This window comes from Bubalus bubalis, chromosome 24, assembly GCF_019923935.1.
Source record: "Bubalus bubalis isolate 160015118507 breed Murrah chromosome 24, NDDB_SH_1, whole genome shotgun sequence".
Classification (NCBI taxonomy): Eukaryota; Metazoa; Chordata; class Mammalia; order Artiodactyla; family Bovidae; genus Bubalus; species Bubalus bubalis.
Window position 1 is genome coordinate 38,055,825 of NC_059180.1, and position 277,505 is coordinate 38,333,329.

The 277,505-nt window shown below is 51.7% G+C and overlaps 12 protein-coding genes, 1 long non-coding RNA gene, 1 other non-coding gene and 1 pseudogene across 34 annotated transcripts; 10 read left to right on the forward strand and 5 right to left on the reverse strand.

Annotated features, from left to right (window-relative positions):
- Positions 1-911: 911 nt before the first annotated feature.
- Positions 912-20,660, forward strand: LOC123331575 (ectonucleotide pyrophosphatase/phosphodiesterase family member 7-like). The gene is made up of 4 exons (XM_045164268.1): positions 912-1,208; positions 19,567-19,599; positions 19,841-19,986; positions 20,625-20,660. Exons 1-4 carry the CDS (start codon positions 953-955, stop codon positions 20,658-20,660), a joined length of 471 nt encoding a protein of 156 aa, XP_045020203.1. The 5' UTR covers positions 912-952.
- A 185-nt stretch (positions 20,661-20,845) lies between these two features.
- LOC123331576 (ectonucleotide pyrophosphatase/phosphodiesterase family member 7-like) lies at positions 20,846-29,564 on the forward strand. Its single transcript, XM_045164269.1, has 4 exons — positions 20,846-20,851; positions 25,956-26,039; positions 27,095-27,223; positions 28,875-29,564. Exons 1-4 carry the CDS (start codon positions 20,846-20,848, stop codon positions 29,514-29,516), a joined length of 861 nt encoding a protein of 286 aa, XP_045020204.1. The 3' UTR covers positions 29,517-29,564.
- Positions 29,565-33,215: 3,651 nt separating this feature from the next.
- Positions 33,216-37,379, forward strand: LOC102395720 (ectonucleotide pyrophosphatase/phosphodiesterase family member 7-like). The gene is made up of 3 exons (XM_006054932.4): positions 33,216-33,477; positions 34,831-34,954; positions 36,737-37,379. Exons 1-3 carry the CDS (start codon positions 33,291-33,293, stop codon positions 36,789-36,791), a joined length of 366 nt encoding a protein of 121 aa, XP_006054994.3. The 5' UTR covers positions 33,216-33,290; the 3' UTR covers positions 36,792-37,379.
- A 983-nt stretch (positions 37,380-38,362) lies between these two features.
- EEF2KMT (eukaryotic elongation factor 2 lysine methyltransferase) lies at positions 38,363-50,384 on the forward strand. Of its 7 annotated transcripts, none has more exons than XM_044936353.2 (9): positions 38,363-38,478; positions 39,012-39,550; positions 41,088-41,150; positions 42,471-42,551; positions 43,112-43,213; positions 46,429-46,562; positions 46,647-46,942; positions 48,101-48,250; positions 50,122-50,384. In XM_044936353.2, exons 2-9 carry the CDS (start codon positions 39,455-39,457, stop codon positions 50,220-50,222), a joined length of 1,023 nt encoding a protein of 340 aa, XP_044792288.2. In that variant the 5' UTR covers positions 38,363-38,478; positions 39,012-39,454; the 3' UTR covers positions 50,223-50,384. The 7 variants fall into 7 exon arrangements, with proteins under 7 accessions (XP_044792288.2, XP_025130407.3, XP_006054982.3 ...); XM_044936355.2 differs by lacking the exon at positions 38,363-38,478 and adding an exon at positions 41,305-41,398 and having other exon boundaries at positions 39,435-39,573; positions 41,088-41,205; XM_044936354.2 differs by lacking the exon at positions 38,363-38,478 and adding an exon at positions 41,305-41,398 and having other exon boundaries at positions 39,435-39,573.
- On the reverse strand, positions 49,545-62,434 carry ALG1 (ALG1 chitobiosyldiphosphodolichol beta-mannosyltransferase). Its single transcript, XM_006054925.4, has 13 exons — positions 62,200-62,434; positions 61,204-61,281; positions 60,767-60,870; positions 59,422-59,570; positions 57,898-57,987; positions 57,291-57,401; positions 56,424-56,545; positions 56,233-56,271; positions 55,863-55,922; positions 54,625-54,735; positions 53,199-53,313; positions 52,263-52,338; positions 49,545-51,149 (listed from the first exon to the last, which is right to left on the reverse strand). The coding sequence occupies exons 1-13, from the start codon at positions 62,405-62,407 to the stop codon at positions 51,018-51,020; spliced, it is 1,395 nt and encodes a 464-aa protein (XP_006054987.2). The 5' UTR covers positions 62,408-62,434; the 3' UTR covers positions 49,545-51,017.
- LOC102392840 lies at positions 58,445-58,774 on the forward strand (annotated as a pseudogene).
- Positions 62,435-65,913: 3,479 nt separating the features above from the next.
- On the forward strand, positions 65,914-81,326 carry C24H16orf89 (chromosome 24 C16orf89 homolog). 2 transcript variants are annotated; one of them, XM_006054918.4, is made up of 9 exons: positions 65,914-66,170; positions 69,770-69,919; positions 71,308-71,458; positions 73,192-73,309; positions 75,630-75,765; positions 77,068-77,172; positions 77,793-77,879; positions 79,193-79,251; positions 80,552-80,677. In XM_006054918.4, the coding sequence occupies exons 1-8, from the start codon at positions 65,963-65,965 to the stop codon at positions 79,243-79,245; spliced, it is 1,008 nt and encodes a 335-aa protein (XP_006054980.3). In that variant the 5' UTR covers positions 65,914-65,962; the 3' UTR covers positions 79,246-79,251; positions 80,552-80,677. The 2 variants fall into 2 exon arrangements, with proteins under 2 accessions (XP_006054980.3, XP_006054979.3); XM_006054917.4 differs by lacking the exon at positions 79,193-79,251 and having other exon boundaries at positions 65,918-66,170; positions 80,552-81,326.
- Positions 81,327-82,457: 1,131 nt separating this feature from the next.
- NAGPA (N-acetylglucosamine-1-phosphodiester alpha-N-acetylglucosaminidase) lies at positions 82,458-91,210 on the forward strand. Of its 2 annotated transcripts, XM_006054912.4 has the most exons (11): positions 82,458-82,612; positions 82,720-83,175; positions 84,118-84,257; positions 85,207-85,315; positions 86,377-86,505; positions 86,989-87,194; positions 87,299-87,346; positions 88,423-88,551; positions 88,710-88,841; positions 88,933-88,996; positions 90,411-91,210. In XM_006054912.4, exons 1-11 carry the CDS (start codon positions 82,527-82,529, stop codon positions 90,619-90,621), a joined length of 1,710 nt encoding a protein of 569 aa, XP_006054974.2. In that variant the 5' UTR covers positions 82,458-82,526; the 3' UTR covers positions 90,622-91,210. The 2 variants fall into 2 exon arrangements, with proteins under 2 accessions (XP_006054974.2, XP_025130441.2); XM_025274656.3 differs by lacking the exon at positions 88,933-88,996 and having other exon boundaries at positions 90,411-90,609.
- A 4,797-nt stretch (positions 91,211-96,007) lies between these two features.
- SEC14L5 (SEC14 like lipid binding 5) lies at positions 96,008-136,709 on the reverse strand. The gene is made up of 17 exons (XM_006054910.4): positions 136,566-136,709; positions 135,759-135,853; positions 135,017-135,129; positions 120,199-120,348; positions 119,577-119,708; positions 118,514-118,642; positions 117,475-117,667; positions 112,750-112,862; positions 111,398-111,587; positions 108,086-108,174; positions 107,917-107,987; positions 106,186-106,357; positions 104,689-104,823; positions 103,541-103,675; positions 102,681-102,908; positions 101,308-101,486; positions 96,008-98,872 (listed from the first exon to the last, which is right to left on the reverse strand). The coding sequence occupies exons 3-17, from the start codon at positions 135,077-135,079 to the stop codon at positions 98,767-98,769; spliced, it is 2,085 nt and encodes a 694-aa protein (XP_006054972.3). The 5' UTR covers positions 135,080-135,129; positions 135,759-135,853; positions 136,566-136,709; the 3' UTR covers positions 96,008-98,766.
- A 16,283-nt stretch (positions 136,710-152,992) lies between these two features.
- Positions 152,993-153,064, reverse strand: TRNAA-AGC. Its single transcript has one exon. It is a non-coding gene; the product is annotated as a tRNA-Ala (tRNA).
- Positions 153,065-154,415: 1,351 nt separating this feature from the next.
- PPL (periplakin) lies at positions 154,416-202,271 on the forward strand. 3 transcript variants are annotated; one of them, XM_025274699.3, is made up of 22 exons: positions 154,416-154,678; positions 177,349-177,448; positions 183,041-183,195; positions 183,841-183,961; positions 184,538-184,651; positions 184,749-184,790; positions 185,994-186,155; positions 186,253-186,360; positions 187,944-188,039; positions 189,311-189,433; positions 189,524-189,670; positions 190,275-190,426; positions 191,383-191,480; positions 191,649-191,809; positions 192,909-193,087; positions 193,181-193,319; positions 194,051-194,244; positions 195,561-195,711; positions 196,437-196,520; positions 197,231-197,347; positions 197,832-197,924; positions 198,751-202,271. In XM_025274699.3, exons 1-22 carry the CDS (start codon positions 154,617-154,619, stop codon positions 201,421-201,423), a joined length of 5,271 nt encoding a protein of 1,756 aa, XP_025130484.3. In that variant the 5' UTR covers positions 154,416-154,616; the 3' UTR covers positions 201,424-202,271. The 3 variants fall into 3 exon arrangements, with proteins under 3 accessions (XP_025130484.3, XP_025130483.3, XP_006054970.3); XM_025274698.3 differs by having other exon boundaries at positions 154,453-154,678; positions 198,754-202,271; XM_006054908.4 differs by having other exon boundaries at positions 154,454-154,678; positions 191,652-191,809.
- A 157-nt stretch (positions 202,272-202,428) lies between these two features.
- On the reverse strand, positions 202,429-235,638 carry UBN1 (ubinuclein 1). Of its 3 annotated transcripts, none has more exons than XM_006054907.4 (18): positions 234,932-235,638; positions 231,414-231,701; positions 228,123-228,209; positions 227,467-227,562; positions 227,004-227,138; positions 226,212-226,315; positions 225,126-225,564; positions 218,210-218,280; positions 216,875-217,004; positions 216,578-216,696; positions 216,312-216,440; positions 215,985-216,128; positions 210,124-210,174; positions 209,987-210,029; positions 207,740-208,960; positions 206,471-206,714; positions 206,156-206,245; positions 202,429-204,451 (listed from the first exon to the last, which is right to left on the reverse strand). In XM_006054907.4, the coding sequence occupies exons 2-18, from the start codon at positions 231,660-231,662 to the stop codon at positions 204,402-204,404; spliced, it is 3,402 nt and encodes a 1,133-aa protein (XP_006054969.4). In that variant the 5' UTR covers positions 231,663-231,701; positions 234,932-235,638; the 3' UTR covers positions 202,429-204,401. The 3 variants fall into 3 exon arrangements, with proteins under 3 accessions (XP_006054969.4, XP_006054968.4, XP_025130485.3); XM_006054906.4 differs by having other exon boundaries at positions 216,578-216,699; XM_025274700.3 differs by lacking the exons at positions 202,429-204,451; positions 206,156-206,245 and having other exon boundaries at positions 206,578-206,714; positions 207,642-208,960; positions 216,578-216,699.
- Positions 235,639-235,784: 146 nt separating this feature from the next.
- GLYR1 (glyoxylate reductase 1 homolog) lies at positions 235,785-267,634 on the forward strand. Of its 9 annotated transcripts, none has more exons than XM_044935873.2 (16): positions 235,785-235,905; positions 236,981-237,017; positions 237,938-238,017; positions 246,139-246,277; positions 246,823-247,065; positions 250,576-250,662; positions 251,521-251,577; positions 252,274-252,324; positions 252,413-252,486; positions 254,866-254,965; positions 259,407-259,517; positions 260,200-260,301; positions 261,003-261,165; positions 261,483-261,662; positions 262,274-262,398; positions 265,504-267,634. In XM_044935873.2, the coding sequence occupies exons 1-16, from the start codon at positions 235,868-235,870 to the stop codon at positions 265,576-265,578; spliced, it is 1,662 nt and encodes a 553-aa protein (XP_044791808.1). In that variant the 5' UTR covers positions 235,785-235,867; the 3' UTR covers positions 265,579-267,634. The 9 variants fall into 9 exon arrangements, with proteins under 9 accessions (XP_044791808.1, XP_044791809.1, XP_044791811.1 ...); XM_044935874.2 differs by having other exon boundaries at positions 259,425-259,517; XM_044935872.2 differs by lacking the exon at positions 235,785-235,905 and adding an exon at positions 235,946-236,586 and having other exon boundaries at positions 259,425-259,517; positions 260,203-260,301.
- Positions 267,635-267,943: 309 nt separating this feature from the next.
- On the forward strand, positions 267,944-273,841 carry ROGDI (rogdi atypical leucine zipper). The gene is made up of 11 exons (XM_006054904.4): positions 267,944-268,129; positions 268,209-268,280; positions 268,986-269,068; positions 269,307-269,361; positions 270,054-270,134; positions 270,776-270,871; positions 272,075-272,173; positions 272,524-272,637; positions 272,713-272,762; positions 272,867-272,993; positions 273,295-273,841. The coding sequence occupies exons 1-11, from the start codon at positions 268,085-268,087 to the stop codon at positions 273,334-273,336; spliced, it is 864 nt and encodes a 287-aa protein (XP_006054966.1). The 5' UTR covers positions 267,944-268,084; the 3' UTR covers positions 273,337-273,841.
- Positions 273,842-274,433: 592 nt separating this feature from the next.
- Positions 274,434-275,019, reverse strand: LOC112581751. Its single transcript, XR_003106365.3, has 3 exons — positions 274,933-275,019; positions 274,636-274,722; positions 274,434-274,559 (listed from the first exon to the last, which is right to left on the reverse strand). It is a non-coding gene; the product is annotated as an uncharacterized LOC112581751 (long non-coding RNA).
- Between the last annotated feature and the right edge of the window lie 2,486 nt (positions 275,020-277,505).

Sequence of the window (277,505 nt, forward strand, 5' to 3'; positions counted from 1 at the left end):
CCACTTATATGAAACGCCCAGAATAAGTCAATCCAAACAGACAGGACTTCCCTGCTGGCCCAGTGGTTAAGACTCTCAGCTCCCAATGCAGGGGACCCAGGTTCGATCCCTGGTCAGGGAACTAGATCCCACATGCTGCAACTAAGACCTGGTGCAGCCAAATAAATGAATAAATATAAAAAAAAAATCCAAACAGACAGAAATCAGATTAGTGATTGCTGGGGACTAGGGGAAGGGAGGAATGAGAAGAGACTGCTAATGTGCATGGATGAAAACAGCCTGAAGCTAGAGAGTGGTGAATGCGAATGTACTAAATGTCGCTGAGACTGTCCACTTTCAAGTGATTAAAATGGTAAATTTTTATCTTATATGTATTGGACCACAGTGATTTTTTTTTTAATTCTTATGGGGAATGTTCAACTTAATAACCTTTCTAGAATTTCAAAAAAAATTAAATGGGATAGAATAGATGATGTATGTACAGTTCCCAGACCTCATGAGCATGCAATCCACAGTGGCTGTTTTCATAACGAACAGTAATTTGTTCTCCCTATAAAAACAGGCTATATCGAGTAAAGGAAAGCACCAACCTAATTTGTTCTCCAAATGTTCACAACAGTGGAATTTGTACGAGTCCAAAACATTTCACGTGGTTCGCCTTTTTATATCATAGTAAGATACACATAATCCTGAGCATGTTTTTCACCATTTTAGAGTGCACGGGGCCGCGGCATTAAGAGCATCAGTGTTACACGACCACCACCACCACCCGCCTCCAGAGCTCTTCCATCATGTCAGACGTGTGCCATCTCATTAGGCTCCAGGTGTTCTGGTCCACAATAGAGCTGAGGCAGAATTATCAATGTGGACTTTGCTCAACCACAGATAAAACAAGGGAGAAAACGGGAGCAGGCTGTGACCCCGGCGGTGAGAGCGTGGGAGGCGCTGAGACATGACAGCACCCCGAGCCCTCGCACTGCTGCTGCTGCTGCCCGTCCTGCTGGGCTGGGCCGGCAGCCACCCCGTCCCCAGGACGAAGAGCTTCCACAAGCTGCTGCTCATCTCCTTCGACGGCTTCCGCTGGGACTACGACCAGGACGTGGACACCCCCAACATGGACCGCCTGGCCCAGGAGGGCGTCAAGGCCAAGTACCTCACGCCACCCTTTGTGACCATGACCTCCCCATCCCACTTCACCACCATCTCAGGTAAGCTCTGCCCCGCAGCCAGGCCACTGTGCCAGCAGAAGCCTGGCGTCTGCCGTTCCCTGAAACAGAGAGCTGCTTCTCTGTCACCTCTGGGGAGACTGAGGCAGCCCACGCGACCTGGGATCACTTCCCTGGAAGAAGTGCTAGCTTAGCGTGCTCGGGCATGCACAGAGTTGTCTCTAGAACCCATGGCCTGCAGACAGGATAGGGCCACAGCTGCAGCCTCCAAAGGCATCTCCCCGATGCCCTAGGCCCACCCTGCCCTCCACCCTGCCTTTCATATCTTGGCCGGTGATCTTGTATACAGTAAATCATTAAAAGGCTTTTATTGAGATTAATAAAATATTAAAGCCTAAAGTAATCAGTTAGATCAGGTAGCTCCCCTGCTTAATGCTGGTGCACTGGAGGGACATGTATGATCTTTGAAGAGAAGTTAAATTTTGTCTTTGAATGACCCAGAAGGTCCCCATGGCCTGGCCCCTGACCCGCTCGCTCCGAGCCTCTCTCATCTCTCTTCCTCTCACAAGCTTCCCTCCAGATCACAAAGGCCCCCTGCACGTGCCTCCAACCAGCCCCCACCTGCCTCGGGGTCTTGCCCAAGCTGGCCCCTCCAGCTCACCTGGAGCATGCGGGTCACTGGGAGAGACAGACATCAGAGAAGTAAACACACTAATAGATGTCATTGCAAGCCAGAGAGGCACCAAGACAGAAGAGGACAGCCTCCCTGGGAGAAGACAGCAAGGGCAAACGGACTTGAAATCAGAGAGACGGGGGAGGGCTTCCAGAGGAAGATGGCAGTTGAGCTGCCAGTGAAGGAGACGTTGGACTTTTCTGGTCATCCGGTGGTTAAGACTCAATGCTCCCAATGCAAAAGGCCTGGCTTCGATCCCTTGTCAGGGAACTAGATCCCACGTGCTGCAACCAAGAGTTTGTATGCTGCAATTAAAGATCCCGCATGCTGCAAGGAAGATCAAAGATCCCGCATGCTTCCCTGGTGGCTCAGTGGTAAAAAGTTTGCTGGCCAATGCAGGAGACACGGGTTCAATCCCGGGTCCAGGAAGATTCCCCCAGGCCTCAGAGCAACTAAGCCCATGCACCACAACTACTGAGCCTGTGCTCTAGAATCAGGGGGCCGCAACTCCTGAGCCCACGTGCTGCAACTACTGAAGCCCGTGTGCTCTAGAGCCCGTGCGCCACAGCAAGGAAAGCCACCACTATGGGAAGCCTGCATAGCAATGAAGACTCACCACAGCCAAACATAAGTAAATAAAAAGAAAGAGACCTCAGGAGTCCAGAGGAAGGAAAAGTGTTCCAGGCAGAGGGAACATGTACGAGGTCTCTGTGACAAGAAGGAATGTGATGGATCCAGAATGCCAGTTGCCACTAAGCAGAGATTCCAGTCTAAACGAGAGGCAGAGGAGGAGGCAGTCCGGATGCGAAGGGCTCCCCTGTAATTAGACTAACAGTAGCTTCCGTTTCAAATGTGAGCCTGATGTCAGGCTCTGTGCCACAGGCTTTGCCTTGGGTATCTCCAGGACAACACTGCAAAGCAAGCTTTCTCATCCACAGGTGAGAAAACCGCAACTCCACAAGGCTGAGTAAAACTGACCAGCCACTTGGTCAGAAAGTGGAAAGGGAGAAGCCAGACTAGGAACCAGGGTGGCTCTGGACACACGGAACTGGTTCTGCTCGTTCTGAACTGGGAATCGGCAGACCCCTCTTGCAGGGCAGGGAGGGGTGCTAGTAATGTGAACCTCACCCCGACACACACACCCAGAGAGAACCACTTGCTGGGGTCCAAGCGCAGCTCTGGGAACCTCTGACATGATGGGCAAACTGCTGGTGCCTTTTTGCTGGGACTTCCACCCAACTATCAAAGGGACCCTTGAATCAGAAACTCGAAAAATAAAGCTGAGCAACCACTCAGAGGGAGATTTGCTGAGAGGCATTTTACTACATGTAAACTCTTCCAAACACAAGTCATTTGGGAACCATTAGCACCAGGAAGCAGGAACAAAAGAGCACTTTTCTCTACTCCCCAGCGGCATTAACTTCATAACACTTAAAGATCTCCCATGGGCAGATTCTGGGTCCTTGAGCGCTAAGAATACAAGGGGCACAAAATATTGTAAGGCATGCTCACCTTTTACTGATCCCCAGAAGGCTTTTGATGAGATGATACACACAGTGAGAGCAAATTTTTTTAAATTACAAAATCACCCCAACACTACTGCCAGCAGGAAATGGAAGCCTTACAGCTTCAATGGAGGGTAATTCAGCAGCATCTCATACATTACAAATACACACACTTTCTTATTTGGCAGTTCCACTTGTAGGACTCTATCCTACCATTACTAATTTGCTTGATGGAAAATGATACACATACAAAGTTATTCATTACATTAGTTTGCAACAGCGAAAGAAAATAGAAACAACCTATCCATCCAGAGGGGAGTGGCTAAATAAAATACTGGACATGCATAGAATGGCATACTTTGTCACCTTTAAAAGAAAAACTGAGAGGGGTTTCCCCAGTGGTCCAGTGGTTGGGACTCTACTTCCACTGCAAGGGGCGCAGGTTCAATCCCTGGTTGGGGAACTAAGTATCCCACAGGCTGCGCAGCACAGCCAAAAATACTTTTCTTTTAATTTTTTTTTAACTAAGAAAAACTGAGGAAGCTTTTTGTGTCTGGTAGGAAGTTATCTCCAAGATGGATTAAGTGACAAAAGCGAGATGCAAAGAATATGTGTAGCATGCATATTTGTGTGCATACATGTGTGTATATGTGCATGTAGTTGCTTATAGATAGATGCACAGAGAACCTCTAAAGAAATAAACAAGGAATTGGTATCACTGATTCCTCCAGGAAGGGGACAGAGTGGAAGGGAGACTTTGGACTGTACATTCTGTGTACCTTTTAGAGCTTGGACCATGTGTATGTATTGCCTATAAAGTACTATAGGTTTATAAAGTGCCTATATACATAAATTCACCACTTTATAGAAAAAAGCATGTTCTTCTATCCTTCTTATTTATAACCAACCTGCCATTTATTGAGGTGGTGAACAAGTCACTGCCTTAAAACAGGTTTTGCAGCCTCAGCACTGTTGGCTTTTGGGACCAGACAGTCCTCTGTGATGGGGACTGTCCTGTGCAGTGTGGGATGTCGGGCAGATCCCTGGTCTCCATCATCTAGGTGCCAGGAGTGTCTCTTCCTCCCATTGTGACAACCAAGAATGTCTCAGACATTGCCCAACACCCCCGGGGGACAAACTGGCCCTCAGCTGAAAACCCCTGTTTTAAGTGACTGAACCACAACCTGGCTTACAAAAATGCTCAGGAAGTACCACAGTCACCATATCCTTCAATGCTCATAGCAGTGGTAAAAAGTCAGAACAGGTGAGATATCCAAGGCCCATGAATGTACAAATCTTTCCTGAGGTCCCACAGCAGACCTTCTGCTGAGGGGCAAAGCAGGACTTGAACTCAGCCCTGGATGGTCCCAGACACTGGTCCTCTCTCCCTACCTTTAGCACACCTACAGCCGTTTGGTGTTCTTCCTTCTAATTAAGTAGTCATCCCAAACACCTTTGAATGTTGCACATCCTCAGAGCTCCCAGGCAGCAGGGAGACATCCTGAATATGTTGTATTAACGACACAGAGGCCACCCTGGACCCAGCAAAAAGCACCAGCATCTGTCTTCGTGAGCTGGGCTCAAGCCGACCTCTGTCTGACTCCAATGTGGAAAAGGATCATCCGTAATAGAAAAAAATAATGGATAAAAATTGGTGTTGCCAGCACCTGAAGACCTCTTCAGATTCCAGGGGGTAGGCCTGACACAAAGTATGATGAAAGGGGCTCTCTGGGCCCAACGACTAATTAACTGGAGTTCTTACGAACACCTCAGGGCCAGTTAAGTCAGGAGAGGGGTGAGGAGACGATGCTGCTGTCCTGCTGCTCAGCTCAGCTGCACCGGCGGCTGCTCCCACAGGGGCTCACGGAGCCCAAAAAGGCAAGCAAACATTCCTCCAAGCTTCCCAGACAGAGGCCAGGAGATTAGGGACCAGGCAGTGCCAGGCAAGGAGCGCACGGCAGGGAGAGGCCGTGGCCCAGGCGTGAGACGTAGCTGACTTGCCTGGTGAGGTCAGAACTCTGAGCAGCAGGGCCTCCTTGTGCCTGGGGGCTGTCAGGTGTGTGGTATCTGGGCCCTCATCCCAGACCTAGGATCCCTCATCAGTTATCCTGATGCTGGTGAAGAAAGTCTTCCTGGAGAGTTTGTTAGGACTGTATTCATCCTGTCAACTAATGAATACTGTTGGAGCATCCCTGTGGAGCTGGGCAGGGCAGAAGATGGCCAGCTTCCCACTAACGCGTCTCCAGAGTCTGACCCTCTTTGCAGGGCTTGACCCACAGTCCCAGGCTCCCGCCCACTCTGATCCCAAACTCCACACATCTTTTGGGAGGTTTCGCTTCCTTCTCGCTGGAGCTCCATTAGAGTCAAGGACAAGGAGCCCCTTCCTTGGCGATCCTTCTGCCTCTGGGCTTCCTTTCTCGGGGAATCAGACAGGAGAGATTTGTTCTTACTCCCGTGTGTCCCCCTGAAGCCTTTTTCTACACCCCAACTCCTCTGTGGCTCCCAGAAGAGGCTTAGTATGTACAACCCCAAAGCCAAAAGGAGTCTCTGATTTCTCCATTTTCCCCCATGGGATCCTTTCCTTGGGAAATGAAAACAGAAATCCTGACTGCCTGAATGATGGAAAGACTAAAGGAGAGAAGTTTTGTTTTTTTTTTTTTAATATTTATTTGACTGCGTCGGGTCTCAGTTGCAGCATGTGGGATCTTTGATACTGCGGCATGCAGGATCTTTTGTGGCAGCATGCGAACTCTTGGATGCGGCATGTGGGACCTAGTTTCCTAACCAGGGATTGAACTCAGGCCCCCTGAGCTGGGAGCATGGAGCCTTAGCCACTGGACCACCAGGCAAGCCCCAGGAGAGAGGATTTTAAAAACAAAGCTGGCTATTAATGTAAAATATCCCACCTCATCATCACTCCATGTCAGAAGATCTTTGCATCCTTACAAAGTGTGTGTTTTTCCTCCAAGTATTTGCCCCCAGAACTGCCTGCAAGTGGGACTTCTGGGCAGGATGGAGGCTCCTAGGACCTGGGTAACGTTCTCCCTCCAGCCCCGCTGGGCCGGGCACTGGGCAGGGCTGCATGTTGATCAAGCTGCTTCCCTCTCTCATTAGAAGGGCTGTTACTTCCTCCAAGGTAGTTTTGTTCTTCCCACCTGGCTCCACCCTGCTCTTTTCATCATCCCCCACCTCCTTGAACACATACACACACACACACACAAACACACACACACCCAGTGGTCTTGGCCACAGCACCTGACTGTACCTTTAAATGGAATGCCACATTCGTTTTCTATGGCTGCATAACAGCCACACAAACTTAGCATCTTAGGACAACATCCATTTATTCTCTCTCAGGCCCCATGGTCAGGACTCTGAGCACGGTTGACTTTAGTCCTCTGCTCAGAATCTCACGAGGCTGCAGTCAAGGTGCTGGCTGGGGTGGTCTCATCTGAGGCTCGGGGTCCTCTCCCAAGGTTATGTAATTGTTAGAAGACTTCCTTTCCCTGCAGCTGCAGAACCCAGGCAGCTTGCTCCTTCAAGGCCAGTAGGAGAGGATCTCCTCCAGACTCTCTGCTAAGAGTGCACCTGCTGAGGTCAGGCCCAGCAAGGATAATCACCTCTGGCTTAACTCGGAGTCAACTGGTTAGGGCCCTTAGTTATCTCTGCAAAATCTCCTCAACTTTTCCATATCCACTGGTTAGAAGCCAGGCACAGGTCCCACCCATGAGCAAGGGAAGGGAATTCTACAAGCGTGTATATCCGGGGCATCAATCCTGAGGCCATCTTAATTCTGCCTATCATGAGTAGGTCATGGTTGGGGCTCAGACAACCAGGGGGGAGCATCAGTCTTTGTGGAAAGGTGACAGGTAATAGGGGATGGTGCCCCAGCATGGAGCCCCAGAAAGCCCCAGAATTACAGTCTAATCCCTAATGCCAAAGGGCACACTGACTGACCATGGAGGCTGGACTACCCTACATCACAGTCTCCACATCCATAGGAGACCCCCTCTGTTGCTTAGACAAAGGTGATGATGAGGATGATGATTCTGAAGAAGGAGAAGGAGGAAGACTGCTAATTTGGAAGTACATATACTAATCTCCTAGGGCTGCCATAACAAAGCACCACCAAACCATGTGGCTTAAAACAACAGAAATTTATTGTTTCATGGCTCTAGAGGCCAGAAGTTTGAAATCAAGGAGTCAGTAGAACAATAAAGCTATGGTTTTTTTTTTCCAGTAGTCTTGTACATATATGAGAGTTGGACCATAAAGAAGACTGAGAGCCAAAGAATTGATGCTTTCAAACTATGGTGCTGGAGAAGACTCTTGAGAGTCCCTTGGTCTGCTAGGAGATCAAACCAGTCCATCCTAAAGGAAATCAACCCTGGATATTGATTGGAAGGACTGATGCTGAGCTGAAGCTCCAATATTTTGGCCATCTGATGCAAAGAACCAACTCACTGGGAATGACCCTGATGCTGGGAAAGGTTGAAGGCAAAAACAGAAGGGGGACGGTAGAGGATGAGGTGGTGAGATATAGCATCACCAACTCAATGAACATGAATTTGAGCAAACTGGGTGATAGTGAAGGACAGGCATGCTGCAGCCCATAGGATCGCAAAGCGTCAGACACAAGTTAGCAACCAAACAACGAACAAGAGCGATACTCTCTGAAAGCTGTAGGAATCCTTTGTCTCCTCAAGCTTCTCGTGGTTTGCCCATGATCTTTGGCATTCCTTGACTTGTAGGTACACCCCTCCAGTCCTCTGTCCAGCCCGTGGAGTTCTTCCTACGTCTCTGTCTTCACGTGGCTGTCTTATTGGGACATCAGTCACTTGGATTAGGGGCACACCCTCCTCTCTAATGACCTCCCCTCTGCAATGACCATTTCCACATAAGGTCATATTCTGAAGCTCTGGGGTTTAGGACTCCAAAATATCTTTTTTGGGGAGCACAGTTCAAACCCATATTCCCAAGATTGACTCCCCTTGCACCAGTTTGCTTCTCAGAACCAACCTCTGTGGCCAGGGGGATGGACTGATGCTAATCACGTGCCCACACCCAGGTCAGGGTGGGGAATGGCAAGCCTGACACAAACCATGTCACCCATGGGGGACTAATGGGTCCCAGGTGGAAAGTCATGGACTGTCACCAGAGGGAGAAGCAACAGGACTGGCATGAACCTCAGGCATCTACCACCCAGCCTGGGCCCCATGGTGTGGGGATGTGGGGGTGCACTCAGTGACCCAAGACTGAGTCCCAAGAAATCCCAACTCCATCCATGGGTCTGTCCACAGGGCAGGAGTGCCCAGTGGATTCAGTGACCACACCTCCCAGCTCTGTCCCTCTGTGTCCCTGAACTCTGTCGTAGTTTCCCTCAGACCTTGCTGAAATGAAAAGCCATTCTCTGGGGGCGAGCAGCTCATTCCGCTAGTTTAAATCACACAATTCCCTCTCTCTCCTCCAGAAGCCTGTACTTACTGCTCCATCACTGGTAATGACAATGAACATTTTCTGCAATCTCAGTTTTTATTGCAAAGTGATTGAGGACCAGCAAGATTAAGTTATGCTGCTGAAACTAAGGAAATCCCGCCAAGCAAATAGTGGGTGGATAGGAAGTCTTATGGCAGCATGTATTTCCTCCCCCAAGGAACTGACTGAAAATAAGAAGCTAACACCACCACATTTCAGATGAAAGCCACAATACTGTAATCTGACAATTTTAGATCTAGTCAAACGGATACGGCCCGGGGGTGAAAGAAGATGCTCTATAATGAGATGAAAGTGAAAAAGTGAAAGTATTAGTCTCTCAGTCATGTACAACTCTTTGCGACCCCATAGACATTAGCCTGCCAAACTCTATTCCCTCCTCCAGGGGATCTTCCTGACCCAAGGACTGCACCCAGGTCACCTGCATTGCAGGCAGATTCTTTACCGTCTGAACCACCAGGGAATGAAGGTCTAAAATAAAGCAAGTGAGGTCCTCACAGTCCCACATTTCCTCTTTTCTTGAAAGGACACTTGACAGCATTCTCAGGGCCTCTGGCGGCCAGAATAAAAAGCCTATCTCAGTTCCAGAACCACCAGGGCAATCCCAAAACTGGAGCAACCACTTACAGCTTCGTCAATTCTGTGCTGCACGATTCTGAGGGGGTTGTTTTCATTAATACCATATGGATGGTGCCCCCTGGAGGTGTGCAGGGCACCACTTGCACAAATGAGCAATCACAGTCTATCCCAAAATCAACCTTTGAGTAAATATTCCTCATTGATACTGCAGTCAATCATGAGTCCATCTCTCCTTCATGAGACAAAGCAAAAAATTGTGGCCAAAGGCACCTGGATGATTTCTTTTTTTTTTTTTTTTTTTTTTTTGGTGTGCCAAATCTTTGCTGAGGCATGTAGTTCTCTGCACAGGGATCGAACCCAGGCCCCCTGCATTGGTAGTGCAGAATCTTAACCATTGGATCAGCAGGAAAGCCCCCACTTGGATGATCTTTAAGACTGGATCAGGGTTTCTCATTGTCCTGCTATTGATATGTGAGGCTAGGTCATTGTTTGTCTTGGGGGGTGGCCTGTCCTGGGCATTGTAGAGGGTGTAGCAGCATCCCTGGCTTCTACTCACTAGATTCCAGCAGCATCCCTCTCCTAGTGCCTGATGTTCCTTAGGAGGTAAAACCACCCCCTAATTAAGAACCCCTGAACTAGAAGTGTAATATGCAAATCACATGTAAATCAGAGACCCAAAGGTCATGTACATGACACTGTAGCCAGTGGACAAAAAAGACTGAATGAAAGAGGTAGGAGAGGTAGGGAAAGAGAAAGGAAATCAAATTCCTGCTGCCGGTAACAACACAAGCCCAGCGGATGTTGTTGGAAACCCAGTCAGATGATGCCATAAACCTTCACCAGCTCCCATCCTGCTCCCCCGGAAACAACGCTCTGACAAAAATGTCCTGAAAGCCTACAAAACCCACAAACATGAAGAAGCAAAGCAAAGAAAACCACAGGCTGAGATAGAAAAGGTGTCCCTCCAACACCAGCCATTTCCACAAAAGGATAAAAATGGGATTCATGGGGGAAAAAAACTAAAGATAAAGGATGGCTGGGAAAACAAGGCATTTCCTAACTTTTCATTGTGGAAATTTCCAACTTGCAGAAAAAGTAGAGAGCATTTCACAAGGAAGCTCTGTGTACCCAGCACCGAGCTGCAAAAATGTGTCCACGTTTCGCCTCACCTGCCCGCCACTGTCCCCACCCAAGGCCCTTTCTTTCCTCCTTCCTTCTTTCCTTCCTTGAATCTTTTAAAGCAAGTTTCAGACATCATGTCACTGCATGCATAACACATCGGCGTGCCATTCTATCCTAAGCATTTGGTTTGTATCTACAAAACTTCCACTTCATATTTAACAGATTTGACGTGAATAAACTAGAATCCTTGCAGGTAGAGAAGAGATCTGATTGTCACCAAACAGTTTATCCTACTAGAGCTTCTCAAATTTGAACGTGTGTATGAATCATCTGCCCCCCGGGTGGCTCAGGGGTAAAGAACACTCCTGCCAATTCAGGAGACACAGTTTCGATCCCTGGGTCAAGAAGACTCCCCGGAGAAGTAAATGGCAACCCACTCCAGTATTCTTCCCTGGGAAATCCCATGGACAGAGGAGCCTGGCAGGCTACAGCCCCTGGGCTCGCAAAGAGCCAGACATGACTTAGCAACTACGCAACAACAAGCTCCCAGTGCTGCCAGTGCCGCAGATCCATGCATCACACAGAGGAAGGGTTAACCCAAAACACCAGAGCAGTGAAGCAAAAAATCATGACTGCTCAGGATCCCAAGGCCTTGAGTGAGAGAAGAAGCTGGGACCACTTGAGACTGAGGACTCAGGTGTATTGGTTTCCTGCAGCTGCTGTTAACAAAGTACTGTAAACTGGGTTGCTTAAAGCAACAGAAAGTCTGGAGGCCAGAAGTCCAAAATCAGGGTGCCAATGGGCCAGACCCTCTCCAGGGGCTCTGAGGGAGAAGGCTTCCTCGCCTCTTCCACTTGTAATGGCTGCCTGCATTCCTGGGTGTGTGGCCACATCACTCCAGTCTCTGCCTCTGTGGTCACATTGCCTCCTCCTTGCCTATCTGTGCCTTCTTCTCTTCTGCCTCTCATAAGGACACTTGCTTTTGCATTTACAGCCTATGCAGATTGTTATTGTTGTTTGGTCGCTAAGTCCTGCCCAACTGTTTTCAACACCATGGACTGTACTCCTTCGCTATCTCCCAGAGTTGGCTCAAACTCAAGCCCATTGCATCAGTGATGCCCTCCAATCATCTCATCCTCTGGCGTCCCCTTCTCCTCCTGCCCTCAATCTTTCCCAGCACCAGCGTCTTTTCCAATGAGTCGGCTCTTCCCATTAGGTAGCCAAAGTATTGTAGCTTCAGCATCAGTCCTTCCAATGAATATTCAGGGTTGATTTCCTTTAGGATTGACTGGTTTGAGCTCTTTGCTATCCAAGGGACTCTCAAGAGTCTTCTCCAGCACCACAATTTGAAAGCATCAACTTTTTGGTGCTCAGCCTTCTTTATGGTCCAACTCTCCCATCTGTACATGACTACTGGAAAAACCATAGATTTGACTATACAGACCTTTATTGACAAAGTAATATCTCTGCTTTTTAATATGCTGTCTAGGTTTGTCATAGCTTCCCTTTCAAGGAGCACCCATATTTTTAATTTTGTGGCTGCAGTTCACCATCCACAGTGATTTTGAGGCCCAAGAAAAGAAAATCTGCCACTCTTTCCACTTTTTATGTATCTATTTGCCATGAAGTGATGGGACCAGATGCCATGATCTGTTTTTTGAATCTCCTCATCTCAAAATCCTGAACTGAATTACATCTGCAAAAACCCTGTTCCCAAATAAGGCAGTACTCATAGGTTCTGAGAATAAGAATATGGACGTATCCTTGAGGAGGGGTGGGGGGACCATTCAGGCCATTGCACCAGTAAGAAGGGAAAATGAGTTGAGCAAAAATGCAGAACAGTGGACATATCCCATTTCTGTGACAGTGGCCAGTAAGGCAGGCCAAGGGTAGAAATGGGTTCCCAGACGGAACGCAAGTGTGGCTGTCCGCTGCCAGCTTCTTGAAGAGAGGATGTTTCTGTTTCTGACAGAGGATTAAAGGAAGAGGTGGGGAGTGAGAAAGCTGTTCTCTGCTGGCCTAGTTCCTGAGGAATCGTGCCTCTGCCTTCGGGCCATTCTCAAGTCCTGTTCAGGGATAGAATGATTTATTGATGGTCATAATTAAAAAGCAATGCCAAAAAATAAGCAGTCAGCACTTTTCATCTGCACTTACACATGAGAAAGAGCAGTTTACTAAAATGGATGCTAAGATCTTACTTCCCCGTCCAGAAAAGGGCTGCCATTGTGGGGTGCCCTGCTGGGGTCAAACCTCATGACTGCAGCAGGAGTTGATGAGGTTTTAAATTTTGAATGGTACACTGAGCCACCCATTCTTGTCCCCAGCAATTTTATTACAGGTCCAGTGGATCATCCATGTGACACTCTGAGTGTGTAGACTTCAGTTGAGTGTAGTTTTGAGCCCCACTGTGGGCTGTTTATCCACCAGTGTCTTGGCTGTAGTCTGACTGAGCTTCTCTGCTCCAGACTGGAGCACTGGGTTGATTTAAGGTGGTCGATTGACTTCATTTAAAAGCTGTTCTTCCTCATTGATTTCATATCAGCTGGTTAAGAAGACCTTTCTTCTTTGGTTTGGGGAATGTGAATTTAATGAAGCACTGGACCCCACAAATTGGGAGGAAAAGGAAGATATGTTTGTAGCTTAATATGGTAGGTTGGTTCAAAGGAATTACTGACTGACACACAGTAGGTCCTTAAAGTGAAAGTTGCTCAGTCGTGTCCGACTCTATGCAACCCCATGGACTATATAGTCCATGGAATTCTCCAGGCCAGAACACTGGAGTGGGTAGCTTTCCCCTTCTCCAAGGGATCTTCCCAACCCAGGTCTCCCACACTGCAGGCGGATTCTTTACCAGCTGAGCCACAAGGGAAGCCCAAGAATACTGGAGTGGGTAGCCTATCCCTTCTCCAGGGGATCTCCCCTACCCAGGAATCAAACCGGGGTCTCCTGCATTGCAGGCAGATTCTTTACCAACTGAGCTATCCAGGGAAGCCCAGTAGGTCCTTAAAATATGGTTAAATAAATGAATGCATGACAAAGTGTGTCTGTGCCCATATAATCTATTGGCAGATAGTTACTGTTGCACAAGAAAATTTGTGGTAGGAATTGAGCAAATGTTTGGGGGCATGCATGTATGATGAATCCCTACAATTGTGTCCAACTCTTTGCAACTGTAGCCTGCCAGTTCCCTCTGTCCAGGGGATTCTCCAGACAAGAATACTGGAGTGGGTTGCCATGCCCTCCTCCAGGGGATTTTCCTGACCCAGGGTTTGAACTCACATCTCTTACATCTCCTGCATTGGCAGGAGGGTTCTTCACCACTAGTGCCACCTGGGAAGCCCCTTGGGGGCAGGGGGATGCTCTTATTGCATATATTAAGTTATGCATTTTATTTTAATTCCATTAAAGGTTTATTTTATAGGTTTATTTAATGATTTTAACTATTCTTTATAGGCTTATTTTCATCCCACTACAGCAATTTTTTTTCCCAAATTGAGTTTGGACTAAATCAAGGTCTGCTTCCTACTTGTTCAGTTAGTACTGGCCGTCTGCTGTTGGGGCAGAGGGTGGGAGGGAATTTGTTCAATTAAATCCAACAAACATTTGTTGAATGCCTACTATGGGCAGAGGTCTACGCTTTGTGCCAGGGAGACACCAAAATGAATGAGGCACAGCCCTACTCTCAACCACATCAGGAAGTAACAGCTGTAAGAAACAGAAATCCATTCACGCTAGCACAAGGAAAAGGACCGCAAGGCAGGGCTCTTCATGGGCAAACTCATGATCGTGGGAACCAACTTAGAGGCAACTGGGGAATAGAAACTGCAGTTATAGAAACCAAACTTCCTCCTCTGGCTCTCAGAAGCCCTGTGGTCTCTCTTATCTGCCCCGTGGGCTTTCTTGTCTCTGCTTCCCTCACTCATGACCACCTTTCTCTTTTCACTCCTGGTTCATTGTGGGAGAAAGCAGAGCCTACCACCAGCTGATTAGTTACTATGTCTTTTGGTTCAGATTTTAAGAAAGAGAGAATTGGGTTTCTGGCCAACCAGCTGAACAAAGGGAGGAGACTTGGGACAAACACGGTATACCTAGACATGTCTGTTAGCAGGGCCTATTAGTAGAGGAATTCCAAGAAAAAAAAAAAAAAAAAATAGCTGTGAGTATTAGAAGCACCCAAAGCACATTCTATTTTTAACTCTCTCCCGCCCCCTAGAGTATAAATACCATGAGACAGTCTACCACAGTGCTTGGTTCAAAATACCTGAGAAGGGGAGAAAAGAAAGAATAGAATTCAACTCTGGTTTCCTAAACCATATTTGAGAAATAAATACACATCAGTCCCTGAGAACCAGGCAAAGGAGTTGAACCTAGCTGGGTTTGCTCCCAGACCTGAAACGCTCAGCTGGGTGACTTACCTACACCTTGCTGTAACTGATACAGTGTGGGAGTCTGCATTGTACCCTAATTAAAGTGTAATTAGCAAGCAGCAGGAATCCCATTCACTAGAAGAGCTCATCCTACTTCCTGTTTCACTTGCATAATTACCTTCCTCGCCAGACACTGAAATGACAGCGATGACAGACTCTCAGAACGATGGAGCCTGGAAGGCCCTTGGAAACCATTAACCCCGCTCGTTCTCAGACAGGAAAACTGAGGTCCGGAGAGAGATCAAGAGCTCACAAGCCCAGCCATCCATCCTCCCCTCCACCCCCCACACACTCCGCTTGTGCAGCATCATGTGAAACCAGCAGGCTCTGGAAGTCTAGGCACAGACAACGGCGTTTGTTGCCTTCACGCAGTATTCCCAGCCAGGTCCTCCCAATTGTCTCCAGAGAGTGTGCGTGCCCAGTCGCTCAGTCATGTCCAACTCTGCGACCCCATGGACTGTAGCCCGCCAGACTCCTCTGCCCATAGGAGTCTCCAGGCAAGAATACTGGAGTGGGTTGCCATTTCCTACTCCAGGAGATCTTCCCAATCCAGGGATTGAACCTGCGTCTCTTGTGTCTCCTGCATTGGCAGGATTGGATTCTTTACAACTGCGACAACTGGGAAGCCCCAGAGTATAATGCAGAGAAAATGCAATTCAAGTAAAACTGGGGTGGCTGCTCCCAGCAGCCGCGTGTTTCCTAGCTTCCCCTCTCCTCTGTCTTCTTTTGCTCACGTTCCAGAATTGGCCTTTGACCAGGGTAAAGAGGCTTGAGCAGCGAGGAGGAGGAACCTACAGGGCAATGGAAACCTCTGCTAGGTGATGAGTGGTCCCCAGCTACTGGTTGGGTTGCCTTTAAGTGTCAGGGTGGGAATAACCCAACCACTACAGAGCCGATTCCCTTCGTACAATTACTTGGAATGAGCCATGTCACAGAATGGAAGCATCATCCTCCCTGAGCTCATTTTAGGTTAGTTGTTTGAAACTCAGGTAATATTATTTTGAGGGAGAAATGGATGCTATGATTGGTTAGCCTACTTAACTGATGTTCCAGGGCATGGAAGCCAGAATTTGTAGGATGCAGGAGGAGAAACGTTTCTGTGCCTGCAGTGTGTGTGCATGCTAAGTTGCTTCAGTCGTGTCTGATTCTATGGACTCTAGCCTGCCAGGTTCCTCTGTCCATGGGATTTTCCAGGGAAGAATACTGAAGTGGATTGCTGTGCTCTCCTCCAGGGAAGTCTTCCTGACCCAGGGATCAACCCACGTCTCTTGCACCTCCTGCACTTGCTTCCTCCAATCCCTCCTCCCATGTCCTCCCAGTGGCTCTGGACACCCCCACCCCCACATTTCTCCAGATACCAGAATGATCCAGGGTCCGAGGGCTCCCTGGTCCCTTAGGGAAGAGGGTGCGGGGCTACAGTCTACCCAGATTTTGGAGCAAGGGGCCGTCTGCTGGAATTAATCCACATGCCTCTGTGAAGGACTAACAGTCCCTGAACCAGTGGTTCTGACATGTCAATGTGCACTCAAACCACCCAGAGAGGTTGTTAAAATGCAGACTCCTGGCCCCTGCCCACAACTCTATATTCAGCAAGGATTAGAGTGGGGACCCGGGAATCTGTGTTTTTAACAAGCAACTCAATTGATTCGAATGTTGATGGTAGTCAATACCGTGGAGAAACACTAGAATGGGTGAAATGGTAGGCATTCGTAATTCCACATGATTTGCTCTCTCCTGGGTGAAGAGAGTCACATAGAACAGGATTCAGGATATTATAGGTTTTTTAAAAAAATAAAGGCAAAGGAGAGCTCCCTGGGTGTCTATGTCTGTGCTTCCATGTTGTCTGCTGCAATGACATGGCTCAGTCATCAGGAAGCTGTAACAAGAGGGCTCCTGGTAGATTTCAGAAGGCTTCCATTATTTATTTGTGAGGCTCCAAAGATTCTTGCCCATGCGACCTCTACCTGATCCTAACAGAGTACTCTCACTCACGGGATTCACAGGCTGCAAAGCTCTACATCGTCAGGCATTCGGGAAATGCATTTCAGAACCACAGAGAGTTACTCACACCTGCTAGGCTGGACATAATCAAAAAGAGGAGAAGTGCTGAACATTGCTAACAGGAAGGTAAAATGATGCAGCCACTGTGGAAAATAGCTTGGTAGTTCCTCAAAAAGTTAAACATAGAGTTACCATATGACCCAGCAACTGTACTCCTAGGATTAGAGAGAGAGAACTGAGAGCAGGGACCCAAACAGATACTTGTACCTGAATGTTCATAGCGGCATGAACATTCATAGCAGCCAGAAAGTGGAAACAACCCAAATGTCTACCAATTGATGGATGGATGAAAAATACTCTGGTCTATCCAGACAATGGAATATTATGCAACCATAAAAAGGAATGAAGTATACATCCATGATACAAAGGGGATGAAGCCAGGAAACATGAAGCTCAGTGAAAGAAGCTAGACACAAAACACCACATACTGAATGAGTCCATTTTTATGAAATGTCCAGAATAAGTAAATCCATAGAGATAGAAAGCAGATTAGTGGCCACCAGGAGGTGTGGACTGGAGCGCTGCAGAGTGACTGCTAATAGGCAGAGTCCCTTTCTGGGGTGATGAAAAGGCACTAGAACTAGAAAGAGGTCCTGGTTGCACAACATTGTGAATGCACGAAATGCTGCAGAATTGGTCACTTTAAAACGTTAACAGTTAGTTTTATGTCACTGCTGCCGATGCTAAGTCATTTCAGTTGTGTCAGATTCTTTGCAACCCCATGGACTGTAACCCACCAGGCTCCCCTGTCCATGGGATTCTCCAGGCAAGAATACTGGAATGGGTTGCCATGTCCTCCTCCAGGGGATCTTCCCAATCCGGGAAGAATTCGACCCCGGGATCAACTTCATGTCTCTTATGTCTCCTGCACTGGCAGGCAGCTTCTTTACCACTAGCGTTTTATGTGAATGTTACCTGGGGGTAGGGGGAGCAGGGAGTTGTAATTAAACCTCGCAGCTTCCACCCCCAGCTCTGCCACATGACCTTGAACAAACTCTGTGCTCCATTTCCAGCAAAGAGTGAAAGCTCTAATCAGGGATATAACAGTTCCCACCTTGCAGGGCTATTGGGAGCTTCACGTGAGCAAATGTTTCCAAAGTGCATTGGTCTTTGGTGTGATGAACGTGTGCCATGATTCCCTCACACAGACCCTACCCCTGTTACACATGCAAATCAAGGCTTGTTCACGTGCACACAGCAAGTTCAGAAGCCAAGTCAGGAGGGGAACCAAGCTCTCATGGATTCGAAGTCCATGCTCTTCACCTGTCAATTGTCTGACCTGATCCCTGACCAGGGATCTTGACACCTCCAGGCCCCAGTCCCTAGCAGCAGCACAACTTACTTCTGGTGACCCCACGCCTGGCTGGCTCTCAGGCCTGCCTGCAAGGCAGAAACGATAAAGTCACAACTAGTTTTGCTTCTTCCCCATTGAAAGCCTTGGCCACCCTAGGGGGACTTTACCCATCAGCAGTCTGGCAGTGGGAGAAGGAAATGGCAACCCACTCCAATATTCTTGCCTGGAGAATCCCAGGGACGGAGGAGTCTGGTGGGCTGCCATCTACAGGGTCACACAGTCAGACATGACTGAAGCGACTTAGCAGCAGCAGCAGCAGCAGTCTGGCAATGACTCTAACCCAGCAGAGAGCATTTCCCTTCTCTGTGCCCATGACCACAAGTCCCAGTCACAGACGGTCCTTCTTACTGTGGACATGGGAGGAATCGTCACTGTTTTATGATCAGCAGGGTTACCCAGAGGCTTCATTGTCCCAGGAGGAGAGCGGCGTGGACCCTCAGCTCTCCCCTTGAATCTTTCAGCCCCCCTTTAGACTGACCCTCACATGCAGTCCCTTTTTCCCCGGTACAATGTAACATCACAGGGTTTTTTTCCCCATATCTGGTTCAGTTCCTATGTGTTCAACAACAACCTAGCTTACTCCCATTCCCCAGTACCTGCCTTCCTCCCTTGTGTGTGTGTGTTAGTCGCTCAGTTGTGTCCGACTCTTTGCAACCCCATGGACTGTAGCCCACCAGGCTCCTTTGTCCGTGGGATTCTCCAGGCAAGAATACTGGAGTGGGTTGCCATTTCCTTCTCCAGCTTTCCTCCCTTAAACAGAGAGAAATAAGTCTGCCTCCATCTACTGACATGTCTAGAAACCCTTCCTGGGACTTCACTGGTGGATCAGTGGTTAAGACTCCATGCTTCCAATGCAGGGGGCATGGGTCCAATTTCTGGTCAGGAAACTAAGATCCCACCTGCCATGTGGCCCAAAAAAAAAAAAAATTTTTTTTAAACAAACCAAAAAAATTAAATCCTTCCTGGTTCCCTTGGTTCCCTCAAACAGCCAAGCCTGTGGGAATCCTGGGAGAAACCCTGGGATGTTTGCACAGACTCAAGTCCACTGGAGATTCCAGGTCATCACAAGCCAATGAGGAAAGCCATCCCACAGGAAGTGTCCTAATCCCAGACTCTTAGCTTTTGGACACAGAATAACCCGAGGAACTTGGCCTTCCTGTGCCTGGCTTCCCACCTCCCTCATCAGCTTCCACAGCCAACACCAACTTCCCCCAGGACTGTGAGGTCTGTTCCAGGAAGCAGATCCAATCTGGCAGGTCTGAGATATAATGACCCTTCCTTTGTGGCTGCCAATGTTTGCACCCCAGAAAAACAAGTCTGACACCCAGAGGGTCAGCCCTCGGATTAAGTAGGCCAACCAGAAGGATGTTGGGAGGGGCCATCTTAAGAACACGTGGACACCCATGGCAGCAACATTCATAGAACTTACCGATACCTTCCCTCCTTTATTCACCTCCAAGGTCGCTGGATTGAGGATCACGGAGTCATTCACAACATGATGTTCAACACAGAGACACTGTGGAAGTACTCCTTCAAGACCACACAGAACAAGACTGAGTGGTGGGACAATGGTGTTCTCCCCCTCTGGATCACAGCCCAGAGACAGGTATCGCCAGAAACCCTGGGCTGACTTCCTGGGATGTCACCTCTCATTCCTAGGCATGTTGCGGGGTGAGGGGCTTAGAAACTATGTGGTCTTGAGCAAGGGTCTTATCTCTAAGCACCTGTTTCCCTAAATGTGGCACAGGCATCATGATAATGTGCTCATTTAATGGAGTTGGTGTAACAATTAAATATAACATGTACTTTATGCACATCTCAGCAAGCTTTAGCTGTTATGGATGGATAAGTCCCCATGAGGGCAGAGTCGGCTTGATCTCAACTGTATCTTCAGGGCTCATAGGGTCTGGACCCAACCACTCTTTAATAAATATCTCTTCTCTTGCCTCTGGCTTAGGCATTAAAGCCCTTAGGAGCAAAGCTGACCACTCAATACATGAAAAGCTCTAATGAGAACATTCACTTGCAAGTAGTAATATCCCAGCACCCATTCACTATTGCTTCAAAAAGGCAAAAATCAGTTGTACTTTGAACTCCAAGCCCCAAGCCTATTGCCAGTTTTGTGTTTTCTCTGTCAGCTTCCAAAGTCATCACTTCAGAACAGATCCTTCTTCTCTTCCCCCAAGACACCAGCCTTGGCTCGAAGCTTCCCTGAGTCCTGACCCTTCCTCTCTGTGCTCCCAGCCTAAGCTGTGCATGCTACTTGGCAAAGGGGTGTGACTGCAGCAGCTCAGAACACAGGCTGCGGACTCTGTCTCCCAGAGCAGGATCCAGCCAGCCCCACCCTTCTCCCGCAGCCTCACCTCGGGCAATGACCTCTGCTCTGCTTCATTTGCTCCCACCCTTAGAATGAGGGTTGTCAGAGTTCGTGCTTCGCAGGCTCATTGGGAGGATTAACTGTGATAATGCACGTGAGTTGCTTAGCGCTCACTGCCCGAAATGATCAGTCACTGTTATGAATGGAAGCTGAGGCACTTTAGCAGGACTTCAGCTGGTCACTAGAGCTTTAGGCCAAGACTATCCAACAGAACATTCTGTGATGATGGACATGTTCTGTTCTGCATGGTCCAATGTGGAAGCCACGAGCCACAGGTGGTAATTGAGCCCTTGAAATGTGGCGAGTCTGACTGAGGGACTGAATGTTTAGTTGTGTTTCATTTTCATTAGTTTCAATTTAAATCTAGATACTACACAGGTGGGACTCCCACGGGAGGCTGGCTATGACCCTTCTCTACCTCAGGTTCCTTTTCTCCCATTTGTTGTGCCCTAGCTTCCTTCCCCAGAGAAGGCGATGACACCCCACTCCAGTACTCTTCCTAGAGAACCCCATGGATGGAGGAGCCTGGTGGGCTGCAGTCCATGGGGTTGTGAAGAGTCGGACGCGACTGAGTGACTTCACTTTCACTTTTCACTTTTATGCATTGGAGAAGGAAATGGCAACCCACTCCAGTGTTCTTGCCTGGAGAATCCCAGGGACTGGGGAGCCTGGTGGGCTGCCGTCTATAGGATCACACAGAGTCGGACATGACTGAAGGGACTTAGCAGAAGCAGCAGCAGCAGCAGCAGCTTCCTTCCCCAATCTATCACATTTTTAAATTTTGAGGAATAGACCATGCAAATAAACTCTGTCCTTATAATAAAAATAACATCCATAATACTCACTATGTGCCAGCAACTGATTTAAGTGCTTTATGTATATTATCACAACCCTGAGGTGGTGCTAAGGTTATGCCCCTTTAACAGATGAGTAAACTGAGGCACCAAGTGACACCATAACTTCTCAAAGTCACAAAACTAGTGAGAGGCAGGGCTGGGATTAGAACTCACTCTGGGTTCAGCAACTCTTTAACGCTAACCATGACATAATATTTCTTCTGTGGCCAAAGCATTTAGTCATGGACTTCAGAGTGATTCTTATATCTGCCAGGCTGCTAAGAATGTCTGTAAAGCCTTGATTAATTCACTATGCAAAACCCAGAGCCTCTCTCGCTACAGAATTTGTTCACTGGCATGAGGCTTCTGGTGGCATTCTCCCTTCCTGGCACTTTCTTATGCATGGTTCTTGTCTCCTTGTCATTTATTTGCAGGACTTTTTTCCTCCTGCTCAATTCATAATCAGAGTGCTTTTCCTCTTTGCTGAATTCATAAGTGGTTGTGCAAAATGAGGATCTAGTGCAGGGCCAGGCAGCTGACAACACACCACTCATTTGGCAAGCAAATGTCAAGTTGGTGTATCTCATCCTGCCCAGGAAGGGCCATTCAGCCAATTCCCTGAGGAGCTGGCACAAAAATCTCCTGTAATCAGAGCAAACCTGTGGTCCCAGGTCAGCAACCCCCCCTGCCGAAACAGGGTGACAAATGCCAAATGCCATGGGGTGGGCACATTTGCATTGCCAGGTGGGGTTGCAGGAAGGCGGCCCACCCTGTATCCATCACTGGGAAAATCCATCCTTCTTCTGAGTCTCTTCTAGGCAGGCTCTGTGGATACTGATGCATTCACCTTTAATAGGACTAAAATGTTTTTCTTCAGTGACACTAACGCTGCCAGAGTCCATCAAGATTCATGAGAATCAGCGTCTCTTGGCAGATGATGCCTATGAGATGGGATTCTCAACCACCTTTGCATCCAATCTCCACAGTCCACGAGGGTATCCTCACACCATCGGGACTTCCCTAACGGTCAGGCTATGAATGGAGAGGCTCCACTGAAAGCAAGTTGGGACTTTTTTTTGGCCTGCACTGGGTCTTAGTTGCAGAGAAGGCAATGGCACCCCACTCCAGTACTCTTGCCTGGAAAATCCCATGGACGGAGGAGCCTGGTAGGCTGCAGTCCATGGGGTTGCTAAGAGTTGGGAACGACTGAGCAACTTCACTTTCCCTTTTCACTTTCATGCATTGGAGAAGGAGATGGCAACCCACTCCAGTGTTCTTGCCTGGAGAATCCCAGGGATGGAGGAGCCTGGTGGGCTGCCGTCTATGGGGTCGCACAGAGTCAGACACGACTGAAGCGACTTAGCAGCAGCAGCAGGGTCTTAGTTGCAGCATGTGTGATCTTCACTGCCATGTGCAGGATCTGCATTGAAGTATGCGGGATCTTTAGTTGCAGCATGCTGGATCTAGCTCCCTGACCAGAGATCGAACCCAGGTCCTCCTGCACTGGGAACACAAAGTGTTAACCACTGGACCACCGGGGAAGTTTCAGAGAGCAGGCTGGGATTTTAAACAAGCTCCTGGGATAACTGAACCTGATCAATGACTAAGGTGTTTCACCAAGTTCAGAAGTCCTAATTCTCAGAGAAAGGCAGGCAGCTATGGCTGTGAGACCCAAGAAAGTGAAAGTGTTAGTTACCCAGCCGTGTCCAGCTCTTTGCAACCCCATGGCTGTAGTCCACCGGGCTCCTCTGTCCATGGGATTCTCCAGGCAAGAATACTGGAGTGGGTTGCCCTTCCCTTCTCCAGGGGATCTTCCTGACCCAGGGATCGAACCCGGGTCTTCTGTATTGCAGGTGGGTTCTTTACCACTGTACCACCTGGGAAGCCGTGAAAACCTAGGGGCATGTTTCTCCTCTTATGGAGGAGACGCAGAGAGTATTAAGATGTGAAATGGTATGGGTGAGATAGATACTCATGTCTGCCAAGAGTGTGTAACAGGACCGTGGTAGGCTGCCACCAGGAGGGGATTTGGAGAGATGGTGGGGACAGCAGCTAAGGTTCTCAGTGTCAGCCAGATCTCCTAGACAAAAGCCTCCAAACTTGGAAAAGCTGTGAGAAAGAGGGTGCCAGCAGGTTTTGCTTAGAAGAGCATTAATAGAAACATAATACATCCCAGTACTGGTACAAATTGTGTCCCCATCACGCATCGTAAAGGTTCTAAGAATAATACTCCGACCTCCAAAAGGGCGTGGGAGGGTTAAAACACAGACTCTTGGCCCTCTCTATTCCTTCTGTTCAGTGACGCCTCCAGAACACAGAAGAACGATGAAAACACTCAGAACCAACTTATGATTTCAAATATTGGATTGGTCAAAAAGTTTGTTTGGGTTTTTTCATAAGCTATTATAGAAAAACCCAAATTTTTTGGCCAGCCCAATACATGGAGTCCATCTCTTTCCACTCAGTCATTCCCGAGAACGTGTAACTAACTCCTTTCCCTAAACCACTAAACATACTATCCACCAAAACACAATGGGATGAACACTTCAGGGGCCTTTCTAAAACCTATACATCTTGGTGACATTAATTCCGTCCACTAAAAGAAGAGACAAGACAAAATACAAAACCAAACTGAAACTCTTTCACTAATGATTGGTTCTGAAGAGTTCTGTAAAGTGTTTGTTGCTCAGTCTCGTCCAACTCTTTGTGACCCTATGGCCTATAGTCTGCCAGGTTCCTCTGTTCATAGAATTCTCTAGACAAGAATACTGGAGTGGGTAACCATTTCCTTTTCCAGGGGATCTTCCCGACCCAGGGATCGAACACAGGTCTCCTGCATTGCAGGCAGATTCTTTACTGTCTGAGCCACCAGGGAAGCCCCAAAGAGTTCTGTAGATTCTATACAAAAGCCAACACTCAGGCTTTGCCCTAAGAAGTATCAACTCTTCTTTTAAAGCAGCAGCTTAAGAGTAATAGCCACACTGATGCAATAGTACACTAAGGAAGAATAATGCACCTAATAAAACTAGCGATTTTCCAATTGCTATTGCTTCTGGAAACACTGATTATGCTAATTAAAGGGTAGAATAGTAAATACCCACTCTTTTGCATCCAATTAAGTGCTCAGATTGTTTCTCAGAAGTATTTGTTGAAAATAGCACTTTTGATTATCGTAGATCCCAAATAAACAGAGTCAAGTGTGTGTGTATGTATGTGTGTGTATACACATGCTCACATATATATTTCTCTCTGGAGCTCATTTCACAAAGCATCATAAATCCTAAAATTTCTATTTCTATTTTTCTAAGTGAGAAAAACCATAGCTTCCTAAGACCACAGCTTGGATACCTTTAAAGAAAGAATATGTGTTAAGAATATAGCACGAGAAAACAATTTTAAGTTGGGAACATCTGAGATTTAACAGGCAAATACCTAGGAACTTAACTAATATGCAGTGTTGCCTAAGTCCCTCACAATGTCAATGTCAGCTTATTCTAAATAATAAAATAGCCAAACTGTGTTCACAAAATGTTGGAAGTTTCATCCTTCCAGTCAATCCATACTTGAGAGCAAAGTCAATTTACACTTAGAGTTAAACAAACTACCATCGCCAAAAACTGAGAATTATGTCTAATGCCAATCAGAAATGCAATAAATAAATATTAGAGGATTTGCAAGTTAAAGCAACCATAGAAATTCTATTATAAGAAAGGAAAATGTGTTACCTGTAGAGGTTACAAATAAGACACTAGAACCCAAAAGAGAAAGCATTTCTGAAACTATTTCCATAAGTTAATCAAGAGAGAAGAAGGTCGGTTTTCTGCCCCTAAAAGGAGATGTGATTCATGCATTCACGCAGCATACACTTAATCAGCAGTCAGCACTTAAGTCTGAGCCAGGCCTGTCCTAGGTCCCAGGAAAAATGCATTGAACAAAAACAGCCACACTTTCTAGAGGAGGAAATTAGATAGTTTTCAAAGCAAGCAAATTAAGGTAATTTTAGGTTGGGGAAAGTGCTTTAGAGAAAATAAAACTGGATCCCAAAATAGGAAATGAACGCTGGAGGGCAGAAGGGACAATATTTCACCTACAGCTATGGACAGCAGAGCTTCTGGAACTGTGCAAAGCGCTTAGTGTTAGGACTTCTGTCTTGGGTCAAGCTTCCTAAAAGCAGAGCCTGAGGCAGGGACGCAGCGCATGTAACATATGGAGAGAGAGCTCTCAGGAGACAGGAGTAAGGAAAACTGACATGGCAGGAGAATGAGCTAAGTGAGATGTGCCCTCTGCTGGACACCAGCTTCAGCCTGATCCCCCAGGAACACAGGAACATGAATTGCACCCCCATGTTATCCCACCCTGAAGCCAGGGAGCTGGCTTTATGTCCTGCTGCTGGTCACTGGCCGTGGGCTGCTGAGGATAAAAGAGCAGTATAGGCTACCTACTCAGGTGAGGCAGGTCTGGCCACTTGGCAACGGGATTTTTCCAGAACATGGAGAAACAGTGAGACATTAGCAGCCACCCTCACAGAAATGGATGTGGGTGCACAAGCCCAATAAGGGGATCTGGATGGGGCCCCAACAGCATCCCCTACAACTTCCAAATAGCTTACCTGCCTCTCTCTCTCAAATGATACATGGTAAGTTTGGCATTACGCTTGGTTATACTTTTCTGCCCAGTCATACGCCACATAGCCATGACCCAGGTGCTAATACCCCACAGTTCATCCCATAATTTATTCCCTATACCAAATTGACACCATTACACCAGTACCCTCTCTTGGCTCTACTAAAGCCATTGAACTGTTGAGAGTTTTTCAGAATATCCAAATCTTGGGTAATACAAGAAAAGTCACAGAACAGCCCTCAAGTTAACAGCCAGGATGAAGAAAAGTAGTTGCTCCCCAAATAAGCAGGTCAGTCATTTATGGAACCAGAAATTTATCAAGTGCCTAGTATGTGCCCAGTCCTGGTTGAGGAGCTGCTTTACAACAACATATTTAGTGATATGGGTCCATCTTACTGTTAACTCATTGGTGAGTGTACATAAAATTATTTTATTTTCCTAACAATTTTACCAGGCTTTATCCAAAAAAAAAAAAAAAAAAAAAAAACACCTTTCTGCTGAGGAGTATTATCGCTTAATATTTTCATGACTTTGAAATTACTTGTGTTGCTAACACAGCCTCATTTTCGGTCTGAAGACTCAGTTCTGCTCATGGTAAAACCTTCATCTCAGATCTGAGTCAAAGCTCTCATCCCCAGCACGCTCCCTACCCCACCACAGACTCTCTGGTGGCCCCAGATGCCTGGGAAAAAAGGAGCGTGACCCATGGTCCACTCTCTTGAGCCCCCACCCCACACCTCTTTCCCCGGTTTACCCACTGGAGACAAGGAGAGGGAAGAGACAAGCAGCTCCTCCCATGACGGCTTTTAAGGAGGCTTTTAAGGAGGCCAGGGCTCTTCTGTCGGCTGTAATCTAGTGCCTTGCCTGGTTTCCCACAGTGTGACAGACAGGGTGAAGGTGGCTGGGCCACTGACAACAGTTTCAAGGTCAAGCAGCAACCCCAGGCTCTGGTCAGGCCTTGCAAGATTCAGCAGAATTTCATGGATGACCCACCACCTTCCTCGGACGTGAGGAATCCCACGCTCCCTACTGCAGCCATTCCTTCCATGACCAGAGGCTCCAATCTCAGCTTCCTTCTGCAGACTCCAACCTGGGGGTCTACAGGCACATTTCAGTTCCACCTTCAATGCCCCTCAAGAGACAGAAACTGGAGGAAATAATCATCACCCCTCTACCTGATCGTGCGGTTGGGCCCAACGCTCTTTGTTCCTCTCCAGGAAAGACAAAAGCTGAGCTCACTGAACGCTTACCAATGTGCTCCACGTGCGTTTAGTCCCCGCAACCACCCCACGAGGTGGCATTAACATCCCCACTTTACAGATGAGGAGACAGAGGTGGAGAGCATTTTGGTAACACACATCCAAATGAAAGAGAAAAGATAAACCCAGGCAACCCAGCAATAAGCACACCTTTAACTGCTCTGTTGTCTGCCTCTGGGTCCGGCATCAAGCAGACATCTGCACAGGGAATAAGATGACAGCTTTCACTTTTGCAAACACCCCAAAGTCTATAAACATTAGAGATGGGAACAGCTAGGCAAATTCTTTTATCTCTAACAGCCCCAGAGGGAGTCCGCAGATCTCATCTCATTGGCTCTGGCTGGGACACGGGCCCAAGGCTCAACCAACTGCTGTGGCCAGGGGACACAGTGTCCCCTGACTGGCCAGCCCAGAGCCACACCCCACCTCTGGAGCCTGATGTGGGACCAACACACCCCAAACCAGGCGTGGAGCAAGAGCAGGGAGGAGAGCCTCCAGGGGATGTCAGATGCTCCAAACCTGCAGACGGTGGAGTGGGCGCTGGGCAGGCAAACATATTAACTGCCCACTGCACACACTGGACACACTGGGGAAGGCTTGTGCTGGCTTGTTAGGTCTAGAGGCAATGAAAAGAGTGCCTGCCAAGGGCCAAAACACAATGCCCAACACTTTATCTTAAAGCTACCTGGATTAATCCTCAAAAAAGTCCCATCAGCTTCTTGGCATTTTACAGGTAGAAACACTGAAACACTACGAGATTAAAGAACTCACTCACCACCACCAGTTTAGAAAGAACCATTTCTCCTCCAATCTAAGGGACTTTTTTATTTTTCATTTTGCCATCCCAAATTGGAACACATCTTCCAGTCACTGAAGTGTCAGCGGTTTCACTGGCAGCATTTTTCTTCACTGCTGCTGCTGCTGCTAAGTCGCTTCAGTCGTGTCCAACTCTATGTGACCCCACAGACGGCAGCCCACCAGGCTCCCCCGTCCCTGGGATTCTCCAGGCAAGAACACTGGAGACGGTTGCCATTTCCTTCTCCAATGCATGAAAGTGAAAAGTGAAAGTGAAGTCGCTCAGTCCGTGTCCGACTCTTAGCGACCCCATGGACTGCAGCCCACCAGGCTCCTCCATCCATGGGATTTTCCAGGCAAGAGTACTGGAGTGGGGTGCCATTGCCTTCTCCAATAAGGGCACGTCTTCCAATTATCGGTGTTTTAGACTCCAGGAGATCCTGGTGATGTCAGGAATGAAGCCCAATCCCATCTGCCTCCAAAGCCCACATGTTTTCTATGCATGTTTCTGGACTGGGGCAGGGCTGCCAACATGTTGGGCTTTGCATATAATGAGAAAGACAGAAGAAACAGCTCTAACAGGCTTTTATTCTTGCACTTGTAGGGGAGGAAAACAGCGTCATTCCACTATCCCGGGGGAGGCGCCAAGTACCAAGGGGAGGCTGTCCAGCGGTCCCTGGTGGAGTCGTACACCCACCCAAATGGCAACGAGACGGAGTGGAGACAGAACATTGACATCGTCATGAACTGGTTCACCAAGGAAGATTTTGACTTTGTGACCCTGTACTATGGAGAGCCAGATAGCGTGGGACACCTCTACGGACCTGACACAGAGAATAGGAGGGCAATGATTCAGCAAATCGACAGAACCATCGGGTACCTGTTGGAAGCCATTGGGAGGCACAGCTTGACTGAGCACCTCAATGTCATCATCACGTCAGACCATGGCATGACCACCATGAAAAAGAAACCCAACATCACTGAGATCCTCCTGAGAAACTACATCAGCTTCAAGGACTTGGTCCAGTTTGACATTGTGGACTACGGCGGCTTTGGGATGCTTCTACCCAAACCAGGGCAAGAGGAAGCTGTTTACCAAGCGCTGAAGAACGCTCATCCTCACCTCAATGTCTACAAGAAGGAGGAATTTCCAGAACGCTTCCATTTTGCCAAACACGAGCGGGTCCTGCCGATCGTGATGTACGCCGACCCTGGTTATAGCATCAGCGGGGTGAGTGGATTCTAAAATAGAGTCCATCTTGGATCTGGAAGGCAGCCAGTAGGGAAGGACTGTTCTGAAAAAAATTAAAACATAAGTGCATGCATGATGAGTTAGTAGTAACCCACTATTTTCTGAGTGTTCCCCACCTCCCTGCATCCCACCCTACCTACCCTGCTCCATCTTACCATTATGCAACAATAATGACATATATCTCTGGCCAAGGTTGTGTCTAGGCTGTGTTAAAAATTTAACATGAGTTATTTCATGTTTGGGCTTCCCTGGTTGCTCAATGATCTACCTCAATGCAGGAATTATAGGAGATGTGGGTTTGATCCCTGAGTCTGGAAGATTCCCCTGGAGGAGGAAAGGGCAACCTACTTCAGTATTCTTGCCTGGAGAATCCCATGGACAGAGGAGCCTGGCAGGCTATAGTCCATCGGGTCATAAAGAGTCAGAAACAACTGAGTGACTGAGCGCACAGACACACACTTTATTTTTGTTTTCCTAACAACCTTAAAGGTTGACTCTCTTATCTTCCCTTTGTAATGAGGAAGAAACCAAAGCTGGAGAGGAGTGATTTGGTATTAGAAATGTAAGGCTGATGTACAAACCCAAGCCTATGTGTTGGATCAACAAGAGATTAACATCCCTCCCTCCCCCAAAAAAAACACCTTCTAGTTCCCATTTGCATATAGTCAAAAGAAAAAAGGCAATCCTGATCACATAAAAATTTATACACAGATGCCCATGGCAGCATTATTCCTAATAAACAAAAGGTGAAAACAACCAAAATGCCCGTCAACTGATGAATGGATAAACAAAACAGGGTCTAGCCATACAGTGGAATACTATGTAGCCATTAAAAGGAAATGAAATACTAAAACATGTTATCATGTGAGTGAACTTTGAGAGCATAAGGCTCAGTGAAAGAAGTCAGATAGCAGAGACCACATATTGTATGATTCCATTTAAATGAAATGTCCAGAATGCACAAATCTATAGATACAGAGCATAGATTGGTGGTTGTCTAGGACCAGGGGAAGTTGTAAGGAGATTGGGGAGTAACTGCTGAAGGGTATAGGCTTTCTTTTTGGGGTGATGGAAGCGTTCTAAAATTGACTGTGATGATAGTTTCACAACTCTGTGAATACACTAGATACCATTGAATCGTATACTTTAAATGGATACATTGCATTGTATATGAATTATATCTCAACACAGCTGTTACGAAAAAAATAAGAAGCCTAAAGAAGAAAATACCAAAATCAATGCTAATTGTGAGACATACATAAGACATGCACATCGAGGCAGGCAGAAGATTAAACTGATCACTGCATCCCATTTTTTTAAAACTACCAACCAATAATTCATGACAGAACAAAGTTTAAGTGATGCTTCAATATCACATGACAGAAGACCGTCTCAGGTAAAACCTGAAGGATCCTCGTCTAAGGCTATGAACAGAAGCCAAACGTCATAATTACATTTGCAATCTGTATACTCTTCGGTTGCTGAAAGTCCAGAGTATAACAGGTCTGGGAAAGCTCATAAGGTTATTGTTTAATATTGGTGGAAACATTTACAGTAAAATGCAAAACTTAATTGGTATTTTGTAAGCCCCCACGTGGCCTGGAGCAAAGGCCCTGCCAAGAAGTTTCCATAGTACTGACCTCTTTGTAAACCTGGTTAATGATGTCACAGTTTGAGAGGGATGATAAGACATTTAATAGGACAGTCATATTCCCAGCATGACCAACCAGATAGTTTGAGGGATGCGATGCAGTGATCAGTTTAATCTTCTGGCAAACTATCTGTTAGACAGAAAATCTTTTGTGTCTCAATGCTCTAATTGAGTCCACTGCTCATATTCCCACCCAACTGCCTGCCTTGATGTGCAGAGCAGAGTGGGTGTGACTCTTCTCTCTTAGGATTCAGTTCAGTTCAGTTCAGTTGCTCAGTCGTGTCCGAGTCTTTGCAACCCCATGAATAGCAGCACGCCAGGCCTCCCTGTCCATCACCAACTCCCGTAGTTCATTCAAACTCATGTCCATCGAGTCGGTGATGCCATCCAGCCATCTCATCCTCTGTTATCCCCTTTTCCTCCTGCTCCCAATCCCTCCCAGCATCAGAGCCTTTTCCAGTGAGTCAACTCTTCACATGAGGTGGCCAAAGTACTGGAGTTTCAGCTTTAGCATCATTCCTTCCAAAGAACACCCAGGGCTGATCTCCTTTAGAATGGACTGGTTGGATCTCCTTACAGTCCAAGGGACTCTCTAGAGTCTTCTCCAACACCATAGTTCAAAAGCATCAATTCTTCAGCGCTCTTAGGAGCTTGCAAAGAACATGAGGCCATTACTGGGATCACTTAACTGTTCTTAGCAGGCTGCCCCATGGCATCAAGTTCTTCCCAGGTGGCGCAGTGGTAAAGATTCCACCTGCCAATGCAGGAGACACAAGACATAGATTTAATCTCTGGGTGGGGAAGATCCCCTGGAGTAGGAAATGGCAACCCTGCTCCAGTATTCTTGCCTGGGAAATCCCATGGACAGAGGAGCCTGGAGGGCTACAGTCCATGGGGTTGCAGAGTTGGACATAACTGAGGGACTGAGCACAAGAGCACAGCATGGCCTCAAATGCCTTTGGACTGGTTTCTTTAGCCAGGTGAGGGAGCCTGAGCTGAGCAGACAGGCATTAAGACAACTATGAGACCAACTTTTCAATACACAGAGATCACATGTCTGACATGCCAGAGTATCTGTTGGTCCTAAGAAAATAAGAAAATATAAACAGTGCTGTGGTGTGACTGATGTTACTTTGTCCCTTGAAAAGGGGTCAGACAAAAGTCTATCTAGTACTCATTAAACAATTACCTACAGTCCTGATACTGTCCTCTTTAATCCTTCTCTCCCCACCCCTCCCAAAAAATATATATATGCAATTTTGTGCCATAAGAAACAACATATCTGGGGACTTTCCTGTTGGTTCAGTGGCTAAGACTCTGAGCTTCCAATGCAGGGGGCCCAAACTCAATCCTCGACCCCACAAGCCCCAACTAGGAGTGTGCCACAGCTAAGACCGGGCGAAGCCAAATAAATAAATAAATATTTTTGAAAAAGAAAATAAATGCTCCTAGCTCTAGAACCAGTCTGGATTCAAATACCTACTCCAACATTGGCTACTACATGACTCAGGGTAGTTTATTCATCTGTAAAATGGCAGTGATGAGGATAGAGCCTTCACTTTATAAAACATTCAGAACACTTCTTGGTGCACAGTGAGCCCTCTATGTTTGCGCCTATTAGGACCGTCAGTATTACTATCTTATTACTGCTTCTAACAGGTGTGCTTTTCTTTGAAAAAGAAAGTGTTAGTCACTCAGGAGTGTCTGACTCCTTGTGACCCCACACACCAGGCTCCTCTGTCCACAGAATTCTCCAGGCAAGAATACTGGAGTGGGTTGCCATTTCCCACTCCAGGGTATCTCCCTGACCCAGGGACTGAACCCAGGAATCCCGAATTGTGGGCAGCTTCTTTACCATCTGAGCCACCAGGGAAGTTGTAAGCTTTATTCTCTTCCTTAAAGATCTTCCATGCCTGCTCCTTTCTGCCACTGCAGAGAGCAGTGTCCTTCCTTGTCATTTAAGTGCTCAAAGATTTCCTGGATCTAACAACTATGGAATTAACTAAGAGGCAATTTTCTTTCAGAGGACTGGAATCTTAAATGACTGTTTCGTTATTATTTTTCAGCAAATTATACTATATTTCAACAAAGGAGATCATGGTTTTGATAATGTCTACATGGATATGAAGACCATATTCAGAGCTTTCGGGCCTGATTTCAAGAAGAATCACCTGGCTGAGCCCTTTGACAGCATCCACATCTACCCCCTCATGTGTAAGCTCCTGGGAGTTACCCCTGAGCCCCACAATGGCTCCCTGGCAGTCACCCAGGAAATGCTGGTAGACACTTACGACCAGCACACAGGTGAGACACAAAAGCCACCACCAAGAGATTGGTAGTGTGGTTTGTTCTGTCCTGAGATAGAGAAGATTCAAAAGGGGGTTTTCTGAATGGGGGAAACATCAAGCAGAACAATCCTGTTTCCTGGCAGCTTCAGTGCCCCCCAGCACAAGATTATCATCAGCAGCTGTGAACAGGTAGCAGATGAAGGAGGAAGTCCCTCGCTGTGTTGGTGACATTTTATACAGTGCCTACGGGGCAAAAAGGAAGGTTTTCCATAGAGGAAATCAGGCAATAATCCTTCTGAGCCTCAGAAAACATGTAGAGTCTGCCCCCCAGATGCCCCTTGTAGATTCTGAAAAGCGGCCTTCCTTCAGCAACTCTGCATGCTGGTACCCAGAGGAAAGCTGCTCACAGGAGAGGAAAAAAGCTTTAGTGCTCTTCTCATGGCTAGACATGGGGGCAGGGGTTCCTGTAAATGAGGCTGAGAATCCTTAAGACTTCAAAAAACTAAATCTCGGTGATATAAAGGAAGAAAGGAAGCATCTCTGGGAATTCGGCTGTTTACAAACACTCACCAGCATTTCTTCTGTGGGGAGACTTAGTGCCCAGTGATTTATCAGATGCTTAGAGCAACCACACTCAATCGAAATGGAGTACAAGGAACAGCTCCCTGCACTCTTCCCTTCTGCCAAGCCACTACCCACAATCTTCCCTGGTGGCTCAGATGGTAAAGAATCTGCCCACAATGCGGGAGACCTGGGTTTGGTCCCTGGGTTGGGAAGATCCCCACTCCAGTATTCTTGCCTGGAGAATACCATGGACAGAGAAGCCTCACAGACTACAATCCATGGGGGTCATAGAGTTGGAAACACAACTGAGCAACTAGAAACTAGACCCACAATCTTCATGTGAATTTACTAGAAACAGGATGTTCTGCAGAAAACTAAATGAATGGCAATTCTCTAAGTTATTGAGAATTTCTTTTTAAGTTTTAGAGTTTTGCTACAACTCTTTGGCCCCTACACCTGCCCCATATGTAATCCTGGGAGCCTGGGGTGAGGTGTGTTTGATCATCTGTTATTGATAAGCAGGACATCCCACCAACTGATTTTCAGTAAATTGAGTTTTAGCAAATTGGTCATTTGGCAAAGTGGTCATTAGGCAAATGGGTCATTTGGTGAATAGGTCATTTAGTAAATCGGCTTTCAATGACTTGTCCTGTGAGATTTCTCTACAGTGAGCACTTTCTTGGGTTAAATGTACATTTCGCTTCCATAATTAATATTCACCAGTGCCTGGATAGGAAACTTCCCAGAGACCCAGGAGCAGCCTCTTAATCAGATCATTTAAAACCATCTGATTTTTTATTAACAGGAGCAGAGATGAAGAGGGCATCTGCTCTCCAAAACACAGCAATCGGTCTCACAGTTGTCACAGGAGTCCTTGTGGTTCTGTTTGTCGCTGGTGTGACATTCACAGTCTTTTGTCGGAAAAAGATGTGAGTAGTCTGAGAGTTTTCTGTGGTTGATCAGTGCACACTGTAATAACCCATTTCAACCACTTTCTGAGTGTGTCAGGGTCCAGCACTTTGAGGACCCAGCAACCAGGGATATCTTTGTGAACGTGCAGTCTGGGCAGTGGTACAGGGACGAAGACTCAGCAGAGCCCCCAGCTTGGTTTGATCTCAAAAATCCTGATTTTTAACAAAGACCCCATTTTCATTTTGCACTTGGCACCAAAAACTATGTTCCAGTTGCATTCGTTTCCCAGGACTGCCATAACAAAGCACCACATACTGGGGTGGCCTACAACAATAGAAACTTGTTGTCTTGTGGAACTAGAGGCTAGAAGTCCGAGATCGAGGTATTCACTTGATCCCTCTGAAATGTGTAGGGGAGAAGTCTTCCTGGCTTCTACTTGCTCCTCTTGGTTGCCAGCAATCCTTGGCATTCCTTGGCTTGTAGACACAATCTCTGTGTCCACCATCACATAGCCAACTTCTCTCTGAATCTCTGTCTTCACATGGAATTCTCTCCTCTTAAAAGGACACCAATCATGGAATTCACAGCCACCTGTATTCCAATATGATCTCCTCCTAACTTAATTACACCTGCAGAGACCCTATTTCCAAATGAGGTCACATTCCTAAGTACCAGGGGTCATGACTTCCAACACATCCTTTCAGGGGAACACAGTTCAACCCTGGTTGAACTGGTCCTGCCATCAACAAAAGCACTCAACGGCCCTGGTACACTGCTTTCTACATCTCCATAGTTACATCAGGAGACTGAGCCTCTGACATCCCATGTGACACTCAATCCTGACTATGCCTCTGCTTTCAAAGAGCTCCTGTCTCAACAGCATGGAGGCCTCCTCAACACTATAAACAGCCTAAGGAAAGTCAGAACTTTACTTAACCTTAACTCCATTACAAAGCCCACATTTAATGTAATTTATATTTGAACTATAAAATTTTCCTATAAGTTGAAACATGACCTATAAAAGTCTCTATACCCCGAAGCAACATCTTAGAAAGAAATCAATTGGTCCTTTTCTGCAGAAACCATTAGCCATAGAAGAAAGAAAGGAAAAACCTCAAGGTACTGATTGAATGGCCATTCCCACAGCATAATTTCTAAAAGATAACCATTTCATATAGTTAAAATGTATTAGTTTTTCATCATCCACCATCACCATCATCATCATTATTAAAGAAAGTCTCAAATCCAGAAGTTGAATCTTTACTATAGTGTGTGCATATATGCACGTCTTCTGCCACTGAAAGGACTGTTTAGATATACCCTAAAGCTTCTCTCCACATCAATACCACTGGAATTTTCACTTTCTATGTTAAATAGCAGTCCTAATCTTCACTAACACCTGAACACACCACATCTGTGAGGTCCATGGACCATTACAAATCCCTTCAGTGCCTTGATCCTTCCAAGCTCAGGTGTGAGATATATTACCTATGACCTTTGTCCCTCCCAAGAGCCCACAGACAAAGATAAAGGTATCGTCTGTGTGCAGGTCAATGGTGTGGCCCACTTAGGGGTCTTCTGCAATCTGCCTCCCATCTATGGCGTCAGGGAGGCTAGACAAGCCTAGATTTATTAATATCTTAGTATAACATCATGCAGCATCACTTACTCTGGTATTGACCCTGTATGCCCTTTGGTTCCTCAGAGGAAAGGTAATTAATAGCTATTATATGTGTTAATAGAAAGCTTGGTATTCATGAGTTTGACCCATTCCCAATGGTTTCCACTCGCCACTGCAGGCAGAGAGCTGACCAAAACAGCACAAGTGAGCCAGAACGCATGACCGAGCTCTAACATCGTTCCTTCAGGACCAAGATCCAATCATCTTACATCAGATGTTTCTACCCCAGGATGCTGTGACTCAGAGGATTTATGCAACGTCTCAGACCCAGGAACCTTTAATTCCTTGTAAAAACACAGCATTAACCACAGTTCACACTCTTTACTTCAATCAACTGTTGATGGAATAAAAGACAATTTTTGTCAGATCCTGTGCTCACATGGTTCTTGTAGAAGAACAGATATAAGAGAACAAACGCATTCAATTAGAATTAATTTTCCTCTCTTGTTCTCATAGCTGAGCAGGGCTCAAGTGTTTCTCATCTGAAAGGGGTAATAAGACTCATCTGTCCCCATGAACTGCATTGTGCAAGTATATTTAACAAATTAGCTCCCAAGATGCTTCCAAATAGAGTTATTTCAAGAGATTTATGAAGGTAAACTTATTAGACTCTGAACACAGTTCAAACTCCAGGGGCAGCACCAGTGCCTTTCACTGTCCTGCTTTTTACTCAAGATATAATAAGGTCAAATGGAAGTAACTTTTTTTCTTTTCTTCCCCATCCCCACCTGTGTACCATTCTGACTCCTTTCCGAATTCTTTTCCCTGCAAAGTCAAAGCTCCCACTGTAAGCCCTCATAGTTCCATGTGCTCACTGGCACTGTATATATTGCCATGGTGCTTCTACATTTATTTATGTGATAATTAGTTCAATACCTATTTCCCCCATGAAACCCTGAGCTGCTGGAGGGCAGGGAACCACTCCTGGTTCTTCTCACTGTTGCATCCTCAGCGCCTGATAGTACCAGGCACATGAGGTGAGGTATTAGTTGCTCAGTCATGTCTGACTATTTGCGACACCATGGACTATAGCCTGCCAGGCTCTTCTGTTCATGGAATTCTCCAGGCAAGAATAATGGAGTGGGCTGCCATCCCCTTTTCCAGGGGATCTTCCCAACCCAGGAATCGAACCCAGGTCTCCTGCATTGTAGGCAGACTCTTTACTACTGAACCACCAGGGAAGCCCTACCAGGAACGTAGTTTATGCTTAAAAAGTATTTGGTGAATTAAAGACTCTGTGGGTTAGAGACAGACCCTAATTGGGGTCTGGGGGAGCAAGGGTTCCTATCTGTGTTGGGAGAAATCAATGAAATCAGAGTAATTATGGTTAAACCCATCACACCTATAGCCTGCCTTCACTGTTCAAGTTCACTTTATTTGTTGCTACAAATGATTTTCACATTCCCCCAAGCCTAAACAATAAGATGTTCACCCAAGTTGTTTTCCAGGAAGTTGGAGTCAGCTGTGTCTAGTTCAGGCCAGTTAAGACTGATTAGGACCACCAACCCTCCAACTGGGCATGTGGGAGCTTGGTGACATTTGACGTCAGAGGGTCAAAACCTCCACCATCAGAACCTGCTGTTTTCTGAACAATGGTCTCATGAAGAAGCCTATAGTTTAGTTGCCTTGCATGAAACAACTATGACCTCACCTTTTACTTATTTCCAATCATCTCACTCCACGCCCGCCTTGGTGCCAAACCACCCTGCTTCTTTAGCCCATAAACACCCCTCACCTGCCCGTCCACAGGGAGGCAGATTTGAGGTTTGTTTCCTCATATCGAGTGGCTGCCTCATGAATAAATCCCTTCTCTGCCTCAAATTCTCAGCGTCTGGCAAATGAATCTGGTTGGGTAATGAGGTGAGCCTCCTAGCTGCACCCAGGCAAGCAGGGCCTCCTCATCCCTCTCCCGCCCTCAGAAGTACGGCCTGCCCATGGTTCCCACAGTAGAAGCTGTTTCAGGAATGCAGCCTTGAGAGAGCGAGGCGCTGAGGAGACACTGCACCACGTGCTGACTGGACCCTGTGAAGGCCTCCACATACACCGTTCGGGTTCTGTCAGGAGGCTGTGGGGGTCTCTTCACCTTGGGTGCCCAACACAAGCCTCTTAAGCAAGCTCCCTCACGTATTAAAACTGCCACCCACCAACCTGGAGGGGCCTGCTGTTCTCTTCGGTCTCTCCTCGCCCTCCGTGTACGGGGCAGGGCTGAGGTAAAGGTGCAAACCAACACCTTTACCTCAGCGCCCTTGGCCAAGGAGAGAAAGGGCAGCGTCGGCCTGAGCCCACAGGCCCTGAGGCGACCCTCGCACCCGAGGCTGGGTTTGAGGCGGAAGTCCCAGAGGAGTCGGGGGAGGGCTAGGATAAGGCTCAAGGGACGACGCTTCTGCCCGTAGGGGCCTTGCCAAAAAGATGTCGAAAAAGTGCTGGAACAACGAGAAGGATTACCTGGCCCTCGGCCTGACTGAACACTCTCCCGGAGAGCCTTCGCTGCTCCGCCCAGCGAAACTTGGCGCTAAATTCTGACTCCGCCCCACCGAAGCCATGGCCCCGCCCCTTCTGCCGTGGCCCCACCTCCAAGGCCCAGAGCCCGCCTCCAACTTCCCCTCGACGCCCCGCCCACCACGGCACTAACCACCTCCTGAACTGCACCGCCTCCTGAACAAGTTCCTTCCTTAAGCCCCGCCTCCTGAGCTCTGCGCCCCGCCTCCCAGGGCCCTGGCGGCGCTTGACCCCGCCCCGAACCCCACCCCGGCCCTGTGCGCCCGTCTCTGGCCGCCTCGAATCACAGCCCTGCTCCCGCCCAGTCTCCTGGGCAACGCCGCGGCCCCGCCCCACCATGGCGCCGGAGGAGAGAGCGGATGCCGCGCGCCTGCTGCGGGGTTTCGAGCGCCGCTTCTTGGCGGCGCGCGCCCTGCGCTCCTTCCCCTGGCAGGTGGGCGGCAAGGGGCGCGGAAGGTGGGTTGGGGAGCACCGGGGGTTCGCGGTGAGCGGGGCTCCGGACTCACACACCCGCCCTCCCTGCCACGTGATGGCCTCTGCTATCTCGCTGGTCCGAGCGGCACGTCCGGTCCCCCGGGATCGCCGGGGCCGCGCGGGCTGGCGGCTAGGGGGCAGGCGCTCCACCGGTGCGCCCTTGGGCCCACCCTGCGCTCAGCCCTCAACAGCCTCTTCCCCTGGACCCTCGCCGCCCTTCACCGCCTTTGCAGACAGAGCCCCACGAATTGGAGGAATGTGAGATTTCCTCCCAACTCCCCTTTTCTTTGGGTTTTTTAGGGTCATGGACAGTTGGTTTAAAAAAAAAGGTTTTTTAGCCTGTTATCCTGACCATTGGGTAACAGCTGCTGCTGCTCGTTTAAACAGCCAGCATGCTCAGGACAGCGGGAGATCACGCTGTGTTGAGTTCAGTGACCAGGTCACAGGCCCTCTCGGACCTCCAGCTTTTCATGTGTATCAGCAGCTTTGGACAAGTCCTCTCAGAGGCAGCTGATGGAATAGGCAGGGAGGTACCAAACAGTCCCGAAAAGACAGAAGAGCTCACATCCCTGCCCTAGGGACCTGCCACTTGCACACAGGCTCAGGGCCGGGGTAGCTGCTTTATTCTGCCAAGGCAGGGGCTCTAATAACACTGCGTCCTTCATAATTCACGTGCGGTGAGCTCACTGGGATGACTCAGTTTGGACACAGAGTCCTCCCCAGGTCTGCCCCTTCTTAAGAGGGGAGGTCAGTCATCTGTTCTTTCACTGACATAAATCATTTGGCATCCTAGGAGATCATTTCCCGTCAGAAAGGAATATGTACATTTTTTAACCCAAAATTTAAACCTTCGTAATTGCATCTGTGAGGCCCCATGCGTATCACCTGTAATTGTCTACAGTGCTTACTCTTCACCAGGCCCATGGTAAGTGCTGGCGTAGGCTCACCCACAGCACCCATGTGGTGGGGACTAGTTGCTGTCATTGGTTTGACTAGAAAAGAAGTCAGAGCTCAGATCTGAAGGACAGCCTGCCAGCTCTGAATCCTGGACCGACTCCCCACAAGCTGTGTGACCCTGGGCAAGTGACTTTGTCCAAGGACATGACACAGGAGCTAGGACCTGCACAGTAAAGCAGCCTGTCTGCCACAGGGAGGTCTCAGGGAGTCCATCAGGTGTTAAGGCCATGGCTCCCGCCATAATTCCTGGCCGACCAGTTCAGTCACAGAGCTGGTCTGTGAGACCCAGGTGAGACTAAGCTGCCATGGCTAATGCAAACCAGCGGCCTGTCTTCTGACATTTTCTGTGACTCATCCAGGTGTAACTCAGGACTTCTCAAGGTCAGGCTTTCAGCTGCCTGTGGCTTCTGCATCATTTGGCCCCAGGTCCCTGGGGAGAGATCACTTAGCACTTTGCCAACAATTCCTATTGCATGTTTGATGTTGCTGTGATAACGCCCTTGAGATTTCTTTCTCTTACCGCCTCTCTCTTTGGATAGAGCCTAGAAGAGAAACTAAGGGACTCGTCAGGCTCTGAGCTGCTGCTGGATATTTTGCAGAAGGTAAGAATCACAGAATCCCTGGAACGCATAGCTGGCCTGATTTCCCCGTGAAGAGGTAACAAAAGCACCCTGGGTGCGCATGTGTCCTTTAAAAAGAAAGACGTTGCATCTGGCGTGACCAGCTCAGACAACTCGGGCTCTTTTGTTTTCTTAGATAAAGACATCAGAATACACAATACACTGCATGAGAGGAGGGAATCTGGGCGATGTTTTTAAAACCGTCCACAGAGGAAATCTGGATGACAGCTATAGGTACATCTAGCCTTTACTCACTGCTCAGAGACTTTCTTCTTTACGTTTAAAGGGAAAATAAGCAGGCACATCTTGCCCACCAGGTCTTTTTCTAGTTGTGGGTGGGCCCCTGCTTTTCGGACGTGGGGTTTGGACATACCAAGGGGTATATCTTAGTCTTGGTATAACAGAACACGACACACTGTTTGGCTTATAAACAACAGGAGTTTCTCTCTCACAGTTCTGGAGGCTGGGAGTTCCAAGATCAAGACGCCAGCAGATTCACTGTCTTGCGAGGGCCCACATCCTCATTCATGGAGGGCTGTCTTCTTGCCATGTCCTCACGTGGCTCAGGGGGCAGAGGGAACTCTCTTGAGGTCTCTTTTATAAGGGCACTAATTCCACTTATGGAGGCTTTACCCTTATAATCACACCCCAAAGGCCCCTCCTGATAGCCTTGGGTGTTGGAGTCAACATGTTGATTTGGGGTGGACACAGATATTCGGCCTATAGCAGGGTGTTAGTGTGAATCCATATGCTCCATGTTCCTGCCCAGAAAGGACATTAGAAACACTGCCATGGACTGTGCCAGTGTTGTTCAGTCACTAAGTCGTGTCCAACTCTTTGCAACTGCATGGACTGCAGCATGCCAGACTTCTCTGTCCTCCAGTATCTCCTGGAGTTTGCTTAAATTCATGTTCATTGAGTCAGTGATGCCATCCAACCATCTCATCCTCTGTCTTCCCCTTCTCCCACCTTCAGTCTTTCCCAACATCAGAGTCTTTTCTGATGAGCTGGCTCTTTGCATCAGGTGGCCAAAGTATTGGAGCTTCTGCTTCAACGTCAGTCCTTTCAGTGAATATTTAGGGTTGATTTCCTTTAGGATTGACTGGTTTGATCTTGTGCCACTGTAGTGGAGAAATATTTTTAGGAAAGGGCTGATATCTAAAACTTTTCGATGCATGAGGATCACCCAGGGCCAGAAATCCAGGAATTGGGTAACTGGGGTTTGCCCTGTATTCACTTGAAGCCCGTGGGAGACTTAAGACAAAGTCTCACCCACAACCCACACTGTGTTCCTTCTCACAGACTGTGAAGCACCCTCTGTGCATGAAGCACCCACCATCAGTGAAGTATTCCCGGAGCTTTCTCTCCGAGCTCATCAGAAAGGTCAGTGATGGGCACTGTCCACCCAGTAACCAGGAAGCGTCTGGGACCCAGCCGGCTCTTCAAAGGTGGACTTTGCCTGTTGGAGCTCAGATCCATCCTGTTCTCTTTTCCTGCTCTGCAGACCCCCGTAGAACAGGGAGCTCCCATCACTGAGACACTGTGGGGGGCGGGAGGAAGGGAGAGGCCAGGGTCCTTCCTGTCTGCTTCCAGGGGTCTCCAGCAGTGGCAGCATCTCCGCTGTGGTCCTGCTCCCCCCCGCCCCACGGAACCTTCCCAATCCTACCAGGCAGCCCCTGAGTGTGGGAAACCCCACCTGCTCCCTGCTGCCCTACACTGCACCTTACCTGCACCCTCTCTACCCCTCTCGGAGGTCCCCCCAGCTCCCCCCACCAAGTGACCTATATTAAGTCAATCACATCCCAAATCTCACCTCCAAATGTGGTGAAAATCCTCCAGCCATTTTTACAAGTCAGAGTAAAAGCAAAGAGGTGGAACCTTGGTTTGAATCACAAGGGTCAACTTAAGCCTCCTGCAAATGCTGTCTCCCTGCCCGTCCCCAGCACGAGGCTGTCCACACGGAGCCATTGGACGAGCTGTACCAGGTGCTGGCCGAGGTCCTGACGGCCGAGGAGCCCACCCACTGCCACCGGAGCTATCTGCTGGTAGGAAACGCGCGCCCTCCACACACACAGTTAATTCAGGGTCCCGTCAGCCTCATGTGGGTTCAGTCCCTGACTTCCGCTCTGTGGTCTTAGACGAGGTCAGTTAACCTCCCTGGGCCTTGGTTTCCCCACCTGTAAACCAAGCCCTTCTGCAGATAACACCTCTCTTCGGGGCGGCTGGGGTTAAATTAGGTAACACATATGAATTGCACAGCAGTGACCTGGTGCTCAGACCTCAATAAATATTTGACGGATAGATGTGGGCTCCCCAGGTGGCTTAGTGGTAAAGAACGCGCCTGCCAGTGCCGGGGACATAAGAGACGCAGATTCGATTCCTAGATCAGGAAGATCCCCTGGAGGAGGGCATGACAACCCACTCCAGTATTCTTGCCTGGAGAATCCCATGGACAGAGGAGCCTGGTGAGCTACAGTCCCTAGGGTCACAAAGAATCAGACTGAAGCGTCATAGCATGCATGCACTCCTACTGCTGTTGCAGGACAGCAGTCTCTCCCTGCAGTCCACTGCCACCATCACCAGCCTGATAAATGCTGTGGCCTCGTGACTGGTCGTCTGGCTTCCTGCCCCACAAACATCCATTTTGCACACAATAGCTTTTGTTTTGTTTGTTCTTTAACCTTTTATTATAAAACACAGATACAAAAAACCACACAAAGAATTAGATTATCGAATTGCTGCAAGGCGGCCACCATGGTAACTGCCAGTCTAGCCGAGGACTTTGGCAGCCAGCCCACGTGGCCCCCATCTGACCCACCTCCATCCCAGCCCTCCCTCCCTCCCTTTCGGAGTCGTCACTCGGAGGTCTTATCGCTGCCGTGCACTCAGCTGTAGATGCCTGCACCTAGTCTTGTCCATTAACAAGGTCTGGCTCAAAATCTCCCTTCATCCACAGTTCCCCCAGCTCCTTCTCTTCCTGGCGGTTTGGGCTGGACAGCTCTGTGCAGGCTGACTTTCACTGCACACATGTGATGCTGTTCAACCTGTTCCTCTGTCCTCTGTTCCCCACAAACTGGAGGCTGGATTCCGAGGCCCACTGGGACACTTGTCTGTTTGATCCCTTAGCAAGAACACTGCATAGGTCCCAGAAGGCTCATCATCTGTTTTTATCCGCTTCGTGGTAGCACTTACGGATGCCTAAAGCTTAGACCCATTAATTCATTGGAGGATGTAAAAGAGTGACTTTCTGAATCATTTTGTTTTCATTGGCTGGAGAGATTTTGTAAGGAAATTCCTCCTATTGGCCGTACTTGGTTGCGGAGGAAAGGCCGGATACAGACTTGACCCTTCCCCTTTAGAGAGTGAACTGGTCTCCTATCATTCCATTAGGGCTTCAGTCCATTGCAGGTCATGTCACTTTGTCATTGTCCAGTTGCTCAGTCGTGTCCAATTCTTTGCATCCCCATGGACTGCAGCATGCCAGGCTTCCCTGTCCTTCACTATCTCCCAGTTTGCTCAAACTCATGTCCACTGAGTCAATGATGCCATCCAACCATGTCCTCTGTTACACCCTTCTCCTGCCTTCAGTCTTTCCCAGCATCAGGGTCTTTTCTCATGAGTCAGCTCTTCCCATCAGATGGCCAAAGGATTGGAGCTTCAGCATCAGTCCTTCCAGTGAATATTCAGGGTTGATTTCCTTTAGGACTGACTGGTTTGATCTTGCAGTCCAAGGGACTCTCAAGAGTCTTCTCCAGCACCGCAATCCAGAAGCATCAATTCTTCGGTGCTCAGCCTTCTTTATGGTCCAACTCTCACACCTGTACATGACCTTATGTCCATATAGTCAAAGGTCCATATAGCCAAAGCTATTGGAGAAACCAAAGCTTTGACTATAGGGACCTTTGTTGGCAAAGTGATGTCTCTGCTTTTTAATATGCTGTCTAGGTTTGTCATAGCTTTCCTTCCAGGGAGCAAGCATCTTTTAATTTCATGGCTGCAGTCACTGTTCTCAGTGATTTTGGGCCCAAGGAAAAATCTGTCACTGCTTCCACTTTTTCCCCTTCTATTTGCCATGAAGTGATGGGACCAGATGCCATGATCTTAGTTTTTTGAATGTTGATCTGAAAGCTGTAAGTCCAAAATCAGGGGTGTCGGCAGGGCTGATTCTGAGACTGCAAGAGAGGGATGTGCTCCAGGCCTGTCTCCTTGGCCTCAGACGACCATCTTCTCCCTGCGTGTGTGTCCTGATGTCCTCTTCTTACAAGGACCCAGGCAGATTGGAATACAGTCCCCTTATGCCCTCATTTTAACTTGATTCCCTCCGTAAAGACCCCATCTCCAGGAGTTCCTTGACAGTCCAGCCATTAAGACTCTGTGCTTTCACTGCCAAGGGCCCAGGGTTTGGTCCCCGGTCAGGGAGCTTAAGATCCCACAAGTCACACAGCATGGCCCAAAAAAAAAAAAAAAAAAAAATGCCCCATCTCCAAGAAAAGGTCATATTCTGAGGTACCAGGGGTTAGGATTTCACCATACAAATTTCCAGAGGAAATGATTGAACCCGTGAAAATCTCTTAATTTCTTTTCGATTTTTAAAATTTCACTCCTTTTTATGTTCTCTCTTAAGGGTTTCCCTGGTGGTTCAGACAGTAAAGAATCTGCCCGCAATACGGGAGACCCAGGTTTGATCCTTGGGTTGGGAGGATCCCCTGGAGAAAGGAATGGCAGCCCACTCCAGTACCCTTGCCTGGAGAATCCCATGGACGGAGGAGCCTGGCAGGCTACTATCCATGGGGTCACAAAGAATCAAACATGACTGAACGATTAAACTTAAGGGTTTATCTGCTTTTATGTTTTATTTTTATTTTTACATTCCTTCGAGCAGCCTTTATTTCTGAAATGCTGTTTTCTGTCATTTATCACACATTCCTGAGTGTTTCTCGTGGTCTTACAGGCCTCACCCTGGAAGTCTCACTGCCCCCACTGCCAGAGCAGGCCGATTCCCTCCTAGGTGGGCGCCTGGGCTTTTCCAGGAAATGCCTGTTGGCTTGGGTCCTCCTCAAGCCCCATTGCCTCCCTCTTCTGTCCACCGACATGCTAAGCACACAAGGGTTGTATCACCCGCCTGCTCAGAACCTGCCAGTGGCTCCCATCACATTTAGACTGCAATCCTACTTCCTTACATGGCCCCCAAGGCCCCCCAGGCCCCCCAGGCCCACCCTGGCTGCTGGATTAGTAATTCTCTCTCCTGGTTTCCGCTCAGCCTTCAGGTGACTCAGTCACCCTCTGCGAGAGCACGGCCATCGTGTCTCATGGGACCACGGGCCTGGTCACGTGGAACGCCGCACTCTACCTGGCCGAGTGGGCCGTGGAGAACCCAGCGGTCTTCACTCACAGGTGAGCTGGGGGCGCAGGGCCAGGCCCCCAGGAGGGTCTGCCGCCGTGCACTTGTGGACACAGCGCCTTCTCCCCACCTCCCAGGACGGCCTTAGAGCTTGGCAGCGGAGCCGGCCTCACAGGCCTGGCCATTTGTAAGACATGCCAGCCCAGAGCGTACGTCTTCAGTGACTGTCACAGCCGCGTCCTGGAGCAGCTGCGAGGGAACGTCCTTCTCAACGGCTTCTCGTTGGAGCCAAGCATCGACGCCTGGGCGCAGCACCCGGGACCGCATACCCCCGAGGCAGAGCGCCCCCGGGTGATGGTGGCCCGGCTAGACTGGGACACAGTGACGGCGCCGCAGCTCGCGGCCTTCCAGCCAGACGTCATCCTTGCCACAGGTACCGCCCGGCTCTCAGCAGGGACGCGGCAGTGGACGCTGCCTGGCGGGAGGAATGGCAGGACCTGGGTTGCGTGGGCCTCCGGGTGACAGCACAGCGTGGGGCGTGCCTCCTGGGGGCCCCGAGGCCTCAGCCGCCCCATCTGAGACAGAGGCCACGTGTCCTCCCACGCAAATGGTCCCTCCAATGGAGGAACCAGCTCTGCCCAGCAAGGCGTGCGATGAGCAAAACAGGCCCCAGGGCACCAGACCAGCGGGACCAGTCTTAGCCAGGCCACAGCCCAGCGGCCAGACTTCACGTCCCTCTCCAGCAGCCTGAGGGAGGCCTTTCAGTCTCTTCCAGAACAAAAATGAGAAAGCCAGAGTAGCCCCAGGGCCCACCTACACCCATGTCTTCAGATGGGGTGGAAGTGGCCGTGGCAGCCTCGTCTTTCCAGGACCACGGACAACGACCTGATCCCAACTCCTCTGTGTGCCCTGGGCCCGGCCGCGGGTCACGGAAGGGGTTCTGGGGGCCCCCCATCTGCTCCATGCACACCTGTGCATCTCTGAGGCCTTGGGCTCTGCCTGTATGTGCCTCTGTCCTAGTCCACGAAATGAGCCCCGCAAGCAGGGCCCACCCACTTCTGGTGCAAGGACGGGGCCCTTGAGTGAAGTGGCGTGTGGCCTGGCCACCAGCAGGCCCGTCCTGCTCCGCGAAGCTCACCCAGCCCATCTGGCCATTGGTGCTGCCCTCTGGCCCGGCCATGGCCCTGAGACTCAGGCTGGGGGCAGCAGAGCACGCAGTCTAAGCGGTACACCCCCGCGGGCCCAGCTGGCGGGCGGGAGGGGCCCTGTCCCCACAGGAAGGAGACCAGAAGTCTGGGGCAAGTCAGGTTTGCCTCATGAAGCATCTTCTAAACAGGCCACAGGCAAAGACGGGATTTCTTTTCTTGTGAAGGAATGCCAGTGAGTCCTGGATATATTTCACGTGTTGTAGTGTCTTTCAGCAGCCTTTTTGTTCAGCTAACGTTTTCTGTTTTTACCCAACGTAGTCTTCTTACCGTCCAAGAGCACAAACCTAATTAAACCACTGCTTTCCGGGCCTTCACCTCCAAGTGTCAGTATGGCAGCCCTCATCCTGGGGGAGCCCTTCCAGTAACCTGGGTTTCCGTCACAGACGTGCTGTATTGTCCTGAAACGGTCCTCTCCCTGGTTGGGGTCCTGCGGAAGCTCTCCACCTGCCGGAAGGACCAGCGGGCTCCTGATGCCTACATTGCCTTCACCATCCGCAACCCGGAGACGTGCCAGCTGTTCACCACAGAGCTGGGTGAGCCCCCGGCCCCAGGCCAGACTGCTGTCTCTGAGAGGCCTGCAGGGTCACTGCACTGGCCCCACACAGGACTCCAGGGAGCACAGAAACCAGGAAAGTAAGAGAAGGGGGCCGGTGACCTGGAGACAAACCAGGAAGACCCAGACCACGGTGTGCTGGACTGACAACCTGCACCCTCTGCCCAGGAGGTCAGCAGGGGAGGAGGGGGGCAGCTTATGCGGTGACCTCGGAAGCCTGAGAGCAGCAGTCCTACTGTGTGTTCAGGAGTTCTGAGAGCCTTCAGTCTTTGTGGAAGGGACAGGGCGGTGGACACCAGCCGGCATCAGGGTAGACAGGAGCTGGGCCACTGTCTCCAGGTCCTCACTGTACAGCAGAAACATCCCCCTCGGAGGTGGGACAGGGCTGGCAGGCAGGGACCCTCAGAGAAGCGGCGGCCACCGTCACTGGGTCAAACACACAGTAAGAGTCAGGGGTGTCTTAGAGGAAGGGGGTCTGCCTGACTCGGCTGTGGGGAAGCGGGGGGCGGGGGGGACACTGTCCTTAGACCTGACCTGTGTCAGCCCCTGTAGCACCTGGTGGGATCATGGGGGTGCTGTCATCCTGTCTCACCCAGAAAAACACTGGGGTGCAAGGCAGCTAAGTAATCATCCAGGCACCCAGCTCACAGTCTCCACCCGCCACCCCATGACCCCCGCCCTGCGATCGCCAACCACGTGCCAGGCGTCATCAGGGCTTCCCACACAGACCAGACAGCCATGCAGAGCCTTCCCATGGCTGCCTCTGCCAAGAGAGATGACCAGTGCCCACCCCCATATACCATGTCCCACTGACTGGAGTTTGGCCTCAAAGAATAATGAAGTCCTTTTTCAGATGCTTACAAGGAAAAATATCCATGCTGTATTTTTTAATACAATTTTTTATATGTATTTGGCTACTCCAGGTCTTAATTGCAGCACACAGGACCTCTAGTTGTGGCGTGTGGGATCCAGTTCCCTGACCAGGGGTGGAACCTGGGCCCCCTACACTGGGAACGCAGAGTCTTAGCCACTGGACCACCAGGGAAGTCCCCTCCAGGCTGTATTTTAAGTGAAGAAATCTGAGTACTCAACAGCATATACATATACCGTATGTGCTATGTGTGTGTATATATATATTCAGCATATGGGAGAAGGAAATGGCAACCCAGTCCAGTGTTATTGCCTGGAGAATTCCATGGACAGAGGAGCCTGGTGGGCTGCAGTCCATGGGGTCACAGAAAGTCGGACACAACTGAGTGACTCACACTCACACATGCAGCATATACAGCCCATTTTTATTTTTAAAAATAATCACAGTAATACACATGGAGAAATTTCATACAAGCTAATTAACATTATTAACATGTTATACTTGGACAGCAGGATCATGAAACTTACCCAGTATGTCTAGTATTTCATTTTTATAAACACTGATTTTTCATTCATAAAAAACTGATGACAAAACCACCCTTGCCAGGGACTTGTCAGACATCTGTGCTTACAGAGAGGACGTAATCCCCTCTGACACAGGCCCAGCCTCTGAGGGCACCAGGCTGAGCGGTCAGGCAGACGTGGGTTCAGACCTCGGCTCCTACTGAGCTGTGTCCGGTGAGAGCGTGGAGCCCAGAGACAGACAGCGACGGGGAACCTACAGGGCGGTGACCTCTGAGGGACACACACAGCCCAGTGGGCAGATGCAGGAAAGCTGGCTGCTGTGAGCTGCTTACCAAGGGGATTCCTGGTCCCACCCTGGAGGCTGGTTCTGGGTGTCTGTCCCAAAGCCCCACCCTGATAGGGTGGCATCCCGCCCCCAAACCCCAGCACCCTGAGATGCGTCTGTTCTGTTTCCAGGCCAGGCTGGGATCCTGTGGGAAGAGGTGCCTCGTCATGACCAGAAACTGTTTCCCTACGAAGAGCACTCGGAGATGGCGATTCTGAAACTAACGCTGTAGTTTTTACAGATGGTTCTGAAGGACAACCTGAAAATCAAATCACTGTCCTGGAAAGAGTCTGATAAAACTTCCACTGGACTTGAATGTTCGAAGGATGTTAAATTCTGAATCCAGAACCGTAAAGTGTTCTAACAAAATATAAACTGCTCGAGTGTGTGGGTACCCTTCTCTGCCAGCTGGCTTATTTCTTAAGCAAACCACCATTAAGTCAGAAGTGAAATTTTTGGCTCAGACAGAAGGATTTCCTTTGTGCAGATAAAAACATACCAAGTGTGTTTTCCCCAACCTGGACACACGTCCCTCAGAGCCATGCTGCAGTGGGATGCATCCTAGGGTCCCCTGTTCGGGGACGGGGGGGGGACCCGCGGTGCCTGTTTTCAAGGCAGGAATCAAAATATTAGGGACACGCCTGGGCAAACGCAGCAGGAGACAAAACAGGGATCTTGAAGATGCCACAAGCAAGTAACGGGAAAGTTACTTCCCTCCTCACAAACTGAGGGGGGAAACACACACAAGACAGAAAAAAAGAAGGAATTCAGAGCCTCCAAAGAAGGTAGGAGGCTGAGCCAGCTTCCTGGGCCACCAACCCCTGATTACCAACAGTAGCCTCATTCTCCAGGCGGCGCCCACTGCTGTCTTTCCAGTGGCCGTCCACCAGGCGGCGCCGCCCCACGGCATCCGGCCAGCAGCGCCAGCCGCGAGGACAGGAGCGGGCGGCTCCTGGGGAGGAAGGGGAAAGGCGAGGGGGTGGGCATCCAAGGCGTCCCACACGGGACACCTCACTGGCCCGAGGGGTCACGTGTCCGAGATCAAAGGGAGCACCGTCCGCTCCCAGCTCGCATCCCAGCGGAGCTGCTCTGACTCCCGGAGGCTCTCGCGGAACTGGTGCAGTTTGCCAGCAGGATCAGGAAACTTTGAGAAAAGAGTCTAGAAGAGATGAGAACTTACCTCGTCACCGTTTCCCATTTCCCACCCCAGGTCCCCCCACCCCCTGAGCTGCCCCGCCTCCCCCTTCCCAGCCACACCCCAAACCCAGGTGCCAGACATCGCCCCCCTCCAACCCCGTTATCCCACTGAAACCCTCCCTCCTCCCCAACACCTGCAGAATCACCCACGTCCTAGGGTCTCCAGCGAAACTCCGGCTCTGGCCCAGCTTCCCCACCAGGCCTGGCTGATAACCCTTCTCATCATCTCTGACCCCCACTGCCGACCCAGCAAGCCCCCACTTCATCGGACGCAGGGGAGCCCTCCGGCCCCAGCCCACTCCACCCCCTGCGGTTCCGACCTGACAGCACAGCCAAGCAGCGGCGTTCACATCCACACCATCCACACACCGTGACCTGTGGCAGCCCCTACCCCTGCTCCTGCCAGGCTCTGCTCCCGCCAGGAGCACCACCCTCTTGCCATCTCCCCAGCACCCTCCTGTCCATGTGCTGAGATCCAGGCGATGCTTGTGTTCTCGCCAACCTGGCTAAACTAAGGCGTCTGCAAATGCCAGCCTGTGGGACACCTGCGGCCCTCCACTTGTCTTTGTAAATAAAGTTTTACCGGAACATGGCCATACGCCTTCATTCACAGACCAGATGCTTTCACGTTACAACAGAGTTGAGATATTTTGACAAGAGACTATGGCAAAGTCTAAAATTCTCTTTCTGGGCCTTTCCAAAGTTTCTTGCCTTTGGGCTCAATTGTCAAGAATGACGACGCATTACTTTTTGTAATTTGTAGTAAGAAAGAAGTACCCTTTGAAGACGCCCACCCATCTTGCAAGGCTGGTCCAGGAAGTGCCCCTCATGCCTCCCTCTTCCTCCTCCGATCCAGTACCCCTTAAATGGCACATGGTCCACTCAGCTCTAGCATCACCTGTGTGGTATGAGCTCCGTAAACCCAGATGGCAGGCGGGGCAAGCCCTGATTCCCCAGGCCCTCTGGGGCCCAGCCTCTGAGACTGCTACTCTTTCAGCAGACCCAGCCCAGGCCCACCCGCCCAGCTGCAGGGCCCACCCGCGAGCCCTGGTGTGGGGAAGACAGACAACGTCACCTGTAGCTGAACTGCCAGCTCCTCCGAGTCCTTGAAGACCAGACCGTTCTCCTCGTGTTTCACAAGCTCGTGTAAGCTGTAGAGAGAATGGCGGAGGGTGTGAGAGCTCTTGGGAAGAGAACAGAACCCACCCCACCCGCAGGCTAAGGTGGGAGTCAGGAACAGTCAGTCTGTCCTTCCCTTCAGGGAGCCTGTCCTTAGACTCAGCATCTGAACTGGAAAACGACCTGGAAGGACACGTGTTAGGAATTCAAACTGATTTGGGGAAGGAGAGGCAGTGAAGGGGCATTCGGACTTTTTGTGCTGTGTGCGCTCTTCTTGGTGAGTTCTGGTTTTTTTTTCCTTAATTCTACAGCAGAGAAATCAAGTAAAGGGCAACCACGCTGGAGGCAGGCTCAAAACTGATCAGGAGCTGATCCCAACATGATGTGAACCTGGAGTCTAACATGCTGGCTTTCCCATTTAGAAGCTGGCCCCTCCGCTCATGGTGGGGCCACTGCACCTAAACCTCTTCTAACACTGACCTCTCCTGCCCATCTTTTCCAAGAAGAGCAGAGACAGAAATAGACACATCCAACTGACTCGAACCCAACTACATGAGCTGAGACAAAAGGGACAGAGAGATAAATCCCTGAGTCGGGTGGGCAATCCCGGCCACCATGCCATGCTGTGAGCACACGCCCCCAAGGAGAGAATCTTATTCATCATTTTTACTCAACATCAAAGTGGAAGCCACCCCATTTGGTGGGGCCACAGCCCACCCACGGGGACTACAGGGGCTCCTGTTCCCTAGGGGTGGCCGAGCTGCACAGATCAGAAGTGGCACCCTCCCAGAAGGTTTCCCAGGCAACGCTAACCATGCTGGCTCCCCACACCCCCAGCCACCCAGCTGCTGATTTGAGAATATAACCCGATGGGATTATTTTTCACTCCTACCACTGAAATTTCACGGCACACACTGGCAGGCAGCATCCAAACATGTCCACCACCTTCATGGGCAGGTCCAAGCCGCTGGAGGACCGGTGCAGGCAGACGCCCAGGTCTGCAGACCCTGCGGGGCGAGGACGAGAGTGAAGGGGCCGTCAGCACCGGCCGTGCGCCCAGTGACCACGCATCCTGCAGGACCGTGGACAGAGGCAGGCGGGGAGGAGAGGAAAGGGGCTAATCACACCCCCAACCCCGCGTACAGATGCCTGGAGCTGGCCGAGTGGCCTGGCCTGAGGCGGGGATACAGGGGCGCTTCCCACATGCTGCTCCTGGCTGCTCCGCCCTTTCGGAGAACTCCCAGCCCATCAGCAACGTTTTTATATAAACGGACCCTCTTTTTCTCCTTAACCACAATTTAGTTTAGAAGAAGCTGCAGCAATTACTGCTTACTGAGTTCAGAGTTTCTGCTCGGGGTAATGAAAATGTTTTGGCAAGACACAGTGGCGGTGACCACAAAACACATATTGCATATTTTTGTATTTTATCACAATAATTACAGAAAGAACCCAAAGCAGACCCAACAGAAAACCAGCTGTCACTGTGAACATAGAGCCAAGGAAGCACCCTCGTATCACTCAGCGCCCTGGGAACTCCTATCTAGAAAGGAACTTCCCGCCTGAGACGGATTATTTAGATGCTGAGATCGATCAGCACTGAGCCAACAAGCTCTCCCCGAGGGATCAAGATGGCAAGAGCCAGGCGGCTGTCCTCACTAGCTAACAGACTGCACTGTTGAACTCTTGGTCTCTGCACCGCCCTGACTTGGCCCTACCCAGCCCCGCCCAGCCCTTCTGCCCATGGGAACAGCAGGACTGAGCTGGAGGGCATGAAGCCCCAGAGCACTCAGACGTGACCTTGGCAAACAGACAGGGAGGAGCAGGCACACCAGGAAACTGCCTTGTCTCCAGGAGTCCAGCCAGGACCCATCCCAGCCTAAGGCCTGTGGCGGGGGGTGGGGGGCGGGGCAGGGGGGGGGGAGGCGGCTAAGCAGAGAATGGCTTTAAAGAGTTATAACAGGGAATATGCAAAAGAAGGTGGTAAAACGTTTACCATCTGGCCCTTTTCAGAAAAACTGTCCCCTGCCCTCGGATTATTTGTTGCTCTTTAGTTGCTAAGTTGGGTCTCTTTTGGGACCCCATGAACTACAGCCCGCCAGGTTCCTCTGGAAATGTCCATGGCATTTCCCAGGCAGGAATACCGACGTGGGTTGCCGTTTCCTTCTCTAGGGGATCTTCCCGGATCAGGGATCGAACCTCTGTCTCCTGCACTGGCAGGCGGGTTCTTTACCAAGGAGCCCCTGGGAGGCCCGCTGCCCTCAGGTATTCCCCTGTAAAGCCCTCCCTCCTCCTGCAGGCCTCCCACCGGACACTCTCACCCAGAAGCAAGGGATAATCCTCAGCCTCCAGCCACGGGGTGCAGACCTGGATGTGCCGGAAGCCCTTCTGACAGATGAGGCGGCTGTAATAGTCCTTCAGAGGCCCTTTGCCTGGCAGGGGAAACTCAGTCACCCACTGGGCACCCCACCGCCCCAGCCCACGGCCCCTAGCCTGGAAAGCCCCTGCGAGTGCGTGAGCAGCAGGCCCACACTCGGCAGCTCCCATCAGGCCCCAGCCAGGCGCCCTCCAGAAACACCTGCCCAGGGGGGTGTGCACCCTGACGGCAAACACCACAGCCCTTCCCCCAGCAACCTGTGCCCAGGGAACCTCAGGCTGGGAATGTGTCTGGGATAAACTCTGGCCAGTCACCAGCACGCCCTCCGAGACAGCTTCTCACACAGGCTTCCCCGGTGCCCTGCCCAGGACCCCCAGGCAGCACAGCCTGAGTGGTGGGCCCCTGCCACCCCTGGGGGTCCGGGGGCCAGGAGGAGAGGAGTGTCCAAAGCAGGGCTGCTGGCCCAGGGCCCTCCTCCTCCAACCAAACCTCCTCTGCTTCTCTCTCTTCACTGGCAAACAGTTTTACACTGGACAGTGGACTCTCATTTAAAAAGAAAGAGGGTTTTCCTGGTGGCTCATGGTCAAGAATCTGCCTGCCAACGCAGGAGACGTGGTTAGATCCCTGGTCCAGGAAGCTCCCACGTGCTGCGTAGCTACTAAGCCGGTGTGCCACAGCTACTGAGCTTGTGCCCTAGGGCCCGGGGGGCCGGAGCTACTCAGCCCGCACGCTGCAGCTACCAAAGCCCACAGGCCCCAGAGCCCGTGCTCTGCAACGAGAGAAGCTGCCACAGTGGGAAGCCCGCACGCCGCAAATGGAGCACGGTCCCCACCCCCCGCAACCAGGGAAAAGCCTGCACAGCAATGCAGACCCACTGCAGCCAGGAAGAAATAAGTAAAACCATTTTTTAAGAAAAGAGGCTTGAAAACCACTGTGCAGTGGAAAGCTCAGTATCTCTGAGGTCGCCCTATCTGAGGTTCAAATCTAGACTCCGTGCCCTGCCGTGAAGTCCCTGTCAACGTCAGCCTGTCCCTCCACTAAGCTGGCAGAGAGACCCATGCATCGAAGAGTTAGGCTGACGATCAACGAGACAGCACACATCACAGGCCTGACGTGGGGAGGGCCTTCTGTCCCCTCTAGTGACCCATCTAATACAGGACAGGGATGCTCCCTGGTGGGTACCTGTTATGACACAGACCAGAGAAGGGAGGCTTTCTCCACTGTCGATCAAGTGTTCAAATTCTGCGTTTAAAAAAAATAAATACGTGATAACCAAGATCAGGGAGTCGGGTGAGTAAGGGGCTAATGGGAGGGGTGGAGGGCAGGGTGCTGCTCCCAGCCACACAATCCTGGAGGGGACACTTCAAAGCCAGGGGGTCACTCACTGACCCAAATGGGGACCCAGGCCTGCCACTGCCACCCTGTGTCCTCAGGCTGGCCCACGCAGCGGCCCTTGAACACTCTGCCGAGGACACCACGTGAGGCCGGGTGAGCATCCCGCAGCTGAGGACACCCCGGCAAGCCCAGCTCCTGACCACAGCCACACACCTACTTTCTAATGCTGCCAGCAAGATGGAGAAGTCTTCATCCTCTACAAGAAAAGAGAACTGAGTGTCACGGGTCGGTTTCCCGTGCTTCCCCTACCAGCTCAGTGCGCTCCCCTTTCTCATCGGGGCCCCGAGTACGTGGGGGCGCAGGACTGACACTCGTAGGAGCCCCAAGTGCCCGGGAGGGTCCTGAGACCTGTCCAGCTCGTGCTGCTGACCAACAGGGCCGGCCGCCTGCAAAGATGGGTCACCGCTCCACTCAAGGCATCCCGCTCCGTGAAGGCTGACCTCTCCGTGCCCGGGTCCGAGGATTCTGAGCTGAAGGAGCGGAGAGAGCCCGTGAGCTGCCACAGAGCAGGCTCTCAGGCCCTGCGACAGCCATCTCCCGCCGGCCAGGCCCGCAGGCAGCGGTCGGGGTGCGGCCACAGCCGAGTCATCAGGTGGCCCGACCAGCCGGGGCCTGGGCGCTGAGCTGCACCCGCTTTCTCTCTTTATCCCTATTATTGATGTGTCGCCAGGCACTGAGCCCACAACAGCAGACAAGACTGACTCAGCCCTGACTTCAGAGGGCTTACTGTTGTAATCACCCCGTCGGCTTAAGACGAGGATGCTGTGACCCCCTCTAACGGCCCCCAGATTACTGAACAAAGACCAGGTGTGCAGAGAGCCACTCACAGAGGCTCTCCTCACCCCCCAGGAGGTGCCCAGAGAACACACAGGTGCACAGACCCTGCCACAGGGTCAGGAACCCTGGCAGGAGGGTGGACACCCACAGCCTAGTGCAGGGCAAACACCTCCCCAAAGGGCCAAGAAGGAAGCCCTGTAGGCTTTGGGGGCCACATGGTCTCTGTTGCCGAGCTCAGCTCTGTTCTTGTAGCACGGAACCAGCCACGCACGATATGTAAATGAATGCACACACTGCATTCCAATAAAACTTTACTTATAAAAATAAAGAGAGCAGGCCTGCAGTCATAGGTTGCCAACCCCTGGTCTGATGGATCCCCAAGTCAGCAGCAAGCATGAAACAAGGCACCTGAAAGCAAGCTGAAGATGGCAGACTTACTGGGCCCTGAACACAGGGTAGGTGCGGCTCAGCTTCACAAAGAGCTGATGTTGCAGGTCCAAGGGCGTCTCTTTAAAGAATGATGCTGGCTTGTCGTACAGAGTCACGGCTCTGCAATGAGATCATTGGGGTGGCTCTAGGGAGGGGCAAAGAAAGGCCTAAGAAGAAAAAACCCAGGAGGATCCAGAAGAAGAAGGGTGCTTGGAGAGCCAAGTCTCAACAGTAAACTTCAGAATGACCTGGAGAGAGACTTCCCCGGCAGTCCAGTGGTGAGGGCTCTGCACTTCCAGCGCAGGGGTCCCGAGTTCAATCCCTGGCTGGGGAACTAACATCCCACCTGCCACATGGCGTGACCAGACAAAACAAAAAACCCAGACACACAGTTTAAAAGAGTCCAATTAAAAAAGAATTACTTGGGAGAACCACAGAGAGAAGGTTCAACACCAAAACTGCCTGGACCGCCTGGCTGGCTGGCAAAAAAAACTCCAGCCTCCTCCCCACTCAGCTCCCCCAAACCAGCAACCACTCCCCGGAGCGCCAGGAACCCCCAATGCCTCGCCAGGAGGACACAGCAGCTGGGAGTGGTGGCGCTGGGAAGGACCCCTACTTGATGCCCCAGTTCTCAGCCAGGTCGTCCCGCATCGCGTTGGTCACGCACAGGTTCAGGTGGGACAGGCGTCCGCAGAGCTTCTCATACCTGAAGAGAAGTATCAGTGTTCAACCTGGAGCCCTGGGCCGAGCACCACCACCCGCCACCAACCAGCACAGGACTCGACACCCTCTGGTATCGAAGAGGCTGCAGAGCTGGGGTCTCTCAAACCAGGTCATCGGCAAGGTGCCTTCCCAGTGTTTGCACTGAGTTCCACCACCTATACTATTATTTCCTTCCCACCTTTCTGTAAATCAGATTGCTTTTCAGCTTAAACACAATTACTTTCAGGAGAAATCATATTATCACTAGGGAAGGGAAAATCCAGTCTCTCCTGCCATAAAATGAAGGAGAAATACAATAAAGGCCTCCTCATTAAATCTCAGCCACATGGCCCTGTTCCCTGCAGGCGGTATAACTCGGGCTCAGAACCCGGCACTGGCTCTTTCAGACACCCTGGACCCTGTGCAAGCCTGCTGGGAACAGGACTTCTAACACGACCAATATGTCTGGCAGGCTGTGGTGGTCCAAGGCCATTTGTGCTGGCCGTGGGTCTACAGATCCAGAGGGAGCACACAGCTCTCCCGAAAACTGAGGGTGTATGTCCTCGAGATGAAGCTGAATTCTATCCAGGTAAGAGATGTGCTTGTGTGTATAAAGCAAAAAACAAGTGACGCCTGGCGGAGAACCTCACAAAACCAGAGTAATCTGGGGAAAGACAACTCGCGCTCATGGAAACATGAGTGGCATGGTTTCTGCCAAATTCTGAAGCAACCTTCCTGCTAAGAACACTGGACACAGAATCCATGTGACACTGTACCCTTGGAGGATTTAAACTTATTGAAAAGTAAATAAATAAAAGTGTGGATTTGTTAAAGAGCATGGCATTGCTTCCTCCTGCAAGCACAGCCTGCTCCTGAGGCCCTTCTTCCCTCCCCCCAGCTCACAGCTCACAGACTGTGGCCCACACCCCCAGCTGCCAACAGCGGCCCCCACTTTGCATCTGGGGATCTGGTCTGCGTGCACCAGGGACCCCAGCTCTCTAGCTGAGCACTTGTCCCAAGCCTGAGACAACAGGGTATTGAAGTGCCCCAGGCTCAGTGGGGGTCAGAGGACACCAGGTGAGCAGGAGTCAGGCTTGCTCTCTCCACAGAGCCAGATGGGATGCGGATGAGAGCAAGGGGCTCCCAGAACCTGAGAAACACCTCCAGAAGGAAGTGTGGGAAGAGAGAGGTCCTGATGACACCCTTTCTGAGCTCAAAGTTGGCCCTTTCTCAAGACTTCTCAGTTTCATGGGGCAACAAACGCCCTCCTTTGCTCAGGCCTGTTTTTAATCACTGGTCACGAGCATCATGCCAACACCCAGCCTTGCCCTCGCCCCTACAGGGCACACAGGGGACCAGCTTCCCCAGGACTCTGCACTGGCCCTTCTTCCCACTGCAGTTTGGAGTCAGTGTCTGCACCCTCCTTCCAGACCCTCACCACTTGGCCAGCAGAACGAGGGGGTGGCTGGGGCCATGCACCAGACCCATAATGGAGTAGCCGTAGTTGTGCCAGTCGACAACAAGCTTGCTCCCGCAGAGGCAGCCCGCGAACCAGCAGACCGCAATGGCGGGCAGGCCCGGAGGGTTCTAGAAAAGAGAGACTTGAATGAAGAGGAGGAAACCAGACCATGGTTGACAATAAACCAAGTGAGAATAACGTACATGGCAAAGAGTCAACTCTGTTTACAGAGCTCTTGAAAATTGATAAGCAGAAGACCCCTCTTCTTCACCAGAAAGTATAAAAAGTCATAAAAAAGAAAGCTTATCAGATGTCCATGATGGTTCAGTGGCCAAGACTCTACATTCCAATGCAGGTAGCCTTGGTTTGATCCCTGGTCATGGAACTAGATCCTACACACCACAAATAAGGCTCAGCACAGCCAAATAAATATTTAAAAAGAAAGAAAGAAAACAAAATTGATCAACATAAAAAGTCCAAAAGCAATGATACCCAAGGAGATGAGAAATGGAATGAGGAGGTACCATTTTTCACCTGTCAGAATGGAAACTCAAAACACTTAGGATGCCTGGTGGTGGTGAGAATGAAGGGGAAAAGGCCTCTCTGTTGGGTAGGGGGATAAAATGACCCAACCTTATCTAGTACTATCCAATAATCACATTTTAAAGTATATGGACTCTGACCAAACACTTCCCTTATTAGGAATTTATCCTAAAAGTGAAACAGGACCCATGCAAAAGACGTATGTTCACTGATACTCTTTGCCACTTTGCCAGATATGTTTAAAAAAAAAAACAGGAACAATCTGAGTGTTTATTAAGATGATACTAAATAAATATATCAAGGTATATATCACACTGGGATACAACACAGTCAATTAAAAGAAGGAACTTTTCTGTTAAAAAGCAGTGACAGTAAGAGGCTAAAACCATAACTTCAGAACTAGAATGAAGACCTAGTTCAAATCCTGACTCCAGCACTTCCCAGCTGTGTGACAATCGGTTATTTACAGAACCTCCCTAGGTTCAGGTTTTCTCATCTCTACATAACACAAGAACCTATTTCTTAGGATTGTTGTGAGGAATTAATGCATGTAAAACATTCAGATATGTGGTAACTATCTGCAATGACATTGAAAAACAGAAAGGATGGGTATCATAAAGAGGATGGACACAGACCACAGGCTCCTACTCAAGTGTTTAAAAGTTTATATACACACACATGAATATGCAATTCATTTACCAGTTTGTACATCTTTAAGACTAGAAAGTAAAGAAAACTATTAACGGTGGTTCTCACAGCGGCAGGCAGGGCTGACACATACCTGGAGAAAGATGTAGGCTGCTGGCTCCGTGCACATCAACTTCCACAGCAAGTGCGCTGCCTGGAATACAACTTTGACCCCGTACTGGAGGATGTGGGGCCCAACTGCAAGACAGAAAACAGCTGTCACTAGGAAAGGCTGCTGGTGTTTAGCCGCTAAGTCGTGTCTGACTCTTTGTGACCCCATGGACTGTAGCCCACCAGGCTCCTCTGCCCATGGGATTTCCCAGGCAAGAATACTGGGGTGGGTTGCCATTTCCTTCTCTGTGGATCCTCCCCAACCAGGGACTGAACAGGCATCTCCTGCCTTGGCAGGCAGATTCTCTACCAGTGAGCCACCTGGGAAGCCCCACTAGTAAAGGAATTCTTGGTAATCTGCAGATGCCCCCCCTCCACAAACACACACACACAGAGAATCTAGAGTTGAGTGCTTCCTACCTGCAAGTCTCTGAAGGTCTGTCAGACTCACAATCTGAATTCTGTCGCTCTGCAAGAGCTCATCGTGGGGTTTGGAGTCTGAAAAGAATGTCCTCTTTAATGTGCTGGACAAGACAACCTAATTTAAAGTCTGATGATCCCTACCCCACCCCTCACTCCCTCCCCAGACTGAATAAGGAAGAGCCATTTTGGAAAGTAAGGCTTTCCCAAACCTCTCTGTTCCTCAGTAGCCAAAACAGAGAATGAGGCCAGTTCTTGTCCAGATTTCTCTAGACCAACCACAGAAGGAGGGCCAGAATCTTATCCACTTTCACTTAACACAATGCCAGGCACACAGCAGGCACTAAAGCTGACCTAGGTTTCCTGGATGACGGAATTATCACATCCCAGGGAGACCTCTGTAAGTCCCACTCCCACCCCTGACCCTGGGGTAGCAGACTCTAAACAAGGACCTGAGGCAACCAGTGGTATTCCAGCTTTCCCCTGATATGGGGTATGTTTAGAGCTACCTCCTGAAAATGTCAACGTGGGGGAAGATGGAGGAGCAAACACCCTGCCCCCTAACACTAAGGGAAAAAGCTGGGCATGCTGAGAAAATGAAACATCTCCTGCCTGCAGAGCTCTGTGCCCATCAGCTCAGACACAGCCTCAGAGATGTGCTTGCCTGCACTGGCCCTGGGGTCACACCCATCTGGGTTCCTGTCCCATCTTTGCACTTACTAGGAAGAATAAGACTAGGCACTGAGTTCATTTAGCTTAGCACAGTCCTGGCATATGGCAGGCGCTCGGTTAATGCTGATGTGTTCCTAAGTCTCTAGAACATCCAGGCTGGGGCGGGGACGGGGGTGCAGAAACCTGGCAACATCCGTCCAGGCCAGAACAGTCTCAGAGGGCTGCCTGAGGGAGGAGAGAGAGAAAGAGGGCGCCCCCGGCGCGGCCACCCCCTCCTACCCCCGGGGTGGTCAAAGCCGACCTCCCGGAGCCCCGGATACTCACTGCAGAACCCCAGGAGGGTCACGGAGAAGCCGCTCTTCGCCAGTGACAACGCATGGTACTGCATGCGGGGGCTGCGGCCCACGTCGCCCAGCACTACGACAATAACGTGGCGGGCCGCGCGCCCCCACCGCCAGTGCTTCCACGCCACCAGCAGCAGCGGCGGCAGGAACAGGGACAGCGCCAGCAGGGCCACTATGGAGGCCGCCATCTTGGCAGGTCGGCGTCCGTCACGTGACAGCGCTCCCGCCGGCCGGGCGCGCAGTGCGCAGCCGCAGACCGAGCCTCCGAGGTGGGCGGAGACAAGAGGGGCGGGAACCTGGTTCCCTAAGCAGGAGTCCACCGAACCTCCGAGGAGCCCCTGGGAGCCAAGCTTCGGTGGTATTAGGGTAAAGTTGTTATTATGTAGGGAGCTAGGAACATTTTTTTCCCTTCATATTTCTAAGATAATTCACAATATAGTGAAATAACAGTTCGTTTGAACCTTGTATAATGTTGAGAAAAGGGGCGAGATGCCAAAATGCATACCTGCTGGTTCTAGCATATAAAAATCAAAATGACTCTTTATTGTACGAAGTCAGGGGGTGATCTGCTTTGGATGATCAGGGAGTGAGTTGGGGTGGTGGCAGTTGGGAGCTGGTGGGGAGGCGGGTGGTGGTCTGTTTCTCGATCTGAGTGCTTGTAAGGTGGGTGTGGTCCGTTTGGGAAAATTCATCAAGCAACGAACTTACTCATTTTTCAGGATGTATGTTGTACTTGAGGTGGCGCTAGTGGTAAAGAGCCTGCCTGCCAATGCAGGGGACTTTAGAGATGCAGATTCTATCCCTGGGTCGGGAAGATCCCATGGAGGAGGGCAAGGCAACCCACTCCAGGATGCTTGCCTGGAGAATCCCATGGACAGAGAGGAGCCTGGTGGGCCACAGTCCATAGGATCGCAAAGAGTTAGACAGGACTGAAATGGCAGCTCAGCACATGTTGTACTTGAATAAAATGTTTAAAATAGAAAAAGGGAATTCCTTGGATGTCCAATGGTTGGGACTTTGCCCTTTCACTGCTGAGAGCTGAGTGGGGGAACTAAGATTCCAAAAGCAACATAGCATAGCCAAAAAAGAAAAAAATAATAAGAAAAATAAATATATAGAGAGAGAAAAAAGGACGAGGAAGGAAGCAAAAACCATAATGATTTTAGGTATCCATTGTAATAAGGGAAAGTTTCACTAACCCTCCTCTCACACCTCCCAAGGTAACCACACTAAAGAATTTTGTGTGGGTCTCTGTGACAGCATTTTGACTTTAAAAGGGGTCCCCTTGAAGTCACCCCACTGCCCTCACCTTGGGAGCTGCCCCAGAATCTGCACAGCGACCACCTGCTCTAGAGGGTTCCCCCCACCCACCCACTCACATGTTGGACAAAAGATCAACACAGCACCTCCTTCATTAATGAGAACCCAGACAAAGCAGCACCAGGGGCCCTAGAACCCAGCTCAGGATGTGGCACATTGGTCATTTGCTTCTCACAATAGCCCTGTGACTCCTGAAGGTCACATCCTTAGTGAGTGTGTGGCAGAGACAAGGCTTAAAACCCGAGCAGAAGAGGGTGAGGAAGGAGGAGTAAATATGTATAGATGGAAGGGTGGACAGACAGTCACCTGTGGGCAGCCTCAACGCCCCAGTTTCCAGGGAGGCCCCGCCTTCAGTTGTCTTGCTGGGGTCATGAGACCAGAACATGGACCCCACCCCTCCAGGCCCCCTCTGTGGTGGGACCCGGCTGGGATCCAGAGACCCCTGCCTCAGGGGCTCCTTGATGTTGAGCACATCCCTCTCTGTCAGCTGGCTTTCCTGACCTGTAAACTAAGGGAGGGGGACTTTACACCTGAGAGGCCCCCTCTTGTTCTTATGATCTAAGAGGTTAAGGACCAGGGGCCCCAGCTGTGACAAACCAGGAGCAAACATCTTGTCCTGGAAGATGAAACCCTGATTGGGGAAGGCGTTGGGATCGTTTCTCTAGGGAGAGAGGAACACGATGCCACACCAACCAGACCTGCTTGTCCTGCTTGCCCACTTGGCCTACATCACATGTGAAATTCAATCCTTCCGTAGTTCAAGAGGGTATTGTTTCCCTTCCAGATACCAAGGCTGGACCCTGGCGGGATTTCCCAATGGTTACGTGGACTGCGGCGTGAATCCCTGTACCACCCTAGCTGTGAGACAGTGGGTCATAAGTCATTTATCCCCCAGAGCCTCAGACTTTACAGTATAAAAGAGGACAAGTATAGTACCCACGTCAGGAGTTTGTTGTAAGGATTAACAGAGGGGATGATGGTGACAAGCTTCTCCTGGAACAGTTGTGCTCAGTGGCACACCCAAGGGAGCAAATACTGGTTCTTGAGAAATAAAAAAAACTTTATACTTTTTTTTAAGCTTTTTTTGCATGAAGCACAGATACAGGGACCTCCCTGATGGTCCAGTGGCTAAGACTCTGTGTTCCCAATGCAGGGGGCCCAAGTTCGATACCTGGTCAGAGAACTAGAGCCCCCCATGCCGCAGCTAAGAGTTCACACGCAGCAACTAAAGATCCCATGTGCCACAACTAAGACCTGGAACAGCCAAAGAAGTCAATAAATATGCGATGTGCACGTGCTCAGTGGCTCTGTCGTGTCTGACTCTTTGCAACCCCATGGACTGCAGCACTTCAGGCGTCCCTGTCCTTCACTATCTCCCAGAGTTTGTGCAAACTCATGTCCTTTGAGTCAATGATGCCATCTAACCACCTCATCCTCTGTCACCCTCTTCTCCTCCTGCCTTCAGTCTTTCCCAGCATCAGGGTCTTTTCCAGTGAGTCAGCTCTTCAGGTGGCCAAAGTATTGGAGCTTCAGCTTCTGCATCAGTGCTTCTCATAAATATTCAGGGTTGATTTCCTTTAGGATTGACTGGTTTGATCTCCTTGCGGTCCAAAGAACTCTCAAGAGTCTTCTTCAACACCATAATTGGAAAGCATCAATTCTTCGGCACTCAGATTTCTTTATGGTCCAACTCTCACATCCGTACATGACTACCAGGAAAACCATAGTTCTGACTATATGAACCCATCACTTTGTCAGCAAAGTGATGTCTCTGCTTTTTAATACACTGTCTAGGTTTGTCAGGGATTCCCAGGTGGCACTAGTGTTAAAGAATCTGGCTGCCAAAGCAGAAGATATAAGAGACCCGGGTTCCATCCCTGGGTGGGGAAGATCCCCTGCAGAAGAAAACAGTAACACACCCCAGTATTCTTCCCTGAAAAATCCCATGTAGCCTGGCGGGCTACAGTCCATGGCGTTGCAAAGAATTGGCTTTCCTTCCAAAGAGCAAACCTCTTTTCATTTCAAACTTATTTCAAACAAAGCAAAATAAATCCAAACCAACTTTGCAGTTGCTCAATCAGAAATGCAGCCTGTGGGCCTGGAGAGTCAGGGGTGAGAGGAAAGGATGGTTCCTCTCCCAAGCCTGCGGCCAGCTGGCTCCATGTGCAGGGATGGCCTAACTGTGAGGCTCTGACCCCTGCCTCCCCCATGCCACCCCACCCCACCCCCATCCCCACAATCAGTCCCTGGCAGCTGCCCTTTTCCAAACCCTCTGCCCAGGCCATTCCAGGCTACAGGATCAGCCCCGCCTGGCCACTCCTCTACTTCTCCACGGGTGGAGGGGGAGGAGGCGGGAGGCGGGCATGTGGGGCGGGCCGGCCCAGGGCTGAAGCGCTCCAGCAGCCTCTCTCAGAAGACCAGCCATGTCCAGCCCAGGGCTCCCGCTTCTGCTCTTGCTGCTGGCGGCCCCACCACTGCAGCCCTCCTGGCTGCCACCGCCAGACACCCCGGAGGGCAAGACCACCATCACGGGCTTCATCCTCTCCGCGCTGGACAGAGCCACATCCTTCCTGAAGAAGAGGCTGCCCGAAATCAACCTGGATGGCGTGGTGGGGTTCCGGATGCTGGAAGGTGGGTACGCTGTGGTTGCCCTGGACTGGCCACCGAGAAGGCAGTTCTCAGCCTGTCACCTGCTCTGCATCCCGGGACCAGCCCACCTTCTAGTCCCTGAATACAATGCTCTGACTATAAGGAAAAAGGGGCAGAGGGTGGCTGGCCCCTTTTAGGGTGTCTAGAGACCCTCTGTGATCAATTAATTTTCTTTTTTTTTAGAAGCAGGAAGGATTCAGAGGCCTCTCAAGAAAAGATTTGGAAATTATTATTTTCCAGGGAGGAAATGATTCATTTGACAATCCCTCCCTCCTGACATGCCAGGGCTTCCCGATGGCTCAGCAGGTAAAGAATCCACCTGCCAATGCATGAGACACAGGAGATGCAGGTTTGATCCCCAGGTTGGGAAGATTCCCAAGGGTAGGAAGTGGCAACCCACTCCAGTATTCTTGCCTGGAGAATACCGTAGACATAGGACTCTGGCAGGCTACAGTATTTGGGGTCACAACTGGGCTATTAAGCACACCCCCTCCAGACATGCCAGGACCAACGCTCGCGGAGGGAATGTGCCCGCCCCGGCTCCCCCTACATCCAGCCAGAGCTGCCTGAAGGCTCCGAGAAACGAGCCAAGTGTTTGTTCAGCTTTGAGGGATACAAGATCCCCGAGGAGGGGGCTGGAGATAGGCCAAGGCAAACAGGTAGCCACCCCTGACACTCACCAAAGGTTTCAGGGAGCCCCTCCCTGACCCCAGCGGCAAATCCCGGGCTCTGGCTGGCCCCATTCCTGTGTCACCCCATCTGTGTTGCCACGGCAACTTTCCACACACCGAGACTCTAGATCCCAGCAGGAGGTGGGGCTCTGGGACCTTCTGCACTGTGTCCTTGCGGCCTCCCCACGCTGCTGACCCCCATCCCCAGGCTGCGTCCTGGAGACCCTCAAGACCCTGGTCCCCTCCCCTCCAGGCCAGGATCAGGGTGGGGTCTCCTTCATGTAACCCTGGTCCCGTATTATAACTCTGTTGTCACTAAGTCCTGTCCGACTCTTTGTGACCCTATGAACTGCAGCCCACCAGTCTCCTCTCTCCATGGAGTTTCCCAAGTAAAAGTACTGGAGTGGGTTGCCATTTCCTTCTCCAAGGGATCTTCCCCACCCAGGGATCAAACCTGCATCTCTGGTGTCTCCTGCAGTGTCCAACTCTTTGCAACCCTATGGACTGTAGCCCACCAGGCTCCTCTGTCCATGGGATTCTCCAGGCAGGAATACTGAAATGGGTTGCCATTTCCTACACAGGGGATGTTCCCAACCCAGGGATCAAACCTGCATCTCCTGCATTGGCAGGTGGATTCTTTACCACTAGCACCACCTGGGAAGCCCTATTGCTGCACAAACTGCCCCAGGATTTAGCTGCTTGAAACAACAATTATCTCCTGGCTTTTGTTTGTCGGGAATCCAGGAGCAGCTTGGCTGGGAGATTCTGGCTCGGGGTCTCATGTGAGGTTCCCATCCAGATGGTGGCCAGCACTGTGATCATCTGAAGGCTTCCCAAGTGCTGGCAGAGCTGCCCCATTCACACACAGGCCTGGTGGGTTGGTGCTGGCTGGCAGCCAGAGGCCCCTGTTCCCCACCACGTGGGCTCCTCCAGGGACTGCTTGAGCATCCTCATAGCTCAACAGCCGCTTCACCCATAGCAAGTGACCCAAGAGAGAGCTGGGCGGAAGCCTCAGTGTCTCTTACAACCTAATGTGGGAAGTCACAGGGGCTTCCCACGTGGCTTAATGGTAAAGAATCCACCTGCCAATGCAGGAGACGCAAGAGATGCAGGTTTGATCCCTGGGTCAGGAAGATCCCCTGGAGGAGGGCATGGCAACCCACTCCAGTATTCTTGCCTGGAGAATCCCATGACAGAGGAACCTGGCGAAGAGTCGAAGATGACTGAGTAACTGAGCACACACTTGGAAGTCGCATGTCGCCATTTCCCCAGTTTCATGTTGGTTTCACTGACTGGCCCCATTCCAAGCAGGAGGGGGCCAAAAGGATGGGAAAATGAGCTGGCTACCACAGCCCACCTTCTAAGGATCCTGCCTGCATTCTCAACCTTCCTGGGAGAGAGAGGGGGGGTTCACATTCTGGGAGGGGTCCAGTGATAAGAGATTGCCCATCGATCTCCTGGGTCCTTTCTGCTTGGGGCTGGACAGGCAGACAAACTGACCTAAGAGAGCAAAGGGTCCCTCCAGCTGCTTCCAGCTGCCTCAAGGGGGTTCCAGAATGCAGCATCAGCTGCCACACATGCAGGGAGAAACAGGAACAAGCCCAAGGACCTAGGATCACCATGAGGTCAGGTTGGGCTCACCTGGTCTCTCTGACGATCAGCAACCCTCCTGGGACTCTCCATCTACAGGTTCAGCCAAACGATCTAGAACAAGGCTTCAGAACTAGACTGCCTGGTTCAAGTTCAGAGAGGGAGCAGAGTTGGGGGAGGGGTGTTACAGAGCCCATCATCCCACCAGACTTGCTCAGCACCCTCCTTAAACCTTGTCCACTCTGCCCCACGCAGTGCCCAACCTGACAGCAGCTGCCCTACCTCATCTCACTTCTCAGCTCTGCACTGAAGCTCCCCCTCACATGTCCTCTCTTTCTGGCTACCCCATGACCTTCTCTTCCAGCCACCCCATCCTCTCCCACCCCTTCTGGGCCACTGCTAGTCCACAGGGCACCTCTGTGAGAATTAGAAAAAGGTACCACCTTTCTCGAGTCACTTGCCTGACATCTGCTGGAAAATTGTCTTAAAACATGTACAAACCCATGATAGGAATGTGTGTTGCACTTGTGCAGTGTGCAACCTACTCAACTGTACACAGCGGCCCTCCACTCTGCAATCTGAGTCTCTCCCTCATTTTTTCCCTCCTGGACCACAAAGCCTAAGTCTCTATAACAAATAGTAATAGCTAAACGTTATTAAGTGCTTTTTTTTTTTTTGCACTCTGGACAATGCTAAGTCCTCTATACGCATTAGTGCTAAGTTACTTCAGTCATGTCGAACCCTTTGTCTAACCCCATGGACCTCAGCCCACCAAGCTCCTCTGTCCATGAGATTTTCCAGGCAAGAGTGCCAGAGTGTGTTGCCATTCCCTTCTACAGGAGATCTTCCCAACTCAGGGATTGAACCTGCATCTCTTAACGTGTCCTGCACTGGCAGGCAGGTTCTTTACCACTAATGCCATGCATTAGCTCATTTAATCTTTATAACCCCATCTCCAAGAAGTAAGGAATATCATTACTTCCATTTTACAGATGGAGAAAGTGAAGCAGAGAGAAATTAAATGACTTCCTCAGGTCACCCAATGAGAAAGCATTAGAGACAGGATCTGAACCCTGGCCCCCCCTCCAGAAATCGAGCTCTTAGCCACCACCTTCCCTCACTCTGACCACCACTCCCCGCCCTGCCAGTACCCAGCTGAGCTCCACAGAGGCCTAATTTTCAATAAACTCAGCAAATATTTTCCCCTCAAGAGCTGGAAGAAGCAGAGAGGCTCAGCATGCATTATAACTGGGAGCTTATTTTCCTGTCCATGTGGTTTGTCCAATGTTGGGATGAATGAACTCTGCTTCCCCCTTGCAGTGCAGCTCAGAGGCGTTCAGGAGAAGTGGGCACGGGACTCCCAGCTGCAGCCACTCAGCCTGCGTGTGGGCAAGCTGGTGGAGAAGTTGGCTCCTCTCCTCCACAATTCCATCTTCTACCTCAACCTGAGTGACCCCGAATACCTGAGACGTAAGAGCGTGGGTGGGGTCCCGTTTCTTCAGGAGTACAGACAGCTTCTGGGGGCGTCCACTGAAAACGCCTGGTGCAGCTTCAGTCAGTGTCAGGGAGGCTCTGGGAGGACCTGTAACCAGCTGCCCCGGGGGGTGTTTGGTCATCCTTGACTTCAGCTTGAGATGGCCTCTCCCACCCATGGAGGGTGGGTGGAAGGTAGGGAGCGGCTCTCCCTCATTTTTTCAGCACATGTCTAGGCTTGGGGACAAAGGATCATCCCAGCCCAGAGGAGAGGGAGGGCTGAGATCTAAAAGGTAATCTGGCCCTTTGCACAGCAAACATTAGCATCTTGCCAGTATCTTTCTTCTCGGCCTATAATGCAGAGCCTCTGTCTCCTTGTCAGCCTGGAGTCATCCTACCAAGGGGCCCCTCCCTATAAGCCCTGGCCTGAGTTGTTTCTGGGTGAGGGCGGGGGGTATAAGCCAGCTCCTTGTGTGGTCCAGCCCTGCCTCCCAGGCTCCATCTCCCAGGTCCAGGAGGGTGCTACTGCTGCTAAGTTACTTCAGTCGTGTCCGACTCTGTGCGACCCCATAGACGGCAGCCCACCAGGCTCCCCCGTCCCTGGGATCCTCCAGGCAAGAACACTGGAGTGGGTTGCCATTTCCTCCTCCAAAGCATGAAAGTGAAAAGTGAAAGTGAAGTCGCTCAGTCGTGTCCGACTCTTGGCGACCCCATGAACTGCAGCCTACCAGGCCCCTCCATCCATGGGATTTTCCAGGCAAAAGCACTGGAGTGGGGTGCCATTGCCTTCTCCGTCCAGGAGGGTAGGTGGGGAGATAACTGGTCCTCCCGAGCATCGGCCTGCTTCTCTGTATGTGGGGTGCTCCACCCTCTCCCCTGGAGGAGGAAATGGCAACACACCCCAGTATTCTTGCCCGGGAGATCCCATGGATGAGGAGCCTGGCGGGCTACAGTCCATAGGGTTTCAAAGAGTTGGACACAACTTAGCGACTGAGCATACACCCTCTCCCAGGCCTGGTCCCTAAGACCATCCCAGCCTGGCTCATCCTGAGGTCGGTTCTGTAAGAGTTCCATGTTCTAATAGAACCAAAGGAGGCAACTAACTCACCTTGATGTCTCAAGCTTCCATGGGGTGCGGTAGAGCCTGTCCCAATATGGTTCCTAGTGATTAAAAAAAAATTCAGATAAAAAGCTTTCTGAATATTTCAAATGCAGTGCTCAACCCTCAGGCAGTGCTCAGAGCCCTGAAGGCACCCGAGTGCAGTCAGGGCTGCCAGGGGAGGGACAGCCAGTTCCTGGGCTCAGAACCACAGGAGCCTGGGGGGTGGTTAATCATGGCATGGCTCACTGCTCCTGTGTCTCCCCTGACTCCCGCCTCTCTACAGAGTTCCAGCTGACCATCGAACCTGGGTTTTGGAAGCTTCCACGTGCCTGGACCCGCACCGAGGCCTCCATGGTCTACCCCACTTTTGAGCAGGAGGACTCCTTCTCAGAGGAGCTCAGTGACTTGTGCCTGGTGCAGCTGCTGGGAACTGGGTGGGTACCCTGGACCTGCCTCACTTCCTGAAGACTCCAAAGCGCCTGCCTTCCGCCAGTCCTCCGGTCCCACTTGCTTCCCAAAGCCCCAGTGCTGTGCTGTGCCAAGTCTCTTCAATCGTGTCCAACTCTTTGTGACTCTATGGACTGTAACCCACCAGGCTCCTCTGTCCATGGGATTCTCCAAGCAAGAACACTGGGGTGGATTGCCATGCCCTGCTCCAGGGGATTTTCCTGACCCAGGGATCGAACTTGCATCTCATGTTTTCTGCATTAACAGGCGGGTTCTTTACCATTAGCACCACCTGGAAAGCCCCCAAAACCCCAGGGGTTTGGGCAAAACTAGGTGCCAGCTCCCCTGAGAGCTGTTCCTTGTCCCACTCTCATCTCTGAGTTGGCTCCCACTTCCATCCAAGGCTTCCAGCCACCTTCTAGACACCCACCTCCATGCCCTGCAGCTCCCAACTGACTAGTATCCCCACACCAAAGGGATCTTTCCAAAAAGTGCATCTGAACACCCCACCCCAGTGTGAAGCTTCCTTGTTCTCAGGTAAAGCCTCAACTCCTCTGCCCTCCCCTGGTGGCTCAGATGGTAAAGAATCCGCCTGCAATGCAGGAGACCCAGGTTCAATCCCTGGGCCGGGAGGATACCCTGGAGGAGGAAATGGCAACCCACTGCAGTATTCTTGCCTGGGGAATCCCATGGACAGAGGAGCCTGGTGGGCTACAGTCCATGAGAGTCACAGAGAATTGGACACGACTGAGCAACTAGCACTTCCTCTGCCCTCCCAGGTCCCCAGGGTCCTCTGGTCAAGCCCCTGGGGCCTCTTTTCAGACCCTCAGATGCACCTGTTCCCTCCCACTGCAGGCCTTTGCCCATGCCCAGAAGTCGCCTCTGTGGGATCTCTTCCCCTCCCCACTGCCTCACCCCAGCCCCTGTGCTTAAGTAACTGCTCACACGTTAGGCCAGCTCCAGCATCCTGCTTCCAGAATCTTCCCTGACCCTGTAGCAGGAAGCTGACCTCCCACGGTGGACCAGTTCTCCTAGCCAGGTGCAGTTCACACTTGTTTTATGGTTCTGCAGAACAAATGCAAACTGCATCCGGCTAAGAGAACAGGTTCCAAAAAGCAGGACAGGGCTATAAGTCCCAGAAAGAAAGACCCAGCCTTGTTGAGCTCACCATTTTATCCTGCTGTGCAGAAGGCTTGGAGGAAACCCTCCAGGGCCAGCCCTAGGTGAAGGGACCCATGGAACCCATGAGCAGAAGAGGCAGCAGGTGCCCAGGCCCCCGCCGTCTCAGCATCCTTCAGAAAAGTGTTTGGGCCAGGACACAGTTGGGCTTGCAGAGCGGCTCTGCTGCAATGGGGGACCTGCCCCGTCCCTTCTATGGGGCAGGCCTGGCACAGCGGGTGTGGGGGACAGGCCGGACCCAGGGATCTGCTGTTTAGGGCAATTCTGGGAAAGATGGTATTGGGGAGTCCCACAGAGAAATGGGATGTCACAGCCCCTGGTGGCTCCCCCCAACCCAGGACAGCTCCAGTGTCACCTCCCTGTGCCAGAGGGACCAATTGAGCCGGTCCAGAAAAGGACACGTGTTTATCTGGCTCAGCTGCGAGCCTGGACCCTGCTGGGGGCTGTAGTAACTAGAGGGGGAATCAGGACCTGGGAAGGCTCCAGACCCCCAGGCTTGATTCAGGGCGCTCTTAACAGCCTAGAACCACTTCTCCTGCAGGACAAACAGCAGCCAGCCCTGCCGGCTCTCCAATTTCTGCAGGAGCCTCATGACCAGGCCCGGCTGCTCTGGCTACTGCCTGTCCCACCAGCTACTCTTCTTCCTCTCAGCCAGAATGGTAAGTACCCGGCATAGGCCCAGCCATAGCTGAAGAAGGAGAAAAAATGACCAGAAGGCGCTCTCAACAGTGTGGTTTTGCACATTCACGCCAAGAAAATAAGTGGGTTTTAAACCTGTGCTTCAGACCTCAGGAGTGGGAAATTGCATGCCACTCATCGGTCGTGAAATCCAACCAAACTGGTAGCGAGGTTGGGGGTGGTAGTGTTGAGGTTCTGTTGGACAAAGAGCTTTGCTTGCTGAACTGGATCACAGGGCATCAACGAACCAGAGAAGGGCTGGGAGAGGAGCCACAGAAGTAACTCAGTAAACAACAGATGGAAAAGGTCTTAGAACAAAGTCAGTCACTAGCTGCTTCCAGAAAACCAAGCCAAGACCAAAAGAGACCCACCATCACCTCCCTGTACCCAACACTCTTTCAACCCCAAGCACTCAGATTTTTTTCTAAATACTCATTTTATTTTATTTTAGCCTCATCACATGACTTGCAGGATCTCAGTTCCCTGACCAGGGACTGAGTCCAGGTCACAGCAGTGAAATCATAGAATCCTAACCACTAGACTGCCAGGGAACTCTTGCTAAATACTCATTTTAAACATATATTTATTTATATACAAAGCAGAGCTTGCTATCTCTATTCAAAAGTGTTACTCAATGCCCAGAAATTCTTAATCAAGAAAGGACTTGTTGATTTTAATAGATTTTTTATTATTATTTATTTGCAAATTGTCACAGCCCAGTGTTTTTGTAAATACAATACAAGCCAAATTACAAGGAAAATTGTTGTGATTATTAGATCCAGCAGATAGAAAATTAGTCTGACATATTGCTATAGCAGTTTTTAAAGCCTGTTCTCGTCACCCGTCCTTTTCTCCATGTGGTGAGACCAGTCTGCAGTTCAGGCTCTTTTTCTTTTTTTAATTGGAGGATAATTGCTTTACAATGTTGTGTTGGTTTCTGCTGTACAATAACATAAATATATATATATATATATATGTCCCCTCCCTCTTGAGCCTTCCTCCCCTCCCCCATCCCACCCCTCTCGGTCATCACAGAGTACCAGGCTGGGCTCCCTATGGTATATATCAGCTTCCTACTAGCTATTTATTTTACGCACAATAGCATATATATGTAAATGCTCCTTTCTCAGTTTGTCCCACCCTCTCCTTCCCCGGCTGAGTACACAAGTCCGTTCTCTAGGTCTGCATCTCTATTCCTGCCCTGTGAACAGGTTGATCAGTGTTATTTTTCTAGATTCCATATGTATACATTAATATATGATATTTGTTTTTCTCTGACTTACTTCACTCTGTATAACAGGCTCTAGGTTCATCCACCTCACTACAACTGACTCACGTTCATTCCCTTTTTATGGCTGAGTAATATTCCATTGTATGTTTTTACCACACCTTCTTCACCCATTCATCTGTCGATGGACGCCTAGGTTGCTTCCATATCCTGGCTATTGTAAATAGTGCTACAGTTAATGCTGGGGCACATGTGCATTTTTTGGATTGTGGGTTTCTCAGGGTGTATGACCAAGTAGTGGGATTGCTGGGCCATATGGTAGTTTTTTCCTTTGTGAAGCACTGTAGCTGCCTGCTACAGCATGGTTAGGCTGGAATCAGCTTGCAGTGACAGCAGCTAACAGCTTTAGAGAGCCCCCTGGCGTCCGGCACTCCCACCCACGCCAGCACCCCTCTGGTGCAGCACCAGCGGCATCACTTTCTTCTCCCCATGAAGACCCTTGAGGCTCATGCTAGGTTAACTTAAGTGGTAGAGGTCGCACAGCTCCTAAGTGGCTGAGCCAGGACTTGAACCCAGCTCTCTCCGTCCCCCAGTCACTAAGCCTCCCATGGCTGGGAGCACAGATGGGAGCACAGATGGGGAAGAAATTTGGGGAAAAAGGAGAAAGATCTGCTGTCAAAGGCTGCTGCGGCTGCTGCTAAGTCGCTTCAGTCATGTCTGACTCTGTGCAACCCCATAGACGGCAGCTCACCAGGCTCCCCCATCTCTGGGATTCTCCAGGCAAGAACACTGGAGTGGGTTTCCATTTCCTTCTCCAATGCATGAAAGTGAAAAGTGAAAGTGAAGTCACTCAGTCGTGTCCGACTCTTAGCAACCCCATGGACTGCAGCCCACCAGGCTCCTCCGTCCATGGGGATTTTCCAGGCAAGAGCACTGGAGTGGGGTGCCATTGCCTTCTCCAGCTGTCAAAGGCAGCCACTTGCAAACCCATTTCAGAATAGCAGTTGTTTCCCTGTAATAGAGAGTGCATCTGCCGCCCACTCTCCGACTTGTCTCTCTGTTTGTTCCCCCAGAGGGGGTGCACCAAAGGGCTGTTCCGCCAGAACCAGCACTACATGAACGTCTTCTGTGCCAACATGATGGACCTGAACCAGAGAGCCGATGCCATCGGATATGCCTACCCGACCCGGGATATCTTCATGGAAAACAGTGGGCCCCACATTCTACTCTAGGAACAGAGCTGCAGGGTGTCCCTGATTTCAGGCAAACACACACACACACACAACACAGAGTAGGGCTGCCAGGCTTAGCAAATGAAAACACAGGATACGCGGGCAAATCTGAACTTCAGATAAACAATGAATATATTCTTAGTATATCCCCAACATTGCATGGGCTATCCTTAACTTTTTTTTTATTCATCATTTTTTTGAAACTCAAATTTAAGTGCACATTCTGTATTTTTTCTGCCACTGTTTTGACTGCTTCCTGCCCCCAAAAGCTGACCCAGTGGTGGAGCTCTGGACAGACTGACCAACTAGGTGACTGGCAAACAGACCCTTAAAGCCTGAGAGAGGAGACTGAAAGAGGAATCCCTGGTGGCTGCTGCTTTGCTTGGGTGTCCAGGCCCCCGTACTGACCCTGACTCTTGAGCAGCCCTGACCGAGGCCCTAAGTGGAAGCAGGACTTGGGTCTAGGGGCCCCTGCTCACTAAGGCAGGCCCTCAGGGCTGCCTCCTTCCAGCCACTGTGGGATTTGTTTGTTTTTGTTTTATGGCTGCACTGGGTCTTCATTGATTTTTTTTTTTTTTGGCAAGGGCTTTCTCTAATTGCAGTCAGCTAGGGATACTCTTCCGGAGAAGGCAATGGCAAGCCACTCCAGTACTCTTGCCTAGAAAATCCCATGGATGGAGGAGCCTGGTGGGCTACAGTCCATGGGGTTGCTACAAGTCGGACATGACTGAGCGACTTCACTTTCACTTTTCACTTTCACACAATGGAGAAGGAAATGGCAACCCACTCCAGTGTTCTTGCCTGGACAATCCCAGGGATGGCAGAGCCTGGTGGGCTGCCGTCTATGGGGTCGCACAGAGTCAGACACGACTGAAGCGACTTAGCAGCAGCAGCAGCAGCAGCAGGAATACTCTTCATTGCAGTTTGCAGGCTTCTTATTGCAGTGGCTTCTCTTGTTGCAGAGCACAAGCTCTAGGGACGAGCTTCAGTAGTTGCAGTTTGCAGGCCCTCAAGCTCAGGCTCAGCAGTTGTGGCACATGGGCTTGGTTGCTCTGAGGCACGTGGAATCTTCCTGGACCAGGGATCGAACTGGTGTCCCCTGCATTGGCAGACAGACTCCAATCCACTGCACCACCAGGGAAGTCCCAGCCACGGTGTTGACTGCCCACCTCCTGGTGCTGCTCCTCTCTAGCAGATGGCACCATGGGTGGCCTTGGGGAGGGGGAAGAGGTAGGCCTGGGGGGCAGGCCTTCAGAGGGTCCCCTGTCTTTGCTTCCAGTCGTGTTCTGTGGGATGAGTGGCTTCTCCGACTTCTACAAGCTCCGGTGGCTGCAGGCCATTCTCAGCTGGCAGAAGCCGCAGGAAGGATGCTTTGGGGAGCCAGGTGAGCTGCTCTTCCTCCCTGTCTGGGAGCAGGGGTGGGGCGGGGGGGGGGGGCGGTGCTGGGCTTCTAGGCCAGGTGGGGAAAGGATGCAGTGGTGTTAGGGATGTGGAGAGAGACGTGCACCATGCATGTCCGCACACACACGTGCACACAGATACACACAGGTGTTGGGGATGTGGCAGCAGACAGGTGCTTGCGGAAACTTCCGGTAGTGCCTCCAGATTCAGGAGACCTGTGTTGCTTGAGGTGTTGTGAAGAGGAGGGGGCTTAGCCAGTAGTTATTTCAGTGTTTATTTATTTAGCTTCACCTGGTCTTATTTGCCACACATGGGATCTTAAGTTGCAGTACGCAGGATCTTTTTTTTAAGTCGTGGCAGATGGGACCTAGTTCCCTAACTAGGGATGGAACCCAGGCCCCCTGCATTGGGAGCTCAGAGTTTTAGCCACTGGACCACCAGGAAAAGTTCCAGCCAGTAACGTTTAAAAATCCATTGGCTCATTGTACACCAGAAACTAACACAACATTGGAAAGCAATTATACCCCAATTGAAAAAAAGAAAAACAGAAATACAAAAAAAAAAAATCCATCTTGAGAAGTTCACCTTCTACTCTTCTCCCAGCTGCTGAAGATGAAGAATTACCTAAAGCCATTCAGTACCAACAGCATTTTTTGAGAAGAGTGAAGAGGCGAGAGAAACAGTTTGCAGGTAATGAAAACACCCAAGGGACCTTCTTGTCAAGAGGCCCTAGGAAAGATACACACAGCTCACACTCCAGGAAAACAGGCCCCCCAGCACCACCGAGGGGCTAGACTGGAGGGTCTTTGTGTTTGGAAGCTGAAGGGAAGGATAGGAATCGATGATGTCCTCCTCTTTGAAAGTGGGGAATCCAGAGATGCTGTCTCCAGTGATGGGAATGTAAAAGAGATGTTTAAGTGTATTTTACACTGAACATCACAGAGGTAACCCCTCTTGGTCAAAGTCTAATCAGGAAAACAGAACCTGAATTGGGAACTTCAGCAGAGGGAATTGAATATAGGGAACTCATCTCAGAGGTGCTGCAAGAGCTGAAAACAGAAAAAGTAAGAGAACACAGAGGTTAGCCACTGCAGGACGCTCCCGTCCTCCCTGGATGCAGAGCTGGAGGGACCGTGGGAGGAGCAGAGCCTGTGGAGGCTGGATGCAGAGGAGATGGGGCGGGGGGCGGGGGGAGAGACACCTGGCTTCTCCCCTCATCCCACCTGTGCCTGCCTGTGGTGGGCAAGGCAGTCTAGTAAACGTATTGAATAGTTTGGAGGGGTTGGTGCACTGGGATTTGGAGCAAAGAAGGGCAGAAGGGGGATCTTTGACCCAGTGGACAAGTGACAAGCACAGTCCTGGTGGCCACGTGTCCTGGTGTTCCCAGTTTACACCTGCCATCCTGGAGCCCTTTTATTTATTTTTTGGCTGTGCCACATGGCTTATGGGATCTTAGTTTCCTGACCAGGGATCCAACCAGGGTTCCTATCAGTGAAAGCCTAGAGTCCTAACCACTGGACCTCCATAGAATTCCCCTGGAGCCATTATGAACAGCGCCCCCTTCCCTGCCAAATGTGTCCTAGTTGAGATGAGTTCGCTCTGTAGTCAGTCCATCAATGTAGAGAAAGAGAGAACATGCTATGACTATTAATGCATCCCAGGTGGTGCTAGTGGTAAAGAACCTGCCTGCCAATTCAGGAGACAGAAGAGATGCAGGTTCGATCCCTGGGTCGAGAAGATCCCTGAAGGAGGGCATGACAAGCCACTCTAGTGTGCTTGCCTGGAGAATCCCATGGACAGAGGAGCCTTGTGGACTACAGCCCATAGGCTCGCAAGAGTCAGACATGACTGAAGCCACTTAGCACAAAAAAAGATTTCTTTTATAATTATTAATAAAAATTAAAATAATTGCAAGGCAAGAGCAGGAAGGGAAGTGAGCTGGCCAGCACAGAGATGTCCAGCACACACTGGGGAATGATTCCAACAACTAAACGTCTCACCAGGAACCCCACCACGGCTTCATCATCTACCTGCAAGTGACAAGAGAGGAGAGTGATGACAGGTTTGTTTTGTAGCTGCCACCAAAGGCTGGGCAGGGAGAGGGGGGTAGGGGGAAGAGTTCTCAGGAGACCTCCAGGGCCCCCTGCCTTGGCAAGGTCTGCCTGACCCAGGGGGCTGCCTGTAGCCAGCAGTAGAAGACCCACTGTGCACTTCTGGAGAGCTGGTTGCTCCCTCGAGACTGACAGCTAGACACTAGGACTGCCCTGAGGGCTGGAGAGGGAGCTGCAGAAATCCTACAGCCTGAGGTCCTTCCTGGGGCCCCTGCAGGTTGACCAGCAGCCTGGGAAGCTGGGAGAGGCGTGTTCCTTCTTTCACTTATGACATGCACACCTGTTAACTAAGGGCACTGGATTTGAAGTCAGACTGGGTTCAAATCAGCTTCTGCCTTTCTTTGCTGTGAGAGTTGCTCAATCTCTCTGAGCCTCAGTTTCCTCATCTATAAAATGGGAGCCAAGCAGTGCCTCATTCATAGGGGATTTGGGGGGTCAATTTCAGATCATCATGCAACGTGCTTCCCACGACATTTGTCCTATGAAGGTCGCCAGTAAGCATGGATTGCCAGGCTTAGTAATTAGGCTCCCTGAAGTCTGCATCCTCTCTCCCTCAGAGGAAAGTAAAGTCATGGCTGCCTTCCTTCTCCAGAGGAAAGTAAAGTCATGGCTGCCTTCAACCTGCTCAGAGACTAAAGGTGGACAGCTCATTTTGAGCTCAGAGGACTCATAATAAGAGGCCATTATAAATAACGTCAAAGGAGCTCCTGGCCCAGGTTGCTGTTTGGACAAACATGGGAATGGGTAGGCCCCAGGCAGGACTGAGGGAGGCTGTCAAGTAGAAGAAATGAGCTATAGTCTCCAGGGTTGGGATTTCAGCTCTGCTCCCAGACTCTTTGTTTCCGCATCTGTGAAATGGAGCCATAGGGTGCTGTTCTAGAAGGTCTCATGCAGGTCCTGAGCATAGGGGAAGGTGGAAAGAACTGGACCAGGATGTGGCCTCCAGGAAGGGGCTCTGGAGCATGAATCACAACATAGAGTCACCCCTGCCCGTGTAAGGAAGTCTTTCAGATAAGACATAACCTCCCAGATGAGGTTCCAACTGGCTGAAGACATTTCTTCCCAGAGGGGAGACTTTAGCAGCCAACATTCACGGAGACTGGCAGGTGGGTGCCCAGCCCTGCAAGGGGTATCTAGGGACACCAGGGTGGCCAGGAGAATATCTGAGAAGTTCTCACAGTGGAGCAGTGGCTGCCTGCTGCGCACCCCCCCCCCCAGGACTCACAACAGGACCTCTGTCTGTCTCCCCAGACGGCTGCTCCTCCCACAACACAGCCATGGCTGTTGCAGCCCTGGGTGGCTTCCTCTACATCCTGGCGGAATACCCCCCAGCAGAGGGAAAGCTGTGGCCACCCACAATGACACCACCCAGTGGCCACTGACACAGTTCCATGACTTCCACCACCAGGAAGATGAAGCCCACATCTTTAGTCCATAGTATTCTTAAGTCCTGGGGTGAAGGTCACATCCTGAGGCAGAAGCAGCTGAAACAAAGAACCCAGGGTCATCGCTGTCCCCCTCACCCCCGGGGATCTGGGCCGGGGAGGTGGGGCCGGGATGGACCCAGGTGTGGGAGCAGATGAATAAATGTAGAGTGCAGCTGAGTGGCGCGTTGGGTCTTGGTTCTCAGCCTTTCAGACTTCTAGGGCTCCGATTCGGACACAACTGAAGTGACTAGCACACACGCACATTACACTTATAACAACTTGGCAATGGAATGACAAACACCTAAGTGGAGAGAAAAGTAAAAGTCAGAAACTTGCCAAAGACTGCCTGCCACCTGCAACTCCTGGTTGATTGAGAACAGAGGATTTCCGGGAAGTTGACAGCAGACCAACTTGTTTGCTGATGAGTTTTGGCACCTGAACACTTGTGCTGGTTCCTGTGTGGCTTGTGCATTACAGAGGCACCAAAAGGCCACCTTAAGCCAGGACGCTGCCTTTGGCTAGCTATATAGGACATTATGTGACCTGTGGATTAGTTAATAGAATTCTATCGGTGTGAACCATCCTAATTTTACTTGACCCATGCTTATGTAAGAAAATCCTCACAGAGGATACATAAAGTGTTAAGGTGTGGTATATAAAAGTGTCTAGGTGATGCTTCATGATGTCCACCGCTTGGCTGAAATGGTTCCAAAAATGTGTATTATGGATGAAGCGCAAACGTTAACAATTGGTAAAGACAAGTAAAAAGTACACAGAGGTTCTTTATGCTGCTGCTGCTGCTAAGTCGCTTCAGTCGTGTCCGACTCTGTGCAACCCCATAGACGACAGCCCACCAGGCTCCCCCGTCCCTGGGATTATCCAGGCAAGAACACTGGAGTGGGTTGCCATTTCTTTCTCCAATGCATGAAAGTGAAAAGTGAGAGTGAAGTTGCTCAGTTGTGCCGGACTCTTAGTGACCCCATGGGCTGCAGCCCACCAGGTTCCTCCGTCCATGGGATTTTCCAGGCAAAAGAGGTTCTTTATACCACTTTGTCAACTTTCCCGTAGACTTCAATATTCAGTTCAGTTCAGTCGCTCAGTCGTCTCTGACTCTTTGCGACCCCATGAATTGCAGCACGCCAGGCCTCCCTGTCCATCACCAGCTCCCGGAGTTCACTCAGACTCACGTCCATCGAGTCAGTGATGCCATCCAGCCATCTCATCCTCTGTCGTCCTCTTCTCCTCCTGCCCCCAATCCCTCCCAGCATCAGAGTCTTTTCCAATGAGTCAACTCTTCGCATGAGGTGGCCAAAGTACTGGAGTTTCAGCTTCAGCATCATTCCTTCCAAAGAAATCCCAGGGCTGATCTCCTTCAGAATGGACTGGTTGGATCTCCTTGCAGTCCAAGGGACTCTCAAGAGTCTTCTCCAACACCACAGTTCAAAAGCATCAATTCTTCGGCGCTCAGCCTTCTTCACAGTCCAACTCTCACATCCATACATGACCACAGGAAAAACCATAGCCTTGACTAGACTTTACTTGACTAGACTTTGTTGGCAAAGTAGTGTCTCTGCTTTTGAATATGCTATCTAGGTTGGACATAACTTTCCTTCAACAACTTAAGCGTTCCCGCCATCCCAGAACCCCGCCCCCTCTAAAAAAATTAACACAGCAAGTTATCAGGACGATATCTCGCGATATCCGAAGAAGTACAAATGCTTCAGAGCTAAGAGCTGCCACCCGTGCGTGGTCCTGGGTCACGTGGGGTAGGCTCACGTGACCGGAGGTCCGAGTCCAAAATGGCGTCCTCCATGGGTCGCTTCCTTCTCTTCTTCATTGCGCTGCGCGGCTTCCTACTGGAGGCATCCGGCGACCTCGGCTCGGGGTGAGTACAGCTCTCGCGGGGGCAAGTCCGGTTGTTGGCGGGGGTGGTCCCGCAGCCCTGGGCACAGCACTCCGAACTCTTGTCTGCCCCTCCCCCAATCCCCGCAGGGCCTCCCGCGACGACGACGTGCTCTTGCCCTACTCCCGCGCGCGCGCGCGCCTCGCCCGGGACTGCACAAGAGTGCACGCCGGCCGCCTGGAGCATGAGAGTTGGCCGCCGGCCGCCCAGACCGCCGGCGCCCACCGCCCCTCCGTGCGCACCTTCGTCTCGTACTTCGCAGACCGCGCGGTGCCCGGTCACCTAACGCAAGCGCCCGAGCCCCTGCGCACCTTTTCGGTCCTGGAACCCGGCGGACCCGGCGGCTGCGCGTCGAAGCGCCGCGCCACTGTGGAGGAGACGGCGCGGCTGTCCGGCTGCACCGTTGCCCAGAACGGCGGCTTCTTCCGCATGGAGACGGGCGAGTGCCTGGGCAACGTGGTGAGCGGCGGGCGGCGGGTGAGCAGCGCCGGGGGGCTGCAGAACGCGCAGTTCGGGATCCGCCGCGACGGGACTCTGGTCACCGGGTGAGGAGGCAGGGTGTCCGGTAACTGTTTAGGGCAGAGGGCCTGAGAATCGAGATGTAGCCGTGCCGCTGTGTTCAAGTCGCCTAACCACGCTGAGCCTCCGTTTCCGCATCTCCAGGAAGGGGAAGGTAGTACCTTCCATGTAGTTTATTCGTCTTCCAGTTTGGTACGCTGCTTGCTTTGTGTCGGTCTGTGTGCACTGGGGGTATGGCTGTGAACAAGCAAACAGTCTTTGCCTTCAAAAAAGGACACACATAGCCCCCATTACTAGTGAAAAATTAAACAAAATCCAGAGAAACAATTAAGTTAATTTAAATTGTATACAAGCAGTGAAGCAATGAACAGAATGAACTGACTGTAAATAGAGAGTTGAGTTTAGGGAAGGTAATCAGGAAAGACTGGTGTGAGAAGGTGACCTTAAACACATGAGAAAATTAATGTGAAATTTAGTCACAGGTCAACCAGGGTCAAAACTGGAGGAAGAGCATTGCTGTCAGAAGGGACAGCAGGTGCAAAGGCTCAGAGGTGCAGAGGGGCTTGGTGTGTGAGGGACGGAAGGAAGGAGGAAAGTATCAGAGGAGGACAGAACTGATTTTGGTCACTTAAGAGCTTGCTCTGACCCTGCTGGACACTAAACAGGTTGAGCCATAGTGGAAGCAAGGAGACCAGTTAAGAGGCTGTTGCAGGCATCAGATGGTAATTTTGCTGGGGTGACAGCCTGAGAGATTGAGGGCTATAGGTGGACTTGAGATCTATTGGGGTTGGTTGTTTCTGTTAAGTGAAGTGTAGACTGGGATATGTGGACTGTTTGCTTCTAGGACCAGGCAGGTTCCTGGGCATCAGGAGGAAGGAATCCAGTAGCCAGGCAGGGGGTGGGGATGGGGAGCAAACGCACAGTTTGCCGCTGCTGTTGACTGAATCTCACTGCTTCCCTGTGGCCAGATACCTGTCTGAAGAGGAGGTGCTGGACACTGAGAATCCGTTTGTGCAGCTGCTGAGTGGGGTTGTGTGGCTGATTCGCAATGGCAGCATCTACATCAATGAGAGTCAGGCGGCTGAGTGTGAGGAGACCCAGGAGACAGGTGGGAAGGGGACACTGAGTACCATAAGATGTGGGTGATGAGTAGGGGTGTTGGCAATAAGTCTTTTGAAAACCAGGGTGGTAGGGGAAGTCTTTCCACAAGTACCGTTCTAGGTATTGGGAATCAGTGGGGGATCCCTGCTTCGTGAAATGTATAAGAAAGGAAATAGATATATAGTATACTAAAAAGAAGTGGTTAGTGCTAAGACAGAAGTTCGAGACACGGAGCTATGAACCAGGCAGTAGAGGAGTGTTCCTAAAATGTCTGTGGACCAGGAGCTTCAGCGTCACCCAGGATCTTGGTATAAACACAGAACTTCAGTCCCTCCCCCTCTGCCTTGAAGCTACAGAATCAGAATCCCTGGGGTGAGGCCCAAGAGTGTGTGTTCTGAGGAGCTCCCTGGGTGATTCTGATTGACATTGGATTTTGAGAACCACTGAGATGTGAAATACTGGGGCAGGGAAGGTCTGCCGTGGCCTAGGTGTTTAAACGGGCTGTTTTAGATTGGACGGTCAGGGAAGACCTCATGGAGGAGGTGATGTAGCTCAGAAGGAGCAAGCCATGGGAAGAGCTGGGGAGAAGCCCAGTCCAGCCAGAAGGAACAGAAGGTGTCTGCGTGGAATTGTGGGGAGACCGCCAGGAGATGGGGTAGAGTAAGCAGTGCAGGGAAGTCACGCCAGGCACCCGTAAGGCATTTGGAGTTTAGACTTGGGACAGTGGAGGCCATTGGAGTGTTTTCACCTGGAGGTTAATCTTGCTTGATTTACACTGAAGAACAGCCCTTTGCCTGCTCTGTGGAGATGGACTGGGGCAGGGTTCAGGGGCAGGCAGATAGCTGGGTGCACAGACCTAGAGGTGCAGAGTGGTGTCAGACTGGCAGGAAGTGGCAGGCAGAGCCCAGAAGGCCTCCCGAAGGGCCAGGCGATCAGCCAGGCTGCCTCTCCTTCAGGTTCCTTCAGCAGATTTGTGAACGTGATCTCAGCCAGGACAGCCGTGGGCCACGACCGGAAGGGGCAGCTGGTGCTCTTGCACGTGGATGGGCAGACGGAGCAGCGGGGGTGAGTCCTGCTCTGAGGAGCTTCAGCCCACCATCAGCTGCCTTTCTGACCCTCAGGTGATCCCTGGGGATCTTCACACTCACCCATCCCCTGTCTTCCCACCGGCAGAGGGTCCCTAGGTCTGTCCCACTTCCACAAACTCATCACCTTCCACACATTTGCTGTCAGTCTCCTTGACTTAGGGCCTCGTCTCTCCTGAGCTGTGGTTGGAGTGAAAGGAAATTATCACAAAGTGTCTACTCACAAATCCGGGAGTAGACCTCAATTCCCATTCTAGCTCTGCCATGTGCTGGCTCTGTGGCCGTGGACAAGTTACTTGGCCCCTCTGAGCTCATTTCCCCCTCTGTAAAGTGAGTGTGCTCTGCTGTTGCCGTGTAACAGATTAGCACAGGCAGCACTGATTTGTTAGTTTGGGGTTCTTTAGGTCGAGAGTCAGTGGAGAGTGGCGGTGCTCAGCTAGGTTCTCTTGTTCAGGGTGTCCCACAGACAGCATCCAGTTCTTGGCCAGATAGGGGGCTTGTCTGGAGCTTCTGGGAAAGTTGTCTTGGCAGCTCACTCTGGTTGTTGGCAGAATGCAGTCCTTGGAGTCGCAGGACTGAGGTCTCTGCATCATTGCTGTCTGGGGGCCTCCACACTCATGAGGCCGCCCATGTTCCTTGTCATGTGTATACCCTCCTGTTGCATATCTTCAGGGCCCAGAGCTGTGTCAAATCCATCTAACCCCCTCGTATTTCCACTCTCCCTCACTTCGTCTTTTGCCTTAGCCTGAGAAAGCTCTTTGCTTTTAAGGGCTCCTGTGATTCCGTTGGGACCACCCCAGATCATCCAGCACAGGGTCCCCACGTGTGGATGGTTGTGCTGTGTACCCTAACACGATCATGAGGGTGATGCCTGGTTACAGTCATAGCTTCCAGGGATTTGGACAGGACACTTTGAGCGGGAGGAGCACTGAGAAATCTGCCTGCCATAGCGGGTGTGCGATACTGTCCACTGTGGAAAGTAAGATGCACTAACCCGGAAGCAGATGCCGCAAGGTCAGCAGCGCTTATCTTGTGCCACAGCATTAACCTGTGGGAGATGGCGGAGTTCCTGCTGAAACAGGATGTGGTCAACGCCATCAACCTGGATGGAGGAGGCTCCGCCACCTTCGTGCTCAACGGGACCTTGGCCAGTTACCCGTCTGATCACTGGTAAACCCACCAGAGCCCCGTTGCTGAGGTCCAAGGCCAGGCCTGTCCCCGGCTGTCTCATTCAACAAATACTGAGTGCCTGTCATTTGCCAGGTTCTGGGGTTCAGTAGAGAAACAAGAGAAGCCGAGATGCCAGCTTCCCGCTGCTTACACAAAGTGGCATACATAATGTACCAGCACTGCCCAGGGTCAATGGAAGGGGCGGGTGATGATCAGGAAAGACCTGAGGATAGAGAAGCATGAGCTGAGAGCTGGAGGGTGCGGAGGTGACTGGGCCCAGAACAGCATGTACAAAGGCCCTGGGGTGGGAAACACCTATAAAAGGCTGGAGAAGAGATGAAGCGAGGAAGCCTTCAGGCTCTGCAGTGGGTGATCTGAGGCGTGGCCAGCACCTCAGCCTCTCTTCACACTCCTGTCCCCCAGTGGGTGATCTGAGGCGTGGCCAGCACCTCAGCTTCTCTTCACACTCCTGTCCCCCTGCAGCCAGGACAACATGTGGCGCTGTCCCCGCCGCGTGTCCACTGTGGTGTGTGTGCACGAGCCCCGCTGCCAGCCGCCGGACTGCAGCGGCCACGGGACCTGTGTGGAGGGGCGCTGCCAGTGCACGGGGCGCTTCTGGCGGGGTGCTGCCTGTGACGAGCTGGACTGTGGCCCCGCCAACTGTAGCCAGCACGGGCTCTGCACGGAGAGTGAGTGGTGGCTCTGCGGGAGGCAGCTCCGGCCCGGGTGCCCCACTCTCACGGCCCCGGCCCGGCCCGGCCCTCACCTGGCTTTCTCGGTCTTGTCTTGGCAGCTGGCTGCCGCTGCGAAGCTGGATGGACAGGGTCCAACTGCAGTGAGGGTAAGCGCCCCCAGGCCAGCCTCCTCCCTGGTACCCCTTGGGGCTCTCGGGCAGGGGTGATCCTGGGAGCTGCAAGCCTCAGCTGCCTTTATCCCCGCCTCCTGGCCCGCTAGTCTCTTCGCTCTTGTGTCACGCTTTCGCTCCATGTGTAAATCACCATGTCAGTGTCCTGCCGCTACTGCAGCAAGAGTCCACTAACTCGGGATGGACACAGTCCTTTATTCTCCCACAGTTCTGGAGGCCAGCACTCCATAATCAAGGGCTCAGCAGGGCCGCGCTCGCTCTGAAAGGTCTGGGGGAGGGTCCTTCCTGCCTCTTCCAGCTCCTGGTGGCCCCAGCGTTCTTGGCTTGTGGCTGCCTCAGCCCAGTCTCTGCCTCTGACTTCACAAGCTCAGCCTCCTCCCTTGTCCAGGTCCAGTCTCCCTCTCCGTTATCTTACACGGACCCCAGGCCCCTGGGATTTGGGTCCATGTGAAATGCAGGAGGCTCCGCATTTTGAGATCCTTAATTGCATGTGCAGAGACAGTATTTCCAAATAAACTCACACTCACAGGTTCTGGAATTGGAAGCTGTCTCTGGGAGGACACAGTTCAGCTGTGTCCTACAGGACTGCTGTCACCCGTGGCTTAAATCCTTAGCAGCTTCTTTGGCACTAAGTGGAGAGTCTGCACTCCTCAGCATGGCCTGCCAGGCCCTGGGTGCTCCGGCCACACCCCCCTCCCCGCCCCAGATCAGGCCCTCGGTGGCCCCTCCAGCCTGCCGCCTCAGTGCTCCGTTGCTGCCGCACTCGGCCCCCTCCCTCCAGCGCACGTGTCTCCACTCGTCCTGCGACGCATGCCTTCTGGCTCGCTGGCTGCCTAGACCAGAAGCTGTTGCCAAACAGAGCAGAGGCTCCATGAGGGCGTGGACTCAGGCCTGCCACATGGCACGTTCTCCGGAACTGCCTTTTGGGAGAACACATGAAGCAACAGGGCCCCTTGGGGTGATGAAGATGCGTTAGCAATCCCCTGGGCCCCAGCCTGGGATGGGAGGGCAGGGCCAGGTTTGGCAGAGACCCCTCCCTTCCGCCACCGCAGCTTGCACCAGTGGCTTCTTCGGGGAAGACTGCGCCCAGAAGTGTCAGTGTCCGGATGCAGCCACCTGCGACCCCGTGCAGGGGACCTGCACCTGTCCCCCTGGCTTCACTGGAGACACCTGTGTGCAGGGTAAGCGGGAATGTCCCCTGAGTCAGCCAGGAGGGAGCCCCACGCAAGGAGTGCTCCTGCGTCAGCCCGGCTCTGCCCACACCCGGGCGCATCCCGGCAGTGCAGAGAGAGGCCTGGCCACCGGGCCCCACCGCTGTCCTCCTGGCTCCTCCCCGCAGAGTGTCCGCTCGGTTGGTACGGGCCAGGCTGCCAGAGCCCTTGCAAGTGTGAGCACCAGTGTCCTTGCGACCCCCAGACCGGCAACTGCAGTGTCAACTGGTCACCCACCCTGAGCAGCCTCTTCTCCCGAGGTACGGCCCCTCCCAGGGCCCCCCTCCCCGGGAGCAGGAGCGAGCAGACCCCTCTTCTCCCAGCCTTCAGCCTCTCCCTGACCTCTTGCAGTGAAGGAGTGTTTCCCACCTCCTGAGGTCACTGTGCGGGCAGAAGAACTCTCCCTTCTCACCAGGTAGGTGCTTCGGTGGGACCTGGGGCGGGGGCAGGAAGAAGTCCCCCCACCTCTCCACCTTTGAGGTATGGCCTCTGCTCAGGGCCCAGGCAGGGCTAGGAGGTAGCTGCTAGGCACCTAGGTGACCGTTCTTCGGCATAAGCTCAGGGAGAGTCCCAGCTGATGCAGCCACCTGAGCCGTCAGGGGAGACGCTGAGCAGGACCCTGGCCACCCCCACGGTGGAGTCGAGGGGGCTGGGTGTGGGCTTGTTTTCTCAGCTTTCGGTTCAGAAGCTCTGAGCAATTCACGTCATTTCTGTCGCACCTGGGGATGTTCACCCCTCAAGTGGGGTCTTTATTTTCTAGCACAGGTCTCTAACTTGACGTCCAGGTAGGGGGTGTGTGTTAGAAGACAGAGCTGGGCTCAAGAACCGATGCTGTGGGTCTGGGAGCCCCCCTTGGAAGACCTCTCTTCGTGGTTGTCCCTCCCATAGCCCAGGGCAGTGCCTGGCCCACCCCCTCGAGGTGGAAACCAGGTGTGAATGAAAAACCCCTGGGCCTTGGCCTTGGCCTGGAGGCAGCGCCTGGGAGCTCATCACAAAGCGCAGATCCCAGGTCCTTCCTGGGGATCCTGACCTGGTGCTTGGGTGAGGGCTGGGAGGAAAACCCTGGAGGTGTGCTGGGAAACGCACCGGCAGGGACGGGGTCGCCCAGGAGCCCTGCACCCCAGGCTCAGGTCTCAGCTATGAGACCACGGGGTCCCACAGCAAGGGGAGAGGAGCTGTGGGGGGCTGAGGGACAGGCTGCAGGCCCTGCCCCAGGCAGTCAGCTTACATCTGCTGCTGCGTGAGGATTTCAGACCAAGAGTCCCAAGAAGGAAGAAGGATCACTGAAGGACCGCCCCCCGCTTCCCTCTGCCCCGCCCCCCCACCAGCTCCCTGCCTGGGAAGAAGGGGTGCGGGTCCCCGCTGCTCTGTCTGCTTTGAGGATTCTGGAGAAAGCCCAGCTTCTGTTGCCGACATCCTTGGGAACCCAGGATGCAAACCGCTACCTCTTGGGGTGGATTAGGTCTCCAGCTGTGTGTTCTGTGCCCTGTACAATGTTAACATTTGTTAGCAGCATCTCAAACTCAGGGAGGTGCACATCAAAATCTTTGTTTTTCCCTACTTCTCTTGAAATACCAGGCAAGGTGGGAGCCCGATAACAGGCAAGGTTTGTCCCACATAATAACTGTCCGCGCTGCTTCTGAATGTGTGTGGAGTATGCTCCTCACCCCCGCAGGCCCATTTGCTTCCCCCTGTGTGGTCCCTGGAGGCACCTGATGCTGTGCTCCTGTTCTGGGAGGAAGAGTAAAGTGGGAGGGGGAGCCCCTCCAGCGCTGCCCCAGCCCGAATCGCATCCAGCACCCCTGTTCCGGGTTCTCTCCCACCCACAGGACCACCTGGCTGGCCATCACCTTGGCCCTGGCGTTCCTCCTGCTGATCAGCACAGCAGCGAATGTGTCCTTGTTCCTGGGGTCGAGGGCCGCACGGAGCCGGCACCTGGATGGGGCCTATGTCTACCACCCGCTGCAGGAGGTGAACGGGGAGCACCCGGCCGCTGAGAAGGAGCAGCTGGGTGACTCCTGTAACCCCTTCAAGGACTGAAGCCTCCCGCTGCCGGTTGTGTCCTATTCCCGAGGCTCATTTCCAGGAGCTCTGGCTTCTGCAAGAGGAAGTCCCAAGGCCACCGACCCATCTGGGTAGTCGAGACCTGGGTGCCAAGCCGGGTTTCCGACAGCAACGTGCCTCAGCCCCGCGCCTGGCCGCCTGCCATGGCACATGCAGTCCAGCGCTCCCAGAGTGCCTGCCTCCGTCCCCGCCTGCCTGTGTCTGCTGCTCACGGGGCCTGCCCCCCGCCAGGGCCTGCCCACTGCTGCCAAAGAGCCTCCGCCTCCCAGGGCCGGAGCCGCTGTGAACGGAACTCATGATGACTATGCCGCAGCCAAGTGGGAGGGTCCAGCCGTTCCCCCGGACGGGGGTGGGCTGAAGAGACGACAGCCACATCATGGGACCCTTTTTTAACAGACCTCATCGTCAAACTTGCCCACTGGAATGGTGTTACCTGTCGCAGGAAGCTCCTTAGAAGGGAGGAGGGATGAAATCATGTTTACAGGCTCTCTATTTTGCCCTGCCGCTGAGAGGGTTTTTCTACCACTTGAATAAATTGATAAAATAAATTGATATAATAAAAGAACCTTGTCTGAATTAGCAGTCGTGGACTTGAGGGGCCCCTAGGCCTTAACACGTGGGGGACTGCTTAACCAGAGTCAGAGTCGGGATGTGCCCATGGCACGTCCAGCTCCCTGATTGATTTTGTTTAATCCAGAGGTTTCCCAGGTGGTGCTAGTGGTAAAGAACCTACCTGTCAATGCAGGAGACATAAGAGATGCGGGTTCTGTCCCTGGATCAGGAAGATCCCCTGGAGGAGGGCATGGCGACCCTCTCCAGTATTCTTGCTGGAGAATCCCATGGACGGAGGAGCCAGGTGGGCTACAGTCCATAGGGCTGCAGAATCAGACACGACTGACGCGACTTAGCACGCACGCACAGGGGTTCTCACTTTCAAGTGTACTTGAATCACCAGGTGGCTTAGTTGATAAAGAACCTGCCTGCAGTGCGGGAGACCTGGGTTCGATCCCTGGGTTGGGAAGATGCCCTGGAGAAGGAAACAGCTACCCACTCCACTATTCTGGCCTGGAGAGTTCCAAAGGAGTTGCAAAGAGTCGGACATGACTTAGCGACTTTCACTGAATCACCTGGAGAGCTTGTTAAACATGTAGACTCTGGCCTGGAGCGGACTCCAGACTACAGGTCTCCCCAGCCTCCCAGGTGATAGCTGTGAGCATCTGGACAGCACTCTGAGTTTGCACTGTGTTTTAGTAAAATTTAGTTACCAACAGTTACAAGTCAAGAGATAACAACTCCAGATTTCTGGTTTCTCTTTGAAAGGAGTGAGAGAAGGACTTGCAGTGGTTAAGAATCCACCTTGCAATGCAGGGGACACAGGCTCAGTCCCCAGTCAGGGAACTAAGACCCCACAAGTCAAGGTCCAACTAAGCCCACAAGAAACAACTACCGAGCCCACACACCACGACGAAAATCCCTCCTGACGGAATGACGTTTCCCCTGTGCCGTAACTAAGGCCAGATGCAGCCAAATAAGCAAGTAAGTAAATATTTTTTAAAAAGCGTGATGTCCCAGCATCAGAGGATGCCCTTGGAGGCGACGAGATAAGTTGTCCAAGCCAAGAGTGGCCGGTCCCCATCTATGTCCTATCCAGCTCATCGCAGCCCCAGCGGCTGGCTTCCCTTGACTGTGACCTGCATCCTTGTGAGATCAGAGCTTGTAACTTGTGGCCTCAAAGGGTCTTTAGGAAGTGCCTGGCGACACCCTGCCTCGTAATACACCCCACTGTGTGCTTGGCAGCTTTATGCGGAGGGTACCTGGAGGGAGGTGCTGCTGCTTCCAGCAGGTTCTCAAGTAGATCCAGGCACGTGGTGGATTGAATGTTTGCATCCCCCGAAGTTTGTATGTTGAAACCCTGACCTGCAGTGCAATGGTGTTAGGAGGTGGGGCATCTGGTTTCATTAAATGAGGTTTAGATGAGGTCGTGAGGGTGGTGACCTTATAGGAAGAGACGAGAGCACCCTCTGCAACGCGACACACACGAGCAAGGCCACGCGAGCTCATGCTAGAGGGCGGCCGTCGACAAGCCCGGCAGCGGGCCCTCACCAAATGTGCTGTCACTTCAGTCGTGTCCAACTCTTTGCAACCATATGGTCTGTAGCCCATGTTCCTCTGTCCACGGGATTCTCCAGGCAAGGATACCAGAGTGGGTTGCCATGCCCTCCTCCAGGGGATCTTCCCAGGGATCAAACTTGTGTCTCATGTCTCCTGCATTGGCAGGTGGGTTCTTTACCACCTGGGAAGCCCCATCAACTGTAGTGGCATTTAGTGCTGCATAACAAACCAGCCCCAAAGTGGTGGCTTAAAATAACAGTCACTGCTTCTCAGGAAAAATAGTAGTTTTTCATGCTTCTAGGGCCACCTGGGTGATTCTCTTGACTTGGACTAGAATCAGTGAGTCCAGCTGGGCTCACTCAGGTCTCTGCCATCCGATAATGGGCCAGTGGGGGCCTGGTCTGAAGTGACCACAGCTGCGGATGTAGCTCTGATACCTCATCCTCCAGGATCAGGTTCAGACTTGGGGTCAAGGTGGAGACAGGGATCCAGGCAGAGATGTGAAGCTGCTTCTTGAAGCTTCACCCCTTGATGAAAAGCTGCAAAGGGACATGAATGCGGGAAACTGACTGAGCCCATCGCTGCAGCCGAGTTGCTGTAATATGGGTCGTTTCATTTTTTTATTGTTGTTGTTCTGTTTTGGTTTTGGACCATGCTGTGTAGCTTGCAAGATCTTAGTTCACCAGTCAGGGATCGAACTCTGGGCCCACAGTGGTGAAAGCACCCAGTCAACCATCGGACTGCCAGGGAATTCCCTAGTATCACTTTAGAAAGGGAGAATTTGGTTCAAAGAAGTGGAATGTCAAGGCCATCTCCCAACCTCTGAGTTCCTGCAGGGATGTGTCTGTGGGTCTCTGTGTCTTTGTCTCCCCGCTGAAGACAGCAGGTGGACAGCCTGTGATGTTCCCTACAGGGAACAGGATGCTTGGGTCCTACAGTAGGTGCTGCAAGCCAAAGTGATGGAAGTGGGGGTGATGGAAGACCCCTGGACACAGAACGTGGAAGGTGGACTAGAAGTCCTGGGGGTCTGACTGGGAACCTGGAGAGTGCCCTGTGCTGGGCAGTTGCCATGGTGACAAGTATCTCAGCCGCTGGGCTGCTCCGTATACAATCTGAGCATCTGGAGAGACCCCAGAAAAAGATTCCGATCCTGGAGTCACTGGGTGGGTTCTGTGGCCCTGATGCAGCTGCTATCATTGGATTCTTGAGGGGTCTGTGTCCTGCCTCCAGAACTCTTAGGGGTTTCAAATGGTGCTTTTCAGGGACCCACATTTCTCAGCAGTGTCTTGGTGGGCACTGAAGGGAGGGGAGGGAAATGGCCTGGGGAGAAGTTAGAGAGCCACCCGGTGCCTTTCCTTCCAGCTCTTTCCAGCTCCTTCAAGGCTCTGCCCAAACTCTCACAGGAACCCCTTGCACCATAAAGCCTGCCTCCTCTGTGGAGTCCCCTGGCCGTGGAGGAAGAATTGGTCCCAGAGGCAGCCCTCAGGACACAGGGAGGCAGGTTGTGTTGCTCTCTGCTGTCTTTGGACCCAAACCCCAAGGGCCTTCCTGGGAGGAGACTGACATCATCAGGGCCTGTGGCTCAGACCTGACCCCAGCTCGCAGGCCTCAGGGAGCTCTTTCTGATCACCCACCAGGCCCATGGGCGGCTGGCTGTTCCTCAGAGAGCCCTCACCCACAGCACCAGGACAGCATGGAGAAACAGGAGGGGTGAGTGCGGTGGGCCCGGCTGGTAACCGCAGCCAAAGTGGGCAGGGGTCCGTCAGGGCCACAGGAAGCACACCTCCCCTGCACCCCTCATGCCTCCTTGGCCTCCTCCTCCTAAAACAAGGGACCCTTCCCAGAATCCCGTGACACCTGGTGGCCACCAGGACCCACCTCTGGGTCCCAGGGGAGCTCGCAGGAAGGATGGGCGGCACCCCAAACAGGCCCCACCCACTCCTGACATCAGGACTCTGGTGCATCTCTGGGACTTGGGCAAAACCCAAGGGAGAGGGGAGAGTGGCCCAGGAAAGTAGATAGCAGGGCCCTCTCCTTCACCTGGACACCTGGCCAAGAGCCTCCCGCAGCCCACCCCCACAACTCGGGGTCAAATGGGGCCCTGAGGCCTGGATTTAATACTCTGATAAACTGTACATGTCTGTTCTTGCACCGTATGTATATGCAGTGGGTTGAAGAGTGTCACCCAAGAATTCGTGTCCACTCAGGACCTCAGAGTATGACTTTATGTGGAAGTAGGGTCCTTGGTCGGAGAAGGCAATGGCACCCCACTCCAGTACTCTTGCCTGGAAAATCCCATGGACGGAGGAGCCTGGTAGGCTGCAGTCCATGGGGTCACTAAGAGTCAGACACGACTGAGCGACTTAATTTTCAAGCATTGGAGAAGGAAATGGCAACCCACTCCAGTGTTCTTGCCTGGAGAATCCCAGGGATGGGGGAGCCTGGTGGGCTGCCGTCTATGGGGTTGCACAGAGTCGGACACGACTGAAGCGACTTAGCAGCAGCAGCAGGGTCCTTGGTCGGTCGTGCCCGTGTGCTTGCTTCAGGATCTTAAGAGGAAATCATTCTGGATCTAGACTGAGGCCTAAATCCAATGACTGGGGTCCTCATCAAAGAGACACACAGAGGAGAAGCTGCGTAAAGACAGAGGCAAAGGGACTTCCCTGGTGGTCCAGTGGCTGAGACTCTGTGCTTCCAGCGTAGGGGGACCTAGGTTTAGTCCCTGGTCAGGGATCTAGATCCCACGTGCTGTAACTGAGTTCGCACACTGCAACTAAAGATCCCACACCAAAACTAAGACCTGGAGCAGCCAAAAAACTAAATAAATATTGTTTTAAAAAATTGCAGAAGCAGAGACAGGAGTGATGTGGCCACAAGCCAAGGAACACCAGGCACCCCCAGAAGCTGAAAGGATCCTTCTCCTTCTCTACAGCCATGGGAGGGAGCCAATACATTTATCTCAGACTTCTGGCCTCCAGACTGAGAGAGAATCCATTCCTGTTGTTTTAAGCTACCAAGTTTGTGGTAATTTTGGCTTGGCAGCACTAGGAAACTGATTCAGTGTGTCTGTGCGTCTATATTAAACATGGGATTTTTTTGTGTTCCCCATAATTTCTCCAAAAACCAATCTGCAGCCCCTTGAGAGTGGTGTGGTCCCTGTTAAACATGCTCTTGAGTCTTTTAAACAACAGCTGAGTTATTCTTGAACAAACCCAGGGAAACCTCCTAGGCAACAGACAACAGAGGGGTATCCAAATCTAAAACGTTTAATGCTTCTGGTCGGAGCAAACAATCAGGTGCATTTAATGCTTCCAGTCGGAGCAAACGATCAGCTGAACAAGAAATGCCGTGTTTTCCTGGCTGAAACAGACTGTGTGATCAGTTCATTTTACAGGGGGAGAAATTCCAGACACAGGCTTGGGTGGGGTGTGGGGGAGTCTCAAATTCCCCTTATTTCAACCTGTGGGGAGACCATTGTATAGCCAGTTGAGGGAAACACCACTCGGAATGAGGCCCTTCTAGATGAGTGGACATGCCCAGAGAATGCAGTTTCTGCAAAGGGAAAGTCAGAAGGAAACAGCATCCATGCTTCTCCCCAGATGCATGGTGAGTATGACAGTGATGGGCGTCCTCACAGGATGGAGTCTGGGGTCTTTGGATGAGAAGCATTAAACTATCAGAATAACCACCTACTTTTATTAAGAGCTTTCCGTGTGCTGGGCGCCAGGCCCAGGACTTCACATCCGCTCGCATTTGTCCCACTGCAACCCAGAGAATGAGGTAGGCACTATTCTATCCCCATTTTACAGATGAGGATGTTGAGGCACAGAGAGGTTAAGTCACCTGCTGAAGGTCACACAGCTCGTGTGAAAGGATGGCTGGGACTCGAACCCTACCTTGTTGAAGTTTTAAGACTTGGGCTCCTAAACTCAGTGCCTGGGCAGGTCCTATTGCTAAAGGGTCATTTGTGTCCTGGCCACAATAAGCTAATGAACAAGATGGAGAAAGAAGCCATACCCAGGGGGGCTTCCAGCCCTGAGGTTTGTGGAAATTGAGATGCCAGGAGCTCAGCATCTCCTTCCTTGGATTTTTAATCCCAAGCCTCTCAAGGGTTAAGAAGAGTAGCTGTTGGTTGCTGATGCTCCAGCGTGGGCCCCAGCGACCTCCAGCACAGGAGGGAAACCGTAGCAGGTGCCAGTGTGGTCATCTGCTGCTCCTGTGGCCCACCTCTCTTTGTCCATTGGGTGACTGGCCCTCCCCAACCCCTCTGTTGCTTCTGGAAGAAATGTCAATCACAGGGCTCCCAGCTGCTTAGCTAATAGGCCCACAGAGTGAGCACATGACTTCCCCAGGGCCAGTCAGAGCCTTCCCTGGGATTTGAGATGGAGAGTCTCTTTCTGCCTTAGAAACTGAGAGCCCTGTGGTTGTAGGCTAGGGGCCGCCAGCAGTCACCTTTCCCTCCAGGTGAGGAGAGGACAAGGTCAGCATGCAAACTGACACAGAGCCAAGAGGCCTAGGTGAGGTTGAGGATGGGCACAAGCGCCTAAGGACACTGAGGGCTCCTGGATGCAGCCATACCTGAAGCAAGGCCCAGCCTGGGCATCCCAGTTACTGCAGACAGGGAATTCCCTTTGTTGCTTAAGCCTGTTTGAGCTGGGGCTTTCCTGAGGGAGATGAGGAGAGCAGGCTCTCAAAAAGAGAGGCATAAGGCTCCTTATTGCTCCTGTTAAGGCAAAAACCAAAAACACTAAAGGCAGGTCAGATCAGACTGTGGGATGCCAGTGATGACCTCTGACCTGTTACCTGTTTGCAGACCCGGGGAATGAAAGGAAAAATGTCCTCATACCCATGCCCCTCCCATGCAGGAACTTAAGGAGAGTCTTTCAATATTGCAGCTGGTACTAAGGATCAGATGTGCCCCCAGTGCAACTGCGACAAAGTCATAGACCCTACCCCACAGGGGAGTCCTGATGCCATGTTGAGAGCCTGGATCCAGCCTTAGCTGAAGCAAGTCCTTTTAGACTGGTCAGTTACAAGTGCCCATGAATGGTAACCCTTTTTTGTTTAAGCTGCTGGGAGGTAACTTACAACCCAAAAAGGCATAATTAAACAGGAGATTCCCAGGAGACAAAGGGACCTTCAGAGAATATAAAGATAGCCAGAACTGCTTCATCATTGCCTGGAATTCAGCAAAAACACTGGGCCTTCCACTGTCTTCAAGTCAGGGGTGGTCAGGATTAGACCTTCCAGCCACATGCTGTGAAAATGCATTTCACGTCCATGGTGGGTGGCTCCCCACAAAAAGTGGAGCCTGTAACTTATATAACTGCTCACCAGCATATCCTGGGACCCAGGGCATCGTTGTAGGCTTAGATGCTAGGGTGTACACCCGTCATTTCTACTTCTTAGGGTGGGGAACCCTAAGAGTCTTGGAAGAACCCACCTTGTGCTTTTCAGACCAGGTGGTGGGAACAAGCATGTGGTCTGGGCGGGCCCATCACTGTACCTCCTCCCCATACAGTGATTGGTCCAGACTGAACACAGACCCTGCAGGCCAATCAGTGTTCTCTGTTGCCCCCTGGCAACCGTGATTGGTTCAGGGACTAGCCTGGGACTCAAGCAGGCTGATAAGACTCAATTCTGGGAGGCTGGATGGAACTTGGTCAGGAGACAGATTCTCTTCTGCAGCTGAGCTGCAGGAAAGGGAAAGAGGGAAAGTAACAGTGCTGGGGTCGCCTGAGGAGGAGGCCACCCCAGGGAAGCTGGGGGGCACTGAGCCCGACGACCTCCCTGAGCCCTCAGACCTGAATGGGGTCTGCCCACCCCTTGGCTTTTTGTACTCGAAGCCTGATCATAGATGATTCTGTCTTCGACACCCCAAGAGCCAATGGGGGCCTCCAGATAGCCCAAATTTGGCAGCGTCCAGACCCAGGGCTGCAGCCCACACAGCCTCGTGGACACGTGGGGACGTGGGAGGCGAGCAGGCTGCCCCACGGGGCTCGATCCCGACTACCTGGAGACCAGGGAGCTGCTGTGGGACGGCGCCGAGGAGGAAGTGGTGGCGCTGAGCTGGGAGAAGCGGCTGGCGCAGGATTCCAGGCTGGACATGGAGCCCCTGGGGAGGAAGGACACACACGTTGCCTTCTGGTGGTGATATGGCCCTGGGGCCGCTGGGAGCTGCGGGAAAGCTGGGGATGATGCCAGTGAAGCCCCAGGGCTCTTCCCACAAGGCTGGTAACCCTCCCTGGGTGCAGAGGGTAAGTGCAGAGGGAAAAGCAGGTGAGACTGTGATGAGACGTGAAGCCTGGCCCACCGCCTTGCAGGACCTTCCTTCCCAGCCGAGCCCTGCCGGCCACCCACCTCTCTGGGGCTTTGCTGACCCAGGGGCCCAGCATGGCCCAGAGGGCACCCCGTCATCTCCAGCCTCACCCCTCCACCTCCTTTCAGCTCCTCCAACACCTGCCTCCCCTGTCTCGGGACCTTGTGTCTGCGCCTGCTGCTGGAAGCCTTTCTCTCTCACCTACTTTATCCAGTCAAATGCCACCCGGACCACAGAGCAGCGCCATCCAGGGGACATTCCTGTGGTGACAGATGTGTCCCATAACTGCGCCTTCCAGCACGGCTGTCACAGGCCATGTGAGGCTGCTGGGCACTCGAGATGTGGCTAGTGTGACCGAGGAACTGAATTTTTAATTTTATTTAGTTCTAATCGCTATGTTTAAATTGCCCTCTCTGGCTCGTAGCTGTCGGGTTGGAGAGTACAGGCTTAGGGCCTAGCTACGCGAAGCGTGGTCTGGGAACCAGCAGCGCAGCATCTCCTGGAGCTTGTTGGAGATGCCTCAAGAGCTAAGCAATCCGAGTCTGCGTTTTGACAAGCCCCTCCCCCACAGCCATGTGATCACATGCACACGGCCTTGATCTCAACTCCAGTGTCACTTCCCAGAGCCTCCCCCAAACCCCTGCACTCTCGCCCACCCTGTGCCCTCCCTGGTCCTGGGCTCTGACAGCACTCTGTGTTCAGGCCACCAGCACCTCCTGGAGTATGACCTTGGGGCGAGGACCTTCATGGCATCATCACTGCTCGTGTGTGGCTACGTGGTCTCCTGCTTCAGGATGGCAGACCCTGTCTGCCTGGTCCCTCTAGGACCACCAGTTGCCCACCAAGGGCAGCCTTGAACTGGGACTCTCCCAAGGCTATTGAGGGTCAGGGCAGCAGGTTCCCCCACACTGACCAGACAAGACAGGCTGGCAAGCAGCTTCCAGCCCACCCCTTGGCCTCTGCCTAATGTCCCGGAGGCAGCAAGCCCCTGATACGTGTGTCTACGGGTCTGAGTCCCTCTAGGCCTCAGTCTCTCTCCCCCACACTGAGGCCCAGTGGCCAAAACAGGCCACCTCCCAAAGAGGGAATCACCACCCTTTGACATACTGTGGGGTCTCCCTTTGGAGTAAAGATGCTGACTCAGCATTACCTTTCTTTTATTTTTCTTTTGCCTCGTGGCTTGTGGGATCTTAGTTCCCTGACCAAGGATTAAACCCACACCCTAGGCGGTGAAAGCATAGAGTCCTAACCATTGGACCACCAGGAAATTCCCAGCCCAGCATATCCTGTGCTGGCTACACGTGCCCCTAGAATCCCTGCAGCTCCACCTGGGATGTAGGTCCAGACCTGACATCCTCTTGGAGCTTCAAATCTACTTCACAGTAAAGAGTCGGACATGACTGAGTGACTGGACAACAAGAAAAGAATTTGAAGCATCGTTTTTAGAAGGAAACTGGCACAGCCATGTCATGAGGCAGGATGCAAAATCACATTTGTTTTTAAAAGATAGAACACGAGCTGTGGCCGGTTCATGTCGATGTATGGCAAAAACCATCACAATATTCTAAAGTAACTATTCTCCAATTAAATAAATTTAAATATTTTTTAAAGATAAAACACAAGGCCTGGAAGAAACCACTACTGAGTGCTTACTGTATGCACAGACTTTCCCCACCCATCTTATCCTCAGGACAACTGCATGACGTAGGGGATCCAGTGGTCCCCGTCTAACAGCTGGGGCTCAGAGAGGTAAAGTGACTTGCCTGAGGTCATAGAGCAAGCCGGAAGTGCTTGGAAGTCTTAACCTCCCTATCTCTCTGTCAGCAACACTGGGGGAGAGTTGTCTGTGAGGCATAATTCTAGAATGTTCTAGAGCAGTCCAAACCCAGTTTGATGGAATTCTAGGCGTGAGGGAAGGTACAAACAGGAGGGCTCAGGCCCCTCTTATCCCGCCCACCCAGTAGTCTGGTGTGTTGGGCCTCTGTCTGGGGTTTCATTTGAAGGGAAGTTTCTGCAGCCGAGGCTGAAGCAGAAGAATGATATGATCGCTCATGATAACAGGCTGAGCCACTGGAAAGTTTATCAGTGCCCATGTCAGGGCCCCACCCCTAGAGAAGCTCAAGGGCAAGTAGAGGAGGTGAGTGAAGTGCCCCCAGCCTGGAAGGAAGGGACCTCAGGCATGATGCAGGCCTGGCCCGGCAGTGGGGGTGGGGAGTCGGGGGGCCCCATACCTGAAGTCCTCGGACGCCAGCACCTCGTAGTAGTAGAGGAGTTTGCACCTGGGGCCGGGGCTGTGCAGGGCTGTCAGGACATCCTCTACGCCCGGGAGGCTGCAGGCCATGTGGGCAGGGGGGCTGTGCATTTGCCACTGCAGCAGGTAGATGCCAGGCCACCGGGTCACGTGGGAGCCCTGAAACACAGCAGCCAAGCCTCAGGCCCCGGTCCGCCTGGGGAGAGGGGCCCCTTTCTAAACCAGCCCGCCAGCAAATCCTTCCTTTTGGGGTGTCCCAAAGTCACCTTTGCTTCCCCTCTGCTGTTACCCCATATCCATGGCAACTGAGAGCCTCCCTTTTAATCTAGCGGGGAAGTCAGGGCCTAGGGGGTGCAGGAAATACAGAGGTGTAGTTTGGCTAAAAACCTGGATTTTCTTGGCCTTTCGTCCTGCTGAGTGGGATTTGCAAATTGAGGAAACCTGGAGAAAGGGGTGTATGGGCTTCCCAGTTGGTTCAGATGGTAAAGAACCTGCCTGCCAATGCAGGAAATGCAGGTTTGATCCCCAGGTCAGGAAGATTCCCCTGGAGATTCTAGCCTTGCCTGGAGAATCCCATGAACAGAGAAGCCTGGCAGGCTGCAGTCCATGGGGTCGCAAAGAGTCAGACATGACTTAGCAACTGAGCCTACACACACACAGAGGGAGCTTAAAGGTGTTTAGAGTTTGCCGAGGGCGGAGGGACAGCCAGATAGGAGGGTGTCAGTCTTTATAAGAAGAGCAACTTTGTAAAAGGGCTGATGTTCAGTGGGAGCCCCGGGCAGAAGATGCTGGTGTGTGATGTGACAGTCATCTGCCCAATTCACCTATGTCACCTCCAGCAAGATCTCCACTGCTCACCAGTGCGCACGTGTGTGTGTGTGTGTGTGTGTGTTTGGGGCCAGTGATGTTTGACCTGCAGGCTCCATGGAGTATGGGGGGAGGGTGGTCAGCAGGGTGGCCCAAGTTCTGGTGGCACATCCCTGAGTGCTGTTTCCAGACCTACAGTCTCCCTGCTGCGTGGGTGCTGAAACGTGACTGTGCATCAGGAAACCAGGCAGACATGAAGGAGGCAGACACCAGGCCCCACGCCCAGGGCTTCTGAGCCCGCCATGCAGCATGGGGCCAGCAACCTGCATCTCTGACAAGAGTCTCGGGAGGATGCTGAAGCTGGGGCCCTGGGGTGCCAGGTCTCGGACCTGCCCACATCTGTCTTTCTCCCCCACTGTCCCGCAGGGTCTCTGAGGCTGGGGACGGGTCCAATCTGTGCACTTCCGTTCCCCCGGAACCCTGGCACGCAGTGGACACTCAATCCTGCATGATCGTGATGAATGAATAAATGACCCAAGAGATGACCTGGATGCTCTCCCCTTCCCGGCAGATGAGCGGGGCCTCCACGCAGCTGAAATCTGCACCCAGGGCCCAGCCTCTGTCCGTCAGCTGCCCGCCGACCCTGGCCTCAGTCTCCTGGGGGCCTGGCGTGGACGCCTGCTTGGCGTGGTACAGACTGAACACCACATCCCCACGGAGGATGTCGAAGTCCCAGGTGATGACTGACTCCCTCTCCAGAATCTCCACGGTGACCTGCAAGAGGACAGGTGACAGGTGAGGTCTGAATGTCTGATCTGGAGAGGGCTGGGATGCAGAAGTCAACTGCAGGTGTGTGGGTGCCCACCCTGGTCTCTATTCCCCACCCCAAGTCCAAGAATTGCTCTGGACAAATAGAGCCACCTCTGTGTGAATCATCTGGGATGATTCCCTGCACCAGGGTGACCACAGCCAATGACAAGCTGATGTGAGGCCAGCCCCCTGCACCACTCTCCCCTCGGATCAGACTGGGCTAGACCATGGCTGCAGCCAGCTCGTGGTTTAGCTTCTGTCCCTAGTGGTAAAGAACCCACCTGCCAATGCAGGAGACGTAAGGGATGTGAGTTCAGGAAGATTCTCTGGAGGAAGAAATGGCAACCCACTCCAGTATTCTTGCCCGAGAATCCCATGGACAGAGGAACCTGGCAGGCAACTGTCCATAGGGTGGCAAAGAGTCGGACACGACTGAAACGACTTAGCACACACACCGCCCTCCTTAAGGGTTTCTCCTGAGGCTGATCCTCTACAAGTCATGGGCACAAGAACCCACATCTCAGTCTCTGCTTCAAGGTCCCTGACCTAAGATGACACCCAACCCAGCAGGCCCTCCCAGCCCGGGACCCCAGCACCTCGTGGGGGGCCCCGCGGAGCACGCTGGCCGAGTGGTACGTCTCCCTCCACTGCCACAGCTGGTCTTCGTTCTCCTGATCCTCTTCCGTCAGATACAGGGACTTGGGGACCAGTCCTCCTTCAGGGACATTACACTAGGGGACAAAGACACCGGGTGACAGTCAGGGCCCAGCCAGGCCTGGCTGACCCAGAGGAAGGCGCTCTGTGACCCCTGAAACCACACTTACAACATGCATACAGAGCCTGACGATCGGAGAGACCTGGCAAGCTTGGCAAAATTTCTAGGAAATGTCTCTCTCTCTTTTTTGTTTTAACCCTGAAATCATGCAGGATTGCTCTTTGAGATTTTATTTATTTTTGGCTGCACTGGGTCTTCATTGCTGTGTGTGGGTTTTCTCTAGTTGCATCGAGTAGGGGCTACTCTTTGCTGCAGTGGCTTCTCTTGTTGCAGAGCTCAAGCTTAGTTGCTCCGAGGCATGTGGAATCTTCCCAGATCAGGGATCAAACCCATGTCCCCTGCGTTAGCAGGCAGATTATTAACCAGTGGACCACAAGGGAAGTCCTGTTTGAGATTTCTGCTGGAGAAGGGAAAGGACCTGCCCTCCTGCATCAGATGAGATAAGGGTCACCCCCTGCCTCACCCCCAGGGGAAATGATAAAAGGGGTCTGGGGGCACCTCCCCTGGAACCTGTTGCCTGATCATCCCTTGCCGTGTAGCAAGTTAGGAATAAATAAATCCCTTTGGGTACACTAGCTCCTGGGTCCAGGCCGCTGGGACATTTGAGTCTCCTCCCCTTGCAGTAGAGGCTGCAAAGTCAGCAGCTAAATGCTAACTTCTGCCTGGCAACCTACTGGATGGGGATTCAGAAGGGTAAGCCCTTGACTGGCCTGGTCTCTGAGCTTCCGGGAAACTTCAGCTTTGCTCTTGAAAGCACCAGCATAAGGTCCCTCCTTCAGAGAGGAGTCACCTCTCGTAGGGGCAGCTTCTAAGACCAGCTCTGCCTCCAAAGAGCCAGCAGGGTCCTCCCCAGCTCAGAGCACGCACAAGGGGTCTGCCCTCCCCCAGCCTCCTGCCGCCTGCGGCCGTGTCTCCCTGAGGCCACAGACCATCCCCGCCATGGGTGCAGATGGTCTGCTGGGGCCTCACCAGGCACTCTCCCCCAAGGAAGTCAGGAATCACATCTTTGTCCAGATAATCGACAAGGCCTCCGGGGCCCTGGTAATTGCTGCCACTGTAGATGAGGAACTTCTGTCGGGTGTTCTCGTTGATGAAGGGGCTGATCTGAAACGGGGGAGATAAGGCAAGATGCAAAGAATTTTTTTTTTAATTGAGGTGTAATTTACGGAACACAGAGTTAACTATTTTATTTTATTATTATTATTTTTTGGCCGCCCTGCAAGGCTTGCAGGATCCTAGTTCCCCGACCAGGGATCCAGCCTGTACCCGCTACAGTGGAGGCTCCAAGTCCTAACCACTGGACTATCAGGGAAACCCCAGAATTAACCATTTTAAAGTGAACAATCCTCTGGTATTCAGTTCATCCACTATGCTGTGCAGCCATCACCTCTAATTCCAAGACATTTTCATCCCCTGAAAAGGAAACCCCAGATCCACCAGCAGTCACTAACCTCTCCTTCCCCTCCAGCCCCTGGAAACCACCAATATGCTTCCCATCTCTATGATTTGCCTGTTCTGAACATTTCACGGAAAGGGAATGCCACAATGTGTGGCCTTCTGTGGTTGGCTTCTTTCACTGAGCCTCACGTTTTCAAGGCTCATCCACGTTGTAGTGTGAACCAGAATTCCCTTTTCATGGCAGAATAACATTCCATTGTGTGGATAATGTGTTTGTTTATCTCGGATGGAAAGTATTTCAATACTGAACTCTAAGCTGCATGTCAGTCTGGTTTTTCACGCCATCCCAGTGCTGGGGTGGTGTCTGACTCAGTGAACAGTTGGGGAAGGGAGGGAGGGAAGGAGGGAGGTGGGTAACCAGGCACTTGGCAGAGCAGAGCACAGGCCAATGCTGCAGGCAGATTAATGGGGAGCTAGAAATCCCACTTGGGTGGGTCACACTTCTTCAGACCCCACCCCGGGAGGTGGTCCCTGTGGGCCTCAGCAAGCTGGCTGTCATCTGCTGTGGCCAGTGAGGGCGTGGTGTAGGCACTGGGAGGTGGGTACTGCTTTCCCCACTCCCTCCCTGCTCCAGTGTCCTTGGAAGCACCCCCTCACCTGTGCCAGCCCTCATAGGGCTCTCGTAACAAGGACATCCCTTCCTCTTGTCTGTCCAGCCCTGGGGTGGTCAGGGCCTGCAGCAGTGGCCAGCCCCTGGGGCCGCTCCATCCTGCCTACCCTCCTGAGAGTGGGTCACATCCCCCACCAGAGCCAGCTGGGTGAGCCCTGCTTCTGACCAGGGGTTTGTGGAATCTTAGTTCCCTGACCAGGGATTGAACCTGGGCCATGGCGATGAAAGCCCAGGACCCTAACCACTAGGCAACCAGGTCAGTCCCAGAAGCGGTGAACTTTATGGGAAATGAATTAAACCTCAGTCAAGCTGTTACTGAGAAGAACTGACGCAGGCTCATCGGACAGGCAGATCCCAGAGGGACCCTCTCCCATCTCAGGCTCCTTGCTCTTTCTCACCAGTGTCCAGAGCACGGGGAAGACGCGGGGGGCTCGCACGATGAGCAGCCGGCCCAGGGTCTCGGGGTAATTGCCTTCCACCACCTCGATCATGCGCAGCAGGGCCTTCACCCCCGGCCGCCACAGGTGCCTCAGGCTGAGACCCTCCAGGTCCACCAGGCAGGTCCAGGAGCTGCGGCAGAGATGCCCACCTCACTGCACCTCGTTCTGCCACCCCCACCCCTCAGAGCCCAGCACCATCCGCGAGGACCTAGGGCCCCAGGGACAGGGACTGACGGAGAGTCTCAGTGAGGCAGCCGCTGGGGCAGGGACCACAGAACACTCTCGTGTACCCTCCCCCCATGGGGAGGCCACATGGCACGGGGGTTCTCAGCACACACACCAAGGCCGGAGTGCCCAGATTCAAGTGCCTGAGGGCTGAGTGATGGGGGCAGAGTCCTCATCAGGACGTCAGCAATGTGTTACTAATAACTGTTGAAAAGAGGTGCCTGCGTGCTAAGTCGCTTTAGTCCTGTCCGACTCTTTGCGACCCCATGGACTGTCACCCACCAGGCTCCTCTGTCCATGGAATTCTCCAGACTGGAGTGGGTTGCCATGCCCTCCTCCAGGGGATCTTCCCAACCCAGGGATCAAACCCAGGTCTCCCGCATTCCAGGCAGATTCTTCACCGTCTGAGCCACCAGGGCAGCTGCATCACCTCTGGTGCTGGTGCTGGTTTAGTCGCTCAGTCGTGTCCAACTCTTGTCCCCTGTGGACCGTAGCCCGCCAGGCTCCTCTGTCCATGGGATTCTCCAGGCAAGAATACTGGAGTGGGTTGCCGTTCCCTTTTCCAGGGGATCTTTCCCACCCAGGAATCAATCCTGGGTCTCCCACATTGCAGGCAGATTCTTTACTGAGTAGCTATGAGGGAATCCCTGGTATGTATCCCCTCTTAAGTCATTCTTTTTGATAAGCCATAAGGAAACCCTAGGGCCTCCCAGGTGGCACTAGTAGTAAAGTACCAATGCAGGAGACGCAACAGACATGGGTTCAATCCCTGGGTTGGGAAGATCCCCTGGAGGAGGGCATGGCAACCCACTCCAGTATTCTTGCCTGGAAAATTCCATTGACAGAGGAGCCTGGTGGGCTACAGTTCATGGAGTCACGAAGAGTTGGACTTGACAGAGGCGATTTGGCATGCATGCAAGGAAACCCTAGGAAGTGTTTACAGAAGAGGAAGCCCCAGCTCAGAAAGGTTAAGTGCCTTTCAGGGTAACACCCCTGTGAGGACTGGTGTGGGAAACTCCACTCAGGAATAGGAGAGTTTGGGGCAGCCAGAGGGGGCAGTGGATCACTGGATGAGCCCTGACACCTGCGAAGTTCACGTGCCTGGGAGACGGCCAGGGTGGATCTTGGGGGTGGGAGAGCCCACCTCAAAAAGCCAAGTTCAGGAGGCTGCGTGGCACAGGCAGAAAACCCATGAGCCAGAGCCAGCCAGGACCAAGTTCCAACCCCAGCTCCGCCCCTCCCCCACTCAGCAGCCTTGGGTGACATCCCCACTCTCAGCCTTGGTTTCCCCCTCCGTAAAGAACAAGGACAACTTGCCTCATTAGGGACGCTGTAAGAATTAGAGCAGGGTATCTCTGTGAAGTGTCTAGCAGGCTGCCCGGCCTGGCATCCATGCCCAGTGAACCTTGGCTGTTTTTACTGTTTAGGGGGGAGTGCCCCCGCCCCCCCAGCCCGGGTTCTTGCCTGATGGGACGGCCAAACTGTTTCGTGTTCCCTTCACACCGCTTCTGTCCTTCCTCGTTGATGGAAAGAACCTAGAAGGCAGAGAAGGGGCTGGCAAACGTTCTCTTGGCTGCTCCGGCCACGGGCAACCCCGGGGTGGGGGCTCCTGGGAGCGGGGACCCCGACTCACGTGCCGCAGCAGCACCTCCTCCCCCACGGCCTTCATCAAGCCCTTGGTGTCCATGTGGCCCAGACGCAGGATGTACAGTGGGCGGCCATCTTTGAGGTGGGGGGAGGGAGGAGGGGATGAACGGAAGACAGAATTACATAATGCTTAGGATTCATTATGCTATATGTGCATGGTCAGTCGCTCATAACACACTATATATATTATGAAAGTCACTCAGTCGTGTTCGACTCTTTACTACCCCATGGACTGTAGCCCCCTAGGCTCCTCTGTCCATGGAATTCTCCAGGACATAAAAATGGAGTGGGTAGCCACTCCCTTCTCCATGGGATCTTCCCAAGCCAGGGACCGAACCCAGATCTCCTGCATTGCAGGCGGATTCTTTACTGTCCTTCTATGCCACCAGGGAAGCCCATATATAACATACTATATATATTGTATATATATATATTAATACTTTATACATATTATATACATATAATCAGTTCTTATTATTTGCAGTAGTTAATTTCTATAAAGTCACCTCGAATACTGAATCAAGAAACACAGAACCACTTCTAAGCCAGAGGAGACAGGAGGTTAAGTTCCTGCCAGCGTCTGGCCATGACATTTTTGTCAGCCGACCAATATTAACTTTGTTTTTGCGTGTGTTTCTATTTGAGGACATCTTGTTTAATTTATGTTGTTGATTCATTAGTAACTCGTGCCTGAAATCAGATCAGATCAGATCAGTCGCTCAGTCTTGTCCAATTCTTTGCGACCCCATGAATCGCAGCACGCCAGGCCTCCCTGTCCATCACCAACTCCCGGAGTTCACCCAGACTCACGTCCATCAAGTCAGTGATGCCATCCAGCCATCTCATCCTCTGTCGTCCCCTTCTCCTCCTGCCCCCAATCCCTCCCAGCATCACAGTCTTTTCCAATGAGTCAACTCTTCACATGAGGTGGCCAAAGTACTGGAGTTTCAGCTTCAGCATCATTCCTTCCAAAGAAATCCCAGGGCTGATCTCCTTCAGAATGGGCTGGCTGGATCTCCTTGCAGTCCAAGGGACTCTCAAGAGTCTTCTCCAACACCACAGTTCAAAAGCATCAATTCTTCGGTGCTCAGCCTTCTTCACAGTCCAACTCTCACATCCATACATGACCACAGGAAAAACCATAGCCTTGACTAGACGGACCTTTGTTGGCAAAGTAATGTCTCTGCTTTTGAATATGCTATCTAGGTTGGTCATAACTTTCCTTCCAAGGAGTAAGCGTCTTTTAATTTCATGGCTGCGGTCACCATCTGTAGTGATGTTGGAGCCCAGAAAAATAAAGTCTGACACTGTGTCCACTGTTTCCCCATCTATTTCCCATGAAGTGGTGGGACCGGATGCCATGATCTTCGTTTTCTGAATGTTGAGCTTTAAGCCAACTTTTTCACTCTCCACTTTCACTTTCATCAAGAGGCTTTTGAGTTCCTCTTCACTTTCTGCCATAAGGGTGGTGTCATCTGCATATCTGAGGTTATTGATATTTCTCCCGGCAATCTTGATTCCAGCTTGTATTTCTTCCAGTCCAGCGTTTCTCATGATGTACTCTGCATATAAGTTAAATAAACAGGGTGACAATATACAGCCTTGACGAACTCCTTTTCCTATTTGGAAAGTTGTTGTTCCATGTCCAGTTCTAACTATTGCTTCCTGACCTGCATATAGGTTTCTCAAGAGGCCGGTCGGGTGGTCTGGTATTCCCATCTCTTGAAGAATTTTCCACAGTTTATTGTGATCCACACAGTCAAAGGCCTTGGCATAGTCAATAAAGCAGAAATAGATGCTTTTCTGGAACTCTCTTGCTTTTTCCATGATCCAGCGGATGTTGGCAATTTGATCTCTGGTTCCTCTGCCTTTTCTAAATCCAGCTTGAACATCTGGAAGTTCACGGTTCACGAATTGCTGAAGCCTGGCTTGGAGAATTTTGAGCATTACTTTACTAGCGTGTGAGATGAGTGCAATTGTGCGGTAGTTTGAGCATTCTTTGGCATTGCCTTTCTTTGGGATTGGAATGAAAAGTGACCTTTTCCAGTCCTGTGGCCACTGCTGAGTTTTCCAAATTTGCTGGCATATTGAGTGCAGCAGTTTCACAGCATCATCTTTCAGGATTTGGAATAGCTCAACTGAAAGGAGCTTATCAAACATGAATTTTCTCCATAAGGCACATCACAGCCTTCTTGCACTTAGGAGCATACCACTTTCCCATGACTCAAAATCAACACACACATAAAGCACAAAATGCAAAAACACACAAAAAAATAATGGCACTAAATAGACTGCAGAAAGGAGACTCATTTATAGTAGGAGCTGAAGCAGGGAGACAGGAGGACACTCTTTGGCCTCAGGTGGGAAGGGACGCACACTTTTGGTCACTCCGTCCGTGAAGGACAGTGAAAGCGCCTTGAGCATTGATCTGTGGGCTAAAAGTAAATTTTAATGAGCAGGCAAATTCACAAATACAGAATCCATGAAGAACAAAGATCGACTATATATTGAAAGCAAATGTGCCAACCGGTTTTTCGGGAGACTCGAGCACTTGCCCTGATCAATACATATGAATTTTTAACATTTTAATTTTGAACAAGGACATTGAATAGTGTAACAGCTGCTGGCTTCAATGGCACTTTCACTTTGAAAAACCCAGAGATGATATTTGTAGTGGGTTGCCCCCAAATTCATGTCCATCCACAACCTCAGGATGTGTCCTTGTGTGGAAATAGGTTCTTTGCTGACATGATTAGTTAACGATCTCAAGATGAAGCCATGCTGGATCAGCTTGGGCCCAGGAGAGAGAACAGAGAGATACTGAGTGGGGGGATGTTGTGTGCAGACAGAGGCAGAGACCTGGGGGGAGGGGAATGTGGCCCCAAGCCAAGGAACACCTGGAGCCACCAGAAGCCAGAAGAGACAGGAAGGATCCTTCCCTAGAGCTTTCAGAGGGACCACACACCTTGCTTTTAGACTTCTAGCCCCAGAACTATGAGAGGATGGATTTCGGTTGCTTTCAGCCACCCAGCTTGAGGTCCTTTGGTATGGCAGCCCCAGGACACTAACGCAGTATTCTGCAGACAATAAGCAACGATGGGCTGCCCCTGCCCCTGGGAGAACCGTCTCACCTCAAGCCCATATGTCTACCCCAGCTCCGCCTTCACATCGGCTGTCATCTCAAGGCATCTCCAGATGCCCAGAAGAACCAAAAGGAAAAATAACAAGCTGCTAAAAGAGCGGCATTCAAAGCACATTGAGTGGTGAGCCCAGCATGCCCTCCCCGTCATGCAGGTACCTATGTCCTGGTAGTGCCAGCCTCCGGCATAGAACTCCTCCAGGAGGGCGGGGGGTTGCCAGGTCTCTAGGAGGAGGTCCACCTGGTGCTGCTTCCGCCAGCTCAAGGACTGGCACAGCATCTCGCGGGCCCGGTCCAGGTGGAAGTCTCGAGCCCGGAGGAAGCGAAGGATGTGCTCATCTTTGGGGATCTGAGGGAAGAAGGAGGAGAAAGCCCTTAGCAAGGTATTCCTTAAACTGCGATTGTCACTTGTAATTTGGTTGTGTGTGTGTGCGTGTGTGTGTGTGTGTGTACGCAAGCACATGTGCACTAATGTTGTGCCCATTTTACAGATGAGGAAACAGCAGACAGGTTATATCCCAGCACAACACTAAAGTAATTCCCTTGTCGGCCTGCCTAGTAGGGGGAGGGGAGGAAGGGCAAGCAACTCATGATGAAGCTGGAAGCTCTTATTCAACAGAGCTGAAGGTCAGGATCTACATGGTGGACCATGATGTTGGAGGCTTAGAGTCTAAAGGCAAAGTTCATGTGCAGTCAAAAATCAACCCTCCCAAGTCACTAAATCTCTTGGTGGGGGGGGCTTCCCTGGTGGCTCAGTGGTGAAGAATTCACCTACCAGTGCAGGAGACATGGGTTCCATCCCCAGCCCGGGGAGATCTCACGTGGCACAGAGCAACTGAGCCAGTGTGCCACAACTACTGAGCCTGTGTTCCAGAGCCCGGGAGCCGCAACTACTGAGCCCATGAGCCGAAACTACTGAAGTCCGCGTGCCCTAGAGCCCGTGCTCCGCAGCAAGAGTAGCCAGCACAATGAGAGGCCCGCGCGCTGAAGCTAGAGAGTAGCCCCTGCTCGCCTCAACTAGAGAAAAGCCCACGCAGCAACAAAGACCCAGCACAGCCAAAAATAAACAAAATTTTAAAACAAATGCTTAAGACAGTAAATTTTAAAAATATACATCTTAGAAAAGAACAGTATTCATGAGTTTGTAAATGTAGGGCTACAGAGCAGTGGCTGGGCTCCCCAGGGGACACTGGCAAGGTCTGGAGCCACTTTTCATTTTCACAACCGGGAGAGAAGAGCCCCTGTCCTCTCGTGGGTGGGGGCCAGGAATGCTGCTTGACACCCTGTGTACACAGGACGGCCCCCCATAAAGAGCTGCCCAGCCTCAAATGTCAACTGTGCCGAGGCTGGCAAACTCTGCTGTCAGTGCCACGTACACAACGCACGAGACGGCATGTAATAAAAAGAAGGTGAGAGAGAAGTGTCCAGCATTGCTAATCACCCAGCCTTGCGTACCTGGCCCATCACCCCGTGCCCGAGGCTGAGGGGCTGCAGCCCCGGCCCCCACCCACCTTGCCTTTGTGGGTCTCCTGCAGCCAGCGTCTCAGCTGGACCAGGCAGCTCTCCTGCATGGGCGTGAGATGGCCCAGGCACCTCTCAATGTAGTCCGCGTCCAGCTTGTCCCCTGGAGGAGAAGAGGGGCTTCAGAACAAGCAGGAGATACTGCACTGTCTACCCTTTCTGGAGCCCTCGCCTCACTGGCCGATTTCGAATCTGAAATGTAGCTCCACATATAGGGCAGTCCTTTCACCAAAGAGCTGCTGGTCTTCAGATCTTCTAGAGTTTGCAACCCATTTGCAAGGCGATCTGAAAACTCAGGCCGGGGCATGCCTGGATCTCACCGTGGTGAGTGAGATGCCCCTTTGACTCTCGGAAATCAAGATTATTCCTCCCTCTGGGAATGTCAGTTGGTGCTGCCACTATGGAAAACAGTGTGGAGGTTCCTCAGGAGACTCAACGTAAACTCACCATATGATCCAGCAACCCCGCTCCTGGGCATACACACAGACAGAACTCTAATGCAAGAAGATACGTGCACCCCAGCGTCCACTGCAGCACTATTCACAACAGCCAAGACATGGAAACAAACCTAAATGTCCATCGACAAGATGAATGGATAAAGAAGATGGAGTACATATATACAATGGAGTATTACTCAGCTGTAAAAAGAACAAAATAATACCATTTACAGCAACAGGGATGCAACTACAGGATATCATACGAAGTGAAATAAGTCAGAAAGAGAAAGACAAGGGCTTCCCCAGTGGCTCAGTGGTAAAGAATCACTTGCCATGCAGGAGCTGCAGGAGACGAGGGTTCGATCCCTGTGTCAGGGGTATCCCCTGGGGGAGGATTATGGTAACCCACTCTAGTTAAAAAAAAAAGACAAATAAAATATGGTATCACTTATATGTGGAATCTAAAACATGGTACAAATTAACCTATCTACAAAACAGAGACATAGAGAACAGACTTATGGTTGCCAAGGAGGAGAGAGGAAGGAAGAGGGATGGACTGGAAATGAGGGGTTAACATGTGAACTATAATATTTATTTTTGTATTTATTTTATTTAGGCCATATCATGTAGGATATTGGGCCTCCCTGGTAGCTCAGCTGGTAAAGAATCTGCCTGCAATGCAGGAGACCTGGGTTCGTCCCCAGGGTTGGGAAGATCCCCTGGAGAAGGGAACGGCTACACCACTTCAGTATTCTTGTCTGGAGAATTCCACAGACAGAGAAGCCCGGCAGGCTACAGTCCATGGGGTTGCAAAGAGTCAGACACAACTGAGCAACTTTCACCTTCATGTGGGATCTTAGTTCCCCGAACAGGGATGGAACCCATGTCCCCTGCACAGGAAGGCAGATTCTTAACCACTGGACCACCAGGGAAGTCCCACTGTTATCTGCTCTTAACTGCTGGGGTGGCAGATGCTGGCATGGTGAGGCATATGGGCGTCTTAGACCCTCAGCACTTGGTGGAGATGGTCCACAAAGAGCCGGCTTCATGGGCACAGCCCTTTCTCCACGTGTGGAGGGCGCAATCAGAAAACAAACGGAATGACTGCACACCCAGCAACAGGACCCAGCATTTCCCCCAGAACAAAAAGAGCTCAGGGCTGGTGCTCATGACAACCGCGCCAGTAGGCACCTGGGTAAATGGACGCTGCGAGGGGAACCACCCAGACTCTGCAACCCCTCAGAGTGGTCAGAAGTGGAGATGCTGCTGATGGGGAGAGGGCAAGGAGGGGATGAGGGCAGAAACACGAGGGAGGCAGGAGACGCCAGCTTCCTTCCGGCCTCCAGGAAGATGTAAGGCCCTTTCTCCTGAGCACAAAAGCTCAGTGATAGACAGCATGGAAGGGGCAGGACCCTGCCTCCCACCAGCCATCCTGAGAACCAGCTCTGCTGGTGGACAGCACAGGCAGAGAAGGAAGGGGAGGCCTGGTGCAAAAGGGGGAGCACATGGGGCATGACCTGCAGAGTGTACACAGGAAGGGGCAGAAGAAGTGCAGGTATTGTATAAATTTTTTTAATATTTTAAAAGCACACATACAGCAGCAGCCAGCTAGGGCACACAGCTGGTGCAGAATAAATACTGGTTGAATGAACACATTTTGTTGTCCCTAAACACAGCTCCCCAGATGTATTTTTGGTTACATGGTATATCTCTGCCATCAGGCAAGCCCTTACACTTTAATGGCCCCAAAGAGAAAACAATCATTGTGAGCATTAGTGCATATGGTTAAAACTGGATTCATGGGGCATGTGCAATTTTGTGTCCCAGGTATTTTCCTTTAAGGCAATGGCACCCCACTCCAGTACTCCTGCCTGGAAAATCCCATGGATGGAGGAGCCTGGAAGGCTGCAATCCATGGGGTCACTGAGGGTCAGACATGACTGAGTGATTTCATTTTCACTTTTCATTTTCATGCACTGGAGAAGGAAATGGCAACCCACTCCAGTGTTCTTGCCTAGAGAATCCCAGGGACGGGGGACCCTGGTGGGCTGCCGTCTGGGGGGGTCACACAGAGTCGGACACGACTGAAGTGACTTAGCAGCAGCAGCAGCATTTTCCTTTAACAAATTATTGTGAACATTTTCCAGATGAATAAAAGTCAGAAATATGACCAAGGACTAATTGCCTTAACATGCAAAGAATTCTCACAAAGCAATAAGAAATTGATGAGAAAATAGGAAAATGGATATAGGACCCAAAAAAATAAAGGAATTCACACACAAAAATAAAATAAGAAAGGAAAGAAAAAACAGTCACCAAACATGAAAAAATAAAACTTGACCTCACTCATAAAGAAGAACTGGTCACTAATTCACCAGTGGTCAGCCCTCGCCTTTCAGAAGTTTAAAATATTTACTAACAGTCTTGGGGTAGCAGAAGTGAAGTCAGGAATAGATACAGCTACTCATTTTTGGTGCAAACATTGATTAGTACAACCTCTTGCAGGCCTAATTGGTAAATCTACAAAAATTTTAGTTGCCTGTAACATTTGACTCAGAAAATCAACTTTTTAAAATTATATGCTATATACATGCTCATGCAAATATTTTTTTAAACCTTAAGCACAAAGAGGTACCACATTATTTGTATTTAAAAAGAGAATGGAGGGACTTCCCTGGCAGTTCAGTTACGACTCCATGCTTGGGGCTTCCCTGGTAGCTCAGAGGTTCAAAGAATCAATGGAAATAAAAGCAAAAATAAACAAGTGGAATCTAATTAAACTTAAGAGCTTTTGCACAATGAACGAAACTATAAGCAAGGTGAAAAGACAGCCTTCAGAATAGGAGAAAATAATAGCAAATGAAGCAACTGACAAAGAATTAATCTCAAAAATATACAAGCAGTTCCTGCAGCTCAATTCCAGAAAAGTAAATGACCCAATCAAAAAAATGGGCCAAAGAACTAAACAGACATTTCTCCAAAGAAGACATACAGATGGCTAACAAACACATGAAAAGATGCTCAACACCACTCATTATCAGAGAAATGCAAATCAAAACCGCAATGAGGTACCATCTCACGCCAGTCAGAATGGCTGCTATCAAAAAGTTTGCAAGCAATAAATGCTGGAGAGGGTGTGGAGAAAAGGGAACCCTCTTACACTGTTGGTGGGAATGCAAACTAGTACAGTCACTATAGAGAACAGCATGGAGATTCCTTAAAAAACTGGAAATAAAACTGCCATATGACCCAGCAATCCCACTTCTGGGCATACACACCGAGGAAACCAGAATTGAAAGAGACATGTGTACCCCAATGTTCATCTCAGCACTGTTTATAATAGCCAGGACATGGAAGCAACCTAGATGTCCATCAGCAGATGAATGGATAAGAAAGCTGTGGTACATATACACAATGGAATATTACTCAACTATTAAAAAGAATACATTTGAATCAGTTCTAATGAAGTGGATGAAACTGGAGCCTATTATACAGAGTGAAGTCAGTCAGAAAGAAAAACACCAATACAGTATACTAACGCATATATATGGAATTTAGAAAGATGGTAACGATGACCCTATATGCGAGACAGCAAAAGAGACACAGATGCAAATAAAAACAAAATTTTAAAATAAAAAGGAATGGAAACAATCTACATGCCCATCAATACAAGACTAGCTAAATAAACTAATTAAAATAATAAACAATGTTTATTAATAAATTATGGTGCAACCACGCCACAAAATACTGCAAAGTACCAAGATACATGCACTGATACAAAAAGTTCCAGCAACATTAGTAAATTTTTTTAAAAAGCAAATTATCAAATGGAATGTATATATGCTCTCATTTGATCAATGTAAGTTCCATGTGTGTATGAGTATAAAAAGTGTGTGTGTGTGTGTGTGTGTGTGTATTATGTATGTATATGTGCCTAGATAACTTCAGGAAAACTTTCCACAGAGAGGAAAGGAGTCTTACTTCCTACTTCACATCTGAGCAGTTTGAATTCTTCTCTACCACAATCATGCATTTCTCATTTAATTTAGAATGCTAATAAAACCTGAGGAAAGGGAGGATCAGCCCATTTCTGATGGAGAAACGAACCAGTCCTGGCTCTTGGGCTGGAGCAGAGAGAGGGTACAGCAGTTGAGGGAGGGAGGAAGCTGAGCCTGACCCAAAGAGGACCCCTGGCCACCCTCCCCACCCAGCCCCTCCCAGGAATAAGCAGGCCCACTGTGGCCCCCAGGGCAGATCTGGCCGCTGCCTGAGACCTACCATCAGTACTGACGGACTCAGGAGCCAGGTCCTGGGCACTGCTGGGCCCACAGACCTCCAGTGAGTCGGGCTCCCTCTGCCCAGCCTGGGAGGGGGCGTCTTCTTCTCGCGCGAGGGCAGGCGTCCACCGGGGAATGTGAGAGGTGCCCTGGGAGATGAGCTCATTCAGGTAATGCTCAATCACCTCCTTTCCCTGGAAGCCAGAGACATATAGGTACTGTGGAGGCTGGCCTGGGAGTCACCCATCATGGGAGTCACCCGTCACTGGCTCCCACACCAGCCCCCGACACGTGGCTACAGAGCAGTTGAAATCAGCAGGTCCAAGTGGAGAAGTGCTGGGTGCGCTAAATACACACTGATTTCCAAGACTTAGACCCAAACAAAGAAAGTGAAATAGCCCACAAGTAAGTTCTATATTTGTATATTTTATATTTTAAAGTATATGTTAAATATTATATATTTATAAATATATTTTTAAATATTATAAAATATTGTATATTTTATATTTTTATTTGGCTACCTGATGCTAAGAGCCAACTCATTGGAAAAGACCTGATACTGAGATAGATTGAGGGCAGGAGGAGAAGGGGGTGGCAGAGGATGTGATGGTTAGATAGCATCACTGACTCATGAATATGAGCAAACTCCAGGAGATAGTGGAAGACAGAGAAGCCTGGTGTATTGTAGTCCATGGGGTTACAATGAGTTGGACATGACTTAGCGATTGAACAAGTTTTATATTAAAAACATGGATAGAAACATAACTTAATTAAAATGAAGTTCACCTGTTTCACCTCTAACAAGCCTCTACTCAGTGATGGTCTGAGATCTTTAAACCAAGCACTGCACAAAGTCCCCATCCTGGACCAGATGCTTTCTGTGCATCATCTCACATGATATGACTTGATTAGAATACCCATTCTACAGATGAGGAGACTGAGGTTGAGGAAGGTTAAGGGTCTCAGGGTTGCAGATCAGAGTCTGCAGGCTCCAAGGGCTGTGCACCTTCCTCCCCATACCAAAGGAACCCGCCTCTTACCCTCTTGACGTTCGCCGTGTACTGCCTCATGGCGATCTTCTCCAAGGCACTTTCAAAGCCAAAGAAGGACCGGATGTCGAGTGAGGCAGACTGCTCAAAGCACGTCCAGTCTTCATTCTCAGGGTGGACCTGAAAAGCCAGGCAGGGGTGGCAACAGTCTCAGTGTGGGGGACGACGTGCCCTTTTGGGGGGCTCTCTTGGTGACCTGGACCCGGGCAGAGCACACAGTGGGCAGCATGTCACAGCAGTACCAGGGGGCTCTGTCCAGAGAACAACGCAAGGTCTAAACCTTAGAGAAGACGGCCTTCTCAGGAGGGACCAAAGAAAGTGAGTCCAAAGTTCCGGTCCCTTAAAAAGTATACATACACAATGATGGATTTCCCTGGTGGTCCAGTGGTTGGGAATCCGCCTGCCAATGCAGGGGACACAGGTTCGATCCCTGGTCCAGGAGGATTTTACTCACCATTGGGCAATGAAGCCTGTGCACCACAACTACTGAGCCCATGGACCCTAGAGCTTATGCTCTGCAACTAGAGCTTATGCTCTCCAACCCCTGCTAGCCGCAACTAGAGAAAACTCACGTGCAGTGACAAAGACCCAGCACAATCAAAAATAAAATAAATGTTTAACAAAGTATACATATGTGATATATTTAAATTCATATTTAATATATCATAAATTATGCATAAATACTATATTTTAAAATGTAATTGTTGTGAAAGTGTTAGTCACTCAGACAGGCCAACTCTGTGACCCCATGGACTGTCCATGGAATTCTCCAAGAATACTGGAACGGGTAAGCCATTCCCTTCTCCAGGGGATCTTTCCCACCCAGGGATGGAACCTGGGTCTCCCGCATTGCAGGCGGATTCTTTACCGTCTGAGCCACCAGGGAAGCCCCAATATATGTATTTATTTCAGCTGTGTCTGTGAACCGCAGGTGTCAGGAGCTCCTGCATCCTCTCTGATATCTCCCTGGGAGGGCCGGAGCCGCCAGGACCTCACCTCAGGGCCCAGCCCGGTGCGTGGGGGATCCAATCCCTGCAGCCAGCCCCTGGCTCACCCTGTAGCTGCAGTTCTCCTTGACCACCACGCGGCTGGCGAAGGTCTCGTTGTGCGCTTCAATGAAGAGCGTCCTCTCCTTCCAATTCAAGACGTTTCTTTGCACGAAGACCACGTGCTCCACACCTGCGATCTGCAGGAAAGAGACAGCAGGGGTGTGCAGGCTAGACGTGAGGTGGGGGCTCGGGGCGCGAGTCCCGAGGACTGTCACCCCCGGACCCGGGAAACCCCAGGGTCCCGCCCTGACCACCAGCCCAGTCCGGATCCCTGGATCTCTGAATTCGGGGATCCCCGGACTTGTGGACCTTTGGTCCCCTGCCCGACGCCAGCCCACCCGCCGGAGCCCGGAGCCCTGACTCCAACCCCTTTCCCCCACCTCCGGGACCCTGGAACTCCCTGTTGGCCCTACTTCTCTGGACAATACCCAGTCTCAGCCCAGCCGCCCGGCCCTCCTCTCCCCTGGACCCGGGAGGCCCCCAGTCGAGAACCCGCTCCAAGCACCGACACACGCGTGTCCCCACGCCTGAACCCCGCCCCCAGGTCCCCGCCCGCCACGCCCCACCCGGGTGCGGGGCCCTTCTCCGCGGGGTCCCCGGTTCTCCAGGGACCCCCTCCGCGCCCACCTTGCGCAGCAGCCGCGGGGCCTCCACGCGCAGCCGGCAGCTCCGCTCCACCACGTGCACCGCGCCATCGGCGCTGCGGGACTCGCGCAGGACCTCACTGCCCAGGAAGACTGGAATCTGCGGGCAGGTGGGGAAGCGCTTCTCATAGGCCTGGGGCGGAGGGGCGGGGGCCAGGTGAGTGCCAAGGGGGCCGGGGGCGGCCAGAACACCTCCTCCGTCCCCCGAAACCTGGCTGGGCCCTTGTCTCAATTCCAGGACGAGTCATACAGAGAGGAGAAGGGCATCTCCCCTGGGAAAAGAGCAGTGACCACTGACAGTATTACCGCAACTGTGGTCTTAACCTCTGTTCTGGAGCAGGGACACAAGCGTGCCTGAGCGCTGACTTGGCAAATCACATTTTGACTCTATGTGTGAAATGAAATATTTTCTGCCCTACAGCTCTATGGGGGAAACAAGCCTTTTCCAAATGCAAATATCTGAGCCCAGGTGAAACAAAGCCAGCTCTCTGGAAGACATTGGGTACTTCCTCCCTGCTGAGCAGCTGGGGAAAGGAGAGGAGACCTTCCTCCACACTGGCCATCTCTTACCGTAAACAAGGGATTAAGGAATTTGTATGTGAACAATAAAGAGAGCAGGATTGGTCCCAGATAACTAGATGCATATGAAAGAAATTATTTCAGCAAGCCCGGACTCTTCTATCTTCCTATACATAGAATATCGCTAAATTTCTCCATGTGAGAGATTTAGCTTTTCTTAAATTAAGAGTAATAGTTTAATATTCAGATTACCTGCCCCTTGCTGCAGACTTGTATATAGCCTGGCTCCTCCCCCACCTCCTGGGGGTCAGCTCTCTCCCTGTCACCTGAAATGCTATCCCTGGGACTCCAGTCCTAACATTCCCACAGATAAAACCTAACCCTCAACTTTTAGGTTGCAGGTGTTGTTTTTTTCCAGTTGACATACATTTGAGTTTTTGACCTCCGAAGTGGGCTAGTTTGGGGCATTAAAGAAGGCATGTTTTGGGGGGGCGGGACAAAAAGATGACAAAACGAACACTTGTTCACAATTTAAAAAACAAACAAGACTCAACAAAGTAGGAATAGAAGGGAACTTGCCCAACCTGATAAAGGGCACATACAAGAACCTCAGCTAACAGCACGCTCAGTGGGAAAAGACTGACACTTTCCCTGAAGATCAGTTTGAACTGTGGTGTTGGAGAAGACTCTTGAGAGTCCCTTGGACAGCAAGGAGATCCAACCAGTCCATCCTAAAGGAAATCAGTCCTGAATATTCATTGGAAGGACTGATGCTGAAGCTGAAACTCCAATACTTTGGCCACCTGATGCAGAGAACTGACTCATTTGAAAAGACCCTGATGCTGGGAAAGATTGAAGGCGGGAGGAGAAGGGGACGACAGAGGATGAGATGGTTGGATGGCATCATCGACTCAATGGACATGAGTTTGAGCAAGCTCCAGGAGTTGGTGATCGACAGAGAGGCCTGGTGTGCTGCAGTGCATGGAGTCACAAAGAGTCGGACACAACTGAGCGACTGAACTGAACTTCCCCTAAGATCAGGAACTAGGCAGGGATGCCTACTTTGGATACCCACATGTAGCCCTCTCCTGGGGGTTCTAACCAGGGCGGTTAGGCAAGTGAAAGAAATAAAGGGTCTCCAGATTGGAGAATGAGAGGCCAGTTCCCCGAAATGCCAGGGTCAGAGCCAAAGGGGGAATCAAGGGCGGGTGCGGGGGGTGGGGGCATGCCAGCATCGGTGGCTGACAGTATTCAAGCAAGGTTTGCTCCAAGAGCCTGTCACAGCCACGTGTCACGGAATCAGGATCAAAGTGAGCTCCAAAAATAGGCGTGAGCTCCAAAAATAGTGCCGGCATCTGAGGACACACACCTCCTCCCCGTCCCTAGGGGGAGGTGGCACCACCCTGCTCAGAAGGGCAGAGGTGGGGGAGGGGCAGGGAAGTAATGCTTGGAGTCACTCAAGGTCCCAAGAGGCCAGCCTAGCGCATCCTCCACCAGGGTCAGGAGGTCAGGGCTGCCTCCATGTGTAGAGGCTGGTTGCTTTATGCAAACACACCAGGGTCAGAATAATTCTCCTCGGGGAAGACTGCACAGTGGGGTTCCTGGGAGTCTGGATTCAGAGGGCTGGCAAGGGAGGCCCCCTGAGAATGATCTCCCCGCTACACATCTCAGGCCACCTTGAACTCTCTCTCAGAGGAAGGCATTTTGGACTTCCCTGGTGGTCCAGTGGTAAAGAATCTGCCTTGCAATACAGGGGACGGGGGTTCAATCCCTGGTCCGGGGCGATTCCACATGCAGTGGGGGAACTAAGCCCCATGCACCACAACTACTGAGCCCGTGCTCTAAAGCCTGTGCTCCACAACAAGAAAAGCCACGACTAGAGAGTATCCCTCACTTGCCACAACTGGAGAAAGCCCACGCACAGCAACAAAGACCCAGCGCAGCCAAAAATAAGTAAAGAATAAAATTAACCAGCAACAGAAAAGGAAGGCATTTCTCCACTGAGGAAGCTGCTGCTTTGAGTAGAACTTGGCATGGGGTCCAACACCTGGTTTGAAGCCCAGCTCCACCCCCTCCCAGAGGAGAGGCAGGTCCGTCTTTTCTCTAAGCCAGTTTCATCACCTGGAAACTGGGCACAGACCAGATTGAGTATCTCATGCAGAGCCTGGCACATAGTAGGCACCCAGGATTTTTATTCTCCAGGCAACAGGACTCAAATGGTATAGCACAGGTTTTCAAGAACTGAAAACAACTCCCCCCCAGGCCCTTCTGAGCAGGGCGGGCCAGAGGAACTGGGCTTGGCCCCACCTCTGTGATGGGCAGAGGGGTGCTGACTCTTTTTTTTTTTTTTTTTTAATTATATGGAGGGAAAGGAGTGCATGTGTCAGAACTGGTCAGGCTCAGTTTGGGTTTCTGCTTCCCTGGTGGCTCAGATGGTAAAGTATCTGCCTGCAATGCGGGAGACCCAGGTTCGATTCCTGGATCAGGAAGATCCCCTGGAGAAGGGAATGGCAACCCACTCCAGTACTCTTGCCTGGAAAATTCCACCGATGGAGAAGCCTGGTAGGTACAGTCCATGGGATCTCAAAGAGTCTGACACGACTGAGCGACTTCACTTTCTTTCACTTCTTTACCTTCTCATTGGGTGATGTTGAGCAAGTGACTTGCTCTCTCTGAGCCTCTGTCTCCTCATCTGTAAAATGGGCTGGTGGTAAGGATGCCATTAGATCGCGTCTCAGGCGCACGGTGAGCCTCAGCTCTGCTCCTCCAGTTGTGTGCTTTCTTCCATTTAATCCTCTAAATGGCATCCTCGTTTGACAAATGAGGAAACTGGAGCCCAGAGAGGCTAAGTAACTTACCCAAGGTCACACAGTGTAATATGGTAAACCTGGATTTGAATCCTCGGCTGGCCCATCCCCTACTCCCTCAGGAACCTCTTGCTTAGCAGTATGGAAACAGCCCAGGGGTTGCAAATTTGCAGATGCCCAAACAGCTCCAAGGAAAGGGACCAGGGAGAGGAACGACAGGCTGTGAGCTCAGTGCACACAGCCGGCCAAGCGTCACTGACTTCCTGTCTTAACAGACCTCTTGTTGGAAGAGCCCTGTCTGGAGCCCCCAGATAACGCAGGGGCTGATCCAAGCAGGAGACATGCCCTTAGCCACAACTCCCCTTGACTGTGAGGGGGAAGGCACTTCTGTTTCAACAGTGGTGCCACCCCGACACACTGGGGAGACCCCAGAACCTAGGGAGGGCAGGGGGCCCCGAAATAAGGAGTCTACACCAGTGCCAGTTCCCCAGAGTCTGAGGCTGTCAGCCTCAGATCCCCTGGGGTTGTGAAGGCTGGCGTTGGATACCACTGTTATGGTGACATTTATGGAGGGCTGACTGCACCACTGTGTCCTCACGACATCCTGTAGGGATGGAGACCAATATTCCCCCATTTTACAGATGAGCAAGTTGAGGCTCGAGAAGGCAGAGTGACCCGACTCTGACATCACAGGACCGGTAAGTGGAGGCGCTAGAGTGCAGGCCCCACTGACCCAGACCTCAGCCCTGAATGCCTCGTCCTGCCTCTCAGAGGATGTTGGCTATGTCACAAACATCAGTGATTTGGGAATACTGAGTCCTGCTGGATCTCTGCCTTTGGCAGTTCAAAGGGTCTTACAGGACCATCCCTGTGTGGAGATCAGTTCACACAGCTAGTTTTATCCTTGCAGAGAGCCTCAGACGCTGACCGCTGTCCCCACCAGTGAGGCCTGAGCTTCTCCCTGCCAGATGAATGCATGGGATGGCTGCCACAGGGACACAGGGCAACAGAAGCATTCGATTTCAGCTCTTCTGCCAAGTGGCTGAAGAGGGACATCACACCTGGCCACTCAGAAAGGAAGCTGGTCCAAGGCCCAGAACCCACCAGGACAGGGACAGAATCTGGGGCAGGCAGAGGCCAGTGGACACTGCCAATGAAGCTCTCCCATGGGCTGCCCATCCTGCTGAAATCTACATCAACACACTAAGCACGTGGACATGGGAGCTTGGATTCCTAGCTGGAATCCAATCCTACCCATCCATGTCTGGGCTGGGTAAACTTAGTATATATATATGACTACATCACGTCTTAGTTTCAGCAGGTGGGCTTAATTTCCCCAGGACATGCAGGATCTTAGTTCCCCAACCATGGATCAAACCAGCTTCCCCTGCATTGGAAGGCAGATTCTTAACCACTGAACCACCAGGGAAGTCCCAGGGCTGGGTAACCCCTGAGCATGGCATTTCCTGTCTCTCCCTGTGTGTTCAGTCCTTCAGTTGTGCCCGACTCTCTGTGACCCCATGGACTATGGCCCGCCAGGTCCCTCTGTCCACAGGATTCTCCAGGCAAGAGTACTGGAGTGGGTAGTCATTTCCTACTCCAGAGGATCTTCCCTACCCAGGGATCGAACCCAGGTCTCCTGCATTGCAGACAGATTGTTTACCACCTAAGCCACCAGAAAAGTCCCGTTTCTTTCTGAGGCTCATCTATTAAGGGGAGTGTCATGAAACCGCCCAGTAAGGGCTTGGTTATACCAGTTTCCTTCTTTCCTGTCTCACAGCCGCTGAAGGAAAAAGTCATCGGCCCTGAATCCCTAATGCTCGTCACAATGACTGGCACGCAGTCGACACTCAGTAGACATTACACGATGAGTGAGTGCATGATAGGGTCGCTTAGCCAGGAAGGGCATTGACTCCCAGCTTGGGTCCAAAGCTCCGCTCTGCTCCTGAGCAGCTCTGTGACCTTGAATAAGCCTTCATGCTCTCGGTCCCTTCCTTCCTTCATTTGTTACCAGGAGAATGAGAAAAGTGTTATAGCTCCCTGAGTGGACAGGGGAATAAAGGAACCGATTTGGTAAACTGTTGAGAACAGGGCCTGGCGCATAGTTCATTCTACAGAAGAATTTGTTCAATAAATTTAAATTTTAAAAAAGAGTGAGAGTCTGTAAAATACAGAGAAACTATTTCTGCTAATCACTTGACAAGCTGCTTCCTCCTCCCATCCCTCCTTCCTTCCTGCTCTTCCTCATGAAAATTCAAAGGAAGCTGTAACGCTGCTTACCCCAAACCCTCCAGAGTAGGGAAAGAAGATGCAAACCGCAGCCACGTATTCTAGCCCCATACCTCACTTTTCCTTTCCTACGCAGGCTGGACTCACGCACTGAGCACGTGACCATCGCACAAAGTCCTCAGGGGACTTCGTTGTCCACCCCCAGCTTCCCCTGCAAGCCTGGGAGACCCCAGGACCAAGGTATCAATCCTCTCTGCACCCCCCCCCTACTTTTTAAGAATTGTGATACCATACCATAAATGCACCATACTCATTTAATACTCATACCATACCATGACACTCATACCATAAAATGCTCCCTTTAAAGTGCACAGTTCAATGGATTTTATTAGAACATTCACAAAGTCATGCAAACATCACCACTGTCTAATACAGGAACGTTTCATCACCCGCAAGGGAAACCCCACACCTGGACTACCCTGGTGGTCCAGTGGATAGAAGTCTGACTGCCAGTGCACGGGACGTGGGTTTGATCCCTGGTCAGGGAAGAATTCACATGCCGTGGAGCAACCAAGCCTGTGCACCACACTACTGTGCCCATGTGCTCCAATAGCCTGTGCTCCGTAACAAGAGAAGTCACCACCAAAAGTAGCCTCCGCTCGCTGCAACTAGAGAGAGCCTGTGCACAGCAACAAAGACCCCACACCACATTAATTAAAAACAAGAAACCCTAGACCCATCACAGTCACTCCCTGCCCAGGCAACCACTAATCCACTTTTTTTAAGATAATTTTTTATGTAGACTGTTTCATTTTCTGAATTTGTCACAATATTGCTCCTGTTTCACATTTTGGTTTTTCGGCCATGAGGCATGTGGGATGTCATCTCCTCCATCAGGGATGGACCCTCACCGCCCCCCCTGCACTGGAAAGCAAAGTCCTAACCACCGGACCACCAGGGAAGTCCCCTAAATCCACTTTCTGTCTCTTTGGATTTGCCTTTTCTGGACATTTCACGTGAACAGAATCATAAAATACATGATATTTTGTATCCGGCTTCTTTCACTGAGCATCAGGTTCTCGAGGTTCATCCATGTTGTAGCCTGTGTCTGTGCTTTATCCCTTTTCACAGCTGCATAATATTCCATTGTGTGGGACTCCCAGCTCTTGGCAGAGTTGCTGAAGGAGCCATCAGACACCCAATGGCAGCAGGGTCATCTCAGCTGATGAAGGGAAGCAGGCATGGGAGAATCAGGATGACATCATCCTAGAGTCTTTTGAAATGACTGCTGAATATAATATATAGAAACAGCTGTGTCCAGATGGCCCTATAGCTGAGCAACCTGCTGCTATTCCAGTCGAGGTCAGCTCAGGAGACAAAATGATGGAGACAAAGGGTCAGAAGGACCCTGCAGGGGGCAAGAGTGGGATGTGGTGAAGTCGTGGGGACAAAACCCTGGGTTTAGAGGCTGCCCATGCTCCCTGCCAGCAGGGTGACCTCAACTTAACCTAAGACTCAGTTTCTTCAGAAAAAAAAAGAGGATGATGATGATAATGACAGTGATATCAACTTTGTGAGAGTTGCTGAGAAGACTAAAGGGAGCCATGATACGTAAGGCATGTAGCAGAGTGCCAGACACATTTTTCTTAAATGAGCACCAGTAAACCAACAGAGACCTGACTTGATATTTGTACAACCTTGTTCACAACAACATTATTCACAAAAGCCAGAAAGTGGAAACAACCCAAATGTCCGCTGAGGAATGAATGATGAAACAAACCACGATCCAGCCACAGTCCCATAGGGGAATATTATGCAGCCATTAAAAAGAACGACATGCTGACACAGGCTAAGACATGGATGCAGCTTGAAAACAATGCTCAGTGAAAGACGCCAGTCACAAAAGAACACACGCTAGATGATTGCACTTACGTGAGATTCCCAGAGTCATCAGATTCATGGAGACAGAAAGTAGAACCGTGTTTGCAGGGACTGGGGGAGGGGAAAATGGGGAGATAGCGTCTAATGAAGAACAGAGTTCCAGTTTGGGAGGATGAAAAAGCTGTGGCCGTGGATGTTGGCGATGCGTGCAGAACAATGTAACTGCACTTAATGCCACTGAACTGTACCCCTAAAAATGATCAATTTTGTGTAATGTATATTTTACCACAATTTTTAGGAAAAGTAAGCCATCTGATGGATGGTTTCTAGCCCCAGCAGATCGGGATTTGCAATAGGGTTTCAGGTCTGTGTTTATTTGTCTGTAGTCAGCATCTCTGTCTCTAGGTTGATTCCTTCCCCACTGGATTTCACAGTGGCCTCATACGTACCACACCTGGGACACTGTAGACAAACAGCCAATATTTGCTGGAGGAGGGAAGGAAGGAAGGAGGGAGGGAGGGGTGGAGGGAGGGGAGGAAGCCTGAGTGGCTCCCCTGCTGCGTTCACGACAGCGGTGCGTCCACAGCTATTGGCCAGTGTATCAGCACCCAACAAGGTGCAGGGGAGCACTTCGGTCCGTCTGTCCCAGGTTCCCAGTCCTGAAGCTGTGGCATGAGGCACCGTTAGCAGGGCCAGATGGCTATTCCTTCCTGCTTCTGTCCCTTCCTCTAAGGGTGGTACCTCCTCTTGCCTGGCCTCTCCTGCCCTGGGGGAGCACACAGCCCAGCCGCCCGGCCCCGGGCACTGCTCGCAAGCCTGCTGCAGCTTCTCACCCACTCACAGGTCACGTTGGGGCAGGGAACTCTCCTGCTCTGAATATGCTCCTTGTCCATGGACTTCCAGGATCAGCTGGTGCCCCTGGTGGATCAGGGAAAGACAGGGTGGTAGCGAGGCCAGCCCTGGGGGTCTTGACATTTAGCACTAGGTCAGGATGGTAAAGCGTCTGTCTGCAATGCAGGAAACCCCGGGTTCGATCCCTGGGTTGGGAAGATGCCCTGAAGAAGGAAACGTCAGCCCACTCCAGTACTCTTGCCTGGAAAATCCCATGGACAGAGAAGCCTGGTCAGCTACTGTCCATGGGGTCGCAAAGAGTCGGACACGACTGACCGACTTCACTTTCACTTTTAGAATGGTGATGGGAGGGAAACACTGTTTTAGATTTTCCAAGTGTTTCAGGAATGCACCTGGCCTTGGTCACTTCTACTTCCTGCCCCATCCCCTACCAACCCCCCAGCCCGCTCTCTCACCTCCTGGATGAAAACCCCTCCTCCAACCCACTTTCCACACCTTCCCAAATCTCCCAACATCCTTGAAGGAACAAACTGAGCCCTGTGGGCTCACAGAGGCCCAACTAAGCTGCATTCATTTCTTCAGAGAGACAAGTTCTGCCCCAGGGCCTTGGCATAGACGGGCAGGCAGGCTGCCTCTCTCCACCCCTCACTGCAAAGTGTGGCTGACTTAAAAGGCCTCTGGCTGCTGACCAATGGGCCCTTCTCTGTGTTCCCACATGCATGCGTACTTAATCACGTCAGTCATGTCCCACTCTTTGCAACCCTCTGGACCATAGCCCTCCAGGCTCCTCTGTCCACAGAATTCTCCAGGCAAGAATACTGGACTGGGTTGCCATGTCCTCCCCCAGGGGATCTTGCTGACCCAGGGATAGAACCCACGTCTCCTGTGGCTCCTGCATTGCAGGTGAATTCTTTACACCAGGAAAGCCCCTGTGTGTTCCTGCAATGCCCTATTCTTTCTTTCCAGCTACAAATTTTGCTACATGGGATTGCCTGGAATGACTCTGTCTCATACACACACACACCCACACACACACCCACACACTGCAAGCTCTGTGAGGGCAGGAAGGGATCATGTCAGGAGAACCAAGTCAAGACAATGAGAACAAGACAGACAAGGTCTCTGTCTTTCTGAAGCCTAATGAAAAAGACTCATATAAACAAACAAGCAAATTCCGTGTAAAGAAGAAGGTGAGCAAATTAACAGAATAACGATGCATTTCAGAAAAAGTGCTAAGAATGACACTGTTCTATAGCCTGGCACCTGGTACGATGCTTGGCATACTGTGGAAACTCAATAAATATCTGTGGAATGTATTCATGTGTGCATTAACGCATGCATTCACAAATGAATGAGGGCCGAAAGCTGATCTCAGGACCCCCTGAAATCAGAAGATGACTTTGCAGTGGATCAGCTCCAGTCTCCCAGCCCCAATAGGAGACGGTCAGGGCCCTGGAAGCAATCCAGGGTGGAAAATGTTGCTTCCCTTAATCTGTTAGCAACGGGATCAGATGACAGGCTCCAGGGAACTAATTTAAACACATTTAAATAAGGCCCCTGTGCTTTATTAAAACTACATCCTTAACAATGATTCCAACTGCAACTGTCATTGACCTGGGCTGCAAGGATCTACCTTCAGTAGCTACTCCTTATTAATAACCCATTTGCTAAATTACAAGCTGTTTATCAATACAAAAGTCCAGGTCTTTAAATATTTTAACACAATTTCTGCCTGTCACCTCTATAACCCTTCCTCCTCAGGATCAGCCAGCCTATTGTCCAGGAAATTCTACTCCCTGCCATCTTCCTTCTTAAGGTTTGCAGAATCTGAGATGACCTGAAGCCACAGTGCTTTGAACCCCACAGGGACCCCTGGGCAGTGGACAGACAAGAGGCATGCAGGTCACTTCTGAAGCCACCTCAGCCACGGGCACACAGATGTTTACTGAACATCAGAGTCAGAATCTGGAATGTCTGACTGTGTGCCCAGGCTATGGGGTCGTGCACGCATGCGTGCTAAGTCGCCTCAGTTGTGTCCGACTCTGGGAGACCCTATGGACTGCAGCCCACCAGGCTCCTCTGTTCATGGGATTTTCCAGGTCAAGAATACTGGGATGGGTTGCCATGCCCTCCTCTAGGAGGTTTTCCCAACCCAGGGATTGAACCGGCCTCTTATGTCTCCTGCATTGGCAGGTGGGTTCTTCACCACTAGTACCACCTGGGAAGCCCCTCTGAGGAGCGGGGGACTTCATTACTTCCATTTCACAGGTCAGAACCCAGAGCCAGGGGCCAGCCTGGAGAATCTGACTCGTAACCTCCACCCATTCAGGAGAAGAGCCCAGAGGAGCTGGAAATCATTCACTACCAGCTGTAGGCTGACCAGAGAGTGACCTTCAGATCGCAGGTAACCAGAGTCCGCCGTCCAAACCACAGTCTTTCTGTCCATACCAAGATCTCCACAAAGACCCTGCCCCACCTTCAGGGACCCCACATTCAAAGGGACCAGGGATTCTGCCAGCCTTGGATACCAGCTGCCTCCATTGTCTTAACTGTTTTCCTCTGCTTACTGAGAGAATACAAGCTCATTGTTCTGAACCCAGTAATACAGAACGCTATCAAGAAAGGAAACAGCAAAGGTCCCTGGAATTCCATGCTTCAGAAACAGAATTCATGTCAAGGAATGACACCCATTCATTGAATTAGTTACAGTTTTGAAATGGAAGAGAAAAATAATTTAAAAAAATAACGCTGGGTCTAGAAAGGTTACCTTAGTATTATTTTATAACCAATTCCACGAACACAGTTTCAGTGGTATGGTGGAATTTCTGCAAAGGGACGTTTTGAATCTCAAGTCAGTTTTGTTAAACAGAAAAACCAAAAGGCCAGGTCGTCTGGTCACTCGGATGTGGTCAAAATAGCCGAGTTCATCCGAAACTTCCTCGGCATCTGACCCAAACTGAGGGCAAGTGTTTAGCTGAGAAACAAAGACTGACATTAAGGGCAGAAAACCCCTTTTGTGCCCACAGAGCGAGCAAGTTATGTTGAGTTATGCAGCTATTTTGGGGACAATGATGTTTTGAAAACAGTTGGCAAAGTGGCTTTGTCCAACGTTGGGGTAGTTTGGGGCCATTTTGCCGAACAAGGACTGTATGGAGATAAGGTAACACAGTATTTGAAAAAATACAAATGACAAATTGGCACAATACAGGTAATACATATCTGAAAATGTCTATTTCCTGTTGTACCCACAAGTATTTATCCATCAGCACCTAAAGATTATTAACAGCTACAGGAGTAAACTGAGCCCTTCGGCCTGCACCTGTGGAACTCAAAGCTGATGAAATATGCTTCACGTATTCCACTAGTCTTTTTTTTTTTTTTTTTGGCTGTACTGGGTTTTAGTTGTGGCATGTAGGATCTTCGTTGCCAGGACCTTACTTGTGGCATGCAGGATATAGTTCCCCAACTGGGGATCGAACCCAGGCCCCCCTGTCTTAGGAGCACCGAGTCTTAACCACTGGACCACCAGAGAAGTCCTCTAATAGTCCTATTAATACATTCTTAAGTGCTACCTTAGGGGACATTTTTATTTTAAAATGCAATGATTGTAATTTTTTTTTTGAGAATCTTTGGAAAACTCATCAGTGGCCACAGGACTGGAAAAGGTCAGTTTTCATTCCAATCCCAAAGAAAGGCAATGCCAAAGAATGCTCAAACTACCGCACAATTGCACTCATCTCACACGCTAGTAAAGTAATGCTCAAAATTCTCCAAGCCAGGCTTCAGCAGTATGTGAACTGTGAACTTCCTGATGTTCAAGCTGGTTTTAGAAAAGGCAGAGGAACCAGAGATCAAATTGCCAATATCTGCTGGATCATCAAAAAAGCAAGAGAGTTCCAGAAAAACATCTACTTCTGTTTTATTGACTATGCCAAAGCCTTTGACTGTGTGGATCACAATAAACTGTGGAAAATTCTTCAAGAGATGGGAATACCAGACCACCCGACCGGCCTCTTGAGAAACCTATATGCAGATCAGGAAGCAACAGTTAGAACTGGACATGGAACAACAGACTGGTTCCAAATAAGAAAAGGAGTACGTCAAGGCTGTATATTGTCACCCTGCTTATTTAACTTATATGCAGAGTACATCATGAGAAACTCTGGGCTGGAAGAAGCACAAGCTGGAATCAAGATTGCCGGGAGAAATAACAATAACCTCAGATATGCAGATAACACCACTCTTATGGCAGAAAGTGAAGAGGAACTCAAAAGCCTCTTGATGAAAGTGAAAGAGGAGAGTGAAAAAGTTGGCTTAAAGCTCAGCATTCAGAAAGTGAAGATCATGGCATCCGGTCCCATCACTTCATAGCAAATAGATGGGGAAACAGTGCAAACAGTGTCAGACTTTATTTTTCTGGGCTCCAAAATCACTGCAGATGGTGACTGCAGCCATGAAATTTAAAGACGCTTATTCCTTGGAAGGAAAGTTATGACCAACTTAGATAGCATATTCAAAAGCAGAGACATGACTTTACCAACAAAGGTCCATCTAGTTAAGGCTATGGTTTTTCCAGTAGTCATCTATGGATGTGAGAGTTGGACTGTGAAGAAAGCTGAGCACCAAAGAATTGATGCTTTTGAACTGTGGTGTTGGAGAAGACTCTTGAGAGTCCCTTGGACTGCAAGGAGATCCAACCAGTCCATTCTAAAGGAGATCAGTCCTGGGTGTTCATTGGAAGGACTGATGCTAAAGCTGAAACTCCAGTACTTTGGCCACCTCATGCGAAGAGTTGACTCATTGGAAAAGACTCTGATGCTGGGAGGGATTGGGGGCAGGAGGAGAAGGGGATGACAGAGGATGAGATGGCTGGATGGCATCACCGACTCGATGGACATGGGTTTGGGTGAACTCTGGGAGTTGGTGATGGACAGGGAGGCCTGGCGTGCTGCAATTCATGGGGTCACAAAGAGTTGGACACAACTGAGCAACTGAACTGAACTGAACTGAAACATACTAAGGGTGGCTCAGTGGTAAAGAATCTGCCTGCCAATGCAGCAGATGCTGATTCCATCCCTGGGTCAAGAAAATCCCCTGAAGAAGGCAATGGCAGCCCACTTCAGTGTTCTTGCTTGGAAAATCCCACGGACAGAAGAGCCTGGCAGGTTAGTCCATAGGATTACAGAAAAGTCGGACACAACTTAGTGACTACAACAGCAACAGGAGTCCTCAATTTAGAGACGGAAGGCGTAGGTACAGAGAGGTTGAGTAACTTGCCCAAGGTCACCCAGCTTGTTGATGAAACCCCAGGCTTGCCCCTGCTACTTTCCTGACCTGGCATCATCCGCACAGCACAGCACAGCACGATTACTCCAATGGTGCTTCTTAATCTTTTACGTGACTATAAACATATATGTAGGTAGATTCACAGAAGAGATGTGGGAAGGACACACACAGAGCCTTCTATCCAACAATGAAAGTCGTTGGATAGAAGGCTGTGATTGAGCAACCAAGAGTGGGATGAGGAGGATGGGGGTGGATTCTGGTGTTTCTTACACTGTCACTGATAACACCATGCGGTGTAATAACAGGGACGGCTGCATTTAGTGAGCACCTACTGTGTGCCAGGCACTAAGCCAGAGGCACCAGGCACTGTTTCATCACAACCCCAGAGCATCGCCCCTGTTCCATGGAGTAGGAAAGCTCCGAGAGACAGAGTGACCACATCAAGAAGGAAACCCACAGCGGCCCGACCCCAGCACCTGCCCCAGGGACTCAGACCTCTGATCCAGGAGGCCGAGGGTACGGGAGCCAAGTCTACATCACATAGCTCTTCTGAATCCCAATAAACAACTGCTCCCAGGCCCTTCCTGCCCACATGTGCCCCCTCTCCCCCTGGTCTCAGCTTCCTGGAAGGGGAGGGCAGGGGGTGTGAGAGCAGAGGGGGGACACGGAGGATGCTGTGGTTAAACTCAAGGCTCTGGAGTCCCCCCCGTGTGGATCCCAGCCCAGCTCCACCTCTTCCCACTGCCGAACCTAAGACCATCCTTGTCCGAGCGTCAGTTTAATGCAGCAAAATGAGAATAATAAGAGCTATTGGGAATGAAACCAAACAACGTATGTAAAGACTTAGCAAACCCTCAACAAATGGCTGCTATCATCATCTTCATTGTATACGTACCATTATTATTATTATCAGTACACAAAGTGACATCAGCAGCTTGCCCTGATACCCTCTTTCGTGTCAAAGGAGACTGAGATAACAGAAGAGCTTCAACAAGGAAAAGAAAGACCTTATGTCTTGCTCAGTGCGCAAGGGTCCTAGAAGTTGTGGCAAAAGATGGGATGGCAGAGGGGTCCTGGTTAGAAACTGGACCCATCCAGTCAGTGGAGTAGCTCATTAATTCCTTCTGATCTAGGGGTTTGAGGGTTTCCTTCTCCTCCCCATCATGGCTGACCTCTTGGGGCCCTCCAACTGTCACACAAGGGGCCCCGGGGTCAGGGGTCACTCACCACCATGACCAGCTCAAATGGGTGCTTGTAGACTCGGACGGGAGACTGGTACTTCTGCACCATGTTCTCGAAGGACCAGGCAGGAGCCGGCCAGGCAGGAGTGGGCACTGAGCCTGGGTGAGGGCGACTGGTGAGGGAGCAGCTCCCTCCAGCTGAAGCCAGAGCCCCGGCCTCAGCTCCCCCTGGCCAGGGGCATGCCCACCCCTCTGGACCGCCCCCCCACCACATCTCCCCAGCTCTCAAAGCAAGGGGGCCAATGTGAGCCCCAAGTTACTTCCAGCCAGACCCCCAACACTTGCCCTGCCCATTACCCAATGCCCCAGACCACACTCGATCCTCAGGAGCAATCAGTATCCCCCAAACTTTCCTCCCTTCTCGTCCCGTCATGCTGGGGGCCCCAGTAAACTCCCATAAAGCCACCCAGCTGGAAATATCCCCACGATTCATTTGCCCATGCACCCCACAAGAATCATTGCACTTGCGCTCCCATTTTCCTCCAAGATCCCCTAACATACACACATAGTCTTCACCAGATTTCGCACGCACTGTCTCTACCACACAAGCACACACATGCAGGACTCCCCTCCCACACTAGAGAGCCCTTGCACACGAACTCAACTTTGCACACACACCCAGCTCCACACGCACAGTTCCCTAGATGCGCACAGACGTTCACACACATGCACACACACAAACGCAAACGCACGCATTCACACCCAAGCCCCCCAAAAGCCCAACTCACCCTCGCCCTCGGAGTCTCCGGTGACGCAGACCCGGGGCTGAGCCACGCTGAGCCCACCGGAGTCCTCCGCCGCCGCCTGGCCCAGAGCGCAGCACCTAGGGCGGGGCGAAACCGCGATCGCCAGACCCTGAAGTCCGAGCCAGCGATCGCTGATCCCGGACTGTCGGGTCTTGTACACCCTGCACCCTCCGGGTTGTTCTGGGAGGGGCCTGCTGGGAGGGAGCGCTCCAGGACCCAGGACAGCGAAGATCCCTGCCTGGCCTGGCTCCACCCCCGCCCCACCCCCCCGACTCTGTCCCGGCCCCGCCCAGATTTACCTCCGGACAGGCCCCGCCCCAAACTGACTCCACCCCGTCTTAGCTCCGCCCTTCATTTTACACAGCCTTCTTTAACCGGGCCTCCACCTCGGCGCTGCCTCCATACTGGCCACGCCTCATGCAGGGCCCGCCTCCACCGGGTCCCGCCCCTAAAGCACCCAGCCTCGGGGGTGGCTCAGCCCCAGGGAGACCCCGCCCCAAGGCTCTAACCCCAGTCTCGCGCCCCCAGTCTAACCCTTGCCCCTCCCAGCCCGGCTTGCCCCAGTTCAGTTCACGTTTGGCCAGTTCCCTAACGGGCAACCCCTTCCTCCCGGGCTCTGAGTCCAGTCCCTCCACTGGCCACACCCCAGAGCCCTCCTGACCCCGCCGGGGATCTTTCGTTCACTTTGCCCGCTTTACAGAGCGCCTGCTGAGTGTCAGGACTTGCCAGGCGCTGGAGAGTTCTCAGTGAACAAAACAGGTAAAAAGTCCTTGCCCTCGTGGAATTTACCTCTCAGTGAGGGAGTGTGCGCGTGTGCGTGCTAAGTCGCTTCAGTCGTGTCCAACTCTGCACTCCCTGCGCTGTAGCCCACCAGGCTCCTCTGTCCATGGGATTCTCCAGGCAAGAATACTGGAGTGGATTGCTGTTTTTCCTCCTTCAGGGGATCTTCCTGACCCAGGGATCGAACCCACGTCTCTTATGTCTCCTGCATTGGCAAGTGAGTTCTTTACTGCTACTGCCACCTGAGAGGGAGAGAGACATTAAATAAATAAGACAAATACAATACTGTGTGTGATGGGGGGAAATGCCAACATGAAAAAAATAACCAGGGAAGGGATTCAAGAAGCCAGCAGAGTGAGGGTACAATTTAATACACGGTGGACTAGTAGACTGAAGTTTCGCCCATCATTCATTCTCATTTTGGCTCACACACAAACCCTTCTGGCCTTTGCAGTATCCAGGAGACCCAGCATCCCTTCCATAGCTCCCCCCTTCTTCTCCCTCTCTGTTTGGCTTGGAGGAGCCAAGAGGCTGGCTGTAGACAGCCTTGTCATCCGTGTATTCATTCATTTGACATGTACTGGGCACCTACTATGTGCCAGCACTGTGTGACTTTATCCATTTGCAAGAGGGAATTGGACAGGCTCGCCTGCTCCTGCGTGACCCAGAGTCCTAGGCAGGGAGAGGGTGTACTGATGAGACAGCACTCTATTTAGCAAATGCATTGTTGCCCTTTGTGATAATCAGCCCCTAGCTTCCTTCCTAGCTTGTGTCACACTCTGTAATCATCTTATTTACTTTTTCATTTTATCTCTTTGTAGCTCTGACCCAGGAGACTATGAGCTCCACAAGGGCAGAGACCTTATCTATCTTACTCATGTGCCCAGCGTCCACCGGATCTTACTGGGGACCTGGCACACTGGTGCCCAGTGCGTTTTCTTGATTAAGGTTTTCAAGGACCGTGAAGCTGAAGCTCCAATCCATTCACCACCTGATGCAAAGAGCCGACTCATTAGAAAAGACTCTGATGCTGGGAAACATTGAAGAGAGGAAAAGGGGACGACAGAGGATGAGATGGTTGGATGGCATCACCGACTCGATGGGCATGAGTTTGAGCAAGCTGTGGTCATGGTGAAGAAAGAGGAATCCTAGTGAGTCTTCCATGGGGTCGCGAAGAGTGGGACGCGATCAAGAATGGAAAAGGAGCGCCCCGGGTCCCATGCCTGCCACAAGATGGCGGCACAGTCCATGGCTCCTGGAGTCGCCACGAAGGGGAACGGTCGGGGGAGATGGGAGCCCCGAGGTGCATCGCGGTATCCAGGGTTCATCAAGGAAACCCCCACGCTCCTCCTGGGCGTCTTGCAGGGAGCGTGGTGAGCATTCACTCTGTTGGCTATTGTTACAGCACGATTGCCGTTAGCTGGCACAAAGTAAGCCCAGATTGGAATGCTAACCCCTGGAAGGAAGCTGAGCGATGGATTCCAAACTCTCCAGCTCCGAAGACCGCCCCCTACTCCCCAGCAGGGCGAAGGCTGAAATGCAGATTCCCGGGCACAGCTGGAAGAGCCTAGGAATTTGCTTGTTTAACAAACTCTCCAAGTGGTTCTTCAAAGTGGACACGCCTGGCAGTGCTGGAGGTCATTCCGAGCGCTGGGGGATTCCAGGACGCTCAGAGGAATTGCGGGCCCTGGGGAGCGGTTGGGGCGCTCAAAAGTGGGGGAGGTCGGCTCTCAAGAGCTCATCCCAGATGGGGGGCGTGCTCACTGATCCCAGTACCGTGTTCTGCCCAGACTGAATCTGCGGGATCACCTCCACGCGTGTCTCCTTTGCCACAGAAGGTGCCGGCTTGGGGGAGCAGGAGCGGGCGTGAGAGATGCAAGGAGTGGGAGCAAGAAAAGCCGCGAGGAGCAGAGGAGAGGCCCTGAGACTGCGGGGAGGCTCCGGGACTCCTGGCTGCCGTTGGCGCCGCCCCTGCCCACAACCCATCCTCACGGTTTAAATTGAGGTATAGTTGTTCAGTAGCTCCATGTGATTCCATGGACTGAAGCACTCCAGGCTCCTGTCCTCCACGATCTCCTGGAGTTTGCTCAAATTCATGTCCATTGAGTCAGTGATGCTATCTAACCGTCTTATCCTCTGCCACCCTCTTCTCCTTTTGCCTTCAGTCTCTCCCAACATCAGGGTTGTGTCCCAACACCCCCCTCCTCCCACTGGGGGGACAGGGCGGGGAGGTGGAGTGGGGGGAAACAGGTGCGACAGAGTGGAAAATGGGGCCCAGAGGGGAGGGAGAGCCTAACTCCCCCCTCCTCCAGCCAAAGCAAAAGAATCAGTAACAGCACCACCGGCCACCTGCTTCTATCACAGCACTGTTTTCCTATCAGTCATCCCTACCTTTTATTGAGCACTTACTTGGCACAGTGCTGTATACCAGGCAAGGGGCTTCCCTGGTGGCTCAGCGGCTAAGAATCTGCCTGCAATGCAGGAGACGCAGGTTCCATCCCTGGGTCGAAAAGATCCCCTGGAGGAGGGCATGGCAATCCACTCCAGTCTTCTTGCCTGGAAAATCCCATGGACAGAGGAGCCTGGCGGGCTACAGTCCATGGGGATCTCAAAGAGTCAGACAAGACTGAAGCAACTTAGGACTCACGCAGGCACATACCAGGCATGGTTCTAAGGCTTTACAAACATCCAAACACTTAATCCTCAAAAATAGCTCCTGTAGTGATGAAACGTTTTGGCACTCCACAGAAGTGGTGGTTGCACAATACTGTGAATGCTCTGAATGCCACTGAATTGTACACATTGAAATGGTTCATTTTATGTTTTAGAACTACACCTACCCTGAATATTCATTAGAAGGACTGAAACTGAGGCTCCAATACTTTGGCCACCTATGCGAAAACTCAACTCATTGGAAAGACCCTGATGTTGGGAAAGACTGAAAGCAAAAAAGAAGAGGGTGGCAGAGGATAAGATGGTTAGATAGCATCACTGACTCAATGGACATGAATGTGAGCAAACTCCAGGAGATAGTAGAGGACAGGAGCCTGGAGTGCTTCAGTCCATGGCTTCACATGGAGCTACTGAACAACAACAACCAACTATACTCAATTAAAACAAAGAGCCTTTTCAGGTCAAAACTCTGTTAATCCTCATTTTAAAGACAAGGAAACTAAGGCACAGAAAGGTTGAGTAACTTGCCGTAGATCACACAGCTAGCAAGGAAGTCAAACCCAGGACTTCTTCCCCCAGAGCTGCAGTGGAAGTACCCGAAAGGTGTGATTTTCCCAGCCTGAGCTTCAGAGATATCCAGGCATCCTGGTCAGGACTGAGGAGGTACCAAAAGGATGGGCTGATCCTATGGGAACACTGGGTATGAAGGCAGTCCCAGGGGCAGGACCTTCAGCCTCCACCTGCCGCTTCCTACTGGCCCTCGAGAATGATCCAGCCACAGCTGCCTATTGTTGTGGTGGGTTTTGAAGACTCCAGAACTACCTCCCATCTGTGAATATCTCCCTGCAGTTGAGTGCGTGTGTGTGTGCGTGTGTGTGTGAGATAAGGTACACAAAACAGGACTTCCAGGGTAGTCCAGTGGTTAAGACTCTGCGCTTCCACTGCAGGGCTCAAGGTTTGACCCCTTGTCAGAGAACTGTGATCCCACATGCCATGGCAAAAAAATAATTATAATAATAGCATGAAAATTACAAGTTTTAGCCACTTTCTTTCTCTCTCTCTCTTTTTTTTTTTTTTTTTTTTTTTTTTGCTGACAAAGCCAGAGACTTTATTGAGAAGTGGCACCTGGATGGAGAGCAGGAGGGTAAGGGAACCCAGGAGGACTTAGTTATTTTCAAGTGTACAATTCAGTGGCTTTTCGTGCATTCACAAGGCTGTGCATCCATCACTGCTATCTAGTTTCAGAACATTTCTATCACCACAAAAGAAAACTGGTACCCATCAAAGCAGTCACTCCTTCCTACTCCCCTTTCCCCAGTCCTGGCAATCCTCAGTCTGCTTTCTGCATCACATCTCATTTGTCCTGGGGCTGCTTCTAATCCTGTTCCTTCTTCCTCCTCCCCAGAGCTCAGAGACCTCCCAGACTGGGGAACCTCCAGGGCCATCAGGGTCATTGGCAAGGGTGGTCATGTATGGATGTGCAGGTTGTAGCCTGTACAACTCTGTGAGGTTGTCCTGGTCACTGGGCAGCTTCAATGGAGCAGAGGCTGAGTCTGGGGTCAGCAGGAGTCAGAGGAAGGGAGCTAGGGGAGGGGAACCTGACCTAGAGGGCTGCACAGCCAGACCCCACCCACCTCAACCCCCAGCCCACCCCCAAGTCCAGTCACTTCCACACAAACGCTCTGGGATTCCAGCAGACATTGAATGTGGAGTCGGGGTCCAAAGGTGAGCAAAAGTGTGGGAGCCCAGGAGCTCTCAGCGAGGAGGAGAGGAAGCGGAAGGGAAGGTAGGATGCCCTAGCAGATGCCCTTGAGAGGGGGCGGGGTAGCAGGGGGGTGAGTGGCGGGTGCCGGAGTCCAGACAGGCCTGTGTGCAGGTTCTGGCCCTGCCACCTTCCAGTGTTCCTGCAGTATATGTGGCTGCAGTGTCCCCTCCTTTAAAGTGGGGATAATGTGGAAATGTTTCAGCCTTCAAAAAGGAACGACAGGTCCATGCATGAACCTTGAAGACATTATGCTCAGTGGAAGAAGCCAGACAGAGAAGGACAAATATTGCGTGATCCCACTTACATGTCATCAGGTTCACAGGCACGGAACATAGAGGGGTGGCTGCCAGAGGTTGGGGGGAGGCAGGGGGAAGGGGAGTTAATGTTTAATGGACGCAGAGTTTCCGTTTTGCAAGACGAGAAATTTGGGGAAGCTGTGGAGGTAGATAGCGGTGATGGTTGCACAACAGTGTTGAGTGCACTTAATGCCACTGAACTTGTACTTAAAAATGGTTAAGGGACTTCCTTGGAGATCTAAGACTTATCCTTTCAGGGCAGGAGATATGGGTTCAATCCCCCGTCAGGGAGCTAGAATCCCATGTGCCTAGTGGCCAGAAAGCCTAATCAGAAAACAGAAGCAGTATTGTGACAAATTCAACAAAGGCTTTCAAAATAAAAACGGGGCTTCCCTGGTGGCTCTGTGGTAAAGAATCCTCCTGCCAGTGCAGGAGACATGGGTTCAATCCCTGATCCATGAAGATCCCACATGCCTCAGAGCAACTAAGGCCGTGCACCACGACTATTGAGCCTGCACGCTAGAGCCCAGAGTTGCAACTACTGAGCCCACGCACCGCAACTACTGAAGCCCCTGTGCCCTAGAGCCGGTGCTCCGCAACAAGAAACCATCACGATGAGAAGCCCACACTCCACAATTAGGGAGTAACTTCGACTCACTGCAACTAGAGAAAAGCCCACTCAGCAACGAAGACCCAGTGCAGCCAAAAATAAGAAATAAATTTTAAAAAAATTTTAAAGACTTCAAAAATGGTCCACATCAAAAAAACCTCTAAAAACATGATTGAAAGTGAAAGTGAAGTCGCTCAGTCGTGTCTGACTCTTTGCGACCCCATGGACTGTAGCCTACCAGGCTCCTCCGTCCATGGGATTCTCCAGGCAAGAGTACTGGAGTGGGTTGCCATTTCCTTCTCCAGGGGATCTTCCCGACCCAGGGATCGAACCGGGGTCTCCCAAATTCCAGGCAGACGCTTTAACCGCTGAGCCATCAGGGAAGCCCCATTAAAAAAAAAAAATTAAAATGGTAAATTTCATGCTATGTGTATTTGATCACAATAATTGAAAAAAAAATCTCATTGGAGAAGTCGATAAAACAAAATAGTGCTAAATAGTGCCAGCTTGGAGAGAGGGTCCATTTCCCTCGAGACTCTGTTGAGAGGGTGGCATTGAGATGGAAGGGGAAGGAGACATCCACTCCCCAGCCCCTTTCTCTCCCACCTCCGTCATGACCTTCCTTTGGCCAAAAGTCATCTGGATGGTAGGGCAAAGTCCCCTGCAGGGCAGGGAAGAAGGGCCCCATGTGTGAATTCCCCACAGCTGCTGTAATGGATCAGCACACTCTTAGTGGCTTAAAAAAACAACACAAACGGGCACATGCCTGGTGGTCCAGTGGTGAAGAATCCAGATCTCACATGCATCGGGTCAGCTAAACCCATGAGCTCCCAATGCAGGGGGCCCCAGGTTCGATCCCTGGTCAGGGAACAAGATCTCACATGCTGCAACTAAGACCCGACACAGCCAAATAAATCAGTAAATATTAAACACATACAAATGTATTATCTTACCTTTCTGGAAGCCGGAAGCTGAAATCAGTCGCCCTGGGCTACAGTCAAGGCGTTGACCACCTTCGTGCCTTCTGGATGGTCTGAGAGGAGAATCTGTTTCCTTGCCTTTTCCAGCTTCTGGAGCCCACATTCCTTGGCTGGGGGCCACTTCCTCCTTCCTCAAACCTCGTCGTTCCCATCTATGCCTCAGTTGGGCGTCCCATGGCCTTCTCTTTAGGCGAGTCTCTGTCTCCAGCCTCCCTCTGCCGGTCTCTTATAAAGACATCTGTCATCGGACACAGTGCATGTGGGCTGTCACCTCAGTCGTGTCTGACTGTTTGTGACCCTATGGACTTTAGCCACTACTCCCCCGCCCCCCGACCAGGCTCCTCTGTCCATGGGATTCTCCAGACAAGAACACTGGAGTGGGTTGCCATTCCCTCCTCCAGGGGGTCTTCCCGACCCAGGGATCGTACCCAAGTCTCTTATGTCTCCTTCATTGGCAGGCGGGTTCTTTACCACTAGCGCCACCTGGTAAGCCCCATTGGATGCAGTGAAAGTGAAGTCGCTTGGTTAATTCTGACTCTTTGTGATCCCATGGATGGTAGCCTACCACACTCCTCTGTCCATGGGATTTTGCAGTGAAAGTGAAAGTGGAAATGAAGTTGCTCAGTTGTGTCTGACTCTTTGCAACCCCATGGACTGTAGCCTACCAGGTTCCTCTGTCCATGGGATTTTCCAGGCAAGAATACTGGAGTGGGTTGCCATTTCCCACCCTAAATCCAGAATGGTCTCATCTTGAGATCCTAAATTTAATTGCATCTGTAAAGACCCTTTTCTCAAATGAGCTCACATTCCCAGGTTGCAGCGGGTTAGAACTCGGACTGTCTCCTCTAGGGGGACCACCATCAGTCCACTGCAGGACCCCCACCCCACCCCGTTGATGTACTGCCCCTGGCATGCTCTCCACCCACTTCCCTGCTCCTATATTCCAGGGTCCCTTCCAAAAGCGAAGTCCCTGAACCCAAGCTCTGCTTTCAGGGGGACCTAGGCAAGGATGTTCAGCAGATCAGATGTGACTTCTTCCCCCTCATCAGAGGAGGGGTGTAGGGACCGGCTGAGGGAGGGCAGGACTACGATACAGGCAGTCAGAGGTCTAGGAGGGATGAGGGAGGATGGCCCCTGGATCCTGGAGCCCTCACTCCAACACTAGGAGATCAGCTCAGGTCATGATTCTGCCCACCACACTGGGTCAGACTAAGGGGCTAGGAATGAACAGCCACAGGTACGGAAAGCTAAGCTTGACCTCTTCAACAGACCCCAAGGGACCCCCAGCTCCATACCGGAGGCCCTAACTGCCCCTGCCTTGGGGAGAGGCTATGGTTCCAGGACGTTGACTTCTCCCCCACCCCCTGCCTAGAGCCACCCAATGTGATAGTCTCCAGCCACAGGCAGCTATTTAAATTCATGAAACGGATATGAACATGTCAGATATTTATGTAAATAAGAAATATAAACAGCAAAATTAAACACGCAGTTGCACGAGCCACATTCCAAGTGCTCAACAGCTACGTGTGGCTCGTGCTGAGAGGACAGAATATTCCAGCACTTGCAGGAAGTTCTTTTGGCAAGGGCTGCTCCAAGTCACCCCCCAGGGGCCGGCAGAGGCTGGGCCCTGACTCGGGAACAGGATGGACTGGGTGGGCGTGGAGCAGGGACCCCAGGGCCAGGAGGAGGGGGGTGTTTGTCCAAAGCCAGCTCGAGTTGACTCATCACTTCCGAGGCCCAGGCCTGGATGGGGGATTAAGCCTGAGCCGGTGACCAGAGGTTGGCCTGGGGTGGGGAGGGGGTTAGCCTGCTGTGGCTGGGCCTCCTGGGTCCAGGCAGGAATGTTTGACCTCAGCAGAGACAGTAGACAAAGAGCCTGGGCAGGTCCAGACCGGGTAGATAGGCCAACTTGCCGAGTTAGGGGCAGCTCTAGTTTAAATCAGAAATGGTCAAAACATCTGCTGCTTCACTTGTTACCACCTAGACTTCCCTCCCCATGAGGCTATGGACCCCTGTCTTTCCGACCCCATCTGCCTGTCCAGAGCCTGGCAGTATCATTGTTCCTCTGCCCACCTCCCCATGGATGAGCAGTTAGGTCATTTCAGTTCTCTCTTTTTTTTTAATCACAAATAATGCTTTTAATTATTTAGTTTCTTACAGTACTCATATGACAGAAACTGACAAATGCATGTTGTTGTTGCTTAGATGCTAGGTCATGTCTGACTCTTTGCAACCCCATGGACTGTATAGCCTACCAGACTCCTCTGTCCATGGGATTTCCCAGGCAAGTATGCTGGAGTGGGTTGCCATTTCCTTCTCCATTCATTTCTTTAAAAAAAAAATTTTTTTTGGCTGTGCTGCATGGCACGTGGGATTTTATTTCCCTGACCAGGGATGGAACCCGTACCCCCTGCATTGGAAGCACAAAGTCTTTTTTTTTAATATATAATTTTATTTATGTATTTATTTTTGGCTGTACTGGGTCTTCATCGCTGCCCAGGCTTTTCTCTAGTTGCGGCAAGTGGGGGCTACTCTCTAGTTCCGATTCCTGGGCTTCTCATCGCTGTGGCTTCTCTCGTTGCAGAGCACCGACTCTAGGGCACTCGGGCTCAGTAGCTGTGGCTCCCGCGCCCTAGAGCACAATAGCTGTGTCACATGGACTTAACTGCTCCGCAGCATGTGGGATCTTCCCAGATCAGGGATGGAACCCGTGTCTCCTGCATTGGCAGGCGGATTCTTTACCACTGAGCCTCCAGAGAAGCCCCTGAAAGCACAGAATCTTAAGCCACTGGACCACCAGGGAAGTCCCAAGTCATTTCGTTTCTTTACGTGTGGTCATTAGCTTGCTCTTCTATCCCTTTCTATTCCCAGACTGGGTTGTTCAGGCTGTATCTTGCTAGCTCCTGTATCCCCAGGACGGGGCATAAGGTAGGTGCTCCACAAATGGGAGGCACTCTGGGGGCAAGATCCTCCCCTCAGGACAGGGAAGCCTGGTTCCCAAGGAAATATCAGTGATGGTTGGGAGCGAAGGCCATGATGAGGGAGCCGGGGGGCCCTGCCTCCAGTGAGGGCCTCCAGCTACCCTCAGCCTGGGGTCTGGCTGCTTTCTTCATGGTGTCTTGGGGCCTGGTTCATGATTTTGTCTGCCTGCAGTGCTCCATCCTTGGGGATATTCGAGAGATGCCGTGATCTCCCCCTAGGGACGTCATGCTTACACTGTCTCCTCATTCCTGCCCTACTAGCTCCCCGAGAGCAGGAACCTGTGTCCATTGTGTTCCATTTGCACCCTGAGCACCTAGAACAGGACTTGTCACATAGTAGATGCTCAATAAGTATTGAATGAAGGGACAAATGACTCCCTTCTCTTCCACCCCAGTTCTGAATCAGGACCTACTAGCTCTGCTTGGTCCTCCTCTGGGGACCTTCCCTGGGACCACGGTGCAGTGACCCTCTTGATCACACCATTCATTCGTTCAACATGACACTGGGCACCTACTCTGTGCCTGGCACCTGCTGCTGAATGGTGGTTGAGGTAGGGACGAGGGTGCTGGCTCAGACCGCAGGGTTTAAATCCTGAGTCCCTTCCTGGCCTTCTTGAGTAGGCGTTGAATGCGCTGAATGCCTTGGAGCTTCAGTTTCCACATCTGAAAAGTGGGGAGAGGAAGAAGGGCAGTTTGCCCTCTTTGTTGTGGTTCCACTTCTGTGTGCTTTTGTCAGAACTTATCAGATGATACACTTGAAATATACGTATTCTGTTGTATGTCTATCACACCCCGATGAAGCTAGAAATCACAGTGCTAGCATGCTTCCCTGAGTTAAGGACTTAGCACAAGGCCCGGCACACAGTAAATGCTCAACAAAAGTCGTTATTTTCTGTCATTATTACATGTTTTACTGCACCTGATCCTTTTAAGGCCCTGTATGAAAGTGAAAGTGGAGAGTGAAAAAGTTGGCTTAAAGCTCAACATTCAGAAAACGAAGATCATGGCATCCGGTCCCACCACTTCATGGGAAATAGATGGGGAAACAGTGGACACAGTGTCAGACTTTATTTTTTTGGGCTCCAAAATCACTGCAGATGGTGACTGCAGCCATGAAATTAAAAGATGCTTATTCCTTGGAAGAAAAGTTATGACCAACCTAGATAGCATATTCAAAAGCAGAGGCATTACTTTGCCAACAAAGGTTCATCTAGTCAAGGCTATGGTTTTTCCTGTGGTCATGTATGGATGTGAGAGTTGGACTGTGAAGAAAGCTGAGCGCCGAAGAATTGATGCTTTTGAACTGTGGTGTTGGAGAAGACTCTTGAGAGTCCCTTGGACTGCAAGGAGATCCAACCAGTCCATTCTGAAGGAGATCAGCCCTGGGATTTCTTTGGAAGGAATGATGCTAAAGCTGAAACTCCAGTACTTTGGCCACCTCATGTGAAGAGTTGACTCATTGGAAAAGACTCTGATGCTGGGAGGGATTGGGGGCAGGAGGAGAAGGGGACGACAGAGGATGAGATGGCTGGATGGCATCACTGACTCGATGGACGTGAGTCTGGGTGAACTCCGGGAGTTGGTGATGGACAGGGAGGCCTGGCGTGCTGCGATTCATGGGGTCGCAAAGAGTCAGACACAACTGAGTGACTGAACTGAACTGAACTGAACTGGAGCAAATGCCAGAGTGTCCACAGTTTTGCAGATGGAGAAACCAAAGTTCAGAGAGTCGAAGACATTTCCCCAGAGTCACACAGCTAGGAAATGGAGCAGCGAGGATTTGACATCTTCGCTCACAGGCTCTTCCCAATTTTACGGGTGGAGCAATTGAGGTTCAGAGAGGTTAAGCCACTTGCTTAAGGTCACAGTTGGTGATATGGCTGAGCCAGATTTCAAATCCAGTTTGGTTTCAAGCTAAAGCTTGCTTTGATTTTGTGTTTTGTCCCCTGTGGCCTGGCCTGTCCATCACTCAGGTCCCCAGGTGCAGGAGGGAATGGGGTCCTGACCTCCTGACCTGGGCCATCCCCAGGAACTGTCACACATTGGCTCCAGAAATGTAGCCCCACCGGTCTAGGCAGCATGGGCCCCGGCAGGGCAGGGAGGAAGTAGGCTTGGTGGTGGGGAGGGGAGTTTTGGAATTGGGTTGGGCAGCCTGTCCTGCGGTGGAGATCCCAGGCCTGGCAGAGCCAGTCTGGCCCCAGGACCCCACCCAGCTCCACTCTCTGCCCTGACAGTGTGACCTCCTCACTGGGTGGCCCTCACTGCTCCATCTGGGAGGCCCAGGGATGGGCTTGAAATGAGGCGTCCAGAGATGTAGAGTAGGTTGTGCCGGCAAGCCATCCAGGGTTCACGATGAGGCTCAGATCTGCAAGATGCTATTAGGGTGCAGTATGGCTGGGCCAGAGGGGCCATCAGCCTGTGGGTGAAGCCAGGTCCAAGAGGCCCCTGCTGAGCAGAGGGTTAGCCCCTCCATGGCTGGGTCCTGCGGAAGGGCCAGGGTGGCCAGGGGCAGCAGGGGCTCAGTGCTGCCGCTATTCAGCCACTGGTCAGGAGCTGTTCTGATGTTTTGACAGCAGACACCATCATGCAGGTACACAGCCCTCCAGAGAGGGCCAGCAGGAAGGTCATCTGAGCCGCAGATGCCCATTTGGGGGGGCATCAGGGTGGGGCTTCCTGGCAGGCAGTGGGGAGGTGGCCAGGTTGGGGCAGCCTGCCAGGGGCCCCAGGCGGGTTCAGGCCAGAGGCACATTCCTGGGGGATGACTCGGGCAGGCAGAGGGGGTGACTCACCGTGGACCCTCTCTTGTCTCTGCTGCCAGCGGCCAGCCTCCTCCCTGGTCCCAGGGGGGCTGTGGTGGGGAGCTCACCGGCCCAGGGCTGAGTGTGACTCAGCCCATCTGGACTGGATGGCCAGCATGATTTTCCATCCATTGCATTGTTCTGTGAGGAAAGTAAATACATGTTACAAAACACGGGGTGAAGCCAGGCCAGCCCCCTCCTGTCCCCTTGGAGGGCAGGGAGGAGAGGGCCCTCCACACCACGCCATCACGGAGCACTGGCTCATCCACATTTTACAGATGGGGATGCCAGGTTCAGAGAGGTTAAGCCACCAACCCAAGGTCACACGCTGGGCAGGATTCAGACTGAGGTTGGCCTCAAGCTACAGCCTGCGGGTTCTTCCCCAGAGGGTGTAGACCAGGCCTGCCCATGTGCTGCATCTCTCTGCTCACAGCTGTGTCTCTCAGGGCAACCCAGAGACCCATAAGCTTTAGCATCCCGGGGTGGGGTGGAGTGGGGGGGTGTATGTGCTTGTTAACATGCAGATGCTGGGGCTCTAGCCAGACCCACCAGCTGCAATCTCAGATGGGGGCCCTGGAATCTGCATTTCTGAATGCCCTCTAGGTGGGGGTGAGGCTGTACCCCTGGAGATGGGAGAACGGCTGTCTGTCCACAGGAAGGCTGGGCCTCTGCCCTGGGAGGAGAGGCTCCGTGGTGAGGAACTGGCCTTGCATCCTGCACACCCCTCTCTCTACGGGAATGCTGCCCTTCTTGTTTCAAACTGGTTCACCGAAACACCTAAGCCAGCCAGGGAGTGAGCGAGCACCTCTCCAGCTGCTGGGGAAACAATGATCGCAAACAGGGAGGGTGTGGGTGACCCTTCAGATGTGGTGGCCTCCTGGGAGACAGCCGCCTGGCCCAGCTCTAGGCAGGGGACGGAGTTCAGGGGCCAAAGGTGGCCTAGTTGCCAGGGAACAGAACAGCCGGGCAGGTACCATCCCTTCAGGGTGAACGTCAAGTCAACCCCCCGGGGAAAGCAAACACGCTCCCCGAGCCCCCACCCCACGGCACAGGCAGAGCGGATGAGTCACTTGGCATATGAGGGCTCCTCAAAACCAAGCAAATCCCATCGCCCACAGGAGGATCCACAGGGGCCAGATCCCAGCTCCCACCCCATCCAGCCTGCCCACGGAGCGTCTTGCACATGTGTGTACACATGTGCACACACTCACACACACACACACATGCTGCACCAGCTCAGAAACCCAGATTCTAGAGGCTGGAGGGAAGAGGGATGGTGAAGGACAACTCAGTTCCTCCCAAAATCTACTCATTCTCCCCAAAGCACTTGGGCCGGGCCCAGCTGAGTCAGCCCATGAGGGTGGAGACGGGTGGGGGTCCGAGAGCACGGGGCCAGAGCAGGCTAAGCCAGGAACCAGCCCAGCTGGCACTGGGCCTCTCAGGGCCTCAGCGAGCTTCCCTGGAAGATAAGAGAGCTTCCTCTTGGGAGGAAGGGTCCTCAGAGAGTCAGTGGGGGTCTCTGGGGAGTGTCAACCCGCTGAAGTATATTGGCTACATGCTGTGTTGCCTGGCATGGAGTCGGTCCTCAATAATGGAGAAATGGCATTAATATCATCAATGTCACATAACATCATCAGTGTCACGGCTGTTACACAGCAGCTGAGCTATCAGCCTGCTCACCTGGAGGTCCCTAGTTTGGTTCCCTCCCAGAAGCCAAACTTCACTTTTCTAGGTGTGGGGAAGGAGGATTTGGAAGTTGGGAGAAGTCTGGAGTTCTGAATTGTCCTGTAATTGCTTGTAACCCTCAGCCTCACAAGCATGGAGCCTCCACCTGCAGAGGTCAACCCCTCCCATTTGTGGGACCCTCACTCAGGGCCTAGGGGCATGCCAAGTGCTTAACACATGGGATCTCACCTAGGAGGTGGATACTATAGTTGTGTCCATTTCACAGACGGAGAAAACTGAGGCTCAGAAGGACAAAATGACCTGTGTACAAGCTGCAACAGCTGAAAGGGATTGAGTGAGAACACCAGGGCTCCCCGAGCTGCCGCCCCCACCCCATCTTTGGAGCCCTGATAAGGTTCATCTCCCTAGACTCAGCCCAGTTGGCTTTGTAGTTGCTGTCTCTTTGTCTCCAGCCTTAGACTATCAGCAACTTGAAGGTAGGGAGGCTTCCTTCCTTAACATGGGTTCTATTTTGCCCAAATGTTGTATCTTCCATAATCCTTATCAACCGGTATCTTTCAGTCCAGTAAGGAAGACTGACAAGGAAGGAGGTTAACACCATAGAGTGTAGTGGACCCTAACAGAGGGGCATGAAGTAGGGAGTGGAGGCAGGGAAGGGTCTGGGAAGTGGGAATGCCAGGCTTGGGTCATTTTGAAATGAGTCTTTTAAAAGTAACTAAAGACTTCCCTGGTGGTTCACTGGTTAAACCTCTGCATTTCCAATGCAAGGGGTACAGGTTCAATCCCTGATTGGGAAATTAAGATCCCACATGCCACATGGCTAAAAAATAGAAAGTAATTGAAAAAAGACATTGAAAAATTAATCCAAGCACATATAAAAATAATATCCAAAGGAAGTTTTAAAAAATAAGCAAAATCCAAACACTATGAAAGAGCGTACAATGAAAATTCAGATTTGTCTCCTGAGGGGACTCATGGCTAACAGAGTCTTGTGGATCCTTCCAGAAATTTTCTGTACATATGGGCATATTTATTCTCTGTTTCTCTCTCACACTTTGCTCCTGGCACCTGACAACGAATTCCACATCTCATTCATTTCCAGCTGCACAGTCTTCCAGAGTAGATGCGCTCTGGGTTATTTAACCACCTGATCCCCATCCCAGTGGCCATCAGGCTGTTTCCAGGATCTCCTCCCTAGCAACGGTGCTGCCGTGAATGACCCCAATTTACTCTCCAAGGGAAAGGCAATCCGGAGAAGGAAGGAAAAGAGTTTCCATGCAGAGTTGTGCCATAAAACAGGGGGTTGGACAGTATTCCCTCCTGAGCCCTTTGGCTCACTTGGGGGCACAGGAATGGGTCCAGGCTGAGCAAGTTTTGTCCTGACTTCAGGCCAAGTCTAGACCCCAAGTCACCCCCACCCCCACCAGCACCACCAAGCTGTGTGTTCTGAAGCCTTGGGCTCCTCCCTGACACCTATTTCCAATGGACTTGTAGTCTGGACTTATAGTCTCTAGGTCTCCTGCATTGCAGGTGGATTCTTTACCATCTGAACCACCAAGGAAGCCCAACGCTTGTAGTGGGACTCTAGGTCCCACCCCACTCCCACCCCCGGAGCTAACCTCAGACTAGGGGAGGGAAGTCCCTTCAGGTTGGAGGGAATTGCTCAAGCACTGAGCTGCCTGGTGGGGAACTCCCCATCTAGAAGGGGCATCTGATAGAGAAGCCAGGGCAGTGCTAAGTTCAAAGAGGAGAGAAGGGTTAGGTGTGGCTGGAAGGTCTGTACAGGGTTCCCTATCTGAGAGCTGCAGGCAAGATCCCTCACTCCTGGTTTCTCATAGAGGGGCCAGGGACCACCAGGGGGACTTGCTAAAAGTTTAGACTCCTGAGACCCTTCCTGCACACGGCCCCCCAATCAGGAGGGGGGTCACGCCCCGGAATCTGCATTTTACAAGCTCCCCCGGGGAAGCTGAGCTGCTGCTCCTCCCAGGGTCCTTTATCCTTTTTAGGTCTTCAGATCCCAACTTGAAGTTGTCAATGTATTGTTAGTAGTATTAGCATGTGTCTTTCCCCCTCCCTTAAGAGAAAGGCCTTTTACTGTTTTTTTGTTTTTTTTTTTTCCCTTTCCTCATCTACGTAGCAGAACCAGGCAGCCATGGCTGGGAGAATGCCCGTATCTGTGGAATGAGCCAATGAACGAGCCCACTGAAAGCGATAGACCCTTGCCCTCAAAATGTGCATTTGGACACACACACATTTTGAAAGCAACTGTAGGAGGATCCACAGACCCCCTTAAGCCCACCGCAGCTACCCCCTAACAAATAAGGTTTTCCCAGAACCTCTGTAACACTTCAACACTGAAGTCCTGTGATGGCAGGGACAACAGATGACCTAAAGCAGCCATCCCCAAACTTTTTGGCACCAGGGACTGGTTTCGTGGAAGACAATTTTTCCAAGGACGGGGTTGGGGGGGGATGGTTCCAGGATGATTCAACCACATTACTTTTTTTTTTTTTAATTGGAGGATAATTGCTTTGCAATGTCGTGGTGGTCTCTGCCATACATCAGCATGAATCAGTTATATATATATATATCCCCTCCCTCCCCACAATAATAAACTCTCTCCTCCCAGTAAGGAGAAACTCCTAAATGGAGGTGCCAGGCATTGAACCCGGGGCCTCGTGCATGCTAAGCACACGCTCTACCATTGAACTACACCACCACTACTACACTTACTGTGCACTTTATTTCTATTATTATTACATCAGCTCCACCACAGATCATCAGGCATTAGATACTGGAGGTTGGGGGACCCCATGGCCTACAGGACACTGTTCTCAAATGCTCTGGGGTCTGGGGCAGGAAAAGCCTATAGGAATCAACCTCCTTATTTTTTAAATAAAAAGCGGCTGGGGAAGTGACTGGCCTGAGGACTCTGGATGCTCAGTGTAGGGGTGGGGGGCCTGCCTCCTTCCCTCATCATTGCTCCCCATCTGAGCCCTTTGGCATCTCCCCTGAGGACTGGGTGCTCCTCCTTCCCAGCTGGGCTCAGGACCCGCAGTGCCCTCCAGAGGGATGCTGAACGCTCCCTGCTATCAGGGCCCCACTCTGGCTCAGGGCCAGACCCGGGTTACCAGCTGTCTAACTGCAGCCTTCTCCGAAGACACACAGCGCAGCAGGGCCCCGGTGTGACTGGCCTCTGCTGGCACAGATGTAACTTGGCACATGGGACTGTGTGAAGTGTTGTGTGAATTATCTACAGGAATCCCCGATGGCGTGGGGTGCGGTTGTTACCACTGTTTGACAGAAAAAGGAAACCGAGGCTGGGAGCAGAGAGAAGCCTTGCTGAAGAGTCAGCTGACCGTTCATAACAGCAGGATTTGAACTCAGGCAGGCGCACTCCGGGGCTTCCCAGGTGGCTCAGAATCCACCTGCCAATCCTAGAGACGCAAGTTCGATCCCTGGGTCTGGAAGATCCCCTGGAGAAGGAAATGGCTACCCACTCCTGTATTCTCACCTGGGAAATCCCATGGAAAAAAGGAGCCTGGCGGGCTACAGTCCGTGGGATCGCAACGAGTCGGACACGACTTAGCGTCTAAACAACATCAAGGTGCACTCCCAAGCTCCCTTTTCTCAACTGTCATCGACTGTCCTGCCACCTGAGAGTAATTGACTAGCTATCGGGGCATAGAGATCCGTCAGGCTGTCCCATCTGACTGGGGGCCCCACCTGGGTGTCAGCCAAAAAAGGGGAGCCCCGGTGCCCAAGAGGGGCATCCGAGGCCCGGGTGAGGGTCCTCAGCCTGGGGCGCGTGCGCCAGGCCGGGAGTCAGGGGCGAGGGGGCTGAGGAGCGCGCTCGGGAGAGCCGCCAGTGCGCCTCCGCCCGCCTGCCCAGCTTCTCGAGTGTCCAGGCTGGGAGGTGGGGTGGGATAGGCCGGGTCCTCCCAGGACCCCGTGTCCCCACCCAGATTCCAGGCCGGGCGCCCAGCTCGCTCCAGCCTGGCCGAGGGCGCGCCTGGAAGCCCCGCCCACCCGGCGCCCCTCCCCCGGGAAGGTAAGCGCCACCTTCTCGGGAGCGGCGGGGGGAGCCAGGGCCTGCGGGCGCCCCGCCCCCCGCGAGTAGTGACCGGCCGCCGCCGCCGCGCCACACTCGGGGCTCCCGCGTCGCCGCCCGCTCACCTGCGCCAGCTGCCCGCTCCTCGGTGCGCGCAGGGGCCTCCGCCGCCCAGTGCCCAGCCCGGCGCAGCGACCCGCCGCCCCGCCCGGCCGCCACCATGAACTCGCTCTTCAGGAAGAGAAACAAAGGCAAATACAGCCCCACGGTTCGGACCCGCAGGTGAGGGGCCGCACTGGGCCGGGATGCGCGGTCCGGGCCGTGAGGGGAACGGCCGGGCCTCCGGGGCTGCGGCGGCTGGGAGGGGGTGCGCACCGCCCTGGGAGCCCCGCGGAGCGGGGAACCCAGCCTGGAGTGCGCGACGCGCGGGGACGCGGGCGCCCGAGGGCCACCCTTGAGCTGGGAAGCACAGCCGAGGTGGGAATGGAGGTGGGCCGGGGGCGCAGAAGGAAAACACGCTGTTTGGCACCGGAAAGTTCTAGGAGCCGGGAGAGTACTGGCTTGGGCGCTTAGAGAGCAAGGTACTGAGGTGGAGTCACAGGGGGGTGGGGAGGTTCTCCGCGTCCCGCGGTCGCCCTTGGGCCAGGGGTCCTCGCGGGCCAGGAAGCACCGCCTGGGTGGAGAGTGGTGTGTCCGGCGGACGCTACACCCAAGGCGGGGGCGGGGGCGGGGGTGTGTGCAGGGACAGAAGCACCGTCTAGGGGCGCACCCACGCGGTGAATTTGAGCTGGAGCGGGGGGCGTGGCTGGGGACGTTCACCAACGCTCCTTGGAGGGACGCGCAGGTGCTTCTGGAGTCGGGGAGGCGAGAGGTGAGGGGACGAATTGGGGGGCGGGGAACGTGCCACCTGCAGCAGAACTTTCCGGCACCTGCCATCCTGCGCTCCAGAGCCTGGTTCGGAGGAATCCGTGGGTGTGGGGCTGGGGGAACCCGGGCTGAGGCACCCCTGGTCCACACCCGCTACCCCACCCCGAGGTCTGCGGAGCTCCTGGGAGGGCGGTGGGGCCTTCTCCCTGAGTGATTTCTCAGGGGCGTGGCTGCCCCTAGCACCCGCCGCCCCCCTCCACCAACCAGCACCGAAACTGGCGGCGTCTCTGAGAGCCTCCGGTTCCCAGGGCCGCCTGGGAAGGGAATGACATGTCTCGATGTGTTTGCGTTGAAAGATGTGTTTGCGTTGAAACGGCAGCCCACGTCCGCTTGGTAAGCCTAATGTATTCACTTAATAACCGGTTTAGGGGAACCTCAGTGGAGATGCTGAGATTGAGGGAGGGGGCAAGACCTCAGACCCTTCCTTGGCCTCTCTCTAGGGAAAAGGAGGCAGGGGCTATAGCTGAGAGGGAGCCTTTATCCAACAAGGGGCTTCAGGCAGGTGGGGAAACTAATTGCAGAGCCCACCTGCCCCAAGTGTATCCACCCCAAAGTGCCCTCATCTGAGACCCCCTCCCCTGGAAGCAGTCCCTCACTCCCTCCCAGGTCAGGGATGAAGGCGAGGAGACCCTGGCCTGCACTCCCACCCTGCCCCCGTGGTCCAGCCCAGGCAGACCTGTCTAACAGGTGCAGGCGCCCTGGGCATGGCGTGGAGAGGGTGGGCCCTCCATGTCTTTATTCAGTCAGTTCAGTTGCTCAGTCGTGTCCAACTCTTTGTGACCCCGTTGATTGCAGCAAGCCAGGCCTCCCTGTCCATCGCCAACTCCAGGAGTCTGCTCAATCTCATGTCCATTGAGTCAGGGATGCCATCCAGCCATCTCATGGTGCCCTCACCTGAGACGTAGAGGGTGGGCCCTCCATGCCTTTGAATTCTAGGCTTTGCAGAAACTCCACTCCCCTGTGACCCCACTGCCCCTTCTCCCCTCTGCCTTGTTTCAAGTTCAGAAGCATTTCTTTCCCTCCCCTCCCGGGATCTCCCCACCCCCACACACCCCCGCCACACACACATACAAGCCTCCCTGGTCTTTCCCAATCCCAGGGATTGGGCAGGGCTCTGCATGCCGCTCCTCAGTGGCCAGGTCCAGCTGGCTCTCCAACCCAGCTGGGGTCCCATCCAGTCCCTGAACTATTCTTTCAGATGTTGCACAATCAGGCGCTCTGTGCCAGCCAGGGAGGGCTGTACTGTTCTCCCCTGACCAAGATCAGGGCCCCTCCAGTCCTCCACACACACGCACACACCCACACACCAGGAGATGGGCCAGCCCCGCCCTGTTCTCCGCCTCCCTCATCCCTCTGAGCCTCCCCTTCTTCCAGCTCTTCATCCGTCCAGTCCCCCAAGGGCTGGGCTTGGACCTAACAAAAGGTTATAATGAATCTGGACAATCTGGGAGGGTCTTGGCCTTCCCAGCAGAGGGCAGGAAGGAAGCAATTAACATCCTTTACAGCTTCGGGGACTCAGGGTTAATGGGCATGGGTCCTGCACTTCGCAATACCCCTGGCCCAAGGCAGCCACCCGCTGCCCCTAGCTGAATGTGTGATCTCAGCTTGGATGTCTCTTTCTCCAGGAAGCCCTCCCCGATTCTTCCCAAGATAGGACGAGATTCTTCCTTTGGGCCCTGTGGCCTTGCACAGTCACAGCCCTGTGTAGATGCCAGGTGACCATGGTCTTGCCAGCCCAGCATGTTCCCTTTGGTGGAGACAAGTTCATGGAACAGATTGCAGGGTCGAAGGTAGCCTCTTGAGTGTTACCCAGTGCTTGGCTCTGTACCCATAGCTCTAAGATGTGGTCACTGGTCACAGGGTGCTGGCCCCCAAGTTACTCTTGCACCCTGAGTTTTCTGGGGGCTTCCTCTTCTGTCTGGGGGAGGGCAGGGTTGCCAGTGAGATTCAGCATTGAGGTGGTCAGTTGAACACCTCGCCTCTGGTTCCAGAAAGGCTCAGGAACCTCTCTGAATCTCAGTTTCCTCATTTGCAAGGCAGGCCTGGTACTAATATCTTCCGTGTGGGGTTGCTGGGAGGAGCCAACATAACAATGGGGAGGATTTCCCCCGCCCCGCCCCGCGCTCCCCCCTCCGCTGCCCTGGGCACATAGAAGTGCCCAGAGTGAGGGTCAGCATCCCTGCCCTCAGCAAAGGGAATTCAGGAGCCAGGTGACTTGCACACAACCCCGCTGTCACAGGCTTTGGATGGCACAAGTGAACAGAAATTCATGGAGAGCCCCTTAGGATAAAACTGCCCCTCCCTGTTTGTCAGCCTTGTAGCAGCTGGAACTGGGTGTGAACTCCGCTGCTCCTGCTGCCCTGGTTTCTAATGACAGGTGTCGGAACTGGTGTTCACACCTGAGCTAATGACAGGGTCAGGCTGCTGCTGCAGGGTCACCAAGGATAGTGTCCAGCTCAGCGGGGAGGGCCTTGAGGGGCCCTGGTCCTACCGCCCTGCTTGGATGCTGAGAGTACAGCCCTGGCCAGTCCTTGCTCTCCAGCTGTGCCACCTGGGGAGAGCTGCATGGCCTCTCTGAGCCTCTGCTTTCTCAGCTGTGGAATGGGCATAAAAATACTACCTGCCTGGTGATATTGTTGGCATGAGGATTAAATGAAATAATGCAGGGAAAGGGTTGAGAATTACAGGAAGCCTCGATCCACAGCAGCTGTGATAGTTATAACTGTTGAATACATTTAAATAGGCACCTGCTATGTATCTGGGATTGAGCTGAACTCCGCAATGGACAGGCAGCACACCCCAACTCCTGGGGTGCCATTCCGAGGAGTAGGGGCAGCTGTGGAGGAGACGTTGACAGTCTCTACATTTGATGGAATTTTGCTTAATTTCCACTGTGGTTGCAGGACTGTGTCATGGTGGTGATGGGAACCACTGAGAGTTTGGGGGGACATAGAGCCGGACAGATGAGATTTCCAGCCTGACGGCCCTGTTGCTCCCTGACTGGTCTGAAGTGAGATCTGTCAGGGTTAGGGTGGAGACCTGGATTATCGGGGAGGACTTCCTGGGGAGGTGTCTGACCTGTCTGCGAGGGATGGATGGTTAGACCCAGCTCTGCAGTTAGACTGAACTCTGCCTGTGTTTGAGCTTGGCAAAGAAATTTGGCCTCGCTAGGAGCCTCAGCTTCCCCCTCAGTAAAATGGGGCTAATTTTGCCCTTCTACCCAGACCTGGGTCCCAGTGAGCACCCAGCAGCCTGGCCTCAGTTCTTGACCTCACCTAGGTAAAGTCCTAGAAGAATGGCCCAGTCCTAATGGGGACATCCTGTGGGAGAGGCAGGGCCCAAGGGTTTGGAGGCTGGTGAAAGGGGCATGTGTCCTCCTGGAAGCTAGCTGGGGTACCCTGAGCCCCTCGGTGATTAAGAGCGTGTCATCCAGGTGTGGGTTCAAGCCCCAGCTTTGCCTCTCCTGAGCTGTGTGACCTTGGGCAGGTCACAAAACACTTGAGTCTCAGTTTCCTCATCTGTGAAACGGGAGTGTTGCGGCAGCCATCAGCTGGTGAGGTCGCTAGTGGCTCAAGCAAGAGAATGCATGTGACGGGCCCAGCTCCCAGTGAGTGCTCAGTAAGTCATGGCAGAGACAGTGGTGAGTGCACACTGCTGTTAAAGATGAAAAGTGAAACTCGCTTAGTCGTGTCCGACTCTTTGTGACCCCATGGACTATACAGTCCATGGAATTCTCCAGGCCAGAATACTGGAGTGGGTAGCCGTCCCCTTCTCCAAAGGATCTTCCCAACCCAGGGATCAAACCCAGGTCTCCTGCATTGCAAGCGGGTTCTTTACCAGCTGAGCCCCAAAGATGAGGATGGTGCTAAGAACGGAGCTGACCAGGCAGCTGGGCTCCTTCCAGCTGTGGAGGCTGTTGCCCCAGGGGCACAGGAGGTCAGCTGGCTCCCATTCATTCACCCTAGCATTCATGTGGACCCCACACACACCTTAAGAAGACACGTGGAAAGACACACCTGCATGCATTGATTAGTGTCAGCTGCAAGGCTCGAACAGTCTGCAGGAGGGCCCTGTCAGCAAAGTTCCCTTCGCACTACGTGGGTAGCCAGAACTGGAGTGATCCACCCAGCCATTTCTCAACACCTGCTGTGCACCCAGCCCAGCCATGGATGTTTTATATATATATGTATATATATAAAATCTCCTTCTGACACCGAGCCTGTAAGGCTGCTGCTGGTGTCCCATTTCACAGAGAAGAACACTGAGGCCCAGAGTAAAGGCACTCGCCTTGCATTCACGGCTCACACATGGCCAATGTTGGGGCCCCTGGAGAAGGAAACTAGGGCTCCCCACCTCAACCTGGGGCTGGTGCTGTCTCTGGGGACTGCCCCAGGCCAGATGGTGGAGTCACTGGGTTTTGTATCCCTGACTCCGCCCAGCAACCCTTTCCACCTCCCCTCTCTCTGGCTTTGCCCTCACTTGCCCAGTGCTGTTGCAGAGGGAACGAGACCTGGTGAATTAGATTCAGGACAGAACGGAGCTGAACCTGTAACAGTGCTGCTAATGGTGGCGTTTCAGACACAGTCAGGGAGCTCATCTGGGGAGAGGCTTACCTCAAGTCATACCTTTTAGGCAACACTCCTAGGAGAGTGAGGGGCCTCTGGAGGGCCCTGGGGGCTGGGGGAGAAGCTGCCTTTGAGAACATGTCCAAGGCTCCTTGTCAAGAGATTTCTGGCTCCTCTCTGCTCCAGGCAGGGCTGTGTGGGGTGTTGCCAGTGCCACCTGCCACTCTCCAGCCTGCCTGCCTGCCCTGACCTGTCTTAGGAATGGGGAGACGGAAATGGCCCCTGGTCTTTGTTCTCTCTGCTTTTAATGGGTCTTCTGTCCTCCTGAGCCTAGGCAGCGAGGCCCTCGGTGCCCCTTCCTGACTCCAGGTAGACTGAGCCCTGCCCTGGCCTCTTGGCTCCCTGCCTCCTGAGTGGGCAGCCCCGCTGGGCCCCCAGGCCCTGTCACCAGCGCCCCTGCTGCAGCCGCTTCACCATTCCTGCCTCTGCCCTATCACCCCACTCCCTCCTCCCCATGGCAGCCAGGGAGCTCTCTCTTGTTGTTGTTCAGTCGCTCAGTCATGTCCCATGCTTTGTGACCCTATGGACTGCAGCACACCAGGCTTCCCTGTCTTTCACTATCTCCCAGAGTTTGCTCAAATTCATGTCCATTGAATCGGTGATGCCATCCAACCAACCTCATCCTCTGCCATCCCCTTCTCCTACCCTCAATCTTTCCCAGCATCAGGGTCTTTTCTAGTCAGCTCTTCACATCAGGGGGCCAAAGTATTGGAGCTTCAGCATCAGTCCTGCCAATGAATATTTAGGATTGACTGGTTTGATCTCCTTGCTGTCCAAGAGACTCTCAAGAGTCTCCCTGCCAGATGTCAGTCTGGTCCTGTCCACCCCCTCCCCACTGGTTCATCCCACCTCAAGCTGCCCTTTGCTCTCAGGCCCTGGGAACCGCCACCCTGCATACTATGAGTTCATTCCCCTCTCCTTTCCATGACCCTTCCAGCCCCTGAGCCTTTGCCCATGCTGTTCCTCCCGCCTGGAATGCCCTTCCCACCCCTCTGGGCTCACTTCTCTTCCTCACCTGGTCTCTGTTCCTTGGGGAAGCCTCCCTAAACCTCTCTTTCCCCAGGCAGATCCACTTCCTGCACTGTCTCCCCCATCTCCTTGGTCACTCTTACCTCAGCGGCCGTTGGGTGGTCTGATGGAGATGAAGGTCTGTCTCCCCCAGAGACTGGCAGGGCGGCACGTGTGCTGAATGAGTGAATGAATGAGTGAGGGTGGCCCTGGGGGCCTGCAGAGGCTTCCCCCTCCTGAAACATCTCAGGCTGATGCAGACACACATGCTCACACACAAGACACGCACGCACGCACTCGTCCCCACCAAGAAACGGGGTGGGCGGGTGGGGCTTCTGTCTAGCGGAAAAGAATAAGGGATCCTGAGCAGAGGGCCCCGGGCCCCCTGCCCCCACCCCCTTTTTCTGTGCTCTCTGTAAACAGGCTGCAACAATGCTGTGTGACAAGTGCAGAGACAGTGGAGGCAAAGGAGGGGGATGGGTGGAGAGGGAGCAGCAAGGGTCACGAGACAGCGAGGTGGGCGTCCACGCGCGTCGGCCTGCGGAGGCATCACATGGTGTGAACAGAGCAAGCTAGGGACACAGACAGCACATTTGTGTGCATTTACAAACATTCGTTCAGGGACTTCCCTGGTGGTCCAGTGGCTGAGACTCTGAGCTCCCAGTGCAGGGGGCCTGGGTTCCATCCCTGGTCAGGGAACTAGCTTCCTCATGGTGCAGCTAAAGACCCCACATGCTGCACCTGAGACTTGGCACATTCAAATAAATAAATGTTAAAAAAAGAAGAAGAAACTGAGAGATCATAGTAACAAAAACACTCTTTAAAAATTAAAAAATTTAAAAATTCATACAAAGTAATTCCATGTATGTTTATAGAAGCAGACGCCGATATGTAGTGAAAGTTTAAGACAGGCTTAGGAAGAAACCTGTGTAGATCACAACAAACTGGAAAATTCTTCAAGAGATGGGAATACCAGACCACCCGACCGGCCTCCTGAGAAATCTGTATGCAGGTCAAGAAGCAACAGTTAGAACCAGACATGGAACAACGGACTGGTTCCAAATTGGGAAAGGACTACACCAAGGCTATATCTTGTCACGCTGCTTATTTAACTTATATGCAGAGTACATCATGCAAAATACCAGGCTGGATCAAGCACAAGCTGGAATCAAGATGGCCAGGAGAAATATCAATAACCTCAGATATGCAGATGACACCACCCTATGGCAGAAAGTGAAGAGGAACCAAAGAGCCTCTTGATGAAAGTGAAAGAGGAGAGTGAAAAAGTTCGCTTAAAACTCAACATTCAGAAAACTAAGATCTTGGCATCTGGTCCCATCACTTCATGGCAAATAGATGGGGAAACAATGGAAACAGTGACAGACTTTATTTTCTTGGGCTCCAAAATCACTGCAGATGGTGACTGCAACCATGAAATTAAAAGACGCTTGCTCCTTGGAACAAAAGCTATGACCAACCTAGACAGCGTATTAAAAAGCAGAGACATTACTTTGCCAACAAAGGTCCAACTACTGATTTTTCCAGTAGTCATGTATGGATGTGAGAGTTGGACTATAAAGAAAGCTGAGCACCGAAGAATTGATGTTTTTGAACTGTAGTGTTGGAGAAGACTCTTGAGAATCCCTTGGACTGCAAGGAGATCCAACCAATCCATCCTAAAGGATATCAGTCCTGAATGTTCATTGGAAGGACTGAGGTTGAAGCTGAAACTCCAATACTTTGGCCACCTGATGCAAATAACTTGGAAAAGACCCTGATGCTGGGAAAGATTGAGGGCAGGAGGAGAAGGGGACGACAGAGGATGAGATGGTTGGATGGCATCACTGACTCAATGGACATGAGTTTGAGCAAGCTCCAGAAGTTATTGATGGACAGGGAAGCCTGGCGTGCTGCAATCCATGGGGTTGCAGAGTCAGACACGACTGAGCGACTGAACTGAACTGAGGGAGAAACCAGCGGCTCCAAAATTATGCTCCCCCAGAGGAGGGGGCTCAGAGGGTACTGAATAATAACACTGTTTTTGAAAAAAATCTGAAACACGTATGACTGAGTGGGAACATCAGCGAAGTCTTGGTGGCATTCTTTTCCATACTTTTCTGCACATTTGAGCTAGGTTAAGAGTTTTCAGTTTTTAAAAGTGAGGGGTGGGCTAGACCAGGGGGGCTGGCAGCTGATCCAGCCTGGAGGGAAGCCTGCAGTTCTGGATCCAAGTCCAGTCAGCAGGTAGAGGGCAGGGAGGAAGAGGGAGCGGGCCTCAGCAGAGGGAGATGTCCAAGGCCTGGGGAGCAAGAATGGAGGGCTCTGGATGTGGAGACTCAGAAGTGCGGGAGGGAACCACAGCCAGGAGCTGGGAGAGGTGTGGACATGTGACAGCCTCTGAGGCTGAGGTGCAGAGGAGCAGCCGTCCTGAATTATGACTGTACTGTCCTTCTTAGACATCAGTGCCCTCGTCTCTCTTTTCCAGGTGAGGCTCAATGTTTTAGAGTCTCAGCGGCTTTGAGCCGGGAGCAGATGAGCTGGCTGCAGGGGTGTCCCCTCTGGTCGCCCAGCCCATCCTTTCCTGGACAGAGGGCTTGTCAGGTCTTATAAATGCACAGCTGACTGGCCAGAGGCTCCACCCCACCCGTGGCCTGCTGACTCTGGAAGGCTGCGGGGCTGCAAGAAGTCCTGTGCAGAATTCTTTGCTGCTCCAGCAGCCGGGGCTCAGATGTCAGACTCGTGGTTTTGAGGGCTTTTCACTTCTCCACGCTGGGATGGGAACTTTCGGGTTCCAGCTGAAGGTTGAGAAAGGATTCCAAGTTTGTGCTGCCAGGAACAGCGGAGGATCCAGTCCTGCTGCTCTGCACCAGGAACCTGACTCTTCCCAACTATAAACTGGGCAATGAAACCCCCATGTTACTGAGAGGGAAGCTGAGGCTGAGGTCAGGGATGGAGGTGGAGTAGAAAGAGCCTGGGTTTGGGAGCCATGGATCTGCTTTCCAGGCCCAGTTGTGCCTCTCGTCAGCTGTGCTGCTGCTGGCCACCTTCCTGCCCCACTGTGGGCTTCATGAAGGTAGGGGCTTTGCAGACCACGTGGTCACTCCCACACCCCCCGAAAGATGCCTCACACATAGTAGGTGCTCAGTGAGCAGCAGTGAGAGGTCTGTTTTGAATCTACAAATTAGAGGCGTGTAGAATCACGGAGAGAACTGGAGATGATGTGAGTAAAAGCAGCAGGCACATAGTAGGTGCTTGCTATTTGGAGGCCAGTACTCCTAGTCCACTGGTTTTGAACCCGGAATGATGTCCTAACAACTGGGGTTGTCACAGTTGGCTTGAGCCCCATTTAAATCTTGCAAAAATCTCCAAGACACACCCTGGTGTTTCTCAAAGAGGTTTGAACTTGTGTGTGTGTGTGTGTCTGTAATGAGAGCCCAAAAGCACACGCCTGACATGAGGCCCCAAGGTAGGGAGGCCTTCCCCGGGTGGAAGCAGATTAAACCATGAAACAGAGCTGTAGTTACTCCACCAGCAGCCTTCTCACTGTAGAATCTACTTCCCCAGGATTAGTAGACAGTAAATCCTCCACACCCAGCTAATTATCACTGAGGTTTCTAGTAGGGAGCCCGTCGGTCAGTTGACCTGTCAGTCTGGTAATTTTTGGATGCTTTCTGAGTACTGTTCTCTACAAGACTTCCTTCCTGCAGAGACCTGGGAATTCTTCCTCGACCTTGCAGCACATGACTCTAGTTCGTTTCCTTGTTCCCAGCCCTGCCAGCGCGTTAGAATCACCCAAGTTTTGGGACTTCCCTTGCAGTTCAGTGGTTAAGACTCCAAGTTCCCAATGCAGGGGGCCCGGGTTCTATCCCTGCTAGGGGAACTAGGTCCACATGCTGCAACTAAGACCTGGTACAGCCAAATTAAAAAAAAAAAAAATTATGTGAGCCTTGCAGGTGATGTCCAGGTCCTATGGCAGACCAGTTAGGTCAAAATCAGTGAGGCAGGGCCCAGACTTCAGTCTTCTGATGTGCAGCCGTCAAACCCGGTGTTTACGTAACTTGTCCATAGAGTTACGTGTACCTTTGTTGTTGTTCAGTCGCTAAGATACGTCCAACTCTTTTGCAGCCCCATGGGCTGCCCATGGGATTTTCCAGGCAAGAATACTGGAGTGGGTTGCCGTTTCCTTCTCCATGGGATCTTCCAGACCCAGGAATCAAACCCATGGCTCTTGCCACATCTCCTGCTTTGCCGGCAGGTTCTTTACTGCTGAGCCACCACTTCACCTTGCTCTTCCTTTCAAACAGCTAAAGCAGCAGTTGCCTGGTCTGTCGCACTCTATTCTTTTAGTCCCAACCTTCCTGTGTAATTTTATTTTAGATATGTGCCTTACAAAATGGCGTAGAGCTGGCTTTTGTTTTGTTTTCCTATTCTCCCCTGAGAGTCTTATCTTTTAGCGGTTGAGTTTAACTCATTCTCATTTATTGTACTGACTGCTGGGTTTGGACCTGCTCCTGCCATATATTTTGTATTTCCTATTTATCATGCTTTCTCTTTGTTTCCTTCTTGCTCTCTTCTTGCATTTTATGGGACTGACCTTTATTTTCACAATTAAATTAGGATACGAGGCCTGAAGTGGGCAGAGTGGATGAAAATACCCTGACCCAAACAGTCTGAATCTCTGGAATTACAGTTATTGGAGAGCTTTTCTAAATCCTGCCTATTATACCATAAACTTTTGGACAATAGGACTTAACTTACCTTTTGGTGGAGGTTCTTCTGTGGCTCTTAATTCCAGGATTTGTGTAGGCTGGGGGCTCAACAAATAGGTGTTGAATTAAATAGACATTTTAAGCATGTGGACAGCTCCAGGGACTTGATGATGGAGAAGGGCCTGTCCCCAGGGCCTGTAAGAGGGGCAGAGAGATGACAAGGAGTTGGGGGTGTGGTGAAAATTTATTCAGCAATTACTGAATATCTGGAAATCTTGATGATCTGGAAAGCTGACAGGGGGTGGCAACAGTCACCAGCATGGACACTAACCTTCTGGCCCCAGGCAGGTCTCCCTTCCTGCCCAGGCTCAGTTTATGTATCTGCACTAGAAGCAGTAATAGTACCAAGCTTGATGATGGGTTGTTAGGATCAAAGCAGGAACGCATGTCAGACACTGGGGGAGGGCATGGCCCAGGGAGGGGTTCCGTCATACCAGTTCCTTCGCCCTGAATGGCCTGTTCAGAGGGACAGGCTGGGAGCCCCTCGTGGTGGCATCTTAGGAGAATGAATGACTCAGCCTCACCTACCACCACTGATGGTTACTCAACCACTGGGATAATTATACTGCTGAAGATGCCAACGAGATGTAAGTCACTGTGCTCCCCTGGGTGGTGAACGCCTTTCTGCTTTGTCTCATGTCCTTGATCTCTCCGCATCAGTTTGTGGAATAGTATTGACAGACCCTGATGCTGGGATAGATTGAGGGCAGGAGGAGAAGAGGGCAACAGAGAATGAGATGGTTGGATGGCGTCTCCAACTCAATGGACATGGTTTGAACAAGCTCAGAGAGATGGTGAAGGACAAGGAACCCCGGTGTGCTCCAGTCCATGGGGTCACAAAGAGCCGGACACGACTTAGCAACTGAACAGCAATATTGACATCCCTTTTGTTCTGAGGAGGTGGCTCTAACACCTGTTCGGATCTTGACACCCTCACTTCCTAACAGTGTGACTTTGAGCAGGTTTCTTAGCCTCAGTTATCTTCATCTGAAAAATGAGGAGAGAAGAATTATTCACATGCTATAAAGTGTCTGCTCAATTCAACATGTATTTATTGAGCCCCAAGCCTGTGCAAAGCCTGGAATTAAAGGCTACAGAAGGGTCCTCCCAAAAGATGAGTAAATCCTTACTGTCCAAAAGTTTATCACCTAATAGAATTAAGAAAAGTACCCCCAATTACCATGAGGGCATGTTTCTCCCAAGATTGCCAGGCGTCAGGAGGTGTTTCAGGAATAGGCTGAGCAGGTGACAGGCACCTAGTGAGTCCTCTCAGTGTCTGGCTGGCTGTGCATTTCTTCAGTCATTTCCTGCACCTCCTGTGTGTGCCTTTGTGGTAGAGACAGGGCAGGTATCCTGGAGTGAAAGCCTTTGCTCTCTCTAGCCTGGCAGTGTTTAAAGAAGGTGGGGTCTGGGGGCCACCTAGCACCCAAGATGAACTTGGAGGTTCCTCTGAGGGCTGCTTAGGCCCTGGAGGCAGGCAGGACCCAGAAGGGGTTGACCATGGGGAACAGGAGGCCAGGCCCCTTCTCTGGACTCTAGGAGGGGCGAGGCTGGGACAGGCTGGTTCCCAGGAGAGGTGTGGGCTCCTGTGCATGCCAGACATTCCGAGACTGATCATCTGGCTCCGCTCGCACCCACTAAGACAGAATTAACCCCAAAAGGGAGGGACTGTGGACATCGTCAAGGACCAGAACGTGGGGACTGACTCAGGCCTGGAAGGTGAGGTGGTGCTGGCCAGGGAGGAAGGGCCATCACCATCAGCCACACCCGGTCCCTGCTGGTTCCCATCTTGATGCCCAGAAAGAAAAAGCAAGTTGGGCGTGACCAACAGGTGACAGAACAGTTCTAGGCGGGCAGCGACTGCTGGGGTGGGGGCTTATGGTAGGGCTGTGGCCCCTCTGTAGTGGTATGACCCCCTGGAGGTGGGTCAGGAAAGAGGCCGTTCTCCCAGGAAGGAGGGTGGCATGGCTGGAGCAGGCTACGTGGCAGGCTCTGGCCCGTGGCCGTGGGCAGAGACGCTGGAGCTCTGGGGCCCGGGAAAGGGTGTGGGGCTGTGGTCTGTGTGCTCTGGCGCTGCGTACCCAGGCACCGCGCTCTGCTGAGCACAGCTGGGAGCCCTGGATTGTTTTGAAGTCAGGCAGCCAGAGACCCATAGACGAGACCTGCCCTTGGGCAGGTGTCTGGCCAGTCTGTGTGGGTCTGGTAGGACACTGGCGAAGCAAAGGAAATGCCCTTTTTTTCCCCCAATTAATTAATTTACTTGGCTGTGTCAGTTCTTAGTTGCAGGGCACAGGATCTCCACTGTGTCACAGGGTATCTTTCATTGTTGAGGCTTCTAGTTGAGGCTCAGTGGCCCCACGGCATGTGGGATCATAGTTCCCCCACCAGGGATTGAACCCATATCCCCTATATTGCAAGGTGGATCCTTAACCACTGGACCACCAGGGAAGTCCCAGGAAATGACCTTTTATTAAGTGGCCCTAGGGCACTAAGGGTAAAGAACACACCTACCAATTCAGGAGATGTAAGAGATGTGGGTTCGATCTCTGGGTCGGGAAGATCCCCTGGAGGAGGGCTTGGCAACCCACTCCAGTATTCTTGCCTGGAGAATCCCATGGACAGAGGAGCCTGGTGGGCTACAGTCTATTGGATCATGAAGAGTCAGACATGACTGAAGTGACTTAGCATGTACGCACGGATGCTGATAACTACCTTATGATGCATGATGCACGCAGGTGCCAGGCACTAATGTTCCGAGCCTCCTCCAGCTTCATTATGGCAGAACTGATGGGCTGCAGTCATTGTGGGCTTATCGCAGAGCGGTCCAGGGGCTGCAGAATCACCCAGAACTGTGCCGTCGTATTTGGTAACCACTTGCCATGTGAGATGTGCATAGAACAACCTGAGGTGCCCTGCAAGTGTAAACCACATGCCAAGTGGTGAGGAAAAGAGAATGTAAACCGTCTCTTTAATAACGTTCTATTGACTATCAGAATAATGGTTTAGCTCTACTGTGTGTGTGTGTTAAGTCACTTCAGTCATGTCTGACTCTTTGCAATCCTGTGGACTGTAGCCTGCCAGGCTCCTCTGTCCATGGATTTCCCAGGCAAGAATACTGGACTGGGTTGCCATGCCCTCCTCCAGGGGATCTTCCTAACCCAGGGATTGAACCTGCATCCCTTATGTCTCTTGCATTAGCTGCTGCCGCTGCCACTGCTTCTGCTAAGTCGCTTCAGTCGTGTCCGACTCTGTGCGATCCCATAGATGGCAGTCCACCAGGCTCCCCCATCCCTGGGATTCTCCAGGCAAGAACACTGGAGTGGGTTGCCATTTCCTTCTCCAACACATGAAAGTGAAAAGTGAAAGTGAAGTCATTCAGTTGTGTCCGACTCCTAGCGACCCCATGGACTGCAGCCTACCAGGCTCCTCCGTCCATGGGATTTTCCAGGCAAGAGTACTGGAGTGGGGTGCCATTGCCTAATACAGCATAGCTGTATTAGGTTAAATCAAATGGTGTATAAAAGTTAAGTTCACCTGTTTCTTTTTATGTTTTTCAAATGGCTACTAGGAAGATTTAAACTACAAATGTGCTCACATTCTGTTTTTATTGGACAGCAGTGGCCTTGAAAGCAAATCAACCTAGCCCCCACCCTATCTGCCTTGGGAACATTTTCCACCTATCAGATATGTCTTTCTGTTTGCTACCCAGTCAGTGGATCCAATAACCTCATTGTGCAGACAAGGAAATTAAAGGTAGGCAGGTGAAACAGCACATGTTGTTATTCCAAATGCCAGCAGCTGTTCATTAGATTACTGCTGGGACGAGCTCTGTGCCGGGCACCATGGACACAGCAGTGAGCCAAACAGACCAAAATTCCAACAATCCTGAGCCTTCCTGGTGTGACACGCACGTCCAAGGTCCAAAGTGTTTTACGAGGCTCCTGTCTTTGAACTGTCTCCATCCTCTGGATGGGGCTGATTCTTATTCCCATTTTGCAGATGAGAAAACTAAGGCACAGAGAGGCTAAGGAACCTGCCCGAGCTCTCTCAGTCTCTGTTCTTTCCCTGGGCCAGGCTGACTCAGTTTCCCTCCCTGCGGGCAGGATGGAGAGGAATGGACCAGTGGGTGCAGGGAGAGCTGACAGCAGGAAGGGCTGGGCCGGGTCCCGGACAGGAGAGCGAGCTCTCTTCTGAGTGTGTTTGGAGCATCGACAAGCCTGAGGCCGGACAATGGCAAGATCTGGTTGAGTCTTTGAAAGATCTCTCCAACAAATGTGCAGAAGTTGGCTGGGGGCAGCAAGGGTCAGAGTGCAAGGAGATGGCTGGGCGTGGCCGTTACATTGGTCCAGGCGAGAGGTGATGCTCTTGATCAAGGTGAGGGCCTTAGGGCCAGAGAGAGGATGGAGGCACAGGGCTCTCTTCCAGGTGGAGTCAGGGGTGGCAGAGGCAGGGGTCTGGGGTGGTCTTGGGGTTCTGCTTGAACAACTGGGTAGACAAAGCCTCTCCACCCTGCACATCTGCAGTGTCCCTGCTTCAGACCAGGGACGGCAAAACTCATGGTGGAAACACCCTAAACCTGTCAAATCCCAGACCTAGTGACCTAATGCTTACTCCAAACCCAGGAGGGTTCCTCCAGACTGGGGCTGGGAGCTGCGCCCTCTCATTGCCCATATATGTGCATGGCCCCTCCCCGCAGGAGCTGGAGGAGACATTCCCAAATGTCAAGGTGACTTGTGAATTCTCCATGCCCAGGCGAGGTGACATCCACAAGGCGGAAGCAGAGTGTGTCTGGGCTTGCATGAAGATCGGTGTGGATGGCCCGGGTGGCCCAGGGACTTTTTTTTTTTCAGCTCCCCCATGCCTGTGGGTTCTGACATGGGGCCTTGGCTGCCAGCTTTTATCAGCTCCTTAAAAGGAGCCCAAATCCCTGGGTGGTGACTCTGGGTGGAAGCAAAGAACTTGGGCTGCCTGCAAGGCACCACTTTGTATCTGTTCTCTCCCAGCCCTGAGAGGTGTGGACTACGTGACCCCCAGTGACAGACGGGTAACCTGAGGCTCAGGAAGGTTAGGTCACTGACAGCTTAAAAAGGACTGAGTCAGGATCCGGATCTAGGTCGCCGGCCTTTGGTCCAGATGCTTAACCAACAGGTTATACTGCAGTACGGCTTATCATGGAAAAGGGCCAGGGGCTCCCCACCCAAAGTAAAGCATGAAGGAGTGATTGGCGGTAGGTGGAGCTGAGGGTCCTGCAAAAGCCCTGGGTGCTCTGTCTTTCTCCACGTGGAGCATCCGCAGAGTCTGGGTGACCCGGAGTGCCACCTCTGTCCCCACTTCTCTGATCGGCTTTCCTGCTGGCCCACTGACCAGACCCCACCCCCCTGGGCTTCACAGCACGGGGTTCCAGCCCCAGCTCCCAAGTCTGCAGCTGACCTCCTGGGCTGTGAGCAGCCACCCACAGAGCAGGCCAGGCTGTGCTTCTAGAGTTTCTAACTCCGGTGACAGAGTGAGGGTGCCCGATGCCCCGTGAGGCTCCCAGGACATCTCCCCGCAGCTCTAACTCCCAGAGCACATCCTGAGGGACAAAGAGACGCCTGTTCCAGGCTGGTGCGTGCAGGCTCAGACCCAGACAGCGATTGTTTGTCCCCAAGTGTCCTCAAACCCAGTCATAGGACTCTGAGGCAGCCCCAGACGTCCCCCTGGCCATGCCCTCCTTGCACCAGGAGTCTCATACGCAGACTGGGCCAAGGAAACGGGGTCCCTTGTCATGCCTCAGATGGGACCTGGGCCCTCCTGGACCCTCGCCAGACTCTAGCATCCTCAGCCTTGGAAAAGAAAACAAGGGCGGATTCTCTGGAAAAACAACCCCTGTCTGCAGGGTGTGACTCCACCTGGCTTGTGAAACCCATTCACCTTGTCTGACCAAAGTCTGGGCTGGGCTGAGAGGACCGTTTCTGGAGACAGCCAAGACCTGGATCCCATTGCCCTTTATTAGTACCAGGTGGGGTTTCGGGCCATGGCACCCACTGCCCGACTTGTCAAGGTGGGCATCCTAGACACACCATTGCCCAGAAAGATCTGCTCCTATAGGGTAACCTGGAAATCTAGACGTGAAAAAGTGAGTGTTAGTTAGCTCAGTCATGTTTCTTTGTGACCCCATGGACTGTAGCCCACCAGGCTCCTCTGTCCATGGAATGCTCCAGGCAAGAATACTACAGTGGGTTGCCATTTCCTTCTCCAGGGCATCTTCCCGACCCAGGGATCGAACCCCCATCTCTTGCGTCTCTTGCGTTGGCAGGCGGGTTCTTCACCACCGCGCCACCTCTATGGTGGGGATGTTGACCACGCTGGTGGAACGCCACCTCTCCCGCAGCCTCCTCTTGTTGATCTGTCCCTTGCCTTTCCTGGCGCTGCATTACGAGGTTACACGGATGGTTAGCACAGTCAGGATTTGAACCCTGTCTGGCTATGGACACTGGCTGCTCCCTGTGTGACCTTGGGCGGGTGCCTGCACTTCTGAGGGCCTCAATTTGCTCACCTGTATAATGAGCAGGTGGGGCTTGATGACTTCTGAGGCACCTACCAGTGCCAACGGCCATTGCCCTCAGCATCTCTGTCTGTGTTAAACTTCTGAGTAAGTGGAGGGAGGCTGGGTATGTCCCTCTCCCAGCCTGTCACTCAGATCCACTTTCCTGGTCCCTTCCCTTCTCTGGTGGGGTCGGGGTGGGCACCTCAGCTTTCCTGGCTCAGCCCAGAGATCCCCATCTCTGTGAGTGGGACCGGACTCGGAAGAGTCTGGTAGGGAAGAGCTGTATCTGGGCCTCCATCAGTTGGGCTGACAGCCCCCAGGGGCCATGTCTGGCTGCCTCAGTGTGGCCCATTAGCTGGATGAAAAGCTGGACGAAAAGCTGGACCGGCCCAGCCAGTTCTCAACCCTCTTGGGATTTGCATATATATATATACATATATATATATATATATATATATATATACATATATATACACATATATATATACATATATATACACACACCACCCACCCACACACTCACACCCCCTGCCCCTGCAGGTTCCTGACTCGCCTACATTCCTGTACTCCTGGTGTGGGGTTCTGCGGCTCTCAAGGGAACACATGTCTGCTCCTATGGCCAGCTGGATGGTGGGAGGAAGGCAGGACCCTTTGGGGCCTCTCATTTGGGACTCCAAACCCAAAAGGCAGAAGTGCTGAGACTGCTCCAGAGGCGTGGGTTGGAATCCCAGTTCTGCCTTGCTTTAGCCAGTGAGACTGTGGCCAAGCTAGCTAATGGCTCTGTGCCTCAGTTTCCCCATCTGTAAAATGGGAGAGCAGTGCTACTTCAGGGGGTGGTAGGATTAATGAGCTCACATGGATGTGATTTGCTTAGCACCAGCCAGGCACATGGTCAACCCTCTGTGAGGTTTTAACTAGCATCTTCCAGGTAGCTGGGTGTAACCCAGAACTGGCCTAGCCTCCATGGAAAACAGGATAAAAGCTGGGGACCATTCAAGAGGGTGAGGGAAGAAGAAACACATCCCTGCCACTTGTAAATGGCACTTGCCAATGTTTTTATAACAGTTTTATTGAGAGATAACTCACATACCATATAGTTCACTCATTGTGCTTGTGCCCAGGTGGTCAGTCGTGTCTGACTCTTTGCGACCCCATGGGCTGTAGCCTGCCAGGCTCTTCTGTCCATGGGAATTCTCTAGGCAAGAATACTGGCCTGGGTTGCCACGCTTTCCTCCAAGGGATATTCCCAACGTAGGGATCAAACCCAGGTCTCCCACATTGCAGGCAGATTCTTTACCATCTGAGCCACCCGGGAAGCCCAGTTCGCTCATTAAAAGTGTACAATTCAGTTGTTTTGAGTATATTCACAGAATTATATGACCACCACCATAATCAGGGGTTTCCCAGGTGGCACTAGTGGTAAAGAACCTACCTGCCAGCACAAGAGATGTAAGAGACTTGGGTTTGATCCCTGAGTTGGGAAGATCCGCTGGAGGAGAGCATGGCAACCCACTCCAGTATTCTTGCCTGGAGAATCCCATGGACAGAGGAGCCTGGCGGGCTACAGTCCCTGGGGTCGCAGAGAATCAGATGCAACTAAAGCGACTTAGTACGCATGCACACCATTATCAATTTTAGAGCATTTCGTCACCTTAAAAAGAAACTCACACCCTTTAGCACTCACTCCCCTTCTGTCTCCCTATCCCAGCCCCTCCTGACTATTAACCTACTTTCTCTTTCTATGAATCTACCTACTCTAGATAATTCGTGTAAGTGGACATTTTGTGTCTGGCTTCTGTGACTTAGCCTCGTGGTTTCAAGGTTTCTGCATGATGTAGCCTGTGTTAGCATTTCATTTCTATTTTCCGTTGTATGGACGTTCTGCATTTCGTTCATCTGTTCATTAGTTGCACCTTCGTGTTGTTTCCGCTTCCTGACTATTGTAAATACTGCTGCTGTGAACATTTGTGTACAGGCTTTTACGTGGGCCTGTGTTTTCATTTCTCTTGATATCTATCGGGTAGAATTGCTGGTTTCCTTGCTTGTAAAGGGGCACACACACCTCCCCCAGAGACCTGGGGTGAGGATGCTATCGGGGCCGTGTCTGTGGACGTGTCTGATGTCTGGTGAGGCGTGTGCACTAGGTTTCAAGTTACCACAGTGACTCCGTGGTCATCCCCAGAAGACAGACGGAGAGGTTGAGGTGCTTGCCTGGGACGGTCCAAGCAGTAAGTGGTCCAGCAGGCCTTGGAAGCCACGCCTGTCTGACCACATGCTCCCACCGAGCGGTCCTTTGTTCCCCACCAGGAGCACCAGGTCCATGGAGCTGGCTGTCCCCACCCCACCGCCCTGTGTCCCCTTCTGGTGCTGGGCTTCAGCTGGAGTAATGGGCTGCCCAGGGTGCAGTCCAGGAGGCACTTTCCTTGAACCTGTCCCATCCAGTGAGAGGCCTGGTTTGGGAGCTGGCCCCGTGCCCTGGGGTGCAGCTGGGCTGGACCCGAGAGGGATAGAGGCCCCCACCTAACCCACACTGCAGGATCGCAGTGGTGGCCCTGGCTCTCACGGTTAAATATTTGGGTTGAGACTCACCATGTCTGACGGCTGAGGCCACAGTGGGGGTCAGCGGCTGGGGTTGGGTTGAGGGCAGAAGTGTTCAACATTCGCCATGTGGTCTGCCCAAGCCAAGGTGGGGGGCGATGGGAGTTGGCCCATGGCCTGGCAGCCTCACCCCACCTTACCCAGAGCCTCCATGCACAGTCCCCTCTTCTGAGCCTTCCTGGGTGCTCCACTGAATATCAGCTTTCTCCACCACAGGACTTCTCAGAGCCTTTACTGACTTATTGAGGGATCGGGCTTTCATAATCACCTGAGTGACAAAGCTTTCATTCCAGGAGCAATTTACAAGACCAGGGTTCCTGGGGCCCCACTTTGGGAAAGGCTGCCTCCTTGGTTTTCTTCACAAAGGGTGTGGCCTGGGTCTTGTTCGCCAAGACCCTAACCCTCTCGCCTCCTAGCACCTGTGTATCCAGACCTGGTACAAAGCAGGCCTCCAGGCAAGGTTTGGGCCTGAGCTGGACAGTCTTGCAGCTTCTGTTCGTGTGCCTGTTTCTGCCACCACTCCGGCTTCCCCCGCAGCATCAGTAGTATCTGCAGTGTTGAGCCTCAGACCCTGTTGTTGTTCAGTCTCTCAGTCGTGTCTGACTCTTTGCAACCCAATGGACTGCAGCATGCCAGACTTCCCTGTCCTTCACCATCTCCCAGAGTTTGCATAAATTCATGTCCACTGAGTTGGTGATGCCATCCAACCATCTCATCCTTTGCTGTCCCCTTCTCCTCCTGCCCTCAATCTTTGGAGTCAGTATATGAGGTCTTTGATGGAGATTGGAGGACTAAGTGCTAATCTCAACCACTGCTGGGTAGCTGTGTGACGGTGACCAAGTTGCTTTCCCTTTCTGGTCTTTGTTTCTTCCTTTGTTTAAAGAAAACAAGGAGCTGGACAATAATCATTAAGGCTCCTTAAGTATAATCATGAACCTTCATGAGGCTTATGGGGCACCCAGCTCTTTGCCTGCATAACCTCATTCCCATTCCTAACACCCAACTGGGAAAGGTCCATCTGATAGCGGGAAGCAGAGGCACAGAGAGGGACAGCAGCTTGGCCAAGTCACACAGCCCCAACGCACATCTGAGTCCAAAACCAAGGTCTCCTCCACTCCCACAGTGGTGTTTGCCAGGGTGGGCTGAAGTGTGATTTTGCAGGGCAGACAGATACAGCCAGAGAGAACAAAGAAACGCCAAATGAGAAAGCCTTTCCGATTTCAAATCTCTCCCAGACACTCTGAGAACTCTCAGGAGGTCTCAGCTCGGTGCCAGCAGAGCTCTAGCTTGGCTGCGGGGTGTGCATGCCAAGTTCTGCCTTTAAGCAGGAGAGGGCAGGGCTCAGTTTCAACATGTGCAGGCAGCCAAGTGTCCAGCTAGAACTTAATGCCGTCCTTTTATTTCTGTGGAATTTATTTTGGCTATTACCTCTTTATGGCAAGGGCTTCTGGTTTTCTGTTTACAATGGGGAAGCAAATCCTCTTTCTTAGGAAATTTATTTAAATATAAAGAATGAGTAGATTGAAAGAAAAGTATCAGGTATTTAGTAATAAGACTGCTGGCACAAAAACTTGTACCCGAGTGTTCAGAGCAGTCTGAGCCATCATGGCCAAAAGGTGGAAACAGCCCAAATGTCCCATCAGTGGATAACCAGATAAATAAAATGTGACGTAGCCAAGCCGTGGAATATTATGCAGCCATAAACAGGAATGAAGCACGGTCACACACTAGCTACAACACGGATGACCCTCAAGATATTGTAAAGTGAAAGAAGTTAGACACGGAAGGCCCCATGTTGTACAGAGTAGGCAAATCCATAGAGACAGAAAGTGGATTTGTGGTCGCTAGGGGCCATGGGGTGGAATGGTGAGGAGTGAGTTGCTGAAGGGGGTGGGGTTTCTATTTGGGGGTGGTGAAAATATTCTGAGATTACATAGCAACGATGGTTATACAACCTTGTGAATACACTAAAACCCCTGAATTATGCACTTTATTTTTTACATTTACTTTTATTGGTTTATTTGGCTGCACCGGGTCTTAGTCATGACATGCGGGATGTGAACTCTTAGTTTCAGCAAGTGGCATCTCGTTCCCTGGCCAGGGATCGAAGCCGGGCCCCCAGCATTGGGAGCGTGTGGTCTTAACCGCTGGACCACCAGGGGATTCCCAGAATTAGCACACTTTTAAGGGGTGAATTTTATGACATGTGAGTTATATCTCAATAAAAAAAGTAAGAGAGCAGAATACACGTGCTCTGCCAACATGGCAAATAGAAGCACTGGGGTGACGGCCAGAGCAGAGGCTGATTCCCGGATGGCGCTGCCTCACTCTGTGCCTTTAGTGACATTGCCCTGGGGGGGACAGCCAAGCTCCATTCAAGGCTCACTGGGCAGCTTCCCTGAGCCCGGGGCTGGGGATGGCCTGGGAGGCCGGGGCGCTGGCGGGACCCCGCCCCTGCCCTCCGGCCCTGCGGCTCACCTCCCGGCTCTCTGCCTGCAGCGTCTCTAACAAGGAGCTGTCGGAGCTCATCGAGCAGTTGCAGAAGAATGCCGACCAGGTGGAGAGGAACATCGTGGACACGGAAGCCAAGATGCAGAGCGTGAGTGCCCGCCTCCCACTCGGTGCCCCCGAGATGCCAGCCCCCTGGGGACCCGGGGTTCAGATGACCCCGAGGTTCTCACCTGGGCATGATTCTGCTCCCAGGGGACGTGTGGTCACGTCTGGAGACATTTTTAGCTACCGCACCTTGGGGAGTGCGGGGTCAGGTATCTAGCGATGGAGGCCAGAGATGCTGCTATGTAGCCTACAGAGCACAGAATGATTCAGCCTCAAATGTCCAGTGCCCAGGTGGAGACACATTGAAGAGGAGCCTTCTTAGTGCTGTTAATACCAGCTCCTCCACCCCGGATACCGAGTTCCTGCAGCCATGGGCCCTGTCTGGAGCAGAACCGCAGTCTCAGGAGCCAGGCCTTGGCTAGGACCTTGGTTTTGCCACTTACTGTGTGACCTTGAGGAAGTCACTTTATCTCCCTGTGCACCCGAAAGGGGGAAACCTCACCCCGCGTCCTGGGCTGCTGGAGAGATGTGATGAGATTATGCAGGTGGCACTAGTGGTTAAAGAGCCCTCCTGCCAATGCAGATAGACCTTAAAGTGAAGTCGCTCAGCCGTGTCCGACTCTTGGCGACCCCGTGGACTGTAGCCTACCAGGCTCCTCCGTCCATGGGATTCTCCAGGCAAGAATACTGGCGTGGGTTGCCATTTCCTTTTCCAGGAGATCTTCCCAACCCAGGGATTGAACACGGGTCTCCCGCATTGCAGGCAGACACTTTACCATCTGAGCCACCAGGGAAGCTCTTAAAGACCCAGGAAGACCTTAAAGACCCAGGTTCAATCCCTGGGTCGAGAAGATGCCCTGGAGAAGGAAATGGCAACCCACTCCAGTATTCTTGTTTGGAGGATCCCATGGACAGAGGGGCCTGGCGGGCTGCAGTCCACGGGGCTGCACAGAGTCGGGCACGACTGAGTGACTGAGCACAAGGCACGTATGCAGGTGCCGTGCAGGGCTCCCTGTGATTAGCAGCGTCATCCTCACTTCCCTACCACTGCCACTACTCAGACGCAGGCGGGCCAAATCATCTCCTCACTCCGTGCCTCAGTTTCCTGGACTGTAAAATGGGGATAACAACCGGCCCGAGCCCAAAGGTTCTCCCAGGGATCCTGCTCCGTGGGCAGCCCTGCAGCCGTGCTCACATCTATGAGCTGCTAAGCTGGCTGCCTCCTCTTCGAACCCCTCCCCACCAGCCCAGAGTGGTTGAGTTCATACCTTCTTTGTAGCCAGAGAGGGCCAGGATGGACTGTGTCAGTGACAGAGCTGACCTCAGAGCCATTCCCCCACCCCCAGAGGGGGTGTTGCCAGATTTAGCAAATGAAAATACAGGATATCCAGTTCCATTTGAAGTTTAGGATGCAAATTTTTGTGGGTGTGTCTCCCACGCACTACTTGGGATATACTTATATTATGAATTATCCATTGTTTACCTGAAATTTGAATTTAAACGGGCGTCTGTGTTTCATCCACATTCCAGGCATGACTAAGAGGCAGGTCCAGAGGAGCGCAGGGGCATTGAGGGTGGACAGGTCATGAGGCTGGCTGGCCCCACGGCTGGCCCCAGGCCCAGACATGGCTGCCTCTCGGCTGACCGCCCAGGTGTCCACTCCCCTGAGGGACAGGGGTGGGTGGGGGGAATGACACTCTTCGGGTGAGAAGTAGGGGGCAGGGTGGACGAGAGGGTGCTCTGCGCCCTTAGGGTCTCCCTCCCCCAGGACCTCCCTTCCCCCTCCCCGCCTCCGCGCCCCCTCTTTCTTTCCGGCCTCAGCCGGCCTCCAGCATCCCTCCTTCTGGCCGTGCCCTGGCCCTGGTGCCCAGTCCCTCGGGCATTTTTTTTTGTCCCCACTCTCGTGATTGCCATGGTGGCGTGTGCACTTTCCTAAATGAAAACAGCTTTTTGGGGTGTGTCATTTTTTCCTCCTAACAAAAGTAATATGTGTTCACGACAAACATTTTGGGGCCAATAAACAAGTATAAAGAAGCAAATTAAGATGGCATATGATTCCACCAGCAGAGGGGAACACCATCCCCTCACACCCGGTGTCTCTCTGACCTCTTCTGGCCTGTGAGAGTGTGAGGGAACAGACCCCAGCCCTCGTCTCATGGTATTTGCTTAGAGTCATGACTCAAAGTAGCAAGTATGTGTTTGGAAGATCATTTTGAATTTGTTCTTTGTTTTAATTCAAATGAACAAACTTAAACCAGATTTTGGAGATGGCACGGGCTAATCTTTTTGTCTTTTCTCTTCCTTCTTTCGGAAGAAAACATCATTATTAATTTTATTTTATTTAATGTTTTATAAATAATAATTTAAAACAATTTATTTATAAATAAATATATCTATTCAATTGTAAGTTAAAATTAATTTTATTAAAAGAGAACCCAAAAGTTCTCTTTAATTTTCCTATTTTCTAAAATGGAAGTGAGGTTCACATGAGATAAAGTGAAGCATTTAAAGTATAGAATTTCATGGCATTTCATACATTTATGATGTGCGATGACCACGTCTTTCTGGTCCCAAGGTGCTTTTATCCTCCCAAAGGGAACCCCTGTGCCCATCTGCCCATGACTCTGCCTTCTGTCTCTTTGAATATACATATTCTGGATATTTCATAGAAACAGAATCACACAGTGTGTGGCCTTGTGTGCTGCTCTGCTTTCCCTGGTGGCTCAGATGGTAAAGAATCTGCCCACAATGCAGGAAACCCCTGTTCAATCCCTGGGTCTGGAAGATCCCCTGGAGATGAGAATGCCAACCCCGTCAAGTATTCCTGGAGCTTCCCTGGTGGCTCACATGGTAAAGAATCTGCCTGCAATGCGGGAAACCCTGGTTTGACCCCTGGACTGGGCAGATCCCCTGGAGAAGGATATGGCAACCCACTCCAGGATTCTTTTTGTACCTATCCCAATTTTTAAATGCCAGAAAAGCCGGACGGCTTGAGAACACCTGTAACCTCACCACACAGATCCTACCAGTAACCATCTCCTGGATTTGCTTTATTGATTATCTGTCCGTCAGTGTGGGCAAAATTTACAGGATATGTCGGTCCCTATGACTTGTGAGTTTTCGCGTCAATCGGTACCCATGGAAACTTTACTCAGGTCAAGTCAAAGGACATTTCCCGAAAGGTCCTGGGGGACCTTTGCAATCAATGTCACCCCCCACCCCCGAGGTAACCACAGCGCTGACCTGTCCTCATTGATTAGTCTTGCCCGACTGTGGACTCTTGAACGCCTGTGTGGCATCTTTTGGCTGGATATTCTCTCTCGTTTTGGCTGGACACGTTTTGCATTCCCACGAGTCCCTGCACCTGTGGGAATTAGGAGATGATTAATTTACTTCCTCCTTTTTCAAAATTAATCTTTGACACGGTCATTGCCCAGCAGAGCTTCAGATCAACTGGCGAAGATGGAGCCGATAAAATTCCACCCAAGCCAAGAACCATGATGTTGAAACTTTTTAACCAGCCAGACCTACCCGCAGTGGGGCGATGGTCCAGTGACTTTGACCTTCTGCCACATGGGTCTCACCTCCAAAGCCCCACCCCTCGCTGCCCAGCCCTCCCAGAGTTGGCCCAGGAAAGACCTGGAATGTGGGCTGGATACCATCTCTTTCTCCAAGAGGGAGCTGAGTCATTTTACACTGTACCAGGCACCACACCACCTCCGTTCACTTCTTTTGCCTTTTGCTGTTTCTGCCTTTTGTGCTTTTTCTTTTTTTTAACAGCTTTATTGAGGCGGGTTTTACAGATCAGAAAATGTACCCCCTTCGAGCACACAGTGCAGTGATTTTTTTAGTAACATCACCGAGGGGTGCAGCTATCCTCACAGGTCGGTTTCCAAACCTGTAATCCCTTTGTAAGCTCCCCTGTGTCCATTGACTGCGGATTCCTGCTCCCATCTAGCCTCTTTTATGGATCCACCTACTTGGGGCAGTTCCCGTAAACCAGTCCTGAGGGGCGTGGCCTTCAGTGCCTGGCTCCTCTCACTTGGTGGTTTTGAGCTCGTCCCCATCTGTACTCCCATCTTCTGGCGGCTGAGGGACAATCCCCTGGTCCCTTGGCTGCCTCTGCTGAAACATGGGTTTCTCTTACTGCCATTGCAGAGATGGGGACACTGACACCCAGCTGGGGGTAGAGAACTGGCCTCCGAGGTCCCTTGTGTGATCCCCCCGCCCCACCTGTGCTCAGTCCAGTCTCTGACTTGTCCCCCCGCCCACCCCCGGGCCTGGCTCAGAGCCCATCTGCGCTCCACGAAAGTCCACTAAGTGGATTAACAGGCTGTGTTTAACCTGTTGTTCCCACTGCCAGTTCATCATTCTTCCCTAAATTATCAGAGACCCTGGACTCATCAACCCTGAATATTTGTAGAAAGGTTGATGCTGAAGCTCCAATCCTTTGGCCATCTGACGAAAAGAGCCAGCTCTTTGGAAGAGACCCTGATGCTGGGAAAGATTGAGGGCAAAAGGAGAAGGGGGTGGCTGAGGATGAGATGGTTAAATAACATCACTGACTCAATGGACATGAGCAGACTCCAGAAGATAGTCAAGGACAGGGAAGCCTGGTGTGCTGCAGATGCATGGGATTGCAGAGTCAGACATGACTTAGTGGCTGAACAGCAACAACTAGGACTCATCATCAACTGAGCAATTGTACCTCCCAGACGTCCACCCACTCTGTTCATTCTCGCCATTTCACTGGCAACACCCCAGCACAGGCCACCCTCAGCTCTCGCCTGGGCCTTGTCACAACACCCAACTGTGCCCCTAGCTTGGACCCGCTCCCCTGAGGACCCCCTGGAGGAGTCACCTTTAAGGATGGGTGGCACCATGCCCTGTCCCACCCCCAGCTTCTTCCCCTGACCGTCCCTTCCAGTCATCATTTCCTGCCACAGGACCTTCACACAGGCCACTCCCTCTGCCTCCAATACTCTTCCCCTTCTTCCTTCATTCTTAGCCTGCGTCACTGCCTCGGGGGGGCCTCACTGAATCCCAGAGCCCGAGCTCAAGCAGGTCCCCACGTTCCACCTCTGCTGTGCTTCCTTGGTAAACTCCGACCTGTGCAAACTTTGTCATCTTTGTTCCCTGACCAGGGAGCGAACCCATCTCCCCCTGCAGTGGAAATGTGGAGTCCTAACCACTGGACTGCTAGGGGGGTTCCTGAGGTTTATTTATTGTCAGGCCTTTCCTGGGGTCTCCCTCCTCCCTTGGTGGCACAGTGGTAAAGAATCTGCCTGCCAACGCAAGAGATGCAAGAGCCACAGGTTCTATGCCTGGGTTGGGAAGATCCCCTGGAGGAGGAAATGGCAACCCACTCCAGTATTCTGGCCTGGAAAATCACATGGACAGAGGAGCCTGGCAGGCTACAGTCCACGGAGCTGCAAAGAGTCAGACAACTGAGCGTGCACACACACTGCCCTCCTCCCTGGGCTGGATGGGCCATGTCTCTCTGTGCACAGCCGTGTCCCGAGCCTGCTATCTCAGAGCAGGGGCTGGGCAGGGCCAGGGGAGCCCCCCGATCCTGGATGTGCCCCCTGAGTCCCTGCCCTCTGTCTTCCCCACCCCTTTCTCGTGCCTCTCGCAGGACCTGGCCCGGCTGCAGGAGGGCCGGCAGCCCGAGCACCGGGATGTGGCCTTGCAGAAGGTGTTGAACTCTGAGAAGCTGCTCTACGTGCTGGAGGCAGACGCGGCCATCGCCAAGCACATGAAGCACCCCCAGGGGGACATGATCACTGAGGAGTAAGTCCCCTCCACTTCCGGTCCTGAGGGAGCCGCTCGGGGTCAGGGCAGGGGGGCTGTAGCCGCTCAGTGTGCAGGGACCTGAGTCGGGGTTTGTGGAGGGCTGACGGCGGGGCCAGCCCTAGCTGAACACTTCATGTGATCCTTCCAACAACCTATTTCACAGCTAGGGAAATTGAGGCTTGGAGTACCCTGGTCCCCTGACCACAGCCCCCGACCTCCAAGCTTGTGAGTGCACTGTCCCCTGCCTGATGCCCGGCTGGCTTTCTGAGCTCCTGGCTCTTGCCTCAGCTCAGACGTGGACAGAGCACTGTCCCTCTCACAGCCCAGCCCTGGGCCCTGCCAGGTGGATAGTGGGCTCCAGAGAGCAGCAGACTGGCCTGTTTGTTCTGGAAACCTCTATGGTTCCAGGCGCATAGCAGGCCCTGGGGAAACGTTGGTGGGGGAAGGCAGGATAAAAGAAAGTGGGCAGGAGCAGGGCAGGGAGTGACTGCCTGGACACAAGGCCACTGTGACCCTGACCTTCCAGGCTACTGAGCAGAAAGCTGAGACTGGGGCCTGGGTGGGAGCCCCACTCAGGGCAGAAGCACTACACCTGCCCACCAGCCCTGCTAACCAGGGTGGTCTCTCCCCCTCCCCGCTCAGCATCCGTCAGCTGAAGGAGCGTGTGACCAACCTCCGTGGGAAACACAAGCAGATCTACAACCTGGTGGTGAAAGAGGTGGACCCGCAGGTCAACTGGGAGGCGCTGGTGGAGGAAAAGCTGGTAAGGCCCAGGCTTCGGCTGGGATGGGGCCGTGTAAGGGCCAGGAGCCCTCCCTCCATTGCATGGGCACTGGAGTCCTGCTGTTCCCGGTTATTTCCTGATGTCTGTGTTGATGAGATAAGCAAGGCTCAGAGAGGTGCAGTGCCTAGCCCAGGGTCACACAGCAGATGTGGTGGAGGTTGGGACCCTCCCAGGATCGTTGGGGTCCTGGTCGGCTGGGGGCAGCCGCCAGGTTTCTGGCCAGCCGCTGGTCTTCCTGTGCCCTCGCCAGCCCATCTCCACCCCATAGAAGCCTGGCTTCTGGTGTGATCCCGAGCAAGTGACTCCCCAGGCCGAGCCTCTGTTTTCCCATCTGTGAAATGGAAACAGTAACCGCGAGGGCCTCTGAGGTTGCAGTGAGATTAATGAGATCAGGGTGACAACCTCTTCCCTCCTCCCTCCGGGGCTACTTCGCCTCCTCGGCTGCGCTGTGAGGAGGAGAGCTAAGGTTCCCCGGGCATGGGTACCGGGTGGCCTGCGAGTCCTGGACCCCCTGGCCCATGCCCATGTGTGTCGTCCCCCCGCCTCCCTGGCCAGGACAAGCTGAGCAGCCAGAGCTTCGGGACGGAACTGCCGCTGGTGGACCACCAGGTGGAGCAACACAACATCTTTCACAATGAGGTCAAGGCCATAGGGCCCCACCTGGCCAAGGTGTGTGCCTCGGGGGAGGGGTAGAAGGGAGCCTGGGGAACAGGGGCTCCTGCCTGCAGCCCCCCACCCTAACCCATGTCCTCGGCCTCATCTTCAGGAGCAGAACGGTGAACTCCAGGCCAAGTACCAGAAACTGCTGGTGAGACACCCCCAGGACCAGGATGGGAGGGGATGGGAAGCCGGGCTATGAGCAAAGACGTGTGTGCAGTTAACACTTCAAGCAGGATGGAGGGGGATGAAGTGCGGAGAAGCAGTATCCCGAGCCCCTACCCAAGAGGCACCCCTGATTGCCCTTTGCTCATAGGAAACCCCAAGAGACTCTGTGGATACAGTTTATCCTACTGTTTGCTTCTTAATTTTTTGTTGAGCACCTACTGTGTGCCGAGTACAATGCCAGGTGCTTAATAAGCAAAAGTTCTCTATTTCCCTTTTCAAAACCTTTTTTATAACTGCACGTGATGCGTAAATGCTTTCTTGTTGTGGATGTTACAGACACCTCAGACATGAGAATGTAGGGGCAGTAACAGTATAGCCCATAGTAGGAGGCTCTGGGGCTGGGCTGCCTCCACCCTCTTTAGGTGGGGAGACCTTGAGCATGAGCTGCTGAGTCACTGGGAACCTCAGTCTCCTCATGTGTAAAATGGAGTCACTTCCACCCTTGGTTTACAGGAAGCTTTCAGGGTTGCATGAGTTGATGTTGGAGAAGTCCTTTGCGCAGTCATGGGACATGGTGGGCTCCCCCGAACGTGTTCACCACTGTTCTCATTTGCAGAGTGGAATTCAGACACCCGCTCCCCACTGCCCTGTGGTAGTTTGCACCATGACATGTTAAAGACAAAAGCGGAAGCGTAGCTGCTTACGTTTATGGAGCACCAACTGTATGCCAGGCTTGGTGCCCTATGAGATCTGTGCTGTTATTCCCATTTTGCAGATGAATAAACCGAGGCTCCACAAGCATATCTGTTCTGTGAGGGTTTTGTCTCACTCACTGCTATATCGCAGGGCCAGCACTTGCATACATGCCAAGTTGCTTTAGTCGTGTCTGACTTTTGTGACCCTATGGACTGTAGTCTGCCAGGTTCCTCTGTCCATGGGATTCTCCAGGCAAGAACACTGGAGTGGGTTCATGCCCTCCTCCAGGGGATCTTCCCGACCCAGGGATAGAACCCAAGTCTCTTTGTGCATTAGCCCAGCACTCATTAGATGCACAATAAACATTTGCTGAACAAATGAAGGGGTTTGGGAGGGTCAGATGACTTATCCAAGGGAGTCCAGCGGGGCAGGAGGTGTGGAGGGAGTCCCTTGCCGGTGAGGCTGCAGCCCTGTCCTTGCCTGCCTGCAGGCGGCGTCGCAGGCGCGGCAGCGGCACCTGAGCTCGCTGCAGGACTACATGCAGCGCTGCACCAACGAGCTGTACTGGCTGGACCAGCAGGCCCAGGGCCGCATACAGTATGACTGGAGTGACCGCAACCTCAACTACCCCAGCCGCCGGCGCCAGTACGAGGTGGGTGCTGGGCTCTGGGGGTGCGGGGCGGGGGGCCCCGGAAGGAGCTCGGGGCTGCCCGGCTGGGCGCTGAGCCCCTCCACTGCCCTCGCTGCAGAATTTCATCCACCGGAACCTGGAGGCCAAAGAGGAGAGAATTAACAAGCTGCACAGCGAGGGTGAGCAGCTGCTCGCCGCCGAGCACCCCGGGAGGAACTCCATTGAGGTGCGTGAGCCCCAGGAAGGGACACTTGCTTCAGGCTGGCCTCCAGGTGACCTCTGCTCTGGGCTCCCTGCACTCAGGCAGGCCCCAGGGTCCTGTGTCCAGTGTCTGTCTGTCTCTCCACTTTGCCATCTCCCTTCCCTCTGTCTGGCCCTGCCTCTCGATGCCCTGGCCCTCGGTCCCTAGACTTCTGAAGCCCACGTGGTGCCTGTATTAGTTTCCTATTGTTGTTCTAACAAATGACCACCAACTTGAAGGCTTTAAACAATGGAAAGTTATTCTCTCATAGTTCTGGAGGCCAGAAATTCAGAATCAAGGTGTTGGCAGGCTTGTTTCCTCTGAGGGCTATAAGGGAGAATCCTTCCTTGTCTCTTTTCTTGAGTCTGGTGACTGCTGGCAATCCTTGGCTTTCCTGCAGTTCAGTTCAGTTCAGTCACTCAGTCGTGTCCGACTGCTTGCAACCCCATGAATCGCAACATGCCAGGCCTCCCTGTCCATCACCAACTCCCGGAGTTCACTCAAACTCACGTCCATCAAGTTGGTGATGCCATCCAGCCATCTCATCCTCTGTCGTCCCCTTCTCCTCCTGCCCCCAATCCCTACCAGCATCAGAGTCTTTTCCAATGAGTTAACTCTCCACATGAAGTGGCCAAAGTACTGGAGTTTCAGCTTTAGCATCATTCCTTCCAAAGAATACCCAGGACTGATCTCCTTTAGGATGGACTGGTTGGATCTCCTTGCAGTCCAAGGGACTCTCAAGAGTCTTCTCCAACACGACAGTTCAAAAGCATCAATTCTTCGGCGCTCAGCTTTCTTCACAGTCCAACTCTCACATCCATACATGACCACTGGAAACACCATAGCCTTGACTAGACGAATACCTCCTATCTCCACCTCTGTGTCCACATTGCCTTCTCACCTGTGTGTCCTCTTCTCTTCCTATAAGGGCACCCTGAATCCAGGATTTCATCTTGATAGTCTTAACTGATTATAGCCGCAAAAGTCCTATTCCAAATAAAGCCACATTTTGAGTTCTGGTGGACATGAATTTGGGGAGCACCTTGTAAGCTTTTTTTAAAGCACCACGTGGTCTGGGCAGACATGGCCCCTACTTGTCCCTTGTGCAGTGCGCAACCTGTGCACCCGAACATGGCAGCCCTGTTTGACTCCTCAATACATCTCCTCTCTCCTCCTCCCACTCCTGGGCAGGAACTGGCTGGGAGTCACACCCATGCAGAAGCCAGATGCCCCTCTCCTCTACCCTTTTCTGGTCTGGAATCCTGCCATCCTGCCCCTGGTGTCCCAGATACCTCCATGTGTGTGTGCTAAATCGCTTCGGTCATGTCCGACTGTTTGTTGCCCTATGGACTGTAGCCTGCCAGGCTCCTCTGTCCGTGGGATTCTCCAGGCAGGAATATTGGAATGGATTTCCTTGCTCTCCTCAAGGGGCTCTTCCCAACCCAGGGATCGAACCGCATCTCTTACATCTGCTACAATGGCAGGCAGGTTCTTTATCGCTAGTGCCACCTGGGAAGCCCTGGCCCAGATACCTGGCCAGCAGCAATATGCCCCCTTTCTCCTGGCAGGCTCACATGGAGGCCGTCCACGCAGATTGGAAGGAATACCTGAACCTGCTCATCTGTGAGGAGAGCCACCTGAAGTACATGGAAGACTACCACCAGGTGCCTGCCAGCCGGGCCCCCCGGGGGGAGCACCCAGCGCCCACTTGGCTCCCTTGTGGGCTCAGCACCGCTTCCTCGGGAGCCTTTCAGAGCTGCCCTCCCACACCTCCCAATGTCTGTGGTTCTCATGGTGGACATGCATGTGCCCTAAGATTTCCGGGCCCTTGTCTGCCTTCCCTGGGGGCTGGGACTGGAGAGTCTTAACTCACCAAGATGGCACAGGTGCAGGAATAGGTGTGTGGGGTTTTCGTTTTGGGATATGTATTATATGAAATTTGCCATTTTAGGTGCCATTCTTACGTGCACAACCCAACGCAGTGATTGTATTCACAGTGTTGTGCAACCATCACCACTGTCTTTCCAAAACGTGTTCACCACCCCAAGTAGAACTTCTGTACCTAATAAGCAGTCACCTCCCCCGTTCCAACCCCTGATAACCACCCCTCTACTTTCTGTCTCTTTGGATTTGCCCATTTTAGATATTTCGTAGAAGTGGACTCACATGATCTGTGGCCTTTTGTGTTTGGTTCTTTCACTGAACATAACGTTTTCAAGGTTCATCATGAACCGGAACTTCATTCCTTTTCACGGCTGAATAATATTCCATCGATTCCATTGTATGCGTGGACCACGTTGTGTTTCTCCATTCACAATGTTGATGGATACTGCAGTATTTCCACTGGAATGTGTTTTTAATAAGACCGCTGCACGTGATTCTTATGAGCAGGCAGTTTGGGGACATTTGAACTCAGATGACACTAACATAACTAACTCGGTGTCATAGTGTCTCAGTCCTGCTGGGCTGTGGACTTCCCAGGGATCCCAAAATCATGTTCACAGCTGCAGCCCAGGGGACAGCTGTCAGTGAATGATTCCAGAGCTGATAGGCTGAAAAACGGGCAAGAGAGTTTCCCAGAACCAAGTGGGGAGGCTTGCCTTCCATGTACTGAGACTTAGAATAAGTCAGGGTGTTCCCAGCACAAAGACAGGAGTGGAATAGAGGAGAACCCTAAGGTTACTGGTGTATGGACATGAAACCAGCATGTCATAGAGGTGGCGTTGCATGGATTGCTGAGAAGGGACCGGGTCTCTCCCTGTGAAGCCCCCAGGAAGGTAGCCTGGGGAGGGCTGGGGGCATCCCCAAGCCTGTGGATTCAGGGTGAGTGGGAGGCCCAGCCCCACCTGGGAGTGGGCTTCAAGTCACAGCCAGGATGAGCCTCAGGCATCCTGGTGGACTCCCGCCCGTGATGGGGCCCTCTGGTCTCCCCTAGTTCCACAAAGACATGAAGGATGCCCAGGAGCTGCTTCGCAAGGTGGACTCAGACCTGAACCAGAAATACAGCCCCGACTTCAAGGACCGATACCAGATTGAGCTGCTGCTGCGGGAGCTGGACGTGAGTGATGCCCCCTGAGTAGGCCCTTCCCCGGCTCCCTGCCTGGGGAGGGCTGCGTGTTCTCACCCGGGCACTCCCCTCCACATCCAGGACCAGGAGAAGGCTCTGGACAAGTACGAGCATGTGGTGCGGGGGCTGCAGAAGCGAGGGCAGCAGGTGGTGCCCCTCAAGTACCGCCGGGAGATGCCCCTCAAGCCCATCCCCGTGGAGGCACTCTGTGACTTCGAGGGTGACCAGGTGAGGCCCTGCCCAGGTGTTCCAGGTGCCCCAGGCAGACTGGGCCCAGATCAGCCTCTTCTCCGCTCCCTGAAAGGTCTAAGGGGTGACAGGGCTGGAGGTAGGACCTCAGACATTTTCAGGAGCCTGTGTTCATCTCCATCATTGGGGTCACTCTCTGCCAGTGCCCCGCCCCCGACATGGTCCCTGCTGCCCTGGCCTTCTGTCCCAACAGCTTAGAGGCGCCAGTTATTCCAGCAGATGTCTCAGGGAAGGTTCTCATTGGCCCACTCTTGAGTCATGTGTGCAGCCTGAACCAATCACTGTGGCCGTGAGTGCCATTCTCTCATTGGCCAGACCTGAGTCACACGTTCACCCTGAGCAGTCAGGGGATGAAGGGAGGAGACTACCTGGGCTGGCACTGAATGGGCAGAGGGGGGCCCCCAGAGGGAAGTCCAGGTGGGTGTTAGGCTGGCAGAGCCTCTCTTTTTGATGAAACATCTTGAGGAGTTTCTGAGAGACAGGCTAAGACTCCCCAGGTCCCAGAGTTAGGCAGTGACTGGGCTTCCGGCCTCCAGCTGTGACAGGTCTCTCCATGTGTCCTGACTGGCCTGTCCCCCACCAGGGCCTGATCTCTCGGGGCTACAGCTACACCCTGCAGAGGAACAATGGGGAGAGCTGGGACCTCACAGACAGCGCGGGGAACAAGCTGACTGCCCCGGCTGTCTGCTTCATGGTCCCACCCACCGACCCTGAGGCCCTGGCTCTGGCTGAAAGGTATGGGATAAAGGAGGAGGAGCTGGTGTGGTGTGTGGCCGCACCCCCCTGGACTCCCAGACCCCATTCACAGCCCTGGGCACCACAGCTGAGCCTCAGGGTGCCACTTATGTCCCACACGTGCACCCCCTTTGGAGGCTCAGGTGGGACAGCGGCAGATCCCATTGGCCTGGCCAACTTGTGTGTGAGTGTCCGGCTCTGGGCACGCTGCAGGGAGGGGCCTCTCTGCAGGTGCCCCTGGGCCTGGGCACGCGTAACTCCCTCCACCTGCACGTCAACCCATCGCTTTGTTGACTCAGACCTCTTGGCTTGAAGGCCCCAGCCCAGGGGCCACCTATTCTGTGAAGCCATCCCTGATTGCCCCCTCCCCTCGTCCTCCACTCTGGCTCCAGGACAAAAGGCTGCCGTCTCTTGGCTCCCAAGCACCTTCTCCCACCTTGTGTGCTGCTCTCATGAGTCTGCTCTGTGTCTGTGTGTCCATCCCACTGGGCAGAGGTTCCTTGAGATTTGGTATACTTTCAGGGTCTTGTCCCATACCTGGTGCAAAGCAGGCACCAAAGAACTCTGTGTTGAATGAGCGATTCAGGAACTCCTTCATTTATTCGTTTAGCAGATATGTATTGAACATCTGCTATCCACTGCTCCCTCAGAGGAAGCATCATGGCGGGGAAAAGTTATGAGCAAACAAGACCATTGTAGGTTGTAAGACTTGCTATGAAAGAAAAAGAGAGGAAGAAAGGAGAGGCGGAAGGGGCCTGCTGAACCCGGGAGCAGAGAGAAACCGGTGTTTCAGCAGATCCTCTGTGTGCATGTGTTGTGTTGACTTTTCAAAGCATTTTGAGGAGCTGCCCGACTCCTCGGGGCTGCCTGTTGAGCCAGAGCCCAGGGTCCTGCTTCCGTGGGTGGTGGGGGTATGGACCGCCTCGGGCTCCCCAGCCCATTTTTTGCTGTCACAGCCTGGGCAGCCAGTACCAGAGCCTGCGGCAGAAGGCAGCCGGGAGCAGAAAGGCGCTCCAGGAGCGGCATGAGGTGCTGAAGGCAGAGAGCTCTGGAGGTGGGTACCAGGGCCACTGCCTGAGGCTCTGGGGGGACGGGGAAGGGGCCCGGATTCAGGATCTGTGCAGCAGACGGGACAGCACGGTAGGTGGGGGAGGACAGGCTGAGCTGACCCCTAAACACCCCCCAGGGCCCCCACGACCCCCTGACTCTGACCTCCCTCCAGCAGATGCCTCGGACCTGCAGGGCCGCCAGCTGCTGGCTGGCTTGGACAAGGTGGCCAGCGACCTGGACCGGCAGGAGAAGGCCATCACGGCCATCCTGCGGCCGCCGCTGGAGCAGGGCCGGGCTGTGCAGGACAGCGCCGAGCGGGCCAAGGACCTCAAGGTACCCAGGGCTGGGGGCACAGGCTGGCCCCTGGGCTTCCCAGGGGCCCTGCCCACAGTCTCATGCCTGTGGGGGCTCTGGGTGCTCCACGGGGTCCACTTGCCACGTGTAACGGGAAGCCCTGAGTCGCAGGGAGAGGCGCTGTTCTAGGCTGAGAACTGAAGAGGTGCCAGAGGCCTGGTGCCCCTAGACATGTCTCCAGGAGAAAGGGCTCTTGATAGAGCTGATGACGGCAGGACCGCGGCCCGAGCAGGTCAGCACCCAGCTGGGAGAGAGGCAGGGCGCCCCGCGGCCCAGGGGCTCTGGGCCCACAGAGCCAGCCCCCTTGCCCTGACCGCAGACCTCAGTTTCTTCAGTAAAATGGGCTGGCTGCCCGCTCAGGGGGCCTCGGGAGGATGGAGCACAGTAACTCTGGCCACAGCTCACCTCCTTCACACACACACACACACACACACACACACACAGTTTCTGGGGTCCTCGGCCCCCTCACCTCCTTCTCACACACACACACACACCCCTTCCTACACACACACACCCCCTCCTACACACACACACACATACCCTCCTACACACACACACACCCTTCTACACACACACATACACACACCCTCCTACACACACACACACACACACACACACACACACACACACAGTTTTAGGGATCCTCGGCCCCCTCCGTCATGGGTGCAACCTTCCCCGATCAACAGAGGAGGCTTGGGACTCAGAGCAGCGCCGTGGCCCTTGATGGGGCTCGTGCCAGGGCTGGGAGGGGCTGAGCCAAGGCCTGGTACGGGGGTGGGGGCGTGGCTGCAAACTCCTAAGCTGCATGGAGTCGTATGCATCTCATCAGGGTTCCCCCAAAAGATGAGTAGCACCATCCCCGTGGAGTAGTGGGAACCGGAAGTGCTTGGTGTCACCTGTTGGTTTTCATCAGTCCTGAGTCCCCGTCGGGTACATCAGAACCCCCAGGGATGCTCACTACAGACCCCGACTCCTAGGCCAGTGCCCCAGACCCCCAGGCAGCCCCCACCCCAGGGAGGGTGTCCTGGGGGAGAGGGGCCGCTGGCTGTGGCCAACACGAGGGCTCCGGTCCCCACAGAACATCACCAACGAGCTGCTGCGGATTGAGCCCGAGAAGGCGCGCAGCACGGCCGAGGGCGAGGCGTTCGTGCGGGCCCTCCCGGACAGTGGCAGCACCGCCCTGCTGAGGAAGCGGGTGGAGGACACCCAGCGCAGATACGAGCGCCTGGTGCAGCTGCTGGAAGCCGCCCAGGAGAAGTGGGTGCAGGCGGGCAGCGGGGAGGCCAGGCAGGGTGGTCAGGGGCCGGGCCACCCTCCTCCCCTCAGCTAACTCCTGACACGTGTCCTCAGGGTCGACATCGCCAACCGCCTGGAGAAAAGCCTGCAGCAGGGCCGGGAGATGCTGGCCACGTATGAGACCCAGCTGGCCCAGGAGGACACGGTGCCCGAGAGTAGCCAGGCCCTGGACAGCAGGAGGCAGGAGCTGGCGGTGAGTGTGCAGACTCTGGGCTCCGGGAGCCCCTCGCTGAGCTGGGCGTGGGCTCTAAGGGCTCCCGTTCGCCCTCCACCTCTGGACAATCGAGGGTCCCAAGGCCCAGGACAGCAGGTCTCTCCAGGTTTGGAATCCCAGCCGCACAAGGGGTTTGTGCGGCCTGCGGAAATCAGGTGCTGGTATCTTCAAATCAGGTATCAGCGTAGCCACCCCCTCTCCCTTTCTCTGAAAGAGCAGACCTGGCCGCCTGTGCCCAGACGCCCGCTCGGCAGGTCAGCTGAGCAGAGGCAGCTCTGCCTCTCGCCCGGCACCTGCCGTCTTCACGGTGCCACTGGGCCACTCTAAGCGCCAGTCCGTGAGCCCGTGGGAGGCCCCTCATCCACGAACCACCTCACAGACCCCTTGCCTTGTGGCAACAGCCTCACTGGGAGTCCAGGAAGCAGGCTCGGAGGGCAGAGCCTCCGCCGGGGGCCCTTCCAGTCCATGCGCGGCGTCACCAGCCTGCGCTGTGCGCCACAGGGTTTTAGAAGCTGTTTTTCCCAGGTGGTGTTCATTGTCACGAGACAGAAATTGTAGAAGTGACCTCAGGTTTAAGGACCAACTCAGAGACAAAGCCCTGGTCTCTGAGCGGGCTGGGCCTACCACCCCCTCTAAGCGGGTGGCCCCAAGCACTCCGGGCCCTGGAGCCCTTGGCCACAGCGCCTGCCACCTGCCTCTCCACCCTGCAGGCCATGGCCTCCGAGCTGCAGGCCCGGAAGGCCCTCCTCAGCGAGGTGCAGCGGAACCTGCAGGCCGCCAAGCAGTGCTCAGGCTCGCTGGCCAGCCGCTTCCAGGAGCACTGCCCGGACCTGGAGCGCCAGGAGGCCGAGGTGCACAAGCTGTGCCAGCGCTTCGATGGCCTCTGCCAGCAGGCGGAGCTCAGGTCAGGGGCCACGGGGCGAGGCTGGGGGCTGGGGAGGGTGGTCTCGGCGGCCTCGGCTTAGCTAGTCTGCCTGAGGCACCCAGGTGGGATTTCTGTGGACAGCGCTGAAGGCTGTTTGTTTTCCAAATAATTGCCGCTTTTTGGAAAAAGCAAAACACATACAAAATAAAAAAACCCAAAGGGGTTGTAATGACCAAACCGTTCCCCCCAAGATCAGCCCTGCTGTGAGTTTATCGTGAGTTCTTCCAGAGCCACCCTGTGCAAGCCGGGGTTGGTAGGAAATCGCAGTGTGTGTTACTATTTCCCCATCGTGTATTTTCCTGGCCTGAACAGTCAGGAAGTGCTCCCTCCTCCTCTTCTGTTTTCTGAAAGAGGGTCTGTGAAGACTGGGTATTGCTTCCTTAAATGCGTGGTAGAATTCACCCCGGAAGCCATCTGGGCCTGCAATTTTTTTTTTTTTTTTTTGGTAAGAAGGTTTTTAACTACAAATGCAACCTCTTTTATTAGATATTGGACGATCTGGGTCATCTGATGCTTGAGCAGCTTCACAAGTTTGTGTCTTTCAAGGACACGTTGTACACCTCGTCAAGCTGTTGACGTTTTGGCATGAAATGGTTCATAATATTCTCTTATCCTTGAATAGACATAGATCTGAGGGAACATCCTCACTTTCATTCCTGACGTCGTATCTTCTTTTGTCGTATTTGTTTATTCTGTTTTCTCCCCCTGATGATTCTGTCTGGGGTTGATCACTTCACTGACTGTTTCAATGAAACAGCTTTGGTTGCAGTGATCTTTGCATTTTCCTGTTTCCTGATTCACTGAATTCTGCTCATCATTATTTCCTACTATAGCTGTTTACATTAGGTTCAGTTGGCTCTTCTTTTTCTTCCTGAAGTTAGAAGCTTGGACTGTTGATCTGAGAGTCTGCTTTTTTTTTTTTCTCCCTAATCTAAGCATTTAAGTACATCTCGCTAAGTACTGCATTCGCTTTTTCCCACAATGTTTTTATTTTCAGTGAGTTCAAAAGATTTCCACACCTCCCTTCTGAGTTCTCCTTGGATCCGGGAGTTATTTAGGTCCTGGGATTCACAGTGGGCATCACCTCGGGTCCGCACACTCGGGCCTGCCTGCCTTTAACGGAGGCCGTGCAGTATTCCCACCCAATACTCCGTAATTTACCTGACTACTCCCCTTCCTGGTAAACGTTGCGCTGACTCCGAGTTCAGTTCCCTTTGGTAACCTCTAGAAGGCGACAGCAGGCAGCTCTCGGTGCAACCCAAGCACTCAAAGGCCTGGCTGGCTTTGCCCCGCAGGGTCCAGAGCCTGCAGAGTGCCCGGGCTGAGCATGACGCCTTCTGCAGCGGCCGTGACCGCCTGCTTCAGTTCCTGTCCCACATCCCCAGCTATGAGCCCCAGGAGATGGACAGCCTCAGCCAAGTGGAGACCAAGCTGAACAACCAGAAGGTGAGCAGGCTGGGGGTCAGCAAGCCCCTTTGTGGATGGGCGCCTGGTCATGGTCCTGGACCAGTGGATTCCCAGCACCCACGTCTCTGAGCTCGAAAACAGGGCTCCCCTCAGCGCTCCCTCCTCGGTCCCCTGCATGAGGCCTGGCCTGGAGCGGAACCCCCCCACCGCCCCATGCAGGTCTGATAAATAAGCAGATCACTGCAGGGTCACCGGGGAGCCCTTGTGGGGGGAAACCCATTTCCACAGCCCAGAGCCCTGGCTCCCCAGAAGACAGCAGGGCCTTGGGGTGAAGGACGAGGAAAGGAAAAGCCAACAGCCTGGGCTCAGATCCTGCTCCCACCCCCGGAGCCATGCACCCGCAGGCCAGGCACCACACCGCTGGAGCTCCTAAACGGGAAGTGAGGATGGTGTTCACCTCAAAGGATGTGGGGAGAGTCAGGGAGATAATCTCAGAAAGACACGTGCTTAGCCTTAGCACCGTGCCTGACACCTCCATGCACTCAGTAAACACTGCCTTCCTGGCAAGGTTCGTTAGCTTCTTGGCCCTTCTTCACAGGCCCTTAGAACTGCCTTTTGGAACCAACAAACGTAAATAAGGAAGCTGCTCGTTATACCCTGTGCTACAGAAGAATTCCAGACTCTAAGGAATTCAGCTACTCTATCTAGGTTTAGGATTTTTTTTTTTCCAAGTTTTTATTTTTAAAGTCTCTGTTGTTGTACAGAACCTACTAGATGAAATAGCAAGAAGGGAAGAGGAAATGCAGAAAGTCCACACGCACTCCCAGCAGTACCAGCAGGCTGTCAAGGTGAGACGCGACACCCCGGCAGCAGGGCCTCTTCCCCACCATCCCCACCCCCAACCCCCGGGCTGGCCCTGGGGGTGTCCTCACGCATGGCGGGTGGCTGTGCAAACCGGCACCACCCTTTGGGAAACAAGATGGTACCAGGCATCGAATATCAGAAGGGTTTTCTATTGTTTAAAGCAGTAACTGGGGGGAATTTATCATAAAGGAAACATGCGAAAAAATGATAATGTGGGATTAACAAAATCAGTATAAAATAAAAAATTATTTACAATAGCCAAAGAGACAAACTAGAAGTAACCTAAATGTCCAATATTAGCAGTGGAGACAGCTAGGAAATTATCATCCAGCTACTTGATGGATGTTTAAGTCATCAAATTGACCCACAGAAGGATTAGGGCAGCATGAAAAAAAGCTTACGGTGTAGAGTGTGATGAAGACAGCAGGAAGCCACCTTCTCTGGGCCAGAGGTGGCCTGGAGGAGGGAGTGCGCCTTGGGGACAAAGGGGTTTGCAGGCCCGTTTTCTCTTGTCTCGCGGGTCGTCCAGGGATGTGGTTGTGTGCCATTGATGGAGCGACAGTTCTCCAAACCTCCTGGTAGTCAGAGCAAGGTGCAGCTGAGCGGAAGACCTCCGCGGTCAGCCAGAAAGGGCACAGGAACACTTTGGTCTCACCTGCTCTGGTCTGCCCCTTGCCTCGTGTCTCTCACCCAGGACTACGAGTTGGAAGCAGAGAAACTCAGGTCCCTCCTTGACTTGGAGAATGGAAGGAACAGCCACGTGAGCAAGCGGGCCAGGCTCCAGTCCCCTGCCGCCAAAGTGAGAGAAGAGGTGAGCTCCGCAGGCCCAGCCTCCTGGGGCTCCATTCCTCCAGGGAGCACGACACGCAGTCCTCAGAGGGGCACGCACAGTGGTAAACGGGGCTGGGGGCCCTCCTGGGTGCCAACAGTCTAGTGGGAGAAGATGATGAACTTATTCTGGGCCGGCGACAGTGACACGCCTGGAAAGACAGCCTGCTGGGAGTCGTGGCTGGGCGGTTCCCCTTGCTCCACGCCGAGTGGGTCCACACACATGGAGGGCTGACGTTAACCTGTTCTTTCCGTACACGAGCGCCTTAAGGCTCAGAGACAGACCTGCTCAAGGTCCCTGGGGGTTCAGGCTTCTGACTCTAAATCCAGTTTTCTCTCTCACAGTTGAGACTAGCAGAACTCCAGGTAGGAAGTGGCAACTCTCTTTGGCATCTCTCCCCCAATGCCAGGTTTTTCTCAAACACCTTGCTCAGCTTGTTGATTCCTGTCTGTCTGCTCTCCTGTAGGAAGCAGCTCTTGCTGCCAAATTCACGGAGGTTAATGCCATCAACAGACAGAGGCTGCAGAACCTGGAGTTTGCACTGACCCTCCTGAGACAGGTAATGGGTCTCAGGAAGGCATCCTACTGAAAACTATCCCAACAGCTCGGACACTAGGCTCGCTCTGCCTCAGAGAAACAGAGGTGGCCGGAGGGCATGTGCCCTCGCTGCCAGGGCAGGGCCCTGGGGGCGGTGACTGAGCCAGGGTCTGTCCACACGATGGAAAACGAACTGTCGCATGACGAGGTGGTCTTCTCTGGCCACTGCAGATCCTCTCATAAGCGCAATCAACAGGGTGCATGCAGATTGAGGGCCACCATTAGCATGGAAAAGATAAATACACACTGCACACAAAAATATATGTGTGACAAAGGTGACTGTATCCTGTAGGATACTGGGCTTCCCTGGTGGCTCAGACGGTAAAGAATCCGCCTGCAATGCGGGAGACCTGGGTTCGATCCCTGGGTTGGGAAGATCCCCTGGAGGAGGGCATGGCTACCCACTCCAGTTTTCTTGCCTGGAGAATCCCCATGGACAGAGGAGCCTGGGGGGCTGCAGTCCATGGGGTCACAAAGAGTCGGACACAATTGAGCAACTAAGCGCAGCAGCACAGCACATCCTATAGGAACAGGACCAGAAGGGACAGGCGGCCTTCACATCATACCCTTCTGTGGCTTTAAGATGTTTTCCCAGATGCGTTTAAACTAGTGTTTTTAATTTCAAAAGGAAGCCTAGGGCTCTACCGGCCCTGACACTGAGCTGGGTGTCGGGGTGGGGGTATCCCTTGAGGACCTCAAGACAAATATTGTGAGCCTTGGAGGGTGGGGAGACGGGGACCAACTGCGCGCAGTCCAGCCCTAACCCTGCATGGTCTCCCCCTTCCCAGCAGCTGGAGGCAGGTGCGAGCCAGGAGGCCCTGCCCGGGAGCAAGCCAGGCCCCGGAGCGGAGGAGACGTGGAAGATTCAGAAGGAGCTGGATGAGGAGATGGAGCGGCGGCAGCAGCTGGAGCACGAAGTCCGGAGCGCCCAGGAGGAGATCCGGGCGCTGCGGAGCCAGAGCCCACAGGAGGCGGTGGTGACCAGGGAGGTGCTTAGGAAGGTGCCGGACCCGGCGCTGGAGGAGAGCTTCCAGCAGGCACAGCAGACCCTGGCCGAGGAGCAGCACAAGAACCGGCTGCTGCAGGGGGAGGTGGAGGCGCTGCGGCTGCGGCTGCGTGCCCTGGAGGAGGCGGCCTGGGCCGGGGGCCAGGAGTACGTGGTCAAGGAAGTACTGCGCATTGAGCCGGATCGGGCCCAGGCTGACGAGGTCCTGAGGCTGCGGGGGGAGCTGGAGGCGCTGCGGCGGCAGAAGGGCGCCCGCGAGGCGGAGGCACTTCTCCTGCAGCAGCGCGTGGCCGCCCTGGCTGAGGAGAAGCGGCGGGCACGGGAGGTGGTCACGGAGAAGGAGGTGGTCAAGGTGCACAACGACCCCCAGCTGGAGGCCGAGTTCCGGCAGCTGCAGGAGGACCAGCAGCGGGAGCAGGGGCTCCGGGAGAAGCAGGAGGAGGAGCTGGGCTTCCTGCAGGACAAGCTCAAGAGGCTGGAGAAGGAGCGGGCCATGGCCGAGGGCAAGATCACAGTCAAGGAGGTGCTCACGGTGGAGAAGGACGTGGCGGCCGAGCGGGAGGTGGGCGCCCTCCAGCGCCAGTATGAGGATGAGGCCGCCAGGGCCCGCGCCAGCCAGAGGGAGAAGGCCGAGCTGCTCCGGAAGATCTGGGCCCTGGAGGACGAGAACGCCAAGGTGGTTGTGCAAGAGAAGGTGCGCGAGATTGTCCGGCCTGACCCCAAGGCTGAGAGTGAGGTGGCCAACCTCCGCCTGGAGCTGGTAGAGCAGGAGCGCAAGTACCGGGGGGCCGAGGAGCAGCTCAAGAGCTACCAGAGCGAGCTGGAGGCGCTTCGGAGGCGGGGCCCCCAGGTAGAGGTCAAGGAGGTGACCAAGGAGGTCATCAAGTACACGACGGACCCTGAGACGGAGAAAGAGCTCCAGAGGCTCAGGGAGGAGATCGTGGACAAGACCCGCCTCATCGAGAGGTGTGACCTGGAGATCTACCAGCTGAAGCAGGAGATCCAGTCCCTCAAAGAGGCCAAGCCCCAGGTGCAGACCAAGGAGGTGGTCCAGGAGATCTTGCAGTTCCAGGAAGACCCCCAGACCAAAGAGGAAGTGGCAGCTCTGAGGGCCCGGCTGGCTGAGGAACACAAGAAGCAGGTAGACCTGGAACGGGAACGCGTGTCACAGGAGGAGAAGATCCAGGAGAAGGAGGAGGAGCTGGCCCGCGGGAAGGAGGTGGTGGTGCAGCAGGAGGTGGTCAGGTACGAGGAGGAGCCGGGCCTCCGGGCAGAAGTGAGCGCCTTCACCGAGAGTATCGATGCGGAACTGCGGCAGATCGACGGCCTCCGTGGCGAGCTGCGGCGGCTGCAGCGCCGGCGAGCCGAGCTGGAGCGCCAGCTGGAGGAGCTGGAGCGCGAGCGGCAGGCGCGCCGCGAGGCTGAGCTGGAGGTGCAGCGCCTCAAGCAGCAGCTGGCGCAGCTGGAGGCGCAGGAGGGCGAGGCCCGCGAGAAGGTGACCCTCACACAGAAGGTGGTGCTGCAGCAGGACCCCCAGCAGGCCCGGGAGCACGCCCTGCTGGCCCTGCAGCTGGAGGAAGAGCGGCACCGCCGGCAGGGCCTGGAGCGCGAGCTCGAGACCCTGAAGCAGCAGCTGGAGCGCCTGGAGAAGATGGAGGTCAAGGAGAAGGTGGTCTTCTCCGAGAGCGTCCAGGTGGAGAAAGGCGACACCGAGCAGGAGATTCAGAGGCTCAGGGGCAGTCTGGAGGCTGAGAGCTGCGGCAAGAGGGAGCTGGACGCTGAGGTGAGCCGGCTGGAGGCCAAGCTGTCGGAGCTGGAGTTCTGCAACTCCAAGTCATCCAAGGAGCTGGACTTCCTGAGGGAGGAGAACCACAAGCTGCAGCTGGAGCGGCAGAGCCTGCAGCTCGAGGCCCGCAGGCTGCAGTCGGAGATCGAGATGGCCGCGGCTGAGGCACAGAGCCTAAGAAGCCTGCCCGCGACGGCTGGATCCGACCCCGGGGCGCAGCTCGACTCACGCCTGCGGTCCCTGGAGCGGGAGCTGGACGACCTCAGGAGGCTCTCCAGGGACAAAGACCAGGAGATCGAGGAGCTGCAGCGGCGCCTGGGATCCGTGGCCGTCAAGCGGGAGCAGAGGGAGAACCACCTGCGGCGCTCCATCGTGGTCATCGACCCTGACTCGGGCCGCGAGCTGTCCCCCGAGGAGGCCCACCGCGCCGGCCTCATCGACTGGAACATGTTTGTGAAGCTCAGGAGCCAGGAATGCGACTGGGAGGAGATCTCCGTCAAGGGCCCCGGAGGCGAGTCGTCCGTGATCCATGACAGGAAGTCCGGCAGGAAGTTCTCCATTGAAGAGGCCCTGCAGAGCGGGCGGCTGACCCCCGCGCAGTATGACCGCTACGTCAACAAGAGCATGTCCATCCAGGAGCTGGCCGTCCTGGTGTCGGGGCAGCAGTAGGCCCGCCCCCGCCCCTGGGGAAGCTGCCGCTGGCTCGCCCTGCCCGGAACGCTCCCCCGGGTCGTCTCTCCCGGGCCCCCGCACAGCTCCCAGTCTGCTCAGAGCCCCGTGTGCCGCCACCAGCTGCTGGGCCCAAGCACAGGTGGGACTGGCCCCCGCTGAGCTGTCTGTCCCTCAGCCTGGACAGCGACCCACTTGTCCCCCGATCGTTCTCGCCTGCAGTGCCCGTCTTCCTCCCCGCCTCTCCTACACTCCTCTATCAGCAGACTCCCCCTGGGACACCTGGAAGCACTGACGTCTACCACTAAAGCACAAGACAGGCAGCAGCCCCATGGGCCAGCCTGCTCCGCACCGCACTGGCCTCCACACCCCAGCCGGGGAAACTCAAGGCAAGGAGGGCTCCCTTCAGCAAAGCCCCAGCCCCCGGGGGCCGCCACCTGCATTCACAGCCCTCCGGATTCCAGCTCAGATGACTTGCCATCGAGGCCTCCTGGGGAAACCGATCTGGGCGCTAGGCCAAAGGAGGCGCAAAGAAACCAGAACAGCGTCTGGCCCTGGTGCTTGGGTGAAGCTTAACTGTCGAGCCAGACTGTCCCAAGAGAATGCACCGTCAGAGGACGTGTCGTGGTTCTGTAACTGAAGTACCTTCCTAGTGGACTGTCGCTGTCGGCCTTGGATTCGGTGCCTGGTCCTGCTTATTCTTTCACTGCCACTTAAGACTCCACAGTTGATTTTTTTATCAAATGAAATTTGGGTTCTCTGTATCTCATGTATCATGTAAGAAAATGGGAAGTAAGAGGGAACTCTATTTATAGCGTGAAAATAAACACCTGCTGGCTTGATTCTAATTTCATGGAAAGTGTGTTTCTTCCTCTCTTGTGAGTGAGGCTGATTCCCCAGGGCCTGCTTCGCTTTCAGCCAGAATGAATGTTCCCCAACTACCAGCTCCTAAGGGAGAGAGAATTACTTGCAAATACGGTAAAAAGAAACGCAAAAGAAACGATGTTCTGGAAACCTTGAAACAATTTATTGTGTTGCTTTATACAAGATTAACAATTTCCACACCACCCCCAACACCAACATAGTCGCTGCACAAAAGCCACAGCCCTTTCACACCCAAGAATTGCCAGCAAGGGGAGCCCACAGCATGGTGGCCGGGACGCCTCCGCCTGCAGCCCTCCTTGCCGTGGCTAAAGTCACTCACTCTTCCGTTACCACAAATAAAGCATCAACAAGGAAAAGAAACCTCATCAACTCCCCATCAAAGAAACGTTTCCCTGAGGCAAGAGGCATCGCTAGATTCCTAAGGAGGAGGGCATCCTGCTCCGGCCGAAAGCTGGGTGGTGCCGGGAGGTGGGGGCACGGTGGGTGGGGCACCTGGTGTCCTCCCGCCGCTCAGCGCTCTTGGACGGACGGCCTCTGCGCCGCTCTGAGCTCAGCAATACCAATCTCTTCTTTGGCTCTTTTGCTACTACCTAAGACTAGTCTGTAAACTGGAAACCCAAGTTGCAAAAAATAGAGTAAAGGGACGAGGATTCCACGTGGCCCCATGTGACACACGTGTTGGTTTTTCTGTTAAAAAAAAGTCAAGCAGAGGCCTGGCTGGCTGGCTGGCCAACCGCAGTCTTGCTCCCTGGGCAGCCGGACCGCCTCTGAGAAATCGAGAGACACCAAGAGTCATATCCTGGGAGTCAGGACCCAAAAGGACCTGCCCATGTCTCCACGTAGGCAGGCGCACATTCTGAGGAGGCTATTTACTCTCAACATAAGGGAAATGACTTAGCTGGAACAGTCGGTTCAGACTTCACAGGACAGGCAAGCGCCCGAAAAATCCTTGAGAAGCAGCCGCTGGCTGAGAGGGGCACAGCCTTGTCCACCTCCCAGTGAAGGCAGAGCCTGCTGTCTGGAGAGCATGGACCTCAAGGCCAGCTTCTGCACGGCACACACTTCCTAGGGGCCTGTTCCCGCAGCTCTGCCTGAGCATGGTTTTACGATAAACTGGAATGTCTACCTGCAGCCTGGAACTCCTCACATCCTCAGCCCTCAAAGAGACGAAGAAGGAATTCGGGGCTCTGCAGCCCACCTGCATGAACTTGGGAGAAACAAAGTGAGGGGCCCTGGCTGAGCTGGGACCTGAGGCAGGGCCCAGGTGACCTTCCAGTCAGGATGGCCCAGGTTGTGATGTGCAACCATAGAAAACTCAAATAAGCTGGTTCTGTCTTAGATACAGACATGTCTTTAAAAAGGTCTTCATCTGAGACCCACTCAGAGGGCCAAGTGGACGTGTCCAGTCCTGCTCCACCATAAAGGCACTGGAATTATGTCTTTCTAGGAACAACATGAAGTGCGGAGAACAGTCCAATTCTATCCAATGCATTTAATGGTAAGGATCAAAACTGAGCCAAAAATAAGTGTCTTTAAAAATCCTACCATAATTGTTGAATCTACAAAGGTCTTTTCTCTAAAAGAGCTTCATTGTCATGTTCAGTGGAGAGAATGGCCCCCACGATGAGCACACGTTGGGTGTTCTGAGTATTTTTCAGAGAACAAGGTACCTCTCCCAGCTGGGGTGTGAGCCGGGAGGATGGACGGACACTCTGACCAACCAGGGAGCCCACTGTGGGCAGAAGGAGCCCCCGACCAGTAGGCTGCGCTGAGGTACTCTGGCCAAATGCGAGGAGCTGGGCCACCTCCTCTGCCCTGCCACCAGAGCGCCCAGCACGAGCTGGCATGCTCCTTGGCCTAGCGCTGCCCCTCCAACGACTGTCTGCAACAGAGCCACGAGGCGCTGAGCACCAGGCTGGCCGGGGCCCCCAGAGAAGCACAGAGCTGCTCCCTGAACTGAAGGCACATCACACGTGCCAAGAGACGCTCCACTTAGCACTCACGCCTTCTCCAGAAGAAAACCAATGGCAGAGCGTAGTTATCATCCAACTTCTGAGACCTCCTTGTGCAGCTTCCAGCCTTTGCCCTGAAAATCACAATTTCCTTGGTACACTGGGCCCTTTCCCATGAAGCTGAGAAGCATCTGAAAAACAGTAAGCAAAAACAGAACACAAAGAGTCTCAGGATCTCCTTGAAGGCAGCAGTAACCAAACCTCAAGGGGACCACTTCTGAAATAGCACAAGTCCCCGAACACCGAGTGTTCTGGGGCTCAAAGGAGCCGGACGCGCTGGCAGGTTATCTGCGGCACGGGCGGTGCGCCGGCGCTGGGAGGGCGGCCGCTGGCTGAGCACCGCCTGTGCCGCAAGGGCTGCTCCCGCTGCCAGCCACAGCTGCCATCCCAGGGCAGAGCCCGGCTCCTCGTGAGGCCTGTCAGACGCAGTGAGCACCTCTCCACTGCAGACCTGGGGCCTGAAGGGCAAGCTCACAGGCGCTCATGTTCTGAGCCCACACGGGGAAGAAAGCAAAGCAGACACGAGTCAGAGCTGAGACAGCAGAAGGCTTCTCACCGATGACCACTCAGTGTAATCCTACAACACGACGAGTGTCACAAGAGAGACAGTCAAGTGGTCTCTTACAGCCCAGATGCTTTTCAGACAGCCTTTTAACTCCCAGAGGAAAAACAGGAAAGAAATGGTACAAGACAACACTTTTCCCTTTTTTCCTGAAAATTCCACACATCAGTAGTCACGTTTCCAATAGTACTCCAATTATTTTCTGTTTGAGAGTGTTACCAAAAGCAAACAGAGGCAGTGCAGTCTTTCAAATGTCACCCGCTCTCACCTGGATGGCTCGGAGACCACCAGTTTGTGGAACAAGTCCCTGCTTTCTCCATAGGAACAGGGAGTAACTGCTGACAAGGCTTAGCCCCAGTTTCTTTCTCTGAAGAAAGCATGTTTCTGTCTGAGAGACTTGCAGTCCACCCTTGCACACAGATGGCCTCTGGCATTCACTGTTAAGCATCAGCCTCAGGACGCTGAGCAGCGCAGCCCCCAGGCCGTGCCTGGAGCAGGTGTGGAGCAGCCGGGAGCAGGTGCGGAGCAGCCGGGAGCAGCCGGCCCTGCACTACGTGCACCGAGAGCCACGGTCCCGGGACGGGGCTAGGCAGACTGCCCACTGGGCAGGCGCTGGCTCAGGGCGCATGTGCCCACTCCTTGCGCTGTGAGCCAGGGCTTGCAGGCTGGCCCCTTCTGCAGCCACTGCTGTGTGCAGGGCAGACGCAGGGAAGAAGGACGCTGCTCAGTCCTGCCGTGCTCCCAAGCCCCCGCATCACCCCGGACTGAAGCGCACGCTGCTCCTCTCCTGGACACACGCTCCATGAGGGGTCAGGGTCCCGCCTGAAGCCCTGCCACTGTCACCCACCACTGCGACCAGACTTCCCCTTTCACTTACACTAAGGTGGAGTCCTGTTAGCTGGTCCCACCTGGAAGGGGTGGCAGTGTGAACCGAAAGGCCTGCAGTGCCCCAGCTAGCCCCTGGGAAATCAACACCATCACCCTTCCAGTCTTGGTTACACTGAAGAGGAAACACTGAGCTGAGGGCAAGGAAGTCCTGAGCCGAGTACTCAGGCCACTGCGCCTCCGTGATCGCACAGGGCAAGGCAGGTGTCAGTGTGGGAGAGACTGCATCCCTCGTGCCAAGTACCACAAAGACGCTCGAGCCTCCCACGATGAACCCAGACGACACAGTGACGGCAGGGGGAGACGTTGTCCTTGGCAGCAGAGAAGGCCTCTGATGGAGGGGAATGGCCCGCAGTGCACGTGGCACTCTTGACCACCTGGAAATTACCTGGCAGGCTCTGCGGGAGGTGGGTAGACACAGCAGTGTGCGGGAGAGGCGCGGCACGAGGCGGGCTGGAGTGCACGCCGGCCAGGAGACCTGAGAGGAGACAAGAGAGAGAGGGAACAAAACACACTGAGACGGGGGAGCAGCCTGGTCCCGGGTGCAAACCCCAGGGTGGGAGGGCTCAGCACAGCGCCAGGGAGGCTGTCCACGCTCACACACCAGACACACACAGGAACCCAGCACAGCAGAGCAGAACCCGCCAGCACAGAGGCCCAGGGGTCCCTCCTGTGCTCCAGTATGAGGAAGGGAGGCACTTACTGTGGCCGAGGCCATGGTGGAACGTCCCGGGGGCAGGGCCAGTGACGATGGCATCCTTGGAGACCCCCGCTTTAGCAGAGGAGTCAGCACTGAAGGAGATCACGTGGAGGGGAAGCTGGGAGATAATCCCCAAGGGGCTCGAGTTCAAGGCCCCAGGGAGCTTGGGACTGCCAGCCTTGTAGGTTGAAGACAGCAGGTTCAAGGATGAGGAGCCAGTCAACAGCACAGCCCCACTCGCTCCTTTCTGGGGAAGAAGCACAGAGAGGGGTCAGGAGTCCAGCCCCATCCAAGCCCACTCACAAACCAAAGCTGGCACCGCACTGGGGGTGGGTTGGAGAGGGTTACATGCACATCAGCCGCCCCTCCACTGCAGCCCCGAGGAAGGACCATCGCAGAGAACCAGCACAGAAGGGCTTCCCGAGCAGCGTTCACTTTACAAACAGCTATTAATTATGCCTCCTTTGTGCAAGAAAGGAATGAGAGAGTATCATACATGGATACCCACCAATACAGGGATATAGCAATGGCTGTATACTTCCCTCCATCTCACACACACACACACACAGAGGCATTTACCTTTGGTTTTTACAAAGAAACAGAAAAAACCTAGAAACTAAGGAAGGCAGTTACAAGGGCTGGGGAAGGCAGACAGAGGCGAGTGAAGCTTTGCTAAACACACCTTTCTACATGTTTGCTCTTTGCAACCACACGCTCTTATATATGGGAAAAACGGAGGGGAAAAGAAGCTCTCAATCCCCAACCTTCATGCAAACCTCTTGTAATTAATCACCCGAGGTGAGCCTCAGTAACCAGGGGCTGGGTCACGGCACCTTTGTCTCACATGTGGAGTCTCCCCAAACCCAACATAATCATCCTGAGGACGGTCTTCCTGGTCATGACATCCCTGTAACTGACACCTGAGGGCAGGACTCGCTTCACATGCTCGCTTGGAGAGAGGACAGGCAGGAGGCTGTGCAGGGCGAGTTTCCGGACTCCCTCTGGCCATCCGGATCCACAGCCTCCCTGCACATGCAGTGCTGCCCAGTCCTGCCCTACTCATCCTCCCCGGGAGACTTTTCAGGCTTTCCTGGGAGTCTGGCCACCAGAAAAGTAAAGGCCTGAAAACAGGAAGCCCGGTCCTCTTTCCAACTGGCGGGCTCGCTGCTCCTACCTGACCGTGAGCATCAGCTCTCACTCTCAGACCAGGGCGAGGCCAGTGGCCCCGCCCACAAGGCCCACGAGGGCGGCGGGCTGCAGCAGGACACTCACTGGCAGGGAGGTAGACGATGTCACGCTGCTCACCGCGCTGGGCTTCAGGGAGGAGGTCAGTAACTTGGCCACACCCTGGGTCCCCCCACTAGAATCTCCATTGGGACCACCGGGAGGGGCCACCAGGGTCAACTTCTGGGGTACAGGCGGCTTCTTCACTGCAGGGCCAGGGACAGGTCGGCTGGTGGACTGTCCTGTGGAGGGAGGCTGCGCCGTGGGGAGCAGGTTCCCAGAAGCAGGGCTCTGGACCGGCGTTCCTCCAGATGAGGGGCTGCCGGACGACACCCCATGTTTGGAGGCAGAGCCCAGGAAGGGACTGGTCTTGTAGGGTGGTCCTGAAGAGCTGGCTGAGTGTGGTTTTGCTGGATGGCTCACGGCAGCAGAGCATGAAGCTGGGGTCTTATGAGAGCTGCTGCTGGAGGCTGGCGTGCCTGAGGAGGCTGGCATGGAAGCATGAAAGCTCTGGCTTTTGGTCGCTGTCTTGACAAGCTGCAGGAGGGATCGGTGACACTGAGGGGAGCCAGGCTTCGGGCCCTGAAGCTTATTGATGAATGGAGCCGGAGGGGTGAAGCTCTTCTGCGGCTGCGTGCCGGCATGAAAGACCTTGACCTGGGGGCCGGGCATGGCGGTGCCCGCCGGGGGTGCGTGAGACGTCCGCGGCAAGCCGTGGTGCTTGGCTTTTGGCTGCTGCCCTTCCGGCGGGCCCTTGCCAAGAGCAGCCTGACAGGACAGCTCTTTGTAGCCAGAACTCTCTGTTTTTTTCTCCTGAGAGGACTGCCCCAGGGCCAGAGCCTGTTCAGCCAGAAAATTGAGGGGTGACTGCAGAGAGCTAGAGGGTGGAGGGGCAGAAGAAGGGCTGGGCTTTGGAAAGTTCCTTTTTTCTTCTGGACATAGAACACCCGCGAGCTTCTCTGCAGGCACTTTCACGTGTGTGGGCAGCGGGAACTCTGAGCCCCCACCAGCCCTGCTGTGCAATACAGCCAGTTCCTTGGACACTGCCTCCAACGAGGAGGCAGAATTATGGACCAAGTCTCCATCCAACGAGTCCTCCAGGTTGACAGGAGCAGGGTGAGCGAGGCTGCCAGATGCCTGGGACGAGGGCTCCCTGCTTGCAGCCCCCACGCCCAGGCCTCCTCCCAGGTGCTCTGAAGGCAAAGCCAGGGGGCTGCCCGTCTGGCCTGATGAGACGGACACCTTCTTATCTGGCTTAGCAGATGATTCCTAGAGGCAAGCATAAAGGCTTGTGTTTACAAATGTCCAAAGATGCCAACCCTGGCCCTGCTGAAGGGACTCGAGCATGAGAAAACATACAGGCAGCGGGCCTTCCAGGGTGATCGCGAAGCCAGGGACGAAAGGAGCAGGAGGCCTGCGTGGATTCGGAAATGCTGCAACCCCACCACCCTCTGGCCACAGCTGGGTGGGCGGGGCTGACCCAGGCATTCTGCCACCGCAACACACTCAAGGAAACCGTTGTTTCTGAAAAACTGTACGACTTGAACAACAAGATGTGCTCCCTTCCGGCCCTCACCCCACCTCAGCTCCCAGCCGCGGTCAGGATGAAAGGGGACTGCTTTCGCTCTCTCCCTCCTTGGTTTCGCCAGCACCTAACTCCCCTCTGGGCTCACAGTCTGTCCTGTCACTCCCACCTCCCCAGCACCTGGTGCAGTGAGTCTTAGGGACATCAGAGGAGATCAACAGACACTTGGGAGTAACTGATCTGCACGCTCCTTCCCTCGGGCTGTTCAGGGACAGTGAGGGGAGCTACAGAGCCTCAGGAATTGGCAAAAATTTTGGTAAAACGGCAATTTTACTACATCGAGAGAGCTCTGCAACATCAAAGTCATTTTGCAGTCTTCAGTCTCCAGCCATCGCACTCCCCTCTGCACCTGTCAGTCAGCTGGACAAAGCCTCCTGCTGCCCGATGCCAATCCAGGCCCACCTGCACTTGGCTCGGGGGCGCTCTTCCGTAAAAGGACAATTCACCAAGAAGACCTCATTTAACTCCACAACAACCCCAGGAACTGGCCAGGTAGGTGATGCTTCCTAGACCTGGGGCTGGAGGGCACTAGTGGCCCAGGTCAGGTCTCAGTCCTGCGGACCCCAGGCCCCTCCTGTGGGCCAGGCTGCCTCCTGGTACAACCTCATCCTGAAGAGCTGTCCCCAGACCAGCAAAGCTCCATGAGCTGCCAGGAGCATGGCTGCAGAGAGCTCAGAACAGGTGGCACATCACTGGGCAGGCTGACTCACCTTCACCTTCATTTTGCAAGAGGCCATTACTTTCTTCTTGGCCCTGTGCAAAGGAAGAACACAGGAAAGATTCAGAGAAGATCCTCAGAGATAAAAATGCCAGTAGTCCTGACAAGTGAAAACACTGAGACACTCACAGAATTGATGTCAGGTGCCCGTGGCCTCGTCTGCTCTCCTTAAACAGAGTCCTGGAACAAAGAGACACGGGGAAGTCCCCACGAGCCCCTGAAAGCAGTCTGCCCCCCGAGCCTCCCCACCTCCCTGGTATGAAGGGACTGTCACCCATTAATGTCAGGGGGCTGCTGAGGGGGCCTTACGTAGCTGCCTGGCCACCCGAAAGCCACAGAGCTAGGATTCCCCCCAAAAAGCGAGGACTCTGCCCCCAGACCTCTCAGAGTGATTCTTCCCCTAAGGGCAGGAGCACTCTCCTTACTACCTGTTCTCATCCCCCTTCAAATGCACAACTTTTCCCAGAGAAGCTCAACAGAATTTTCTTTATGCCCTTCCCTACGTACCATCGGGAGTCCAATCTACAGTGAGAAGAGCAATTCCACTTGAAGGGACTCTAAGAGAAGGCCTACGTGACCGAGAACACTCCCTAGCTCCACGGGGAGGGTCCTAGGAAGACGCTGAGCAGGAAGCACCAGGTGTGATCTCCCACCTGGACAACTACACTACGCTAGCCGAGCCCATCTGATGGAACCACTCTATAATTTCAGAGGCTGGTCAAGCTTGCCGCTTCCAGGGGAGGACTCAGACGAGTGAACTGTGGTTCATCCTGGCTCTCAGCACAGGAGCAGCCACCCACCCCGCACCTGGTGGCCCGCAGCTGCAAGTGTTCCTGGAGCAGCTTGCACACAGCTTGAGGGAACCAGCGTGGGAAAAAGGACCTTGTCTCCAAAGACCAGGGACCTGTGCTCTGATGGCCAATCGCTGCTTCTGATCGTGGGGGTGGGAGGTGCACACAGGGCGGCAGCCCATTGCTGTCGCACTACTGGCTGAAGCAACTGCCAGGGGACTTAAAGGGCCAGCACCCCCTTTGCTGCTGCTGCTGCTGCTGCGTCGCTTCAGTCGTGTCCAACTCTGTGCGACCCCATAGACGGCAGCCCACCAGGCTTCCCCGTCCCTGGGATTCTCCAGGCAAGAACACTGGAGTGGGTTGCCATTTCCTTCTCCAGTGCATGAAAGTGAAAAGTGAAAGTGAAGTCGCTCAGTCGTGTCTGACTCTTAGCGACCCCATGGACTGCAGCCCACCAGGCTCCTCTGTCCATGGGATTTTCCAGGCAAGAGTACTGGAGTGGGGTGCCACTGCCTTCTCCGAGGATCCCCTTTAACCTCTTCCTTTTTATCATTTTTCCCCCCTTTGGAAGTTAGACGTTAAAGACTAGAGCATTAAAAAAAAAAAACTACGTATGTGGGAGAAATCAGACAGTGACTGCGTGTGCTAGGGAAAAGCTTGGAAAAGACGTAAGAATAACACGTTAAGTTCACACCTCAGGCTGATCCTTGACATAGAGACAGCCTATACTAAAGACAAAACACAAAACAAGCAAACTCCAGGGAAAGGGGAGAATCTGATTTTCGGAGTTATCACATTATTAGATTCAAATGTCTGCTGTTCAACAACAACAACAAAAAAAAACACAAGGTACATAAAGAAACAGGAGATATGGCCCATTCAAAGGAAAACACAAATCAACAGAAACTGTCTCTGAGAAAAGTCCAAATGGCAGATACACCAGACAAAAACAACTGTCCTAAAGGTGGACAAAGAACTAAAGGAAGATGTGGAGAAAGAAAATAATGTGAAAAAACATCAATAAAGAGATAAGAAACCTGAAAAGAAACCAAAAAGAAATTCTAGAACCGAAAAGGACAGTAACAAATGAAAAATTCAGTAGAGATTCAAAGGCAGATTTGAGCAGGCAGAAAAAAAACAAAGAACCTGAAACAGGACAATGAAGATGATCGAGACTGAGGAGCAGAAAGAAAAGACTGAAGAAAAGTAATCAGAGTCTGAAGGACCCACGGGACCATCAAGCACGCACGCACCCTCACAGCACAGACGTCCCCAGAGGACAGAGAAAGGGGCCCAGAAGAGTGAAGAAATAACGGCTGAAACTTTCCAAATGTGAAAACAGACCACGTAAGCGTAAATATATGAATATAAATATCCAAGAAGTGCAAAGAACTCCTAAGATGAAATCGAGAGACCCACACCAAACACATGAAAATCAAACTCTCAAAAGCCAGAGACAAAGACAGAATATTGAAAGCATCCAGAGACTATTGAATCATCACACACGAGGGATCCTCAATAAAATTATCAGCAGATTTCTCATCAGAAACTTTGGAGGCCAAAAGAGTGTGGGCTGATACATTCAAAGTCTAAAGTAAAAATAGTGTCAACCAAGAACCCTGTATCTGACGAAACTGACCCTCAAGAGTGGGGGAGATGTAAATCAACTATACTTCAATCAAAGAGTGGAGGATATCCCCAGATAAGATAAAAGTTGAAGGTGTTCATGGTCAAAAAACCTATCCTGTAAAAAATGCTCACGGGTCCTGAGGGTGAAACGAAAAGACAGCACCTCAAAGTTACACGCACAAGTAAAGATCTCAGAAAGGTGAATATACGAGACCACTAGAGAAGCCAGCGTCATTCTAACAGTGGTTTGTAATCGTACTTTTTAAAGTATGATTTAAGAGACTAATACTAATTTAAAAGCTAGTAAATATTATTATGACTTTGGTTGGTAACTCTAAATCTTGTCTTCTACATAATTTAAGAGGCATTTTTAAAACTACTAGTTTATGTTTTGGGGCACACAATGCATAAAAATGTACTTCTGTGACAGCAGCAGAGCTGTATGGGAGCAGAGTTTTAAGATGTTAATCAACTTACAGAAGTATTAGTAACTACTTTAAAAAATAACAATTCAACACTCTAATCAAAAGACAGAGACTGGCAGAATAAATAAAAGACATGACCCGATCTAACTGTATGCTGTCCGTTGCTGCTGCGGCGCTACGCTCAATCGTGTCCACCTGGTGCGACCCCAGGGACTGTAGCCCACCAGGCTCCCCTGTACGTGCGATTTCCAGGCAAGCTACAAGAGCCAAAGACAAGAACAGACTGAAAATAGAAGGACTGAAAAAGGTACTCCATGCAAAAATAACCAAGAGAGCAGAGGCAGCTGTATTGAACTCAAGAAAGGGTACAAAAGATACAGAAAGCTATTACATATTAATAAAAGGCTCAATACAGCAAGAAGATACAGCGATTGTAAACACTCATGCACCTGACAAACCTTTCAAACATACGAAACAAAAGTGATGGAACGGAAGAGACGAGTAAACAGCTTCACAATAAAAGCTGGAGATTTCAGTACCCGTCACGAGAGAGAATAATCAGACAGAAGATAAACCAACAGAGGACTTCACACAATAAACCAATTAGACATAACAGAGAGACACAAGACATTGTACCCAACAACAGAATACACTTTCTCAAGTGCACATGGGACATTTTCTAGGAGAGACCATATGTTACGCCACAAATGAACTCTCGGTAGATTTTAAAAGACAGATACCATACAAAGTATCTTCTCTGATCACAACGGAATGAAGTTAGAAATCAGTAACAAAAGGAAAACTGGAAAACAAAATTGTAAGGAAAAAAAGGCAGATACATTAGACAAAACAACTTTTAACAACATACTTTTAAACGATCAATGGATCAAAGAAGAAATCACAAAGACAATTAGAAAATACTTAAAAAAACAAATGAAAATGAAAACACAACATACCAAAATCTATAGGACAAAGTGAAAAGCGGTGCTAAGAGAGGAAATTTTTAGGTACAACTGTTTACATTAAGAAACAAGGAAGGTCTTGAATCAACAACCCGATTTTATAAGGAACAGAAAAAAGAACTAAACTTAAAGCCAGCAGAATGAAAGATATATTAATAATAAAGATTAGAGAAAAAATAAGGAAAATAGAGAATAAACAATAAACAATTATAGGCCTATTTAGACTTCCTATTTTTTTCTGATTTAGTCTTGGTAAGTTTTGTGTTTCTAGAAACTTGTCCATTTCATCTATGTTGAAAGACACTATCCATAGAGTAAAAAGGCAACCCAGAGAACAAAGAAATATTGGGAAATTATGATCTGATAAGGGATTAATATCCAGAATACATAGTGAACTCTTAAAACTTAACACAAAAAAGCACACCAATTTAAAAATGGGCAAAAGACTTGAATAAACACATCTCCAAAGAAGATATACAAATGTACATTTAGTACGTGAAAAGATGCTCGATATCACTAATCACTAGCAAAGTGAACTATGGGGCACCACCTCATATCCATCAGGATGATTACTACCAAAAAAAAAACAAACCAACGACTGTTGGTGGGGATGTGGAGAAACTAGAACCTTGTGCACTGCTGGTGGAAATGTAAAAAGATAACAGCTACCATGAAAAACATTAAGGTGGTACTTCAAAAGTTAAACACATCATCATACGATCCAGCAATTCCAGTTCTGCTGCTAAGTCGCTTCAGTCGTATCCGACTCTGTGCGACCCCAGAGACGGCAGCCCACCAGGCTCCCCCGTCCCTGGGATTCTCCAGGCAAGAACACTGGAGTGGGTTGCCATTTCCTTCTCCAATGCATGAAAGTGAAAAGTAAAAGTGAAGTCGCTCAGTCATGTCTGACTCTTAGCGACCCCATGGACTGCAGCCCACCAGGCTCCTCTGTCCATGGGATTTTCCAGGCAAGAGTACTGGAGTGGGGTGCCATTGCCTTCTCCAAATTCCAGTTCTAAGTGCACATGAAAAAGAAGTGAAAGCAGGGTCTCACAGAGATGTTTGTACGTCCACGTTCACAGCAGCATTATTCACAATAGCATAAATGTGGAAGCAACACCAAGTACCATCGATAGATGAATGGATAAGCAAAATGTATATATATAGGACATTATTATTCAGCTTTAAAAAGGAAGTTAGTTCTGATCCATTCTATAATTGATGAACCTTGAAGACATTATGCTGAGTGGAGTAAGCCAGACACAAAGACAAACACTTTGTATGAGTCCACTGATACAAGGTATTTAAAGCAGTCAAAACCACAGAGTAGAATGGTGGCCTCCAGGTCTGTGCGGAGGGGAAATGCAGAGTTGGTGCTGCTGCACAAACATGTGAGTGTATCTAACACCACTGAACTGTGCCCTGAAAGATGCTAAAGTTTACATTAAGTATATTCCCCCTCCAAAATTTTTTTAAAGAGCACTAGTTATAGGAGCCTGGTGGGCTGCCTTCAATGGGGTCGCATAGAGTCGGACACGACTGAAGCAACTTAGCAGCAATGGCAGCAGCAGTTATAGGAAACTTTCTCTGTGTATTGCAGATACGATCCACCTCATAGAAAGCTATGTAACACAAAGTAGCCTGTTAGAAGAGTCTGGCACTTGGCTCTAAGAAGTAGTCACTCTTTCCAGTTTCAAATAAGAATTCTGTTCAGAAAATTAAAATGTTCCTGACATGCACCTGCCTCCCAGCTTCCAGTAGGTGCCATCATGTCACAGCAGAAAAGGGCATACGGCCACAGAACTAAGTGGGATAAAGAATGACAAAGACAAAATCCCACAAATAACTCCCTCTTCCCAGGGAGACAGAGAAGCCCCTAGTTTCTCAGGTGAGATGAGAGTCCAATCCACCAGCCTGTGACTCTGAGGGTGGGGCTCTGGTGGCCTGACACAGAAGAATCACTCACAACATCTCTTTACAAGAATAGGCTTTCCTTGTGGCTCAGCTGGTCAAGAATCCACCTGCAATGCGGGAGACCTGGGTTCGATCCCTGGGTTGGGAAGATCCCCTGGAAAAGGGAAAGGCTATCCACTCCAGAATTCTGGCCTGGAGAATTCCATGGTCTGCAAAAACGCTCCACCCTAAGGTCACACTGACTACACTGGCTGCCCACGGGCCCTCACCTGGCCTGCATCCAGCCTTTGGGCCAGAGAGGTTTGACCTCAGCATCCAGAAATGCCTTCACGTAGTCCTCCCAGGACTGGGCCTTGTTCTTCTCCAGGTCAAAGCTCTCCAGTTTTATCTTCACCACTTGACAGAGCAGCTCCCTGCAGAGTGGGCAGAAGTCACAACCTTTAAACCACCCAAACGCTTCTTCAAGGTTTCAATCATGTGCTTTCAGCAGCCCTAATTAAAGAAAAAGATTCTAACCTTCATTAGAAACACAGGAACATGCTCAGACACTGGCCCCACAAACCCTCCACTGAGGCAAGGTCCCAGTTTGGGCACACCTGATTTCATCACTCCACTGGAACTTCTTCCGGGGTCCCATTATCCTCCGGCCCCCTTTCTCTTCATCTTCCTCCTCATCAGAACAGACCCGTTCTCTCTGCTCCTTGTCCTTCTCCTCTTCCAGCATCCTAGAGAGTGGGAAGAATTAGGCAGGACCCTAAGGTCACCACAGACCTGCTTCCTCCTGCCCACCGCCCCCGCCCCCACCCCCCATGACTTCTCAGAAGAGGTGAGGATGCTGAAGGCAGCAAGGGGACGCACTTACTTGGCGACCTTGGCTTGCGTGTGGGCCTGGCACTCGTCCTGGTACTTGGCCATCTGCTCAGGCATGGCCCTGCCGATGGCTTCCTTAAGTTTCTGCAGCGGCTCCTTCAGACGCCCACCCTGCTAAGAGCAAGACCAGTCATGAGTCTGGTTTACACGTCACTTTTTAGGCTGAGGACACACTCTAAGCATAACCAACCGCACGGAGGCCGTGCAGCAACAGCTGCGGCACCTGTGAGCATGTGCCACCCTCTCTGCTGGGCCCGAAGCCACAGGGCTCCACTGCAAGGTTACCCACCTGCTCACAGAGGTGCAGTTTCCGTGCACGCTTGACCAAGGTGTCTTTGCTGCAGGGCAGGAAGGAAGCAAGGTAGGCATACACTCCAGAACGGGTCTGGCTGCTCAGCTCCCGGGTCTGTGCCTCTATGCTGAAGAACAGAGCAGAGTCACCCACTGCAGCACCCCTTGTCTGCAGGAGCCAAGAGTGGGCCAAGCCTTATCTCGCCATTCACACAGCATCACGGAGCGGCCAGCACAACAAACCCGACGAACTTAGCTAGGCAGAGTGCACCAAGGTTCTCAGGTCAAAGACAAGACCGAGTCAAAGGTGTCAAGAAAACCGAGTCTCCAAGAGTACAAGCTCTGAAGTTCTAAGTTTCATAAACAAAGAAAGCATAAATGCTTTCAAGCTGGGAAGTAATCAAGTTGCTTAGGGTTCCAGCAGAGCTTCCCCTTTTTTCCCCTACAGTTCCAAGTTCTGTCCCTGACTACATGGTCAAGGAAATCCTCACACCTGCAGCGTCCCCACTAAGACGAGCAGAATGCAGTCTGTCTTCCATCCCTTGAGCTCTCTGGATCTGGCACACTCCAGGGCACAAACCCCTCACCTGTGCAGACCCTCAGGTGCTCCCTGACCCAAATGGCCAATCTCCCTCTGTCCTGGCCAGGCAAGGTCCTTCGCTAGAATATCCCCTGGTCTTGACCACTGGTTTCACACATGCAAAACCCTCAGAAGTTGTGTAATCAGCTTCCTCTGGTACACGATGCAACCAGGAAAGAAACTGGCAAAGCTGGAGGGCCAGATACAAAGAATCTGGCTCGGATTTGTACGTGTGGGTTTGGGCTTTTTTTTTTTCTTTTTAATCCAATTCAGACAGTAGGGTGTCCTAGAGGCTGGCGTGTGTGAGATGGGGAGTGGGAGGGTGAGCACTGGCCTCGGAGCACAAGTGCGACTAGGAGGAGAAGGACCAGGCTCGCCGAGGAGTGCCCCCGAGGGCAGGGCCCGGGCCTGCACCGAGCCGTCTCTCCCTCTCCTCAGAGACAGGCAGGCAGCGCCTGCTCTCTGCTCTCACCTCACAGGCGGCACAACACCCTCCCCAGCGTGCCAGGACGAAGACACAAGAGTCCCAACAACGTCTGCTGCCTCAGGTGAGGATGGTCTAGCAGTTCCTAGAGACAAACATCTGATGTCCCCGCCCCGACCTCTATTTTAAAAAACCACAATAAAGCAATAGAAACCAATTTTTAAAAATCTCATCAGGGCTTTCTTTTCCCTCAGTTGTACTCCCACTTCCCCGGGCCTGCTGAACCCCTGCATGGTAACAGCAGATGCAAAGACACAAAAGATACTCACTCTAGGAGGATGCCGTTAACATCCTGGGTGAAGAACTTCTGTCTGCTCTCTCCCTCCACAGCTCTGGCAGCCTGGTTCACGGCAGACAGAACAGCCGTTAGTGCCCTGGCTCCCACCGCCCGCACGCTCACCCACAGGCCTCGAGAACGCCAGATGACCAAACCGTCACTGAGCCCTGCCCCGCTCGATCCTAACCCAGACTCAGTTCACCTATGACCACTGCATGCTCCCAAAGTGGCGCATCCAGCTCTCTTCACAGGCTGCTGCAGCATCTACGGACAGACAGTCCATTCTTCCCAGGACTTGACACAACAGTCATGTGAGAGGGTTGAGTCTTATGTGAAGAAAATTAAGAGTCAAGGGACTCGTGAATCTGATTCAGTCAGCGAGCGAGTTCCTCTGCCCAGCACTCTATCATCTAAATGGCGAGTTGTGTTTTCCATACCATCTACAGCACAAAACAATCAAGAACTTTAACAAACCTGCCATATTTGAAGGCCTTTATTCACCAAAATAATATTAGTAACAATGATAATGTGCTGCTTCAGCATTTAAAAACCATAATTCTTTGAAAATTCATAATCTATTTAGGGTATGTTGTTATCACAAACTCTATTACTCAGACCACTGGAATGACTAACCCACCTGACTACCTACTAACACAGATACAGCAGGCCGCTATGGCACTGTGCCTCCATGAGAGCACAGTTAACAAGATGCTGGCCACCCTGGAGACCCCTGAAGCAATCACAGGAAGCAGCCAAGCCACCAAAAGCACAAGGGAGGAAAGCAGCTTACAAAGGTCTGGACCAGGGGTTCTCTACTTGGCCGCATGCACAGAGCGGCCTTCTGCACTCTAAACGCATCCCATCGGAATCTCCCGGGAAAGCCTGTGTTCCTTAAAAGAGGCCCCAAGATTAGGACCCGCCAAAAGAACTCTGGTGACGAGCATGTAGAGGATTGAGAACCACTGACCTACACCCAAGAGGTTCCTGGTTCAAAGTCAGTTGCTCAGTCGTGTCCAACTCTTTGTGACCCCATGGACAGCAGCCCACCCAGCTCCTCTGTCCATGGGATTCTCCAGGCAAGAACACTGGAGTGGGCTGCCATTCCCTTCTCCAGGGGACCTTCCTGACCCAGGGATTGAACCTGGGTCTCCTGCATCACAGGCAGATTCTTTACTGTCTGAGCCACCAAGGAAGCTCACTGGTCCAAAGGCTTTAGGCAAAATAAAACGTCAGGCTTGACATATTAATACTGATGGTAAACAGAGACAGTAAGGTGATTGTCTACAGTGAAATGATCAATCCTGATCAACCCCTGGGAACACCTACCTTTCTCTAGCCCCTTAGGCCTTCCCCTCACCACATCCTCTGGGTCCTGTCCTGACCTCCTAGCTCTATCCTGTCTCCTCCACTAGCTCTTAGCTGCAGGCACGCTCCCAAGTTCCATTGAGAGACCCCTTCACCCAACAATGTCTCCCCCTCAGCTTCAAAATAATACATATGCACAAAATAACAAACACAACCTAAACCTCTATCCTCAGCTCTGAACCAGAACTGTCAATTATCTCCCTGAATGAAAGACCCTGGAGTATACAAATCAACTTGTCCAAAATCTAAACCACTCCTTTCTGCTCTTCCTCCCAAGTCCCTACTTCTAACAACAGCACCTCACCCTTCTTAAATCCTCTCACTTTTATTAAGAACGCTTCGGGAGGCCTTCCTGAGCCTAGAATCAAACCCAAACTCCTCCACCTGGCAGTCAGGGTTCTCCAGGACATGGCCTCACCATCCTGTCCAGCCCCCACCTCCCACCACATACCAGGAGTCCCTATTATCCAACATGTTGCCTGTTCTCAGCCCTGTGCCCTGGCTTACCAGAAGGCCACGTCACCCGAGAGGCTGGCCAAGCCTGCTGCTTCCAGTCCTATCCCTATGGACCCCCAAGGGCCCCTCTTTCCCTTCCTCAAGTTTGGCGGTCCACTGGCCCATCCTGTTGGCCATCCAATCATGACTTATTTCACCCTGCTCTGTCCCACAGCCCGCTGTTTACATGGCTATCAGTCTGTTTGTACAACAAGCTCATGGAGAAACGTGAACTGAATCTCACTCATCAACATGTTTCCCACAGCGGCCCATCACCTAACAGCTACTGAGGAAAAGTCAGCTGAGTGGGTGATGAATAAACACACAAATGAACAGATTATCGCTGCAAGGATGAAAACTAAGAGGAAGGAAAGTTCAGTACCAGACAAAACTTGAAGAGGATGTGAAAATTTAGCTCGGCTGGGGAGGGGCAGAGGCTGGAGATGGCTGGCAGAGAGGGAAGGAAGAGAGGGCAACATTAATGTCTCCTGTTACGCCTTATGCTGTCGGGAGTTTGGAATTCCCCTGTGGCACATTTAATGTATTGGGATTGTGAGTTCAGTTTGCAAGAAAACAAAATGGAGTCATTCTTTCAACTTAGAGACTGCTGGTTACAGGGCTTCTCAGGTGGCGCTAGGGGTAAAGAACCCACCTGCAGGAGACGTAAGAGACATGGGTTCGATCCCTGGGTCAGGAAGATCCCCTGGAGGAGGGCACAGCAACCCACTCCAGTATTCTTGCCTGGAGAATCCCGTGGACAGAGGAGCCTGGCGGGCTGCAGTCCCTGTGTGCTGGGCACACGGTCGCAAAGAGTCAGACACGACTGACGGGACTTAGCACACTGATGGTTATAAGGTGCAGAAGCGCCTTTAGATTAATTCAACCTAATTAACATGCACTTCAAAGGCCTGTTTATCAGACCCAACACCACCTCAGGCTTCCAAGTTTTGTTTGTTTCTGTGCGGCTGGTGGGATCCTCGTTCCCTGACCGGGGACTGAACCCAGGCCCCTGACAGTGAAAGCAAGGTGTCCTAACCACTGAGCCGCAAGGGAATTCTCTCCAATCAAGTTTTTAGATATCAGCCATTTCAGAAGCCTTCTGGCTATATAATTTTTGTTTTTCCTGATGCCTTCTGAATCATGCAGAACAGTATCTCTGAGGATCTGGCTTTATGCTCTAGTAGTCAAGGGCTGCATTTTTAAATAAATCTAAATAAAAAAGCCACTGACTATGTAGTTGCTAGTTTGCCAGGAAGAACTGAGATCCCTCAACCCTAATGAGAAACACCCTTGCCGGAGGCGTTGTATGAATCAGTTAAATCAATCACTCCGAGATTAGCTAGGAAATGAAATAAAACCAGACAGCCAGATTGTGCTGATTTACAATAGTTCCAATAGCCTTTTAATGAGCTCTTTATTCATTATTAAGAAGAGCCACTTCTAGCCTTTCAGCACCTAGATCACAACTTTATATACTGTACCTGCTTTTGCTGAAGAGAGTGAAATCTGATATGATTTTCTTTACAAAGACCAAACCAGTTTGTTTGTTTTTAGGTTGCAACGTGACGCATGCAGGATTTTAGTTCCCTGACCAGGGATCCAACCTGTGCCCCCTGTACTGGAAGTGCAGTCTTAACCACTGGACCACAAGGGAGGTCTCAAATAAAGTTTTTTTTTTCTATCTTATTCTCCATGAATCCGTGTCTCTCTAGTTTTGCAATGCAAGGGTTCTAACTGTACAGGAGGGTAAGCAGTGAGCAGGTAGAAGGGTCGGCAACATGTGTCTCCATTTCTTTTCTATTTTTAGTATCACTATCCTTTCCATTTTATGCTTGAATGAAGAGGAAACAGACACGGGTCATCTGCACGGAGCAGGGTGAGTGGCTGCCAAACTCTATCAAGACAGTTACCTATCAAGGGGCAACGTTATCTGAGCTTTCCAACAACCAAGACAAAAGACGCAACCAACACATATTAGGAGAAGACAGACAGGGGCAAGGCCGTCAGGTTAAACCACTGGGCTCCCTGGGGCCCATAAACAGGCACAGCACAGGGGAGTAGGAAGTGGAAAGTGGGCTAACAGTGCTGGTGTGCTCCCTCTCAGAATATCTCTTTCACACATGTACATTTTCAAATATATTTTTTGAAGTTTTAAGAATAACATCTAGTTAGAAGACAAATCTTATTTTTGCTTCCAACCGCAAAATATTTTTCCCTGGGAGACTGACGCACATCACGCTGGAATCTGCTTCAGCACCACGGGGGACCGCACACAGGCCCACAGGTTCTCCCGTCCTGGGACGGGGGTCCCCAGGGGAGGGGCCGCTGGCTGGTGACTTACTTTCCTAGCACAGTGTAGCAGAGGTGCACACTACCTCCAAGGCTAGGGCCTGAGGGTCTGCTGGCTTCCACCTTCACCTTCTGGAGATACTACCCCGAGACTGTCCTGCCCAGAACGAGAGACGGGAGAGGCCCTGTTGTCCTGCTGTCCCAACGCCCAGCTATCTTACCAGCTGAAGGCAGCCCCGAAAGCCACCACATTTGTGGGGTGGGGTAGGGTGGGTTTAGACACAGTAGAAACTGATACATGTACCCCCTAGGGCCAAGATTTAAAATCTCAACAAAGTATCACAAAAACAAAGCAAGGAGAGAAAAAAGAAAAAGAAGGGAGTGAAAAATAAAGTGAGAAACATAAACACTGCCCATGTTAGTTATACACACCAAGTTTAATTTAAATTAAAAAAAAAAATAATGTCCACTTCAAGATCTAGGACAGGGCTTCTTATTAATGATCCAAAGATCCACACGTGACTTTTGAAAATCATGTGTAATTTCTGTGTACACAGGCGTCTTTCCCTGGGAGGACCCTCTGCCAGCGGACTCTCACGGCAGGGCTGGGGGTAGAGCGCCCGTGCGCATGTGCCGGCGGCGCCAGGTGCCCCAGCGCCGGGAGCCTTCACAGCAGCGTTAAGTCACTTTCTAAAATAAGCCTTCTTTGTCATGCAATCATTAAAAATGAGGGCTTTATAATAATATTTATTAAGTGAAAAGAGCAGAAAACAATTATTCACAACTATAATTACAACTGCATAAAAACATATACACAGAGGCGAGAAAAGAGAGTGAGTTCAAATAGTTTTCAGAGTGGCAGGATTTTCCCAATTTCCCAAGTTTCTTAATGCTGGCATCGAAGGGCCAGGTGATGGCTGAAGTAACAGTTTCACACGTGAACATACGTTCAAGCCAGTACAGTGACGTCTCGTCACCACCTCCTCACCAGGGCCTGAGCCTGCCTTACCTATGGGCTCCTGACCTGTCTCCATCACGCCTGAGAGACAACCGAGACTCGGCACTTCCTGAGGAAGGAGAGCCTGCTCGGCGTCCACCTGACGGACTCCAAAAAGGAAGGTTTTCTCACATCACGACCCAACGCTGTTCCACATGATGCCGCTTTGTTTCCACCAGACTTTTCCATCCTTCCCAAGAAAATGCAATAATGATTCTCAGTTATCAGACTAGGACACCCCCTGCGGTAGAAGCAGAGACACATCCAGAGCCACTTTAACTTTCCTCTAAGGAATGACTGGCCTCTGCCACACACATCTGACTTGACTCAAGGCTTTCAGAAGCTACAGGATAATCTGATTACAAACCACAAGATTGAAAAGGAGAGATAATTTTTTTTTTTAACATATATTCTGAGAGCAACCATAGGACAGTAAACTCATACACACCAAGTTCAGATTTAACTATTTCTCCCTTAACATCCTGTTAAGACAAATCCTGAATCCTGACAGGGCATAATTCATTTAAATGGGTACATTCAAACAACACTGTGCTCATTCCATAAGGATGAACAGAGCTCTGAATAAGACGTCTGAATTATTTCACATGCCATGTTCAAGTATTTTTTGCAAATGAGAAAATCATTTGCAGAAGTGGTTAACATTTATCCTGCCCTGGTCCTAGTGTATATGAGGACTAATATACACAACAGAGATTCTGAAACACTGAGAGTCACTGGTTTAAAACTTAAGCTCTAGAGTGTAAGTGCCCCCAGGGTTGTCACAAGTCATGATGTCCAAGGTGAAATGGTATTTTAACTAAAACACACTGTAACTAATGACCCGTGCTTGGCTTATCATCAGTATTCATGGATCACGGAATCTACAGTCCTTAGTGCTCTAGTACTAGATCAACTCCCCATCCCCAGGGGGAAAACAGGCGGAATGTCCGCTATTTTCCAAAGACCATTACTGTTTTTAACCTGGGGCTGTTGGACAGCACTTACGGTTCAGCCCTTCTTACTTATCACAATTCCAGATTCCTATAATCACTGCTGCTGCTGCTGCTGCTGCTAAGTCCCTTCAGTCATGTCTGACTCTGTGCGACCCCAGAAACAGCAGCCCACCAGGCTCCCCCGTCCCTGGGATTCTCCAGGCAAGAACACTGGAGTGGGTTGCCATTTCCTTCTCCAATGTATGAAGGTGAAAAGTGAAAGTGAAGTCGCTCAGTCGTGTCCGACTCTGTGTGACCCCATGGACTGCAGCCTACCAGGCTCCTCCATCCATGGGATTTTCCAGGCAAGAGTACTGGAGTGGGGTGCCATTGCCTTCTCCGCCTATAATCACTACCTAACACTAAACCCAGTGGCAACTAAGCATATGCCCCACGCCCAACATGTCTGCAAACGTCTATGAATGTTCAAAACCTTAGAAGATTACTAAAGAGATGTATCTCTGCCTCAGCTGCCTGCTGCCAACATGAGTATCTGTCACACAAAAGGAAGGATAGTCTGATAGGCACGAAGGAGGAGAGAAAAATCTCTCCAGAAGAAAGTAAATTTTCCAACGTGAAGGAATCACAAAAGGACAGGCAGAGCTGACCCTGTGCCCTTGCTTGGGGTGGGAAGAAAGCCCAGAAAAGCAGACACTGGGAGTGCCCACTGGCTAAGGGCTGCTCTGGGCCGTGAGCTGCAAGTGGTTCGGGACCAGCAACGATCCGCCCGATCGCTTCCAGGAGAGCCCAGCCACTCCATGTCACCATACCTGAGCCAGCTCCTTAACGCGCTTCTCCAGGGGTGCAGGCAGGCCTTCGGGAAGGGAAGAGGGCTGCCTGAATTCCTGGTCCAGTCCCACCCCAAGGGAATCGCTTTCATCATCCATATCGCGGAAGGGGCTTCCTTCTGGAGACTCACTGAGCAGCTGCTCCAAGTCCAAATCCGTCAGCGAGTCCATGGCAGTGGCTGCCTGCAGCAAGTCATTGTCAGAGGCCGAGCCGAAGAGCGAGAGCAAAGGGTCGGAGGCGCCTTCCAATTCCCGCAAGCCCTGAGCTTCCGCTGATGACACTGCTATGGGCTTATGCTCTTCGTCCCTCTTTCTCTGAGCCTCTTTCTCCTTTTGGAATTTCTTCAGCATCTCTTTAACACTCAAAGCCCCAGAATACTTCTTTTTCTTCTTCTCCTTACTGGCATTGAGGGCTGTAAAGCTGGAAGTAAAAGGGAGAAGTCGGTTACTAAGACTGCAGGACCCCTCGCAAGGGAAATTTCCAGAGGGGCTTCAGCCCCGCTCCCAGAACAAAGGTCTCCGGGAACCTCAGCCACAAGTCCACCCCGTCACTCCTCACCCTCCTCTTGGCACACGGAGCTCCTCCTTGCTGGGACCAAAGCTTGAGACTGAATACAGGTTAGCAAAAAGTAACACAAAATGCTAAACATCCGATGGGTTTTTTAAAACCACTGCCAGGCTGAAACAAAAGGTTGGAAAAACAGGAGGGGCAAGAAAGACATTTAAAGGGAGAAAGCAGGAGCAGCAGCAACTTGGAGGGCGGCTGGGGTGAGACGGAGGCTGAGGAAGCAGGACTAAAGAAGACAAAGGGGACAGAGACAGAGGAGACCGGGGGCAGAGGAGGGTGCTCAGAACAGGAACGTCAGCAGCCACACAGTGACAGAGAGACCCGCCAACACTGACGCGGGACAGAGCGCACTCTGATGCCCGACACACAGACGTGAGGGCCCCGACAAGGCCGCGTGGCACTATGACCCGCGGCCCCGCGAGGCTGTGAGGAGGTGGGTGTGCGGCCCGGCGGCCCTGACGGTGCAGAGTCCTCCTAGCAAAGAAGCTGCTGCCTCTCACCCGGCTTTGGAAAACTTGGACTTTTTCGATTTCTTCTCCTTGTCATAAGTGTCATCTTTTTTCTTCTTCTTTATCTTCTCACCACCTTCCTTCAACTTCCGCTTCTGAGAATTAAAGACAAGGCACAGTTACACGGCTCCCGAGCTCCGGGAGCAAGTGCACCACGCAGCACTGGCCTTCTCCGCCCGGGGAACATCCTGAGAGCTGTCTTACTTCCTCCACGAACACACGATTTCAGCTCAGTCCTTGGACCACAGACCTGCAGGTCAGGACAGCATTCCCACTGACAGCGGCTCCTAGGAAACCCGGGCCAGAGGCAACAGAGGCCCTTCGGCAGCCTGAACCATTTCTGTTTTAAAATGAGCTGTGTGGGGGCCTACCTCGCATTTTAAACACCCAGGCAGTCACAGATAGCCTTCAAAATAAGCTTATCTTAGGGCTAACTCATTTTCGTTGGGGTGAAGTCCTCTAATGTCCACAGATGAGACACAGTGAGCTGGTGCACACGTCCCTCACTCCACACCCATCACAGCCCTCGTCCCCGCCCTGGGGCCACCTCAAGGAGCGAGTCCCCGCCAAGCCTGCTGGGACACAGGCCCGGACACCATGACTGAGCCTCCAGGGTCACGGCACACGTGTGAGAAGGGAACCGCCAACCTCGGCACAGCTGGTGCCTCTCCGCCACTCTCCTGAGCCATCCTAAACCGCACAGATTCGGGCAAGTCACCTACTGATCTCATAAAGGCATGTCAAAAAGCACTTCTGAAGTCCAAAACCAAGCAATGGTCTAACCTTGGGAGATTTTTTCTTCTTTTCCTTAATGAAGTCATCCTCAGATTCTGACGCTTGTCTAAACTGCAGGGTCCCCGAGTTGATATAAAATCCTCCATACTTTGTAGTCAAAGAAGCAGGAACAAGCTCATCATACTGAAGGGAAACAAACGTGGGTCAGCTCCAAGGCCTGTGCTACGGCGACAGGTGTGGACTGCATCTTGACAGAACAGATGTTCCTCTGTCACTTTTCAGACAGCATACGAAGGTATGCTTCCGGTCAGTCACCAATGTCCAAGTTAGGAGGTGTGTTGCACAGATCTGATCACCAGAGGCCCAGATCAAGGAGTCACTTCCTGTCCCTTCAGAGCAGCTCTCTCCACTGCATGGGCACCCCCACTGACCCACCCCCAGCTCCAGCACTGTCAGTAGGGGCCTGGGTGCCCCACTTCTGGTGGTTTCAGTGGTCTCACTAAGTACTCACCGCCTCAGAGTTATCAATGAAGGAATCGGATTCATCATAACCATAACCCATATCAATCAAGTCCTGTATTCGGTCTTTTCTACGTTTCTTTCCACCCTAAAATTTAAAATAGATCACATGCTTGTTTTTATACTTGTGATAGGAACATACAACACAAGATCTAAACTTTAAACAAATTTTTAGGCCCAGGGTCACAGGACTTTTTTAATACAGAGAATTAATTGTTGCCTTGAACTCTAACAGCTAATGACTAAAGGTTATAAAACACTGGACCAGTCTCTTACACATCCCCCAAAACCTTGTTCCCTGAAGACCTTTCAAAATAGAACAGATTTGTAAATGCATAAAGTGGCCTAAGACTGAAGAAAGAACTAAATGGCCTCATATGCCTTGCATCAATATACTTATTCTCAGGATAAATTCTAAGGGTAAAAGCCTCTCTATGTTTATTTATCCATTTAGTGCCACACGAGTTCCTGCCATATGCACTTTCTGTACCTTAATGTATTTGTTTAATAACTTCATTCTGTTCTCTCCAAGCTCTATACTCGTTTCACATTAGTGTTGATTAGATAAACCACTAAAGGAATATGAAAATGTCTGAAAACCTCTCCCACCCGACAAGGTTGTTCTGTTGCCCAAGAGAGAAATCTTACATATTTTTCTTCAAATTTCCTAGCAAGGGCCTCCACTTTATGCCTTTCCTTTTCTTCATCATTGAAAGGATCCAAGAGATCTTTCTTCTGTAAAGAGACCATTCCACAAAAATAAGATTCACAAAAAAGTTCCCACAAAGCTATTCATTGTACCTTCATTGATTCCACACCGATAAACTGTATAATAAAAACAACTTTTTCAGAAAAGACAAGGTAAAATACATATTACCTCCCCATCCGTGTTTACCTTACTTGTTTGAAAGTAAAATTCCCATTCATGAGACTCAACAGAACTTGATTAAATACCTACAGTCACCCACTGCAGTACTAGGTCCTGCTGCTGCTGCTACTGCTGCTAAGTCGCTTCAGTCGTGTCCGACTCTGTGCGACCCCATAGACGGCAGCCCACCAGGCTCCCTCGTCCCTGGGATTCTCCAGGCAAGAACACTGAAGTGGGTTGCCATTTCCTTCTCCAATGCATGAAAGTGAAAAGTGAAAGTGAAGTCGCTCAGTTGTGTCCGACTATTAGTGACCCCATGGACTGCAGCCTACCAGGCTCCTCTGTCCATGGGATTTTCCAGGCAAAGTACTGGAGTGGGGTGCCATTGCCTTCTCCCAGTACTAGGTCCTATAGTGTTCCAAATATGGCAAAGGGAGTTTAGTCGGGGGATGCTCACCCCGTGTAAAACTGTGTTCGAATATAACTGGTTTCCTTTGTAATACTAAAAATCATTTTATGCATTTAAAAACATTATTCTAAGAAAAGGTCCAAAGGCTTCAACCAGACTTGCAAAGCAGCCACTGGCTCAGAAAGGTTAAGAACCCACTGAGCACAAGCTCCTGACAGCTATTCAACCTTAGTGGTTAGAAGAGTGGCATGAACTTATTCTTCTCTCAGTGCTATCAATAGTCAAACCCAAGTTTGTGCCATTACTTTTCCTTGGAAGCCTATCTTGAAGGATCAATAATCTCCCTTCCCTCCCAATCTCAATACTATCTCCAGATATTTTCAAGTAGTTTTCCAAAGTTTATACTCCATAAACCTTACTATTTTTTCTCAAATTTTACAGAGTTGGACCTTAAGCTTCCATGGCAAGGAATCTTAATTTTAATAAAAGACTTCTGTATCAAATACACTTAAGACTTTGGAGTCCAAAAACACTAAGACTGGACTTTTACTTCTTCTACAATGATCACATATAACCTAAGTGGTTCAAATAATTTTAAGAAACCCCACTCATCTGGAGCAGCACTGGATTTAATGTTTACTCCTTAACGCCCTGCAAGCAGTAGTCATCCACTATTTCCTGAATGCATGAAGGTCTGCCTCTGTCTAAACACAGCATCTGGAATGTAAGCTCCTTTCTGTCCAAGCCCTCCAGGGCCTGTATTCGTACCAGACTTAACAATTACCACACTGTGATTCCTGTTACTTGTGTAGGTGTAATTCTCCTAAAACATCTCCAAGAGTGCAAAGTTCCTTTGACATTCCTTTGGGGACAGCAGCCTCCCCACCTTTACTCGTCCTCAGCATTCTAGCACAGGGCCTTAACATTCTAAGACACACGTGCTAAGTGAGTTAATATATAAATGTGTCAGATTACATTGTGCTTTGAACGCTGCAGAGTAGACAGGGTAATTTAGGAGTTCTGAACCTGATGCCAGAAGTGAATCCCCTGAAATTGGATCTGAAGTTCTCTGTGTAAGTCCCACGCATTTTTCTGCAGTTGAGGAGGGCATCTGAACCCCACAAAAGGTGAAATCAGAGCACTGGAGTTCTAATCTCAGTTGACCTACTGATTTAGTTTGAGCCCATAAATAAATCACCAATTCCTGCTACTTTCTCTTCCTCTCAAGGAAGAGGATACTGTTCCTACTTTGGAGAAGAGTTGATGAATGGATGTGAAATTACTTTTTCTCAGCCTACCTACTGGCCCTCATACAACCTGGCACAGACTGAAATGGCTTTCATTCAATCAATCAGATCTTTATTAACGAAACACATTTTTATCTAAAAAAAGTGGATAGTCCTTCGGACCAAAGGCAGCCCAAAGAGCACAACCACAGATCAGACTGAAGGAACATGGCCCATAGGAGTCAGGCACCTGCATGATTTCTTCAACCCCAGACAGACACTGTGAGCCATGCCAGCCCAACCCCCATGTCCCTGGAGCCAGTCTAGAGACTGGAACGCTGCCAGCACAGGACCCTGCTCACCTTTCCCACAGAGGCTGGCAGAGCACACAGGCTTACACCAAGTGCTTAAAATAAATGCTCATGACCCAGCTCCTACTCAAACTGCATGGTTCCATTGACATGAAATACAGAAACATGCAAAACTGATCTCAGCTATTAGAAATCAGGACAGTTGTCACCCTTGAGGGCTGAGGTAATATTCTGGGAGGGAAGAAGGAGGGTTTCTATTAGCCCCAAAAATGTGGTATTTTGTAATCTAGGTGCAGGTTACAGGGGTATTCGTGGAAAGTCCATCAAGTTGTGTGTTTATCACATTTGCACTTTCATTATGCACATAATTCAGTTAAAAAGTTTATAAAAAATTGTGCAATGTTAATGAATTGCCAAAACATCAGTAATAACTGAAGCTGGGTAATGGGTACATGGGGGCTTATTATATTATTCTCTCCACACTGTACACGTTTGCAACGCTGCATACTAAAAACGTAAAACAAGTCTGCTAGGAAAATAAACAGATCATTTAAAAAACATTTTAAGAAATCAAGCTGATTATCAAAAGCCATAAAAGCTGCCCATTTCTGGCAGGGGAAAAAAAAACTTCAAAACTCCCAACAAAAACAAAACCCACAAAAATAGGTTTCTATCCATCCAAGTAAAGAAACTGTCCAGAATATTACTGTGCTTAGAAGAGAGGAGCAGTCTGTATCTTTTTTTGTCTGCCTTTGTATTAGGCACAATGAGATTCCCTTGGAAAAGAGTAATGCCCAGCATGAAATTCCAGCTCTGGAAAAGGCAGGGGCTAGTCACACTACGATGCAACAATTTATAGCCTTGGCATGAAAAAATCTGGTGTTTATTCGTATTAATTAGCCATAATACAAGTTAGCCTTGGATGTGCCATACATTTTCTCTAGCCTAAATAAGGAAAATGGTTCTAGAAAGAATTCTAACCCTTCCCTCCAGAGGCAAAACTGGCAGACCGTGCGTGAGCTTGCTTTGTGGGGGAGGCCAAGCCTCTGTATGCTGCTTCTGCCCTCCGGAGCCCTTCTGGCACACTACCCTGAGCATTAGACCCGCAGAGCGGGTATGGTGTACCTTGTCTGCGGGCTGAAGTCCTTTCACCTTCCCTCGTAAGTTCTTCACCAGCTCTGGGTAGAAGAACTCTGGGCAACGTTTGTGATCCGGCTCAAAGAGGGTGAGTGTGATCCGAACAGCGGCCGCAGCCGGCTCCGAGTCCTGATGCTGCTCTGCTCCCCCAACTTCCTCTTTCCGGGATTTCTTCAAAAACGCAGGATTCAAAGAACCTGGGAGAGAGGTGAACTGGACCCTGTGGGGCTCCGACATGGCTACCAACAAGTCTTAGCGGGTGTCACTGCATGGCTTCTGTTAACATTGAAAACAAGAGCCAGGTCAAACCAAGATGATAAAAATGGTGATTTTTTTTCCTGTTCAGTTTTACAGATTTAAATTTAAAAAAAAAAATTCACTGTCAAGAATCGTTAAATTTATCTTAATTACCGTTTACTGCTTTTTTCTGTCTAAATACTATTTACTTTAAATATAAAAAACTTCATATAGATATGAAAAGCATCCCAAATCCTATACTCAGAGATAATCACTGTTTATTTTGTCCAATGCATATTCACTAGATCCTTGACACGAGAGAACCCATGCTGATACAGCCTTAAAGAATCCTCAGAATTGCAAAGGTACGTAAAGAAAACTGGTTTTCATTTAATTTATCCAATATACTTTTTTTAAAACTTCGGACTGAGAATAATCTCCTTCTTAAAACCTCTTTATTTTCAGCACCAGCGGTTTACTTTCATGTAGGGCCATTCTTCACAACGACAAAGTTTTCATCAGTTCATAGAAGCTCTGCCCGCCCCAGGATAAGTTTAAGGCCACTGTCTCAAGAGCAGTGTGGCTGGACTCACTTCCTCATACCAGTCTGTCACTACCCAAACTTGGGCCTCAGCAAAGTGACAAAATATCACAGGCCAAAGAGCTTCCAGGGGCTTCCCCAGTGGCACTACTGGTAAAGAATCTGCCTGCTAATACAGGAGATGCAAGAGATACGGTTTGATCCCTGATTGGGGAAGATCCCTTGGAGAAGGAAATGGCAACCCACTCCAGTATCCTTGGCTAGAAAATCCCATGGACAGAGGAACCTGGCAGGCCACAGTCCATGGGGTCACAAAGAGTCAGAACGACTGAGCATGCACACAGTATCCGTACACATTATGTGTATGTGTATACATGCAATATTCACTTTGTGACCATAAAATTGTGACCTATAAAACCAGCTAAGGGAATAAAATATCTAAAAATGAAGACTTAAAATTCTAATTAGGAAGAAAAGCAACTGGCAGCAAAACAGGTTGGTTTTTGGCAGAAAAAAACCACCACGCACTAAGATGTCAAAAAAATTCCCCTAAAAGAAACTTCAAGGCCCCCACGACATCTGTGATGCATTGGATTATAGAAACAAACTCAAGGTGAAGACATAAAAGTACCCACTCATAAAAGCAAGGCAAAGTCCCACCATATGAAGAGAATCTGCACATTAACCAATGGAGGATGTAGAAAGGTCAAATAGAAGTGCTAACTAGGTCCCTGCCTGACCAGTAGGTAATTTAAAAATGTAACCTTATCTTGGCCCAAATTTTAGATAGTATGACCTCAGTCAACCAATGGTAAAAAATGCATCTCGTGGTTATTAATTTGAAATCCTTAGAAAAATATAAAATTGAAAGTGTGTTTTTAAAAGACCTGACTTACATCTATAAGTTTATTAGACTTACAAGAGTTAAGCCTTGGAAAGATTTAACTTTAGGTTTACAAGTTCACTGTTTTAGAAGTTTTAGGTACTTGGGAGAACAAGCATATAGAACTTTAAATGCAGTTTAAAACACTCAAAGAAATTTTATTTTTTAAAAAGTTCATTGTTTATGAGAATTTAATGTATTAAACTTGAACTGTGGTGTTGGAGAAGACTCTTGAGAATCCCTTGGACTGCAAGGAGATCCAACCACTCCATCCTAAAGGAAATCAGTCCTGGGTGTTCACTGGAAGGACTGATGTTGAAGCTGAAACGCCAATATTTTGGCCACCTGATGTGAAGAGCTGACTCATTTGAAAAGACCCTGATGTTGGGAAAGATTGAAGGCAGGAGAAGGAGACAACAGAGGATGAGACGGTTAGATGGCATCATTGACTCAATGGACATGAGTTTGGGTAAACTCCGGGAGTTGGTGACGGACAGGGAGGCCTGGCGTGCTGCGGTTCATGGGGTCGCAGAGAGTCAGACACGACTGAACAACTGAACTGAACTGAATCTATTAAACTAGTGCTTTAATTGAAACTGTCAAAAGTCAAATTTTTTTTTCAAATATTTGAAAAAATCTAAAATGTTTATTTTTATGTATACATTCTTAGATTTATAAACAAGATTTGTTTAAAAAGCTTAAGAGGCTTAAGTATTTAAATACTCAATTGTAAGAGTTGACTCTTAATTCTAAATAAAAGCACAGTATTCTACAAATGGAAGCACCCCTCTTAAAAAACCTCAACGCAGGTTATCCAAGAAATTCAAGCCTCCTTTTGTATCTCAGATTATTCCAAGGAATGGTACTTTTTGTTGTTTCTATATAACCTCTCAATCATATTTTCAAACTGATTATTGGTGAAATTTAGAAAAATCCACCAAATATTGAATGCTAATTTTGTAATTAGTCTCTTCAATGAATTCCTAACTATTTTAATGGTTTTCCCTTAATTCTGTTTTTCAAAATAGGCTATCCTATCACAGAAATAATAATTTTGTCTCCTCCTTTCTGAAAAATAATGTTCTATTTTTGTTTCATGTCTTATTGCATTGGCTAGAACTACCAAGATAATATTAGACAATATATTTACTCATTACCATGTTCCCGGCTCTATCGCAAATGTCCTTAGGGTTCAGTCTGATACTGATGTACGATTCGTAAATTTCACTAAGTCATTAAAAAGTATTCTTTAATTTCTCAAAAATTGAGTTCTTAAACTAGGAAGATGTGTTTAATTTTCTTATTTCCTAGAAACTTAAATATGCTTTAAAAAAGATCGGTCTAGTCTCTAAAACAACATGAAATAGTTACCAGTGAATGACAGCTCCTGAAACTAGCTGTCCTGAAACTAGTACTTAGAGGAAGCTGACTGTAAAGAGAAACCGGGCCGCGAGTTCGCTAAAACCCCCTTCTTACAACCAATATACCTTTGGGAGACAGAGTGTAGACCTGCCACCTTTTTTTTGAGCATAGGATGGCTCAATAAAAGTCCGATTCTAAGTTAAGTCAACATCGACCTTGAATTCTTTGGGCTCTACAACTAGAACTGGGGATCTTAAAAATTTTTTATTTTCTACCTGGGCTGTTGACGTGTAGGCACACGCCTGTGCTCAACTGCTGTCCCCACTTCCCCATTGAACGGCTTAGTCTTAACTCACTGATAAACTACGCCTTAGCATCTGCTGCCTTCCTGCTGTCAAAAAACATCCTGCTCCCAACTTCCCCCAAAAGTGTCAAACTACAACAAGACTGACATGAGAGCCCGAACCCGACAAAGACACGCACCTTTGTCCCCGGCGCAACGCAGCCTACGGCCCCGCGGGTCGCTTTCGTGCCCCCCGCGGCCGTCTTCATGCCGGCCCGAGAGCCCGGGCGGCGGCGCCGCTAGCGGCCGGCCCCCGAGCCATGCCTCCCGGCGGGCGGCCGACCCGCGCCGCGGCCCATGGCCGGGTCCCCCCGCACGCCCGGGGTAGTGAGCGGAGCGAGGAGGGGGCGGATCGCCGGCTATGCCGGCCCAGGAGGAAGCGGAGAGACGCCGGCTCCACGTCGGCCGGGCAACTCGGAACCTCGCGGCGGGCAGCGCTGCGCCCCGGGGAGAACTTGCGGCGCGGAAGCAAGCTCGGAGCGGCTCCCGCAAGACGCCGGCCGTTAGAGAGCGCGCCCCGAAGGACCAGTCCGTCCCGCGGGAGCGACCACGCAGAGCCCGGCGGGCGCGGGGCCCCGGGCGCGGGCGGAGCGCTGGCTTCCAGGCCGCGCCAAAGTCCGTCAAGGCAGCTACCGGCGCGCCGACGCGGCCGGCCCCGGGGCCCGCGCCGGACTAACGGCCGTAACGGAAGCGCTGTCGGGGCGGGCGCCGGAGGCCAGGGCCCGGGGGCGGGGCGGGCCGCACGGCCGGCTCCCTCGCTCGTTCCACCGGCCGCACCGTTACTGCCGCCGCCGCCGCCGCCGCCGCCTCAGACCGCGGCGCTTCGTTGTCACGAGCCGGAGGGAGGGGGAAAGGAGCCGGGAGTCTCGGAGATCCGGCGCGCGGAGACCGCGGCGCCCAGGTCACGTGCCGCTCGGCCGGCCAATAAGCCCCGACGGGCGCGGTGACGTCAGAGCAGCGGCGTGGCCGGGGGGATGGCCGGCCCCTATCACGTGGCCCGCCTCACTCCAATGGGCGGCGCCGGAGCGACCTGATGTTCCCGACCGCCCGTGCGTCGGCGGTGGTTGGGTGGTAAGATGGCGGCTGTGAGTCTGCGGCTCGGCGATTTGGTGTGGTGAGTCCGGGCGGCCGGGGCCAAGAGCGGTGCGCTGGGGAGCTGCTTCCCCGGGCGTGGGGTGTGTGGCCCGCCCCGAGGCGGCCTTTCTACGCGCTCCAGGTCGTGGAGAAAGGTCGAGATGAGGTGCCGGCGCTGGGAGTGAAGCCGGGCGGAAGGGGCAGCCTGGCCCCGGGGGACTGAGGCCGAGGGTGGCCGCGGTGGGCCCAGCTCCGAGCACCGAGGCCGCCCGGGGAGAGCAGCGCTCCGGACCCGGACGCGTGGCGGCCCACTGTGAGGAGAGTGCCCGGCGCCGCGCGGCTTCCACGGACGTCCGATTCCTCGCCCCGGGGTCTGGGCTGGGGGGCTCCCAGGAAGAGCAGGAGAGCCTGGGAGCCCGCGGGGCCGTCTCGTCTGGGTAAAGCGCTTCGACACCCGCGTTGCGCGACGGAACCCACCTGTGCGGGCGGCTCGGCCCGGGGGTGTCGAAAGCTGACTGCCGGCGCTGCGCTTTGAAGAAATGAAGGGGACACTTCTCCATTACAACCGAAGGCTTGGCAGTGACCGGTGCCTCTCGTTGTCAGCTTCTGTGTCCCGGACAACCGCCCGGACCGAGACGGGAGCCGCCTCCCTCGAGCTGCGCAGCTCGTCTCTTCGACCCGGAGGAAGGGCTTCTCTTAGCGTTTTGTCAAAGCCACACTGGTGAATTAAACCAGACTTTGCGAAGGGGAAGTCTTGTGTTTACAGAGCGAGCTGCCCCCCACCCCCGTCACATCACGGGCAGGCTCTAGACGGCTCTCGGTGGTTTTGTTTTGGCTTTTCTGTATTCCTCGTCACCAGAAGGATGCACATACCCGGCGCACCGAAGTCTTCGATTTCTTTGTTTGTTTGTTTGTTTGCATTGCGTTTCTGAGGAATTTGGGCATCTTGGGCCCAGCTGTGGAAGCCACGTTTAAGAATTCCTTGTTGCCAGCTTTTAGTCTGGCAGTGGAGGGTGAAGGTGGAGGTTTAGGAAAAATAAATTGCATGTTGAGTGTGTTGAAGGAGCTGGAGTTGCTTTTCCAGAGCAAATGCTGACTCTCTGTGTTTTCTCTAGGGGGAAACTCGGCCGGTATCCTCCTTGGCCGGGAAAGGTGAGTGTCTTGCTATTGAAGGAAGAACGTCTGAAGTTGACTTTGAGAAGGGGGAGCATGTAAGATGGAATTCCCCACAGACTCTAGCATTGAGTTAAACTGGGCTTATTTAAGTAACACACGGGTTTTTTGTTTTTCTTTTTTTTTCTTTAGTATCAGTTTATTTAGAAAAGGCAGTATACATAAACCAGATCTTTTAATCTGCAGTGAATTATTATTTCTTGACTCAGAAGTGGTTTTTGATAAAGTCTTTTAATCCTGAAAATCCATTATGACTTGAATTTAGCTTTGCATAAATCGAACAAAAGGAGAAAAAAATAAACTTTCCGGGAAGAAAAAAAATCTAAATGTAGGTTAGTGAAAAGTCAAAGTATTTTTGTCCCAACTAAGTTTAAATCTTCTTCCATTTTACCATATGTGCTGCTCCAGTGCATCTTTGCAGAAGTTGGCATTCCACATTTTGCATGAGGCGATCCTCATAGCTTTCCAAATGTTCTGTATTTATATTCCTGCTTGGAGCCCAGGAAATGTCTTTAGACTGTGTCTTTGCAATATGGCATTTGCAGTGCCTTATTTATTCGTCACTGTTGTTGTCACCTGTCTCAACTCTTTTGTACAAAAGAATTTTCAGGAGTGTCCTGTATATTTCTTCAGTGATGACAGGGTCATGTTGCAGGGAGTAATACTTTTACAATAGGGTCATTTTAGTTAAAGAGATATTGTATCTTTAGTAGATGTTGGGAACCCCTGGAATATTTGCAGATTTCCACGTATCTCAGTAGAAAAGCACCAGGTTTGGACATAAACTAGGCCCTGTGTTTAGTTTTGTTTTTTAAGACATATTTCTTTTATTTCATGTTTTTTCTTACCAACTTATCACTGTGGAAGAAAACTTTTTGTTTTCCTCTTTCATCCTCTAGATTGTTAACCCACCCAAGGACTTAAAGAAACCACGTGGGAAGAAATGCTTCTTTGTAAAGTTTTTTGGAACAGAAGATCAGTGAGTAGTGCTCACGAAGAGTTTCACTTTCCCTATGTTTGGGAGTTTCCCTGGGTTGAAGCTGCTTTGTGAATATTCTAATTCGGACTCCTAATTCAGTCTTATCATGGTCTATGAAAATGGCATATACTTCTGGTTTCTGCCTAAATAAAAGGTGTTATTCTTATCTCCCACACATCAGTTGAAAAATAGGGCAATGCCTTCTAGATGTGATCACCTCTTTGAGATAGGTTCTCCCATCTCTTTACTCAACGCCTCTCCCCTCCAGGCAGATCCTTTTGTTTTTGTCTGGTTCTCTTTTAATGGCTGTTTATCATTGTGGTTCGGGCATGAGTTATACAGTGAAAGCTAAAATTTCTTTTGTCTTAATAAAAGTAGTTGTTTAGCCTTGTTCTTGTAAAACTAGATGATTTGATCTAGCATTGTAACAGTAAAGCTTTTTAACCAGATGTGTTCTAGGGTTGAAATCAGGACTGTTAATTTGAGATTCTTTGATAGGCCATATAATAAATCACAACGAAGGGAGGAATGTGTTTTCGTGTTTCCAGTGACTTGTTTAGCTTTCTCATCACTCCATCAAGTTGATTGCCTGGTTCTAGCTAGATGGTTTAATTTCTCTAAGTAATTGTGTTTGTATATGTGGTTTTTACAGGAAAATGTAGCTTTGGGTTTGAAGAAAAATATATGCTTGTAGAAAGTGATATATGATATTCCATAGGAAAATCTCTTATAAATGGTATTCTTCACTAGCAAGTTTTTGTGTCAGAGTGCTCATCCTGGTTTAGAGTTTGCATGGCATGTCTGCATTCACCATACACACATGTACCAACATACCCAGCCCCAGTGCTTGTCTCAAACCAACTTAGCAGCCTTTTGGTGGCAATATTTCAAGGGAGTCACTGGCCCAGAGCTGTGAGAGCCAGAGACAGTCTGGAAGAGGGAATGTTCTGCTAGTGCCGCGCACGTCATGAGAAAAATCATCTGGGTGCATAAAACGAGTACTGAATGCGTAGCCAGACACCAAAGAGAACTTCTGGGAAAGCAAACGCCATGGTCCCTGTCTTCCGGGAACTGAGGTAACAAGACATAAACACTTCAGATGGGACCAAGTGTAGAAGGAGTGGAATTATTAAAGGATTCTAGAACAAGGAGAAATGGAGAACAGCAGGGAGAAATTTGGACAGGGGTCGAAAGAGTCTTCTTGAAGAGACAGGATTTGGATCAAACTCTGGAGGATGGGTAGAATTTGGAAAGGAATAGTAGGGGCATTCCAGGCAGTGAGGATACCATAAACCACTGGGAGATAAGTTGAACATGTGGACAGAGAAAGACTTCCTCCCAAAGGTAAAGAACCTGTGCTTGAGGAGAGCAGGGCAATATTGTTGGCCTACCTTGATTAGCTAAATGAAGAAGTCACCAGTCTGGAACACAAATGGAAACTCATAGAAGGTGGAGAGTTAAACAGCTTACAGGGGACCTGAAAGCCGTTGTGTTTTTATGATAATTTTTAACATGCTGAAAGTCTAGAAAAATAAACTGTCCCTGTGTATAAATAGGACACAGAAAATGGGAGCTGAGTGTATCTCAGCACTCAAGCACTCAGCCAGGCAGACCAGTGAAGCCAGTGAAAAGGATGTGCTTTCTGGACACGAAAATAGCATGTTAGTGATGGTGATGATGTTAAGAAGTTCTTTGAGGAGACTCATAAGCAAGCGGACACACCATACACAGCAGTGGCTAGATACAGTATCTTTAGCCTTCTAAACTTCCTTGATACTGTTCTTCCTAAAAAGCCATTAAGTTAAGAGGGGACTAACATGTTGACTTTTTGTGGCTAAGCAGTTGCCTTAGTGAAAGGAAACAAAGGAAGGATCTCCAGCACTTCTCTAACCAGAGAAGAGTTAACTAGCTGTCAGCATTGAGGCAGAGTTTAGAATCTTTGTATCTTCTGAAGGCGAAATCTCCAGATTGTTTCTTAGTAGCAGATTACTTTGGTGACAGAGGGCCTGATGTATATTCAGATACCAGTTTCACCTGCTCTGTGATTTGGGCTGTTTGACTTTTAAGCCTCTGGGTCCTTGTCCACATGTGGGGACAACAATCTACCCGACAGTTATGAGAAAGTAGCATCACTTACTCATTGTATTGGTTGGCATAGAGCAGGTGTTCAACAAACATTGGGTTAGGGTTAGATCTGTTACAAAAAAAAAAGTTGATGAGAAGCAGGTGGCTTTAAGTAAAGAAAATAGGAGAGAGAAAAGGACCCTGCCCATGGTAGGGTAGGATGTGGAGGATCTGTTTGAGACGGGTGGTCTGTGACCTTAAAGGCTTTGAACACAAAATGATACATTGTGCCACCTTTTTTTGTTTGGCTGATGTTTTGTTTTGTTATTCTTTGTTTCTTATTTTTACATTGTTTCACCTTTATAGAAAAACTACATTGGTCCCAGACAGGGATACTGTGTGCTGTCTAGTCTGTGCTCCTGATACAATCTGATGGAATTAATATCAGGAAAGGGGACTAAGTCAGGTGAGAAAGAGAAGTCTTTAATGTGAAAAAGCAAAAACTGAGGAAAGAACCTGAGCAGAATTGATGAAATAATTGACCTTAAGGAGATAAACACTGACTTGACCATAAATCCTCAGGTGTTTTGACAAAGGGCACCGTGAGTAGAATAAACATTGTGTGACTGTTTAGGAGGGCTGTGTTTAGGACTGTGTGTAAGGAGGGCTGTGTGAGATACAGTCCAGACAGGAAGTGCAAGTGGACTTCAGGGGTGAGAACTGCTTTGTGATGGACAGAGCTGTGAGTGGCTATGGCAGAAGCCGGGCTCTACCTCCACTTAAGGCCTGCTCCTGCACATCCTGGAGGCTCTGTTGGTCACCGTGTCCTGACCTCGGTGGACATGTTCCTATCTTTTAGAAACCTGATTTTTTTTTCTATTCTTCCTTCCAAAACCTAGAAAATTGTGTTTCTCTCCCACTGAAAGAGAGAACCAAGAAGAGAGGACCTGAGAGTGATGTCACCAGGATGGCAACAGAGTTCATTCCTGACTTTGCTCCCCCCTCACAAAAAGGAAGAGAGGATTAGACCTTCCCAGCCAGCCTCCCCTGTGACAGGAAGGACTTAACAAGATGGCCGGATTGCGCTCTCTGAGCCTGGGTCGCTACATGGGAACTGCCCACAGCCCTTTTCTGTTTCATGAAAATGCAGAGGGGAAGATAACTCCACCATGTGACCACAGCCCAGGATTAAATCTCTGGTGCATGAGGGCCCACCTTGAACAGGTGGTTGCCCGTCAGAGCAGAAACTGAGCTCAGGGTTTCAAAGTTTCTTCAGTGGCCATGGATGGCAGAATGGAGGGAGTTCATTCAGCTTGCAGGTGTGCAAAACCCACGGAAAACAAACCAGTTCAAAGAATACTGTGGGCAAACTGTGTAAGTCCGTAACAGCTCTTTCTATAGCAGCCTTCACATCTGATCCTCACAACAGCCCTTTCAGGAAACAAGGTAGTTGTTCCGGTTCTTATTTTTCAACAGATACAGAAACTGAGAGGCAGGAAACTTAAGGACTTAAGTGATAATATGTCCGAGGTCCCAGCCTGAAGTTCTTTTTACATCAAGCTAGATATAAGGTGGGACAGGCCGGTTGTGAGGTGTCTAAGTGAGTGCTGAAGTATCAGTAACTTGTAGAAAAATCTGTGCCTCGTAATTAGGGGCACGGCAGGTTGGACCCATCTGAGCATCCCCCTTTCACTTGTCGCCTGACTGACCCACTTTCCCTGCCTCCAACACCATGTAATGGTGGAAGGATTGAGCCGGGCAGGGAGTAAGAGCCGCTGCCCCGCTGTTTGAACTGAGCCAGCAGTGTCCTTCTGCCAGAGCTGGACAGCCGCGATCCTCGAGAGCGCTGGCAGCGGCTCCGGCCCTTCAGGTGAGACGCCCTCCACGGCTGCAGCAGGGCGCCCGGGGGCAGGGGGCAGGCCCCTCGTGGAGACGGGCGTGGAAAGCAGTGGCTGGCCATGTCGGTGGTGCAGCTTGAGCGCCTTATCCAGCACTGGGGAATGTTGTCCAGTTTTGGAAACAAAAATTTTCTGTATCTTATAGGCAAGCCTTTGTTGACATCTGTATGATAGTCATTGCTTGTAATTAACTGAAACTGTTACCTGTTTTGTGACCTTTTTGGTCTTTTGATTTGCATTTGAGGGGAGGTGTCTTGGTTTCTGAATAGTTTAGACTTGGACCTGTAACAACTCAGTAATCCTCAGCCTCTGTGACTGCTTTAAGCTGGGGGGAGGGGGGCCGAGAGTTATTTACTAAGTACTTCTCACCAAATCCAGATGGAGGGCAAACATACCTGTCTGACCGTGTACTTGTTCTCACCTGTGGCCTCTGCCTGTATGCTCTCTCCCCTCTCAGGTCACTGTTTCCGGGAGTCTGAGATATATGTGGGTGTTTGAGATCATTCATAGACTGGCTTCTTCCCTATGATATCTATACAGTCTAGTTTTAATCAAGAGGAAGGTGGGTCAGAATTATGGAAGTGTTTGAAAATGTGAGGGTTTTTTTTTAATGTTTGTTTAGTTTTGGCTTTTGGGTCTCTGTTGCTGTGCAGGCTTTTCTCTGGTTGTGGTGCGAGGGCTTCTCACTGTGGTGGCTTCTCTTGTTGCCAGGACTTCAGTAGTTGTGACACACGGGCTTAGTTGCTCCACAGCATGTGGCCAGGGATTGAACCCATGTCTCCTGCATTGGCAGGAGGATTCTTTACCACTGAGCCACCAGAGAAGCCTGAAAATGTGAGATTTTTACATTCATTTTGAGTGTAAAATCAGAGGGTGGCTTAGGGGAAGTGTTCTGTTCTCAAACGAAAAGTATTTGTAGGAGGTGTATCAGATTACCAGGGTAAGTTTGCTCTTGGCTGTGTTACAGGTACAGTTACAGCGGCAGCCAGGCAGTAGTCACCCACCTGAGCAGACCTACACAAGGAAGTCATGAGGAGAGCCCCCTTCTCAGTAGAAATAGCTCATGTGCTGCAGCATGGGCCCTTGTTGTTGATCTGTTGAGGGATATTTTATTTCATTTATGCAGATTTTTAATATTTATTTTTTCATTTGGCTGTGCCGGATCTTTGTTGTGGGATCTTAGTTGCCCCACCAGGAATCAAACCCAGGCCCCCTGCACTGAGTGTGCAGAGTCTTAGCCACCGGACTACCAGGGAAGTCCATGATTTGTTGTTTTTTTAAGATTAATAGATACTTACGGTTTCTCCCCAAATCAAGCTTTAAACTGTTGAGACAGTTCCATTCCTCCTCTTCCCCTCAAGTCTCTGGCCCACAGGCATCTAGTTATGCTAGTTTCTTACGAGAGGGCCTCGAGACACTGAGCGCCTCATCAGGAAGTTGCATGTCCCTTTTTCCTTTTCTTAGTGCAAGTGCTCGTGTACTACACACACTGCTCTGTATCTTGCCATTTTCCACTTAGCCGAGTATCTTAAAGGACCTTCCATTTCATTCTTTATAGTGACCTCACTGATTGCCAGTTAGCTTGTTTTCGGGCATTTACTTCTACAAACAATGTGTAATTAACTTCCTTGAATACAGAAGCAAAGCCAGTTCATTAGGCACAACTTGACTAAGCGTGATTTTTTTTTTTTTTTTTTTTTTTTTTTTTTTTTGACTTCTCAGCCCACAGCAAATTGGTTGGAAAAAGTGCAGCTCCATCTAGGCATTGGGAGCAAACTGAGGGAAATCAAAACTTACAGCTTAAATGAAGCAAAGAAACAGAATGCTCGCTTTAAAAACACATAAACAACAGCAACAACCACAAAAAGCCTGTATAGCCCAGAGGCCAGCAGTCCAGCCTCCCTGACATGCCTGGAAGATTTCATTTACTGAGTAATTACTGAGCACCAGTTGCATGCCAATCCCTGCCTGGCTGGCCTCAGTAGGGCCTTACTGAAGCTCCAGCTGAAAAGCACACCCTTTTTAAGGAGACAGAGTTTTGCAATATAGCCTTTGGAGAAAAAATTAGTGAAATGGCCAAAGTGAATTTCAGTTCATCGTGCTTTCAGGAGATAATCCTCCTAGGGCTCTGCTGGGCTCGTGTTTTATTTACTGTTTTTCCGAGATGACAGGATGTTTCTCCAGCAGGAGGTGATTTCTTAGATTAGCATTTCTCTTGAAGTCATACTTACACTGTCGCTTCTTGCAGCAAACTTATTTTCACTTTTCAAAGATGGTCATAAGAGAGGAAAACATCATTTTAGTATCTCAAATGCTAGTCTTTATTTAGGATGAATGAGCTTTGACTGTTACTGTTCTCTTGGCAGAACTTAGTAATCCACTTAAAATGCTTCCACAGAAGATAGGCCTGGGTTCATTGGGGCTTCCTCCACAAATATCCTCACCTTTCCACTTACTCTGAGTCCTGCTTTACTGTGATGAGATTGGAGAAGAGGGATTTAGGAATCCCTCTTAGGATTCTTACAGTCCTTTCTCAGGGAGGCTTGATTAAAACCACCCTGTCCGTCTTATGCTAGGAATGCGTGCAGGTCTCAGCATCTGACCTGAAGCTGGGAGAGGGAGGAGGTCTCTTTGAGGACTGTAGGTCTCTTAAGATCACTGATACTGAGTATTTGTCACCTCAGAGTTCCCAGTTAATCTGAAAGTTTGACTTGCTTTTCATCTGATTGTGCTGGTGGTTTGGCCTTAACGCTGTAAACACACTTGCTGAATAATACGGGGTCAATTTAATTCCATTTTTCCTCCTTATAGATTGGACCCATAGGTCCATTGTGTCCAGTTTCAGACTTCAGGATGAGTTGGTCACTTGGAAGGTACCTGCTTACCTCGTCTTTTTGGAAATCTGCAGTGAGACCAACGTCCGGGTCCCCATTCACTGTTTTGTTCTCACTTGTCTTGTTTACTCACAGATAATATGCCTAGTCTTGGTTTGCAGACTGATGGTTCCAGAGGTTGTGTTTATACAGGCCCGTTATTACAACCATTAGCACAACACTTGAAGCGCAGGTGGCTGTTGCTGGGTTGATAGCAGTATTTTTATGTGCAGAGGTTAGCACTTCGACTATTATTAGTGAGTATTCTCTAGCTTTCTCTAAAGGAAAGAAGCTTAAGTGCCTGTAATAGCCCCATTTCTATATCCTTGACCTGACCCATTTTTCTGAAGGTTATTCTATGAAACCTCTTGAGTTTTACAGGGTAAAATATGTAAATAAACTCTTAACCTTGCCAAGCCTATAATTCTCTCCATTGTACGGTGTTTTGGAAACTGACCATCATTTAAGGAAACCACAGAAGCCAGTGGGGGCAGATTCATGCAGGTTAGTGTGGCAGGCCAGTTATTCCAGGGTTGATGGCTCTTTTCATTCTCACATGTTATGCATTGGTGGTGGGAATCAAAATCTGAAGAGTATGTTCCTCTCCCTTTAATCACAGGCAGAGTTTTGTTTCTGAAAGCCTCCTTTTGTGGCTGCTGCTCTTGTTCTGAACTGTGTGTTACCTGTTTTGTGTGGTTCAATAGCCGCAGGTACAATCATTCATGAACAAATACAAGCTCCGAGACTGCAGACATCTGCAGGAGCAGCAGGTTTTTGAAGCTGTTACCTTTCTTTAGCTCTCGGAGCATTCCTGAGTCTTGGGATTGACAGATCATCGGTCTGACTGAGGTTTTTGACTGGCAGTGATGCTGCTGTGGTTGATAGCGCCAAGAGCCCTGATTTCCTGGGATCCACATGGAGCCATGTGTGCTGTGTTAGTGAGGGTGGGGGTGCATCTCCAGGTTTCCTTTGTCCTGAGCTAGTGGCAGGGTGTGTGTGTTTCAGCATGGAAGGCTGGTGGATGATAGTGGAAATGACCCGCAACAGTGACTTCATTTGGAGGACGCTGATTTTGGTGGTGGTGGTGGTTTGACTTGTTCCCAGAAAACATACTTTTAGGCTCAAGAGTCTAGGGGGTGGGCAGTAGTATGTTTGGAAAACATGGCAGGCCTGTTTCAAAGACCAGTTAAACTGAGTGGATACTTGCACTCTGCTGGGATGAGGACTTGGATACTTGGGGCACAAGCAGTGTGGATCATGTCCTTGCTCTGTATGTTTTCTGCCAGTGCCTGGATCAAAGTGGAACAGCTCAAGCCCTATCATGCACATAAGGAGGAAATGATCAAGATCAACAAGGGGAAGCGATTCCAGCAAGCTGTGGACGCTGTGGAGGAGTTCCTCAGGAGAGCCAAAGGGAAGGACCAGGTGAGAGGCCCCATGATTCTCACTTTGTGCCGACTCTGGACTGGTTATTTTTTGCATAGAAACTAACAGATTAAATATCGCCCGAACCTGAAACTCTATTCTCATGAAATGCCAGTGGGGAGAGAGCTACTTCAGGTCTAAGGCGTCAGCATTTTGCTGGTCAGATTGAAACTCCATGCATCTGGTTGACCTTTCTGGAATAGATTGTTGCCCTCAGGAAAGTCGTTTGGACCCAGCAGAAGTCCCTCAGCTTTTGAGTACAGCACAGGCCTTCTCCCTTTTATGGAGGTTAGGAGCATGCCTCTGGGACCTGTCCACTGCCTGAATGTAAATCCAGTTTGGGGACTGTGGGCAAATGACTTGAATTTTATTTTACTCTACTTGCCCAAACGTAAGCAGAGATGACAGCAGCGCCTACTTCATAGGATTCTCATGTGGTAACGCACGCACAGAAAGTGCTCACCGCCGGGCGTGGCCCGTGCAAGTAGGGGTCGAGATGGTAGCAGCCATTGTGGTGGTTATCACTATTATTATTAAACCTACAGACATCATCCCACAGTTCTGCTGATGACAAGAATCGGCGTAATTCCAGTGAGGAGAGAAGTAGGCCAGTCTCAGGTGATGAGAAGCGCAAGCTTAGCCTGTCTGAAGGGAAGGTGAAGAAGAACATGGGAGAAGGAAAGAAGAGGGTGCCTTCAGGCTCCTCAGAGCGAGGCTCCAAGTCCCCTCTGAAGAGAGCCCAGGAGCAGAGTCCCCGGAAGCGGGGTCGGCCCCCCAAGGACGAGAAGGTTGGTTCTCTCTCTGTAGCTTCTGGGACTGGTGACTGTCCTTCGTACAGGGCAGAGTCGAGCTCTCCTGTGTGCTTCAGCTCCCTGAACGGACGTAGGGCCCCCTGCTCTGTGCTGCCCTAAAGAATTCTGCAGACAGGGAAAAGGCACTGCCTGGACTCACAGGCGTGAAATAGGAACACAGAACTCAGGCATTCGACCAGACACATGGTCAGGAATAGAAGGGCCACCGATCCAGCGTGCAAGGGCTGAGCAGGAAAGAAGGGAAGGGCTTCCATGGACAAAGGGCACAGCCCACATGGGCTTGATGTTGGCGGGCATAGTCTCAGTCCTAGTACAGGACGAGGAGGAGGACAGACGGGTAAAGGCAGCCTGTCACTAGGTCGTGGAGAGCCTCCAGGTCTGCTTAAGCAGTGTTGTACTGCCATGGAGTCAGTAGGGTGGCATGAAGGTGTTAGAGCTGGACGTGGAGGTGGCGGTGTGCGCCAGGCTGTGTGTTACGGGTCACAGCTGGCAGTGAAGGAAGGCTCAAAGCCAATGAGAAGGGTAACGTCAGGTGTGCATTCATAGTAGGATTTCCTTGGGCAAGGGGAGGGGGGCGTTAGCAAATACTGAAAGGAACTATGTGAGAAGCACTTCAGAGGAGGAGTTGATAAGATTTGGTAACTGGTTATATCTAGGGGATGATGAGAAAAGGGGAAGGGAGATGATTTCAAGTCTGTACCTGGAGAAACTTGCCTTTCTTCTGAGCAGAGGAGCTGGCTTTTGGGGTGAGAGGACCGCTTCTGTGTGTAATGACATTGAGGGATGTCTAGACTACCAGGGAGGCTTCCAGGAACGTAGGATGGAAATGTTGGTGTGGGGGAGCAAATATCTAGAGAGGACATTAGATCCCAGAGCCCTGATTGTGGTTGTCTTGAGGGAAAGCCAGGAGAGAGGCGAGGGGAGGGAAGAAGTTGGCTTTGCAAAGAGCATGCCCACAGCTCAAGGCTGGAAGAAGTGGGTGGAGCCGACGAAGGGAAGTGAGGCAGAAGTAACATACCTCTCACCTTTCCAGAAAGATCTGTGTGGGTCTTGGGAGCCAAAAGAGGAAGATTTGAGGCAGAGCAGGTAGTCTGTCAGCACCCAGGGGAAGATTGTTAGAGCAGGAACGGAGACCGAAAGCCAGATGGCCGGCACAGACCTGGGATGATGGGGCCGTGATGAAACTCTGGATGTCAGATGGAGACGCACAGGTTGAGACACCAGCGAGACCAGGCAGGGACGGGAAGAGGGTGCTTAAGCAGGAGACTGAGCCGAAGGTGTTAGGGTGGCAGCAGCTGCCGTCTGGCGAGGCCATGCCCCACCCTCGGGCTCCCAGCCAACTTTTGCCAGATCCTTTGGTTTTTCTCAAGAGAAGCTGGAAATACAGATTTTAAGTGAAATGTTCCTGTTTTAAGTATTAGAAGCTCGTTCAAATTTTTACAACGCTTCTAAGGACAAAGGAGCATCACTCTGGACTACATTCAGCTTGTCGGCTGCCGCAGTACAACCTCTGTGTTTGAGCGGGCCCTTCTGGCTGCTCAGTGACCTAAGACACGATAGATGAGAGCAGCTGAGCGGTGGGGACCTCTGGCCAGAGTGAGGGGAGCTTAGAAACTGCTGGGTGTGGGGCATGAAGGACTTCCAGGAGATGTGATCTGGATTGATCCAGTTGAGTTGATTTCCTGGGGACCCACAGAAATCTGGGCTGTCGGGTTTTATCTGTTCTCCAAATGCATGGTGTCCAGCATCTCACACCATGGATCTCACCACCTCCTGTGCTCACCCTGAAGAGAAACAGCTTCTTTGGCGGGTAAAGGGAAGTATGAAGGAGAGGTAAGGAGGAGGCCCTGGGGTCTCCATGACCTGCTACAGCTGTGCGACCGTGGCCAGCTCCCTTCACCTCAGTTTCCTTGTCTCGTCATCGAAGATAACAGTGCCTCTTAGGTTTGTTTTAAGAATTAAATGAGTAACAAGCCAAGCACATAAGACAGTGCCTGCAACACTATACATTTGACAAACATTGCACATTTATTATTTTTCAGCAGTAGCCTTTGTGTGGTGAGAGTGTGGTGGTTGTAGTGCACTCCTGGGGGCTACTGCCAGGCTTACGTGGAGGGACTCTTCTCACACAAGCGTGTGTGTTGCTATAGTGATTGTCATTTGGCTGGCGAGCTCCTCACTGAAGCAGAGTGCAGCAGTCTAGCTAGGCAGAGCCCCAGATGAGTGCTGTTCTGAGCTATAATCCTCTGTCCCGTGAGGATTAACGGAAAAGGCTGAGCTTGACGACAGGGGTGTTGATTACGTGTGGGAAGGCCAAGGCTGGGTTTGTGTCCAGCTGCACGGGGGAGCCATGCTCGGGGGGTGCACACTCACCCTCTCTCTGGGGCTTGAGTCCTGAGCGGAGAACTGGGACTCTGGGCACGGACCACAGGGCAAAACAGAATTATCCTGTGGCTCTCCTAAAAATCCAGACTCGGGCAGGGAGCCAGGGGTGGAGGCCTTTGCTCAGTGCTGGGTGGACAGCTGTGTTCCTGACTTACTCTTGTTCTGTTGTAGTCACTAGGCTAGTGACTGTTTACATTTAAATTAATTTACATTCAACACAAATTAAAATCCAGTTACTCAGGTCACACTGGCCACATGACAGGTGCTCCATAGTAACACGTGCCTAGACCGAGCGGATACAGAACACGTCCATCATGACTGCAGCTTCTCTGGGGCAGCACTGCTCTGGGCTGCTTTGTTTCGTTTTGCACATCTCCACGCTGTTCTGGAGATCTAGGGATAAAGCTGTACAGCTCGTCTGCTCCTGCCCCTCTGCCCGGGTTACCTCGTGTCCCTGTCCCCATTTGCTGTCTCCCAGCCTCAGTGGCCCTCCTGACACTTCACCTCAGCTATCTAGTGGAGAGCTTGACCTGCTGCACTGAGCTCTTAACTGCCTGCCCCCACGGCTCCTGCCTTCTGTCTGGGGGGAGAATGGACTCCTGGATCCTGACTGCCCCAGGATCTAATTCTGGCTTCGTCACTTAGTGGCTGTAAAATGTTGGGCCAATCTCCTCACTGCACCACGTGGCTTCCTTAGTTTCTTTTGAGATACGATGGATTCCTTTTGAAGCCAGTACTGTTTTCCTAATGCTCGTTATTTGCAATAAGGAGTTTTCCCTGTGACCCGCTGATCACACTGCAGACCACAGTTGGTCTTTCAGGTTACCTCCATCCTTGAGGAATTTTAGCCCAGGAACACATTTGTCATTCTGGACCAGAGAAAAGAAAGCTTCCCTCTGTGTTGACAAGGACTTGCCCTGTTTCTCCCAATAAGACAGTCATCAGAGCTGTGCCTGGGGAGACCATGGAGCTGGCTAGGGTAGTTTGGGACAGAGTGTGACTAAAGGAAGCAAAGCAGTGAAGAGGGGCCCCGATTGAGGGAGGAAGACACCTGCTCCTGAGGTGCCACAGTGCTGTGACCACCTGTCTTTCCCTCTGTAGGACCTCAGCATCCCTGAGTCTAGTACTGTGAAGGGGATGATGGCTGGACCCATGGCCACGTTTAAATGGCAGCCGAACGTGAGTGAGGTAATGACCCCTCCCTTGGGCCATGACAAGCCCAGCCTCAGAGCTGGTTTCCCAGCCTGACTGTGTGGTGTGCTTTTCCCGACACTTTTTAATTGCCAATGAATACAGAAGTGTGCGAGTCCACCCTGGTGCAGGCTTTTGTCAAGTTTGATTTAACTCACTCCAGACCGTTTGGCATACCCACTTAACCATCAGGTATATAATCACATATCCATGTTACAGGTTTTCGCTTTGGGGAGTAGTGTTGATTTTTACAAAAGTGGGATCATTCTGCAGTTTTCCCCACTTGGTACTTTGTAGACACACCTTGGTCACGTGTACGACTGTGATGTTTGGTCGCCTGCACGCTGCCTTATCCTTGGTGTGGGTGCGCCTGCTGCTCCCCTGCTGCTGGGCCTGCGTGTGAAAAGCCCTTGAAAGCCTTGCAGTCGTTGCTTCCTCCTTCCTGTTAATATTAACCCTCTGTGAGCATTTGGCGCCAGGTACGAGGGGGCCAAAATCCTATGACTGGAGGAGCCTGAGAATTTGGCTTGGTCTGCTGGGTCATCTGAAGTGACTGGTGAATGCTGGATTTAAAAATCACTGGTACACTTTTTAATTATTTTTCCACAGTGTTTGGGAGTAATTTATACACCAGCCTGGCAGAAACATCCATTCTTTTCCACCTGAAGCCAGTTTTCCTCCAGTTGGAATGGGCATTGTTTATGAAAGGCTTAGAACCAGAGTGGGAAACGAGCTCCCAGGTAGTTGTAAGCTCAGCTCCCAAAGGTGTGTCAGCCAGGGGAGAGACTGGTTATCAGTAGGAGGTGACCTCTGGTGGAAGATAATTTGTTTTATTCAATCATTTTCTGATTTCAGCCTGTTAAAGATGCAGACCCTCATTTCCATCACTTCCTGCTCAGCCAAACTGAGAAGGTAAGCTTGTTCCTTGAGGCTCTTGATCCTCCCTTAGGAGCTAGCCTGAGGGGAGAGTGTCACCCTAGTCTGCTGCCTTGTACTCTGTCCAGAGCAACTAGTTAAATTTAAATCACATGGAGGACCACTCATGAATCAGGCATTGTTAAGATTTAAAAGGAACCCAAAGAAGCTTTTAAAACTTAGTGGCTGTGTGCTTGAGACATTTGTGGTCGCCCTCAGAGTCTAGGACAGAAAGCCAACCTCAGGAGCCGGCATCCACCCACGGGTGGCCAGTGCTGCTGGATGAAGGCAGTCTTCCATGAGCCCTGGGGGTCGGGGGCGGTTTCCCCAGGTGTCTCCCCAGGGCTGTCAGTTAGGCTGAGCCCTGATAGGATCTGCTTATGGTGTGTGACCTTGGAGTTGACACATCAGGATTCCAAGGCTGGGTACACTGACCACGCCTATAATTTTGGACATATAAACCTCTGATTTTCAGCATCATCACCAGCAAAAAGCAGCTTGTAGAGCAGCATGAGAACTGAGTGGAGTAATGCAAGTTAAGTTTTCATGTGTTGGAGTTCAGCAAAGTTGGACACCAAATAAGTTTTGATCTTAACTTTCTGTTTTGGGTCTCACCTCAGTAGGGAAATAGTAACTAAGACCAGTTAAATGTTCAGTTTAATAAGTGATTGTTTTTCACTCCCTCTTTATTAGCCAGCTGTCTGTTACCAGGCAATCACAAAGAAGTTGAAAATATGTGAAGAGGTACGTAAGTTCTACGCCTCCTCACTTGTATTCTCACCAGGGCCTGGCACGGACAGGCCGGCCTGACGACCTGTGTTTCCTCCCCCAGGAGACGGGGTCCACCTCCATCCAGGCCGCAGACAGCACGGCGGTGAATGGCAGCGTCACACCCACAGACAAAAAGTAGGGCCTTCGGGGGAGGGCTTCCTTGGGCTCTGGTTCTGTGGGGCTGGGGGTGACTTCAAGGCAGCTTCTTAAGGGTTGTGTCCCAGCCGTTGCTGGGACTAAGTGGAAAGAGAAAGGGAAAATTGTAATTCTTAACGATTTGCCTGGGAGTAACTTGACTTGCGGGAGACAGAAATTGCCCTGTGAATGTACTATGAATTTGCTCACTAGTGAGTCTCCTAAGCAGGGAACACTTGGGTCAGTGGTTCTCAGACCTTTCTGAACCACCTGGAAGACCCTTCGTAAAGCACCAGTTGCTGGGCTGCACCCCTAGAGTTTCTGGATCAGTCAGTCTCAGGTGGACCAGTTCCCAGATAAGTGGCTGCTCATCAGGAGACCACACTTGAAGAACTCCTCACCTTGGCCCTGGTGGGGGCAGGTGGGAGCAAGAGATGAAGGCAGCCTGTTGTCCTGCCTTCCCCAGTCCTCCCAGTGTACCTGCCGGCTGCCCTCCGCCCCACCCAGACAAGTGGGGAGCCTTGACTGCGATCCCCAGGCCTTAGCTGGCATCCACCCTCGCCTTTGCCTCTATTCTGATGCCCCCTTGTGCTTCTGAGTCGTGATGATAAGGGCTCTTAAGGAAGGAGCATTCTCCTAAAGAACGTCTGAATCTCCCATCTGAGTCTTCTGTGCGGTTCTTTCTCAGACTAAAAACACTTTTTTTGTGCTGTTGAAGTCACTTGTTCAACCAGATATATTTGGTGAACTTCCATTGTGGTGTGAAGGAGCTTGAGGCATATGCTAATTAAAGGAGGAATGGGTGTTGCCCATTAAATCAACAAGGAATGTGTTGGCTTATTTTTTTAAAAATCCAACTCTAGGCTGAGGACAGAGTCCAGTGTTCTCTGCCATCACTCAAATCCTTTTTTATTATGAGTGTAAAGCCAGCTACTGAGCAGATGAGCTGCCTCGCACCCAGTGCACCTGGCCCACATTTTCCTCGCCTCAAGGACACCGTGAGCAACTGTCAGTGTACAAATGCATGAACTTTGTCCCCGGGGCTTCCGGGTGTCCTGGAACACTGAACAAAGGAAAGAGAATTAGTCTGTCATGATTTACAATCCTAGAGAAAACTGGTGGCCACCCACCCAGATAGCTGTGAATAACAGATTATACCTTTGGTGAGGAGAGTGGTGGGTTCCATTTTCAGCATTTAATTCAGATGATTTAGAGCAGGATAGACAGAGAACATGAGAAACATGAGAGTGTTGTATTCCCACAAGGATTGGGGAACCTTTGAGCCCGTTAGCAGAGGTGGCTGCAGATATGGCTCCCAGAAAATACTGAAGGATAACACCGGTCAGAGTGGAGAAGCTGCAGACAACATTAGAGCTGAGAGAGAGACAAGCTGGAAACAAGACCATGAGGTAGTAAATGAAGAAAGAGTCGTTGCTTAACCATGTCTTGTGCAAGGAGGGATAAAGAATTGTAGGAACCAAGAAGAGCCATTTGAGCAAGATAAAATCATCCATTGAACCATGTGGCAGCTATGAGCCCCAAGTTCTGGGGCTGCAGGAAAGAGCAGGCGAGCTGTAGCAAGTGCAGGTAAGCAGCACGTACTGACCACCTGAGTTTTAGTCACAGAAGGAGCATAACGGGCTTGCAGTTAGAAGGCGTGGGGAGAGTAGAGGAGGACGGGCCCAGGTTGAGCAATATGGGGGAAAGAGGTTCAGGAGAAGACTCCACGTACTGGGGAAGACTGACTCCAAAGAGCAGGCGAGGCTTTGAAGAGGCGTAGCGAAGCCCATCCCTGCTGACTGCATGAAGAGAGCAAAGGTGGTGCAGAGCCTGAAGCCAGGAAGGGGAGGTGAGCACCAGGATGTCGGCTTGAGCAGGCGAGGACGGTGGGGGCTCCGCACGTGTGGCGCCTGTTACGTGTCATGGATCCCAGGGTACTAGAAGTTGGCACCTCAGGGCCTTGCACCTGAGGTGGCTGGTGAGGAACTGTTGCGTGCGCTGAAGATAAATGTCTGGCTTCTCACTGCAATGGAGTTGTAAGCTCAGCCCCTCCATCAAAGCAACAAGGAAATGGTTGGGAAGATTTGCCGTAACCTGTATGAGTCATACTTCTTGCAGTGGCAGTTGATGGTTTAGAAATGCTTGTGTAAACTTATGAGCACTTCTGAACACGGCCAGAGTGAGAAAAGGCGCGCTCTGCCAGCCCTCCTGCTGGCTCTGCGGTCGTGGTATCAGCACACTGCAGAGCAGCGTGCGTGGTGGACTGAGGTGAGGTTCCCCAGGTTTAAGAGGAACAGAGCCAGGGTAGTATTCATAATCCCACCCTGTCCTCCCCTCCACCCCGTTTCCCACTCTGAACTGACCAGTCTGTCTTTCTAGGATAGGATTTTTGGGCCTTGGCCTCATGGGAAGTGGCATTGTCTCCAACTTGCTAAAAATGGGCCACACGGTGACTGTCTGGAACCGGACTGCAGAGAAAGTAAGCATTCATGGTGGCACTTCTTGGGTGTGATGGGGCCTGGGCCTTGGAGTTGGGGCAGCTGAGGATAGGAGTCGCCCTGCTGTCTCTGCTCCACATTCTGTGTGCATGGAGTAGAAGCCAAGCTCCTAGTCCAGGCAGGGGAGGATGCAGATAAGCCAGCATAGGATGCGATCATAAAAACTAAATATTGAAAATACCCAGGGGTATAACATGAAACAGAAATTTACCCGTCTCTGCCATTACCTGAAATAGGTAACAGAAGGTAATAGAGAAAAAAACCTGTCAGGTTTTTCCGTGTGTGTGTGTGTGTGTGTGATGAATTCATTGATATGGAGAGTGCCTCAGCAGATCTGCTTCATCTGAGTTAATGGCCATGCTCTGTTGTGTTTGGAATGAGTTAACAACCCTGTACCACAGAACATTCTGCAGTGAAGGAGCTGTGCTGTATCTGCACTGGCCTCTATGAGAGCCAGTGACCTCATGTGGCTCTGAAATACTTGGATTCATGGCTCATGGACTGAAGAATGGAATTTTAAGATTATTTCACTTAAAATTAAGCAGTCCTAGTGGCTAGTGGCTACCGCATTGGACAGAACAGGTTCAGGAATTCTTCATCTAAGGTGGTGCGTGGCTTCACGGGGCCTGTGCATACTCTGAAATGGAATTCCAAGTCTTGTGTAATGGAGAGAGGTCATGGCTCCCCTCAAGTTCTCATCCAGGAAAAGGTGAAGAACCATAATCTAAGTACCAGAAAAATAATTCACTGTGCTTGCCAGGCACTGTCTTGCCTCTCTCTGATTCCCTTTCCTCACTGGTAGTTTGTTCTAAATCTTTAAGAAAGAACCAGCCTCTTGAGGAACAAGGTGTAGCTGAGCGTGTGTTTGTGAAGTGATGGGTGAGCATCCCATGTATGCAGCACAGGGAGAGCTGGAGTGAAGGGAGATGGTAGAGCTGATGGATTTGGATTAACAAAAATGTTCTAGGCGAGGTAAGCAGTTCACTTGGTTGAAACAGCCCTTTTTTAAGAATAACAAGGAACTGGTTGGAGAGTAGGTGGAGCCTGGGAGAAAGGGCACTGAAGGCTATTCTAAGAGATGTGGGCTTCAAGTGCTGAGCGTGAGGTAGGCGTTGCGGGACCTGGGTCAGGAGTGAAATCCCGGAGACCCTGTTGGCAGATACTTTGTGATTCAAGGCCAAGGCAACCAGGAAATCTAGACACACAGTTGAAGGACATTGGGAAACTCCAAGTGTATGTTCCCATTTGATAGAAGTGCTTCTGGTCAGCCTGTTTCCTTGATTGGAAAGCCTGTTATAAATATGGCTATGCCTTTCAGATTAATTTATGAGAAGGCAGTAGAGCAAAGCAGTTACGAATGTGAGTTTGGGATCAGCTGTTACCCTGTTTCTTCAAAAGAAAAAACCAGAAGAAAACAAAATTTAATATTAATATAGATCTTTTTAGAAGTCTAAAAGAGTTACCAAAGAAAAAGATGAATAGGTTTTGATACTACTTCCCACAACAACAAAAAAGAAAACTTGAAAACAAGGTTTTGTATTCTTAAAATTTTCCCACTATCCTAATAATTTTTGTGTTTTTCCCTAGTTTTTCTGTGTGTATGTGTGTTTTTATTGAAGTACAGTTGATTTACAATAGTACGTTAGTTTCAGGTGTACAGCACAGTGATTCAGTATTTGTACAAGTTATGCTGCATTGAAAGTTACTATGAAATAATGACTGTTTTTCTGTGCTGCAATATATGTCCTCGTAGCTTATTTATTTTATACGTAACAGCTTGTACTATCCCCTACTCCTGTCTTGCCTCTCCCTGATTCCCTTTCTTCACTGGTAGTTTGTTCTAAATCTGTTTCTTTTTTGTTATATTCATTCATTTGTTTTACTTTTTAGGTTCCATATATAAGTGCTGGAGAAGGAAATGGCAACCCACTCCAGTATTCTTGCCTGGAGAATTCTATGGACTAAGGAGCCTGGTGGGCTACATCCATGGGGTCTCAAAAAGTCGGACACGACTGAGCGACTAACACACACACATAAGTGCAGGTGTAGAGTATTTGTCTGTCTCTGTCTGACTTATTTCACTAAGCATAATAGTATTCTCTAGGTCCATCCACGTTGTTGCCCATGGCAGAACTCCTTTTTTTTTTATGGCTAATATTCCTGTGTGTGTATGTATACACACATAGTATGAATGTATGTTCATCCCCTCATCTGTTGATGGGCACTGAGGTTGCTTCCATATTTTGGCTTTTGTAGTGCTGCTTTGAACATGGGGGATGCAGGCAAATTAGTGTTTTTATTTTCTTTAGATATAAAACCAGGAGTGGAATTTCTTATTAAACAAATAGTTTAATAATGATATAAAGATTTTTAAATAGGTCACAAGGAGACAGTCAACAAAGGTATTAGATATTTTGTGCTTAGAAATAATCAAAATGTATCACACAAAGAAGTTGCTATTTTTGGCTTGTTAAATCAAGTAGGACAAAACGTTAATATATTTATGGGAACTGTGTTGTTTTTAAATAATGTATTCCATGCTGCTGATCTGATAAAACCATTTTCAGAGCCTGTTTTTTACCCTCGGTTCAGTTCAGTTGCTCGATTGTGTCCAACTCTTTGCAACCCTGTGGACTGCAGCACGCCAGGCTTCCCTGTCCATCACCAACTTCCGGAGTTTGCTCAAGCTGATGTCCATTGAGTTGGTGATGCCATCCAACCATCTCATCCTCTGTTGTCCCCTTCTCCTCCTGCCTTCAATCTTTCCCAGCATCAGGGTCTTTTCCAATGATTCCTTGCTTCACATCAGGTGGTCAGGGTATTGGAGCTTCAGCTTCAGCATCAGTCCTTCCAAAGAATATTCAGGACTGATTTCCTTTAGGATGGACTGGTTTAATCTTACAGTCCAAGGGACTCTCAAGAGTCTTCTCCAACACCACCATTCAAAAGCATCAATTCTTCACTGCTCAGCTTTCTTCACAGTCCAACTCCCACATCCATACATGACCACTGGAAAAACCATAGCCTTGACTAGATGGACCTTGTTGGCAAAGTAATATCTCTCCTTTTCAATATGCTGTCTAGGTTGGTCATAGCTTTTCTTTCAAGGAGCAAGCGTTGAATCACCATCTGCAATCACCTGCAGTGATTTTGGAGCCCAAGAAAATAGTCTGTCACTGTTTCCATTGTTTCCCCATTTATTTGCCATGAAGTGATGGGACCAGATGCCATGATCTTAGTTTTTTTAATGTTGACTTTCAAGCCAGCTTTTTCACTCTCCTCTTTCACTTTCATCAAGAGGCTCTTCAGTTCCTCTTTGCTTTCTGCCATAAAGGTGATGTCATTTGCATATCTGAGGTTATTGATATTTCTCCCAGCAATCTTGATTCCAGATTGTGCTTCATCCTGCCCGGCATTTTGCATGATGTACTCTGCATGGAAGTTAAATAAGCTAGTTGACAATACAAATACAGCCTTGACGTACTCCTTTCCCAATTTGGAACCAGTCTGTTGTTCCATATCTGGTTCTAACTGTTGCTTCTTCACCTGCAAGAAGTTTTACCCTTCTTGTTGTTTTAGTCATTAAGTCATGCCCCACTCTTTTGCAAAACTATGAACTAGAGCCCACCAGGCTCCTCCATCCATGGAATTTTCCAGGCAAGAGTTCTGGAGTGGATTGTCACTTCCTTCTCCAGGGGATCTTCCAGACCCAGGGATTGAACCTGCATCTCCTGCATTAGCAGGTGGATTCTTTACCACTGAACCACCTGGGAAGTCCTTTACATGTATTTGTTGGGGTCATTTATAATTGGGCCAGGATAGCCATTAGGTAAATTCAGATACGTCTCTCAGTGGGGCAAATAAGATACAAAATCATAGGTCCAAATTATTCTAAATACTTTTTTTAGTGCCCATAGAACAAGGAAATAGACCAAAATGTTAACAATATATTTTGTTATGAGATAGTTCAGGTGATTTTATTTTTTTAAAAAGAAGAGTTAGTGCTTTTTGCTCCATGCCCCCCCAACCCCGACCCGAAGCAATTCAGTAGGAAGTGGCAGCCTGTTGGCCCTAGCCCTGCTTCCCTGGCTCACACAGCACTGGGCAGATTTCACCACAGCCGAGACAGCCACAGAGAGCTGTGGACAATTAATTTTCATGTCCCATTCTTGGTTCAGGAAGCCTCCAGCAGACACTTGTTTTGTGCTTCCTGTGGAGCAGAATGTAGAACATGCATCCTCGGCACCAAGTTTGCAGACACACAAGACTGTCCTTAAGGGGCTCCCGTCCACTTCCCCTTGAGCAGTCAGACCGCCTGCCTTGGGAGGCCACGCAGGAGCACTGGGCGCTGTGTCTCTGGCCTGGCTAGTGTGTGTGTTGTGCACTGCCTGCAGCTCACATTAGGATCTGTGACTTTTGCAGTGTGATTTGTTCATCCAGGAGGGGGCCCGCCTAGGAAGAACCCCCGCTGAAGTCGTTTCAACTTGTGACATCACCTTTGCCTGCGTGTCGGACCCAAAGGCAGCCAAGGACGTAAGGATCCCTCCCTCCCCCCAGCATCTCAGGTTGTGGCCAGGAACGCTGGCTGGCCTCCTCCCCTTGTCCCCTGCACACCGAGTGAGTGTCTGCATGTGGGGGGTTGGGTGTCCCATTTGGGGGCCATCTCCCATTGTGAAGGGTGTTTGCGTAGACTGAACACAAGACTTCCTTTAATTCAGAACAAAGAATGACACTGACTGGGGTCCCTGAGGTCTGTGCTGAAATGGTTCCTGACAAGCTCATGTGTTCCTGGTGAGCTGGAAGCTTTGAGGCTGAGTGTGCCTTTGGTCCATGTGCCAAGTTCCTATATTTAGCTGTCACTGTATTTGTATACTTTAAAAGTTCAAGTGCAGTAGTTATCTTGTTGAACTCGTGACTAAACTAATCCAGGTAAATTCAAAGAAGCCAAAAAATAAATACTGACCTTTCATCTTTTCAATGGGAGGCTTTTATTAAAAAGAAATACACATATATTCTTTTTGATGGTAAATGGGAACATAGCATAAATTCTTCTGTTTCCTTTGCTTATTTACATGCTCTTCTCTTTTGAGCTTTAATAGCTTCTGTTTGGGAAATGAGCCAGAAAAAATCAGCAGGACATTGACCTTAGGTCTGAGGGTCACCTGGGTGTCTGGCTGGGAGCCTGGGCTATTGCTTCTCCCTTGTGTCCCCACAGCTGGTGCTGGGCCCCAGTGGAGTGCTTCAGGGGATCCGCCCCGGGAAGTGCTACGTGGACATGTCAACGGTGGACGCTGACACAGTCACCGAGCTGGCCCAGGTAGCAGCCTCATTCAGGCTGGCCCTCCAGCGTCCTTTCAGTTGGAGCCCAAGACCCAGGCTCACCGCACCCCAGTGTGGGCCACATAGTTACTCCAGAGCCACAGCAGAGACTATGGGATTCTAGCCTGTTTTCACTCTCTGCCTTCAAGTCTACAGTTAGTCTGCATGGCTGAGACAGGAGAAGTGCTTCTTAGCTGGGAGAGGCGTCAGGTCCCGTGGCTGCTAGCCTCTCAGTTGGAAGCAGTCCAGTCTGCCAGCAGGGTCTTTGTGGTTTAAATAGCTTTCTGCAGTTGATACTAGCAGGATATCCCCCCACCCTGAGCCTCTGGGCCAAGGTGAGGAGGTGGTGGTGACTTGTGGCCCACGTGTGTTCAAAGAGCAGCTGAAATCAAAGAAGGGCCGTGTCTGTCCTAGAAAGTGTGGTCGGCCAAGCCGTAGTGTGGTCGTGTTGCTGATATCTTTGTAATGGGAGCCTCTGAGGACCCCCAGCTCCTCGCTGTCTCCTGCATGGGATTCGAGCATCTGGTGGAGGACAGTCTGCTGGCCCTCCCCCAACATCAGCCCAGCACCTTGGTACACATGTCCGCTATGGGGCTCAGCGTGGCGGGCCTAGTGCTCCAGCCCCTGCGTGCTCCTTGCTTCCTGCCCAAGACCCTCGTGAGAGGCACAGCCTCCAGAAGCTGTGACTTTCCTTTCCAGGTGATTGTGTCCAGGGGGGGCCGCTTTCTGGAAGCCCCGGTCTCAGGGAATCAGCAGCTGTCTAATGATGGGATGTTGGTGATCTTAGCGGCCGGAGACAGGGGCTTGTATGAGGACTGCAGCAGCTGCTTCCAGGCAATGGGGAAGACCTCCTTCTTTCTAGGTAACACGCCTGCCCACCCATCAGGCCACTGCAGGCCTGGAGGCTGGGTGGGCCACATCCCCTCTAGACCACCCTGAGGACAGCGTCAGTCCCGCACGGCCTCTCTGCCTGGGGCCCCCGTGGGAAGGTTTCTTTGACTTGCACAGTCAGTGCCTGCAAGGAGGAAGAGCCAGAAGGGTCAGAGCCAGTTCTGTCAGGGGCAGGTGAATGGGGCCTCCCCTGGGTGTAGAGGTGGGTCCGAGCAGGGGTGAGGGTGGGCAGAAAGTCCCTCCGCATGGGATTCCTGGGACGTGACCACAGTTCTTTGCCCTGGGCAGGTGAGGTTGGCAACGCAGCTAAGATGATGCTGATTGTGAACATGGTCCAGGGGAGCTTCATGGCCACCATTGCAGAGGGGCTCACCCTGGCCCAAGTCACAGGCCAGTCCCAGCAGACACTCTTGGACATCCTCAATCAGGGACAGTTGGCCAGCATCTTCCTGGACCAGAAGTGCCAAAGTAAGTTGCCTTTGACCGCTCTTGTTGCGTTTTAGTTTTGGTTCTAGCTGGGGAGCTGGGTCGAGCAGCCATCACAGAGCAGTGTCTTCTTGGGGAGCTCCTTCTGTGTGAATGACACATCCTCTCCAGTCAGTCTGGCCCCCAGTCAAAGTGAAGTGAAGGTTGCTCAGTCGCGTCTGACTCTTTGCGACCTCATGGACTATACAATCCATGGAATTCTTCAGGCTAGAATACTGGGGTGGGATGCCTTTCCTTTCTCCAGGGGATCTTCCCAACCCAGGGATTGAACCCAGGTCTCCCTCACTGCAGGCGAATTCTTTACCAGTTGAGCCACAAGGGAAGCCCAAGAATACTGGAATGGGTAGCCTATCCTTTCTCCAGCGGATCTTCCTGACCCCGAAAATGAACCGGGGTCTCCTGCATTGCAGGCAGATTCTTTACCGGCTGAGCTCTGAGGGAAGCCCCGTAGGATTTGGGGGTGCAAGCTGGGAACTTGTCTCTTGGGTGTCTGAGGAGGAGGAAATGCTAGGTGTTGAGCCCTGACAGTGCTCCAGATGTTTTCTTATTTAGGATCCTTTTAATTCTTCTGGTGGATGCCTTTCCCTCCTCAGATATCCTGCAAGGAAACTTTAAGCCCGATTTCTACCTGAAATACATTCAGAAGGATCTCCGTTTAGCCATTGCGCTAGGTGATGCCGTCAACCATCCGACCCCCATGGCTGCTGCAGCCAATGAGGTAACTGCAGGAGGCTGTGGGTGGGGCCTGCAGACTTCCCTTGTCTCCCTTGCACTGCCCCTCTGCAACTTTGCCTTGGCTTGGCTGTGTCTGACCTCTCCAGGGGGAGTCTTAGGTTGTTGGTTTTAGGCTTGTGTGTCTCCTCCAATCCATGCTGACTTCTCTGGAAATTCTTTGACCTGTGGGTTACTTAAAAGTGTGTCAAATATGAATAAAAATCCTAAAGGATTTCCTAGATATCAAATGGTTATTGATTTCTAATGTATCTTCGTGGTCAAAAAATACACTCCGTATGGCTTTTAACTCTGCATCGATTCAGACTTGTTTTGTGGCCTAGCAGATGGTCTGTCTTGGTGGGTGTGCCGTATTCACTTAAGAAGACTGTTTTGCATGTATCAGTTAGGTCGAGATAGCTAGTAGTATTTTTTCAGATCATCATTACTAACCTTTTTATCCAGTTCTTTTAATTGCCAAGAAAGGGATGTTAAAATCTCCAACTATCATTGTGGGATTATTCGTTTCCCTTTTAATTTTGTCCATTTCACTTAGTATCTTTGGAAGTTTTTGTTATTGGGCTCTTAGCCGTTTATGGTTGTACTGCCTTCCTGATGAATTTGCCCTTTTGTTATTAAGAAGTGTCCATCTTGATCTTTGTCTTGAAGTTTGTTGTCAGACTTTCATATGGCCACTATAGCCTTCTCAGGTTTACAGTTTCCGTGTGTTACATCTTTTATTTCAATCTGATAGAAGTACAACAGCTGAGCAATATTTATCTTTGAATTGCAGTAAGAACCACATTTTGTGAGACACATACATATATAAATCATGTGGATTCATTTTAGAAGTTCTCTCTTTCAAGTGCTATAAGCTGTATACATTTTTATCCAAGTTAAATAGAGGTCTCTAGTGGCTTTTCCTGTAGAGGCAAAGAAATGCAGATACACAGTATTGGGGAGCTCCCTGAGGGTCCAGTGGTCAGGACTCTGTGCTCCCACTGGTGGGGGCCTCGGTTTGATCCCTGGTTGGGGGACTAAGGTCCCACAAGCTGAGCAGTGCAGCCAAAAATCAGTAAAAAATACACAGTAACCTGCCTTTTCATAGTTGACTAATCTTCTGTCCTTGAATTCTGTGTCTCTCTCTTCCTTGTCTGTCTGAACATCTGAGTACTTACTTCACCCCCCCGGGCTGCAGTACAATTTCTGGTTCCTCGTGTCTTACCTTCAGGTTCTCTCTTGGCAGTGAAGTTCCTGGCTGTTGTATGGTTTTTCGTTGATGAGTTTATCTGTAACTGGTTACTTCTGAAGGGTTCTGTGGTATCTTGTGTTGGGAGCACTTCTCTGCCAGGTGATTTCCACTTGCCCCTCCCTGACTCTACAGGATTCATGGACTTGGAAACAGACATTTTGGTTCATTTCTCAGTGGAGCATGGTGGTTTCTGGCCATTTCGATGTTGTGAATTTAGGTTTTCCACTGTTTTGGAGTTCAGGATCTTAAGGCTAAGTAGTCCACTAACATTTAGACTTTGTCTTGAAGTCTGTTGGTGTGTGGTTGAATTTGGAGCTAGTGTTTTATCATTTGATTGCCATTTGTCCCCCTGGCTTTTGTCTGTCTCTTTCTCCTTTCATTTGGAACATTTGAATGTTTTTTAGGATCCCATTTTTTATCTATTGGCTTTTTTTATGGCTTTTTTTTAACAAGTGCATCATCTTTATTTTGTCTTTCCTCTCGGGATTACTGTATGCATCTTAACTTCACGTCCTAGATTGGCCCTCTACGTAAAATGTGTATCCATTTGCCACTTCCTCCCTCTCATCCTTGGAAGCATTGCTCCTCGGCCTGGGCACCGCTGATACTTGCTGTGGGAGCTGTCCAGTGCATTGTGGCATCCCTGTCCTCTACCCGCTGGATGTGACTGCACCCCCTTGGCTGATAGGAGATGTCTCCAGACGTTACCAAATGTCGCTCCAGGTGGGGAGCAAAAGGACCCCAGGTTGAGAACCCTTGCTTTAGTGTACAAGTGTCCTATATTTTATGTTTGCTTTTATTTTAAGCCCACCATTGTTGGAGTGTCTCGCTTTAGTAATCATATGAATTCTAAGATATTCAGAGAAAAGATAAGTTTCTGTTTCTCTACCATTTCCAGTTCTTTCCTTTCCTTTCTGAAGAATTGAATTTCTCTCTGGTATTGTTTTTCGTTCAGCTGGAAGAACTTGCTTTAGCATTTCCTGAACACAGGTCTGCTGGCAACAATTAGTTCTCTTTTATCTGAAAAAGGTCTTTATTTAGCCTTTGTTCTGAGTTCACAGCTATACCCGAGCTGTAATGGACATCAATCATGATGGCTCCAACTGAACTATGTTTAAAAATAGAAAAAAAATACACCTGTGTCCAGCTGCATTTTTTCAACATGACTGGACATTGCCCTGCCCTTATTGAATGATGGCTTTTTTAAGTTTTCTCACACTCTTTCATATTCACCTGGTACCTTTGGAGTGGCTGTTTGTTAATTGCCAAGGACCATTCTAGGCTCTGGGGACATAGTACAGCCCCTTCTCTTCCTTGTAGAGGTTACATTCTAATGGAAGGAGGCACAAGGTAAGCACATAAATGTTTCAACAAGGAAGAATTCCAGAAGGTTAGAATTGTGAATAAAATGGAACAGAGTAAAGGGATGGAGGTGGTCGAGTAAAGTGGCGCACCTGGTACTTCAGATGGATGACGGGGAAGGCCCTGGAGCTGACGGGGCAGGACAGGGGCAGCAGCCCAGAGAGAATGGGGAAGGCCCCGGAGCATCTTCAGATGGAAGGGATGTGATTGTAACTACTAACCAGTGTTGAGCCCTGAGCACTTTACATCCCTCAGTCCATTTAACCTTCACTGTAACCCTGTTAGCCTCCCCATGAAATCAAGAAGCAGTGCTGGAGGCACAGAGAAACTGAGGTACTTAGTCCAAGGTCAGGCCAGATCTGGGAGATCCAGGAGTCACACCCAGACAGCCTGGGGTCCAGAACCTACCCACCTAACCGCACCTAGAACCCCTCTAGGAAGCAGGTCTGTCTGTAAGTCAGCTCTGTGGCCAGACTAAACCTGTGTTTTTTTTTCCAGGTGTACAAAAGAGCCAAGGCACTGGACCAGTCTGACAATGACATGTCTGCCGTGTACCGAGCCTATATACACTAAGTCCTTGACCCCAACCCACCCCTGTCTTCCCTATGACCCCCTCTTCCTCACACGGAGTTGGGGTCCTGGGACTTAACTCTGGACCAGTCCACCTGTCTCCATCTCCTTTTATACAGACTTTGAGACTTGCCATGAGCACAGCACACAGCATCGCTCCTCCCCTGGAGGTCCTGGAGAGAGGAGGGGTATCAGCAGGAGTGGCCTGTGGGGAGGCTCTTGAGCTGGGCACTGGCCATGGACTAGGTGGCTGTGTGTTCTCACACACACACACCCCACACACAAACACACGAACACCACACTGGCTCTTGCCCCAGGATAGAAGCTGCCCAGAAACTGCTGCCTGGCTTTTTTGTTTTCCCTTCTTCCGAGCTGTCTTATCTCCGACCCTTCCAGTTGAGGAACTCAAGTCAGCAGTGAGAACTGGAAGGTTTCCCACTGCTTCCCTCAGAGCGAAGAGGCTGTGGTTCTGTCCACTGTCCCCCACTGGATTCCACGCGGAGAGGAGCTCTAGGCTACGATGAGCCAGCAAGACTCTTAAGCAGAGGGTCGCATGGCCCCTCCAACCTCAGGTGACCCGCTGATGAGGATTGTCACGTTTAAGCTACCAGTGTGCAACCAACTCTCCATAAATGCCTTTGTGAGCTGAAAAGAGATGGACACAGTCAAGCAAAGACAGGCCTCTGGCTTTCCAGGGAAAGCGACAAACAGCCCACCCTAGGCAAACCTCCTGGAAGCCTGCTCTCCTCACTGCTTTTGCGCACCTGTCCCAGAAGTCACTGTCACTGTGGAGCCTGGGCTGGGATCCGACTTCCTCACCAGGCTGTTGTAGTATTTGGATTTGCATTCCAGCCCTTAGGAAGGGGTCCTGAGGGCAACCACTGAGGAGTGAATGGGGGAAGGGGCTTCCTTCCTGTTTCCGTTATGCCACAGACCTTCCACCTGGTTCTGAAGAGCCACTCTGACCCAGGTCCCCTCACAGCAGTCCCCCCTTTTCCAGCCTGTCCCTGCACAAGTCCTCTGTGTGCCCACCTCTCTCCATTCGCCTCCCTTCCCCCTTTCCTCCCATGGAGACAGTATTTCATTCTGTCTGTTCCTCCGTTGGTCCATACCCAGCCTGACCAATGACGACCATTTCTTAGGCTCTGCTCTTGAAACAGAAATGAGTGTCTTCACTTAAGCCAGCAGCTTGGTCTTCGGTGCTTTCAGGGCCCTGGGGTCTGTCGGGAGAGAAGAGGAGATCTAGGCTTGACGTTACCAGAGCTCACTGACCCTCAGAGGTGAATCTGAGCATTTCTCCTTGGATAGGGGACCAGAGGGGCTTGGAACGTGGCATGAGAACAAGGAGAAGTCACCCAAAGGATGTCAGTGTTCTCTCCCCCTGCATGGGTTGGATTCTCCAAAGTCAGGCTGTGCGGAAGTTCAGCGTTTGTAGTGAATATATAGTGATAAACACAATTTGAGGTGGCCACGCTGGTGTGTGCCCCTCCCCCTCGCAGCTTTGGCCCTTTTCCACTGATCAGAACCCAGGATAGGGGATCTCAGAAAACATGGGGGTGGGGAGGGCAGGGGAGATGCCTGTGGTTTTTGACACAGTTGTTAATTTCACTGGGATTTTGAATTCTGTATGAACACAAAGCCTGTTCTAGTCCTAGCGGGACACGGGGGTGGGGGTGGGGGAAGATGCTGTAATGAAACTGGTTAGTCAATGTTGTCTTAATATTGTTGACAATTCTGTAAAGTTCCTTTTTATGAATATTTCTGTTTAAGCTATTTCACCTTTGTTTTGAGATCCTTCCCTCTTAAAGGAGAAAATGTGACACTTGTGAAAAGCTTGTAAGAAAGCCCCTCGTCCACCACTCCCTTTTTTTTCCTTTAAACCTTTAAATGACAAATCTAGGTAATTAAGGTTGTGAATTTTTATTTTTGCTTTGTTTTTAATGAACATTTGTCTTTCAGAATAGGATTGTGTGATAATGTTTAAATGGCAAAAACATGATTTTGTGCAATTAACAAAAAGCTACTGCAAGCAAAATAAAAACGTTTCTTGGTAACACAACTGTGACCTTGGTGGGGTGGTCTGCGCCCTGACACCAAGCACCACGCGGGAGAGGAGGGGGGTTGTCCCTCCGGGACCAACGGAGCTAGGAGACGAGACCGGGCTGGAACAGGCTACCCAGGCGGCCAGCCGCCGGGTGCGACGAGAGCTAGCCATACCGCTGGCCAATCCCCGAGCGTGCCCAGTGCAGGGCGTCCTATCAGAGCCGAGGAGGGGCGGGACGAGCGAGCGCCGCGCCCAGGCCGGTGAACGGCTGCGGATGCTGCAGCCAGAGATCGCAGCGCCGCCGTGTTCGGAGCGAGCCGGCGGGGGCAGGTCCGCGGCGCTCGCGGCGTTGCGAGCTGGGGGCGTGGCGGGCGCCCGCGCAGCCAATCGGCGGCGAGGGTGGGCCCGGGAGCCACCGGCTGACCGCGCACCCGCGACGGTCGCTGTGAGCAGCGAGCGGCGGCGATGGCGACCGTGATGGCAGCGACAGCGGCGGAGCGGGCGGTGCTGGTGAGGCGCGCGGGCCGGGCCGGGCCGGGAGGGAGGCGGTCGTGGGCCGGGACGGCTGACAGCGGGCCTATCCCCGCAGGAGGAGGAGTTTCGCTGGCTGTTACACGACGAGGTGCATGCCGTGCTGAGGCAACTGCAGGACATCCTCAAGGTAACCTCGAGGACCTGTGCGGGCGCCCACCCTCCCCACCCTCCCCCAGCGCGGCTTCCTCCTCGGCCTCCTGAGGCTGCTGCGTACCCGACGCGCGGTGTTCAGACCAGGCCCTGCCCTCAGGCCCCGGACTCAGTCCTAGGACTTAAAAAGCGTCTACCCCGGGGCGCCAGCAGATAATTACCCAGTTCCACAAGCCGTCCTGCCAGGGCTGCGGACCTGGATTGAGCCCCGGAGTCGGGGAAGCTACTCTTTGAAATTGACGTTTAACTTCCTATCTGAAGGACCCAGCATTTTGACCTCAGCCAAGTCCTCGATCTCTCTGGGCCTCCCCTTTGCAAAAGGGAGATAGCAGTACCGCCCTCAGGGCTGTTGTGAAGATTAAAAAAAACAGCCAATGGAAATACAAAAAAATGTCCAGGCGGTGCCTGATAAGGCCGGAATTACCGGTTGCCATGACTACTGTCTTCTCAGACTTTGCTCCCCACTTCCAAGCTCGTCAACCAAACGGGGAGGGTGTCTCTGAGTCCTCTATCCTGTATGGGACACACGGTAGACCCCCAGGGAATGTAGAAGGAGCAGGTATGGGTTCAGGTAGGAACTGAAACTGGCCGTGGGGGAGGGGCCCTGGGAGCGGAGCTTATGGAGCAAAGGCCGGGCTGGAGTCGGTGATCTTTATTTACCCCGCTCCCCTTTGCCCCCCAGGAGGCCTCGCTCCGCTTCACTCTGCCAGGCTCAGGCACTGAGGGGCCCACGAAGCAGGAGAACTTCGTCTTGGGCAGCTGTGGGTGAGCCTGGGCTGGGTGGAAACCGGGGTGGGGTTGCGCGGTGGACTTCTGGGAGGAGGGACCCTTGGGGATACCCTCTAGGACTGGTGGTGTGGCCACGGCCCAGCCCTGCAGACTGATTTCAGCTCCAGCGTCCAGAGGGCGTGCAGTGGGACAGGCTGGACTATCCTGTGACAGCCCAGAGAGGCTGGGGTGGTGGGGCAGCTGCAGGTGCTGCTCTGACCCCCACGTGTTGTAGCACAGACCAGGTGAAGGGCGTGCTGACTCTGCAGGGAGATGCGCTGAGCCAGGCGGTGAGTCCCCCGGCCCCTGGCCCCTTCCCATGCCACCAGAGCAGCCAGCGGGCCAGAGTCGGGGGGTGGGGGGAGGCCCCCTGCTTTAGCTCAGCTCTGCCACCCACTAGCTGTGTGACTCTGGGCAGGATCCTTGACCTCTCTGGGCCTCGGTTTCCTTGTTTGAAAATGACAGCAACCCCCGTAACCTGCTTCTGAGATTGGTGTGTTACTCCATTGAGAGGTGGGTGGTGGGTGGTGCTTTGCACACGGCACTACCTATAGCCTGGCCCCGGGGTTAGGCTGGCCCCAGATCAACATCTTAACTCTCTCTGCACTTGATCCTGTAGCAGGTGCCAAGGCCTGGGGGAAGGTCCTCCTCCTCGGGTGGGCGTTACGTCCTTTGGCACCTGCAAATGTTCTCCATATGCCCACAACCACTCACCTCCTCCCTCCCAGCAGAAGCCACCTTCCCCTTTCGCGGCTGTTTTCCCTTTCATTTCTTTGTGGTTCCTCTTGGCCTGAGTTCCTGTTTCCTGTTCCCTGTTTGCCCCAGCCCAAATGGCCATGTTCTTCCCCCTCTCCCACATGGAGTGGCTCAGGCTCGAGCCACCACACACACACTCTGTTTCTGCCCCCTGGCTCAAGGGCTCAGAGTGGCCAGCGGCAGGAGGACATCCTTCTGCCCGGCTTAGCCCACCCTTGCCTGGCAGGACGTGAACCTGAAGATGCCCAGGAACAACCAGCTGCTGCACTTTGCCTTCCGGGAGGACAAGCAGTGGAAACTGCAGCAGGTAACTGGGCCCTTCCCTGGCCGGGGCCCAGGGCACAAGGGCAGGCAGGAACAGGCCCTTGCAGCGCTGAGGCCTCCAGGGCTGGCCGCTGCGGGGCCTTGTGGCTGCAGCAGGCTTACAAAGATGTTTCCTAGCAGTGCAGCTGGGGTGGGCAGTGCCTGGTCTCCTAGTCTGTCCTGTAATTGGGTCTGGCTTCTGCCACCTCCCTCTCCCCTCTCACTGGCCACCAGCTGTTTCCACTTCACGGCCTTTGCTTGGGCTTGTCCCTCTGCCTGGAGTCCACTTCCCCAACTTTTGCCACTGCACAAGCTTCAGCTTAAGAGTTGCCTTCCCTCGCCGCCGCCCACCCCCCAATCACCTTGTTTCCTTGTGAAATCTGAACAATCTATTATCTTGTGCCTTTCCTCTGTTACCCTCTGTCCTCCTTTGGAAAGTGAGCTGCAAGGAACTGGGGACTGAGGCCGCCTCACTGCACCAGCCAGGCCCGGCAGGCAGCACCCACCCCAGCCCTACTAGGAAGATAGGCCCCCTCAGGGTGGGGATCCATAGGTTGGGCCCCCAGAGACCATGGGTGTTCTGAGGCTGGCACCTTTCCCTGCCGAGGCCCAGCCCACTGACCGCCCAGTGGGCCCTGCTTTTAGATCCAAGATGCCAGGAACCACGTGAGCCAAGCCATTTACCTCCTCGCCAACCGAGATGAGAGCTACCAGTTCAGGACAGGAGCAGAGGTCCTCAAGGTGAGCCACCTCAGGAGTGGGAGAGCCCGGTTCCCTGACCACCGATCGATCCCCTGGGAAGCTCTGCCCCCACCCTCAGGTGAAGCTGAGCGTCGACCCTTCACCTCTCGGTGTACACCATGTCCTTCCAGCCAGTTGAATGGCTCACGGCCCAGGCCCCAGAAACAGATGTGGGTTCTGATCCCAGGGCCTGCACTATGAGCCAGGCCACCTCAGATCCCTTACTTAGCCATTCTGTGCCTCAGTACCCTCACCTGATAAAGGGGGGGACAAGCTGTCGTGCCTGCCATCATGACAACGCGGGTGATGCTGCCTCGAGTAAGCACCCGGTAGATGGGAGCTGCAGGTATTACTGTCAGCAACAGGAAAGCTTCTGTAATTAACAAAGTGAGTCCACGTGGTGTGAAGGGACAAGATGAGCTCAGGTTCCCTGAGTTCACACTTTAGCCCTGCCTCCAGCTTGCTGTGTGTCCTCGGGTGGTTTGCATGCCATCTCTGGGCCTGATATGAAAACTCGAAACCAGATGGACCAAAGTCCCTTTCAGAACTGTGAGTGTCCTTTGGGGTGTAATGTGCAGCCCAGTAATTCTGCCTTTCCCAGGAGCCAGGTGACCCCAGCGCCCACAGCAGCAGCTGGGTGAAGAGCTGGAAGCAGTGGGCGCTGGGGCTCTGCGAGCTTTGCTCCCACACAGAGGGAGGGGATGAGTCTCCAAAGGTTCCACCATTCCCCAGCCGTGCGGCCTTGGACCTATGGAACTTCAGTTTCCTTCACCTGTGAAAACAGGGCTCCTGTCCACCTTAAGGCCTCAACTCACCCATCCCAGTGACTCCTCAAGGAAGCCCTCCCTGACTCCTTACACCCAAGCTGAGTTAGGGTCCCTCCTTGTAAGCTCCTTCACTGCCTGAACCCTCATCCTCAAAGCCCTTGGCCCTCTGGGACTGACTTCAGGGCTCCTCCACCCCAATTGGACCAGGACCCCGGGTCCCAGACAATAGAACCTTCCGGATGGGTGGTCAGCAGCACAGATGTCCTGCCCCCGCCCCCAGCTGGAGCCCAATCACCCACATCTTAACAAGCCCCCTGCTGCAGGGGTTCAGGGCCTGAGTCTGTGAGCCCTAGGGAAGGAATTGGGAGCTCCCCTAACTTGGTTTCTCCTGATGGGGCTGCCCTGGCAGCCTCTGTGACCAGCTCTCCTCCCCCAGCTGATGGACGCCGTGATGTTGCAGCTGACCAGAGCCCGCAACCGGCTCACCACTCCGGCCACCCTCACTCTGCCGGAGATTGCTGCCAGCGGCCTCACGGTCAGTGCCTCAGGCCCACCCCAGCTCCAGGAGAGGCGGGAGGGACACAGGGGTGCCAGGGCATCCTGCAGGCCCCAGATTGTTGACAGAGTTCTCTGTGCGGTTTTCTTGGATTGGGTCTTTGGCTTCCATTCTGAATCCCCAAAATATATCTCCCCCCACCCCTCGAACCGGGTCACTGGTGTCCAAGCCCAGTGGTGCAGTAAGTTACCCGGAGCACCTGGCAAGAATCAGAAGGCCCCAGTCCACGGGCTGGGGACTGGGATTCCCCCCATAGTGGTTGGAGGGGCGGGGGTGGGACGTGCCTGCTGGCCCTCATCCCCCCTGGATGCCCGGCCCTCCCCCAACAGCGGATGTTCGCCCCCACCCTGCCTTCTGACCTCCTGGTCAATGTCTACATCAACCTCAACAAGCTCTGCCTCACCGTGTACCAGCTGCACGCCCTGCAGCCCAATTCCACCAAGGTGAGCCCCCACCCAGCCTGCCCTCGCCCGCCCCGTGGTCCCAGGCCTGACCCCACCTGATGCTTTCTTGTTTAGAACTTCCGCCCAGCCGGAGGCGCCGTACTGCACAGCCCCGGGGCCATGTTGTAAGTATGCTACCTGAGAGGGGTCTCAGGAGCACCCCCGCCCCTCCTAGGGTGGGGCCCTGGCCCTCTGGGCCGCCCTCAGGGCCCCTCTCGTCTCCCCTCAGCGAGTGGGGCACGCAGCGCCTGGAGGTGAGCCACGTGCACAAGGTGGAGTCAGTGATCCCCTGGCTCAACGACGCCCTGGTCTTCTTCACTGTCTCCCTGCAGCTCTGCCAGCAGCTCAAGGATAAGGTGGGAACACAGGGTCAGGGCCGGGCTGGACCTCACCCCGAGGAGGCCAGCCAGTCCACGGGCCATTCAGCCCCTTCTTTTGGGGTGGGGGCGGGGATGCCAAGGGCTCCTTGTGTGTCTCCAAAGCAACCCCTGATCTTAAGATCTGTTACACTCTCTGCGCACACCAGTCGGGGGTGGGCCATGATGTCACTCAGCAACACTGTCTTCTTCCAGCCGCTTGGCCCTTGGGTGACAGGCTGCAGCAGGGCAGATCCCCGGGCCGACCCCTCATCACGTCCTCCGTCTCCCTCCTCCCCAGATCTCTGTGTTCTCCAGCTACTGGAGCTGCAGGCCTTTCTGAACAGAGCGCCCAAGAGCCTGTCCCCTGGGAGTGGAGCCCAGGACGTCCATCCTCCCTACACACAGTCCCACCCCAGAGTGCCGGCCAGGGCCGGGCTCTGCAGGCTATTTATTTCCCCCTTCACATGACCTTGCCTGTCACCCCTGCACAGACAGGATGGAACACGATCTGCTGGGAGGAAGGGACGCCGATGGGCTTTTTGTTTTGGATGGGGGAGGTGAGGAGGCACAAAGTGGCCTCCAGTCCACACCCTGGCCTCCCGACAGGGCAAAAGCCTTTGGACTTGGGCTGGAGCCAGGCTCTCCTTCCTTCCCCCTTCACCTCCTGCCTGGCCCCACCCCTAGGAGGGCGAGGGGCAGCCACACACCCCCTCCCGCTTGAGCCTGAGGGGTGGGCTGGGAGAGAATAAGGACAGAAGCCCCCCACCACAAGCTATAGTGTCCTTGACTGCATTCACTTAGCAGCCCTGGTGGGGTGTCCAAGAAATAAAGATTGTCCAACTTTGCCTGGAGCCCTTCTGTCTGTCTGGGTGGGGACCTGGCCAAGGGCCCCTGATAGTTAGCCAGGCCGAGTACCCAGAGATTTGGCCTCCCAGGTACTGAGGGGCTGAGTGGGCTGGTGAACAGACAGTGGCTGGGTGGCTACAGCATGTCACCTAAGGTCTCCTGGTAACAGCCATGCCAGCTGAAGGCTGGAGAACCCAGTAGGCATCTCAGTGAAGCCGTAAGGACCTGCACTGCCCACCCTGACGGGACGAGCTCTAGACTCAGGCTTTGGCTGAACGAGGTTTTGTTATTACTCTCCAGCAGGGCAAAGACAGGGAGGCAGGGACTGTCCGCATTAAGGGTCCAGGCGAAGTTATCAAATCCCTGGGGTAGGGGTGGATTCCTGCAAGAGAGGCACAGGGGGGCCAGTGACTTCACTCCTTGGCCCCCTGCCCAACCTACTGCAGCTCCTCGCTGCCCCAGTGCCCGCCCGGCCCTGGTGCTTGGAACTCACCTTCTGGGACCTAGAGGAGCAGCTTTGTCAGCAGGGCGTGCAGGGAATACAGCTGCCACAGCCGGGAATACAGCTGCCACAGCAGGGAATACAGCTGCCACAGCAGGGAATACAGCTGCCACAGGGAATACAGCTGCCACAGCCGGGAATACAGCCGCCACAGCCGGGAATACAGCCGCCACAGCTGGAGTTGATGACAAATAGCAGCAGGAGCAACACGACCACTGTGGGCAGGACGGGGGTCCAGATAAGGCCCTGGGCCTGGGAGGCTGATGGGGGCCGGGGCTGAGACGCACTCACCGAGGCCAAAGACAAAGGCGATGGTCCACTTGGAGTGGAAGAGCAGGATCGTCCACTCCATCTCAGCTGGGAGGTCCTGGCTGCCACCTGCTCCAGACCCCCCCAACAGAGGGCCCCTCAGAATCTTGGCTTCACTGGGGCTGCTGCAGGCCAGCCCTTGCACTGTCCTCCCACACCGTCCCCTGGAGCCTCACCCCTACCCTGCCTCTCTCCTGCACCTCCCCTGACCCTGGCCTAGGCAACCCCCTTCCCACCTGCCCCCCAAAGCAACCCCATCCCCGGACCCCCACCACCTACCCCACCTGGCTCCTAGGTCCAGGGAGCACGGATTGCCTCCAGCTTCCAGGTCCGCAGGACCTGAGGCCTTAGCAACCTGCCCCGCCTCCCACCACTCCCCCAGCACAACCCCACCCGCCAGGAGCTCAAGAGGCGGCGGGCCCTGTGCCCCACAGCTGTGCTTTGTGCCTCTGAACCTCCGCGCGAGTGCTGCGGGAGCAGGCAAGAGGCCACAGGCCTGGCGGCCTCTTTACTCTGGGTCACTTTTTCTCAAAAGACCAGAGTAGCAACCTGGGACAGCCAGGCCTTCAGCCTCTGTTGGCTTCACAGGTGAAAAAAAGACACAAAAAGACAGTGGTGGGTTGGAGGGATCAGTTCAGTTCAGTAGCTCAGTTGTGTCCAACTCTGCGACCCCATGGACTGCAGCACGTCAGGCCTCCCTGTCCATCACCAACTCCGGAGTTTACCCAAACTCATGTCCATTGCGTCGGTGATATCATCCAACCATCTCATCCTCTGTCATCCCCTTCTCCTGTCCTCAATCTTTCCCAGCGTCTTTTCCAGTGAGTCACTTCTTTGCATCAGGTGGTCAAATTATTGGAGTTTCACCTTCAACATCAGTCCTTCCAGTGAACACCCAGGATTGATCTTTAGGATGAACTCTTTGGATCTCCTTGCAGTCCCAGGGACTCTCAAGAGTCTTCTCCAACACCACAGTTCAAAAGCATCAATTCTTCAGCGCTCAGCTTTCTTTACAGTCCAACTCACATCTATACATGACCACTGGACAAACCATAGCCTTGACTAGATGGACCTTTGTTGGCAAAGTAATGTCTCTGCTTTTTAACATGCTGTCTAGGTTGGTCATAACTTTCCTTCTAAGGAGTAAGCGTCTTTTAATTTCATGGGTTAGAGGGATGCTGCTGCTGCTAAGTCACTTCAGTCGTGTCCGACTCTGTGTGATCCCACAGATGACAGCCCACCAGGCTCCCCCGTCCCCGGGATTCTCCAGGCAAGAACACTGGAGTGGGTTGCCATTTCCTGCTCCAATGCATGAAAGTGAAAAGTGAAAGTGAAGTCGCTCAGTTGTGTCTGACTCTTAGTGAACCCATGGACTGCAGCCTACCAGGCTCCTCCATCCGTGGGATTTTCCAGGCAAGAGTACTGGAGTGGGGTGCCATTGCCTTCTCCGGTTAGAGGGATAGAGGGAGGTAAAAATGGAGACAAGGAGGTGAGGGGAGAGAGAAGCAGTTACCTGTCCACCACCCGTGCCCGGGCAGCCGTCTTGTGCCTGGTGGCACAGCTGTAGCCTCCAGGGTCTCGCCGTTCTGACCCTCATGATGACCCCGCAAGATGATAGTTAAGGTCGCTTGCATGAGCTCTCTCCCCAGAAACTGGGGCCTGGGGGCCCCTGACACAGCAGCTGGAGGCAGCTCTCACGGCCCCCCTGCCCCCATAGCAGGGGCCAGGCCATGTCAGCACTTGGGACTGGCTGTAAACCAGGTGGACACACCTGTGTGTCCCTTGGGCTTACAGTCTTGCTGGGAAAACATGTTGGCTAGCATTAGGCTCTGCCTGACCCTACATGGGTTCACCTTTGTTTACTGCACTTTCACAGATGGTGTGTTTTTTTGACAGATTGAAGGTTTGTGCCGGCTTGAGTTGAGTGAGTCTTATTGGTAGCATTTTTCCAGCAGCATTTGGAAACATTTTTATCACTACTATATTTGTTAGGGCAATCTGTGATTAGTGGTCTTCAATGTTGTTTTGGCATTTTTCAGCAAAGTATTTTTTAGTTAAAATTTGTACATTTAGACACAATGCTGTTGCACACTTAATAGACTACAGTGTGGTGCAAACAGTTTTATGTGCCCTGGGAAACCAAAAAATCCATGAGAATCATTTTATCGTAGTATTTGCTTTATCGCGAGATTCCCACTCCAGAATTCTTGCCTGGAGAATCCCATGGACAGAGGAGTCTGGCGGGCTACAATCCATGGGGCTACAAAAAGTCGGACATGACTGAGAGACTAACACTTGCTTTATCGTAGTGGTCTTGAACTGAGAAGAATGGCTGTACGTACATTACCCAGTTTATTCCTCACGGCAGTCCTCAAGCAGGTATATTTGCTAGTCCCATTTTACAGATGTGTACACTGAGGTCTTGAGAAGTTCACCAGCTAGTTCAGGTCATACATGTAATGCGTTCATTTCCTGTTATTGCTGTGACATACTACTGTACACAACTTAGTGACATAATGCAAGTGTATCATCTTACAGTTCTGGAGGTGAAGGTCTAAAATGACTGAGTAGGACAGCTTTCCTCCTGTAGATCCCCCAGGGGAGGATCCATTCCTTGGCTTTTCCCGCTTCTAGAGGCCTCGCACCCCTGTTACTTGGTTTGTACCCCATCCCCATCCTCACACCTCTGGCTCTGCCCTTCCTGCCTCCCTCTCATAAGCATCCCTGTGATTGGTTCATAGGATCATCTCCCCATCAAAATCCTTAGTCACATCTGCAAAGTCCCTTTTGCCATGTAAGGTAACATATTTAGGAGTTCAGATGAGAATGTCTTTGGGCACCATGATTCTTCT

What these genes read in the sequence shown, in the direction of transcription:
- LOC123331575 (XM_045164268.1), top strand. Translation starts at nt 953, where the DNA reads ATGACAGCACCCCGAGCCCTCGCACTGCTGCTGCTGCTGCCCGTCCTG. An exon ending in CCACTTCACCACCATCTCAG is followed by an intron (nt 1,209 to 19,566) that starts GTAAGCTCTGCC and finishes CTCCCTCATCAG; the next exon opens with CTTCCACAGCCAACACCAAC. An exon ending in GGATCACAGCCCAGAGACAG is followed by an intron (nt 19,987 to 20,624) that starts GTATCGCCAGAA and finishes CTGTGCTCCCAG; the next exon opens with CCTAAGCTGTGCATGCTACT.
- LOC123331576 (XM_045164269.1), top strand. An exon ending in AGTATAGGCTACCTACTCAG is followed by an intron (nt 26,040 to 27,094) that starts GTGAGGCAGGTC and finishes GGTTTCCCACAG; the next exon opens with TGTGACAGACAGGGTGAAGG. An exon ending in ACCCACCACCTTCCTCGGAC is followed by an intron (nt 27,224 to 28,874) that starts GTGAGGAATCCC and finishes TTGCACTTGTAG; the next exon opens with GGGAGGAAAACAGCGTCATT.
- LOC102395720 (XM_006054932.4), top strand. Translation starts at nt 33,291, where the DNA reads ATGGATATGAAGACCATATTCAGAGCTTTCGGGCCTGATTTCAAGAAG. An exon ending in CACTTACGACCAGCACACAG is followed by an intron (nt 33,478 to 34,830) that starts GTGAGACACAAA and finishes TTTTATTAACAG; the next exon opens with GAGCAGAGATGAAGAGGGCA. An exon ending in GTCTTTTGTCGGAAAAAGAT is followed by an intron (nt 34,955 to 36,736) that starts GTGAGTAGTCTG and finishes TCGCCACTGCAG; the next exon opens with GCAGAGAGCTGACCAAAACA.
- EEF2KMT (XM_044936353.2), top strand. Translation starts at nt 39,455, where the DNA reads ATGGCGCCGGAGGAGAGAGCGGATGCCGCGCGCCTGCTGCGGGGTTTC. An exon ending in TGCTGGATATTTTGCAGAAG is followed by an intron (nt 41,151 to 42,470) that starts GTAAGAATCACA and finishes TCCTTCTCACAG; the next exon opens with ACTGTGAAGCACCCTCTGTG. An exon ending in GCTGTTCACCACAGAGCTGG is followed by an intron (nt 48,251 to 50,121) that starts GTGAGCCCCCGG and finishes TTCTGTTTCCAG; the next exon opens with GCCAGGCTGGGATCCTGTGG.
- ALG1 (XM_006054925.4), bottom strand. Translation starts at nt 62,407, where the DNA reads ATGGCGGCCTCCATAGTGGCCCTGCTGGCGCTGTCCCTGTTCCTGCCG. An exon ending in TACCCTGTGTTCAGGGCCCA is followed by an intron (nt 56,546 to 57,290) that starts GTAAGTCTGCCA and finishes CCGCTCCTTCAG; the next exon opens with CTCAGAATCCTCGGACCCGG. An exon ending in TCTGGTCTGTGTCATAACAG is followed by an intron (nt 54,736 to 55,862) that starts GTACCCACCAGG and finishes TTCCCCTGCCAG; the next exon opens with GCAAAGGGCCTCTGAAGGAC.
- C24H16orf89 (XM_006054917.4), top strand. Translation starts at nt 65,963, where the DNA reads ATGTCCAGCCCAGGGCTCCCGCTTCTGCTCTTGCTGCTGGCGGCCCCA. An exon ending in GTGCAGCTGCTGGGAACTGG is followed by an intron (nt 71,459 to 73,191) that starts GTGGGTACCCTG and finishes CTTCTCCTGCAG; the next exon opens with GACAAACAGCAGCCAGCCCT. An exon ending in GCGAGAGAAACAGTTTGCAG is followed by an intron (nt 77,880 to 80,551) that starts GTAATGAAAACA and finishes CTGTCTCCCCAG; the next exon opens with ACGGCTGCTCCTCCCACAAC.
- NAGPA (XM_006054912.4), top strand. Translation starts at nt 82,527, where the DNA reads ATGGCGTCCTCCATGGGTCGCTTCCTTCTCTTCTTCATTGCGCTGCGC. An exon ending in TGAGGAGACCCAGGAGACAG is followed by an intron (nt 84,258 to 85,206) that starts GTGGGAAGGGGA and finishes CCTCTCCTTCAG; the next exon opens with GTTCCTTCAGCAGATTTGTG. An exon ending in GAACTCTCCCTTCTCACCAG is followed by an intron (nt 88,997 to 90,410) that starts GTAGGTGCTTCG and finishes TCCCACCCACAG; the next exon opens with GACCACCTGGCTGGCCATCA.
- SEC14L5 (XM_006054910.4), bottom strand. Translation starts at nt 135,079, where the DNA reads ATGGTGCAGAAGTACCAGTCTCCCGTCCGAGTCTACAAGCACCCATTT. An exon ending in ACACGGCGAACGTCAAGAGG is followed by an intron (nt 117,668 to 118,513) that starts GTAAGAGGCGGG and finishes TCTGGCTTCCAG; the next exon opens with GGAAAGGAGGTGATTGAGCA. An exon ending in CTGGCACTACCAGGACATAG is followed by an intron (nt 108,175 to 111,397) that starts GTACCTGCATGA and finishes CCCACCTCAAAG; the next exon opens with ATGGCCGCCCACTGTACATC.
- PPL (XM_025274699.3), top strand. Translation starts at nt 154,617, where the DNA reads ATGAACTCGCTCTTCAGGAAGAGAAACAAAGGCAAATACAGCCCCACG. An exon ending in GGGGACATGATCACTGAGGA is followed by an intron (nt 183,196 to 183,840) that starts GTAAGTCCCCTC and finishes CTCCCCGCTCAG; the next exon opens with CATCCGTCAGCTGAAGGAGC. An exon ending in AGTACCAGCAGGCTGTCAAG is followed by an intron (nt 196,521 to 197,230) that starts GTGAGACGCGAC and finishes TCTCTCACCCAG; the next exon opens with GACTACGAGTTGGAAGCAGA.
- UBN1 (XM_006054906.4), bottom strand. Translation starts at nt 231,662, where the DNA reads ATGTCGGAGCCCCACAGGGTCCAGTTCACCTCTCTCCCAGGTTCTTTG. An exon ending in TCCAAGTTTTCCAAAGCCGG is followed by an intron (nt 225,565 to 226,211) that starts GTGAGAGGCAGC and finishes TTTTACTTCCAG; the next exon opens with CTTTACAGCCCTCAATGCCA. An exon ending in CAGTGGAGTGATGAAATCAG is followed by an intron (nt 216,129 to 216,311) that starts GTGTGCCCAAAC and finishes CCCACTCTGCAG; the next exon opens with GGAGCTGCTCTGTCAAGTGG.
- GLYR1 (XM_044935869.2), top strand. Translation starts at nt 236,405, where the DNA reads ATGAAGGGGACACTTCTCCATTACAACCGAAGGCTTGGCAGTGACCGG. An exon ending in ACCCAAAGGCAGCCAAGGAC is followed by an intron (nt 259,518 to 260,199) that starts GTAAGGATCCCT and finishes GTGTCCCCACAG; the next exon opens with CTGGTGCTGGGCCCCAGTGG. An exon ending in GAAGACCTCCTTCTTTCTAG is followed by an intron (nt 261,166 to 261,482) that starts GTAACACGCCTG and finishes TGCCCTGGGCAG; the next exon opens with GTGAGGTTGGCAACGCAGCT.
- ROGDI (XM_006054904.4), top strand. Translation starts at nt 268,085, where the DNA reads ATGGCGACCGTGATGGCAGCGACAGCGGCGGAGCGGGCGGTGCTG. An exon ending in CACAGCCCCGGGGCCATGTT is followed by an intron (nt 272,763 to 272,866) that starts GTAAGTATGCTA and finishes GTCTCCCCTCAG; the next exon opens with CGAGTGGGGCACGCAGCGCC. An exon ending in GCCAGCAGCTCAAGGATAAG is followed by an intron (nt 272,994 to 273,294) that starts GTGGGAACACAG and finishes CCTCCTCCCCAG; the next exon opens with ATCTCTGTGTTCTCCAGCTA.